The following is a 288358-nucleotide window of genomic DNA, read 5'->3' as shown; positions in this document are numbered from 1 at the left end:
GGACAGAGGATTCCTGATGGCTGCAGGAACACCTGTGAAAACTTGATTGATGCCTTGCTTCTCACAACCCAAGTGACTATTATGAGTAAAAGCACACGACAAACTGAACTCAAAGGAAGCTTAAGGCAATCATCTAGCCAATTCAGCTGCCAAACAGACAGCTGGTGGTCCACGGGAAGTGGACAGTAGGGTGGTAAAAGAAGACCACCCCGTGCTTACCTTACAGACTTTCCCAGTGGACAGAGTTTATCTAAAAGAACTACAGGAAACAACAAGTCCGGGTAAGAAGGAAAGCTGGAAACGGAGAGGAGCAACTCTCAGAAATGGACTATTCGAGTGCAACAAGAAGCCTTGTCTACCCAGGAGTATGTACCCAGCCGTGGTGCAATGGGCACATGGAGCTGCCCACTTGACAAAGACTTTTATGAACTCTCTTATCAACAAGTGTTGCACCAAGAGTTACTCCACTGACCGACAACTTCTGCAGATCATGCATTATCTGCACCAAATGTAACCCAGGACGCACAGAAAAAACACAGAAGAAGCACCTGGCAAAAGCCCTATACCCCATTCCAGAGGATGCAAATTGATCATTCTCAAGTGCCAAGAAGTGGCAGATTCGAATACGCTCTAGTGGAAGTGGTCACGACTGCCAGGACCACAGCTAAGAAACTACTAAGTGAGATAGTATGTAGATTTGGGGTCCCAGAGGTGATATTGAGAGATCAGGGACCAGCCTTAACAGCAACCCTTACTAAAGAGAGTTGGGCAGCACTGGGGGTTCAGTTGGCACTACACACCCCATACCACCCTCAAAGTAGCGGGAAGGTAGAAAGGATGAATGGGACACTAAAAACAGGATGTTAAAGATGGCCCAAGAGACTAACATGAGTTGGCCAGACAGTTAGCCCATTGCCCTGTTCAGTGTCAGACACACCCCCAGGGCAAACATGCCCTATCCCCTTATGAAATTTTGTTTGGTTCAGCTCCCAGACTTGGTTGTTACTTTCCACAACAGTTACAGTTACAGTCTGATGTGTTGACTAATTATGTAACCACATTATCACGAGAATTAACCTGAATGCATGTCCAGGTGTTTTCTTCCATTCCAGATCCTGAATTAGATACAGGAACACACCAACTACTGTCTGGAGATACTTGAGCCAAGTTATGATGGTCCATTCCAAGTTTTGCTGACCACAGCCACCTCAGTCAAGTTGGCCAGGAAGAACACCTGAATGCACGCTTATCACTGCAATAGAGCGTGTTTTCGGGCGCTGCAAATCCTTTTTCTGTTTGATCTAGGGGGGAGGGGCCCAGGAGGTGGCCATCACAAAAATGATAACATAATTACGTTTTGGTGTAACTCTTCAGGTACACATGTGACCACCTTTACCTTAGATTACTGTGACATAGTACCTTGTCCGTTTGACCCTTCATGGTGATGCCATTGGTACAGTGATATCCCTGACGGTAAGGACATATATGTATGCCACACAGACAGTTACTGGGGACAGAGTTGTGGTTTCTGTGGGGGCCAGTGGGTTGGAACACAGGGCCAGACTGGGCGACCACAGAGTGCATTAGAAAAAAAAAAGATGAAAATAGAAAGCCCCCATATCCTAGCCAAAGATACCCCTGATACATACACTGACCCAGCACACAGTCAGAGGAGGAAGCGAGCAGCTCTCTCCAGAAGCTTTGATCCTCATGTATACATACATGTCATAGGGGTTACAAGGGGGGTCCCTGATGAGTTTAAAGCCAGGGATCAGGTAAAAGCTGGTTTTGAGTCTTTGATCCCCATAACAACTGTCAGCAAGAATGTAGATTGGATTAACTACATGTCATGGTTATGCAATAGAGTTTGTCGATCAGCATACCTGTCTCCATGTGTTCATCTCTAGAGACCAGCTGACCCTCACCTGACTGCTTTTGTAACCTCTCCTCTAAGCATGGCCCCACCCCAGGCCCTATCAGGGAACCCTATATTAACCTGTGCACTGCAAGCCAGCAGTGCTGATCAACCATTGTGTGTTAGCCTCTATGTGTACTTGCTGTGTTTCCTACATCTGATTCCTGTTACCGACTTTGGCCTGTTCCCGACCATCCCTGTTTGCCTGTGACCCTGATGTTCCAGCCTGCTGCCTCCTTCCTCTTCTCCTGTAGTCTACGGTGAGCGTGAGCTGTGAGACCCTGGGGGCCGCGACCTGGAGCCAGACTGCAGCGCAGTCCATCCTTACCATTAAAGGCTCTGGTGAACACCTGCTGGCTCTTAGACTCCGCGCCCTGGGGAATCTATGCTCTAGCTCCCAGTGGGATCTGTGTCAGTGATCCAGTAGACCTGCTTCCCGAACCTCCCAGGGATCAATCCGCAGCAGTCACCCGTAGGGTCCACTACCTTGCGGTGCACTCCTGATCCCAACGGTGTGCATCTGTCACCCAGCCTCTAGGTGACCTGACACTACACATATTATAACCAACAGAGATTTGTAAATTACACTAAAGATGCCCTCCAGGGAATTGCTGACCAGTTAGCCCCCACTTCCTACATGACATTCCAGGACCTGATGGCCTTAGACATGGTGCTAGCTGGGAAAGGAGGTGTTTTGTAAAATCATAGGAAAAAACGGGAACCTGTTGTACATACATTCCTGATAATACTGGCCCAAATAGTAAGGTTACTCTAGCTATAAAGAAATTAGAAGATCTGTCACTGGAGTTGAAGAAGAACTCAGGTATCACAGACCCATGGGATCAATACTTTAGCTGGATGAGTGAATGGCAGAAGGTGCTCGCCCAGATACGGGTAACGGTATTAATAATCCTGGTTCTTTTAGCCCTGATTGTATGCTGTATTCTACCTTTCGTAAAAAGTTAATGAGCAAGGCTGTAGAGAATAGCACACCTACATTTCTCCAACAAGAAGAAGAGGACCTCCTTATGATGGAAGATGACAAACCCTTCACTCCTCTACAGTCACTCCCTGTCCATAATCTCACAATCCTATAGGGTTATAGGGATAGATAGCGCCTGACTGCACCTCTCCAGCTGTATCGAGGAGGGAAGTGAACAGTTGCTGCCCAATTCTATATGCAGCCTAAAAGAGTTGCTGAGGAGAAGGGCCAGGCCAAAGTGGGACCTTTAGTATTAGGGACAGAAAAGAGAAAATAGTCATTTTAGGGGGGATTGTGAAGGAATGTGATGTAAATAATAATAATAATAATCTGAAAATGTCTATTTTGTTATGTGCATACATATTTTTCTCCTTACTCATTATATAAGTATACAGGTTTGCTCTGTTCCTATATTTTTCTCAAAATGGCGGGTACCCCCTACATCCCACACATCAGAAGAACGCGGAACTGAAGATAAAACCAAGGACAGCCAAACCTCGTTATGAAGATTCTCCATCTTCTTTTTTTATCTTAACCAATGAGATGTACCTATTAGACTAACATAGCAATGACGTATTTTTGTGTATAAAACATTAGCACCGCCTTGAATAAATTAGAAGTGTAAGAAGTAACGGAGCTGAGCGTGTCTCAGAGTGTTTACTTTTATATGCATGCATATCCACACTTTTCAATTAGAGACAGCAGCAGATAACCTTGGGCTCGATTGGAGCTCTTAATCATTTCCATAACACCACAACTTGGGTACATAAACTTGGTCGGCTGCTGCACCGGATCTGAGCGACTCCTGGATTTTATTGTGTTCCCGCTTGTACATGTTTCGCAAGTAGGGTTGTCCCGATACCGATACTAGTATCGGTATCGGCACCGATACCGAGCATTTGCCCGAGTACTTGTACTCGGGCAAATGCTCCCGATGCTTCCCCCGATACCTAGAGGACAGCTGTGATCGGCGCGTGGGGGAGTTACAAGATTCTCCCCCAGCGGCTTTCAGCAGCTTTAGTGACATACAGCGGTGATCGCTCACCGCTGACTGTCACTGCATCCTCCTCCATGCCCCCTCCGTTCCTCTGTCCCCCTCCGCTGTCCCCCTCTGTTCCTCTCTCCTTCCCTATGTCTCTCCGCTGTCCCCCTCCGTTCCTCTCTCCTTCCCTGTGTCTCTCCACTGTCCCCCTCCGTTCCTCTCTCCTTCCCTGTGCCTCTCCGCTGTCCCCTCGGTTCCTCTCTCCTTCCCTGTGCCTCTCCACTGTCCCCTCCGTTCCCCTCTCCTTCTCTGTCCCCTCCGTTCTGCTGTCTCACTAAGCTGTGTGAATGGATAGAGTCAGCTGACTCTGTCCATTCACATAACTGAAACATTGTAATCTCTTGTGATTACGATGTGTCAGTTTATGAATGGAGAGGAGCCGCTATCTTCTCTCCATTCATTCTCAGTGCAGCTGAGGCTGCAGAGAAAGGGACTGGGGAATCTCTATCCTCTGTCTCTTTTTCTGGGGGAGATATCAGAGGTCTGTTAAGACCCCTAATATCTCACCAAAGCCCCCCAACAGGGCTGATTAAAAAAAAAAACAAACAAAAAAAACATATAAAGAATAAAAAAAAAATATTATTGTAAAAAATAAAAATTGTAAAAAAAAAAAAAAAAAAAAATATACACACACATACACCGTTCACCCCCCCCCCCCCCCCCAAAAAAAAAAAAGAAAGAAAGAAAACACTGTTTTAAAGAAACAAAAAAAAAAAAAAAAACACTGTCACATGACATTAAAAAAAGTATCGGTACTTGTACTCGGTCCTAAAAAAGTGGTATCAGGACAACCCTATTTAGGACTCCAGAGTAAGGGCTCCCTCTCCCCCAAACAAAAATGCTGTAAACTTTCTCATTGTCAGTGTATGCAGCCCTACCCAAACAAAGGCTTAAACTGTCCTAAAAGACCCAATGGGCAAAAGGGCACTCCTTCTCCCTAAAAAAAGGCCTACAGAACCCCAAAAGACCCATAAAGGGCACCTCCTGCTTTCAAAAAAGGCCTAAAGTATCCCAAAAGACCCAGTGGCCAAGAAGAGCACCTCCATCTTCCATCAGGTAAGTGCTATATTTATATTCTTTTCATCTTATGCTCTTGTGGGCAGACATTTTCTTTTTAGATTGTAAGCTCTTATGAGCAGGATTTTCTTTGTCATATCAGATGTTAAGCTCTTGTGGGCAGTGATTTTCTCCTTAGATTGTTAGCTCGGGCAGAAACCTACACCCACGTGGATGCATCAGGTGCAAAGAGTTTTCAAAATGTCTCTTCGCTGCTGTCCCGTCTGTGTGCGTAGTCTCAACTGTAAAGTGGGGAAGAAGGGTTACCCCTTTACGGAGGACAGACAAGCAGTACCTGGCCCCTGGTGCACGAAGGTGTGTGATTTAGGACTCCAGAGTAAGGGCTACCCCTCCCCCAAACAAAAATGCTGTAAACGTTCTCATTGTCAATGTATGCAACCCTGCCCAAACAAAGGCTTAAACTATCCTAAAAGACCCAAATGGGAAAAAGGGCACTTCTCCACCTGAAAAAAGGCCTATGGAACCCCAAAAGACCCATAAAGGGCACCTCCCGCTTTCAAAAAAGGCCTAAAGCATCCCAAAAGACCCAGTGGTCAAGAAGGGCACCTCCATCTTCCAAAAAAAAGACCTAACTAATCCCAAAAGACCCAATGGCAAAAAGGGGCACTACCCCTTCAAAAAAAGGCCCAAACTACCCCAAAATACCCGTTGACCAGAAAGGGCACCACCATCCTCCAAAAAAAGACCTATATTATTCCAAAAGACCCTTTAAAGGGCACCTCCCCTCCCTATATAAACAAAAGCCTACATTACTCAAAAGACCCATAACGGCCACCTTCCCTGCCTTTAAAAAAAATAGGGGGGCTAAAAAATCTCAAAAGACCCAATGGCTAAAAAGGGCACCTCTCCCCCTTTCATTTTTGTATGTTTACATGAATCATTTTTTATCCTCAAGTTTATAATGTTTGATGAATAAGGTAAGAGAAAGGTAAGTGGATATCTGCAAGGTAAGTGATATATTTATATACTTTTCACCTTAAGCTCTTGTGGGCAGACATTTTCTTTTTAGATTTTAAGCTCTTATGAGCAGGATTTTCTTTGTCATATCAGATGTTAAGCTCTTGTGGGCAGTGATTTTCTCCTTAGATTGTTAGCTCGGGCAGAAACCGACACCCACGTGGATGCATCAGGTGCAAAGAGTTTTCAAAATGTCTCTTCGCTGCTGTCCCGTCTGTGTGCGTAGTCTCAACTGTAAAGTGGGGAAGAAGGGTTACCCCTTTACGGAGGACAGACAAGCAGTACCTGGCCCCCTGGTGCACGAAGGTGTGTGATTTAGGACTCCAGAGTAAGGGCTCCCCCTCCCCCAAACAAAAATGCTGTAAACTTTCTCATTGTCAATGTATGCAACCCTGCCCAAACAAAGGCTTAAACTGTCCTAAAAGACCCAGTGGGCAAAAAGGCACTCCTTTACCAGAAAAAAGGCCTACAGAACCCCAAAAGACCCATAAAGGGCACCTCCTGTTTTCAAAAAAGGCCTAAAGCATCCCAAAAGACCCAGTGGCCAAGAAGGGCACCTCCATCTTCCAAAAAAAAGACCTAACTTATCCCAAAAGACCCAATGGCAAAAAGGGGCACTACCCCCTCAAAAAAAGGCCCAAACTACCCCAAAATACCCAGTGGCCAGAAAGGGCACCACCAGCCTCTAAAAAAGACCTATATTATTCCAAAAGACCCTTTAAGGGCACCTCCCCTCCCTACATAAACAAAAGCCTACATTACCCAAAAGACCCTTACAGGGCACCTTCCCTATCTTTAAAAAAAATAGGGGGCTAAAAAATCTCAAAAGACCCCATGGCTAAAAAGGGCACATCTCCCCCTTTCATTTTTGTATGTATACATGAATCATTTTTTGTCCTCAAGTTTAAAAAGTTTGATGAATAAAGTAAAGAGAAAGGTAAGTGGATATCTGCAAGGTAAGTGATATATTTATATATTTTTCACCTTAAGCTCTTGTGGGCAGACATTTTCTTTTTAGATTTTAAGCTCTTATGAGCAGGATTTTCTTTGTCATATCAGATGTTAAGCTCTTGTGGGCAGTGATTTTCTCCTTAGAATGTTAGCTCAATCAGAAACCGACACCCACGTGGATGCATCAGGTGCAAAGAGTTTTCAAAATGTCTCTTCGCTGCTGTCCTGTCTGTGTGCGTAGTCTCAACTGTAAAGTGGGGAAGGAGGGTTACCCCTTTACAGAGGACAGACAAGCAGTACCTGGCCCCCTGGTGCATGAAGGTGTGTGATTTAGGACTAGGGTTGTCCCGATACCGATACTAGTATCGGTATCGGCACCGATACCGAGCATTTGCCCAAGTACTTGTACTCGAGCAAATGCTCCCGATGCTTCCCCCGATACCTAGAGGACAGCTGTGATCGGCGCGTGGGGGAGTTACAAGATTCTCCCCCAGCGGCTTTCAGCAGCTTTAGTGACATACAGCGGTGATCGCTCACCGTTGACTGTCACTACATCCTCCTCCAAGCCCCCTCCGTTCCTCTGCCCCCTCCGCTGTCCCCCTCTGTTCCTCTCTCCTTCCCTGTGCCTCTCCGCTGTCCCCCTCCGTTCCTCTCTCCTTCCCTGTGTCTCTCCGCTGTCCCCTCCATTCCTCTCTCCTTCCCTGTGCCTCTCCGCTGTCCCCTCCGTTCCCCTCTCCTTCTCTGTGTTCCTGCTGTCTCTCTAAGCTGTGTGAATGGATAGAGTCAGCTGACTCTGTCCATTCACATAACTGAAACATTGTAATCTCTTTTGATTACGATGTGTCAGTTTATGAATGGAGAGGAGCTGCTGTCTTCTCTCCATCCATTCTCAGTGCAGCTGAGGCTGCAGAGAAAGGGACTGGGGAATCTCTATCCTCTGTCTCTTTCTCTGTCTCAAGGGGGAGATATCAGAGGTCTGTTAAGACCCCTGATATCTCACCAAAGCCCCCCAACAGGGCTGATTAAAAAAAAAAACAAAAAAAAAACATATAAAGAATAAAAAAATATTATTGTAAAAAATAAAAATTGTAAAAAAAAAACCACACACACATACACCGTTCCCCCCCCCCCCTCCCCCCCCAAAAGAAATAAATAAAGAAAACACTGTTTAAAAAAAACAAAAAAAAACGGGGGGCGTGGCTTGGATGGCTTCCCGGGCGGACGTGTTTCACTGAAGCTCCCGCTCCGGCCTGCCTGCACAGAGCTGGGACCTGCACCTTACCGCCACTAAACATGGGCAAACCGCGCAAAAACAAGGAAACGGACCCCAGAGGACACACCACCCGTTCTTCCTCGGTCCCCCCGCCACTCATTACTGAGTACTTCGGGCAAGGAGCTACGGCCGGACACCACGAGGCCAAGATGGCGCCGGCGCCACATACAGCAACCTCACCATCCTCCTCCCTCCGAGCTTCGGTGGACCGCACAAGCGACAGGTACGGATCCGAGGGTGACTTACCCTCTACCCACCCTCCGACCCCCCCTGCTGAACTTTCGATCGCCCCCTCCTCTGGAGGTCACATGCTGGACAGTCTATCGCAGACTTTTCCCCCATGCCTCATAGGGCCTGCGCCCTCTATGTCATCCGGCCAATCATCCCCCCCTTGGGACTCATATGCTCCAGAATGGGATCCCCGCTCCCTGCCACAACGCTCCCAGCCACACAAGGACAGAGCCCCTTCTCTCTCCCCTCTCCAGAGGGACACAGTCCAGGCTCCGGCACCATCCCAGGCCCTGAAGCCACCAGGATCACAGAGGGCTCATCCACACACGGGGACTTCACAAGGCCCATTGCTAGCCAAACACTCCAGCATTACTACCCCATCACCACCACCTCAGAGGAGACCCCCCACGCCAGCTTCCTACTCTGAGGTAGTGCAGGGCTCTCATGCCCACGCTGCACCAGACCTTGACCCTGACCCTGAAACATGTACATCTTGGCGAGACTACGTCCGCTGCATGCCCACAAAACAGGACTTCCGAATGCTAATTCAAGAAGTACGTGACACATGTAGAACAGAGATTAATATGCTTCGCACTGATCTTCATCAGCTGTCCACTAAAGTCGCATCCTTAGAAGAAGAAACAAATGACACGAAAATTGAACTCTCACAAATACACGACCGCTTAACTTCACAAGATGCCACCCTCAGGGACTTCCAACGCCACCTTGAGGACCTCGACAACAGAGGCAGACGTAACAATATTAGGGTCAGGGGTCTACCAGAGGCGACACATGAGGAAGACCTAAATGTGACTCTACAAGCCATTTTCAATAGCATTCTAGGTCGCCCAGAACACCAGCGGGTTAAACTGGACCGTGCACACCGAGCTCTGCGTCCCCGTGGGCCAGGATCTCGTCCACGAGACGTGATCTGCAGAGTCCACAACTATACCCTCAAGGAGGACATTATGAGAAAGGCGCGAAATATGCATGCTATTGATTTTGACGGGGCTTCCCTGCAACTTTTTCCAGACCTCTCATGGATCACCCTCCAACAGAGAAGATCTTTGCAACCACTCCTCACCCTGCTCAGAGAGCACGACTTCCGCTATCATTGGGGTTTCCCCTTCAGCCTCACAGCAAAAAAAGACGGAAAGTCCACAACCCTTCGTTACCCGGAGGATCTTCAATTTTTCTGCAGAGAACTGGACATACCGGTACCACCTACCCCTGGATGGGAACCGTTGCCATCTCCCCCACCTCGCCCAGACCCTTGGATCCAGGTTACAGGTCGGAAACGCACAAGACCACGTTCCGCGGGTCCGTCTCCTCCACCTCATCAGCGCTGAACTGTTGCTCATTTGAACTCTCATCTTGCCCAGATGTATCACTTCAGTTTCGTATGGTTTGTCCTTTTCTGTTTTTTTTTTTTTTTTTTTTTTTTTTCTTTACTTGAGAACCCGGAGACATATCCTGTTCACCCTACTCATATATAGTATGGACTTACTCAGCAAACGGATTCTCTCTTGTCTTAGCAACACATGTTTGAATGTGATTATTAAGTTTAGATAAGACTTACGTAACTAGTTGGGTTGTGCCTTCTCCCCCCCCCATGTTCCCCCTCTCTCTCCCACACCCTCTTCTTCTCTACCCTCTCCCCCTCCTCCCCCCTCTTTTTTCCTCCCCCCCCCCCCCTCTCTCTTTCTCCCTTCTCCTACATCCATCTGCACCTACTCCCCACTCTCATTCTCTCCTCTCTTTCTCACTGTTTGTCTGTTTCAGGGGAGGGACATGGCACCCCCTCTCCGTTTTGCCTCCCCCCTGTGGGAGTTTAGACTATAGGAGAATACTATTACATAGAGAAAATTTCATATACGTATACCTCTATACCATCATTTTTGAACCCATAGAAGTTATCTTACTTTTGCTTCAACTTCCACGAATCAAAAGCCTCATGGGTTTACTCTTTCATCCAGATCAGTGACATTAGTATAGACATGTCGGCTGCCATTTTTATGCATGCAGGTTCCCTGTTTTTTCTGTTACTTAAGTTTTCATAAAATTTTTCTTAGATGCGGGCAGGCCCGGAGGGGGGTTCTCCTCTCCCCTTTGGGTCCATCCTTTCCTCCCCCCTGGGACTCTCCGAATGGCTCCCTTTTTTATTTTCTCTGACGCTGGTATTTTTGGCCCCGACGTCGGAGGGGGCCCTTCGGAGTCTCCCATCCCATCACTCTGTGTAGGTGGGTTATATTGTGAATGGTTGAATAACCTTAATGTTGCACTAACCTTTGTGTTTTTTTTCTCTTTCTTGTACCTTTTCTTATGTTTTTCTCCCACTGCTATCCCTATTTCTCACTCCCTTCCCAACTCCCTGGCCGTCACCCGTCTCCGGGACCGGGTTCATGTTCAGGGGGCCATAGGCTTTCATACCGCAACCACCATGGAGACCCACTATAGGGACTTCCTACACTCCAAGGCTCTGCTGCACCTGCTAGGTAAGCTACTATACCTCTCCACTAAACACCCACCATGATTAATATATTTTCACTAAATGTAAAGGGCCTTAACTCAAACGTTAAGAGAAGCCTAGCGCTACGAGAGTTCAAACGGTCTAAAGCGGACATTATTTTCATTCAAGAGACCCACCTTGATAAAACAGGCACCATGACATTTGCACGACGGCAATACCCTCATATATATCAGGCTTCTGGCCCACATAAACGGGCAGGGGTGGCAATCCTTTTTAAGCAAGGCTCCCCCTTCCAGTTGCAAACCCAATACTCTGACCCTCGAGGACACTACCTCATCCTCCGAGGCCTTTGGAGAGGAGTGAGTATCACTCTATGCAATATCTATGCCCCAAACACGAATCAAATCCCTTTTTTGTCTAGGGTCTTTGACCGCCTGTTTAAGGCCCCCCATCAATACCTGGTGATCGGAGGAGACTTTAATCTTGTCCATTCTCCAGGTCTTGATAAACACTCAATGGGCCGGGGGAAATCTCAGGCAACCACCAATAGAACAGCCACCCAGTTTCGCCAACTTACTAGGAAATATGCCCTGTTCGACACCTGGCGCACCACATATCCATCAGCTAAACAATTCACTTTTTATTCCCATCCCCATATGTCCCACTCACGACTAGACTATTTCTTTGTTAATGCCCCGACGCTGCGAACATGCACGAAACCAGACATTCAGGCCATCTCCTGGTCGGACCATGCACCGATTACATTATCTCTGACACTCTCCCCGAGCTCCCTTCGCAAATGCCACTGGCGCCTAAATGACTTCCTACTTAAACATGACCCATCCAGACTGGAACTAGAACAAACTTTGAAGCAATACTTTGTGGAAAATTGCTCCTCCGAGATCTCCGCCCCATCTTTGTGGGAGGCCCATAAGGCGGTCTTACGAGGTCAATGTATCTCACTTTCCACAGCCTTAAAAAGAAACGCTAATGCTACACGCAGCGCTCTTCTGGACAAACTCAAGCATCTAGAAATGCGCTTGCTCCAGTCCCCATCACTGACAACCCTTAGAGAACTCACTAGTGTAAGGGCTGGACTGAGAGATATCGAAATAGGGAAGATAGAAAAGGCGCTAGTCAGGCTTAGACAGACTTACTACGACAAAGCCAACAAACCACACACACTCTTGGCGAAACAGCTTCGCGATCAGGCAGCAAATGCTTCCATTACACAACTTAGGGCAAATGGCGTCCTCCACTCCCACCCTGACAAAATAGCACAACTTTTTCACGATTTTTACTCCGCATTGTATAACGACCCGAATGTCCCGCACAACCCACCTCCTCCTGACATAACCCAGGCTATTTACACCTATTTAGCAGAAGCAGACACTCCCAAGCTCACTTCCTCTGCCCTGGAGACTCTTAACGCCTCCATCACAGAGGAGGAGATAACAGAAACAATTAAACTGCTACCAAATAATAAGGCCCCTGGGCCTGACGGACTACCGTACCTCTATTATAAGACGTTTCTAACACACTTACTCCCCCATATGACAAACCTCTTTAATTCATTTCTCTCTAACACACCCATCCCCAGAGATATGCAAAACTCTTACCTGACACTAATCCCAAAGCTGGGGAAAGACCACACCCTCCCATCCAATTACAGGCCGATAGCACTTCTAAATACTGACTTAAAAATCTTTACGAAAATATTGGCCAATAGATTAAACAACTTTATGCCGTCTCTGATCCATAGAGACCAGGTAGGCTTTATTCCTTGTCGACAGGCTGGGGATAACACCCGGAGGGTCATTGACCTGGTTGAGATCGCGAACAGGAACAACTTAGAGGCAATACTGCTCAGTTTGGACGCCGAAAAAGCCTTTGACAGGCTGGGCTGGCCCTTCCTGTTCGCGACTCTCAACCGGGCTGGTATTGAGGGCCCGTTCCTTCGAGCTATCACCCACCTATACTCGGCCCCAACAGCCCAGGTTCGCACTAACTTTGCAACTTCCCCTACTTTTTTAATTTCTAATGGGACCCGCCAAGGCTGCCCACTCTCCCCTCTTTTATATGCCCTATGCATTGAACCACTGGCAGCACATATCAGAAACAACCCAAATGTACACGGTATACCAGTCCGTACTAGAGATTTCAAAATCTCCTTATTTGCAGATGATGTCCTCCTCACTCTCACCCAACCCCGCATATCTCTTCCGAATTTACAAGCAGAGCTGGAGAGATATAGCACCCTCTCGGGTTACAAAATTAATAGCTCCAAGACAGAGGTTCTCCCTCTTAATTTAACACCCCAGACATTCTCAACGCTTTCACAAACTTTTCCATATTCTTGGCGGACCTCTTCCTTAAAATATCTAGGGGTGCATATCACTCCCACATACGACACTCTATACAAGGCCAACTTTCCCCAAATATTCGCTTCTATTAGAACATCCTTAAATAAATGGAGATCTCTGAAATTGTCCCTTTTTGGTAGACTTGCAACCTTGAAGATGACGATACTACCTAGACTTCTATATTTGTTCGAGACGCTCCCTATCCCCATCCCGAGTTCACACCTAAAAAAACTTCAGGGTGACCTAATAAACTTCTTTTGGAATTATAAAAGACACCGTGTTGCTAGATTAGTTCTATACGCCCCACGTACCCAAGGAGGACTGGCGTTCCCCAATATAGCTAAGTACTATCTAGCAGCCCAACTAAGACCTATAGCCTCCTGGTGTACCCTACACGCTTACAATAGGTGGACTCAGATAGAAAAGCTATGGCTAGCCCCTATACACCCAAATTCCATGCTTTGGAGCTCTGATATACCTCCAAACAGCGTACAATTGCTAGGACCAATGGCTCTTCTACGTACACTATGGCGACGGGCCAAACTGAAATATCCACTCACCACAATGACGTCCCCAGTCACCTCATTTCTATTCACACCCAATATCCCTGACAGCTTAACCTCACAGATGTCCCACTTCTGGATGGACAAGGCTATATTTCGGTATGGACAACTAATTGACCCTAAAACTAGAATGCTACGATCCTTCCAAGAACTACAAAAAATTTTTGATCTTCCCAAACAGGCTTTTTTCAGTTACCTACAAATACGCCATTATGCACAATCGCTGAGGTCGAATTTAAGATTCTCTCCCCTGACAGACTTCGAAAAACTATGTTTAGAGGGCTCGTCTCCTAAAGGCATGATTTCACGTTCCTACCAAATACTGGTCACTGATTTCTCACCAGATGGGCCACGACACCCATATATGGCTAAGTGGGAGCAGGCTTTGGGCTCAGATCTATCCCTTAAGACCTGGCAATCTATATGGAACCAGGCTACTAAAAGCTCCATATGTACGCTTTATAAAGAAAATCAATACAAAATACTATTCCATTGGTATCAGACCCCTGACCTGCTCCACTCTATATATCCCACAGCCGACTCTCGCTGTTGGAGATGCTATAAAGATAGGGGAACACTATTTCATGTCTATTGGACCTGCCCTCTAATCAGCCCTTACTGGAGTATGGTACAATCCCTACTCCAGTCTATCTTTGATACTGGAGTGCTTCTAGATCCGAAGATCTTTCTCTTAGGCCTTCTGCCTACCACCTTCTCAAAAACCTCCAAAAAACTTTTAGCCCATGTGCTTACTGCAGCACGCTGCCTGGTGGCTCTAAAATGGAAAAAAAGAGAGACTCCTTCACTGACTGAGCTGCACTCCAGGATTAGAGATGTTAAAAGAATGGAATATCTTACGGCCTCATTAAATGACACTCTTGAGAAACATAACCGTATTTGGGAACCCTGGGTTCTGTTTGAGACCCCTGTGACTTAATGATATAGGTCATTCATGTACCTATAACCCGTCCCCCACAGGCGTGTCCCGGGTTCGGTGATGGGTGGCGACCTTCCCCCCCCCCCCCCTCTTCTCTCCCCCTTCTACCTACTCTCTTTTTTCTCTCTTTTTTACTGTTTTAAATTTTTTTTTTTTTTTTTTTTTTTTTTTTTTTTTTTTCCTTTCCTTTTTTTTGAAACTATATACATATGTAAAGGGTACTAATGGATACAAAGTATGAAACGTTTAACTGTCTAGTTAATCTACTCCGTTTCATTACTAACTGTTTATACTACCAGGCTTAACCGTCCAATGTTTGGATGACTATGTGCCAAATTGAAATGTGACACTATGACTTCTTTTTAATCCTGTACCCAACACTATAGTGCTGTAATTGTTAATTTTTCTTCTGTTGAAAAATAATAAAAATTGTCAATTGTAAAAAAAAAACAAAAAAAAACAAAAAAAAAAAAAACTGTCACGTGACATTAAAAAAAGTATCGGTAATCGGTATCGGCGCGTACTTGAAAAAAAGTATCGGTACTTGTACTCGGTCCTAAAAAAGTGGTATCGGGACAACCCTATTCGCAAGATACCAATTTTCTTGTCCACAAACTTGAGGTCTGCCTGGGGGACTCGAGTCTTCACAAATTCTAAAAGTGTGCCCAGTGTTGCCTTCCTTACATCTCTATTGTAATATAGTGGGTGTTTGACCTCCCACAGGTTTTTCTTTTCCTGATATAGGTGAATAAATCGCAACAAAAAATCTGCCTCTTTAAAGGGATTCATTGTTGCTGAAAGACAAGACACAAGATCAAAACTGTAATGTCAGTCAGAACTCCCAGGATTATTTTGGGAAGAATCTAGGGGACACATATACACACACACACACCCACGTTTAATCTTACCTTCGTTTCTGACGCTCGCTACTTCCGCACAGACATACGTAGGCCATCGTAATAGCTTTATATACACTGCGCATGTGTCATGCTCCGATTTGTCCCCGCCCCTTCACTCTTCGTTGCGCAGTGGGAGTAGATAGAGAAAGATGGCGGAGAGAATCAGTGGAAGTAGCGCGGAGGAAAGCCCGAAGCCACAACCATCCACATCCAGGAGGAGATATAAGGCCACCAACATGGCTTTTGAAGAGATGGTGCAGATGGTGTCCATATTGAGAAGGGAGGACTACGATGGCAAAAAAGGACCGTACACATGACCGAATATGCATAAGGACAAAATAATGTCCTCAGTTGTCACCGCTCTAGAAGTTAAATTTGGCACAAAACGGTCTAAAGAACAATTGAGGAAGCGGTGGTCTGACATCAAAAGTCGGGAACCAGAACAATATTGGCAAATAAAGAAGCTGCTTAATAAAGTAAGTACTTGTTGTGTTTTCCTATTGAGATACTTAACTTGCATGCTCATCCATATTTTTTTTGTTTATACAGCATCGTTCGTAAAGACCGTTCTTTGTAAAAGACATATGATACTAAAGAAAATGACGGGGTTTTTTTCGCCAAATACGATGGTACAGGGTTGGACATATACATGTATGTCTTGATAATTTTTCGTATTCCAATAATTTGTGGATGTGGTGTAGATGTGTTGGAAAATATAATGCTTCTTCAAAAATGATTCAGTGTAATGTAAGGACAGGACACAGCAGCTGCTTCCACATCTGGACTCACGAGCACTAGTGTATTATGTGACCATAAAGAAATTTTAGAGGGGTAATACACATAGGAGATCATTGAGGTATCTGCATCTGTGAAACTTGCATGAAAATGTGTATTGTTTAGAATTGTTGTTCAGAGGGAATGTTCATCCTGTCTTCTAATTTTTTGAGGACAAAAAAAGGCAATTGTCCATAACTCCTAACCAACGTTTCAGAGTATTTTTAAAAATCTAAAATATCACTGTGTTTTAACTATACCTTTTGTTGACTTATCATAAGGGAGAAAAGACTCAGACAACAGTCCAAGGATCCCAGGACCCGCCCAAGTCACCAGCCTGAGGCTGAAGATAGCCCAAGCCCCAGCCCAAGACCATGCCCACCCGACGAGCTGGAGGAAGGAGAGGTGGAGGGAGTGTGCGACCTTTCAACCCCACCAAGTGAGTGACTGACACCCCAGCGTAAGGTAATGTATTTAGGCATGCATATTTTAACCCTCGTTTTTTTCACACATTTTAGGTGAGCTTTTGGTTGTGGAAGGCCAAGCGGCAGAGCCATTCACCACAGACAGTGCTCAAAGACTGATTGGCCAGATAATGCTGTGGAATGGCCAAATTGATAAAATTCGTGTCCAAATTCACAGCATGTAACTTCGCCTGGACTCCATGCAACAGGAAATGAAGAACATGATTGATGTTTTGGGCAGAATAGTATTATTATTATACAGGATTTATATAGCGCCGACAGTTTACACAGCGCTTTACAACATTAGGGCAGACAGTACAAGTATAATACAATTCAATACAGGAGGAATCAGAGGGCCCTGCTCGTTAGAGCTTACAATCTAGGAGGGAGGGTCAAGTTATACAAAAGGGTAATAGCTGTGACGGATTAGCTAATGGAGAAAATAGTGCAGTTGTTAGATGGAGGCAGGATAGGCTTCTCTGAAGAGGAAAGTTTTCAGGGATCGCCTAAAAGTGGATAAATTTGGAGACAGTCTGACAGATTGGAGTAGGGAATTCCAGAGGATGGACGAGGCTCGGGAGAAGTCCTGGAGGCGGGTATGGGAGGAGGTGATGAGGGAGCTAGAGAGCAGGAGATCTTGGGAGGAACGGAGATGGCGTTTAGGTTGGTATTTTGAGACTAGGTTAGTGATGTAGCTGGGGGCACAGTTGTGGATGGCTTTGTAACTTATTGTTAGTATTTTGAATTTAATTTGTTGGGCGAGTGGTAGCCAATGGAGGGATTGGCAGAGAGGGGTAGCAGACACTGAGCAGTTTGTAAGGTGGATGAGTCTGGCAGCCGCATTCATGATGGACTGAAGGGGGGATAGTCTATTTAAAGGTAAGCCAATGAGGAGTGAGTTGCAGTAGTCAAGGCGAGAGATAACCAGGGAGTGAATCAGGAGCTTTGTGGTTTCACTGGTTAGAAAGGGACGTAGTTTAGAGATTTAGAGAATATAATAACGTTTTGCCTAAAAACATCAATCATCTTCTTCATTTCCTTGTGAAGTTTCTTTCTTCTTGAAATTTTGGTTACAAGTTTTTTCGTTACCAAGAAATTTTTATGATGCACACGGTGTGTCATCATGTGCTATCTTCCATCATGGGATATCAATGTACTTGTTTTGTGTTTGCAACCCCTTCATCCTCAAAATTATTGAGTGGTGAGAGGAACAAAGGGATTGCACACACAAAACACGTACATTGCTCCCCCATGATGGGAGATAGCACATGTTGACTTGACCCTTTTGTAATGCTCAATTTTGAGCATATTATATATTTTCTATTTACAAGGGTGACATCACCAGCACCGTTCTTAAAATGTTGAACTTTGTAAGTTCTTTGATTTTTTGTATGTTTTTCAAAACACTGTTGTGAATTTTAAGATTTTAAACAAGGTGTATTTTTGTTTAAATATGCCTTTAATAACATTTTCTAAAAAATAAATTATTTAAAAAAAAAAATAAAAAAATAAAAAAAAATAACCAAAAAACAAAAAAAACAAAAAATGTTTAAAAAAATGCACCTTTCAATGTGCACACAGTAAAATGTTTTTACTACTACAATGTGTGTGGCTGATTATTTCTCAATAATATGTTTAGTAAATTTTTGTGTGGTTACAGTGACAACTAAAGGTAAATGCACTTGCCACTACTACAAGTGCACTAGGAGACAGACCAAACTAAATGCAAACAAGAATAAAAACAAGATATTTTTTCAAAAAAATTTTTTTTTATTCTGTAAAATTAAAGCTCTTCTTGAATAGCAATGGCCCCCCGACCATTAAAATAATTCACATATCGCTCACGCACTTGACGTGTGGTTCGGGGGGCCAAGCCAATACGGCCAATTTCCAGGCCTGTCATTGTTGGATCTTGTACAAGTCCGGCCTCAGGCCCAACAGAGGTTAGATATGTAGCAGAATGTCTACGTAAAAAGTTATGTAGTATGCAGCAAGCAAGTATGACGTGATTAATTTTATAGTCCGCCAGATTTATGGCTGAAAGGAACAAACGGAAGGGAGTAGGATAGGATATAAAGGGGTCACACGGGGGGGGGGGGGGGGGAGTGGCGATTCACGAGCATGAAACCAAGCTTCTGCCCGTCAAATGGTGCTCTCTAGTTGTATGTTATATACACTGACACAGGGTTCCTCCGAGGCTAAGTTACGGGTTGTCAATCTCCAATGGCTGGCGGGTGTGGGGATTTCCAATGGAGGGGAATGCAAGCCTTGGCTGCATCTAGTAAGTGGCGTATTACTGATTTTTTGTAAACACGTGCAGAGGTGTCATTGGCGTGTAGGAGGAAGTATGCCGGGTCATCCGGGACATTGCGGTCCGAGAATTTTTGGACTATCCGGCGGACCTCTCCCCAGAAGTTCTGGTTCCGGGGACAAGACCAGAATATGTGAAGAAGTGTGCCTTTTTCCTCTCGGCAGCGCCAGCAAAAGTCTGGGGTCGAAAGGAAAAATTTATTTAATAGAGCTGGGGTTCTGTACCAGCGTGTAAGGATCTTATAGTTTGTCTCTTGAATTTTGGTGCACAGGGAGGATTTGTGTGTGAATTTAAGAATGTGTTGTATTTTGCTGGTTGTAAAGTGGCAGTTTAGGTCTCTTTGAAGTTGACACTTTGAAGTTGATATTCCCCTGGTGGTGTGATTAACATATTATATGTCAGAGAAAATGAGTGCAATAGTACCCCTGTCCCTGTACAGAGCCATAGTTGTGAGGGGCTGGTTGGTATCCATGGGGGGTGGCAAACTTTGGAGAAAATGGCAGAGCTGCAGAGCTCTCATAAAGTCCAGATGGAACTGGCCCTCGGGGTCCGAAAGTTCTGCAATCATTTTCCAGCATCCCATAGCGCTAAAGTGAGAGGCTTAGTATGGGCCCGCCTCGCCTAGATCCCGGAATCTCTTGTCTCGTATGCCTGGCTCGAATTGGGGGTTACCCAATATGGGTCGTAGGGGTGAGTCACGGGTAATGAGGGAGGAAGTAGTAATCAGTTGTGCACATATTTTGATGGTGTTACCTATCAGTGGTTGGCGTTTGAGGTCTGATGGAAGGGCGGTGTAGCACCATGGGGCTCTATGTAGAGGAGTCTCACTCTGTGCTTGTTCCAGCTGTGTCCATAGTTTGGTGTCTTTATGTCGGCACCAGTCAATGAGCCTGCTTAGGTGGGTGGCATGGTAGTAGGTGTGGACTTCTGGCATTGCCAGACCTCCGTGGGGTTTGGGGAGTGAGAGTATCTTCTGGTGTAGGCGGGGTTTTTTCCCTGCCCAAAGAAACTTTATGAAAGCTGATCGTATTTGTTTAAAGTAATCCGCAGGAATATGAATTGGGAGGGTCTGTAAGAGGTAAAGGAATTTAGGAAGGATCATCATTTTTAGGATTTTACAGCGGCCAAACCAAGATTGTAGGCCACTGTTCCATTGATCAAGTCATTTTTGGACTGTTTTTAGGAGGGGAGGGAAATTAAGTTTGAATAGTTGGGAGAATGTCGGAGGGATGTGTGTACCTAAGTACTTCAGGGCCGTATCAGTCCATTGTAAGTGGAAGCTGGCTCGGAGATGCGTGAGTCGTGGTTGAGGGATTCCCATGCCCATCACTTCTGATTTGTTAAAGTTAATTTTCAAGTTGGAGAGTTGTCCATATGTGTCAAATTCCTGCATGAGGTTGGGGAGGGTGATGGCTGGGTTTGTGAGGGAGAACATGAGATCGTCGGTGTATGCGGACACTTTATATTGTGACTTGTTAACTTCTACCCCGGTTATATCTGGGTTCGACCTCACATGGCACAGTTAGGGCTCTGAGGACAGCGTGAAGAGCAATGGCAAGAGTGGGCAGCCTTGTCTAGTCCCGTTGGTGATCGGGAAGGTATCCGAGATTACACCGTTTGCTCTAATTCTAGCCGTCGGGTCTGAGTAAGCCGCAGATCTCCAATTCAACATTTTGTCGCCCAGTCCTATGTGTTTCAGCGTCGCGAACATGAACTTCCAGCTTACCCGGTTGAACGCTTTTTCAGCGTCCGTTCCAAGGAAAACGCATGGAGTTTTGGTGCTGTTGACTATGTGCAGTAAGTTTAGGACTTTGATTGTATTGCCCCTAGCTTCCCTGGTTGGCACAAAGCCAACTTGATCTATGTATTGATTTATTAGATAAGTAAGGTGTTGTTGTAGTCTGGAGGCTATGATCTTGGTGAAGAGTTTAAGGTCAGTGTTCAAAAGGGAGACTAGGCTGTAACTCCCACATTGGGCTAGGTCCTTGTCTTCTTTCGGTATAAATGAAATTTGCGCTTGTAATGTGGATCTGTGGAACTTTTTTCTTGAGGTGAGGTCATTGTACAGTTTTACTAGATGTTGGCCCAGGGAAGGGAGTAAGGTCTTGTAATATGGAATGGTGAAACCATCCGGACCTGGAGCTTTACCCGATTTGGCAGTACTTAATGCAAGTTGAAGTTCAGGTAGTGTGATGGGGTCTTCTAATAGGTCTTTAGCTTCAGCTGTTAGGGAGGGCATGTGGGATGTAGTTATATATTCTGAGGTCGCATATGGGGTGGGTGGTGTCGTGTTCAGGTTATATAGGGAGGTATGGAAGTATCTGAACTGCTGCACAATGTGCAGGGGCAGGGAAGCTTTCTGTCCTGTGGAGGATATGATGTGTGGTATGTAAGACGCTAGCCTTTGAGCTAGCAGCGATTGGGCTAAAAGTCTTCCGCATTTGTTGCTGGATTCATATATTTTCCTCCGACAGACTTGCAATGCCACGTTGGCTTTGAAGCGTAAGAGGTCAGTGACCTGTGTACGGACCGTGTCCAGTTTCCAGTTGCCTGGTCGGGGTCTGCTTGTGATTCATCTCTAGTTTTTGTAGTTTGTTTAGTAGTGAAGTCAGTTGTGCAGTCCTTTGTCGTTTGAATCGAGAGCCATGTTTGATGAGTACCCCTCTAATCACAGCTTTGTGTGCTTCCCACACTACCCCGGTATCACAGTCAGGGGTGCTGTTAGAGTCGAAGTAGTGTCCTACCTCTTTAACTACATCTACTGGGACCTCCAGGTCTTGCAGCAAGCTCTCGTTCAGTGTCCATGGTGGTCTCTGCGCTGTCGAGATGTCTGAAATAGCGTAACGCAAGGTTATCAGGGCGTGGTCTGACCATGTGATCAATCCTATTGTGGTGTCTTTGATCACTTGTAAGTGTCTGTGGGGGATCAGGAAATAGTCAATACGTGAGTACGTCTGGTATGGTCTCGAAAAGAATGTGTAGTCTCTTTCTCCCGGGTGGAAAAGACGCCAAACGTCTATCAGTTGCGCGGAATGCAATGTCAAGTAAATGCGTTCGCGCATGTCTCATAAGGTTGAGGATGTTCCAGTGGAAGTGTCCTCCGTTGGCATTGAGATGTTAAGGTCTCCGCCCAGGATCAGTTGCCCCTCTGAGTATTACGTCAGCCGTTCTAGGTGGTGTTTTAGAAATGTGTCCCGATGTACATTTGGGGCATAAAGGTTTGCTAAGGTTACCATCACGTCTCCAATCTGTCCCTTCAGGAATATGTATCTACCCTCCTTGTCAGACTTCGCGTCTATGAGCATCCAGGGTATCTTAGCTGAAATTAGGATGGAGACCCCTCTGGATTCCGTGTACATTGAGTGGTAGACCACCGGGTAGAATCTGTTCTTAAGTATTGGTAGGGCGTTTTCTCTAAAGTGTATTTCCTGCAAAAGGATGATGTAAGCTTTCATGCGTTGCATGTCATGAAGCAGCATTTGCCTCTTTTCAGGCATGTTTAGGCCTTTCACATTTAGTGAGACTATATTGAGTATATCCATGTTCGTGACTTGGGAGGGTGTTGTAAAGGAAGGGATAAGTGGGGGGGGAGGGAAGTATGAGGGAATGTAGTATTAGTAGGTAAGGGTGGTTAGACCCAAATGAGAGAAAGAAGATTAGGAGGCTGTCACTAGATTGTGCAGCTCTGGTAGAAGGGCTAAGGTAGCCAAACTGGCTAAGGCACTCCCAGAAAAATCCTGGGTATGGAGCGCAGTCCTATGTGGGTCAGTGGATAGACAGTGCCGGGAAGCGAGCCCCTGGACCGGAGGGGTCCACCCCCGGCAAATATGAACGTTGTGTCCTATAGCGGTATGCCATACAAAATTAAACAGATAACTTAACTGTTGAAGAACATATAAAAAGGAACAAGAAAAAGAACAAAGGCAGTAAGTGGTGCAAATGTTACTAGCAGCTAGACAATAAGAAAACACAGTCAATTGATGGTTTTGAGCAGCATTCCTATCCCTGTCCAGGAAACAGTAAGCATTTATGTCAGACCCCCCTCCAGATTACCTAGTAAGGTACAGAGTCGGTGATGTGATCTTTACTTACCAGGGAGCATATGAGTGTCCCCCAGTCCAAGGAGCATTCCCCCCTGCAATGGTACTGCCCCACAGCTATCTCCTTGTCAGAAACATAGCCAGTTCAGTAACCAGATCGGGTAGTCAGCCAATGCCAATGTCAGAGAGCCAGAGATCAACGTAGTAGGACAGAGATGTGACCAAAGGCGAAGGCAGAGATGAAGTGAGCTGGACGGCTTTAAGTAGCTAGAAAAGACGAGCAGATCATCAACAGCTGAGTCACTGTGGAGTGAAAAAAGCTGGCAATTAGCTGAAAGCTGAGCGGCCAGCTCAGAGAAGGAAGGGCTGAGCCCAGCCCTGACAGTACCCCCTCGTCAATGACCCCCTCCCCCTCGGAGGACCACCGGGCTTGAGGGGAAAACATCTATGGAAATCACGGAGGAGGACAGGGGCATGTACGTCCGAGGATGAGACCCAAGAGCGCTCCTTCAGACCGTACCCATTCCAATGCACCAGGTACTGTATGCGCCCACGGAACCTACAAGAGTCAACAATGGATTGTACTTCATACTCCTCATGGTTCTCAACCTGTATAGGGTGAGGACATGGCACCGAGGTGGTAAAGCGGTTGCAGACCAAAGGTTTCAATAAGGAGACATGAAATGCATTAGAGATGCGCATACTAGGAGGAAGGTCCAACGCGTAAGCCACTGGGTTAATCCTGCGAAGGATATGGAAAGGCCCAATAAACCAAGGTGCGAACTTTAAAGAAGGAACACGAAGATGGAGGTTGCGAGACGACAGCCAGACTCTGTCCCCAACCTGGTAGGAAGGCGTAGGCAGGCGTCTGCTGTCAGCATGGAGTCTGTACCTATCATAGCATGACGCAAAGCCTCCTGGACTTGTGCCCAAGTGGAACAAAGGCCACGGAGAGGTTCCTCTAACGCAGAAATACTCTGCGGAACAAACAAGGCAGGCAACACGGAAGGTTGGAAACCATAGTTCACCATAAACGCGGACAAACGGAAAGCTGAATTCAAGGCACTATTGTGAGCAAACTCCGCCCACGGTAAGAGGTCTGACCTGTGGTTATGATGGTCAGAAATATAGCAACGTAGGAATTGCTCCAATGACTGATTGGCTTGTTCTGTGGCCCCATTAGACTGCGGGTGATACACAGAGGAGAAAGCAAGCTGAATACCCAACTGTGCACAAAAGGCTCGCCAGAACCAGGGCACAGACTGACTTCCCCTGTCTGAGACAATCACCTTGGGTAGCCCATGTAAGCGGAAGATCTCCTGAGCAAAAATAGAAGCCAGTTCCTTAGAAGTAGGCAACTTCTTGAGTGAAATACAATGTGACATTTTCGAGAACTGATCAACCACCATAAGGATAACTGTGTTGCCCTGGGAGTTGGGTAACTCCACAATGAAATCCATAGACAGGTGGGTCCAGGGCCTCTCTCCATTGGATATGGGTTGTAGGAGGCCCACTGGAAGGTGTCGTGGAGTCTTACTCTGAACACACACGGAACAGGCAGCTACGAAGGCGGTTACATCAGCACGTAGACTAGGCCACCAGAATGGTTGGGAAATGGCCCAAAAAAGTTGATTCTTCCCAGGGTGGCCAGCAGCCTTGGGAGAATGGTAAGTCTGGAGCACAGCAGTACGACGACTCTCGGGAACAAAGCAGCGGTCACAAGGTTTCTCAGGAGGAGCATCAACCTGAGCAGCAAGAATTTTGTCACCCAAAGGAGAAGTAAGACTGGTGTGAACCGTAGCCAGAATGCGATCAGGAGGAATCACAGGAACCGGAACCGACTCCATCTTTGAAGTGGAGGAAAATTGTTGTGACAAGGTGTCAGCCCTTACATTCTTAGTACCAGGTAAGAAGGAGACAATGTAATTAAAACTCAACAAGAAAAAAGCACATTGCGTCCTTCTGGGAGAGAGGCGCTTAGCCTCAGACAAGAATGTGAGATTCTTATGGTCAGTAAGAATGAGAACCGGCACAGTGGTACCTTCAAGGAGATGTCTCCATTCTTTCAGGGCTAAAATGATCGCCAACAGCTCTCTGTCACCAATCTCGTAATTGCACTCTGCCAATGACAATTTCTTGGAAAAGTAGCCACTCAGAGTTAGGACGATAAGACAGAAGGGCGCCAACTCCAGTCTCAGAAGCATCAACTTCTACAATAAAAGGCAATGCAGGATCAGGGTGTGCCAACACAGGAGCAGAAACAAAGGCAGCCTTAAGACTCTCAAAGGCCTTAATGGACTCCGGAGACCAACTCTGTGGGTTGCCGTCTTTCCTGGTCATATCAGTCAGGGGCTTGACCAAAGACGAGAAATTACGAATAAACTTCCGATAATAGTTGGCAAAGCCAAGTAAATGCTGCAGGGGATGTAAACCCATGGGCCGAGGCCACTGTAGGACCGCTGAAAGTTTCTCTGGGTCCATCGAAAAATCGATCGGAAATGACATAGCCCAGGAATCTAACCTGTTCACAATAGAATTCGTACTTTTCCAATTTTCAATAGAGATTGTTCTCTCTTAGTCTCTGAAGCACACGACAGACATCTGTGTGGTGGCTCTCCAGGGACTTGGAAAATATGAGGATGTCGTCGAGATAAACCACCACACATAACTGCAACAAATCTCGGAGCACATCGTTAATGATTTCCTGGAAAACTGCCGGAGCGTTACAAAGGCCAAAAGGCATTACGAGATACTCATAATGAGCTGATCTGGTATTAAACGCAGTTTTCCACTGGTCACCCTCCTTAATCCTGACGAGATTGTATGCCCCTCTCAAATCAAGCTTCGTGAAAACCGTTGCTCCCTTGAGGCGATCAAAAAACTCCGTAATCAATGGAATGGGATAGGCATTCTTAATCGTGAAAAGATTGAGACCCCTATAATCGATACAAGGTCTCAGCTCACCACTCTTCTTCTTCACAAAAAAGAAACCAGCACCAGCAGGAGACGAGGATTTGTGGATGAAACCTCAAGAAAGTGCATCTGTAACATACTCCTCCATGGCCTTATCCTCCAAGACCGACAAAGGGTAAATGCAGCCACGAGGGGGTATGGCACCAGATTGAAGGTCAATTGCGCAATCATACGACCGGTGTGGAGGTAAAGTACCGGCTTGACCTTTGTCAAAGACATCGCTAAAATTGAGGTACTCCTCCGGCAGGGAGGAGAGTGAAGAGGTGCACAGGACCTTGGCTACCTTCTGGAAGCATCTCTCACTGCACTGTGGCGACCAGGACAGAACCTCAGCATGAAGCCAATCAAAAGAAGGGTTGTGCCTCTGAAACCAAGGATAACCAATAACCAGCGGAAACTTAGGTGAGGAAATAACTTGGAATTGGATTATCTCATGGTGAAGGGCCCCTACGGCCATGGACAATGGAACAGTCTCATGAGTCACATGGGCAGGCTGCAGAGGTCTCCCGTCAAGAGCCTCAATGGCAAGTGGAGTGTCACGCAGCTGCAGCGGAATCGAGTGCTTCGATACAAAGGCAGCATCAATAAACAGGTCTGCAGCCCCAGAGTCGATTAGAGCCTGTATCTCAACGGATGACTCAGCCCAAGACAGGGTAACCGCTTATCTTTCTGGGAAACTGGAGACCAAACAACACCACCTAAGGTCTGTCCATGACAGGACCTCAAGGTTCGGGCGTTCCCTGGACGGGTAGGATAAGACTTCAAAAAGTGACCAGCCTGGCCACAATATAGGCACAATTTCTCCCTCCTCCTAAGGGCTCTCTCATCCGCAGAGAGACGCGTGAAGCCCAAGTGCATGGGTTCATCTTCACAGATGGACTCGGTACCAGGAGGTATGGGAGGTGAGGGAGGCAAGGGGGGGACTGCAAAGCTCGGAGACAAAAGTACAGGAGGCTTGCGCCAGCGCTCCTTAGAAGAGAGTCTTTCTCTGAGTCTGGAGTCAATGAGGGTGGCAAATGTCATCAACCTCTCCAGCTCAGTGGGTATATCTCGGGCTGCTATCTCATCCTTGATGTTATCCGAGAGACCATGAGAGAAGGCAGCCACGAGGGCCTCATTGTTCCAAGCAACCTCTGCTGCCAGAGTACAATACAATGGCGTAATTGGCAACAGTTCTCGTACTCTGTTTGATGGACATGAGGCTCTTGGCAGCAGAAGTGGAGCATGCAGGAATGTCAAATACCCTTTTGAAAGAAGCCACAAATTCTGGGTAACTCAGGACCACGGGTTTTTGCGTCTCCCATAGAGGGTTTGCCCAGGCCAAGGCTCTCTCAGAAAGCAAAGATATCATGAAACCTACTTTGCTTCTGTCCATTGGGAAACGCCTGGGGCAGCATCTCAAAGTATATCTCAACCTGGTTGAGAAACCCTCTGCATTGAACTGGATTGCCCCCAAATCGCTGGGGAAGTGGAGCGGAACCAGACATGCCTCTTACAGAGGTAATACTCGAGGCGCATGCCTGCACAGAGACTGGAGCAGCAGGGACGGCCAGCAACACAGGTTGTACTGGAGCAGCCATAGTGGAAGATTCCAGGTGAGCCCTGCGACTCAGGAGTGTTTGTAACGCCAAGGCTAACTGTTCCATGCGGTGATCCTGGTCATCCAATCTGGAGAAAATATTACCAACAAGTGGACTGACTGCATCTTCTGAATTCATGGCCTTCGCCTACTGTCAGAAACCATGAATCAGACCAAGAGAGAAGTACAGTTAATCACACTTGGTTCATATAAAATATGTGGCGCTATTCTACCCTCCTGTACCACACTATGGAAAAATGTCTACTGAAATGACACTCGGTGTGTCTAAAATCCTTCTAATCCATATGGCAGATGTATAGCAAATGTATGCCTTAAGAAACAACTCCAGTTGCTAGATCACAATAATAAATGAATAAATGAGACGTGTAGGAATAACGATCCGTGCCCATACAGGACCTAACACACCTCCTGATAGAAATGAATAATAAAGTGGCTAGTGTAAAATAAATTCTCTAGTGCAAAAAAACAAAATCAAATGAATTAAATACGTGACACATGGTGTGATGCAACGCGTCAGGGTAGGAGGAGCCAGGTGCCGACGCTTCACGGGGACGGCCGAACCCGGAAGCTACTTGTTCTTACTGCTCGTTTTTATTTTCTCTGTAAGTTACTACGTTTTTTTCAATAAATGTAATTTATAACTACTACACTATGGGAGTTTTCCTTTCGTTTTAACTACCACTGTGGGAGTGCTGTGAGAGGCAAGAGGGGAGACGGATAGACTGCTCCACGGACATCCCCCAGGAAAAGGCTACCACTGCAGGAATCCTTCCACCAGAGTATTATCCATCTGCCTTACTCGGCCCATTTGGGGGTCGTTGCTGGAGGTGAGAGGCTGGGGGGAACTATTGGTGTGTGCACCAGAAGAAATTAAGAGGAACAGCACAAATCACTGCTATCTGCACTGTCACATTTTGCATGACAATAGCATCGGTGTGGACTGTATTGCACTATTGTCACTTTTATGGACTATTATTTATTTATTTATTAATTATTCATTAATGTTGCACTTTTTTATTATCAGTTACGTGCTGCTGGAAAAAACTTTTTTCCATATCTTTAGTTTGTCACTCATGACACTTTTGTGCATTATTTTTTGCTCATCGCTGGGTTTGAGGTGTTGAATTCACTTTGCTTATGATATCTACACGGTATATATTTTTTATTATCTATACACTCATCACTGATTTCAGTTAATTGTGTGGGCTATATTTACAGCCTTTTCGAGATGCTATTTATTTGTTAATTATTTTTGTGACACATGCTATTTATTAAATTCATCTGATTTTGTTTTTTTGCACTAGAGAATTTATTTTGCACTAGCCACTTTATTATTCATTTCTATCAGGAGGTGTGTTAGGTCCTGTATGGGCATGGACCATTATTCCTACACGTCTCATTTATTCATTTATTATTGTGATCTAGCAACTGGAGTTGTTTCTTAAGGCATACATTTGCTATACATCTGCCATATGGATTAGAAGGATTTTAGACACACCAAGTGTCATTTCAGTAGACATTTTTCCATAGTGTGGTACAGGAGGGTAGAATAGCGCCACATATTTTATATGAACCTATTGTTTCTCTTGGGGGGAGCTGAGTGGACCCATCTATGTTGGCAGCTCTTTACCTAGTACCTTACTGATAGTCTTAGATTGGTTATTTCCTGTTTAGATTGTGGTTTTTGCGCATTAGTCTCCATACATTTAGTTAATCACACTTGTTTAATAATAATAAAAAGGTAAACAGAGTAAGTGTAGTCAATACATAGCCAGAGTTCAGTAACCAGATCGGGTAGTCAGCCAATGCCAATGTCAGAGAGCCAGAGATCAATGTAGTAGTACAGCAAGCAGGTTTAGGAGCCAGAAGGGACGTCAGCCGAGCAAGTATTCAACAAGAACGCAGGAGAAAGTCTCTGAGATGTGACCAAAGGCGAAGGCAGAGATGAAGTGAGCTGGACAGCTTTAAGTAGCCAGAACTGACAAGCAGATCATCAACAGCTGAGTCACTGTGGAGAGAAAGGCAGATGGCAATTAGCCGACAGCTGAGCGGCCAGCTCAGAGAAGGAAGGGCTGAACTCAGCCCTGACACTCTTTAAACAGAACTGGAGCCGAACTGTGAGGGCGTCCCCCCCGCCCCCCCCCCCCCACAGAAGCATGCATCATCCCCTAGGTCCGGAGCAGCAATGTCTACCCCCCAGGACAAGGAGGGGTTACCTGAAGGGGGATCATGTCCTGTCACCCCTCTTTGCAGCCCCTCCATGAGGATGTTCAGCTGTGTCCTCATGGGCGGCCTTTCTCAGGTTGGTGTTAGGCTGGGAATGTCTCTCTGACTGTCCACTTCCCTGTTTTCTCGTCATAAAACACACAGTGTTCTCCATGGTTAGGGTGGGCTCTAGGGGTTGTAAAAGTGGTGGCGCAGAGTTCCTAAGGGTGTGCTGAGCCAGGGTTCTGAAGGTGCAGCCAGGGACAGAGCCCTATAGTGCTTTGCTACATTCTAGGGTTGAAACAGGCATATCAAACTGCAGTGCCAGGTTAATGAGAGAGGCTGTTCCCTGGCCGTGCAATGCAACAACATGAGGCAGTGTTTCCCATCCCAGGCATCAAGGCACTCCGGGGGTATGGGGGTCTCAGGCTGAATCGCCGCGCTGTGCCGTAGCTCCGGGCTGGCGACGGAAACAGCACCAGCCCCCACTAGTCCCGGGTGCGGGAGAGGGGGGGAGGGTGGCCGCCGGGGGCACTGCAGCTATTCTGGGCTGTCCCGCTCCCCGCCATAAAAAGAGTGGATGTCAGGAGAGCATTGTCTTGGGCATAGTGGCTGGGGGTCATTCACAATGGGTTTGGCAAATGGCGATAGACAGGGATGGTTGGCTGTGAGCCTACTCAGGTAGTTCTCCTGAGGCCGTCTCCATATGTTCCTCTGTTGGCGGGGTGGCACGGAACATGGAGGGACCCAATCTGCCGGTTGGACGAGGGAGAATTTGGAGCCAGTCCGGGACTGGTATCGGTTCCGTGTCCATGAACCTGAAGAGAGCCGGGAGCTCCGCGGTGTTCTGTAGTGTAAAGACGCTTGTGTCCTTGCGAAACGTCACTGACAGAGGATATCCCCAGTGGTATGTGAGTCCCTTCTGCTTCGCTAGGTCAAGGAGGGGACACAGGGGAACCCTGCCTCTCAGAGTCGCCCTGGACAGGTCCGGTAGAATTTTGGCCTGCGAACCCTCTACTTCCACGTCGCCATGTTCCCAGGCTCGTCGTAAGATGTTTTCCTTCTGGGTATAGCAGTAGAGTCTGCACACCACATCACGCGGCCTACTCGGGTCTGCTGACCTAGGGCCCAAAGCTTTGTGAACTCTGTCCAGTTGGATGTCAATCTTTGGGTCTTCTAGCACGGTGCGGAAGATCCCCCGCACCATGTCCCTGAGGTTTTCCGTATCTGTACCTTCAGGGATCCCGGAAGCCGCAGGTTGTTTTGTCGGCTCCAGTCCTCGATGTCCTCCAGGTGGAGCTGTGAGGCGATGGCAGTATCTCGGTGCTGATCAGTGCTCCAGTGCCGACACCCGTCCCTCTAAAGAAGAAACCGAGACTTCCCCATCGTTATCCGGTCTGTCAGGTTGGAGACCTCTCCCCTCACCTCCTGTATATCACTTCGGTGAGTTTCCTCCAGGCGGAGGATCAGAGCTTCAATGTCTGTTCTGGTGGGGAGGGCCTGCAGTAGAGCCCTAATGTCCTGATCTAGCATGTTGAGTTCGGTTGGTTGGAAGGATGCCATCATGTCCCGCTGCAGTCCCCTTGATGTATCCAGGGTGTGATCGGGTGTTGCGGAAGGGCTGGATGAGGCATGGCGGTCGCCCTGATTTCAGAGTCTAAGCACTAATACACTGCCCAACAAGAATTCTCTTGCCTATATATATATGTACATATATATATATATATATATATATATATATATATATATATATATATATATATATGTTAGAAGGCCAGTGTGCTGGCCTGAATTTATGGGAGGAGCCCGGAGGGTATTCAAGCTGACCACTTCCCCTTCCTCTTTGTCAGTTTCAGTGCACGATACTACATGTCACTGTGCTGACTCTTCCCAGCTTACCTTGTGTTCATAAGTCTGTGCGTTCGATTACAAGTGGGTTGCGGCGTCTTCGTCGGCGGTTCTCGCTTGCTGTTGCAGGTAGGGTTCAAACCTTTTTGTTCATATGCAATGTTACCATTGGATATGTTTCCTATACCTGCAAACTTGGATTTGCAGGCTCGCTCTGCCTTGCTTGTCATCCTATCCACAAACATACGATTCGTTCGTAGATCCAAGGCTCTGAGCCATTGTCGGTTGTTCTCTGATATCACTCGATACAGGCTTCATTTTCTCATAGGATTCACTGTCTATGGGGTTGCCATCTCATCCATTTGGAGATCAGCATGTATTATTTGCATGGGTTTTGTGTCTGATTGCGGTGGTAATTAGACCCACATGGGGCCTTGTCTGCACTTTGATTAGCCTGGGGGGCTGGGTGGTTGGAATGTGTTCGGTTTTAGAAGTAAGGTGTGGTATACACGCTGCAACCGATTTGTATTGGATTCACTTCATACATCTTACAACCAATTTGTATCAGTGCCATCTCTTTACAACCGATTCATATTGCATACCTGCTACAATCCGATTCGAATCTAGTCGCATCGGCAGCACAACGGTTCGCATCGGATGCATCCCGCTCACTGATTCTTATTAGTCCCTGTTGTACCCCACAAATGGTTCGTTGTTTATGTAATTTTCTACTGACTGTTTCGTATTGCTTTCATGTCATACGAATCAGTCGGATTCAAGCCTAGTCGCCTCGGCGGCACAGCGGTTTGCATCGGTCTTATCCTGCACACCAATTTGTAGTGGTTCTTACCATACCCTATGATTCATTATTTATTTTTTGTCCGATTCACATCACCTCAGCAGTTACATGCATCACAGTCCACTCCGAACCTAGTCGCACAAGCGGCACAACGGTTCGCGTCACGAGTATCCCACACACCAATACGTAACAGTCCCTATAACAAATCTACGATTCGTTACGTATGCCACTTCACAGTTCCTTCCTACATATACAATTTCTGCTATCCTTTTCTTTTTCGCCTACCAGTAGGTGACCTTTCTTGCAATCGCTGCAAGCTACGCATCTCATCATAACTCCTTGCAATCGCTGCAAGAACACGCATCTCAACATTTACCCATTTGCAATCGCTGCAACATGCATCTCAGTATAAACTCCTTGCAATCGCTGCAAGAACACGCATCTCAACATTTACCCATTTGCTATCGCTGCAAAAACATGCATCTCAGTATAATCTCCTTGCAATCATTGCAAGATCACGCATCTCAACATTTACCAATTTGCTATCGCTGCAAAAAACATGCATCTCAGTATAATCTCCTTGCAATCATTGCAAGATCACGCATCTCAACATTTACCCATTTTTGCAATTGCTGCAGCATGCATCTCAGTATAAACTCCTTGCAATCGCTGCAAGATACGCATCTCATGATAACTCCTTGCAATCGCTGCAAAAAACACGCATCTCAGCATATACCCATTTTGCAATCTCTGCAAAACATGCATCTCAGTACAAACTCCTTGCAGTTGCTGCAAATACACGCATCTCAGCATATACCCATTTTGCAATCACTGCAAGAACACGCATCTCATCATAGCTCCTTGCAATCGTTGCAAGATACGCATCCCATCATAGCTCCTTGCAATCGCTGCAAGATACGCATCTCATCATAGCTCCTTGCAATCGCTGCAAGATACGCATCTCATCATAACTCCTTGCAATCGCTGCAAGACACGCATCTCATCATAACTCCTTGCAATCGCTGCAAGACACGCATCTCATCATAACTCCTTGCAATCGCTGCAAGACACGCATCTCATCATAACTCCTTGCATTTGCTGCAAAAAACATGCATCTCGGCATATACCCATTTTGCAATCTCTGTAAAATTATGTATCTCAGTACAAACTCCTTGCAATTGCTACAAATACACGCATCTTACCATTTACCTGTATACAATCACTGCAAAACATGCATCTCAGTATAAACTCCTTGCAATTGCTGCAAATACACGCATCTTAGTGTTTACCCACTTGCAATCGCTGCAAAACATGCATCTCAGCATTTACCCATTTTTGCAATCACTGCAAAACACGCATCTAAGTATAAACTCCTTGCAATCGCTACAAAACACGCAGTTCAGCATTTACCCTTTTTTTTTGCAATCACTGCAAAACATGCATCTCAGCATATACCCATTTGCAATCGCTGCAATACTCCTTGCAATCCCTGCAAGCACACTCAGTGGTGCTCATACAGCCCACTTCATTTTTTAGTGGCACTTAATCGGTCACTCGTCTCCAGTGGCATTCATACGAGCCACTCATTGTTTTCGTCTATCTTTTCTCCCTCAGGTCAGTCGAGTTCAGGTTCCATCCTGTACCAGGTTGGACGTTATTTCCCAGGTAAAAAAAAAAAAAAAAAACGCTATGTTTGCATCTTCACCAGGGCCAGTCGCATACAAGGGGGACACATAAAAAAAAAGAAAAAAAAAAGTAAAGAAATCTTGTTGCACTCATGTCACCCCTACTGCAGGTGTTCCCGGTCGACCGAGTTTCGATCATAACCAGGACCTCGCTACTAGAGCGTCAGTCAGGGTCTAGTTCATGGGCTTTTCTATCACATCATTCTGCAGCACCCTTTCACTATACTGTTACTTCACATACACCATTGGACGTGATCTCCAGGCGTTAGTTCTGTCACATATGTCTACACATGACACTCTGTTTTCGAAGGGCGACCCTTCACCTCGCAGACAAGGTCGCTTAACAGTAGACTTGCTGGCAGGGCAAGTGTTAGCAGGCCGAGCACACGTCACCCCCTACAGACCGCAACATTCCTACGTAGGCCGTACCAGACTTCTACTTCTCGCCCCAGTACGCCCTGGGCTTCTGGTCTTCAGGTTTGTGCTTGCCACAGACAGGCACCCGAGCTATCGGTTATCTGGCCAGTCACCTCCTGGCCCACCTCGGTCGCCACGCACTCTTCTGAGTTTTCTAAATTTCCACTCAACATAAGTTCTGCACAACAGAACTCTGTCAGCTCCTGTCTATGCCTATCATTCCTTTTTCTGTACTTCTTCCTTTTTCCTCCTCTCTGAGTTTTCTCTTTACCACTCCGCTCTCTATCCTATGGCTATGACTCCTCTTAAATATGAGCACCCAGCCCCCTTTTTGTCTTCTGGCAGCGAGGACTTCACACCCGCCCCTCTGTTACCCCCCCAAATGGCTCAGAGCGCGGCTGCCTGCAGTCCCTCAGGGGACGGAACATCCCCAAACTCATAGCTGAGTCGCAGGGATATTCCCTTTCTTGCTAACGGCCAGGAAGGCAAAGCTTTTCAGGCTCCTCTTCCCGCCTCCAGCTGCAGCTGGGCCCAACAGGCATTCCTACAATCCATCCACGGGGCCCAGCTGCACTCTTTGGTCTCCCCCTTAGCCGCAACAGTTCGGACGTCCAGACCAGAGTCACACCTTTGAAAGTTCTGCCCATCCATGGCCCTCCCGGACCTGGTCATGGTCCCGATGACAGCTTCTCCTTCTGCAGGTACACCAGGCTCTGCACCTATCGTCCTCCCCGTTCATCTTGTCCCGACCAGCATCAGGGAGGATATATTGGAGGGAAAAGATGTCATTTGGCATCCCTGGTCATCTCAGTCCATGACTTGGCGGACAACAAATCATACGCCTGGGGGGATGTCTCAGTGGTTGTCAAGTCGAGAGACCCCAGCCTCAGTCGTAAGCTGTCAGCCACTGAGTTCTCCCTGGCCTTCGGGATGTTCAGAGATGTACTTTGTTCAGCCACCCTCAGCAGGGACTTATACCTTCATGCAGTGACAGATCTTGCTTACAAATATGGAGGTTTTGCCGTCTACGACCATCGGCCATTTTTCAGCCAAAGCAGCAGCGAGACTTGCCCAGTTCCAGATAAGCTCTGATTGGAGCCTCACAGACACGGAACTCTTTTGTCGCCACTTTGCTCACAAAGCTGACGGTTTCGCCCAATCCCTCACTTGAACCTGTCACACCAGGCCCAATGTCACAGGGTTATCCATAATCCGGACGATTTTCTGCTTATCGAACACCTAGACATACCCCCCCCCCCCCCGGTAGATCTAGACAAGCTAAGAGGTCTTCAACAATCTCAATGGACACATAGTGGAAGGCCCAACACATTTCATAAGTTTCTCAGGCATCGTCCTGGATACGCATGCCATGCAGCCTAGCCTGCCTTCTGACAAATTAGCTTGTGTTAGGTTGGTCATTCAAGAGTTTACCCGGTCACAGGAATGTACTAAAAGACAGCTGCAGTCCTTGATAGGGATGCTCAATTTCGCCATGAGAACAATTCCTCAGGGGCGGTCGTTCATCTCAAGGCTCTTAGTCTTTCTTGCCCGAGTGCAGGACCCGACCAAGTCCTCAGACTAGACCCAGCAGCAATAGCAGACTTGGCTTTGTGGGACGAGTTCCTCTTCAACTGGAATGACATATCAATGTTTTTCCCTCAGTATCAGCTCAGTCGCCCCAGGTAGTCACAGATGCTGCAGCCTCCACTGGCTTTGCTGCAATTTTTGGCCATCACTGGTTTTCCAGACCTTGGCCCCCGGAAATCTGCCTGATTCCTGGCTTCCCTCGATCTTTGTCATTGTTCGAGCTGTACCCCATCGCGGCAGCAGCCCAAGTCTGAGGCCACACGTGGACAGATCAGACAACCAGGTTACAGCTGACATCATTAATAAGGGTAGATCCAAGTCGCTCCCCGTCATGTCCTTCCTGCGCAGTCTGCTGCAATTGTCACTACATCACCAAATTTAACAGTTACTGTAAGCATATCCCTGGCAAGTGCAATACCGCAGCCGATGCGCTGTCCCGCTCCAATTTTGTCTCATTCTTCCAGCAGGAACCCGGAGCCGACCCATCATCCACTCCTATCCCACCTTGGTCTCAACTAACAATGGATTGAAGCCACACCTTGCCAATGCAACCCGGCTCATCAACCACTCACTGTCTAGCAACACACTAAAGGCTTATCCCACGGCCTAGTACACCTACCGTAGGTTCCTTGCCACTTGTCCCGGAACCACAGTAGATGACGTCACTCATGTCCTAGCCTTTATATCTTATTGCCACACACAGCTGGCTCTCCCTCATACCCCTATCAGGCTGTACCTGGCCGGTATCCAAGCCACTATGTCCTTTATCTTACGGAAAACGCAACAAACCGGACCCGGAGTGGATATAAACTTCTTTCGAACCAGCAACGCCTGGTGCCCAGCAACGATCTTTTGACCGTCTGCTCTTTCACCTACCCAGCCAGTCTCCAGCCCGTTACTGCCTTTTCAGGTCAACCCCCTGAGTGGAAATCAGTTTATTAAACATGTCAACTTAGGCCTAGACCCTAGGCGGTATTCTGGATATTCCTTTGGATCGGCGCAGCCTCAGCCACATCTCAGCAAGGAGTACCAGACCATGTGACCAAGAAGCTAGGCAGGTGAAAAGTCTGCCTGCTTTACCAGATATATATTCCCTCAAGATGGCCCTTTCTCCAAGCTCACTCAATGAGGTTAGAGGCAATAAAGATACTTCCCTACCTGGTTATTTTTGGCCCCTTTTCTTGCCATACCTACCAGACGACCAAAAGCCACACCTCAGGTCTATTTATGTTGTGAGTCTTGTCGCGTGTTTATGTGATCCACATTTGTCTCGGTCTTAGGGCCATGACCATAAGTTAGAAGGCCAGTGTGCTGGCCTGAATTTATGGGAGGAGCCCGGAGGGTATTTAAGCTGACCACTTCCCCTTCCTCTTTGTCAGTTTCAGTGCACGATACCCTCCCTCCCATTCCCCTTTTTACAGCACTTCTCAGCAAATTCTCCTCCACAATCATCCATTACTTATCTTGGGTATGGCCCCTTTTCTTGCCATACCTACCAGACGACCAAAAGCCACACCTCAGGTCTATTTATGTTGTGAGTCTTGTCGCGTGTTTATGTGATCCACATTTGTCTCGGTCTTAGGGCCACGACTATATATATATATATATATATATATATATATATATACAGTATATATATATCTTTTGTGGCCCCCCAACGAATCCCCGAGCACTGCTCAGACTAAGGATTAACGCGTGTTATTTGGTTATACAGTATTTATTGGCATGTAACACGACCAGGCATATAACATTCACCTTCACTTTAAGAGGGAAGTTTCAGGAAAAAACTTAAATTTTAAATAAAGAACTGTGAAGCAAAATAAGGGTCAGTGCCCATCAATGCAGCCTAATCTGCAGCCTCACCATTGCCATGAATGCAGCCTCACCATTGCCATGAATGCAGCCTCTTCATTACCATGAATGCAGCCTCACCATTGCCAAAAATGCAGCCTTACCTTTGCAATCAATACAGCCTCACCATTGCCATTAATGCAGCCTCACCATTGCCATGAATGCAGCCTCACAAGTGCCATGAATGCAGCCTCACAATTGCCATGAATGCAGCCTCACAAGTGCCATGAATGTAGCCTCACCATTGCCATAATGCAACCTCACCGCTGCCATGAATGCAACCTCACCATTGCCATGAATGCAGCCGTACCATTGCCATTAAAACAGCCTTACCATTGCCATGAATGCAACCTCACCATTGCCATGAATGCAACCTCATCATTGCCATGAATGCAGCCTTACCATTGCCATGAATGCAGCCTCACCATTGCCATGAATGCAGCCTTACCATTGCCATGAATGCAGCCTCACCATTGCCATGAATGCAGCCTTACCATTGCCATCAGTGCAGCCTAAACCATGCCAGACTGCAGCCTCAGAGGGGACAGGGAGTGGGGTGGAACGAGCGCCGACAGATTACATACAGGAGAATCTCCTGTTTACTCAGCTGCCTTTTTAATACAAAGTCCCGCCTCCTATGATAGACAGAACAGTTGTCCAATGCCAGCCCAGGAGACGGGACTTCCTATTACAGAGGTCGTTGAGTAAACAGGAGACTCTCCTGTATGTAATCTGATGGCACTCGTCCTGCCCCTCCCTGTCCCCTCTGAGACTTTGCCGATAAATACGGTATATATCTTTTGTGGCCCTGTCTTTTATTTATTTTTTTTCATTTTTATTTTTATTTCTATTTTTATTTTTCATAATTTTATCTTTATATTCAACATAATTTTTAATCACCTTAAAGTGAATTTTTATTGGTTGTCTTCGTACATTGTTATTCTCTGCTAGCTATTTGAACATGTCCATATGATTTTTTTTTCCTTCCTTCAGACTACTAATTAAGGGGAGCGGTTAATTGGTCACAGGTGCTTGAGGTCCTATATAACTTTCTGTAGAATTCATATCTGAGCCTGCTCATCCTTGAGCTTGCCACCTTTTTTACTTGCAGTGGTGAGTTAAAAACCAGAGTTGAAAACAGGAGGTTATAACAGGAGTCATCAAACCTGTAAGTAACATTTGAAATGTCATGTTTAATATTATTATTGTAACTGGGAAAATGTGTGCTAGCAAGATTGACGGTATTTTGTAGTGCACAGTGTGCCACATGTATACAACAATATATGCAACAGTGTATGCAACAGCTCCAGGATGGATACCGCTGCGACAGATGTGAGCAGGTTGCCCTTCCGGAAGCTCGCATTAGAGATCTGGAGGAGCAAATTGCAACACTGGGCAGAACTGACACCCTTAAAAGGGGTCCTCTGCTCACTGAGCAGGTGGCTAGTGGGGTTAATGGGGAAGGTGGAGGGGTAAGTCAGGATTATCAGGTAGGAAGATGGGTTAATATAGTTAGAGGGAATGGTAGGGGCTCACAGAAAAGGAAGACCTGCCCTGGGTTTGAGCACCCTAACAGATTTGCCAAGTTGGGAGAAGATGTAGGGGTATAAAGCTCAGAGGTGGCAGCCCTAGATGTCACTGCTCCCCCTAACAGCCGGGAGAGCATCCCATTTAGCAGGGGTGGTGAGGGGAGTGCAGGTAGGCCTAGAGAGTTGGTGGTAATAGGGGATTCTATAATCAGAAGGAATGATAGAATAATTTGTTGCCAGGATCGCCTCAACCAAATGTTTTGCTGTCTCCCTGGTGCCAGGAGGGGCTGGGCATGACCCACCTATCTTGGTCCACGTTGGGACCAATGACAGAATATATGGAAGGTGGAGGCTCCTTAAGAACCAAATTAAAGAACTAGGCTGCAAGTTGAAGGGAAGGCTCTCCAAGGTGATATTCTCTGAAATATCGCCTGTGCCATGTGCAACACAGGAAAGGCAGAGGGGGATTAGAGAGCTGAATGCATGGCTAAAGACTCAGTGTAAGGAGGAGGGATTTGGGTTTTTAGAGATCTGGGCTGACTTTTTATTGGGGTGCAACCTATATGCCAGGGATATGCAATTAGCGGATCTCCAGCTGCTGCAAAACTACAAGTCTCATCATGCCTCTGCCTCTGGGTGCCATGCTTGTGGCTGTCAGAGTCTTGCTATGCTTCATGGGACTTGTAGTTCTGCAACAGCTGGAGGTCCGCTAATTGCATATCCCTTCTATATGCTAAAGATGGTTTGCACCTAAATGGAAGGGGGTCTACTATGCTGGGGGAGAGGTTTATGGGAAGCCCGGAGGAGTATTTAAACTAGGATTGTGGGGGGAGGGTGAATTAGATTATAATGGGGCAGAAAGGTCAGACAGGGGTCAGCCCCTATTGGTGGGTAGAATGAGCAAAGATGGGTAGAGGGCTATGGCAAATGATATGAAGGTTCCTATGTTACAATCAAACAATGGAAATGGTACTATTTGTACTAAAATTAAAAATATGCAACATACGTTTGCAAGATGTGAAAATGAATTAAAGTGTTCACCAATGCCAGAAGTCTGCCAAGCAAAATAGGTGAATTGGAAGCTCTGGTGTATGAGGAGAACTATGATCTAATTGGTATTGCTGAATCTTGGCTTCATTCTTCTCATGACTGGGCTATTAATATACCAGGCTATGCTCTCTTTCGGAAAGACAGGGTAAAACAAGGGGGCGGTGGTGTCTGTCTCTATGGGAGAAGTGATCTCAAAGTGAGTGCGAAAGAGGACCTAGTTGATGAGTGTGATGAGTCTGAAGCATTATGGGTGGAACTGTACATGGGTGTGCCTACGACAAAGGTTGTCATTGGAGTTTGTTATAGACCTCCCAGTGTTAGTGAGGAGGTGGAGACTCAGCTCATTGCACAGATGGAAAGGGCTGCAAGGATTGGGACAGTGATAATAATGGGGGATTTAACTACCCGAAAATTGACTGGAGTAATAGCACTGCTGGGACAGTTAAAGGGCAAAAATGTATAAACCTATTTCAAGACAATTTTATGGTCCAGTTTATTGAGGCCCCGACTAGGAATGACGCTTTGCTGGACCTGGTAATCTCAAACCATGCAGAGCTTATTACCAGTATTCATATAAATGAACATCTGGGTAGCAGTGACCATAACATGATTTCATTTAATGTTATCATTAAATATGTTAACATATTGTCATTGAATGTTATTTAAAAAAATTACCTTTCCTTTTCAATCTGCAGCCATTGTAATTTTCTGAGATTGCATTGCAATATGGCTACAGGGAGTTGTTCTGTACACAGAGTGTGCACTGACCACTCCCCAGAAACATAATTTCCTGCTTGTGTGATTGGCTCACCAATTTTCCCAGAAGTCTGCCTAAGACACAAGTCAGATTTCAGGCATCCCCTGCAAAAAAAATTAATTTTTGCAGAGATAATTTCAATAAGAGCACGTCTAAAGGGATGCAGTCCCAGCAGCCTTCCACATTAGTGCCCTGCAGCTACCCCAGCTAATAGTTAATTATGAAATCACTTCCATTAGACCCACTCATTACAGAGGCACAGACAAACACACATGGATTACTTCAGAATAACAAAAGGTAGGAATCTGCAACAAAGGTTGTTATAATCCTTGCAATGTACATAGATCACCCACAGGGGAAAGTTTTTTTCTCAGCAAAAGTGGAGTTATGCTTTAATAGTAAAAAGGTCAGGTCTGAACATGTAGGCCCTTTACAAAATAATCTAGAGTAGGTGACTAGGGACAAAGAAAAGGCACATTTTTTAACCACTTCAGCCCCGGAAGGTTTTACCCCCTTCCTGACCAGAGCACTTTTTACAATTCGGCACTGAGTCGCTTTAACTGCTAATTGCGCGGTCATGCAATGCTGTACCCAAACGAAATTTGCGTACTTTTCTTCCCACAAATAGAGCTTTCTTTTGATGGTATTTGATCACCTCTGCCGTTTTTATTTTTTGCGCTATAAACGGAAAAAGACCGAAAACTTTGAAAAAAATGATATTTTCTATTTTTTGTTATAAAAAAAATCCAATAAACTCAATTTTAGTCATACATTTAGGCCAAAATGTATTCGGCCACATGTCTTTGGTAAAAAAAATGTCAATAAGCGTATATGTATTGGTTTGCGCAAAAGTTATAGCGTCTACAAACTAGGGTACATTTTCTGGAATTTACACAGCTTTTAGTTTATGACTGTCTATGTCATTTCTTGAGGTGCTAAAATGGCAGGGCAGTACAAAACCCCCACAAATGACCCCATTTTGGAAAGTTGACACCCCAAGGAAATTGCTGAGAGGCATGTTGAGCCCATTGAATATTTATTTTTTTTGTCCCAAGTGATTGAATAATGACAAAAAAAAAAAAAAAAATTTACAAAAAGTTGTCACTAAATGATATATTGCTCACACAGGCCATGGGCATATGTGGAATTACACCCCAAAATACATTCAGCTGCTTCTCCTGAGTATGGGGATACCACATGTGTGGGACTTTTTGGGAGCCTAGCCGCATACGGGGCCCCGAAAACCAAGCACCGCCTTCAGGATTTCTAAGGGCATAAATTTTTTATTTCACTCCTCACGACCTATCACAGTTTTGAAGGCCATAAAATGCCAAGATGGCACAAAACCCCCCAAATGACCCCATTTTGGAAAGTAGACACCCCAAGCTATTTGCTGAGAGGCATGGTGAGTATTTTGCAGCTCTCATTTGTTTTTGAAAATGAAGAAAGACCAGAAAAAACATTTTTTTTTTCTTTTTTCAATTTTCAAAACTTTGTGACAAAAAGTGAGGTCTGCAAAATACTCACTATACCTCTCAGCAAACAGCTTGGGGTGTCTACTTTCCAAAATGGGGTCATTTGGGGGGGTTTTGTGCCACCTGGGCATTCCATGGCCTCCGAAACTGTGATAGGCAGTGAAGTAGGGTGCCCACGTGTCCCGGATTGCCCGGGATTATCCCGTAATTCACTTCTTTGTCCCTGGTCCCGGGCACCTTCATTCCGGGACAATACAGTGTCCTGGAATGAAACTGACAATCTGGGAACAGGGGCGGACCGAGCCGCTATAGCGCTGGCTCTGGCTCCGCTTCCACCTACTCCTGATCACTGGTTGCTATAGCCGCCTGGCATCAGGCAACCAGTGACGTCACTGCCCAGCATTGAAAGCGGAGGAGGATTTCACTTCCTCCTCCGCGCTAGTGCTGCTGGGAGTCGCTGCTGGTTCTGTCCCCTCTGCACTTGGCTCCAGTGACTGGCTTGCAGCTTGTGTGGGGTGTTTCTGTTCCCACACGCTGCGATTAGTGTGTACGGCATCTCTCCCTCTCCCTTCCTCCCCCCTCCTGCCCACCTCACACTAACACACGGACTGAAGTCCCCTCCCCCTTTTCCTCGGCTCGGATGTCACAGACAGGAGAAGGAGGGGGAGGAGAATGGACACAGGACTCAACAGAACGGGACATGCTGATCTGAGGTTTGTACACAATATTAATGCTTGGCACTTGCAGGAGAAGGAGACACAGAGACAGGGGACAAGTTGTCAAAAAAGAATACTTGCAGTGATTTTGGGGGATAAGAGCATGCTGTATGTGCTAGGGGGCACTTTAGGAGGGGAGATATATTGTGCTGGGGGGGTCAGATTTTTTTATTTAACCCCCCTTCCAGCACAATTTCTCTCCCCTCCCAAAGTGTGCCCCCTAGCACATACAGCATGCTCTTATCCCCCAAAATCACTGCAAGTATTCTTCTTTGACAACTTGCCCCCTTCCCCATCTTCAAAGACAAACTGGCTGCTATTGAGGGGACAATTGTACTGTCTGGAATCCTGGAAACTTTGCTAGAGATTCAGGGCAATTCTGGAGGAGGTAAGGAGGCACTAAGGGGGCACCCCGGAGGACGTAAGGGGGCTCTGACTAAGTTAGTACCGCCAGAGTGCCCCATTACATCCCCCTTTACAAGCTCCAGGGTGCCCCCTTAGTGCCTCCAGAGTGCCCCCTTACATTCTTCAGAGTGCCCCACCACCAAAGTGGTATAGCAGTGGCTGACAGACTATCAGGAGGTGATATTGCACTCCTCTTCCTCCTCTCTCCACTAACTACCCCCCGCCATAGACTCCACACTCCTCACCTGTACATATTACCCACCATTATACACTCTGCACTCCTCTCCTGTGCATATTACCCACTGCCATACATTCCACACTCCTCTCCTGTACATATTACCCACCGCCATACATTCCACACTCCTCTCCTGTACATATCACCCACCGCCATATATTCCGCACCCCTCTCCTGTACATATTACCCACCGCCATACGTTCCGCACCCCTCTCCTGTACATATTACCCACCGCCATACGTTCCACACTCCTCTCCTGTACATATTACCCACCGCCATACATTCCGCACCCCTCTCCTGTACATATTACCCACCGCCATACGTTCCGCACCCCTCTCCTGTACATATTACCCACTGCCATACGTTCCGCACTCCTCTCCTGTACATATTACCCACCGCCATACGTTCCGCACCCCTCTCCTGTACATATTACCCACCGCCATACATTCCGCACTCCTCTCCTGTACATATTACCCACCGCCATACGTTCCGCACCCCTCTCCTGTACATATTATCCACCGCCATACATTCCGCACCCCTCTCCTGTACATATTACCCACCGCCATACATTCCGCACCCCTCTCCTGTACATATTACCCACCGCCATACATTCCGCACCCCTCTCCTGTACATATTACCCACTGCCATACGTTCCGCACCCCTCTCCTGTACATATTACCCACCGCCATACGTTCCGCACCCCTCTCCTGTACATTTTACCCACCGCCATACATTCCGCACTCCTCTCCTGTACATATTACCCACCGCCATACATTCCGCACTCCTCTCCTGTACATATTACCCCCCGCCATACACTCTGCATTCCCTATTTAACATTACCACATTCTGCACCATACAAATCATCTCAGACTCTCTTTAAGAACACCCCCTTTAAGCCAATATTTAGTGCAATTTAAGAAATGTCCACAGTTCATTACGACACGCTTTGCGCACCATATTGTTGTTGTTCTTGATGCCTAGGGCCCACTTTTGATCTTGCACACGGGCCTGCTGATTTCGTACGCCCTGCCCCAAAAATCGGCAAAAAATTGTCAAAAATCATCTTTTGGGGGGAGGGGGGGTGTCCCTGAATGGCAGTTTGGAAATGTGGTCACCCTACAGTGAAGAGTGAAATCAAAAATTTACGCCCTTAGAAAGCCTGAAGGCAGTGCTTGGTTTTCGGGGTCCGGTGCGCGGCTAGGCTCCGAAAAAGTCCCACACATGTGGTATCCCCATACTCAGGAGAAGCAACAGAATTTATTTTGGGGTGTAATTTCACATATCTCCATGGCATGTTTGAGCAATATATCATTTAGTGACAACTTTGTGCAAAAAAAAAAAAAAAAATTGTCTCTTTCCCGCAACTTGTGTCACAATATAAAATATTCCATGGACTCGACATGCCTCTCAGCAAATAGCTTGGGGTGTCTACTTTCCAAAATGGGGTCATTTGGGGGGGGTTGAACTGTCTTGGCATTTTATGCACATTTAGAAGCTTATGTCACACATTACCCACTCTTCTAACCACTTCAAGACAAAGCCCTTTCTGACACTTTTTGATTACATGAAAAAATTATTTTTTTTTGCAAGAAAATTACTTTGAACCCCCAAACATTATATATTGTTTTAAAGCAAATGCCCTACAGATTAAAATGGTGGGTGTTTCATTTTTTTTTTTCACACAGTATTTGTGCAGCGATTTTTCAAACGCATTTTTTGTGGAAAAAACACACCTTTTTAAATTTTAATGCACTAAAACACACTATATTGCCCAAATGTTTGATGAAATAAAAAAGATGATCTTAGGCCGAGTACAAGGATACCAAACATGACATGCTTTAAAATTGCGCACAAACGTGCAGTGGCAACAAAATTAATACATTTTTAAAAGCCTTTACAGGTTACCACTTTAGATTTACAGAGGAGGTCTACTGCTAAAATTACTGCCCTCGATCTGACCTTCACGGTGATACCTCACATGCATGGTGCAATTGCTGTTTACATTTGACGCCAGACCGACGCTTGCGTTCGCCTTAGCGCGAGAGCAGGGGGGACAGGGGTGCTTTTTTTTTTTTTTTTTGAAAAAATTGGGGTCTATTAGACCTTAGATCTCTCCTCTGCCCTCAAAGCATCTGACCACACCAAGATCGGTGTGATAAAATGCTTCCCCAATTTCCCAATGGCGCTGTTTACATCCGGCAAAATCTAAGTCATAAAATGCTCGTAGCTTCCGGTTTCTTACTCCATAGAGATGTTTGGAGCCACTCTGGTCTCTGATCAGCTCTATGGTCAGCTGGCTGAATCACCGGCTGCATTCTCAGGTTCCCTGTTGAGACAGGAGAGCCAGAGAAAAACACGGAAGACGGTGGAGGGGGGCATTCCCTCCCACTGCTTGTAAAAGCAGTCTAGAGGCTAATTAGCCACTAGGATTGCTTTTACATGAAAGCCGACCGCTGGCTGAAAAGAATGATACCAAGATGATACCTAAACCTGCAGGCATCATTCTGGTATAACCACTCAAAGTCGTGAATGGCATACCTGAAGACAAAAAAATGGTTAACAATAAAGCACAGTAAACAGTAAAGTATAAAAAATTGCATACCTGAAAAGTAAACATGATAAAACATAATAACAATAAAACATTGCAGAATAGAATACAGTAAAAAAGAGCAGAACAATAGAGAGAGAATAGAGAGAGAGAGAGAACAATAAAACGACAACTATTTTTTTTTATTTTTGTTTGTGTTTTTTTTTTTTTTTTACACTTTTTTTTGTAACTGTAACTTTTATAACTCCAGGTTCGGGTCTCTCAAAATGTGATGGCATCTCGGGAGACCCTGTGAAAGTGTGCCTAGTCTGTGCAATGCTGTACCCTACGCTAATACTCAACTAGTGAATGGTAGCGTTCAAAACATTCACCAATGCAAAGACCAGGATTGTCAGGACAGGAGGGACAATAATAGCGGGTGTCACGCCTATATCCACGCTTGCTGCAGACACGACATCTTTTTTGGGGGGGTTCGCTGGGTAGGGGTACTCGGGAGGACATAAAAATGCCTCTCATGCAGCCAACTGCATTTGGTTGGGGATGTGAATGGGGGAAGTACGGGCGCTGCAGAAGCGGTGGGTTCCCAATTAGGATTGGCGAATGCAGCAGGAAGGGCATTATGGGCACGACGGGCCTGTGTTTGTCTTCTTCCTGGTGGCAGCAGGACACTACTTGTGCTTGCCACCTCACCAGCTTGAACTGCACTTATGGGACTCGCCACGTCACCAAGTGATACTGCAGTGCTGGTTTGACTACGACCGGGGTGTACTAGGCCGCTGGTGCTTGCCAGTTCACCAAAACGCTACCAAAAAAAACTGTTAGCGATCGCAGGGATCAGGCCTGACTCTGCGAACGCTGCAGTTATGCGTTTAGTGTTTTGTAAGTGACAGTGATCGATCGATACTGCACTTGGGTGGGCTGGGCGGAGGGGCAAAACGCAGGTGCTAGCAGGTATCTGGGCTGATCCCACTAACACTGCGTTTTTGGGAACCCTAAACTGCTGGGGATGCCAGTATAGATCTGATCGGATCAGATATTGATCCGATCAGATACTATACCACTAAGGGAGGTGTACGGTGCGTGCGTGGGTGTTAGCGCTACTGGCACTAACCTGACACTGCCTGGGGCTGGTGCTTGCCAGTTCACCAAAACGCTACCAAAAAAACTGTTAGTGATCGCAGGGATCAGGCCTGACTCTGCGAACGCTGCAGTTATGCGTTTAGTGTTTTGTAGGTGACAGTGATCGATCGATACTGCTCTTGGGTGGGCTGGGCTGGGCCGGGCGGAGGGGCAAAACGCAGGTGCTAGCAGGTATCTGGGCTGATCCTGCTAACACTGTGTTTTTGGGAACCCTAAACTGCTGGGGACGCTAGTATAGATCTGATCGGATCAGATATTGATCCGATCAGATACTATACCACTAAGGGAGGTGTACGGTGCGTGCGTGGGTGTTAGCGCTACTGGCACTAACCTGACACTGCCTGGGGCTGGTGCCTTGCCAGTTCACCAAAACGCTACCAAAAAAACTGTTAGCGATCGCAGGGATCAGGCCTGACTCTGCGAACGCTGCAGTTATGCGTTTAGTGTTTTGTAAGTGACAGTGATCGATCGATACTGCACTTGGGTGGGCTGGGCTGGGCTGGGCTGGGCGGAGGGGCAAAACGCAGGTGCTAGCAGGTATCTGGGCTGATCCCACTAACACTGCGTTTTTGGGAACCCTAAACTGCTGGGGATGCCAGTATAGATCTGATCGGATCAGATATTGATCCGATCAGATACTATACCACTAAGGGAGGTGTACGGTGCGTGCGTGGGTGTTAGCGCTACTGGCACTAACCTGACACTGCCTGGGGCTGGTGCTTGCCAGTTCACCAAAACGCTACCAAAAAGTGTTTTGTAGGTGACAGTGATCGATACTGCTCTTGGGTGGGCTGGGCTGGGCCGGGCGGAGGGGCAAAACGCAGGTGCTAGCAGGTATCTGGGCTGATCCCGCTAACACTGTGTTTTTGGGAACCCTAAACTGCTGGGGACGCTAGTATAGATCTGATCGGATCAGATATTGATGCGTTCAGATACTATACCACTAAGGGAGGCGTATGCTGCGTGCGTGGGTGTTAGCTCTACTGGCGCTAATCTGACGCTGCCTGGGGCAACGCATATCACCGCCGGGCGATCAGGGGGCTAAACCTTTATTCGGTAATAAACGGCGGTTGCCGTGACACTATAAAAAATAAACGAACTAACCAGCGTCACCCGTAACGGTTATACGGTGATCAGTGGTGAAAGGGTTAGCTAGGGGGCAATCAAGGGGTTAAAACATTTATTAGATAGTATATGGGGGTCCCTGTCGCTATAAAACGCTGACGGCGAACCTAAATATTTACGTCCCTAACTAGCGTCACCAGCGACACTAATACAGCGATCAGAAAAATGATCGCTTAGCGACACTGGTGAAGGGGGTGATCAAGGGGTTAAAACTTTATTAGGGGGGGTTAGGGGGGTACCCTAGACCTACAGGGGGCTAACAGTAACTGTCCTACCACTTCTAACTGTCACAAACTGACACCATGCAGTAATCAGGAAAAAAAAAAAACCTGCTTGGTGTCAGTGTGACAGGCAGGGGGAGGGGTGGTTGGGGGGGGATCGGGGGGCGATCGGGGTGGGATCGGGGGTGTTTAGTGTGCCTGGCATGTTCTACTGTGTGTGTTTTACACTTACTCAGATGTCTTCTCTCCTCGGCGCCGGAACGGAAACTGCCGAGCCGAGGAGAGATGACATCACATCCTCTGCCTGTGTGTACTATACACAGGCAGGGGATGTTTCTCATTGGCTGGGAGCGATCGCGAGGGGGGGGCCACGATCGGATGGCCTCCCCCTCGTCTCTCAACGCTCCCAGACAAATGCCGACCGCCGCTGGCACCGGGGGGGGGGGGGGACCAGGTACGTGATTTTGCCTGCCCGTGCCATTCTGCTCACGTATATAGGCGTGAGGCGGTCGGCAAGTGGTTAAATTTTTTTCAGCTCTGTGTATACAAAGGAGCATGGGGGAGCTTATGTCCATAATAGGCGTGGTAGTGCCCCAAATGATCCACAATGGCTCAAAAGTGATATGGTCCAGAAATATTTAGACAGAATAAAGGGTGATAAAGCACCTGGACCAGATGGCATCCACCCACGGATCCTAAAAGAATTGAGCTCTGTCATTTCAAGGCCATTGTTTCTAATATTTAGGAACTTGTTAATGACTGGAATGGTACCACTGGATTAGCGCAGGGCCAATGTGGTGCCCTTATTTAAAAAGATCAAAGTCTTTATTAAGTAACTATAGACCTGTTAGTTTAACTTCTATAGTTGGGAAGATACTGGAGAGTCTAATAAAAGACCACACAGATGAGTTCTTGCTGGAAAAAAATATTTTAACCAACAGGCAGCATGGATTCATGAAAGACAGAAGTTGTCAAACAAACCTGATTTCTTTTTATGAGGAGGTAAGTAAAACCTGGGGCAGAGGGGTGGCTGTGGACGTGGTATACCTGGATTTTGAATCAAAATGTTTTTTATTTAGACAATGCATGAAGTGACTATACAGCCGTACAAAGTATACATCCATGATCAGCGAGTCACAATTCATGTAAGACAGTCAACATTATCCAAACAACTTGGGTTGTTGTTTTTTTGTTCATTAAAAGTCAGCAGCTACAAAAAGTATAGCTGCTGACTTTTAATAAACAGACACTTACCTGTTCCACGGTCCAGCGATGCGGCCACATGGAGCCCCGCTCTTCTCCCCCTCCTCGGCGCCTCCATTAAAACTGTGGGCACCAGGCCGTGACAGCTTGCAGCTTCACGGCCGGGCACGCACTGCGCGATTCACACTGTGCTCTCTCAGTGCACAGCCAATCTTCTGGGACCAGTCACGTGTTCCAGAAGATTGCAGAGAGGAAGGGGCCACCTAGGGGGAGAGGAGGAGTCGCCTAGGCAGCCCGGAAGCAGGAAGTAGGACAGGAAGTCCCACTCAAAACTAAGCATCCACTCCCCCCAAAAAAATTACATGCCAAATGTGGCATGTAAGGGGTGAGGAGTGCTTTTGGGTGGAACTCCGCTTTAACTAGCACTCGGTGCTATATCTGTTAAAGTAGAATACACTCTGTTTTAGCTTTCAGGTTTGATTAGACCGAGTACCTTTAACCGGTTCAATACAGGGCATTTTCACCCCCTTCCTTCCCTGGCCAATTTTTAGTTTTCAGCGCTGTCGCACTTTAAACGACAATTGCGCGGTCGCACAACGTTGTACCCAAAAAAAATTTACGTCCTTTTTTCCGCACAAATAGAGCTTTCTTTTGGTGGTATTTGATCGCCTGTGCGGTTTTTATTTTTTGCGCTATAAACAAAAGAAGAGCGACAATTTTGAAAAAAACACAATATTTTTTACTTTTTGCTATAATAAATATCCCAATTTTTAAAAAAAAAAAAAAAAAATTTTTTCCTCAGTTTCGGCCGATACGTATTCTTCTACATATTTTTGGTAAAAAAAAATTGCAATAAGCGTATATTGATTGGTTTGCGCAAAAGTTATAGCGTCTACAAAATACAGGATAGATTTATGGCATTTAAAAAAAAAAAATATTTATTTATTTTTTTAGCGGCGATCGCAATTTTTTTTCGTGACTGCGACATTATGGCGGACACATCGGACATTTTTGACACATTTTTGGGACCATTCACATTTATACAGCGATCAATGCTATAAAATTGCATTGATTACTGTGTAAATGTGACAGGCAGTGAAGGGGTTAACCACTAGGGGGCGGGGAGGGGTTAATATGTTTCCTAGAGAATGCTTCTAACTGTAGGGGGCGGGGACGTACAAGGGGAGGAGACCGATCAGTGTTCCTCCGTTCTGGGAACACAGATCGGTCTCCTCTCACCTGACAGGCTGTGGATCTGTGTGTTTACACACACAGATCCACGGTCCGGCCCGGTTAACGGGCAATCGCGTGTGCCCGACGGACATCGCGGCCGCCGGGCACACGCACCGGGTCCCGAGCAGCGCGACGGGCGCGCGCCCCCTAGACGGTCGGGAATCCCAGGACGTCATATGACGTCCACCCAGGATGGGAAATCCCATCCCAGGACGTCATATGACTATGGCTGGGTAGGGAAGTGGTTAAATACACACACAAAAAACAAGTAATAACATTCGTTCTCTTCCTTCTCTTCCCAACTCGGGACTCTTGGTGTTTCAAAATCTCAATAACCTATCCATCACCAACTGCGGTGGGGTAAGACTGGGATTATCTAGCCAGGGCTGCCAGATAAGATCAAACTTCAATGCCGCATTTCTGTGCCGGTAAGCCAATTGTTCCCTAAGGAGGAGAGAGTTAACACATGAAATCCATTGCTTCCCTGTAGGTACTGTAGAGACCATCCAGTATCGAGCACAGGGGCGGACTGACCATTCGGGCACTGACCGAGGGCTCGGCCACTAGGGGGCCCCATCAGGGTTGCCAGCCTCAGTAAAACCAGGGACAGATTGTAGAAATCTGTGTATTTTTACATCTGTCCCTGAAATGTCTGACACCGGCACGGCATCATTTTGATGTAAAATTTCGGAGGCTATAGCTGCTCCGCCCCTCCACTATTTCCTCAGCCAATGGGAACACAGTGTACACGCCCCCTTCCCCCGCGCGGCTTCTTTGAATACAGAGCAGGATATGCCTACAACTGGAGGAGAGGAGAGGGAGGCGGGGACACAGCTGCAGTGTGGGATAGACTTCAGGCTGATGCAAGGTAAGCTAACTGTCGTTTTATTAGTGCTTTCTCTGGTGAGCAGAAGGGGAGGCTGTGCTTCCTCTAGCAGAGCTCCTGTCTCTGAGGCTGTTAGATGTTCTGAACTTTTCCCCCAATCTCTGCTACATCTCCCTACTGATTAACTGCCCACCAATACACAGGCACATCATCCTCCTCTCCTGTATTACCACAGAATGTATCTGTGAGCTGCTGGGGCACTACAAGTCCCAGCATGTCAGGAGATGGGGGCAGCAGCAGTGTGTTAGACTGATTTCTAGATGAAAAGTGCTGGTGTGTGTATACTGTGTTTGTATGTATATGCTTAATGTCTGTGTGTGTGTGTGTATACTGTGTGTGCGTATACTGTGCATGTGTGTGTGTCTGTGTTTTATACTGTGTGTATACTGTGTCTGTATACTGTGCATGTGTCTGTGTGTATACTGTGTGTTAGGGATGAGCCGAACACCCCCTGTTCGGTTCGCACCAGAACATGCGAACAGGAAAAAAGTTCGTTCGAACACGCGAACACCGTTAAAGTCTATGGGACACGAACATGAATAATCAAAAGTGCTAATTTTAAAGGCTTATATGCAAGTTATTGTCATAAAAAGTGTTTGGGGACCTGGGTCCTGCCCCAGGGGACATGGATCAATGCAAACAAGTTTTAAAAATGGCCGTTTTTTCGGGAGCAGTGATTTTAATAATGCTTAAAGTGAAACAATAAAAGTGTAATATCCCTTTAAATTTCGTACCTGGGGGGTGTCTATAGTATGCCTGTAAAGGGGCGCATGTTTCCCATGTTTAGAACAGTCTGACAGCAAAATGACATTTCAAAGGAAAAAAAGTCATTTAAAACTACTCACGGCTATTAATGCATTGCCGGTCCGACAATACACATAGAAGTTCATTGATAAAAACGGCATGGGAATTCCCCACAGGGGAACCCCGAAACAAAATTTTAAAAAAAAATTACGTGGGGGTCCCCCTAAATTCCATACCAGGCCCTTCAGGTCTGGTATGGATATTAAGGGAAACCCCGACCAAAATTTAAAAAAAAAATTACGTGGGGGTCCCCCTAAATTCCATCCCAGACCCTTCAGGTCTGGGATGGATTTTAAGGGGAACCCCGCGCCAAAATTAAAAAAAAAAAACGGTGTGGGGTCCCCCCAAAGATCCATACCAGACCCTTATCCAAGCATTTAACCTGGCAGACCGCAGGAAAAGAGGGGGGGCGAGAGAGCGTACCAGTACAGATAGCGTGAACCGAACCAGGCCACATGCCCTCAACATTGGGAGGGTGCTTTGGGGTAGCCCTCCAAAACACCTTGTCCCCATGTTGATGAGGACAAGGGCCTCATCCCCACAACCCTGGCCGGTGGTTGTGGGGGTCTGTGGGCGGGGGGCTTATCGGAATCTGGAAGTCCCCTTTAACAAGGGGACCCCCAGATCCCGCCCCCCCTCTGAGAAATGGTAAGGGTACCCCTACCATTTCACTAAAAAACTGTCAAAAATGACAAGAGACTCTTCTTCTCCTTCTCCTTCTCCTTCTTCTTCTTCTTCTTCCCTCTCCGCATCCATGGCATGGAGGGAGGCTCCCACTGTGTGACGCTTCTCCTCTTCTGACAGTCCTTAAACAACGGGGGGCGGGGCCACCCACAGGGAATGCCACAGGGAAGTCCCGTCATGTCCCGTGCGTCAGAGGGGGGCGGGGTCACCGGGTGGCCCCGCCCCCCGTTATTTAAGGACTGTCAGAAGAGGAGAAGCATCACACAGTGGGAGCCTCCCTCCATGCCATGGATGCGGAGAGGCCCGGAGAAGAAGATGAAGAACAGAAGAAGATGAAGAAGAGAAGAAGATGAAGAGAAGAGCGGGAGCCTCCCTCCATGCCATGGATGCGGAGTGGCCCGAGGAGAAGAAGGGAAGAAGACGCCGCAGAGGAGATGCTGGGCGAGAACACCGGAGGAAGAACCAGAAGAACCAGAAGAAGATTAAGGAAGATAGAAGAAAGAAGAAAGAAGAAGCATTTAAAGGAATTGTCAAAAACTGTCTCTTGTCATTTTTAACATTTTTGACAGTTTTTTTAGTGAAATGGTAGGGGTAAGTACCCCCTTACCATTTTACACAGGGGGGGGCGGGATCTGGGGGTCCCCTTGTTAAAGGGGGCTTCCAGATTCCGATAAGCCCCCCGCCCGCAGACCCCCATAACCACCGGCCAGGGTTGTGGGGATGAGGCCCTTGTCCTCATCAACATGGGGACAAGGTGTTTTGGGGGGCTACCCCAAAGCACCCTCCCAATGTTGAGGGCATGTGGCCTGGTACGGTTCAGGAGGGGGGGCGCTCTCTCATCCCCCTCTTTTCCTGCGGCCTGCCAGGTTGCGAGCTCGGATAAGGGTCTGGTATGGATTTTTGGGGGACCCCACGCCTTTTTTTTTTTTTTTTTTAATTTTGGCGTGGGGTTCCCTTTAATATCCAAACTAGACCTGAAGGGTCTGGTATGGAATTTAGGGGGACCCCCCACGTCATTTTAAAAAAAAATTTTGGCCTGGGTTCCCCTTAATATCCATACCAGACCTGAAGGGCCTGGTATGGAATTTAGGGGGACCCCCCACGTCATTTTTTTTTTAATTTTGGTTCGGGGTTCCCCTGTGAGGAATTCCCATGCCGTTTTTATCAATGAACTTCTATGTGTATTGTCGGACCGGCAATGCATTAATAGCCGCGAGTAGTTTTAAATGACTTTTTTTCCTTTGAAATGTCATTTTGCTGTCAGACTGTTCTAAACACGGGAAACATGCGCCCCTTTACAGGCATACTATAGACACCCCCCAGGTACGAAATTTAAAGGGATATTACACTTTTATTGTTTCACTTTAAGCATTATTAAAATCACTGCTCCCGAAAAAACGTCCATTTTTAAAACTTTTTCTTGCATTGATCCATGTCCCCTGGGGCAGGACCCAGGTCCCCAAACACTTTTTATGACAATACCATGCATATAAGCCTTTAAAATTAGCACTTTTGATTTCTCCCATAGACTTTTAAAGGGTGTTCCGCGGCATTCGAATTTGCCGCGAACACCCCAAATTGTTCGCTGTTCGGCGAACTTGCGAACAGCCAATGTTCGAGTCGAACATGAATTTGACTCGAACTCGAAGCTCATCTCTACTGTGTGTGTATGTGTGTATACTGTGTGTGTGTATACTGTGTCTGTATACTGTGTGTGTGTCTGTGTGTATATCGTGTCTGTATACTGTGTGTGTGTCTGTGTGTATATTGTGTCTGTATACTGTATGTGTGTCCGTGTCTGTATACTGTGTGTGTGTCTGTGTGTATATTGTGTCTGTGTGTCCATGTCTGTATACTGTGAGTGTGTCTGTGTGTATACTGTGTCTGTATACTGTGTGTGTGTCTGTGTGTATATTGTGTCTGTATACTGTGTCTGTATACTCTGTATACTGTGTGTGTCTGTGTGTATACTGTGTGTGTGTCCGTGTCTGTATACTGTGTGTGTGTCTGTGTTTGTATATTGTCTGTATACTGTGTGTGTGTGTCCGTGTCTGTATACTGTGTCTGCGTGTATACTGTGTGTGTGTCTGTATACTGTGTCTGTATACTGTGTGTGTGTCTGTGTGTATACTGTGTGCGTGTCTGTGTGTATACTGTGTCTGTATACTGTGTGTGTGTCTGTGTGTATACTGTATAATCCATGTGTGCCCACTGCCGCTCAACAGAAATCGATCTAACAATCCTGTTCCCATGAAAAATGCACTTGTTGCCATTTGGAGCCATCTGATTGGTGGACTGCTGAGCTCGGATCCGGCAGCAGGTCTGGGTACACACCTGTGCAGTGACATCATGGCACACATCAAGCATGGCTTTTATTCATATGCCTCGATGTCCAATCTGTGGCCAACCACAGCAGTTCACTATTCAGCTGGCTCCATGACTCAGTGGCGTAGTTCAGAGGCTGCAACAAGTGGATTTTTTTAAAGCCTTTTCCCACCAGCTGCCTATCACACCAAGCACTAAGGTGCATAGGTGTGTGTAAAGGGACACCAATAAAAGGTAACACTCTGGGGGCTCTGCCGTAAGGTACTACTCTGAGGGCTCTGCCGTAAGGTACTACTCTGGAGGCTCTGCCCTAAGGTACTACTCTGGGGGCTCTGCCCTAAGGTACTACTCTGGGGGCTCTGCCATAGGGTGGCACTGTGGGGGCTTTGTCGTAAGGGGAGATTCTGATGTAAGTGGGGACTGACTTTGCGGACTGTGATGTATAGGGAGAATGTTGGGACTTTGGTGTAAGGGAGGACTCTGATGTGAGCGTGGCACTCATCCCGACTGCTGTACTCTATATGTTGTTTTGTTTGTTACTTACTCCTGACCCACGTACTCTGTACATTATACTGTACATAGACCTGACCAAGGTGTTGTCTCCACCTCTATGTTGAGGACACCCAAATCTATTTCTCTACCCCTCAGTTCACTCCCTCTCTCTCCTCCCGTATATCTTACTATCAGATATATCAGTCTGGATGTCACCCCACTTCCTCAAACTCAATCTATCCAAAACCAAACTTATAATTTTTCCTGATCTCTCTGTCTGTCTATTAGCTTATCCCTGAAAACTCTTCTCTTCAGAGAAGCCTATCCTACCCCACCTAACAACTGTATTTTCATTTTCTCTATCAGCTCATTCCCCACAGTTATTACCTTTAGTTCCACTTGACCCTCCCTTCTAGATTGTAAGTGCTAACGAGCAGGACCCTCTGATCCCTCCTGTATTGATTTGTTTTGTAAGTGTACTGTCTGCCCCTATGTAGTAAAGTGCTGTGCAAACTGTTGGTGCTATATAAATTCTGTATAATAATAATATAATTTTGTGCAGTAACTATTATGCAACAAAGCACCACATGTTCACTACCTTATTAACATAAATAAAACCTAGGCATTCCATTCACCTCCAAAAAAGTACTAGCAATGACAGGCAAACCAAAAATGAAGGAGCAGTTTCATTTAACCGTTTGTGGGCATATACACAACCTGCAAACTGCTGTGCCACTGGCCTGTTATATCTGCTTTGGCTCTAATTTTATTAACAAGACATCAGCCTATGGCTTTTATTTCTGTTGCAGCTGCAACTTTCACCAGTCAAAGCATCATTAGTATCGACTAAAGAAAAAGCCTGTGTCACTGAACCATCATCCACACTGGTCTGAATACACTGATTAGCAGCTGCAGCTGATTTTCTGCAGCCACCAATCAATGGAAAATTTTCCAACATGTCCCTTTAACAGACATCGAGCCCACACACTGTTCGAAATTTGGCTGGTCCAGCAATGACTGATCAGTATATGGCCAGCTTAAAGTGGTATTAAACCCAAAAGAAAACTTTTATTATATTGCATCTTAGCCAGAGGCATAGCTAGAACCTTCAGGGCCCGGGTGCAAGAAACCATGAAGGGCCCCCCTGCCCCTTGCCTGGGGCCCTTCCTGTTGATCCTGGGGCTCATTACTCCCATCAAGGGGGCCCTTTATTTCGGAGGACAAGTCCTTCTACACTTTCCTCAAATCCCCCTTCCTCCCTATCCCAGCACTTATCTCCACCACCCCCCTACCCCCTTCCAGCACAAATCATCCTTCCCCCAAATCCCCCTCCCAGCACAACTTCTCTCCCACTTCTAGCACAAATCCTCTCCCCCAAATCCCCCCTTCCAGCACAAACTCCCCTCCACCCTCAAACAAATCCTCTCCAGCACAAATTCTTTTAACACCTCAAATCCCCCTTCCCAGCACAACACCCCTCCATCCCAAGATCTATCACAATACCCTCCCATCCAAAACCCCCTCCTAGTACAAACTATTTCTCCCCAAACACAAATCCTCTCCCCCCTTCTAGTACAAATCTCCTAACAGTATATCGCCTAAATGTAACGGTTTTAGCGGGACCTTCCCAAGAGTTTAACAAAATCCAGGTGTCCCAAAAATTCAGGCTGAATTCTGGAGGCCAGTGCCAGAGCAAGTTCCGGCAATTGGCTTCAGTAACTTGCCTGACAGGGTCACACCAGAGTGGGCACCCAGGGCACTTGCCCCGCAGCTCTTATAGGGTGCCATGGGTCCCAGATGCTGCAATTGCCTCCTCTGTGGCCATAGTTGCCAACATTGTAAAAAAAAAGTGGGACACTTTTGTGGCTGTAGGCGGAGCTGTCCAATAATTAGGGGGCGGGGCATTCGTCAGCAGGCGTGGCCTAGCAAAAATAGACAAGTGCGGCGCGCGAAGTGCGCCACGGCGAAAATGGGCGTGGTTTACGCAGAATTGTGGGCGCGGCTTAAATGGGCGTGGCTCTAGAGGGTGTGGTTAGAGTCTGAAATGAATGAGGGATGGAGAGGGGGAGAGAGGGGGAGAGAGAGGGAAATGACGGGACAGCAGCCCCAGATCCTACACAATAGAAATATGTGTATTCTAGAAATCAGCAGATAAAGATACTCCAAACACCTGGTGTTAGCACTTCAATCATCCCGGCACCATGGTTGTTATGGTGTCAGGATGATTGAAGCGCATTATTTCTATTATTATATTGTAATATAAAATGAAATCATTCAACTCACCATAATGCAGAATCAGTGGGATCCCTGAGCGTGTCACCAGCCACGTCGCCTGCCACCAGCCGTCCGTCCTTGCTTCAGATGTCCGAGCAGAGTCCGTCCTTGCATCAGATGTCCCCGGCGGAGCCCCCCCTCACACCAGGAGTCCCCGGCGGAGCCCCCCCTCACACCAGGAGTCCCCGGCGGAGCCCCCCCTCACACCAGGAGTCCCTGGCGGAGCCCCCCCTCACACCAGGAGTCCCCGGCGGAGCCCCCCCTCACACCAGGAGTCCCCAGGGGAGCTCCCCCTCACATCAGGTGTCCCCGGCGGAGCTCCCCCTCACATTAGGAGTCCCCAGTGCCCCCCCTCACATCAGGTGTCCCCAGTGCCCCCCCTCACATCAGGTGTCCCCAGAGCCCCCCCCTCACAGGTGTCCCCAGTGCCCCCCCCACTCACATCAGGTGTCCCCAGTGCCCCCCCACTCACATCAGGAGTCCCCAGTGCCCCCCCCACTCACATCAGATGTCCCCAGTGCCCCCCCTCACATCAGGTGTCCCCAGTGCCCCCCCCACTCACATCAGGAGTCCCCAGTGCCCCCCCACTCACATCAGGTGTCCCCAGTGCCCCCCCCACTCACATCAGGTGCCCCCCCACTCACATCAGGTGTCCCCAGTGCCCCCACACTCACATCAGGTGTCCCCAGTGCCCCCCCCACTCACATCAGGTGTCCCCAGTGCCCCCCCCCACTCACATCAGGTGTCCCCAGTGCCCCCCCCACTCACATCAGGTGTCCCACAGCGGTGCGCGCGCTCCCCCCCACCTAGAACCCCCGCCCCTTTCCATATCAGACTGGCAGCGGGGCGGGGGGTAGGCGGGCCGAGGCGGAGCGGGGCGAGGTGGAGCGGGGCGGGCCGAGGCGGAGCGGGGCAGGGGGTGGGCGGCGATGCAGAAGCTTCGTCTAGCCCCCCCCAGCCGTCTTCCTGAACTTCCACAAAATGGCGGCCGGCGGAGACAATGTCTCCGCCGGCCGCCGACCTCTAGCGGCGGTTTCAAAAACGGGAACCGGATTTTTCGGGACATTTCCCGGGACACCACAAATCTGGGATTGAAGTCCAAGTCCCGGGAATGTCCCGGGAAATCCGGGACAGTTGGCACCTATGTGTGGCAGGCAACATCTCTTTGATTTGGGGGGAGGGGGGGTTAAGAGGATATGTGCTGGGGAGTGCTTTGGGAGGGAAGAGGACTTGTGCTAGAAGATGATTGGGGGGGGGGTTCGAAAATCCCCCAGCACAAGTCCTTTCCCAACCCCAAGCACCCCCCCAGCAGATATCCTCTTACTACCCCTCTACCACTCCTCCGGGTGTATATCCTTATTACCTGTCCCCCCACCCTGTCCTCCTGCTTTGGTTACTGTGTCCCCTGCTTTGGTTACTATGTCCCCCTCCTCGGTTACTGTGTCCCCCTCTTTGGTTACTGTGTCCCCCTCTTTGGTTACTGTGTCCCCCTCTTTGGTTAATGTCTCCACAAGTTAGATTAAGTCTACGAAAACATGTATTACTATCACAAAGTACCAAGCAGTACAATACGAGTTAAAATTCTTTCGCTTGAGAGGGGGGGTGTGTAGGGAAAAAGGGGCGTGGAGAAAAGAATTGCCAACACACGTCCACGTGGCGTACTGCACATCTGGCTACATTTGCTGCTGCCTTATGAATGTGAGTGGGACACTGAGGAAGATAAACTAAACGTCTTTGAAAAAGGACACAACATCTGCACTCATCAAGCTCATAAGCACTTACAGTAAGTGCAACATAATATATCATTTTGAAATTTTTGCATGTCCTCAAACAATATTATCATAAGTTGATAGATCTTCAACTTTCAGGGTGAAAAACCAGTATTGGCATTTCTACGTTGCAAAAATTTCTGTTCTGTTGAGCAGAAATCCATTTCATTTTCTTTGGGTTTCTGGGGCTTTGTGCTTAAAACGCTATATGACTCTCCAAGCAAAGATATCCTCAAAGTTGCTCAGCAACCTTTTAATATTTGATTATCCTTTAATGCTGATCTATGCACATAAAAAAAAATAAAAAAAAATGTCATTCAATCAATTACTTGATATAAAAAATACATATATACTGAGGCAAGGCAACTCTGCCAATAACTCTAAACTTTAACTTGCAGCATTTACATTATACTGCATAGCAATTAATAAATTGAGAGGAATCTTACCAGGAGGTATCTCCATCATCCTTATGGTGGCCATACACACTCCGATTGAGGTGCAATTTAATTAAAATATCTTTTTTATCATAATTGTATCAGCAAACACCTGAATGGACATAACTCCCCTTCTGATTGATTTAGATCAGATTTGATCAAACTAAATGGATTGGCTAGGACAGATGCTTTGGGCATGAATCTGATCGTATCGCAATTGATCAGATTATGAAATTGCACGGTGAAAACAGACCTACTATTGTATCTTGTAAATATCGGCTGAAATCCAATTTTCTGTGTGTGTGATATCAATCGAATGGGTTGTCAGCTATAGATGAATTATTCCTATTGGGAGAGATTAAACAGAAAATAAATAAAATATTTATTGACGTGTGAATGGCGACCATTGGGGGTAAAGCAACACCACAGAAGCTCAGACTTGCTTGAGGCAACTGAAGAGACCCCCAGTGGGAGTCTGTGCCAAATAAAAATAGAGCAACACACCGAAAAATACAAAATGAACCGTCACTCAGGCCCGCTAGTCAGCACAAAATACTTTTTTAAATTGTTCTGACATTAAGGATTTGGATGACTTCTCTGAAGTTTTTTTTTTCCTGTCTATGACCATTTTGGGAATATGTTGCTGTAACACTAGTATACTGTAAGAATGAGAATGGGGGGGGGGGGGGGGCTCAGACAGGAAGACACAGACAGATGTTAAAATACTGTCAGAAAATGTTCTTATTGTTGCCCCCCTTACTAGAGAAATTGCATACCATTTCTTGTATTTCTGATACCAAGACTGAAGGGGAGAGGGAAAGCTCTCTAATGGTGGCCCAGACAGCATTAACCCTTCCCAACTGTACATAAAACAGTAATCTGATTAGGGCTTTAATCTGGACTCAGACAGACTGTGAAAATTGCAATGTCAACTATTTAATGAATTTCTGTATTCCCAAAGGATGTATTTATAAAAATTTGAATAATTTGAATGTGTGAATGCAGAAATACTGCACTGTGGCCACTAGATGGAGCTGAGGAGCAAACTTATTTCCTTGATAGTGTCATCTTGTGGCTTTGATGTTGCATTTTCAGCATTCACATGTAGAGAACATTTAGTTTTGTCCCAATCAAATTTACATGCAGTTTTAATAGATGAACAACTAAGTAATTAAAAAAAATGATAGTGTTTATTTGCCAGTGAACCATTTTTAAACTTCACATGTTAAAATGTATGACATCGATTTTTGCTTTTCTTTTTTTATTTTATTAAACTTTTATTTTGTAAACACTTCTTTTTACTTAAAGTGGTATCAAACCCAAAAGCAAACGTTTATTATATTGCAGCTTGCCAATTCTTAGATGTGACAGCTGCATTTTGTTATTTTAGGCTTTCTTTCTTTTATTTTCAACTGGTAATCCAGCCAGCAAGTCTGTTTTTCACGGCACAAACTCTCCAGTAAAATGTATCAGTTTACATGGATGAGACAAACCATCAACACAATCACAGCACATTAGCACTATCATCCTGTGTGCAGGTGGGGAGATGGAAAAGATCTCACTTTTACCAGCTCTGCCATAAGAGAAGTGCTTATGCACTATTCTTTCACTGTGCCTGCAGGGAGAACAATGTGATGGGGCCATATATATGTAGACAAACGCACATGCATTGCTTTTTTTTCTGCATCCAAAATGCATAGAAAGTAGGTTACATGGTTTTCAGTAGCAAAGTTCACACCAGTGCTTGTAGTTCCAGTGCCTTCCGTTTCAAGAAGAAAAAAAATTGAACGTGCTGCATTTTTTCTGCACAGAACTGTACTGGAACACATTAAAAAAGCATGAAAAATGCACCGAGGACACACCTACACGCATCAAAAATGCACCGGACCCCCAAAAGGAAAGAAAAGAAGAAAAAAAGCATCCGGAACATATCGGCAACGGTTTAAAACTCATCAAAAATGCACCAGAATGCATTAAATATATGTCAAAAATATGCATGCAGAAACGCCTCTGGAACGGATCTGGAGGACATTTTTGTGGTGTGAACTAGCCCTAAATCTGCTAATACATTTTTTAATAGAATTTCTCTTTATTATTAAACAAAGAATTATAAAGCACATTACATGATCATAAAAGGGATCCTGTATTACAAAAAATATCTCAGACACAAAAAACATGAATACAATACCTACATATAAATAAAAGGTGTCTCCCTGAACTTTATCATAATTACCAAATATAATGAGAGGCAAGAGGAGGCAAAAGATTGATGAGAGGAGGAAACACCCTGCATTTATACATTTAACACTCCCCTCCCCCAGACTGATAATGCTGCTGTCTGCTGTGCCTCCTTTGTTCATTCATCCAGAGTTGTATCTCAATAATACAGGAGGTGTGTTGCTGCCCAGATCACCAAGTGAAAAGTTAAAGCGGAGGTCCACCCTAAAAATACATTTCACATTAGTAGGTTCCTTTTAATGTAAGATAAATCATTTTGTTAAAAAAACAAATTTTACTTGCCTGAAAGTGCCTGTTACTAGGCAGACTTCTTAATCTGAAACTGATACACAACTTCCCCGCTCCTGAACTCGATGTGACACCACTGCGCTCATGCATAAAATGTTGATATCCACTAAAAGCTGCCAACTTAAATAAAAATAAATGGATAAAGTGTTTTACAGAAAAAACAGTGGCGCTGCAAACAAAAAATCGTGATATAAATTCAGAAGTGCTAAATAAAGCAATAAATAAACAATATCTAACCCTGGTGGTTTTTAACAGCTTGTTGGCCGAGCATGAGAATGCAAGGCATATCTTTCTGGTGAGTGCGATTTCAACAGGGAGTGGAACACAAATCACATTTGGTGTGATGGAAGACATACACATTTTTTTATTGTTCGGATTTAAGAAGATTTTTTTACTTTCCCCTTAGACTTCCTAATCTGCCTACTTCTATTCTGCGGTGGACCTACTTTTCTTCCTGACTCGCCGGGCCTCCTGGGAAATGATGACACTCATTTCCCAGGAGTCTGTGGGCATTACTGTGTATCAGCGCTATGAGCGCCGTTTAAGAGCGCATGCGCGAGATTGAGAGGTGCATGGTGGTCACCCACCATGCACCTCTCTCAGGAAAAGAAATCAACTGGGCTTCACATGCCCATAACTAAAATGGAAACGGCCACAAGATCGGTGACAACATACACTGTAAGTTTTTTAATTGATAACTAAAGAGATCGGGAACGATTGATATCTGTTGCTTATATGTTCTAATAATGTTGAGATTGAAAAAAAAAAATTATGGCCGGAACACCGCTTTAAAGAAAAGAGAACTGATGCAGACACCACACCTAACAAATGGTAAACTGCAATATGGTACATTTTTAGCTTTGGGTTTACTACCCCTTTATAATTACATGGTGGGTCCTCTGCCACATTCGATGGGCAATATCGCCTTAGGATGTCACCTATTCAGGTAAATGGGACCATGCTGCAACTGCGAGTCAAGCTTTAGGTTCGCGATTGTTATGTGGTATTCCCAGGGCCGGCCCTATGATGCAACCTGTTGGGACCATCGGTACCGAGCGGCACTTTCAGGGGGGGGGGGCGGCAAACTGACGCTCGCCAGCCAACCCATTCCACCCGCTCGCTGCCTGTGAGGGAGCCTGGTGCCGCTGCTGTTAGTGGTGACAGGAGTGGGTTGGCAGAACACTCGCTGCCCGGGGGGGAGCAGTCAGCGGGTGAGTGAGCGGCCAGGCCATTCCACAGGTGAGCGGGCTTGCTGGCCAGTCAATGAGCCGGCGGGTGGAAGAGCAAAGAGATGACATCATCTCTCACCACCCGCCCTGCATCACTGCAGTTCCACCCTCACTGTGCAGCTGCGGACAACAGAAAGATTACATCATCTCTCTGCTGCCTGCCCTCACTCTGGGACACAGCAAGTGACCATCCGCAAGGTGTGGCAGGTGACGTTGTGGCAAGTGACAATCCACAACATGTGGTAGGTGATGTGGCAAGGGACAATCCGCAACATGTGGCAGGTGACATGTCAAGTGACAATCCGCAACGTGTGGCAGGTGACATGTCAAGTGACAATCCGCAACGTGTGGCAGGTGACGTGGCAAGGGACAATCCGCAACCTGTGGCAGGTGACATTTCAAGTGACAATCCGCAACGTGTGGCAGGTGACGTGGCAAGGGACAATCCGCAACCTGTGGCAGGTGACATGTCAAGTGACAATCCGCAATGTGTGGCAGGTGATGTGGCATATAACAATCCGCAGCATGTGGCAGGTGACATGGCAAGTGACAATCCGCAATGTGTGGCAGGTGACGTGGCAAGTGACAATCCGTAACATGTGGCAGGTGACAATCCGTATCTGTTGGTGGAGTCCAAATCAAAATTGCAAGTACAAACACACATCACAAGTTGTATAAGACATGTGAGCCTGAGAGGGACTTGCCTTGCCAAGCCCTGATTAACCACTTACAGACCGGAAGGATTTGCCCCTTAATGACCAGGCCATTTTTTGCAATACAGCACTGCGTCGATTTAACTGACAATTGCACGGTCATGCAACGCTGTACAAAAATAAAATTGATGTCCTTTTTTCCCCACATATAGGGCTTTCTTCTGGTGGTATTTGATCACCTCTGTGGTTATTATTTTTTGTGCTATAAACAAAAGAAGAGCGACAATTTTGAAAAAAAAAAACAATATTTTTAACTTTTTTGCTATAATAAATATCTAAAAAAAAAAAATTCTTCATCAGGTTAGGCCAATATGTATTCTCCTACATATTTTTGGTAAAAAAAAACGCAATTAGTGTACATTGATTAGTTTGCGCAAAAGTCATAGGGTCTACAAAATAGGAGATAGATTTATGGCATTTTTATTATTTTATTTTTTGTACTAGTAATGGAGGTGATCTGCGTTTTTTAGCGGGACTGCCACATTGCGGTGGACAGATCGGACACTTTTGACACATTTTTGGGACCGTTGACATTTATACATTTATACAGTGATCTGTGCTTTAAAAATGCACTGATTACTGTATAAATGTCACTGGCAGGGAAGGGGTTAAGACTAGGGGGCAATCAAGGGGTTAAATGTGTTACCTGGGAGGTGTTTCTAACTTTGGGGGGATGGGACTGACTGGAAGAGGAGAGAGATCGCTGTTCCTAATCACTAGGAACAGCAGATCTGCCTCTCTTCCCCAGTCAGAATGGGTATCTGTCTGTTTACATGGACAGATCCCCGTTCTGGCTCTCTGTGGAGTGATCGCGGGTGGCTGGCGGACATACTGGCCACGCACAGGTCCCTTTATACTTCTATATACATGTATAGAGCCCTGACAGGTCCTTTTATACTCCTATATACATGTATAGAGCCATGACAGGTCCTCTTTATATTCCTTTTCTTGTATAGAGCCATGACAGATTCTCTTTCTAGCACTATATACATGTTTAGAGCCATGACAGGTTCTCTTGCTATCCTTATATACATGTATAGAGCCATGACAGGTCCTCTTTATACTCATTTATACATGTATAGAGCCATGACAGGTTCTCTATATACTCCTATATACATGTAGAGAGCCATGACAGGTCCTCTTTACACTCCTACATACATGTATAGAGCCATGACAGGTCCTCTATATACTCCTATATACATGTATAGAGCCATGACAGGTTCTCTTTACACTCCTACATACGTGTATAGAGCCATGACAGGTCCTCTTTATACTCCTATACATGTAGACTGCCATGACCGGTCCCCTTTAGTTATCATGATATAAAATAATGAATGTGGAGGCCATTTGGTGGGTGTGATTTTTTTTTGGGGGGGGGGCAGCATTTCATTCTTGGTCCCAGGCAGCACAATGGGGGTTATTTACGAAAAGCAAATCCACTTTGCACTGCAAGTGCACTTGGAAGTGCAGTCGCTGTAAATCTGAGGGGGGCATGCAAGGGAAATTAAAAAACAGCATTTTTGCTTGTAAATGATTGGATGATAAAATCAGCAGATCTTCCCCTAAGATGTACAGCGACTGCACTTCCAAGTGCACTAGCAGTGCACTTGTAGTGCAAAGTGGATTTGCCTTTAGTAAATCAACTCCAATGTCTTGGGCCGGCCCTGGGTATCAGAGATCCCAAGTCTCCCGCAACTTGCAGGAGTCTCCTGCATTTGATGGCAGGCTCACGGAAACCTGCGAGTGCGGGACGATCTCCCGGCTGTCAGCCGCAGCAGCCCGAGTTGTCCGAACACCAGTGTGAGCATAGGGCAGCCTGGCAGTGCTGGGGGGGGGGGGGGCGCTCCTCTTCCTGACGAGGGTTCTAGTTAGTGGCTGCTAAGTGCTGATGTTCAGGAATGAATTCTTCACACTGGGACCCCACACTGTCTCCACTAACTTCAATGGCTCCCCCTCCCATCTCTATCTCGGGCTGTAGGGAGAGAGAACCAAGGTGAGTCACACTCACAGTGTTCAGTGTGCTGGAGGATGGCAGCCCCAGCATCCCTTTACATGTGCTCTGGGCTGTCCCTGCTCTCGATGTTTTATGGCATGATAGATTACATAGGATACACGGGTCCTGTCCCTTCCTGTGTCTCAGTAGTCTGTCTACAGATCTAATGTATAATGAGATGTACAAAGAGCCCTTTCACACTGACAGCGGTGTTGGCGGTAAAGTAGCGCCACTTTACCATCATTTTAGAGGTACTTTTAACCCCTGCTAGTGGCCGAAAAAAGCGTTCAAAGCACCACTGCCAAGGCGCTTTGCAGGCACTGCCCATTGATTTCAATGGGCAGGGGCGCTTTAGGAGCGGTGTATACACCGCTCCTAAAGCGCCTCAAAGAAGCTACTTGCAGGAATTTTTTTGACGTCCTGCCAGCGCACCGCTCCAGTGTGAAAGCATTCGGGCTCTCATACTGGGATTGCAGATGAGGCTTTTTTCAGGCGCTATTTTTAACATGCCTGAAAAAAGCCTCCAGTGTGAAACGGGTCTAATCTCCTGTACTATGTCTGCAGTCTCTGATCATCTTCTGTACTATGTCTGCAGTTTCTGATCATCTCCTGTACTATGTCTGCAGTCTCTGATCATCTCCTGATCATCCACTGATGGTGGGGGGGGGGGGGGGGGGGTGCGCGAAACGCCGCGCAGTGCCACCTCCCTGAATTGAGTTTGCCAGCTCCCTGATATGAGTTTTGGCAGATTGGGATGTCTGGGGTATTCTCATTCAAAAACCCTGTTCGGGTGTAAAAAAAAAAAAGGCATTCAGGGGGTTATACTGACACCTTCTGGATGCCTTTTTTTTTTTTTTACAGCCGAACAGGGTCATCCACTCCTGTACAGTCTATACAGAGCTAGGATTTCATATCAAGGAACTATCAATTATAGGCAAACAAAATCACTTAATCATCTGTGATGGTTTCTGTTATATAAACAAAAACTAAGCTAAAACCTGGCAGTTGCTGTCTATATTTAGTGAATTGCTACATGTACAAGCCTTAATTTATAGGATGGCAAATTTCTCTCAACAAAGGGTATAGTATGCTTGAGTGGATTCTGTAAACATCAAAAAAAAAAACTACGATAAATACAGGGCACTAAAAATGTGGTGGTTACTATGTTTGTGTAGACGCACGACACAGTGGTTCCATGCTCTCTGCTATACAGAATTTTTGTTGTATCATAAAATAAATGACACAAAATAAAAAATAAATTCTCTTGAAGAATTCACTAAATATAAGCCTCGAAATTGTAGTTTTCTGTGGTGCCTGCAAATGGAAAATAGCAAATACAGTTTTACCCTAAGGCCTCATGCACACAGACATACAAAAAAAAAGACACAGGGCTGTCATGTGTCTTCCTCAGGGGGATATGTTTTACTTTTGTGTTTACTCTTTTTAAATCATAATGACAACAGAAACTACCCTAATCAAAAGTTTACATACCCCAGTTCTTAATATGGTGTATTGCCCCCTTTAACATCAATGACAGCTTGAAGTCTTTTGTGGTATTTGTGGATGAGGCTCTTTATCTTCTCAGATGGTAAAGCTGCCCATTCCTTTGTTACATAGTTACATAGTAGGTGAGGTTGAAAAAAGACACAAGTCCATCAAGTCCAATTGATTATATATCAGTATTACATTGTATATCCCTGTTTGTTGTGGTCATTCAGGCGCTTATCTAATAGTTTTTTGAAACCATTGATGCCCCCCGCTGAGACCACTGCCTGTGGAAGGGAATTCCACATCCTTGCCGCTCTTACAGTAAATAGCCCTCTACGTAGTTTAAGGTTAAACCTCTTTTCTTCTAATTTTAATGAGTGGCCACGTGTCTTGTTATACTCCCTTCTGCGAAAAAGTTTTATCCCTATTGTGGGGTCACCAGTATGGTATTTGTAAATTGAAATCATGTCCCCTCTCAAGCGTCTCTTCTCCAGAGAGAATAAGTTCAGTGCTCACAACCTTTCCTCATAACTAACATCCTCCAGACCCTTTATTAGCTTTGTTGCTCTTCTTTGTACTCCATTTCAAGTACATCCTTCCTGAGGACTGGTGCCCAGAGCTGGACAGCATACTCTAGGTGCGGCCGGACCAGAGTCTTGTACAGTGGGAGAATTATCCTTTTATCTTTGGAGTTGATCCCCTTTTTAATGCATGCCAATATTTTGTTTGCTTTGTTAGCAGAAGCTTGGCATTGCATGCCATTGCTGAGTCTATCATCTACTAGGACCCTCAGGTCCTTTTCCATCCTAGATTCCCCAGAGGTTCTCCCCCCAGTATAAAGGTTGCATTCATATTTTTGCCACCCAAATGCATTATTTTACATTTTTCTACATTAAACCTCATTTGCCTTGTAGTTGCCCACCCCATTAATTTGTTCTTTTTAATCTTTGATCGTTTTGCAAGGTTTCCACATCCTGCGGAGAAGTTATTGCCCTGCTTAGGTGAGTATCGTTCACAAATACAGAGATTGAACTGTTTACCCCATCCTCCAGGTCGTTTATGAACGAATTAAATAGGATTGGTCCTAGCACAGAACCCTGGGGAACCCCACTACCCACCCCTGACCATTCCGAGTTCTTCCCATTTATCACCACCCTCTGAATTTGCTCTTGTAGCCAGTTTTCAATCCATGTACTTACCCTATGGTCCATGCCAATGGACCTTATTTTGTACAGTAAAAGTTTGTGGGGAACTGTGTCAAATGCTTTTGCAAAATCCAGATACACCACATCTATGGGCCTTCCTATATCTAGATGGCAGCTCGCCTCCTCATAGAAGGTTAATAGATTGGTTTGGCAAGAACGATTCTTCATGAATCCATGCTAATTACTGCTAATGATACCGTTCTCATTACTCATCACACAAATCATGTATATAGTGCCTTATCATTCCCCCCCCAAGAGCTTGCATACTATTGATGTTAGGCTAACTGGTCTGTAATTCCCAGGGATGTATTTTGGGCCCTTTTTCAATATTGGTGCTACATTGGCTTTTCTCCAATGAGCTGGTACCATTCTAGTCAGTAGACTGCAGTAAATGTAGGAACAATGGTCTGGCAATTACTTGTCTGAGTTCCCTAAGTACTCTCGGGTGCAAGCCATCTGGTCCCGGTGATTTAATAATTTTAAGTTTCCCAAGTCTAATTTTAATTCTGTCCTCTGTTAACCATGGAAGTGCTTCCTGTGATGTGTCATGAGGATAAACACTGCAGTTTTGGTTGCTAAAGCCACCCCCGATTCCCATATGAAGACTGAGGAGAAGAATAAATTCAATACCTTCGCCATCTCCCCATATCCTCTTGGCAAAAAGCCTTCAGTTCCTGTAAATTCTCTGGCTGTCTTGCATGAAATGCAGGTTTGAGATCTTCCCAGAGTGGCTCAATGATACTGAGGTCAGGAGACTGAGATGGCCACTCCAGAACCTTCACTTTATTCTGCTGTAGCCAATGAAACATCGACTTGGCCTTGTGTTTTGGATCATAGTCATGTTGGAATGTCCAAGTACATCCCATGCGCAGCTTCCTGGCTGATGAATGTAAATGTTTCTCCAGTATTTTTTGATAACATTCTGCATTCATCTTACCATTAATTTTGCCTGTGCCTTTGTAGCTCACACATCCACAAAACAACAGCGATCCACCTCCTTGTTTCACAGTAGGAATGGTGTACCTTTCATCATAGGGCTTGTTGACGCCTCTCCAAATGTAGCGTTTATGGTTGTGGCCAAAAAGCTCAATTTTGGTCTTATCCCTCCAAATGACTTTGTGCCAGAAGGTTTAAGGCTTGTCTCCATGCTGTCTGGCGTATTGTAAGTGGGATATTTTGTGGCATTTGCGTAGTAATGGCTTTCTTCTAGTGACTCGACCATGCAGCCCATCTTTCTTCTAGTGCCCCCTTATTGCGCATCTTGAAACAGCCACACCACATGTTTTCAGAGAGTCCTGTATTTCATCTGAAGTTATTTGTGGGTTTTTCTTTGCATCCCGAACAATTTTCCTGGCAGTTGTGGCTAAAATCTTAGTTGGTCTACCTGACCATGGTTTGGTTTCAACAGAACCCCTCATTTTCCACTTCTTGATTAGAATTTGAACACAGCTGATTGGCATTCTCAATTCATTGGATATCTTTTTATATCCCTTATCCTGTTTTATACAGTTCAACTACCTTTTCCCGCAGATCCTTTGACAAATCTTTTGCTTTCCCCATGACTCAGAATCCAGAAACGTCAGTGCAGCACTGGATGAAAGATGCAAGGGTCTGTCAGGAGTCCAGAAAATCATTCACAGGTGAGGATGGTTACCTTTAATAGCCATCCAAACCCCTTTGTGTCAACTTGTATGCATGTTATCAGGCCAAAATCACCAGGGTATGTAAACTTTTGATCAGGGTCACTTGGGTAGTTTCTGTTGTGATTATGATTTAAAAAGAGTAAACACAGTTGATTGATAATAAATGGCTTCAGCCAAACTCTAACCATGAGTGAAAGAAAAGTTTTTGTGTTATCATTCATATTCTCTGAAAAATGGCCAAGAAATCATAAATTCTTCCAGGGTATGTAAACTTATGAGCACAACTGTTAATGCAAGCGTATGCACATAAACTTGTTCTAGTGGCCAAAAAAAAAATATTCTGGCTAGTAGAAGTAGTGTTTTTAAGCTCAACGCAATATGCCTGTAAATTTGCATAAATATGACTAATTATGTACCAAAACAAGCATTTTTTACACTTGATTTTTCTGCCATCTCTTGGCAGAACGACCCAACTTATATACTGTAAGAGTATTTAGTTTATACTTACCTGCTCTGTGGAATGGAATACCTCCTCTTCTCGGTTCGTCGTCGGCGCTCCTGGCACTTCTTATGGTGGCACACCTGTGGACTTAATCCCAAGCTGCACCGCCTGTGTCTATAGACACGGACAGCATGGCTTGGCCCCATCCCCCACTCCCTTGTCAGAAGATTTGACTGACAGCAGCAGGAGCCAGTGGCTTCCTCTGCCTCACCAAAATTTGTAAGACTAGGAAGCTGCAGACAAGCACAGTGCTGAAATGAGTGAGGTAATTATAAGGAGGGGTGAGGGGGTGATACTTTTACCTAAACATTTTTTACCTTAATGCAAGGAATGCATTACAGTAAAAAATCTTTAGGTTTTAGAAACAATTTAAGCTGGCCCTAAACACTTCTGACAGACCAGCCATAGGGACAAGAACCTCCTAGCGGTACAGGAGCAAGCAACATTTTTTGAAACCCTGCACATGCGCAGTGCGCTGCCACTCCTGTCACAGCTGCTGAACTCATCCTCAGCAACAGGAGAGTATACTGTGCATGTGAAGGGCTTGGGGGAAGGATGGCGCTCATCCTAACGGCTGTTCCATCCCAGAAAGAGGACAAGATGGAGAAGTGTTTGGGACCGGCTTCACTCCGTGCACAAGTAGCCTACAAGTACTGAAAGAGCATAAATGCATATTTTTCAAGTCTGATTTTTCTTTGGGTTACGGGATGGTGTTTATGGGCTGCAGTGCACTGGTATTTTTTTTTATAAATACGAATTAATCCTTTAAAATGTAAAACATTGCTTGATGACAGCAAACTCTTATGAGCAACCAAAAACTGTCAATGTCCGCAAGGGTTATTTATTACAAATCTTGGGTAAATACACCAAATATTTAATACTGGGCAAACAAGGTGAATGTGAAACTGTGAATGCCAGTATAATTGCCAAGACTGTCATTATAAATTTAGCTCACAGTCCAAGAAACTCTTAATCCGACACTGATGAAAATGCCAGGACTGCTGGATTTTGGCTGGCTCTATCCACATCTGTCATTTTGCCGACAAATCAATAATGCTTAATGGAATAATGTGATGCAGTAAGTACACAGCTATCGCGGAATGTGTACCACTTCAAAGAAAGTGGAAAGGTTAGGGAGGCATCAAGGTCAATTTCAGTTTAAAGAGTACACACAGTAAACACTATTTGCATGTAACCCTGCTTCATAACCCCATTGCAGTTTCTGAAAAATAACTGTTCTTACATGGTTGTAAACCTCTGAAATGAAGTGAACAAAGCATATCCTGCTGTAGTGTGTACTTGCCTCAGTCCAAAGCACCTAGTGTGGTTTCTATCTGCTCTCTCCTCCCTCTGCTATCTGCATTAGTCACTTCTAACAGGTTCCCTCTATAGAGGTCTCAGACTACACTCAGCTTCCTGCTCTATTCTGTGCAATGTGTGTCAGATCCCAGCCTCCTGCCTTCTGGTGCTCAGAAATAGCCTTTGATCTGTGAACTTTGAATAGCTCTGGAGAGGAGAGGGCTGCAGATAAACAGATACAACTTATAAAGGAGGGTTTGTTTCATCCATATATATCACCTAGGGGTTATCACTTCAGTAAGTACTGTATGTATAAGAAGGGGACTATCAGGTATGATTGGGGATCATGGACCCTCCAAGCAAACTGCCATCAAGCGTGCAGGCTGCACGGAGGGTCCAAGATCCCCAACCATACATGGCAGTCCATTCATGGCCGGTTGATTGCCTACAGAGCTTGCAATTAGAATTAAAGTAAAGTTTTCTAACTGACCCGAATATCTCAATATGCAACTTGTCAGCTTTCCCTATAGCAGCTTCCAATACACTGATAGTAAGACTGCTCTGTGTCCCAATTCTAAGCCTGTTGGCCATTGTTCAAATTTCATGCCGTGCATTATGGGTTAAAAGATTTTCCTGGACATAAATTTGCCAGGACTGCAAATCTCAAACCCACAGGATTCCAGTCAAACTCATGGTAGCGGCAAACAGAACCTAATCCCTACTGCTGTGGAGATTATATATGAAATAACGGATGCTGAGAAAATATACACTATAATACCAAAAGTATTGTGATGCCTATCTTTACATGCACATAACATTTAATGGCCTCCCAGTCTTAGTCTGTAGTGTTCACTATTGAGTTGGCCCACCCTTTGCAGCTATAACAGCTTCACCTCTTCTGGGAAGGCTGTCCAAAAGGTTTAGGAGTGATTCATTGGGAATGTTTGACCATTCTTCCAGAAGCGCATTGGTGAGGTCAGGCACTGATGTGGACAAGAAGGCCTGGCTCACAGTCTCTGCTCTAACTAATTCCAAAGGTGTTCTATCGGGTGGAGGTCAACTCAACTCTATTGGGTGGCCCAACTCAATATTGAACCCTACGGACTGAGACTGGGATGCCATTAAAGTTCATATACGTGTAAAGGTAGGTGTCCTAATACTTTTGGTAATATAGTGTATATGAGTATATACAGCTTTTGCTGTGGAGAGAAACTGGACATGAGGTATACAGGTGCATTTCATAAAATTAGAATATCATTGAAAAGTTAATTTATTTTTAGTATATCTATTCAAAAGGTGAAACTCATATATTACATAGATGCGTTACAAACACAGTGATATATTTCAATCATTTCTTTCTTTTAATTTTAATGATTATGGCTTACAGCTAGTGAATACCCAAAATTCAGTATCTCAGAAAATTTAAATATTACATAAGACCAATAAAGAAAAGAATTTTTAATACAGAAATGTTGGCTTACTGAAAGGTATGTCCATGTACAGCAGTGGTTCTCAACTTCTCTAGTGTAGTGACCCCTTGATAAAATTTCCCAAGTTGTGGGGACCCCCTAACAGTAAAATTATTTTTGTAGTGTGGGTTGTCAGCACCCAAGGCAAGACAAATAATTTGCGCCCCTATCCCACAGACATTTTTCCACTTGTACAGTGTTAAAACCCCATATGGTACATTTTAGGATGTACCACTCTCTCTCTTTGTTCTCCTTTCTTTCCCTTTTATCTCTCTCTATCCCAATTTCTTGTTTTTTTCCCCATCCCTCTCTAGCTATCTTTCTTGTACTTTCTCTTATTCTTTCTCTCCCTTTTTCTTTGTTCCTCCCCCTTCCATGTATTCTCTATTTTTATTCCTTCTCTCACTCCTTGGGGGGGGGGGGAGGGTGGAATGAGTGGCAGTGCTGGCGGGGAGTTGGCATAAGTGGCAGTGCGGGGGGAGTTCTGATCAGCCAACTTAGGTGCCCCTGATCAAGGTCACCTGCTGATCTGAGAACTGTAGTGGGGACTTTTAATTGCAACTACAATCACAGGTAGTGTTACTCACTGTGTCTCCGACTTTGTGGTGTCTCATAGCAGTGACACCTATGCTGAAATCAGGAGACAGGGTCTCCTCCAGCCCCTCCCACTTCACATTCCTCGCCAGTCAGCTGACCTCTAGTCTCTGCTCCCCAGACATGCCGCGAACTGAATGGGTGGCTGCGAAGAAGCTGAGTGGGCGGCCGCGGGCTCCAGGAACAGCCCAGCTGGGTGGCCACAGGCTCCAGGCACAGCCCTGCTGGCGGCCACAAAAAGGCTGGGAGAGAGCGGTGCGGACTTCAGGAACAGCCCAGGATTTGGTGACCCCTGGCACCACTGATGTACAGTATAGTATGCACTCAGTACTTGGTCAGGGCTCCTTTTGCATGAATTACTGCATCAATGCGGCGTCGCATGGAGGCGATCAGCCTGTGGCACTGCTGAGGTGTTATGGAAGCCCAAGTTGCTTTGATAGAGGCGTTCAGCTCATATGCAATGTTGGGTCTGGAGTCTCTCATCTTCCTCTTGACAATACCCCACATAGTCTCTATGGGGTTTAGGTCAGGCGAGTTTACTGGCAAATCAAGCACAGTGATACCATGATCATTAAACCAGATATTGGTATTTTTGACAGTGTGGGCAGGTGCTAAGTCCTGCTGGAAAATAAAATCAGCATCTCCATAAAGCTGGTCAGCAGAGGGAAGCATGAAGTGCTCTAGAATTGATTGCTATAGAGGGCTGCGCTGACTATGGTCCTAATAAAACACAGTGGACCAACACCAGCAGGTGACATGTCTCTCTAAACCAGTGGTTCTCAACCTGGGGGTCGGGACCCCCTCGGGGGTCAAATGATGATTTGCCAGGGGTCACCAAATCCTTGGCTGTTCCTGAAGCTCGCACCGCTCTCCCAGCCTTTTTGCGGCCACCCAGCAGGGCTATCCCTGGAGCCTGTGGTCGCCCACTCAGCCTCTTCGCAGCCGTCCATTAAGTTCACTGCATGGCTGGGGGGCAGAGACTAGAGGTCAGCTGACTGGTAAGGAATGTAAGGTGGGAGGGGCTGAAAGAGACCCTATCTCCTGATTTCGGCATAGGTGTCACTGCTACGAGACAAAGTCGAAGACACAGTGAAGCTGGATTATAATTAAATACTACCTGTGATTATAATTATAGCTATTAAAAGTACCCACTACAGTTCTCAGATCAGCAGATGACCTTGATCAAGAGCACCTAAGCTGGCTGCTCATCCCATTCCCCCCCCCACCAAGGAGTAAGAGAAGAAATAAAAATAGAGAATACATGGAAGGGAGAGGAAAATAGGGGGCAGGACAAAGAAAAAGGGAGAGAAAGAATAAGAGAAAGAACAAGAAAGATGGCTAGAGGGAGGAATGGGGAAAAAAAACAAGAAATTAGGATAGAAAGAGATAAAAGGGAAAGAAAGGAGAACAAAGAGAAAGAGTGGTGCATCCTAAAATGTACCATAAGGGGTTTTAATACTGTACAAGTGGAAGAGACTCAGGGAGCGCTAAACGTCCATGGGTTAGGGGCGCAAATTACTTGTCTTGCCTTGGGTGCTGATAACCCACGCTATGAAAATAATTTTACGATTAGGGGTCTCCACAACTTGGGAAATTTTATCAAGGGGTCACGGCACTAGAGAGGTTGAGAACCACTGCTCTAAACCATTGTACCAATAATCAATCTGCGCAATCCAATAATATATAAACTAACTTTAATTATAAAAGTTGCTGGCCAACACCCATAAGTGATTCCAACCTAATTATACTCATATATGACAAAAAAATTATGTAGCGCAACTTACAAAAAACAAATAAACACAGTATTATCAAATGTAGCACCCTCTAGTGTGCTAGAAGAGGAGTGTAGTTTTTTTCTTTGAGAACAGGTACATTTCCAGGCTTGGCTGGCAGCCAAGCCTGGGTGTGTTCTTGTGATCTGGGTTGGGAGTGACCTAGAGTAGTGCTGAGTGACTCACAGGTGGTGTCACTAAGTCCTTCCACTTCTTTCCAGAATCTTCTGGTGCTTTCTGGAAAGAGAAGTGGAGAGGGGAGGTGGAGCTATCTGTTGTATTCTGAGGAGCCCTGACCAATCCCCAATCTGGATTGGAAGGGGGCAGGCCTCCTTAAATACCCAGGGTCAGCCCAGCTGGGGAGGAGTTGTTTAGGTGGTAGATGGAGATGGATTGTTAGGCTCTCAGGGCCTTTGAGGGAGCTCCCCAGTCTGGGGGGAGTGACCTTGGGCCTGGGCTTGGGTGCAGACGGGACCCTCTTACAACCCACAGAGGTGTCCTGGCCAGGAGGCACAGGAGGAGCAAGAGAGGACAGCGGGAGAACACTGCTGGGCAAGTCTCCAGGAGTTACACAGAGGCAGCCAGGAGGGCTGGTGAGTGTTCACACTGTCGGGAGGACTGGGAGGCATGCCTGAGTGGACTAAGATGCAGAAGTCTTGGATGGGCGCAGAGCCAGTCTGGAGGATGGTGGTGGCACGGCAGTGGAAAGGGGCAGCTGCAGCCAGGGGGGTTGGCAGTGCCTGAAGAGGTGGTACTGGGAGCAGTAGCCACAGGGACAGCTAGCACTGGAACTTTCTATTTGATACACCATCTGCAGCCCCTACGGGGGTACCGCTACACAAACAATAGTGCAAACAATATGTGCAAAAAAATGTATATGTGCAAAAAATAAGTCCAATAAATATCCAAAAATATCAAAAAGAAAACAGTATCCAACTTGAATCCACTTCAATCGCCACTATTAAATGTAATACGAAATGCGTATCCTCCACCCTTGTAGATAAGCCTCTCACCTCACTGCTATGCCACTGCATTACCAGTAGGTCTCACCACATATTTTTCCCTCTCTGGGGATGAAGACAAACAGCTACAGCTTCAAATGCCTCTTACTAGGATGGATGGATGGGTTGATAGATTTCCAGTCCCCTAAAGCACATAAACCTAGTGCTCTCCATTTAAAACTACACATTTATTTAAAAAAGGATAAACTATTGCACTTACAAGAATGGCACTATAGGCAGTGCTAATCATAGATCGCGTGTCTGTCATATACAATCACCGGATCATCAGATGCAGAGATGGTCGCGGGATGATATCATATAGGTGAAACCACGTCCTAGATGAGGACAAGGTTTCTCGTATATGACGTCATCCCGCCACCATCTCTGCATCTGATGATCCTGTGATTGCATATGACAGACATGCGATCTGTGGTTACCACTGCCTATAGTGCCATCATTGTAAGTGCAATACTTTATCCTTTTTTAAATACTTTTTTTTGCACATGTTGTTTGCACTATTGTTTGATTATACTGTGTTTATTTTTTGTAAGTTGTGCTACATCATTTTTTGTCATATCTCTCTAAACCATCACTGACTATGGAAACTTTGCACTGGACCTTATGCTACATGGATTTTGTGCCTCTCCACTCTTCCTCCAGAGTCTGTTGTTGGAAGTACAACAACATAGTCACTAATAAACTGACAATACTGTATGCATCATACCTATCTATCCAGCAGGTGGCACTGTAGTGTTATAGTGTGTTTTTCTATGGTAATATGAGCACAGGATGTTCTGTCTATGTTCAGTGTATGTACTTGTATGCTCTTTGCTCTTTCCTGTTTCATGTTTCTAATGCTGTAAGACATAATCCTAACATCCTCCATAAAAGTAAAGCTGTATACTGTATACAAGAAGCTTCCAGCACATAATTATTCATTCACCTGCTAATAGGTCAATACTCTGACAACAGGTTATGGGTCCAGGCACAGCCAGCAAACCCAGCAGCACCCAGGCACTGGAAAAATAATTCTGCAAGTCAGTGAGTACTGTATGCAAACTGCTAACAGATGGCACCCAGTTCAGATGTGAATTTTACAAATGCAAAGCTGAATAATGAAAATTACCAGCTGTGAAAGTTTAAACTAGAAATGCTTTTGAACAAGGATGACTTGTGGCAAGTGCTAAATACAGACAGACCCACAGACAGAGAGACGGAGGACTGGGATAGGAAGGATAGACAAGCAAAAGCGACTATAAGCTTACTAGTGGAAGATGACCAGCTTATCCACATAAGAACAGAGAAAACTGCCAAAGGTATATGGACTTCATCACAAAAACTGCATGAGCATTCAAGTCTAAACAGCAAGCTGTTTTTGCTAAGACAGCTGAATAAGATAAGACTAGATGAAGGCCAGCATATGTGTGACCACGTGAAAGCTATGCTAGAGATCATAGAGCAGCTACGCGCCATTGGAGAGGACGTCAAAGATAATTATACTGTTGCCCTGCTCCTCTGCAGCCTTCCCAGAGACATATACTGATCTTATTAACGCTTTAGAAACCAGACCCAAGCAGGAGCTGACACTGGAATATGTCAAAGGCAAATTAATCGATGAGTATGACAGAAGGAAAGAAAATGTGCACCATAATGACAAAGCTCTTAAGATGTACAAAGGAACAAAGCACACCAAAGAAAGCAGAGCCTGTTTTCACTGTAAAAGGGCTGGTCACTTAAAAAAAGAACTGTTCTATCTGCAAAGCCGAGCAGCGAAAGCTAGAGCTATCCACAAAGGAACGAATCAAAGTAATCACAAAGGAAACTGCAGACACATCATGGATTGGCATCTTTAATGTGACACAGAGCGGCAAGCCATGTGGCTGGTGCATAGACTCAGGTGCGACAAGCCATATGGCTAGCGATGAAACCTTCTTCACAAACATTGATTACAGTGCAAAAGACAAAGTTTTCCTAGCAAACGGGAAAAGCATAACTTCAGAAGGTAAAGGCCAGGGCTTCCTGAACTGCATTACACCACAAGGAGGCAAGCAGAGTATCCTTGTAAAGAAAGTGCTGTATGTTGCAGAACTAGAAGGAAGCCTTCTATCAGTGAAAAGTCTTGCAAAAAACGGTCTCACAGTTAAAGCGGGGGTTCACCCACACCGCCAAAAAAAAAAAATATTAAAAGCCAGCAGCTACAAATACTGCAGCTGCTGACTTTTAATACATGGCCACTTACCTGTCCCAGGGTCCAGCGATGTCGGCAGGGGACGCAGAGAACCCGCCGCCGCCATCCTAGGTGAGGGAATCAGGAAGTGAAGCGCTGCGGCTTCACTTCCCGGTTCCCTACTGCGCATGCGCGAGTCACGCTGCGTGTCCCTAGTGGTCTCTGCTCTCTCCTGGGAGCTGTGTGTTCCCAGCAGACAGCGCGGTGGGGACGGGAAGAGGCGTAGACTCCCATGGGAGTCTATGCCGGAAGTGGGTGCAAATACCTGTCTTAGACAGGTATCTGCACCCCCCTCCCCCCTGAAAGGTGCCAAATGTGACACCGGAGGGGGGGAGGGTTCCGAAAAGCGGAAGTTCCATTTTTGTGTGGAACTCCGCTTTAAGTTCCAGGGTGATGAATGCACAGTTCACAATATTAAGCAATTCCTCGCAAAAGGAAAACTGCATGATCACCTATACAGGCTCATCACCACAGACCAGCAAGTCAATATAGTTTCTAATAAACTACACAGCAAATGTATTCCCTTATGGCACCGGTGGCTGGGGCACAGAGGTCCAGAAGCTATACAGGACATTATAAAGAGAGGCTTATCAGAAGATTTGACAATAGCGCCTTGCAAAGTGCTCATGAAATGCAAGTGCTGTATTGAAGCAAAAGCCACACATGCTCCCCTTCCACAGGCATCTCAAAGAAAAACTAACCACCCCCTGCAGCTCATACACAGTGACGTATGCGGTCCAATGAAAACTCCCACGTCAGGTGGGAACAGATATCTACTGACTTTTATTAATGATTATTCCAGGTACACAACTACAAGAATGAAACATCAGAAAAACTTCAAGAGTTAGTACACCAGACAACCACACCATACACTCCTGAACAAAACGGTGTAGCAGAAAGGAAAAATCGCACTCTTATAGAAATGGCCAGGTGTATGTTGTCAGATGCCAACCTACCTCACAAGTACTGGGGAGAATCAGTCATGACAGCAACCTACATACAGGACAGACTACCCTCAAGAGCCAATAAAAGAGCATCTACGGTCTTAAGCAATCTGCAAGGATGTTACATAGTCACATAGTAGGTGAGGTTGAAAAAAGACACAAGTCCATCAAGTCCAACCTATGTGTGTGATTATATGTCAGTATTACAGTGTATATCCCTGTATGTTGTGGTCGTTCAGGTGCTCATCTAATAGTTTTTTGAAACTATCAATGCTCCCCGCTAAAACCACCACCTGTGGAAGTGAATTCCACATCCTTGCCACTCTTACAGTAAAGGTGGCAAACACAAGGCCCACGGGCCGATTCCGGCCCGCCAGGCCTTGTCATGTGGCCCTCTGCCAGGTATCCCAAGCAACAAGAAAACATCCCTCCCTCGCGAGCGGCGTGGCCGGTCAGTCTCCATGAGAACAACTAAACATCTCCCCCTCCGTGCTGTAGTGTCTCCGCCTCCTCCCCCGCCTCCCTCAGCTCTGCCTCAGCCAACGATGCCACTCTGTCTCCGCCTCCGCCCTGTCTCCGCCTCCACCCCCCGCCTCCCTCAGCTTTTCCTCAGCCAACGATGCCGCCCTGTCCCCGCCTCCCCCCTGCCTCTGCTCTCTCGCCTCCCCATTCCCTCCAGCGACGCCGGTGTTGTGCCGAGAATGGTTTCCCATCTAAATCTGTTCCCCCTGTCTCTCGGCTGAGATCAGAACTCCGCCTCTTCAGCCCTCTGCACTGCCGCTCCTCCTACTCTACCCCGCATTCTAATCTACCTTCTACTGCCCCGCCCCCATGTGCATCCCCTTCCCCTGTCCATATGGTACAATATTATTACCCCTTCCATATATATATATATATATATATATATAATATATATATATATATATATATATATATATATATATATATATATATATATATATATATATATATATAAAATACATCTATATACATACATATATATGTATATATCTATATATATATATCTATATATATATATATATATATATAGATATATATATATATATATATATATATATATATATATATATATATATATATATGTGTTATATATATATATATATATACACATATAGATATAGAGATGTGCATCTCTATATATCTATATCTATATCTATATATATATATATAAAATATCATCTATATGTAGATGAGATATATATATATATATATATATATATATATATATATATATATATTTATGGTTGGAGCCCTATGTCCGATATGGACATAGATAACACTTATAGTTAACATAAGACTTACCATTGGAAATGGACCTGGAAGTGTGGACTTACCATACGAAATGGACCTGAAAGTGTGCCTTGGTCTAATGGCCGGTATGCCAAAATAAGGGGGCAAAAACATTCAGGTAGGGGTATAATATTTTATTGGTTTTCAGTTTATTCATTGAACCAATTTGGAAAATGCCTGTGCCATCTCTACTTGAGGATTGGGGATATACCGGGCGAAGCAGGCTGATTTCCACCTGCCTAGTCTTTTGATGACGTGGTCTGGGACCCCGTGGCGGGATGCTGCGGAGGCTGCTCCGATACGAAAGGAGTGTCCAGAGTACTGACTCGGGTTAAGGTGAAGATTGCGGAGAAGTATCTTTATGTGTTTCACAAACTGACAGGCGCTTAAGGGTTTAACTGGGAATGGTAGAAGAGGACTGGTGTCCGGTTGTTCAGGCAGGAGTGACAGGAGACGGTTGAGTACGGTGACTGGACACCAGCTGTTATTGGTTTTGTAGAGGTGAATGTCCACTCCAGAGCCTGTTTGCTGGGTTTTAGAAACCTCGAGGTGAAGGACGAAATGGTCTTGGTAGCGAACCAAGTGCCGTCTGCATAGTTCTTGGTCTGCGGGGTTGTTACAGGTGAACTCGCCAGGTCGCAAGAACCCGTAGTAAGCCAAATATATGGCTGCTTGTAGGACCGTGCTGGGAAGAAGACCGAATAGAGAAGTAGCCAGGATGGTCGACATATCCCTGAAGATGGGCCCCGTAATGGGTAAGCGCTTGGTGCTAATCACTGGTTGTTGTTTCTGAATGCCCCTTAGGATGGCTCGCATAGCGTGTGATGAGAAAGTGAAGAGTCAAGAAATGTTGTATGCCGGCTAGGTATAGCCGAATGGTATTGTAAGATAAGGCCAGCTGAGTGTGGCAGTATGAAATGAAGGCCAGTATCTGTTTGACATCTGTTGGTCCTTTGCAGCAGGGTGTCAGGAATTTATTGAACGCCTTCCAAGCTGTCTGGTAGGCTTTGAGTGTGTTATGGGAGAGTGAGTGATTGATGAGCTGCGTTGCTCCTTGTAAATGTTGAACTAGTCCAGGGTCAGTTGTGACCAGACGGGGATAGGGGCTGACACTGGATCGGTTCCAGGAACCTGTTTGAAAAAGGAGGTGTAATTAAAACGTGACAGTGCGTCAGCAGCTAAATTGTATCTGCCTGGAATAAATGAACAGTGGATGTTAAACTGATGCTGTAAAGACAGTTGTACCAATCTGCGCAGGAAGGACATGACTGCTAGGGACTTGGACCTGCCTTTATTGATAATGTCTGCCGTGGCCTGATTGTCGGTGGTGAAGACCACAGTTTGTCCTGTCCACTGATGACCCCAGAGATGTGCAGCTACCACTATGGGATAGAGTTCGAAGAGGGAAGATGTTCGGGTAAACAGTATCTGTTGAGGCCAGGGTCCTGAAAACCATTGGTGGCCAAAAATTGCCGCGAAACCTGTGGAAGCGGCAGCGTCTGTCACCACCTGGGGTGAAAGGGCCGAAACCATGGGTATAAATAGGGATATGCCATTCCAGAATTCTTTGGAGGGATCAGAGAATTGAGACTGGGAATGTGGGAAGAATGAGGCGCAGACAGGTCGTACACCAAACGTAATTTATTTGTGAACTTGCCCTTGACAAGTCCAATAGGGCTGACTCTCCAGGTGCTGAAAGGGGGCTGAGTGAAGGGGCCTATAACGAACTCTCGGTCTACTTCTGCCTGTAAGAGGCGATCTATGGCTTGTTCGTCAATGGCCGCTGAACGAAGATTCCCACATTCGTAGGTACTGTGGGGTAAAGAAATGAGGCCGGTGTGAAACCCCACTGTGAACCCCTGGATAAGGTAGGTGGCCAGGGAGGGGGTGGGGTGTGAGGTGAGGTAGAGTCCTAGCCACCAGATGTTGATCCGGCTTAGTCATGCCCTCTTTTGTTGTTTAACCTCGCACAAGTTTCTTGGGTGCGCTCTTTGGCATAAGGTGCAGATGTGGAGTAGGCGGCACTGACTGAAATTGCAGGACCCATAGTTGTAATTATTGCAGATGGCTGCCCCTCCCACGGTTCGGACTGGGCGTCCGAATTTGTCCACCTGAGGCGTTTGTTCAGGGGCCGACTGACCCTGAAGTGCACCGAAGGTGGAGGGAGATTGTCGCATTGGCGCACCAGGTGGCAGTGTGAGTGGAGGACTGGCAAATCGCACACAGGGGTGAGCGTAAGCCAGCAAAATGGCTGCAGAACAGCTCTGTGTCCATGAGACTCCAGTTTGTTGTCTGAAACTGTGTGAGCCTGGCTGCCGCTTTTGCGGAAAAGGAACGGTGGTAGTCATAAAAAGAAAATCCTCCATACTTGTAGCCCAAGTCTACTACCGTATGAAGGTATAAGTCCAGCTCTTCCCTTCTGCTGGGAGCGGCTGAACACAGGACATCTCTCAGCATGCCAAAGGCCAGGGTGAACTCTGGGACAGATAATTTCCGGTTCAGTCTGGGGTCTTTGGCTTTAAGGACCACTGATGTCACCCCAGGAATAGGCCTTATTTTCTGCCAGAGCGTGGACAGAAATCAGGAGAGAGGCCAGGTTGACGTCCCTGCTGTCCAAGATGTCCTTCCTGATGCTGGTTGGCACCAAATGGGAAGGGTAGACAATGGGGCTCCAGCCTGTGGTACCTGCAGGAAGGGGTGTTAAAGGTTGGGTTACGGTTGGGTCGGGAATAGCCGCGGCTGGCCGAGCCTCCAGGAGTGCCACTCTGGTTTGTACGTCCGTGACCGAGGTAGAGAGGGACGACACCATAGTGTGAAGTTGTGAGATGGCCGAGGATATCGACTGGAGAGATGCCTGCTGGGTACTGGGTCCTGCTGCAGCTGGAGGGGGGAAGAGGACCTTGAACAGCTCGTCTTTCCTGGCTGTAGCGGGGAAGGGCACGCCTCTCCGTCTTAGCTCTGCCGTCAATTTGGGGATAGTCCATCCTCTGAGGGACTGCACGCTGCCGCTCTCTGAGACCGGAGAAGGTGACAGGGGGGCCGTGAGGTCTTCGCTGCTGGCCTGGGACATGGTTGATCTGGTAAGGATATCCTGTCCTTCAGATCGTGTTTTTGGTTGACTGTAACCTATTGGGGGTGACATGAATTTCAAGTTTGCTTTGTTTCCCTGAGCCGTACTTACCCAACTTGTTTTCTCCCTTTTTTTTTTTTTTTTTTTTTTTTTTACCTGGGGGGATATCGTCCAACCTGGTGCAGGGTGGACCTACTGGGCTTTGACTGACCTGGAGGAAAATGAAAGGTGATAATTTGTGAAGGGTATGCTGGCTAACTTGAAGCAGTGACTTGTATGGTGATTTGCAATCTTAGTGACAACAAAATGATTTGAAATGTTGGCCTTGATTATGAAATGAGTGAAATCTCTTGCCATGACAGAGATCCGGCTCGGTCGTGCCGTGACTGCGACCGACCGCAAACCGGGCTCTGGAGCATGTACTGAAACGAGGCAATCGAAAAAACCATTGGTGCACACCAGGACGAATCGGTGCATGTTTGATGCACCTGGATTCGAATCGGAGCGCAGTATGAAACAACGAAATGACAGAAATGTTTTCACCTTGACCGAGGCTCGAATTGGTTGTGCCGCATTTGCGACTGGCAACAAACCGAGCTCTGGTATAGGTATGGATCCGGATGAAATAACTGGGGCATTCCGTAAGGAATCGGTGCATCTCGGATGCGACCGGTTTCAAAAACGGTGATGCCGTGTGGAAGTGAAATGAATGGTGATAGTTGCCATGACAGAGATGCGGATCGGTTGCCCGATATCTGCGACTAGCTACGATCCGGACTCATCCGGAGCATGTTTCAGAAATGAGGCCGAGCCCTGGGGCACGCCGTAACGAATCGATGCATCGGGGATGCGACTGGATTCGAACCGGAGCGCGGTAAGTGCAGGTGTAACAGATTGTTGCCGTGACAGAGGCGCGAATCGATCAAGCCGCTGTTGCGACTGACTGCGAATCGGACTCTGGAGCATGTACTGAAATGTGGCAAATACCTGGGGCACGCCGAGACGAATCGGTGCATTTCCATGCGACTGAAATTCGTATCGGAGCGTGATACGTGGCAGTGAAATGATACCATGACAGAGGTACGAATCGGTGAGTCGTAACGAGCGACTGATAATGAACGTGACTCTGGAGCATGTACTGAAATGAGGCCGTAACTACTGGGGCACACCGGAATGAATTGGTGCATCTTTTATGCCGCGTACACACGGTCGGACTTTTCGTCTACAAAAGTCCGACAGCCTGTCCGACATACTTCCGACGTACCTTCGGCGGACTTGCGGCAGACTTTCTTACGAACGGACTTGCCTACACACGACCACACAAAAGTCCGACGGATTCGTACGTGATGACGTACACCGGACTAAAATAAGGAAGTTCATAGCCAGTAGCCAATAGCTGCCCTAGCATGGGTTTTTGTCCGTCGGACTAGCACACAGACGAGCGGATTTCGGGGTCCGTCGTACTTACGACGTAAAGATTTGAAGCATGTTTCAAATCTAAAGTCCGTCGGATTTGAGGCTAAAAAAGTCAGTTGAAAGTCCGGAGAAGCCCACACACGATCGGATTACCAGCCAGCTTTAGTCCGTCAGCGTCCGTTGGACTTTTGTAGACGAAAAGTCCGACCGTGTGTACGCGGCATTAGATGCGACTGGATTCGAATCGGAGCGCGGTAAGTGACTGAAATGAATGAAATGATTTGAAATGGTTGAAATGTTAGAAATGCTTAGAAATGTTCAGAAATAAGAAGTGATTTGATATCGAACTGACGTCGACAAGAAATTGCGAAATTACGAATTGCAACAGTTGTGTACTTGCGTGGTAACAATTTAGCCATGCCTGAAATGAAGCGACCTCTATGTCGCTGTGGTTTTTTCAAATAACGAGAAATGGTAACATGACGATAGTGCGAGTGGTATGCATTGCGGTTACGTTTGTGAAATTTGCGAGTGATTCATAAGTTTGATATCACGGTTTAGTGACATGATATCTAACAATGCGTGAAAACAAAAGTCCGACGGGACCCTACCTGCGACAGCCGAGCCAGACGCGTGGTACGAACTACGAATCGGTAACACGTATATCGCGCACAGGAAACCGGCAAGCACCACAGGTGAGCAGGCTGCTTAAATACCCCCCGGGCTCCTCCCATAAATTCAGGCCACCATACTGGCCATCATATATATATATATATATATATATATATATATATTATATATATATATATATATATATATATATATATATATATATATATGGAAGGAGTAATAATATTGTACCATATATATATTTTATAAGGAGTAGTAATATATATATAGTAATAGTATATATAGTAATATATATATATATATATATATATATATATATATATATATATATATATATATATATATATTAGTGTGGTTGGACTAATAATATTGTACAGGGGACGCGCACGGGGGCGGGCCGGTAGAAGGATGATTAGCTTTCTTCGGTAGAGTAGGAGGAGCGGCAGTGCAGAGGGCTGGAGAGGCGGAGTTCCGATCGAGAGACAGGGGGAACAGATTTCGAAGGGGAAACCATTCTCGGCAGAACACTGGCTTTTTGCATAGTGGCATTTTTCGTGCATAGTGGCATTCTTTGCTTAGTGGCATTTTTCGTGCATAGTGACATTTTTCTTGCATAGTGACATTTTTCGTGCATAGTGACATTCTTTGCTTAGTGGCATTTTTCCTGCATAGTGACATTTTTTGTGCATAATGACATTCTTTGCTTAGTGGCATTTTTCGTGCATAGTGACATTCTTTGCTTAGTGGCATTTTTCGTGCATAGTGACATTTTTCGTGCATAGTGACACCCCTCCACTCTTTACGTAGCACACTCCTGACCCCTGCACTATGTACGTAGCACACTCCTGACCCCTGCACTCTGTACGTAGCGCATTCCTGAACCCTGCACTCTGAGTATATACATAGTCCTACAGATACTGCTGATGCACTCACTAAGCCTTTGTTGAAGGAAAGTCATTGTTATATCCAGATGAAGCTGAATATAATTTGACAAAGCAAATGCTGTTGAGAAGGGGTGTTGGAAGTACAACAGCATAGTTGCTAATAAACTGACAATACTGTATGCATTATACCTATCTATCCAGCAGGTGGCACTGCAGTGTTATAGTGTGTTATTCTATAGTAATGTGATCACAGGATGTTCTGTCTATGTTCAATGTATGTACTTTTATGCTCTTTGTTCCTGTTTCATGTTTCTAATGCTGTAAGACATAATCTAACATCCTCCATAAAAGTAAAGCTGTATCCTGTACACAAGAAGCTTCCAGCACATAATTATTCATTAACCTGCTAATAGGTCAATACTCTTCACAATATCTGGAACCTTGATTTCCAAATGAAATGCTAAATTTCCCACAGTTCATGATGATTTGTGGAGCCATATCATCTGCTGGTGTTGTATCAAGTCAAAAGTCAGTGCAACCCTCTACCAGGAAATTCTAGAGCACTTCATGCTTTCCTCTGCTAACCAGCTTTATGGAGATGTTGATTTAATTTTCAAGCAGGACTTGGCACCTGCCAACACTGCCAAGAGTACCAATACCTGTATTAATGATGATGATATCACTGTGCTTGATTGGCCAGCAAACTCGCCTGACCTAAACCCACATCAAAATTAAAAGAAAGAAATGCCTGAAATATATCACTATGTGTGTAGTGAATCTATATAAAATATACGAGTTTCACTTTTTGAATTGAATTACAGAAATAAATTAATTTTTTGATGATATTATAATTTTATGAGATGCACCTTTATATGGCTGCTGTTGGATTTAAATGTGAATGGCAATTAGTGGTGAAATACAGTATATAGTATGTAGCACCCTCCTAGAGTAGCGTAAACCCAGAGCAAGGGTTGATTGTTTAGGCCTGCTCAGTGCCTCACATGCTCTGATTACTCCCCCCTGTATTATAGAGAATTCTAGAATTATGGTGGGAGGAAGAACAGAGTAAGCAGCTTGAATATTTATGGGACTCCAGGTGATCCCTGGGGAGGTATTGCCAAGATGGTGGTGGAAGAGCGCATATATAGTATAGGTCCTGAGACAGGAGAGGAGTGTTCCTGGGTCCAGTCCTGCTGGAAGAGACAACTGTGCAGGGGCTCTGCCCCTGGGGCAGGATTTCTGAAGTTGCCATCTAGAAGACATCCTACTCACAAAAGCTTAGTCCTGGAGTTTGTGCCTGTAGAAGCTCACTGGAGAGTACCAGGAGGAAGTTGGGGGAAAGTTGTCCTAATGTGGTGTTATTCATATCTCCCTCACTGAAGAGTGCCCAGTGGATATCAGAAGGAGGAAACCAATGATCCTGTACCTGTGTAAGTAAATGACCCGGAACTGGAAATTAGTGACTGTGTGCAGTTTCTGGTCCTTTGGAAAAAGTCCTAGTCGACAGTCAGCAAAAATGTCTGATTCTTTGGGACATTTTTGCGTAGCTCAGCAAGCTAGAGAAGAGTTCTTCAGTTCTGAGGTATCCTATGCTTCCCGTCCAAGTTCTATGCTCCAATAAAACCCTTAAAGAAAAGACACCCCCTAGACCAGGGATATGCAATTAGCGGACCTCCAGCTGTTGCAAAACTACAAGTCCCATCATGCCTCTGCCTCTGTGTGTCATGCTTGTGGCTGTCAGAGTCTTGCAATGCCTCATGGGACTTGTAGTTCTGCAACAGCTGGAGGTCCGCTAATTGCATAACCCTGCCCTAGACTGTTCCTTTGAGCCAGTGAAAGAGTGAATAAAATGCTATGTGCTTGGCTGTGTGTGTCCTAACTGGGGGAATAATGCCAAGTTCACCAAGGGCTCTTTTGGGGGTGTGCTACATTTAGATTAAAAATACATGGCTGCTGTTCAGGGGGTTGGTGGTAAGTTTATGCTGCATGGGGCAGTGATAGGTTATTATGGTACTGATAGGGCACTGTGTGGATAAAAGAGCTGTTAGTACAAATGCCGTTTATGATGGAAAAGAAATGTTCTCCTGATGTCCACAGCTGTGAGTTTAATATTTTAGTTCTTTAACTGTCATTTTCCAGTTCAGATTTGAATCTAATTACTAGCTATGAAGTCAGCCTATGAATAATTTATGCCTGTGTATGCAATACTAATCCCTTTTTATACCTCTCTTGCTTACATGGACATGGCTGGACAATACGCAAATACTTAATGTCATGGAACTTCCATGTTGTAGTAATTTAGTACAGTACCTAAGGCATGAAGGATCTTTTGCAACCTAAATGAGATCTAAACCCTAACAGGATGTTTTTTCACTTTCTAATGCAGTGTGTATTATAAACTATTGCCATGGTTTTTGTCAATAAAATACTTTTTTCACCTTTTTTGCCAGTGTTGCTGATCTCATTTAGTCCATTTTCCAGCCCCTCCCTGTCTGCATGAACTGGCTCCAGCATAAGCTTCACATCATTGCTCAGGACTGGCTTTCATTTCTGTACAATGTGTGTTGGCACAGCAGAACTTTGCCCAAAGCATCACACTGCCTCTGCCGTCCTGTCTTCTTCCCATACTGCATCCTGGTGCCATCTCTTGCCCTGGTATAAGTGGCGCATCCACACCTGGCTATCCACATGATGTAAACGAAAATGTAATTCATCAGACCAGGCCACCTTCTTCCATTGCTCCTGGTCCAGTTCTGATGCTCACATGCCCAATGTAAGCGTTTTTGACATGGGTCGGCATGGCCACTCTGACTGGTCTGCAGCTACGCAGCCCCATACACAACAAGCTGCGATGCACATTTTTTCTGCTTTCAACATATCAACTTCATGGACAACATGTCTACTTTACTTGCTGCCTTATATATCCCACTGACTTTCAGATGCCATTGTAACTAAATCGTTAATGTTTTTAACTTACCGTAACCTGTCAGTGGTCATAAATTTATGGCTGATTGGTGTATGTTTTACCAATTTGCATTCTCATTAAAACTCATCCACCTCTCTTTTGTCTGTGCTTGTCTGCATTTAACCTGTACAAATTCCCGTTCAGTAGGCAAAAGGCAGTCAAATATTTTATTGCCTTAGGTAGCCTGTTAGTAGTTAACACATCTATCTTAAAGTGATTGTAAACCTTCGTTTTTTTTTTTTTAATAACAAACATATCATACTTACCACTACTGTGCAGTTAGTTTTGCACAGTGTGGCCCCGAACCTCATCTTCTGGGGTCCCCCAGCGGCGCTCGCGGCTCCTCCTCGCATCGGTAAACCCCCTGGGAGAAGCGCTCTCCCTGGGGGTTACCTTGCAGGCGAGTCCAGCATTTGCGTGCATAGACACAGAATGCCGGACTCGACCCCGCCCCCCTGGCGCCCGCGTCATTGGATTTGATTGACAGCAGCAGGAGTCAATGGCTGCGCTGCTATCAATCTATCCAATCAAGAGCCAAGAACCCCAGGCAGAGAAGGTGTGTGCGTCTCTGCAGATCGAACGAACGGGCTCAGGTGAGTAAAACGGGGTAGCTGACGGGCCGGTCAGTGTCAGAAGTTTTTTCACCTTAATGCATATGCATTAAGGTGAAAAAACACAAAGGTTTACAACCCCTTTAAATGCTTGCAGACCGCTGCACGTCGATGTACGTCGGCAAAATGGCGCGGCTGCGCAAATGGGCGTACCCGTTCCCAGATCATCGCCATTACTAATAAAAAAAATAATAATAATGCCATAAATCTATCCCCTATTTTGTAGATGCTATAACTTTTGCGCAAACCAATCAATATACGCTTATTGCAATTTTTTTTTACCAAAAATATGTAGAAGAATATATATTGGCCTAAACTGAGGAAGAAATTTGTTTTTTTATATATTTTTTTAGGATATTAATTATAGCAAAAAGTAAAAAATATTGTTTTTTTTTTTTCCAAATTGTCGGTCTTTTTTGTTTATAGCACAAAAAAAAAAAAAAAAAAAACGCAGAGGTGATCAAATACCACCAAAAGAAAGCTCTATTTGTGGAAAAAAAAGGATGTCAATTTCGTTTGGGTACAGCATCGCACGACCGCGCAATTGTCAGTTAAAGCGACACAGTGCCGTAAAATGCTTTGGTCATTAAGGGGGTACATTCTTCTGGGGCTGAAGTGGTTTAGCACTCCAGACTGTTTCCTGATCTACATATTGCAAAATGCCCACACATCTTCAACCTGCAGTCTGAAAAAGCTGTCATATTCCGAGGCACACACAAACATATCACGCATTTACTTACACATCGATCTCTATTTTTGCAGGGTGTACTGGTTGTTCATCATTACCCACATCCCATAAGTTAACCACTTAAGGACCGAGTCTATTTTTCATACTTGTTGTTTACAAGTTTAAATCAGTTATTAATGTTTGCTTAGTTACTTGCTAAATTACTTTTAACCTTACTTTTAACCTCCAAACATTATATTTTTTTTTTCAGACACCCTAGAGATAAAAATGGAGATTGTTGCAATACTTTATGTCACACCGTATTTGCGCAGTGGTCTTACAAACGCAATTTTTTTGAGGAAAAAATACACTGTTTTTAGTTAAAAAATAAGAAAACAGTAAAGTCAGCCCAATTTTTTTCTTAATTGTGAAAGATAATGTTACGCCGAGTAAATTGATACCCAACATGTCATTCTTCAAAATTGCATCTGCTCGTGGAATGGAGACCAACTTTGGCACCTAAAAATCTCCATAGGCGACGTTTAAACATTTCTACAGGTTACCAGTTTCGAGTTATAAAGGAGGTCTTGGGCTAGAATTAATGCTCTCGCTCTAATGATCGTGGCAATACCTCACATGTGTGGTTTGAACACTGTTTACATATGTGGGCGCTAATTACGTATGCATTCGCTTCTTTGCGTGAGCACGGAGGGACGGAGCACTTTTTTTTTCTTATTTCTTTTACTTTTTAATTTCTATTTTTACACTGTCCCTTTAAAAAAAATTGGATCACTTTTATTCCTATTACAAGGGATATAAACATCCCTTGTAATAAAAAAAAGAAAACTTGACAGGGCCTCTTTAATGTGAGATCTAGGGTCAAAAAGACCTTAGAGCTCACATTTACACTTAAAAGCAAAAGGAAAAAATAATAATTCTTTTTTTTTTCTTTTAAAAGAAAAATATCCCTTAAAAGCCGTTTGGGCGGAAGTCTCGTTTGACGTCACTCCGGTCCTCCAAGGGCAGAGAGTTGAGTGGGGGCCATCCTGCCCTCACTCAACTTCCTGCCCATCAGGCCACAGGACTGGATCGTCTCCGCTGCTTCCAACTGCTCTGGTAAGTGGCAGAGACCACCGGGACGCAGCAGGAGGAGGGTGAGCTCCGGTAAGCCACAGAGACCACTTTTATTTTAAAGCTGACTGTCCGCCGTGAATAAAAATGCCAGGGTTATGGCAGCCATTTGCTGCCATAACCCCGGTATTTAACGTCAATATAGCGACGTATATCCACGGTGGGCAGTCCAAAAGTGGTTAAAGAGTAACTCCACTTTAGTTGAAAAAAAAACACCCCCCTCTAGGTGATTTATGTACATTGCAGATTTCTACCTTGTGTTATTTTGAAGAAATAGCTGTTTTTTTTATCTGTGTTCATGTGCAAAGTAAATCTAATGGGAGTGATTTTGATGAGGACTAGGGCCTCTTCCCGACAACCCTTGCCCGGTGGTTGTCGGGGTTTGCGGGCGGGGGGCTTATCTGAATCTGGAAGCCCCCTTTAACAAGGGGGCCCCCAGATCCCCCCCTCTATGTGAATGAGTAGGGGGTACCCCTACCCATTCACTAAAAAAAAAAGTAGTGTAGTGTTAAAATATACAATAGACAGTTCTCCACTTCTTCCTCCGGTCTTCCTCCATCTTCTCCCGCATCTTCATCCTCCGGTCTTCTCCTTCTTCTACTTCTCCCCCTGCTTCTTCTTCCGCTCTTCTTGTGTCTTCTTTGTTCGGTGTTCTTCTTTCTCTGAATAATGAAGCTGCTTTTTCTGGTGATACTGATGTAGTTATGCCAAACATATTTTAAAAGGCAATTGTTTTGTACGATCTGAAAATCGCAAATCAAGGCACACCAAAGGGTGGTGCTTGAGAAATGAACTTCCTCTTTATACTCTCATAATATGTCACTACGTTTGTGTTTGTCAAATGACAATTTGCGGATAGTTAGTATGCTAGACAAAATCCTGCACACACGCTTTTGACAAAAATCAGATGCTCGGTCATCCAACAATCAGACCGTGTGTACGAGGCCTTAGGGTGTGCACTCCCTTCTGAAAAAACAAGGTGCAATAACCCACAGCAACATATTGTATAGCTAAACAGAACATTAAAGATAGTTGCTGACTGGTTGGTGGAAGACACCCGCTTTCTAGTGACCCCACGCACAAAATATACAAATTTAACATTTCTACATATTTATTGTTTTACAATATTCATGGCCCTTAGTTCATATTATATTTTTTCTACTAATGAACAATTTATTATTTTTTCAACTACCTATAGAGACCCATGTGATCTCTTAAGGACACCCCCCCTTCGCCATCTTTCAGCCAGCCCAGACCACAGACAGCAGGGCTGGACACTTGGTCATCTCATTTCCGGGGTTGCAATGCGCTCAGTTCTCTCCCCTCCGTTCATCCTAGCTGCCTGATGGAGACAGGGTCTGACCTAAGTTCATTGGAGTTATGTTCAAGCAAGCCCCACGGGCGGCGCAAATTGACGCCGCTGGGTGATGGCATGTTTGTTTCTCTACCTCGCGCCACAGCGGAGGTGGGCGGGCACCTACTGGGATGATATATACCCCGGGTGGTGGGCTCCCTTACCTCCTTTATGCTGTTCAGATGGCGTCACATGACATTGGCGGGGAACTGCCCAGGACCGGGGGTATATCAGCTGGGGCCAGCCGACAGTTCACTCCTCCAAAACTTATCTCAAGGAAGGGATCACTCTGAGCCACACTCATTTTACATAGAAGACGGTAGGTTTATTCACGTTCTCATACATATACATCTTTTAAATCCACTTGTTGCTCACTCGCACACCATCATGGGTGTGTCAATTCCTTATTTATCCCTATACACATTTTCTGTAGTTGCATTTTTCTGCCTACCTGCACAATCTTTTTAGGTGCGCTATTTATTTTCATAATCTCCATACACATTTTATCACACATACACTGTGGTCTCACATATATGGATCACTCGGTACACACCTCTTTCACACACATACAATCCCTCATTTAAACATCTACATGTTTGACCTGTGTTACACATTTTCAGTTCATTTTGTTTTTGTTTTCATTCACGTTTTTTACAGATTTGGGTCAAATATGCACACACGAAAACAAATAAAATTTATCTAAAACAATTCTCAGATCTTCATACATAATTTTACTAACTACAATGTCATGCCTCATTTAAAGTCCCATTTTCCTTTCCTATACCTTGTTACACTATATTTAGGGATAGAGGCATTTCATTGTTTAAATTAAGGTTGCAATGGTTCACTTGTGCTTCCAATTTTACTAAAGTCTGACAATCATCCTGTTTCTTCCATTCCTTTTGATGTTTTGCCCAAACTTTGATCTTTAGGCTCTGACTGCTTTAGCACAATAGGTTTGCATTCCACCTGACCTGCTATATTTGTTTCATTCCGGTCACCAACTGCGTTTCCAACTCCTTCCTTGCATTTGTGAGGTTCATTGGTCCTTGTGTCTTGCTGTCAATTACCTCTGATGATAGGTGCTGAATACATTTTGACAAAATGTTGGTCTAAAATGTATTTTTCAAACTATTTTTTTATATCTCAGCTGTGTCTTTTGAGGTTAGTTTGCCCGTTTGCCAAAACTTTCAGCATATTTTTTTTTAATTGGGCCAATCTCAACCACACCAAAAATGCAACAAACTATATTGCTATACAACTGTAATGGTAATCTGTAAAATACTTGTTTTTGCCATCTGCTTGCTTCCCCCCATGGGATGCATGTAGCTGGACCATGAGTCCCCTTGGGCACTGATTATTTCAGACAGTTTTTAGAGAGGTACCCCCTTATCTGGTAAACCTCTCTTGAATCCCCCTCCAATGCTGGAGGAAATGCAGGCTGGTATCAACATGGCAAGGGGGTGCTTGCTTACTGACAATCATTGGAATGCCAGCTTATACATTTGCTATGCAGTGCTGGTACTGTTCAGGGGGCATGCAAATAAAATGTTTTTCTTTTTACTAAAAAAAAAAAAGTAAAATAGTTTTTTACAAAATAAAACTATAACTGCAAACTCATTGTATGTTAAAAACATACCTAGTGTTCTACGAAACTGACCATTGCATTAGTCCTGGGCATTCTAACAATAAAGCCCAGGCTTTTAGTGGTACATATAAAATATTAATATGCAATCTTTCATATGTAAGGTAAAGTCTACAGGCTTGGAAAGATCAGTTTGTAAATGGATAGAAAACTGGCAAAAAAAAATGTGAAATTCAGAGAGTAGTGGTTAATGATTCTTACTCTGAATGGTCAAACGTTATCAGTGGTGTACCCCAAGGTTCATTGTTGGGACCCTTACTTTTTAATATATTTATAAATGATATAGGGTCTGGGATTAAAAGTACCATTTCAGTGTTTGCAGGCGACACCAAGCTATGGAGTGGATTAACGTCCTTACAGGATGTCTCCAACTTACAAGCCAACCTTGATGCACTGTTTAATTGGGCAACTGTGTAGCAAATGAGGTTTAATGTTGATAAATTTTAAGTTATGCACTTGGGGGCTAAGAATATGCATGCATCATACATACTAGGGGGAGTACAGCTTGGGGGATCCATAGTGGAGAAGGATCTGGGGGTTTCGTGGATCATAAGCTTAATAGCAGTTTCCAGAGCGAGCAAAGTACTTTCTTGTATTAAGAGAGGTATGGACTCCAGAGAGAGATATATAATTTTGCCCCTGTACATATCATTAGTAAGACCTCATTTGGAATATGCAGTTCAGTTTTGGGCACCAGTTCTCAAAAAAGGATATCAGGGGAACTGGAGAAAATGCAGAGAAGGGAAACCAAACTGATAAGAGGCATGGAGGAGCTCAGCTGTGAGGAAAGATCAGTGGAACTGAATTTATTCTCTCTTGAGAAGAGGAGATTAAGGGGGGATATGATCAACATGTACAAATACATAAGTGATCCATATAGTGAACTTGGTGTTGAGTTATTCACTTTAAGGTCATCACTGAGGACAAGGGGGCACACTTTACGTCTAGAGGAAAAAAGATTTAATCTCTAAATACAGAAAGGATTCTTCATAGTAATGCCCTGTACACACGGTCGGATTTTCAGACGGAAAATGTTCGATGGGAGCTTGTTGTTGGAAATTCCGACCGTGTGTAGGCTCCATCAGACATTTTCCGTCACACAAAATTTGAGATCTGGATCTCAAATTTTCCGACAACAAAATCCGTTGTTGTAAACTCCAATTGTCACAATTCCGACGCACAAAGTTCCACACATGCTCGGAATCAAGCAGAAGAGCCACACTGGCTATTGAACTTCATTTTTCTCGGCTCGTCATATGTGTTGCACGTCACCGCGTTCTTGACGTTCGGAATTTCTGACAAGATTTGTGTGACCGTGTGTATGCAAGACAAGTTTGAGCCAACATCCGTTGGAAAAAATCCATGGATTTTGTTGTCGGAATGTGTGTGCAGGGCATAAGACTCCCTCCAGAGGTGGTTCTGGCCAGATCAGTAGAATGCTTTAAAAAAAGGCCTGGATTATTTCCTAAATGTACATAATATAACTGGGTACAGACATTTATAGGTAAAGTTGATCCAGGGAAAATCCGATTGCCTTTCGGGGGATCAGGAAGGAATTTTTTCCCTTGCTGTAGCAAATTGGATCATGCTTTTCTGGGGTTTTTTGCCTTCCTCTGGATCAACTGTGGGTGAAGGATTGTGTATATGGGATTGTATGATTTTTTTTTTTTTGTTGGTTGAACTAGATGGACTTGTGTCTTTTTTCAACCTGACTAACTATGTAACTATGTAAATATACCCCAACTAAAAAGAATAAAAAAACATTTTAGTCCTGAACATAATAACAAATATAGAATATATGTAAAAAGTTATGCTACACACAAAATGCTAGGAGTGTTTTTTAATCTGTACACAAATTCTCCTACCTAGCTCTGCCCCCAAAACCCCACCTTGTTGTCATGATCGAATACGAAAAGATAATAGTAAACCTCCTAAGCTACATCTTTTGAATACGTGAGAGGAAATACTAGTCATGTAACCATAAAATGCAGTATATTTTTTAGTTTTATATTATATTTTTCAAGTAAACTGCTGGTATTCTTAGGTTGACCTAGTGTTTTGTTTCACACAATTTGAGCAGAATAATCAGTATGTATATAATATACATATACATGCTGGTACATTGACATCTAAACTCCAGCACACCTACTTTCTAAGTAAAATAAAAACAGGCTCCACAATACCTGGAAGTAATTTGTGTACTTTGGTACCATGCCAGATCATAATACACATTATATAACATAGTTAAATAGTAGCAAGAATAGGATAACAGCAAGGGTTGCGGATGTGAATTGTTCCATATGAATTGTAAAATGACAACATTTTAATTCATGCTGTGGATAAAAGACCAGTTAAGAACAAAGGTCCTTCAACAACAAAAAAACAAAACAAATACAATCTGCCTCAGAGAAACATTTGAGGTCTAAAATGTGGTTCCTAAGGGAATAAAAAAAAAAAAGTTGAATCCAAGTGTGTTGTACTATTTTCCATGCCTGAATATGACAACACCATTCTTATTACTGGCCTATTATTTTCATGGGTTACCTCTCTGGCCATTGCTGGAGTGGGAGTGGTAGGGCTAGGTCTTTAACCCTGGACATTCAGACAGTAGTCATATATCAGCTTGTCCTATAATTTGAAGCACTGGTGGTGTTGGTTGGTGGTGTGCTGTGTTGAAAAAAATACATTATTTGTAGGCACCTGGAGGCCCCTGCCATATTCAGCCATCATTGGCTTAGAACTTCTTTCCCTACTAATGCTGTTAGATGACGCGTACACATTTTGATGAAATAAGCATGTCTTGGGTGCCCTGGTTGTTTTTAGATGCCAAGCAAAGACTGCATTACAATAAAAAAAATTACAGGCCTCCTCATACTAATAGGGTAAACATACTAGTAAGGTAATTAGCCTCTATATTGATTGGCCCTAAAGCGTAGGTATAACTTTAGATTGGAAAGCAGTCGGGACAGTAGATTGTAAGTTACTTTGGAGGCAGCAGATGATGAGATGCTCATGAGAATTATTTTCTGTAAAGCACTGTGGAATATGTCAATAGTATAAAAAAGGAATAATATAAGCTTCAGGTACAAAAGTACCTTTTCTACAAGGTGTAGAGTCAGTAACTCCTTGTTTTTGCCATATGTGATGATTTTAGACTGAGAAGATGACAGCCTAACAATGTTGAATATACCAGAACGACTGGTATGTGGTTGTTTCTGGTTGCTCTTGTGGATTGTTGTAGCTTATGTGGCAGTGTTATAAATGTTATGTGGTCTTAGCTGAAGAAAGATGGAAGAGTGCCTGGGACCCTGGTTCTGACAAGACTACCACAAGGGCTTAAAATGATTCCATGAACCAACTACAGAAGACATTTAAAAGTGCAAAATAGAGTTCTTTTATCACTCAGAAAGGAATGGCTTGATTCACATTTGGGGGAGTGGGCACAAACTCACACTCGCTGTGTTTCATACACCAAGAACCTTTAATGTTCACATGAGCTAGAAATATTTTCCTAACAGGCTGTAGTCCCCTATTTCCTCCACAGTAGCACCTTTTGCACATTTAAAAAACTCAGACTTCAGGAATGTTGCTTCTTTCATCTGTAATACCGTGATAGGGCAGGCTAATCATATTGGTGAACACACGTCAAAAAGGTGCACTTTTCCAGTGCTGTTATCTGCACCTTGAAAATGTGGTTCCTGCCTATACAGAACCAATTGAAAAATCAGGGGGTGAGTTTTTGAAAAAAAAATCTACAGTCTCTATATCATATTGTAATTAGTGGTGCCAGTAATAAGTTATAAATCCTTTCCATTGTTCATGTGCTTAGTTTGGTCATGTGGGCTAGATTATTCTTTGTGCTATAAATTCAGTCTATTACTAGGCTATTAATGACAACTAGTCTGACCAGAGACCAAAATTGGCATTGACCAAGACATATGGACACTATATATATTCTCCACTTCCTGGCTGCCCACCGTGTATTTACATTGCTACTTTAACATTGTTTACTGTTGTTATGGCAACAGATAGCTGCCATAACCCCAGTATATTTTCAAACGGCTAGTGGTCCGCTTTGACATAAAAGGGGTCCCAGTGGCGGCTACTTCCCAGTTGTTTCCTTCCCGCTGCTTCCCAGTCGTTTCCGCCGCTTACCAGAGAGATCAGCAGCGGAAATGATCCAATACCGTGTACAGATGGGTAGGAAGTCAGGAGAGGGCAAGATGGCCCCCACTCCACACTGTGCCCTTGGAGGACTGGAGCGATGTCAAACGTCACTTCCGCCCACTGGCCTTAAAGGGCCCATTTTTTTTATTGCTTTTAATTGTAAATATAAGATCTGAGGTCTTTTTGACCCCAGATCTCACATTAAAGAGGCCCTGTCATGCTTTTTTTCTATTACAAGGGATGCTTACAATAAAAGTGATCAAAAAAAAAAAAAAAAAAAAAGAATTTTAAAGGGACAGTGTAAAAATAAAAAAATTAAATGTAAAATAAATCTGAATTTCTTTTTTTAAAGCGCCCGTTCCTCCGAGCTTACGCGCAGAAGTGAACGCATACGCAAGTCGCGCCCACATATGTAAACAGTGTTCAAACCACACATGTGAGGTATCACCGCAATCGTTAGAGCAAGATCAACAATTCTAGGACTAGATCTCCTCTGTATCTCTAAACAGGTAACCTGTAAAAAAATTGAAAGCGTCGCCTATGGAGTGTCTGCATTTTTAAAGCATGACCTGTTACTCAGCGTAACATTTTTCACATTATAGAAAAAAATTGGGCTAATTTTTCTTATTAATTCAAAAAATGTATTTTTTCCAAAATAATTGTGTTTGTAAGACCACTGCGCAAATACGGTGTAACATAAAGTATTGCAACAATCTCCATTTTATTCTCTAAAGAAAAAAGTTAGTTTATTCCTACCATTGAGTCATATTTCAAATGATCCAGGTGTAGGTATGACCTGCCCTGCAGTATAAAAGAACAACTTTGGTTAGCTGCTCTTCAAAACAGAATTCTATATGCCCCTCCATTAAATGGATATGGACATCCCAAAGATTGGAAAAAGTTAAAGATTTCTAAAGACACAGGCTTATACCAGTCCACGACCAACTTGTTAAGGAATAAAAAATATAGTACCATGGGCTTTTCAATGAATAGGTATCCTACAGAGGTCAGTGCAAGGACATACCATATAATCCACAAAGATGACAAAGAACCTAAAGTATCAGCAGGCTTTCTGTGCTTATGGCTCTTCCAGAAGAAAAAACAATAAAGGTTACTATGGAGTAAACCATTGCCCTTTAAAAAAAAAACATATGTCTCAAGATTTCTGAAGACCATATATAAGTTCTACTGCTGATACAACTATACAGTATCTCACAAAAGTGAGTACACCCCTCACATTTTTGTAAATATTTTCTTCTATCTTTTCATGTGACAACACTGAAGAAATGACACTTTGCTACAATGTAAAGTAGTGAATGTACAGCTTGTATAACTGTAAATTTGCTGTCCCCTCAAAATAACTCAACACACAGCCATTATTGTCTAAACCGCTGGCAACAAAAGTGAGTACACCCCTAAGTGAAAATGTCCAAATTGGGCCCAATTAGCCATCCCCCCCCCCCCCCCCGGTGTCATGTGACTTATTATGCCCCGTACACACGGTCGGATTTTCCGATGGAAAATGTCCGATCGGAGCGTGTTGTCGGAAATTCCGACCGTGTGTGGGCTCCATCTGACATTTTCCATCGGATTTTCCGACACACAAAGTTGGAGAGCAGGAGATAAAATTTTCCGACAACAAAATCTGTTGTCGGAAATTCCTATCGTGTGTACACAAATCCGACGGACAAAGTGCCACGCATGCTCAGAATAAATAAAGAGATGAAAGCTATTGGCCACTGCCCCGTTTATAGTCCCGACGTACGTGTTTTACGTCACCGCGTATAGAACGATCGGATTTTCCGACAACTTTGTGTGACCATGTGTATGCAAGACAAGTTTGAGCCAACATCCGTCGGAAAAAATCCTAGGATTTTGTTGTCGGAATGTCCGAACAAAGTCCGACCGTGTGTACGTTACAAGGTCGCAGGTGTGAATGGGGAGCAGGTGTGTTAAATTTGGTGTTATCGCTCTCACTCTCTCATACTGGTCACTGGAAGTTCAACATGGCACCTCATGGCAAAGAACTCTCTGAGGATCTGAAAAAAAGAATTGTTGCTCTACATAAAGATGGCCTAGGCCAGTGATGGCGAACCTTGGCACCCCAGATATTTTGGAACTACACTTCCCATGATGCTTAACTATAATGCAGAGTGCATGAGCATCATGGGAAATGTAATTCCAAAACATCTGGAGTGCCAAGGTTCGTCATCACTGGCCTAGGCTATAAGAAAATTGCCAAGACCCTGAAACTGAGCTGCAGCACAGTGGCCAAGACCATACAGCAGTTTAACAAGACAGGTTCCACTCAGAACAGGCCTCGTCATGGTCGACCAAAGCAGTTGAGTGCACCTGCTCAGTGTCATATCCAGAGGTTGTCTTTGGGAAATAAACCTATGAGTGCTGCCAGCGTTGCTGCAGAGGTTGAAGGGGTCAGCCTGTCAGTGCTCAGACCATACGCCGCACACTGCATCAAATTGATCTGCATGACTGTCATCCCAGAAGGAAGCCTCTTCTAAAGATGATGCACATGAAAGCCCACAAACAGTTTGCTGAAGACAAGCAGACTAAGGACATGGATTACTGGAACCGTGTCCTGTGGCCTGATGAGACCAAGATAAACTTATTTGGTTCAGATGGTGTCAAGCGTGTGTGGTGGCAACCAGGTGAGGACTACAAAGACAAGTGTATCTTGCCTGCAGTCAAGCTTGGTGGTGGGAGTGTCATGGTTTGGGGCTGCATGAGTGCTGCCAGCACTGGGGAGCTACAGTTCATTGAGGGAACCATGAATGCCAACATGTACTGTGACATACTGAAGCAGAGCATGATCCCCTCCCTTTGGAGACTGGGACGGAGGGCAGTATTCCAACATAACGACCCCAAACACACCTCCAAGATGCCTTGCTAAAGAAGCTGAGGGTAAAGGTGATGGACTGGCCAAGCATGTCTCCAGACCTAAACCCTATTGAGCATCTGTGGGGCATCCTCAAATGGAGGGTGGAGGAGCGCAAGGTCTCTAACATCCTCCAGCTCCGTGGTGTCATCATGGAGGAGTGGAAGAGGACTCCAGTGGAAACCTGTGGAGCTCTGGTGAACTCCATGCCCAAGAGGGTTAAGGCAGTGCTGGAAAATAATGGTGGCCACACAAAATATTGACACAATTTTGATATTTTCACTTAGGGGTGTACTTTTGTTGCCAGCGGTTTAGACATTATTGGCTGTGTGTTGAGTTATTTTGAGGGGACAGCAAAGTGTCATTTCTTCAGTGTTGTCACATGAAAAGATAGAATAAAATATTTACAAAAAAGTGAGGGGTGTACTCACTCTTGTGAGATACTGTACATAAAAATATTGTTAACCTAAATTGCTAGTTTGTTGTAGGCTTTTAACTTTTAGCGTTTTACAATTTGCTCTTTTCCTCACATTTTTAGTAAGTATGCAAGTTGCTGATATGGTTAATAGGAAACAAGCCGCTCCAGGTGGTATGTTGAGACTCCAAAATGTGGGTGCCCACCCCGGCTTGCCTCTGTGAAAAATGCAATGAATAAAAAAATGGCTGCACACCACAGCTGGTCCCAAATCCATTTATTTGAACATGACACACACAGGACACTAATCAATTAAGCACATTATTCCTGTGTAAAAAGGTGCCAACCATTTGCAGCCTGTCAGTGTCCTGTGTGTGTCACTTTGGGAATTCAAATAAAAGGATTTGGGACCAGCTGTGGTGTGCAGCCGCTTCTTCATTCAAAGCATGCAAGTTCCTTGGCCTTCCCTAAGTATCAAGCATTTGCTGTGTAGTGCCAATCTCATGTCTGCCCTAAGGGGTCTTAATTTGCTTGAATTTAAAATCTCCTGGACTGCTTAACCACAAAACAGTTCATTAAATTAAATTATTTTCAGGAAACTAAAATGAGTTATGACCTGAGAAAGATTACCAGGGAAACATTTTTCTAAGTGCTAGATTAAAAGACAATGCTTTCAGAGAAAAAAATAATGAAGAAATTCTAATGGTTTGTGTTTTTCTTTATGTTTTTTTACTATCTATATAGTTATATATTTTGTGTTTTACAAATAAATATACTATATATACACATGACAAAAGTTTACTAGAGCACTGTGCTACCCTTAAGCTGGTCCTGTCTGATTGAAACTTTAGACCAAAGCATCTAATATGTCACTCCTAGGACTCATTACTTTGCGTTTGTACTTTAACAGACTTTTTACAACACTGTGATTGGGAGAAACTAGAAAACATGTAAAAAAGCCTAAAGCACACTTGCTTGCTGAATAAAAAAACTGGATACTATTCGTATGCAGTTCTTAATACTTAAATTGTATTTCTTCTTGTTGGAGGCTGCCATTTTGTTGAAGCCCAGAGCCCCTGAGCAGCAGTAAATCTTTAGGCTATCAGCAGCTCAACCTCTAGTGCAGTGGTTCTCACCTCCTGTCCTCTAGACCCACTACCAGGCCAGGTTTGCAAGATAACTAAAATACATCACAGGTGATATCATTTGCTGCTCAGTGATTGCAGTATTCTAGTCTGCATCTCCCCAAGGTAATACTTCAAACCTGGCCTATTAATGGGTCCTGAGGACAGGAGTTGAGAACCACTGCTTTAGTGATTGGCACAATTCCAAAAATATAGAGAAATTGAGCATGTGCAAAGCAGGGTGAGACTGTGTATTACTGGATTTTAACCCCTTCAGGCTGACATAACACATATATGTGGCCTCACGGAAGTGTTTTTTTCTGGGGGGGGGGCGTATATATGGGTATCTCTCTTCATGCTGGGAGCTTTCCACACGGCACACTCCCAGCACAGAAACCGGGGTCTCACCAAGAACTCTGGGCCCCATACCAACGATCAGTACCCGTAACTCCCGATTCCAGGTCACCTGATCGCTGTGAGAGCCTCTGATTGGCTATCACAGTGATCAGTCACTGTGAAACCCGCTCTGTGTTTCTCTCTCTTTGAATGTAGGAGAGAGATACAGCGGGGTTGATTTACTAAAGGCAAGTAGACTGTACACTTTGCAAAGTGCAGTTGTACTTGGCAAGAGCAGTTGCTCCAGAGCTTAGTAAAAGAGCTTAAGCTCTGCTCGCTTTGATCATCCAATCATATGCAAGCAAAAGTGTGTGTAAAAAACAAAATAAAGAAAAATTACCTAGATCAAGGTTTGATCTAGGTCAGTGTCAGGGTTAGTAGTTGGGTCAAATAAGGGTCAAAGATCAGGGTCAGCATATTTTGGACATGTTTTTTTTTACTAGTATCAGTGTCAGTGGGTTTTAGATAGGACAATAAAAAAAAAGCAAAATGCGCACTATTGTTTTTAGGCTGTACTACGGGTACACGTGGTATCGTTGCAATCGTCAGCAACAGGAAATTTTACTTTGGGTTGTTCTTTGGTGGTAGGTTATGGTAATAACAAGAAATATACAGCTACATTAACCACTTGCCGACCAGCCGCCGTCATTATACTGCGGCAGGTTGGCACAATCCTGCGAACCGTCGTAGCTATACGTCGGCTCACAGGATCGGGATAGCAGACGCGTGCGCCCACTGCGCACCACGAGCGATCGCACGCATGAGAGACAGAACAGGGACGAGTGTGTGTAAACACACACTTTCCTGTTCTGTTCTGAGAGGAGTGACAGATCGTGTGTTCCTGTTAGCTAGGAACCACGATCTGCCACTTCCTCTAGTCAGTCCCCTCTCCCTTCAGTTAGAATCACCCCCCCAGGGAACACAGTTAACCCCTTGATCGCCCCCTAATGTTAACCCCTTCCCTGTCGGTGACATTTTTTCAGTAATGAATGCATTTTTATAGCACTAATCACTGAATAAATGCCAATGGTCCCAAAAATGTGTCAAAATTTTCCGATGTGTCCGCCATAATGTCGCAGTCCCGATAAAAATCTATGATCGCCGCCATTACTAGTTAAAAAAAAAAATAATAATAATAAAAATGCTATAAATCTATCCCCTATTTTGTAGACGCTATAACTTTTGCGCAAACCAATCAATATACGCTTATTGCGATTTTTTTTTTTTTTTTTACCAAAAATATGTAGAAGAATACATATCGGCCTAAACTGACAAAAAAAATTTGATTTTTTTTTTTTTTTTAAATGGGGATACCGGTATTTATTATAGTAAAAAGTAGAAAATATTGTGTTTTTTTTCAAAATTGTCACTCTTTTTTTGTTTATAGCGCAAAAAATAAAAACCGCAGACGCGATCAAATACCACCAAAAGAAAGCTCTATTTGTGGGAAAAAAAGGACGTCAATTTTGTTTGGGTGCAGCGTTGCACGACCGCGCAATTGTCAGTTAAAGCGATGCAGTGCCTAATCGCAAAAAATGGCCCAGTCATTCAGCAGCCAAATCTTCTGGGGCTGAAGTGGTTAATAAAAAGTTGGGTTTTTTTTGTTTTTTTTTTTACTATTTTGGGCCTGTTTGCATCAGGAGATGTTCATAACAATTTAGCACCAAATGAAAGCCCAATTTGTCCTGAAAACAATTCTAGAAGGTATAATCCACCTGGATGCACAAAGTAGTTGTGATGATGTGTACGGTTTTACTAACACATGTCAAAGTTGCAAAATTGTACTTAGAATGCCTAAGCACAATTTTGCAACTTTGACATGTGTTAGTAAAACCTATAGGCAAAACTTTTTTTGCCATTTCGATCATGATGGTTATAATCCCTGTCAGATTTTTTTCACCATCTTTGTTCAATTGCGGAGATTTCCCTTCACTTCCTGTCCCATAGTTAAATAGGAAGTGAGAGGAAATCCCTACAAATTAAGGGAATTCCTTGGGGCTCCCCCAGGTCACCAGAGCTAGTGTCCCCATTGGAAGATTTCCCCTCTATTACTTTTCTGGGCACAACCCAAAATTTAAGATTTTATTTTACTTTCACCTTCAATGATAATGGTGAACAGGACAATTAGAGAGGGTGAATCTCCTTAACGGGGGCACAGACAGCAATAAAAACTGACAGGTGTTCTAATCCCTCTCCACTCTATCCAAAACTAAAAAAAAAAGTTTTGTCTTTAGTGGATGTACACCCTCTCCTATACCCAGTGAAGTGAACAGCCTCAGTTGACACAGTGTTAGGTACCTGGTAGTAGAGCCTGACTTGTAGGAGGAGACCTCTCATACAACGCTGGCAGGAGCCACTGGAGTGGGAACAGTGGTCTCGTGAGCACAGTGGGGTAGGAGTGCCTGGTGAGGTAGAAGTCTCTGATGCTGGTGCAAAGTAGAGATCCTTCCAGGGATGGCTGGGCTGCAGGAGAAGGCGATCAGTAGAGGACAGCAGGCCGAAGCGCAGGAAGATACAGGTGCAGTGGTCACTGGAGCTGGAGCTGAAGGTGCAGCAGCACACGGAGCTAACGGCAGGCACAGGCAGGGTCAGACAGTCCAGGTCGGCAGGTAATCAAGGCAGGTGGTAACGGCAGGCAAAAGGCAGAGTCGGTAAGCAGGCAGAGGTCGGCAACGGGTACTGGCAGAGATAGCAGCAGGGTCAGGCAAGCCGGGTCGGATTGGAGAAAGAGGGATGGTCAGACAAGCCGGGTCAGTATAGCAGACAGATCAATCAGATGCAGGTAACAATTCACAGGAGCTGAAGACGAAACAGCAGTGCGCCAGTGCAGCTGGAAGACCTTTATGCGTTCAGTGGCGCCAGACAACCTTAACGTGCACGCGCACGCACCTGCCGCACACCCGTCGCGCTCCTGCGCGTGCCCAAGGGACGTGCTGATGTGCAGCGATAGCTGGGCATTGCTGCATAGTTTGGACAGGGGCGCGCAGGCGCATATGTCCCGGTCTGGTGCTGACAGATCCCTGACATTGCCCCCCCCAAAGGGCAGCCTCCGGATGCCCAAACACCTTCTTTTCCCAGGATGGGCAGAGAAATAAGTGCAAACTAATCGCCTGGCATGAATGTTGCTGTCAGGCTCCCAGGAATTATTCTCTGGACCGTAACCCTTCCACTTGATCAGAAACTGATTTTGTCCTTGTCTTCTTCTGCAGTCAAGGATAGCCTCAACCTCAAACTCCTCACTTCCATCCACTAGGATGGGTTCAGGAGGTCTGGTTCCTCTATCAGGGAAAGGGTCAGGTATGGCAGGCTTCAGTAGTGACACATGGAATACCGGGTGAATCCTGAGAGAATCAGGCAGAGTTAGTTCGTATGACACTTCATTAATTTTTCTCTTTACCAGAAAAGGTCCCATAAATTTAGGTGCCAGCTTCTTAGAAGGACAAGCTAATTTAATATTACTGGTGGAAAGTCATACCTGATCGCCAAGCTGCAAATTCAGTTCCCCTCTTCTTCTCTGATCGAAGGCTCTTTTGCTGTCCGCCTGGGCCTTAGACACCGCCTCCTGCAACATCCGATTGTTGTGGCTGAGGAATTCCACTGTATTCTGCACTGCCGGAACTGGAGACTCTGGAAGAAAGTCAGGTAGAAAGGTTAAATGAAAGCTGTAATTGGCGAAAAAGGGGGATTGTCCAGTAGCTGAATGGCTGGCATTATTGTATGCGAATTCTGCTAAGGGCAGCAGGGACACCCAATCATCCTGTGTGAAGGATGTAAAACATCTGATATATTGTTCAAGAGTCTGATTGGTCCTTTCTGTCTGTCCATTGGTTTGAGGGTGATAGGCCGAGGACAAGGCCAACTCAGTCTTTAGGATCTCACACAGGGCTCTCCAAAAACGTGAGGTGAACTGTACCCCTCTATCTAATACTATATTTGCAGGGACTCCATGTAGTCTGCTAATTTCCTTGATAAATATGCTGGCGGTTTCAACGGCAGATGGAGTTCCCCTTAAAGGTAGGAAATGGGCCATTTTAGATTTTAGGTCTACAACCACAAAAATGGCTGAACACCCCTCAGAACATGGAAGCTCTACTATAAAATCCATGGAAATTATTTTTCAGGGTCTATCAGGTACAGGCAGAGGTTTTAACAGTCCCCAAGCTCGATTTCTTGACGTCTTGTTCTGGATACAAACAGGGCAGGAACTGACGTATTTTTTACAAAAGTCTTTCAAGTGGGGCCACCAGAATGTGCGTTGCACAAGTTCCAGGGTCTTGCGGACCCCAAAGTGACCTGCCAGCGGATGATCATGAAGTAATGTCAAAACTTTAACTCGAACATCCTCAGGAATGAAAATTTGGCTCCCCTTCCAAAACAAGCCATCCCTGATCGTCACAGTGATCTCTGGAGGTTTTGATGAATCTGAGGATGCTTCCTTAATCTGAGAGAGAAGATCTGTCTGCAGGAGTAGGAAGTTGTTTGCGGGCTGGATGGTATCAGGAATGGATAAGTCCTTCGGGTTGTCGTGCATATGTGACAATGCATCTGGTTTAATATTCTTTGACCCTGGCCGGTAGGTTATATGAAAACAAAAACGTGAGAAGAACAAGGCCCAGCGGGCTTGCCAAGGCTTCAAACGTCTAGCAGATCTTAAATACTCTAAGTTCTTGTGGTCAGTGTATATTAATACCGGATGAATAGCGCCCTCTAACAGATACCTCCATTCCTCCAAAGCAGCTTTGATAGCGAGTAGCTCCCGGTCACCAACGTCATAATTCTTCTCCGCGGGAGAAAGTTTGCGGGAGAAGAACTACACAGGATGCATTAGACCTTTACTGCCTTGACGTTGTGAGAGGATTGCTCCCACAGCTATTTCAGAAGCGTCAACCTCCAAAATAAATGGTAACGATGGTTCAGGATGGCTGAGGATCGGAGTAGAGGCAAACAGTCTCTTGAGATTCTCAAAAGCATCTTGGGCCGACTGATTCCAGGAGAAACGGGCATTCTGCTTAGTCAATTGCGTGATAGGTGCAATTATGGCCGAGAATCCCTTGATGAACTTCCTATAAAAGTTTACAAAGCCGATAAAACGCTGAATAGTTACATAGTTACATAGTTACATAGTAGGTGAGGTTGAAAAAAGACACAAGTCCATCAAGTCCAACCTATGTGTGTGATTATGTGTCAGTATTACATTACATATCCCTGTATGTTGCGGTCATTCAGGTGATTATCTAATAGTTTCTTGAAGCTATCAATGCTCCCCGCTGAGTCCACCGCCTGTGGAAGGGAATTCCACATCCTTGCCGCTCTTACAGTAAAGAACCCTCTACGTAGTTTAAGGTTAAACCTCTTTTCTTCTAATTGTAATGAGTGGCCACGAGTCTTATTAAACTCTCTTCTGCGAAAAAGTTTTATCCCTATTGTGGGGTCATCAGTACAGTATTTGTATATTGAAATCATATCCCCTCTCAAGCGTCTCTTCTTCAGAGAGAAGAAGTTCAGTGCTCGCAACCTTTCCTCATAACTAAGATCCTCCAGACCCTTTATTAGCTTTGTTGCCCTTCTTTGTACTCGCTCCATTTCCAGTACGTCCCTCCTGAGGACTGGTGCCCAGAACTGGACAGCATACTCCAAGTGCGGCCGGACCAGAGTCTTGTAGAGCGGGAGAATTATCGGAATTCGAATACCCTTCTTGTCTAAGGGTACTGGCCAGTCCAGAACAGCAGACACCTTTTGGGGATCCATTTTGATGCCAGTTGGAGAGATTATTAACCCCAGAAATTGGATGCTCTGTTGCTCGAACTCGCATTTCTCTGCCTTTGCATATAGTATATGCAAGCGAAGACGACCCAAGACCCTGCGGACGTGTTCTTGATGCCGTTTAAGTGATCTAGAGAAAATGAAGATGTCGTCCAGGTAGGCAATCACAAAAACATCTAAAAAGTCTCTAAATACATCGTTAAATAGATGTTGGAAGGTCGCAGGGGCGTTGCAGAGCCCGAAAGGCATGACCAGGTATTCATAATGCCCGAATCGGGTCCGAAAAGCTGTCTTCCATTCGTGCCCGGCTCGAATGCGGATCAGGTTGTAAGCCCCTCTTAAATCAAGTTTGGTGAATATGACAGCAGATCTTAACTTTTGGAATAGTTCGGGTATCAAGGGTAAGGGATACCGATTCTTCACCGTAATTTTATTCAGTTCCCGGTAATCTATACACAGGCAGAGAGTCTTGTGTTTTTTAGTGACAAAAAATATTCCGCCACCTGCTGGGGAGGTTGAGGGGCGGATGAACCCCTTGGCCAAGTTTTCATCAACATATGTTTTTAGTGCCTCTTGCTCTTTCTCTGATAAGGGGAAGATACGCCCAAATGGAATTTCGGACCCAGGAAGCAATTCAATCGGGCAGTCGTAGGGACGATGAGGCGGAAGGGAGTCTGCCCCCTTCTTGCTGAAGACATCGATGAACTCATGGTACTGTTTGAGTATGGACTGGAGTAAATTCTGATTGGTGTTGAGACATAGCAGGGTAGCTGAGGAATTGGGGTTTTCCATCAAACAGTGTTCTTGGCAGTAAGAAGATGAAAACTTTACTTCTCCAGTGACCCAGTTGATGTGCGGGTTGTGGGCTTGGAGCCAGGGAATACCCAGGATAATTGGAAACAATGGGGAGGAGATGGCATCAAGGGTCAGCAGCTCCTTATGCTGGGAGGACACAGTAGCAAGCTAAGGAAGAGTCTCTTGAATTACTTGTCCGGATCTAATGCGGGAGCCATCGGCCAAGAAAACAGAGAGTCCATGAGTCTGTCTGTAAGGGAATATCATGTTGGCTGGCAAAGGTCGAGTCGACAAAACAGCTGCATGCTCCGGAGTCAATGATAGCGTTGACTGGAATTATCTTTCCCCGGAGCTGTAATGAGAGAGGAAGGGCAAGGTGGGTAGAGTTGGCAGATAAAGCAGAGAGACTGGTAGACACAGAAGATGAGCACTTACTTATCTTGATCGGACAGTTATGGACATAGTGTCCTGTTCCACCACAATAGAGGCACAGGTTCAGTTGACGACGACGTGCTCGTTCTTCAGGAGATAAGGCAGGACGCATCAGTCCTAGCTGCATAGGTTTGTAAGCATCAGGCATCGAGTTGACTGGGTTCACATTGGGTGGAGGTAGGTAGCGAGCTGCAGGAACCGGAGCCCTTGCAGTCATCCATACCGGGCGGGTTTGCTGAGCAGAACGTTCAGATTGCCGTTCCCGGAGGCGACGGTCGATCAGGATTGCCAAGGAGATTAAGGTTTCGAGAGAATCTGGTATGCTAACTCGAGCAAGTTCATCTTTCAGCCCTTCAGAAAGGCCCATGCGGAACTGGTGATGTAGGGCCGCATCGTTCCATTGAGTGTCAGCACTCCAGTGCCTAAAGTCAGTGACATAGTCCTCGGCCGGTCTGCAGCCTTGCTGGAGCACGAACAGAGCTGACTCAATTGTGGCAGTCCGCTGAGGGTCCTCATAAAGCTGAGCCATGGCTTCAAAAAAGGACTGTAGGGAGTGGGTTAGGACCGAGTCCCCCTCAAGTAGTTGATGGGCCCAGGTCTGAGGTTCTCCTTGTAGAAGGGAGATCACAAATCTCACCTTGGTAACCTCCAGGGAGAAGGTTTGGGGCTGCAAGGCAAAATAAAGCTGGCAGGCATTACGAAAGGCCCGAAACTTGGTTTGGTCTCTGGAGAATCTTTCTGGGATGGGGACCCTTGGCTCAGGTGGGAGCATCACAACCGAAGGCGAGGAAACAGGCTGTACTGGAGCTGTGGCTGAAGAGGAGGCCATGGAACTGGGGCCAGCAAGATTCTGAACTTGTCCTTCTAGTCTGGTATAATTATCCTGTAGGGATTGCACAGCTTGGGTAAGGGCTGCAAGATGCGTGCAGATCTACTTCATCGGGGAGGTCTCTCCTGCAGGCTCAGTCATGGCTGTTTCGTACTGTTAGGTGCCTGGTAGTAGAGCCTGATTTGTAGGAGGAGACCTCTCATACAACGCTAGTTCAGGAGCCACTGGAGTGGGAACAGTGGTCTCGTGAGCACAGTGGGGTAGGAGTGCCTGGTGAGGTAGAAATCTCTGATGCTGGTGCAGAGTAGAGATCCTTCCAGGGATGGCTGGGTTGCAGGTGAAGGCGATCAGCGGAGGACAGCAGGCTGAAGCGCTGGAAGATACAGGTGCAGTGGTCACTGGAGCTGGAGCTGAAGGTGCAGCAGCACACGGAGCTAACGGCAAGCACAGGCAGGGTCAGACAGTCCGGGTCGGCAGGTAGTCAAGGCAGGTGGTAACAGCAGACAAAAGGCAGAGTCAGTAAACAGGCAGAGGTCGGCAACGGGTACTGGCAGAGATAGCAGCAGGGTCAGGCAAGCCGGGTCGGATTGGAGAAAGAGGGATGGTCAGACAAGCCGGGTCAGTATAGCAGACAGATCAATCAGATGCAGGTAACAATTCACAGGAGCTGAAGACGAAACAGCAGCACGCCAGTGCAGCTGGAAGACCTTTATGTGTTCAGTGGCGCCAAACAACGTTAACGCGCACGCGCGCACACCCGTCGCGCACCCGCGCATGCCTGAGGGACGCGCTGACGCACAGTGATAGCTGGGCATTGCTGCATAGTTTGGACAGGGGCACGCAGGCACATGCGCGCACGCATATGTCCCGGTCTGGTACTGACAGATCCCTAACACACAGAGATGAAACAAAGCTCCCTACATAAGTTTTACATGTACAGTATCTCATTGGCAGCACTCATACGTCTATTTCCCAAAGACAACCTCTGGATATGACGTTGAGCACGTGCACTCAACTTCTTTGGTCGACCATGGTGAGGCCCGTTCTGAGTGGAACCTGTCCTGTTAAACCGATGTATGGACTTGGCCACCATGCTGCAGCTCAGTTTCAGGGTCTTGGCAATCTTCTTATAGCCTAGGCCATCTTTACGTAGAGCAACAATTCTTTTTTTTTCAGATCCTCAGAGTTTTTTTGCCATGAGGTGCCATGTTGAACTTCCAGTGACCAGTATGAGAGAGTGAGAGCAATAACACCAAATTTAACACACCTGCTCCCCATTCACACCTGAAACCTTGTAACACTAACAAGTCACATGACACCGGGGCTAATTTGGCCCAATTTGGGGTGTACTCACTTTTGTTGCCAGCGGTTTAGACATTAATGGCTGTGTTGAGTTATTTTGAGGGGACAGCAAATTTACACTTGTTATTTACACTGTTATACAAGCTGTACACTCACTACTTTACATTGTAGCAAAGTGTAATTTCCTTAGTGTTGCACGTGAAAATATTTACAAAAATGTGAGGGGTGTACTCACTTTTGTGAGATACTGTATATCTGTTGTCTTCAGCTTGCTATATTCTTTAGGAAGTGCACATGGTGTTAGAAATGTTCTCTTTCTGTTCAGCAGTGGGAGTGAAGTCTTGGCATACACTGCGGGACAGCTGATTGGAGGAAAGGCACACGCCCTTCCTCCATAATGGCAGAGGAAGGAAGGAATGTGCTGTGAATAGACCGGCTCTCTGCTAATCTATTTATAGCACCCGCCCCGACACAAATTTCAGGCTGCTTTTATCTCCTGTGTCGGAGAACTTGTAAGAAGTTATCATGCTGATAACAGAAGAACTGAGCAGCAGAAAGACACGGGACTTAGAACTTTGGGAGAAATAAGAAAACACTACAGATATATGTGCCCAGGTCAAATTTCATGGATTGGGTTTACATTAGGACTGAAACAATCGATTAATCGGCCAGTAACATAATGGGGTTAAAAAAACAAAAATGAGCCCTTTATAGTACAAAAAGAGCAAATAATCGCTACTGTAAATATTACTTTCACAGTTCTACAGTAAAAAAATGAACCCCTTACAGTAGTGATTATTTGCTTTTTTTTGTACTATAAAGAGCTAATTTTTTTTTTCAACCCCATTATGTCACTAAACGTCTTAGACCTTTTTCACTCCTATGTGTTTTTTGGTGCTTTTTGAAGAAACGCACTACAGTTCATTCACATGGTTTCCTATGGGACGCGTTCACATCTATGCTTTTTTCAGCCGCTGCGTATTTGGAAAGGGTCAGGGACTTTCTCTTTAACGCAAAATGGTGCTTTTTTGGTTCAATATACTTCAAAGGAGAAGCTGCATAAAAGCATGTAATGCGTTTTTGCAGCAATTTGTGTTTTTTAATCTGCCCAAAAACAAACTGGCCAAAAAAAAATGCAAAACGCAGTAAAATCACGTGCGCAAAAATCAAAACGCACAGCAAAAAACACTGCAGAAACAGACCAAAAGCAAACTGCATAGGTGTGTACTGAGCCTTATGCTGGCCACACGGATCAATATTCAGACGAAAAATCTTTGTGCATTCACTAAATGAAAGAATGTTGTTTGAAGTTTTCACTTGTTTTTAATATTCTGTTTTTAAAATGAATGTAATTTCTGAACGAAAACCACATACACTGTCTGAAAATTCCTTTGACCAAGAAGTTTTCTATTATTTCCAAATTTTCCCATCACTGTGGTTGAAAATGAACGTCGATTTGACCCCACTAACGATTAGAAAATCGATCAAACGTTCTTAAAATTACATTTGTTTTGAAGGAAGTCATTGTTTGTCTTTTAAATTAAAAACAAATTGATTTCTGAGTCTGATGATATTTACCAGATTCATCCTCTAATAGTATATACAGTATATCTCTCATCTAATAGTATATACAATATATCTCTCCTCTAATAGTGTATACAGTATATCTCTTCTAATAGTATATACAGTATGTCTCCTCTAATAGTATATACAGTATCTCCTCTAATAGTATATACAGTATATCTCACCTCTAACAGTATATACAGTATGTCTCTTCTAATAGTATATACGATATATCTCTCCTCTAATAGTATATACAGAATGTCTCCTCTAATAGTATATACAGTATATCTCCTCTAATAGTATATACAGTATATCTCTTCTAATAGTATATACAGTATATCTATTCTAATAGTATATACAGTATGTCTCCTCTAATAGTATATACAGTATGTCTCCTCTAATAGTATATACAGTATATCTCTCCTCTAATAGTATATACAGTATATCTCTTCTAATAGTATATACAGTATATCTATTCTAATAGTATATACAGTATATCTCTTCTAATAGTATATACAGTATATCTATTCTAATAGTATATACAGTATGTCTCCTCTAATAGTATATACAGTATATCTCTCCTCTAATAGTATATACAGTATATCTCTTCTAATAGTATATACAGTATATCTATTCTAATAGTATATACAGTATATCTATTCTAATAGTATATACAGTATGTCTCCTCTAATAGTATATACAGTATGTCTCCTCTAATAGTATATACAGCATGTCTCCTCTAATAGTATATACAGTATCTCCTCTAATAGTATATACAGTATGTCTCCTCTAATAGTATATACAGTATATCTCCTCTAATAGTATATACAGTACATCTCTCCTCTAATAGTATATACAGTATATCTCTCCTCTAATAGTATATACAGTATATCTCTCCTCTAATAGTATATACAGTATATCTCTCCTCTAATAGTATATACAGTATATCTCTCCTCTAATAGTATATACAGTATATCTCTCCTCTAATAGTATATACAGTATGTCTCCTCTAATAGTATATACAGTATATGTCTCCTCTAATAGTATATACAGTATATCTCTTCTGTCTGTTATTCTCAGAGTGGATTAGAGATTTTACTCCCGAACCATATAGTTGGTTATTTATATTTACCACTGCATAGAGATATTTAAGAATAAATTGCCGTTTTTTAAACTTTACATATTAACCAAATTATACACCACACTTTTTTTTAAGGTTATTAACTGATTAATTGAAACAATAATCGGCCAACGAATCGATTATGAAAATAATCGTTAGTTGCAGCCCTAGTGTACATTCACTTTAAGATTTGTTTTACCCTTAGGCATGAAGGTGGTTAAACAGAATAAGCACTTATTTTTAATGTTTTCCATAGCTTTACCTGCAAAAGGGTGTAGCCTGAAGTGATCTAGCAGGACTTCATTTTCTGACTAAAGTTCCACTTTAACAAATTGAAGCCAAACTCCAGCTCACATTTTATAAGCAGTTACAGCAGTTTTTTCTTTTGAGATAAAGTTTTTATATAAATAAATAAAAGCTGAACATTTTAGGCACTCGTGTCAGTTTTAAATTGTTTGCCTCAGCCCTCTAACTGCTACAACAGCAGGACAGCTTGTTCTATTAAAAAAACAGCTTACTGGCTAGCTAGATCATCAAGTGAAAATAAAGGGAAAAAAAAACAATGCAGCCCCCCACATCTAAAACCGCGTACACACGAGCGGAATGTCCGACAGAAAAAATCCAACGGAAGCTTTTCATCGTCTATCGCGATCGTGTGTATGCCTCATCGGACTTTTTTTTTTTTCGAAAATTCTGACGGACCTAGAAATAGAACATGTTCTAAAAATTTCCGACAGAACCAATTCCTATCGGGAAAACTGCTCGTCTGTATGCTGTTCCGACGGATCAAAAACGACGCATGCTCTGAAGCAAGTACGAGACGGAAGCTATTGGCTACTGGCTATTGCACTTCCTTTTTCTAGTCCCGTCGTACGTGTTGTACGTCACCGCGTTCTGGAGTGACCGTGACCGTGTGTATGCAAGACCACTTGAGCAGGATTCCGTCAGAGATCCGTTAGAGAAACCTTCGGAGTTTATTCCGTCGGGAAAACCAGTCGTGTGTACGCGGCATAGGATTTGGTAAGCTATAGTAAATGCTTGCTTTTGAGATGAAGGTCTATACCTCGGTACGGACCTGAGCTGGAGGAAGAATCTGCAGGAGCCAAACACTTGTTGCAATGCTTTGCAGGCTCAAATGCATAATAATAATAATAACAATAAAAATTAAAAATAATAATAACTGCACATTTTTGTTTTTTTATTTTTTGCAATCTGGGTATTCTTATTATATTTTTGCAAAAGATGGAATTCTCCTATAAATCTCACATTTATTTATTTTTTAATGGTAGGCACAATCCGTTAGTAGTGATTGGAGCCGATTTAAAGAATTGATTTACTATGAAGTTATGAGTATAGAATTGATTGGGCAGATCTCTTCGTGTAGTAATGCTGGGTGTAGTAATGTGTCCTGCCTCCATGTGTGGGTGGATCACATACTCCTCATGTATTCTCTGCCACTCCTCAGCCTCATGCCATTGCTGACAGCAGGGAGGATTGTAGCAGATCGTACAAGGAGACACTCTCAGGTGCAACTTACTAACTTTCTCTTCTCTTCCCAAAACTTGGTGGAACAAATCGCACAATTATTTTTTTCTATTTAATTTCTGGTACTGCGCTCAGATCTGTTCATTAGAACAAAAATAGAAAGTTCTGTTAATAGATTAAAACGAGCTGCAAGGTGCCAACACAACTTCAAGTTCACCGGCAGTGACAGCGTGGGAGAGGGAGGTGAGTGCACACATTATTCGGCTGATGCAATCTCATGTGTCTCTTAACTAAGGTGGCAGCCATGATACCGGAGACCAGATCGGGGGGGGGGGGCAAGGCTCCCTGGCTGGGGTGCAACTACAAGTCTCAGCACGCCTAGATATAAAACCTCACCTAGGCTACATAGCTGGGACTCCTACGTCTTCTGTGGCCACTGATTAGAGAACAATGTGTGTTGTGGGCTACGCAAAAATGGCTCCTGTGCTGGGGACAGAAATTCATTCATTTTTTTTCTGTGCTGAATGCAGGCTGCACATGTGTTCTGATCGCCTGTGAGCATCGATCTGGCGGGACGGTCATTGATAAATCCTGTTCTGTGTGTATCGGGTATGTAATGTGATGATAGATGATGATGGGTGGGGGTCAGGGTGCTCTATGGGACCATGTTGGGGTTTGATTGACAGATGGGCGCCTGTCTCTGTATGGGGGATGTGTAGAATGGACCATGTGTTGTCACCTCACTGCTTGCTGACATTTGGAGGGTTCTGTGTATATTTAAGACAATGATTGTTGCTGTGGAGACCTGTGTAGCTTGGATCATGTGGCACTGACGTGGCAGGGAAGGGAGCAGATCTGACAGCACATGGATCGGATGACAGGAGGGAGGGAGGGGGGTACAGATCAATAACTGCACTGTCCTCTTATACAAGAATGGTGGGATGCATCCTAAAAAAAAAAAAAAAAAAAAAAAATCATTGTGGGAGGAATGTATTAAAACTGGAGCAGTTGTGCATGACATCCAATCAGCTTCTAGCTTCAGCTTCTTTAGTGAAGCTTTAAAAATGAAAGCTAGAAGCTGATTGGTTGCCATACTCAGCTGCTCCAGTCTGCAGAAATTCTTTTCAATACATTTTAGACTTCATTCACACAGCGGAAAAAAAAAAAAAGACGCACATACAGGTGTTTTTGAATTCTGGATCTGACCACAGATGTATTCAGTGGAGCCATTCACACGTGTGTGTAAAGATGCTCGGCGTTTAGATCCGTAACACAGAATCCAAAAATCTACGTCTAAACATGCCCTTTGTGAGCTTATGCGTATAAATGTATGTAAGCACGTAAATTAAAGCGGTTGTATAGTAAAAATTTTAACTGTAGGTTAAAAAAAATATCTCCTAAACGTACTCTCCTGTACGGTTTAGGAGATATTCCCCTTGCAATGAGCCGCTGACTGCAGCGGCGCATGCGTACAGGGGATTCTTGGCTGAAAGCCCGGCAGATGCCGGACCTTGCCGGAAAGAAGTCTCCAGCGCGCATGTGCGGGACTGACGACATTGCGGCTCCAGCCACTCACAGCGCTGGAGCCGCGATACCCGGAAGACACGCCGAGGCAACATGTCAGCTACCTCGGCGTGGACCAGGTAAGATACCGATGCCTCGTTCTAAGGTAAGTATACTAGCATACTAGCTCGTTATGCCTTTTACCTTACAGGTGTATATAAAAAAAAAAAAAAAAGTGTCAGCGGGTTTACTATCGCTTTAAGTTTAAACAATCATTGTGTTCACATACATGTTTTTATGCATTTAAAAAAAATCTATACGCAGGTATTATACTGATCATTGCGCAGGAACTTTTCTCCTAGAAAACGCATACATAATAACATCAGTAATATTTTTATGGTCGTGTAAATGAAGCCTTATATTGCATTCTGACGTGTTTCACTTTTCTTCCTGATGAACACAATCTCATTTTAGGCTAGGTTCAAAGTTCTGCGTGTGGCTGCGGGAATCGCAGCTATACCCGCAGTGAAAATGCACGGCTCTGCAAAGAACACGCAGGGCTGCCATTTATTCTAAACTGTGTGTGCAGGAAACACAGGTAAATTGCATGGTCTTTTTTTGAAAAGGTGCATGCACCCTCTTTTTTTTTTTTTTTTCTGCACAAATGCAGGCTCGCCAGCCCATTCATTTGAATGGGCTGGCGTGCCTGCAAAAATGCCCTTACTCGTTTAATTAAAAAACAAAAGGGCTTGTTTAATAAAAAAAAAATAAAAATTAAATTTAGCATTTGGATGCATATAGTTTTGTACCCTTCTAAACGCAGTATTAAAGTAATCGATGAACCCATATTCTCAGCTATATGCAAAAAAGGCACGCTGCGCACAAAAAAAGGAGGACGCTGCATCAGGGGGCTGCACAGGTCTGCAGATTTTATATGCGTATAGACATGTTTAAGGCCTCATTCACACGGGCATGTGTATATTTTCTAAGTGCAGCTTGTTACTGGCAGAGCTAGCAGAAGATCCTGCATAAAATACACGTCTGTAAGCGTGTCGGGACCCCATGGGGCAAAGGACCACGCTATACCGTAGATGGACACCGGCGGCAAAAGCGCCCTGAGGTTGATTTAGTTTGCATAGGTAGCGCTATACAAGTCACTCATTCATTCATTCGTGTTTAGACGCTTACAATACTTCTTCCATTCAAATTATTGGCTACTCATTTACGCATGTAAATTCTGCAGATCTGTGTGGTCCTGGACACAGAAGTGTCCTACTTTATGTCTGCGCAGCTTAACGCAGCGCACATTTTTGCATGTACACACAGCTGTGTGTATGGGCTCATCCATTACTAGAGTGCTGTGTTTAGCTACATACAAAACCTGTATGCTTCTAAACACAGTGTTGTTTTTTTTTTTTTTTTTTTCTGCTCATGTGAATGCGCTCTAAAGGCTCATTATTTAGGCAGAAAAAATGCTGCGTTTAGAGCGGCGTGGCCGGATGGAGATCTGAGCGGACGTGCCTGTGGAGAGCTCCTGGCATCCTGGAGGACATCTTTAGCTTTTCTTTCCCAACAGACCTGCCCTGCTTTCTCCACAGACCCCGGGGTCCCCCAGACTTTCAGGGCGGCCGTCCCGTGTTCCGGCCACCTCAGCGACAGACCGCGGCTCCGGCCTTAGCACGGGGAGCAGCGGCCATCTTGCTTCACTACCGCTGCCTCCGGTCCTTCCTGCCTATCCTGCGCCCGGCTCTCTCCCAGCATGGACACCAGAGCTATCCAGCTTGCCAACCACGGCCTGCAGTCTTCCCTGTGCTGCTCCTGCATGCCAGCCTGAGGGACATCACAGACCTGGACAGTAAGTGGCGACCATCTTGCTACACCCCAGCAGCCTTCCCATCTCCTCTGTGCGCGATCTAGGTCCCATCTAACCACCGGTGCATCCTGGCCTGGTGGATTGTGGCCCCCAGTGGGGATAGAAGCAGGTATTCACCCCCATCTGTGGTGTGGATTGCGGCCCTGGCCCCCAGGGCCATGTGTGGCGGCCATCTTGCTCCACCCTGCTGCAGTATCTACATATGCTCCTGGTCTCCTTAACCCCTCTGCACCTGAGTCACTCCCTGCACTGCCATCAGAGCTGCCCAGCAGGTTCGGTGCCACCTGTAGTCCTCCTCAAAAGAACTCAGCTGACAGCTTGCTGCCTCACCATAGTTTTGCAGCACGTCTCCATCTCATTCTATAGTGAAGGAGACTAGTAGGGAATGCGGTCCTAGCTCCAGAGTCGCATGTAGCGACCATCATGTCCCCTTATCAATCACTGTACAACATACCTGCGGCCCAGTCATCAGGTTCCCCCTCTACTTCAGAGGAGGACAAGTTCTCTTATTTCATGGAAACTATGCTCCTCACTTTGGATGAGGAAACCGTTACCGAACTTGAAACACCTATTACAGCAGATGAAGTTGCGAGATACCTTGTGGGTACACCAACTGGCAAGAGCCCAGGGCCGGACGGCTTTCCTCCTAAGTTTTATAAACTATTTGCTCCCCTTATTCCCTTACTCACTAAAGTGTTCAACTCTGTATCAGAGGGCTCAGTGTTCCCTCCACAAACAGTTGATGCTCATATATTCCTTATCCCAAAACCGGAGAAGGACCCGACTTTATGCGCAAACTATAGGCCAATAATCCTGATCAGGGGTTGATTTGAAGATCTTCGCTAAAGTGTTGGCCAACAGAATATAACCGTAGTTACCCAGTTTGATCCACTTAGATTAAGTGAGATTTGTAAGTGGTCATGAAGCAAGGCATAACACCCTGAAAACCCTTCTTTTATCCGACTATGCCCGAACCCACGATTTTCCTTTTATGCCTCTTAATGGTCGATGCAGAGAAAGCATTCGACCGAGTGGATTGGCAATTCCTTCAGCTTTCTTTACAACAAATGGGATTGGAAGCCCAAATGACCTCAAGGGTAATGTCTCACTACTACTCTCCATCTGCTAGGATTAGACTGAACGGCTCTCTGTCGCTGGCATTCTCTATCTATAATGGGACATGACAAGGGTGCCCTCTGTCCCCCCCCCCCCTATATGTTCTCACCTTGGAACATTTAGCTATTGCTCTGCGAAAGAATCCCTCTGTGCATGAAATAATGGTCAGGCCTACTCATATTAAACTTGCTCTATTCGCAGATGACCTGCTCCTATTTGACACACTAACACCCGTCCCTGCCCTCAGTGTTGCAGGAGTTCCAGAGATTTGGGGAAGTTAGTCATTTTAAGGTGTACTACAGTAAGTCCGAAATTCTCAATATCTCTCTGCCAAAGTCGGACCTACACAGACTCTCGACTCCCTTTTCCTTTAAAACGGGGTCCACCTCCATCCGATACCTTGGTATTCAAATACCGGAGGATGCATCCCAGCTCTTTTCCAAGAATTTTACCCCCTTACTCCTTGTAGCTATGTCTACGTACGCGTCCAAACGGCTCTCCTGGCTTGGTAGGGTGAACACCTTGAAAATGGATGTTCCTCCCCTGGTTTTTGTACTTATTCCAGACAGTTCCTGTATACATACCTAACTCCTATTTCCGGAAATTGTGTCAGCTATTTTGTAAATTCATTTGGATTACGGCCCTTCCTAGAATTCGATACGGAACGTTATCTCTTCCGAAAGCTAGTGGAGGAGCTGGAGCCCCAGATGCTTCGTTGTACCATAAGGCAGCGATACTTACTCGCATACTTGAGTGGTTTCATAACTATACAACTAAGCTCTGGGTTCACTTGGAAAGCCATATGAACCCCATTGAACTCCTCAGCTTTTCCATGGACCATACCCGCAAACCGTAGGGTTTTGTGCCCCCTCTGTGACCTTACTCGTCAGTCGATCCAAATCTGAGATTGCTTGATCTCTAGCGGGAACATATAAAATTCTTCGGGCCTATGACTCCCCTGTTTGGGACTCCCGCCTTCCCACTGGCTATGCATGTGACTAGCTTTGGACCTTGGCGAAAAGCAGACCATAGGAGGCTTTCCCAGGTTCTCCGAGCAGACCCCACTCTAAAGCCAGATACTGAATCTCTTTCTCGATACCCTATGCAGTGGCTCCAGAAACAACAATTAACTTCCTATATCTGAACCTTCCCACCCGTATCAGATATTCCTGAGCCAACAGGATTCTAGGATATGCTCCTCCAAGCCAATCCTCCAACACACGTGGTATTTCAGCTTTATTCCCTCTTGCTGAATGCTTCTTACCTGGATCTCCCACCCTACACGAGGGCTTGGGAGAAAGATTTACGACACTCCATCTCCCCCATTGACTGTCAAAAAATGCTTTATTCTGACACACAAATTCTCTCTGGCCAGTAAAACTCAAGAAAAGGGGTTCAAACTGGCAACGAGATGGTATAGATGCCCTTCGACTATACGTCATTTCAACTCGACAACACTGGATACCTGTTGTCAGTGTCTTAAGCTCCAGGGGTACCATGCTCCACGTTTGGTGGGACTGCCCTTCCATACAGAAATTCTGGCAACAGATCTTCCTATTATACTGCAAACTGATGGCGACCTCTCTTTCTCCTACACCTGAGCTCTCTTATCCATGCTCCCGAGCACATTCAAGTCCAATAAAAAAGATGTATTGCGTCACTTTTTGGCCACGGACAGAATAGTGATTCCACGTTATTGTAAATCGAAGACTGTACCTTCCCTGGGGGAGTGGGTTACTGAAGTGGACCGCATCAGAGACCTTGAACGTTTGTTGGCCGAGGAATCTAATAAAGAAGACCAGTTCTCTCTCACTTGGACTTCATGGTCCATGTCCTGCTACTCATCGGACTTAATCTCCTGGGCAGAAGGCCATGTAGGCAGCATCACCTCATTACCATGTTGGAGTGATTCCTGTTCCTAATATTTCTGCTTCCCCTACTTTCTCTTAACTCTTTCTCCTCTTTGTATAATGTACTCCTCAGAATTCATTAAACACTTACTCCTGATGCAAAATATGATCCTCACAGATAAGGCCTCATGCACACGAGACGCTGTTAACCACTTCCTGCCCGGCCCATAGCAGATGACGGCTGGGCGGTGGTTCAGTTATCCTGACTGGGCGTCATATGACGTCCAGCAGGATAACATGCCGCCGTGGGGGCGTGCATCGCGGCGATCGTTGGATCGGTGTGTCAGTCTGACACACCGCTACACCGATCTTGGTAAAGAGCCTCCGGCGGAGGCTCTTTACCACGTGATCCGCCGTGTCCAATCACGGCTGATCACGATGTCAATAGGACAGACGCGAGTAGAGGAGAGCCGATTGGTGGCTCTCCTGGCAGGGGGGGTCTGCGCTGATTGTTTATCAGCACAGCCCCCCCTCAGAACACCACACTGGACCACCAGGGATCGCCACTAGGACCACCAGGGAAGGGGCAACATGTGGATGGCCAGGTATGTACCCCATGGCCATCCACATGTGCCCAGTGTGCCCAGTCAGTGCCCAATCTGTGCCAATCAGTGCCCACAAATGGGCACTGATTGGCACCATTATGTTGCAGTGATGCCCAGCAATGCCACCCTTAGGGGGATCAGTGCAAACAATCAGTGCCACCCATCAGTGTCCATCGGTGCCACCTGTCAGTGCCCATCTGTGCCAACTATCAGTACCACCCATAACTACCCATCAATGCCGCCTATGAGTGCCCATCAGTGCCACCTTATCAGTGCCACCTCATCGGTGCCCATCAGTGATGCCGTATCAGTGCCCGTCATTGAAGAACAAAACGTACTTAGTTACAAAAATTTTTAACAGAAAGAATAACTTGTTTTTTTTCAAAATTTTCGGTCTTTTTTTATTTGTTGCGCAAAAAATTAAAACTGCAGAGGTGATCAAATACCACCAAAAGAAAGCTCTATTTGTGGGAACAAAATGATAAAAAATTGGTTAGGGTACAGTGTTGCATGACCACGAAATTGTCATTCAAATTGCGACAGCGCTGAAAGCTGAAAATTGGCCTGGGCGGGAAGGTGTCTAAGTGCCCTGTATTGAAGTGGTTAAACTCGCGTTCAGAGGCAGTTGGACACTTTTTTCAACTGCCCCTGAACCCATTCAATGTTATCCTATGTGTCCATGTACACAGTCTCGTTTTTAGGCAGTTGCATTTAACCTCGTTTTTCCAGAAGCAAAAAAATGGGTTCAGACACAAAAGTTTTCCACGTTTCAGACACCAAACGCGGCTAAACGCCGGTACCGGCGTTTAGCTGCGTTTGCATTTATAAGTGTTTTTAAAGAAACATTTTACAACCCGATTTTGAACCCTCTATATATCGGGGCCACTTGGTGCTAGGAACCCCAAATTTGGTGTGCTAACACAGTTGGGCTAAAACTATAACATATCCATTGGGGTTCCTAGCACTAAGTGGCCCCGAGATATGGGGCCCCAAAGTCAGGTCGCAAAATGTCATTCTTTGTTCTGCAGACGCTTCTAGACGCAAACGCGGTAAATCGCGGCTAAACGCGGCATGCAAACGCGGCAAAACGGGCTTTTCTAAACGCCGGTTTCAGCTTTTAAAAACATGTGTTCAGCAGAGTTTGCACCGGCGTCTCGTGTGCATAAGGCCTTAATCCTCTACAGCATAACAAGTTTTTAGAGTAAGTTTGATTGTAGTAATGCATGATGTTTACGCAAAATCTTCTCCTTTGAATTGGGAGGGCCCTTGAGTTCTCATGTTCTGCCTCAACATGTTTTAATTAATGTTTTTTGACACACATAACGAACCTGATACAATGCTACAGTTTTGTAACTTCCCTATACATATGTTTTATTGTCATTACTTGCTACTGTTAATGATGATATCTATGCAGAATGCCTTTCCCATTTTGTTCCCTTCAATAAAATAAGATTGAACTAAAAATGCTGCGTTTAGATGCGCACGATTTATAATTTCTTATACATCTTAACGGTGCACTATAGTAATCAATTAGCCTTTTTTACACATTTGCGTGTGCATGCATAAATGTACACATTCATTGAAATGAAGAAAGAACTGTACATGTCTAAACAAGAGTACCTGAGTCACGTAAATTACGAAGATCTTCTGCTAGCTCTGCCAGCAAGAACCTGCGTTCTGTGTAGAAAATATGCCTATGCCTGTGTGAATGAGCCCTAAGATCAGCCGTCAACTATATAAAGCAAGAGCTTGACTGATTTAATACCGATCCAATCGGTTGTGTAGGTTTCTCCTCGTTTTATGTAGTTTTGGTGGCGTTTGTACAATCAGATTGTATAGTGTATGACTGGATTTAGCTAGGCTGATGTCAGACGGGCGACACTGCCACGAGCAATCTTGCTTTTGACAATTTGTTAAAACTGAACAGGGTGAATAATGCAACGGTCGGCCAAAAATCATAGCAGCTCGATGGAACATTTTTAACCGAATAGTGACAGCATCCAATCAGATGTGGCCACTGTTCAGGTATTCTGACAGCCACATTAGTCTAAATACAATGGGCAGAGTGGGAAATTCATCCTTTCACGCTATGATTTGTGGAATGTGTTTGATTTTTGTGTTCAGATCACAGGCTGAATGAAAACAAAGTAACAGTGTATGAACAGCTTTAACCACTTCAGCCCCGGACCATTTGGCTGCCGTATGACCAGGCCACTTTTTGCGATTCGGCACTGCGTCGTTTTAACTGACAATTGCGCAGTCATGCGACGTGGCTCCCAAACAAAATTGACATCCTTTTTTTTTCCCCACAAATAGAGCTTTCTTTTGGTGGTATTTGATCACCTCTGTGGTTTTTATTTTTTGCGTTATAAACAAAAATAGAGCAAAAATTTTGAGAAAAAAAAAACAATATTTTTTTACTTTTTGCTGTAATAAATATCCCCAAAAAATATATAAAAAGAACAGTTTTTTCCCCAAGGGTAAGGCCGATATGTATTCTTCTACATATTTTTGGTAAAAAAAATAGCAATAAGCGTTTATTGATTGATTTGCGCAAAAGTTATAGCGTCTACAAAATAGGGGATAGTTTTATGCCATTTTTATTAATAATCTTTTTTTTCTTTACTAGTAACGGCGGCGATCAGCGATTTTTTTACTGCGACATTATGGCAGACACATCGGACAATTTTCACACATTTTTGGGACCATTGGCATTAATACAGTGATCAATGCTATAAAATTACATTGATTACTGTAAAAATATCACTGGCAGTTAAAGGGTTAACCACTAGGGGGCGGGGAAGGGGTTAAGTGTGTCCTAGGGAGTGATTCTAACTGTCTGGGGGATGGGCTAGCAGTGACACGACACTGATCGCTGCTCCCGATGAGTGTGTAAACACAGCATCTCCCCCGTTCTTCAGCTCCGTGACACGATCGCGGGCACCCAGCGGACATCGAGTCTGCGGGCACGGAGCTCGCGGCAGGCGCGCGCACGGCGGGAAATTCAAAGTGACATACAGGTACGTTACTTTGCCCAGCTGTGCCATTCTGCCACAGGAGGCGGTCGGCAAGCGGTTAATGAAGACAGGTTTTCAAATAGAACTAAGCCCTGGATCACACTGCGGCGACTTGAGAGTTCATGACAAGTCGTGGCCCATTAATGGCAATAGAACCGTTCTAATCGGTGCGACTCAAGTCGTTCCAACTTAGAAAAAGGTTCCTGCAATACTTTCTGGTGACTTCAACATAACTTGCATTGATTTCTGGTTAAAGAAGTCGTATGCAAGCTGCGATAAAGTCGCACAGGGATGTCTTATTCAAAGTGGCGGCAGTGTGAACAAGGGCTAAAGGCAAACTTTTTTTTTTTCCGTATTGGATAGCGTAAAGCTGGCCATACATGTCAACCCATCGTTCAACTTTCTTATGGGTAGTGTGCTTAGTGTGACAGTCGATTTTTATTTTATCCTCAGTTTACACTTGTGCGGTGTGAATTTGCAGCAAGTTCTGTACGGATTCCACACCGCATGCAAACCGCACCCGGTTTGTGCGAATCGATGCAGGTGTGTATGTTAAGTTAACAACCCCCCCGAAATCAGTTTGCAAAACACAGTGCAATTTGCAGAATCGGATCACATGAGTGTGAACACTCATGCTATCCAATTCTGGTGTGGCCAAAAAAAGGGTCCTGCATGTTTTTGATGCGATTTAAGCCATGAAGAATAATGACTCAAATTGCACTGCTGAAGATTCGCATGTAATTTTTTTCCTGTTCAAAATCACATGCGGTTTCCTGTACCGCATAGTGTGATGAAATGATTATCTAATTGTTTATAGGTCAACTATTAAAAATTAAGTGAAATGCCCATGAGTAGGAGTAGTAGTCAATGGAAGGAGGAGGAGGAGTAGTAGTAGTAGTCACCAATCATAAAAAAATGATGTTTAATGTTGAAAATCATCTAGAAAAATGTAGAAATTCGCAGCAAAATTTCCAATACAATGATTTGGCCATCGAATGTTAGATTGGAAGAACGAATTTGAATTTTGTACTAAATTTCGCTTGTTTTTCTCTCCATGTATGGCCAGCTTAAGGGAAAGTTATAACCCCCGTCAGGTTTAAAAAAAAAAAAAAAAAAAAAAATTTGCCATCTGTGTCCCGTTTGGTGAGATGTACCTTCACTTCCTGTCCCATAGATAAAACAGGAAGTGAGAGGAAATCTCTCCAAAGTAAGAATTCCTGGTTGTCACCAGAATTGGTGTCCCCATTGGAAGATTTCCCTTTCATTCCTATTTTGGTGACTGTTCAAAATTTAGGATTATTTTTAACCTTTGCTTTTGGTGATCACAGTAAACGGGACAAATAGGGTGAATCTCCCTAACGGGGGCACAAAGTAATAAAAACATGGCAGGTGTTCTAATCCCTTTCCACTCTGTCCTAAACTAAACAAAAGAAGTTTAGCCTTTTGGTTATACTTTAAATGTTTTGTATTGGAGCAGTGCTTTTGTGCAGTTGGCAGTTACACGTTGCTGACAAGGTACACATAATATACACGGGTCACTGGGGAAACAGTCACGGTAATGCAGAAATATAAAAGGCAGCTTCTATGGAACAGCGTCTTCAGCAGAAGGGGAATCCCAAGCTTTATACATAAAAATCACCTAAATAAAGGTGTCAGGGATGCCGATGCTAAACTGCTAGAGTCTCTACTGCTGGCACCAGACATGGCTGTTGCCTTATTAAACGTTAAAGTCTAACTTTTGTCCATATTCCACTGAGGCCGGCATTTTAGTACTGGGCTTATATTTCAGAAAATGCATCAGTCAATTGAAAATTCTTACTGTCAGATGGGTATTATTTTAAAGGGTTAGTTCACCTTTACCAAAAAAAACTGCCTATTCAGGTAAGGGATGCCGCTAGATAAAAACTAACTGCAGCTTTGACCAAAGCTAAATAATGCCCTTGCATGTAGGCTAGAGCTGCACGATTCTGGCTAAAATGAGAATCACAATTTTTTTGATTAGAAGATATATCACAATTCTCTCACGATTCTCGCGACGTAACCTCTTTCACATTAAAACAAAAAAAATTGGGCTAACTTTACTGTTTTGTTTTGTTTTTTTTTTTTTTTTTTTTTTTTTTTTTATTCATTGAAGTGTATTTTTTTCCCCAAAAAATTGCATTTGAAAGACTGCTGGACAAATACAGTGTGACATAAAATATTGCAGCAATTGCCATTTTATTCCCTAGGGTCTCTGCTAAAATATATATAATGTTTGAGGGTTCCAAGTAATTTTCTAGCAAAAAAATATTGATTTTAACTTGAGAAAGAAGTGTCAGAAAAAGATTTTAAGTGGTTAAACTTCCTGCATTTACATGTTGAAAACTTGGCAGACTGCCATTTATTTACACAGAAGTTCTATCCCTTTGATCTACGAAGGAAACTTAGTTACAATGTTTCAAGTTAAAGACTTGGTGGCAGGCTGCCCAGATGCTTTCTTTTGACAGCTGAGTGAGCAGATAAAGTCTCTCCAATTGTTATATGAAAGAATCGGCAAAATCTGCAGGAGAGATCGTTAGAGGAGGTGAATTGAGATCACAATTTTTTTAACGAATAATTGTGCAGCTCTAACATAGGCTACTTATGTACCTCTTGAAGCCTGGCCACAAAACTCCCAGAGGTGGCATCATCCCAACCTACCTGCTAGAATGTTGCTATGACACTCCCAGCCATTACTGCTCATCATCACAGGAGGGAGCTCTCAAACCCCCGCAAATGTGGGATCCACTATTTTGGCTCAGAGTGTCTTAACAACATCCTAGCAACAAGGCAGGATGGTATGATTCTATCTCTGGGAGTTTTTTGGGCAAAGCTGCACAGTGTATTATTACCTGCAGTCGCCCCTTACCTGCATAGACAGCATTTTGGTAAAGGTGAATGAAGTCTTTAAAATTAGAAATTGTTTAGATCACTAAATACAGTATAAATAGACTGGGCGCTGTGCCATTTACTTTGTATACTTTGTGAACGCTAAATATCATTATCTGCACCAATAGGATGTCCCTATCTACAACCTTGTCTGGCTTGAGTCAGTGATTCAAAATAGTAAAGCTGGGCAGCTTTAGAAGGAGAGGTTAGCGGTGGCAGTTTAAATGTTGCTCTACTACAACTTTACTTAAAGCATATTCTACCTTTTGCAAAAATGAAAAAAATGCACCCACATTGATTTAACCCCTTCCCGCCGAGCGTACGCAGATGTGTGTACTTGGCTTTCGGGGGTTATACCGGGATGATGCCCACAGCTGCAGGTATCATCCAGGTACAGTTTTGTAGAGCGGGTGATCGGCTTTCCAAGTATAACAACCGATGCGGCTAAAAGCCGCTCGGCTGTTATACCGGAGGAGCGGGAGAGGACACACACACCCCCCTCCCGCCGCTCTTACCGGGCCTCCCGATCCACCACAGAGGTGATCAAGTACCACCAAAAAAAAGCTCTATTTGTGGGAACAAAATAATAAAAAATTTGTTTGGGTACAGTGTAGCATGACTGCGCAATTGTCATTCAAATTGCGACAGCGCTGAAAGCTGAAAATTGGCCTGGGCGGGAAGGTGTTTAAGTACCTGGTATTGAAGTGGTTAACCACTTCAGCCCTGGAAGAATTTACCCCCTTCCTGACCAGTGCGTTTTTTGCGATTTGGCACTGCGTCGCTTTACCTGACAATTGCACGGTCGTTCGACGTGGCTCGCAAACAAAATTGACGTTCTTTTTTTTTTCCCACAAATAGAGCTTTCTTTTGGTGGTATTTGATCACCTCTGCTGTTTTATTTTTTGCGCTATAAACAAAAAAATAGCGACAATCATGAAAAAAACGCATTATTATTTTACTTTTTGCTATAATAAATATCCCCAAAAAATATAAAAAAAATGTTTTTTTTTCAGTTTAGGCCGATACGTATTCTTCTACATATTTTTGTTACAAAAAAAATCGCAATAAGCATTTATTGATTGGTTTGTGCAAAAGTTATAGCTTCTACAAAATAGGGGATAGTTTTTTGGCATTTTTATTGATATTTTTTTTTTTTTTTACTAGTAATGGCGGCGCTCAGCGATTTTTATCATGACTGTGACATTATGGCGGACACATCGGCCATTTTTGACACATTTTTGGGACCATTGTCATGTAAACAGTAATCAGTGCTATACAAATGCACTGATTCCTGTGTAAATGACACTGGCAGTGAAGGGGTTAACCACTAGGGGTCGGTGTAAGTGTTAAGTATGTCCTGGGGAGTGTTTCTAACTGTGGGGGGGGCGTGGCTACGTGTGACACATCACTGATCTCTGCTCCCGATCACAGGGAGCTATGATCAGTGACTGTGTCACTAGGCAGAATGGGGCGATGCTTGTTTACATTAGCATCTCCCCGCTCTTCCTCTCCGTGAGGCGATCGCGGGTATCCCCACGGCGATCGAGTCCGCGGGACCCGCTACCCGACTCACGGAGCTCCCGGCCAGCGCGCATGCAATGGCACGGCAGCAAATTTAAAGGGACGTACGGGTACGCCCATTTGCCCAGCCGTGCCACTCTGCCGACGTACATCGGCGTGCGCCGGTCGAGAACCGGTTAAACCCCGGTAATGCACTATAGTGTGCTTTATTTTCTGCTATATTTGGTGGCTCACAATTGTTGCGGTATATATCCACCACAAGAAGGGGATGAAACCTTTTGATACTCTTTTGGATTTGAGTGGTATTTATTACCTGCCTGGTATTAAGCGCATATGACCTCCGTTCTATAGAGGTCTACTGATCGGTAAGCAGATGCTGTGTGAGTTTCCTTGGTAAAAGTGCACTGAAGTTGGTGAAAACGGTTTGCAGTGAATCTGCACTCTTCTGTTATGACACAGTTTCTGATGGACTTTTATTATAAAATTGGTGTCTTTGCACTAGCACTTTGTTCATAAGTATTTGTTTTATTGTATTAAAGCGGACCTTCAGTCATTTTTTCAACTTTCCATCTATTAAATCTTCTGCCCTTGTTATTTTTTCTGCCAGTAAATACCTTATACAGCCCACTTTCTCTTTCTTGTCATTAGCCCAGGCTTATGACATCATGCAAAACTCTCTCTTGTGAGAGTTTGCCAGGAAGGGAGGGCAGATGAGTCATAAGAGGGCCAGCGAGAGCTGCAGGGCTCTTTAAAGAGAAACTGCAGTCTGTTCACATAATTTGTAATAAAAACATCTTTGCCATTCTGAAGCTTTCCTCCGAACACTTTGCATATTATTTTATATATACTGCGATTCTGTACTTGCCAAATATGCTGCAGAAATCTCCCTCCACCAAGTCTGGCTGCATCCATTTTAACTGTGGGCAGCTGAAGCTGCTGCCTGTTCACTTCCTGGATTTACACAGAGGCACACCTCCAGCTCTGCAGCTCTCATTGGCCCTCTTATGACTCACCCCCTCCCTTCCTGGCAAACTCTCACAAGAGTTAGGGAGAGCTGTGCATGATGTCATAAACCTAGGCTTTTTACCAGACAAGAAACAGGAAGTGGGCTGTATAAGGTATTTTTGGAAAGTTGAAAAAATGACTGAAGTTCCGCTTTAAACACATTATTATTTTTGCATTATATCTTGATTTGTATGCATTTATAAATTTGGAATGTTTTTGGACTTTTTGCACATATTTGAATGCACTTTATGAAAATATGACATTTTTGTACTTTTTGCACATAATGTTATATTTCAGTTAAAATATTTGTTGTTTAAAGGGATAGCGCAACTAATTTTGGTATAAGTTTTAAGACCAGTACCCCTTTCCAAAAATGAGAGAATACAGCAACCATTAACAGATTCGGCAGCAAACGCAACACCTGAGGTATGTATGATGACTTTCCATGAAGTGAGGGGATGTTGCTTCTTTGGTTTTCTTGAGGTTACTTCACTTGGCCTTTGGTGTATGATATCAGATTTTAGGAGACCAAATTTTTCAGGAAAAGGCTTTTCACCATTTTGAAATATGGGGGGAGAGGGTTTATCTTCTGTGAGGGCATCTATACTTTCCAGGACGTAGGTGAGGAATTCTCTATCCACTTCCAACAGTAGAATCTATTGGTGGACACCTACTAGGACATATCGGCGTGGACAGAAGACTCCCCTGTCCTGTACAGTGGAGTGGAGCCCTAGTAGAGTTTGAAGGCATTCCCAGCGCTAGTGATCACATACATTGTTTATCTGTTGGTGACATTGGCTATCCAAACCAAATGTACTACAAAGCCCACTTTGTAGTTCTACTGCTAAAAAATTTTGTATCAGGAAGCATATTACTGGCAGTGTGGAAATACTATTTATCAATCAGTAATTGTACTTAAGGAACGAGGAAGCGGGTGAATTGCTTAAAGACAAGGCTTGCTTGGTGCAATAGCTTCCTGGCAGTTTGTGGTTTTAGATGTAGAGTTAAATGCAGAATAATGGAATACTGGTAAGAAAATGGTCTGATATGCAGTGCGATGAGTGTGCTAGAATGTGTAATGTGTTTTTAAAGTATCGTAAAAAAAAAAAAAGAAAATGGTGAATAAATATAAATAATAAAATAATACTGATAATACATTTAAATATATTCTATAATATTAAATCGTAATGTAATTATTTTTTTTATAAATTCTTTATTTTTTTTCTCAAAAATAGTAATACAATGTTAAGTGTGACTACGCCAATACAACAACACATCCTCTATTTTACAACTATCATCCTCTTGACAGACGTTAATTACTATTACTCGTACAGAGAGGTTATATTATCTTTAAGCTAGCTCATCGTTTATTCACATTTCCATCATAATCTAATATAAGACCGCATAGTTTCTACCTTTGTTACATTTTCCTTAACCAGGAGAAATGAAGAAAAAAAACAAAACAAAAAAAACCCAAGAAATATACTATGACCCTCCATAACCCCCACCCCCTTCCGTCGTTCCCCAAGACCAGCATCCAGAAATTATTTATTACTACAAAATTTAGGAATTTTGTTTAGGGATTATGTTCCCTATATGTAATATAGGGAGTCCAGACTTTCTGATACTTATCCTCTTGCTCTCTCATTATCATAGTAAGATCTTCCATTTGTTGGATTTCTGTTATTCTACCAAACCATTGTGATTTAAGTGGAGATGCAGTGCTTTTTCAGAGGACCGAAATACAAGCTTTTGCTGCCATAAGCTGATGCCTTAAGAGGGATTTTTTGTATTTTTCAATAGATAACAGGATGTCATGCAGCAAAAAAGCTGCTGGGTTTTCCCCCAGAGACACATCCGTAATTTCTTAAACTGTTTCAGAGACCATCTTCCAAAATTCTTTCAGTCCCAGACATTCTCAGAATATGTGTACCATAGTGCCCTCTGCACCCTGGCATCGCCAACAAAGGTTAGATACTTGTGGAAATATCCGATTCAGTACTGCCGGTGTTCTGTGCCACCTAGTCAGAATTTTATACCCATCTTCTTGGTATCTAGTTGCCATTGACACCTTGTGTGTAAACCATAAAGATCTTATTTTTCTTTGCCTTTAGAAAATGTAACCCCCAGATCCCTTTCCCATGCTTGTAAAAAGGCCAGTTCTTGTGGGGCTTCCAACTCAATCAACAGGGCATACGTAAATGAGTGAAGGTTCCCCCTTTAAGCATATCTGCTCAAACTTGGATGGTGTACGTACCGCTGACATTCGCAGTGTTATTGATTGAAGGAAAGCATTAATCTGTGATCGCCTAAATAGGTCTAGATCCCCTGAGAACACCCGTTCAATCTCCCCACTAGTCATTACATGATTGTCTGTCGAGAAATGTATGAGCCTGCTAGTTCCCCGTCGCCTTAGATCCTTAAAACCCTGGTCTGTTAGGCCTGGCTCAAAACTCGGGGTGCCCAGGATTGGAATCATGGGACTTGGATATGTCGATATCTCAGTTTTCTTGAATATCTTTTTGATGGATCGGAGAGTGGCACCCACAGTAGGGTGTCTCCTCACAGCCTGTGGTATCTCTACATCCGAGAGCCATACTATTCCCTCCAAGGGTATAGTAATCGTTGCTTGTTCCATGTGTATCCATGGCTTATCCTTTTGGAGTACACACCAATCCACTACCCGTGCTAAGTGTGATGCTTCATAGTAGCCAACCGGATCAGGAAATCCAACCCCTCCTCTTTCTTTTCGTAAAGTTAAAATATCTCTACGCACTCTCGTTGGTTTTCCTGCCCAAATAAACCTTGCAAGCCTTGATCTCAAATCCCTCAGAAATCCTGGGGAGATTTTACTTGGTAGGGTCTGGAACAGGTATATCAATCTCGGCATTACGTTAATTTTTATGATGTTAATTCTACCAAACCACGTAAAAACGTACTTATCCCACCGCTGAAAATCTAGTTTAATCTGTCGTACCAGTGGGGCAAAATTGAGTTTGAACACTCTATTTCTATCGGTTTCACTCTATTTCACTCTATCGGTATTTTAGTCCCTAAGTAGCATATATGGGAGTCTGTCCATCTAAAAGCAAAGGGGTATTCACTTCTACTCCCATCGCTTCTGATTTACTGTAGTTTACCTTGAAATTGGACATCCCACCATATAAACGTAATTCCGATAGTAGGGATGGGAGAGATATAACTGGAGATGGGTTATAAAATATAACAAATCATCTGCATAAATGGCAAGTTTGTGTTCTTCTCCCTTTATTGAAATGCCTCTAATATCTGGATTGGCCCGTATAGTTCTTTAAAAAGGGTTCTAGTGTGAGAATAAAAAATAGTTGAAAGTGGGCAACCCTGCCGTGTTCCATTACATAGAGAGAAGGGCTCAGACATTGTAAATTATTAACAGTACTAAAATATAAAAAGTAATATTAAAGGATCACTAAAAATAATTTGTTATTTAAACATTGCATTAGCATGTTAACACTTATAATGCGCCCCCCCCCCCCCCCCCCCCCCTTACTGTAAAGTGTGACTCTTATTCATCACAGCTCTATTTGCCATTTAGGAAACAACTCCACATTAACCTCATGTGCACATCAAGGACATGAAGCTGAGTGCAATCATACAGGCTTGCTAAGAGGAATACTTAGAAGAAGGTAGAGAAGGAAGCAGTCACGCTTACAGGAATAAAAAATGGGGAATAGAGAAAAGGACACAAGGCAAGTTCGGTATTAATTATTGGTCACTGCAATGACTGATCTTTATCTGACCAAACACCCAGTGTGGTGTTATTGCTGTAACCAAAAAAACAGTACTAAAGCCCAAGGAACAAGGGGAAAGGGGAGAGGAAAAGGGATACTCGGTATAAAGAATATCGAGAGGGAAAGCAGTTACTGCAGCAATTATTGGTCAGAGGATAGTTATATCAAAAATGACAGTTTATTCAGTATATGTTAAAATCAAAAAAGCATATTGAGGCATTCAATTAGGGACATACACAATATGAAAAATACAAAAACCATAATTATCAAAAGGTGATGCTAAAGACAGGACAACATGTAAGACAAAAGACACACATAAGAGTACTGACACGGTCTAATATGATGATATTAACTGACTTAATATGATGGTCAGCAGCAATTAAATCCAATTAAAGCAAAGCAATCACACAGTGGTGTTGCAAACGGGTATATATTGATAAATTATGAAATGGTTCAATTTGATGTGCTGCTGGGCATCATATAGCTAGGGGAACAGGGAGGGGGAGAGAGGCTGTTGGGGGGGTGGGGTGGCCAGGGATGGATGCCTGGCAAGACCGGCTTATGGGGGTTGACAGCTGGCATAGAATGTGAACCTGCAAATGTCTGCAGCGATGAAAATTATGAATGCATTCTCAAGTTCATGAGTGGGTCATAAAGTGCAAGTGTCACTGGTTGGTCAAGTTCACATCATTATGATTCGCGGAAAGTGGTTGAAGTCACAGTCCCCAGTATACAGTGACAGCCTCCTTTTAGAATTCACTAAGTGCAGTGATGTACAACGTACAGTGAATCGATGTGCTTCAGTATACAGGTATTACTCGCATCAAATAAAGCCAGCTAGGGGTGTTCATACATTACCACCCGTAGATATTGGGAAGCGCTGGTCCGAAATCGATGTCCATGGAGTATTGGCGAGATCCAGGTGACTTGAAGATCAGCAGGATTCCTGCAGCTGACGATAACGGTCACAGTGGGTTGGCAGTCCTCGTGTAATGTGGGGATACCTTCCGTGTATCAAGTCTCCTGGATGGCTTACATCAATGTTGGTATGTGTTGTAGTGTTCGATCGTGCCTCACAGCCATTCAGCTCTCCCTGCTCAGCCTGCTCTGTAGATCGTGACGGCGCTGTTGATGACGTCAACGCGTTTCGCTGGAGCTTAGTAGCGTAGCTTCATCTTGGATGTATGATTGGTGGAGCTGACACACACCTTTTTATATTGTGGTGTGTTGGCGTAGACCTATCCAATCAGGAGTGTGATTTGACGGGGGGCGGTATCTTGTCTGTGAAGCGATTTAGAACGTAAAATTCGTTCATTATTGACAGTACACCTCGGATATGGTCAAAACAATAACAGCATGTTTGCGGCTAAGTCCTTCACTTTGTGGAAACTTTTGCAAATCGTTTTGCAAAAGGGGGGGGAGTGAAGGAGGAAACGGAGAAAGGAGAAGAGACAGAGTTACCAGAAAGAGACCAGATTACGAGACGGTGAGGACATTAAAACATGATGTCATTTTTCAAAAGTCGTGCTTATTTATACACTTCTAACTTTGACATTCACCAGAGTATTTACATGAATTAAGCTAATGGGTGTTCTTAGTAAATGTTATCGTATTTTGGGTGTAAAGTGACTTTATCTAAGTCCCTAAGAAGGCCTGTAAGTTCATTTCAGTGTTTAGGCCTAGCGGAACAAGGGACTTTAGACGGTACACCCACCACTTCTCCTTTTGCAGGAGTACTCGGTCAAAGTCTCCTTGTCTGCTGGATAGCTTTAGCGCATATATACCCTTTACCTGCATTCCCTTGGTATTTCTGTCATGTTGTAATGCGAAGTGTTTGGGTAGTGGTTTCTCAGGAATTTTTTCTTTATCTTTAATTTCCCTTAGGTGCTCCCCTATGCGTACTTTAAGAGGTCTCTTTGTTTTCCCCACATAGATCTTGGGGCAAGGGCAAGTTATCATGTACATAACTCTGGACGTAGAACAGTTAATTAGATCTCGTATTTCAAAGTGTTCTTTTCCTAAGGCATCGGAGAAGGTAGCTGTTCTATGTACGAATGGACAGATCTTGACATTTGTTGCAGGGGAACATTCCTATACTTCGTGGATAGTCGGCTAACCAAGTAGGGTCAGGGTTCTTAGTGTATTCAGATTTGACAAGCATGTCACCCAAATTTCTGGCCCATCGTGCCACCAACTTAGGTGAAGTACCGACTATATTCAATAACCCTGGAGAGTTGGTGAGAACCCCCCAGTGTTTCTCCAGAATTTAGCGAACCTCCTTCCACTGGGGACCAAAAGTAGTGATTATCCTGGTTTGGTCACATATCTCCTGGTTAGGCACTGAGTGTAGCACGAGTAGACTGTCATGGTCCCTCATTGCGGCTTTTTGTCTTGCTTTCCTAATTTGTCTATGCGAGTAACCGCGTTCGCGGAACCTCGCAAAGAGTTCTAGGGATTCTCGTCTGTAGTCACTGGTCTTAGTGCAGTTTCTTTTAATTCGTAGGAATTGCCCCACCGGTATACCATTCTTTAACTAGTGGGGGTAATGGCTACTAGCACTTAAAAGAGTGTTTGCGGACGTTTCTTTACGGAATGTACAGGTAGACAGTCGACCATTTTGGAGGGTGACCAATAGATCAAGGGGAGGCTGTTTCGATCGAAGTTATATGTCAGTCTTATGTTGCGTTGGTTGGTATTCAGTTGGGTCATAAAGTCATGTAGATCTTCTATGGTGCCCGTCCAGATCACTAGGGTCATTATATCAAAAATGACAGTTTATTCGGTATATGTTAATATCAACAAAGCATATTGAGGCATTCAATTAGGGACATACACAATATGAAAAATTCAAAAACCATAATTATCAAAAGGTGATGCTAAAGGCAGGACAACATGTAAGACAAAAGACACACAAATTGAAACAAACAACAAACTGGTAAGGGCCAAAGACGAGGGTCTGTTGACCCAACGTGAATTTGAACATCTCTTTGTCCGGGAGTTCAATGTACCTACCTTCTATATTCCCAAAATTCATAAGAACTTACAGAATCCGCCAGGAAGGCCGATTGTTTTGGCCTGCTAAGGCCCATTAGAGAAAGTTGGTAGGTACTTGGACTCCCTGTTGAAGGACATGGTCACTAACTTAAAATCCTATGTACAGGATACCCGACACATCATGGCCATGGAAATTACCGGTGTTCTTTAAATGTAAGGACTCATTATTGCTGGTAGTTAGAATCTTTGATATTTGCAAACACAATGAAGGTTTCCTATTTAGAATAATAAGCGGTCAGGTTAGTAAAACAGTAATATCAGAACTGAGTCAATCATACAGCTTGTAGTGTACATAGATTTGCAAAACAATGGGATAAAAGAATATTCCTGAACTTTGGTTTATCTCATGGTTACTGTGACATTGTGTGAATGCATCAATGCAGTGCATGTTATCTCAAACAAACTCATTCAATGAATCCAAACTCTGCAAACTGAGATAACATGTAAATATTGCAGAATATACAGCTTCATGCTACATAACGAAGCTCCATTTCATGCTGAATAAACTAAATTATTAATGCATCTTAACTAGGAAACCATTTTTACTCCAAAAGCATTTTATTAAAATAAATTTGATCAAAAAAATCAATCTTAAAAAAAGAAAAAAAAAAAAAAAAATTGATTTATATCCACCGTGGACGAGGGGGCATCAGTTATGACCTTCAACATCACCAGAGGGCCACACACAAAATTCAGTGAATATTCATTGTCAGACACACAGCAGGATATAGTAAAATACTATGGGCATAATGCAAGAGATGGTCAGAGACTCTGGACTACAGGAGATGCTTAGAGACTTGTGTGTATGTATAGTGTTTGTGTGTGTATGTATGTATGTATATATGTGTATATTATATTATATATATATATATATATGTATAAATATGTGTATTTATATATATATTTATATTAGGGCTGGGGAAAAAATCGATTTAAATCGATTTAAATCTTGAACCAAGTTGAGAGGTCAAATCGATTCAAAATTTAAGCAAAAACTATTTTTTTATTTTTTTTTTTTTTTAGATTTTTTTTTTTTTTGCACCGGTCCTGATGAGCTGCGGGCAGGAGTTTTTAGGCGAGGCTGCGACTTCGGCCTAGTCCGCGAGGCCGGAAGCCATGGCCTCGCCTAAAAACTCCTGCCCGCAGCTCCTCAGGACCGGCGCAGTGTCCAAAAAAAAAAAAAACTCAATTTGAATCATGAATCGAGTGTTTTTTTTTTTTTTTTTTTTTTAAGAAAATCATATATATATAATATTGCTGAAGCCTTGTTCAATTAAAACATTATACAGTAGGTGGTGGGGTAGAGTAAAACCCTATTTTTAAATGCCAGTTTAGTTCACAGATGACTGTATTGGCAGGTATGTGCAAAATAGATCCACTGTGTATGTACCGCTTCATAGTTGCCAGAGTAGCCACATTTTCCCATCCATTTTATTAGGGCTGCTATAGAGGTTGGAATCTTTTCAACTTTTTAAGTTAATTACAGTATACTGTTATGGTTTTCTGAACCACTTATGCTCTGGAGCAATTTGTTCATTTTGTGCACACATGAAAAATCTGCATTTTTGGTTATAAAATTACTTAAAGGGGTTGTTAACCCACAGTTCGCAATTCACACTATCCTCTCTGTTAATGTAATCAGCCTCTGTGTCTGTACCTTATTAAAAAAAAAAAAGCAGCTATATAGCTGATTTCAGACCACTGATCAGCGCTCACATGACCGGCCGTCTCTCCTCTCTCAGCTTGACAGCTGCAGCGGGCGGGGGCGAGATTCCCCTGCTCACATCAGTCAGGAGGGGAGGAGGAGAAAGCAAGGCCGGTCACGTGAGCACCGATCGGCGCTCTGAAATCAGGTATATAGCTGCATTTTTTTTTTTTTATAAGGCACAGACAAGGGGCAGATTACATTAATAGAGAGGATAGTGTGAATTGCAAACTGTAATTTTAGCAGAAGGAAGGGGCGGGCATGGAGACTGAGCTGACAGGCAGGGAAGGGAGCGGGGAAGAGGAGAGGGGGACAGAGGAGAGAGCGGATGACGGAGGCACCTAAACTGACCACGGTGTCAGGGATCAGCAGCCATGATAAACCGTGATAAACAGTTTACAAAGAGGAGAGCAGAACCAGGCAGGATCGGCCAGGTATTTCAGGTGTTACAGGGGGCCAAATTTCACAGCACAAGTACTGTGCTGTTATTCATGCTAAGTGGACAGGATCCATTTTTTAAATTTTTTTTTTTTTAGGGTAACAAACGCTTTAAAACCACCAAAATTGCATATGTTTTCAGAAAGCAGAGATCTTGTGGAATAAAAACATAGTAGTTACAATTTTTTATGTTGAACAATGTTTGTGCAACTGTTTACCAAACGCATATTTTCAGGAGAAAATATAAAAAAAATGCATTTTAGTGCACTTAAAAAAAAAAAATTAATGCCCAATTTTTTTGTTAAAATACAAAAGATGGGGTTGTGTTAAGTAAATACTGTAGATACCAAACATGCCAAGTTTTAATTGTGTGGAAAGGGAAAAAACTGCACTAAGAATAAAAAACAAAAAAAACCCACAATATAATTGGATGGACCAGTCCCAAAAGCAGCAATTAAATGTGAGATATAGCACAAACGTAATAGAGAGGAGAATAATTGCGCTAATTACAGTCCATGTATCCAATTGCAGGGCATGACAGTTCCAATACTTGTGTGTGGCTGAAAAACTTTAAAGAAAGACACCACACTGGTGTAATCACAGATAAGTGTCCCCACCACCTCATAGAAGATACGCTTACCAGATAGCAAGCAAATTTGGGCAGATGGCTTTAACCCAGCCCAGGCCTTTGCTTTCCACGATCAGGATTCTGCATACAGGTTGATATGACCCTCAATTGGATACCATGAGATCCGTGGCTCCTTGGGAGATAATTTGGCAATCAACCCATAAAGGAAGAAATAATATAAACCATAGCATGATGCTATATTGTGTGCGGAACACCCCAGTGATATTTAACACAGACAAGTGAACCGCGACCTTACAGAGAACACGCTTACCAGATAACCTGCAGGAATAAGCATATGGCTTTAGCCCAGCCCAGGCCTTTTGCTCAGCAGGAGATCCCGGGATAATATGAGATAATAGGTTCTCGGGCAAATTACCATATGATCCGTAGCTCCGTAGATAGTACATCAATAATCAGCCCAAAAAAAAGATAGACCATAGCTTGATACTGTCTACAACCCGATTTCATAAATCAATTAAAAAGTTTACACTTACATTTAAGGGTCTCAACGAGATGGCATTACTCTAATCCGTGTTCTCAATACAGACTGTCGAGGTCCAAGGGCCGCACATCATATACCAAAGGCCCGCATGAGGCCCTCAGGCCACAGGTTGTTGGGCACCAGTGAACTATGTAGTATGTTGCATAATAGGCGAGGTTGAAAAAAGACACAAGTCCATCAAGTCCAACCTGTGTGGCTGTATACAATCAGTGCTTGGTGAAGCTGTATTCAAAATGGACACGCAGAAAAATTTTGAAAATCAATTATCATTTTCCTTCCACTTCACAATAATGTGCCACTTTGTGTTCGTCTATCACATAAAATCCCAATAAAATACGTTTATGTTTTTAGTTGTAACATGACAAAATGTGGAAATTTTCAAGGGGTATGAATACTTTTTCAAGGCACTGTGTGTATATGTACGTGTGTATGTGATTATTTATATATACCGTATATATATATTACACATGCATAAAGGGTTGGTCCAACTTCATGTACAGTATGTGTTATATATTTATATATACTGGGGGGGGGGGGGTAAAGCAATGTAGGTTTTTCAGGTTCTGCGATGACAGCTTGAAAGGAGAGGTAATTTCATCTGTAATTCAGAAGATGAACATAAAACAGGTAGTTTTGCATTCTTCTCTGACGATTGTGTTGTGACGTTTGTGAGGATTTTTTTTATTCATTATTTATATATAAAGTGACCCTTTTCTGTGCTCTCCAAATTCCTTTTATTTTTTATTTTGTTGCTGTTTTCCTGCTGCTGTTTGAGGGTGGATACATTTGTTCTCCTTGGTCCCACTGTTTGTAGGAATGTAGCCACCCTCTTTTGCTCACTCTCAAGTTAGACTGTGGACTACGGGATTCGTAGTGTGCATAGAGCAGTGCACATGACCACAACTGATGTACACTGCTCAGGGAAATGAGGGGGGGAATTGTGGAACGTGAGCACAACTAATGTGCACTGCTCGTTCCAAGCAAATGAAAGTGAGGGGAAAATTAGACGTTCAGGAGCTAATAAAGAATGTTACAAGGAGGCAGAAAAACACAATTTCATGAAAAATAGGCTACAGTGCCATTAAGTAGTGGATGTGTATGGATTATTTTAGAGAATAAGGATATTGTTTAGTGTCACTTTAATGATAAATGAAAAAAATCCACAAAAATCAGGTTGGTGTGGAAAATGGCCACCTCTTTGCTCTGGTTTTTACAACTTACCATCCAGGGCTCTGTAATTAATAATGCAGCAGTGGAAGAATATTGTTTCCATTAGGGATTTAATACATACTTGATTTGACTTGGTCATTTTTGAAAGTAGCAAAATGACAGCTAGATCCTGGTTTCTGTGGACAACATCTTCCCATATAGACCACCAGAGCCTCCTCTGCTTGGATCCATGGGCCTGCAAAGAAAGTCCTTTGCTAGATATGAAATTTACAATATGTACCGTAATTATCTTTTACAGCACATAAAGATAGGAGGTTTAACAAAGGAAGTAAGCGTGTTTGAACATGTTAATAACTTTGAGGCAGGTATGGTTGACTTCCTGCTTAACCACTTGACCACTGGGCACTTAAACCCCCTTAATAACCAGACCAGTTTTCAGCTTTTGGTGCTCTCACATTTTGAATGACAATTACTCAGTCATGCAACACTGTATCTATATGAATTTTTTGTCCTTTTTTTCACACAAATAGAGCTTTATTTTGGTGGTATTTAATCACCGCTGGGTTCTTTATTTTTTGCGCTATAAAAGAAAAAAGACCGAAAAATCTGTAAAAAAATTAATTTTTCTTCGTTTCTGTTATAAAATTTTGAAAATTAGTAATTTTTCTTCATATATTTTGGCCAAAATTTATACCGCTACATATCTTTGGTAAAAATAACCCAAATTAGTGTATATTATTTGGTCTTTGTGAAAGTTATAGCGTCCACAAGCTATGGTGCCAATATCTGAAAATTGATCACACCTGAAGTACTGACGGCCTATCTCATTTCTTGAGACCCTAACATGCCAGAAAAGTACAAATACCTCCCAAATGACCCCTTTTTGGAAAGAAGACATTCCAATGTATTTAGAAAGATGCATGGTGAGTTTTTTGAAGTTGTCATTTTTTCCCACAATTTTTTTTCAAAATTGTCATATTAGCAGGTTATTTCTCACACACAGCATATGCATACCACAAATTACACCCCAAAACACATTCTGCTATTACTCCCGAGTATGGCGATACCACATGTGTGAGACTTTTACACAGCGTGGCCACATACAGAGGCCCAACATGCAGGGGAGCACCTTCAGGCATTCTGGAGCACCCATGCCAATTCTGACATTTCTCTCCTACATGTAAAAATCATCATTTATTTGCTAGAAAATTACATAGAACCCCAAAACATTATATATGTTTTTTTAGCAAAGACCCTAGAGAATACAATAGCGGTCATTGCAACTTTTTATCTCGCACGATATTTGCGCAGCAATTTTTCGAACGCCTTTTTTTTGGAAAAAAAAATGTTTTTTGCTTTAAAAAAAAAAAAACAAAACAGTAAGGTTAGCCCAATGTTTTTGCATAATATGAAAGATGAAGTTACGCCGAGTAAATAGATACCTAACATATCACCTTTCAAAATTGCACACGCTTGTGGAATGGCGCCAAACTTCGCCACTTAAAAATCCCCATAGGCGACGCTTTAAAATTTTTTACTGGTTACAAATTTTGAGTTACAGAGGAGGTCTAGGGCCAAAATTATTGCTCTCGCTCTACCGATCGCAGCGATACCTCACATGTGTGGTTTGAACACCGTTTTCATATGTGGGCGGGACTTACGTATGCGTTCGCTTCTGCATGCGAGCACACGGACAGGGGCGCTTTTAAAAAATTTTAATTTTTTTTTATTGTTCATTTTACTTTATTTATTTTAGTTTGACACTTTTTTCCCCCAAAAAATTTTTTTGATCACTTTTATTCCTATTACAAGGAAAGTAAACATCCCTTGTAATAGGAATATGGCATGACAGGTCCTCTTTACAGTGAGATATGGGGTCAATAAGACCCCAAATCTCACCTCTAGGCTGTGCCTGAAATTAAAAAAAAAAAAAAAAAAAAAAAAAAAAGATCCTGGCTTCGATCGTAGCGGTGAGTCGGTAGAAGCACCGGAGGGCGGCGGGAGGGGGGTCGTCCCCTCTCGCCTCCCGTAAGAACGATCAAGCAGTGGAACAGCCACTATGATCGTTCTTATGGTGTAGGGAATCGCCGGCTGAAAAAGATGATATCTGAATGATGCCTGTAGCTGCACCCATCATTCAGATATCCCCGCACAAAGTCAAGGACGTCGTATGATGGAAGGCCGGAAGTGGTTAAAACGCTTTTTTTTTTTTTAACACAAAGTTGTCCATTTATACAATATTTCTAACACATAGCATGTACATATCAAAAATGACACCCCAAAATAGATTCTCCTACTCCTCCTGAGTACGGCGATACCACATGTGTGAGACTTCCACAGCCTGGCCACATACAGTGGCTGGGTATGTCTGAGCATGGCTGGGTATTGCAGAGTATCGCCGAGTATGACTGGGTATCGCCGAGTATGACTGGGTATCGCTGAGTATGGCTGGGTATCGCCGAGTATGGCTGGGTATCGCCGAGTATGGCTGGGTATCGCCGAGTATGGCTGGGTATCGCCGAGTATGGCTGGGTATCGCGGGGTATGGCAGAGTATTGCGGGGTATTGCGGGGTATTGCAGGGTATGGCAGAGTATTGCGGGGTATGGCAGAGTATTGCAGGGTATTCCAGGGTATGGCAGAGTATTGCGGGGTATTCCAGGGTATGGCAGAGTATTGCGGAGTATGGCGGGGTATTGCGGAGTATGGCGGGGTATTGCGGAGTATGGCGGGGTATTGCAGGGTATGGCAGAGTATTGCAGGGGTATTGCAGGGTATGGCAGAGTATTGCAGGGGTATTGTGGGGCATACCAGAGTACTGTGGGGCATTGCAGAGGGCATTGCAGAGCATTGCAGGGCATGCAGAGTAGTGGGGATGGCTGAGCATGGATGGATGGATGGCTGGATGTCTCTGTGCAGCGCTGTGGGCACTACACATGCAGCCCACAACGCTGCAGCCATCCATCCAGCCCCCTCTCCGCTCACAGTGTACCGATCGGTACACAGAGGGGAGGAGAGGAACCGGCGTCATCAGATGACGCCGGTTTGTTTACATGTGATCGCTCCACATGGTAAACGGCCGCGATCAGCGGCCATTTACCGGGATCTGTGATGCTCCGGGTCCTCTGGACCCGGCGGTCACGGATGCTCTAGGGGGCGCGCGAGAGCAGAATTCTGGGTGGACGTCCTCCCAGAGTTAAACAACCGCCCTGTAGCCGTCATTTGGCTATGGGCCGGTTGTTAAGTGGTTTTAAAGAACACAAACACTGTCACTTTAACACGACTTTTTGAAGTAATAGCCATACATGAAATTATCAAAGTTAGAGATCACGACCTTTTTTTTTTTTTTTTTCCCAGTTAGGAAATTTCACACCTCATATCTTGCACCTAAGTAAATCAGTATTGCAGGTTCATGTGAATTATTTATTTTTATAATTTTAAAGCGGAAGCCGGGAGATTTGAAGGCACACATGAATTCAGCACTGTATTCATTAATACATTCTAAAGCCCAACTCTAGAAATTCCAAAACATCTAACCTTGCAGTGGGCAGCCAGTAATGCAAGGATTAAATGCTCGTTGACTATAGGGGTAGAGCATTTGGATGTAATACCTTACTCCTCGCTCTTGCAGACTCCTTTCACCTGTGTGAACTGTCACCCTGATGTCTCTTCTGTAAGACTGTGTGGCTTGTGGTCATACACTAGCGTCATTTAGTACAATGCAGGACCAATGATCTTACATTGCACACGAGAACCGCAAGGTCCATAACCAAGAGTGGAGAAGAGCATGGAACCTGCTTGAGGAAGGAATATGGTAGGTATTACATCTTATTCCTCTTCCTCTAAAGTTATCAAGCATTTTACTATTGCTGTGCTGGAGGGGTGCTTACTACAAGGGCATTTTTTTCCCGATTCCTAGAGTTGGGCTTTAAATGTATTTTCCAAACATAAGCAATGTAGGTTCCTGAATTTCACCTTGTATTGGCAGTTTCTGTACAGCAGAGCTTATACTGGGGGAGAAGCCATTCAATAATGCAAGGTGCATGCTAATGTAAGTGATAGAGGGATCAGCTCATCAGTCTGCTGCTTCTCTTTTTACTGCCCATTTATAATATGGGGAGGAGACCAGCAAATATTGCATTGCATCACATAAATATTAGATTCCCTCCTTACCAGACAGGGCTGTGTGTTGTGGTAGAGCTGTGTAAAATTCAGGACTAGAGAGATAAAACGGCTCCCCAATACATGCCTTCTATGTATTTAGCGGTTTGCCCGGAAGTTCAGCTGTAAGGTGCCCAATGACTGAAACATCTAAAGAATAGTCTTTTCGTGAATATTAATGGTTGAAACTTCTGGTACTGGCTTATTTTGGGATAAAAAAAAGAAAAAAAAAATTTGACCAGATAAAATGTAAAGGATAAGCTTTCCTTTGGAACATGCTCCATGTTCCACCCATATTTAAAATGGAACATGTAATCCAGCTGATTTTTTTTCCAAGGAAGGCCAGTCACATCTAGAGATTACATGCAAATGTATGACCATTTTTCCAATCAATTGTAACAGCTAAATCAGCTTTTCTCAAACAGGTTCCTCCAGAGGTTGACAAGGGTTCCTTGTGCAGTGAGCAACTTCTGTTTCTCAGATGAGTAGCCAGTGACACCAGTAGTCCTTTTTCCATCTGCAAGCTGGGATTCTTCCCATTGACCACAAATGTAAGGAGCATTCTCTCCAGTGACCATCACCCTGTGAGCTGTAGATATAATTTTTTGGAGGGGTTCCCTTAGTCTGGAAACCTTTGGGCGAGCACCTACACAATGAGCTTGTTCCAGTAGACAGGCTAAAAGGTTGTCCTAGATACATCTGGACTTTAAAGTCAGCCCACAGGTTTATGTTGGTCAACAAACGACAATGGAAATGGTTTTCTGGTTCATCTTGCATCTTACAGCTTCAAACGGTGTAACAAGGCATGAATTATAAAGCTTTAATTTTGGAAAATATTTTCATTGTGTACTAATTTTCTACATATTGTATGTAGCTAGGGATTATATTAAGGCCTCGTGCACACAGGACATAGTTTTATTGCCCTGGACATGTTTGCTCCCGGCAGGAAAAGAGCAGCTAAAAAATGTGCCTAAGCCTTTACACATGCGTTTAGGCAAGTCAACTATTCGGGGGCTCATTGATGCCATTGGCCAGAATATTAATATTTTCTGGCCTTTGAAATGAATAAACTCTCAAGTGCTCAATGTGCCTAGTGTTTATGCGCTTTTCACGTGTTAGGTGAATTCAGTGTTTTTTCTACTCAAAAGCTCCTCTCCTGTACTCGCTGATGGTGCGTTTTAATTTTCAGGCTGTAAACGCTCCTATTCTAATACGCCTGTAAACGCCTATGTGTACATGGCCTGGTAGGCTAACATAGGGGTGCATTTACAGACTGGAAAAAAAGGCAAACACCTATAAAGTGGTGTTTTTTATGCCCTGTGTATGCGGCTTAAAGCCTGGTACACAACACAAGTTTTTTTTTTATTGTTTTTCAACCCAGCGGGATGAAAAAAATCTGACAGCTTCAGTTGGAGCCACTGTACTAATCTCACCTTCTGTGCTTCTGTTTTCTGACAGGGGGACGCCCCCCCCCCCAGAACACTCCGGTCAGCGCTCTCAATTAAACGCGAGCTTGTCGGCTGCTGGTTTTCCAGCATGCTCGGCAGCGGGTCCGACAGAAGTTTGTCCGGCTTCTGTCGGACCGGCTGCCATACACACGGGCTGAATGTCGGACAGTTTTTATTGAACGGGCCGATGTCTCTTGACATTTGGCCCATGTGTACTAGGTTTTAGGGCTTGGTCACATCTTAGCACTATGTATTGTTCAACACATTGACTGGATGTAGTACTACAGATTAAGATTTTGTGAATCAGTTGATTTAATCTGATGGCTGTATAAAACTGAGGACAGTCTCTATTGAAGTGGTGCAAGGCTGCTGGATAAACATGCCTTTTTCAATTAGTATCTACTGTGTTCATCCTTCTCAACATGTCTGTTCCTAATGTATACTGATTTGTACCATTCTGGGATACCTTCCAGCTGGAAACTTTCTTGTACTGCTATAGCGCTGTACTGTAGTACTCTTATCTATTAAAGAAGAACTCTGGTCTTAGCAGAAACTTGGTTTCTAATGTCAGGGCTCTTAAGATAGTTAAATTTAAGCTACTGACTATTTTTGTTTCTGCAGCTTAGAGTGCTGCCAAAATGGAGATAATCAGTTCTCTTAAAGTGTGTGTTCACCTTTACAGAAAAAAATATAAAGGTGGAGTAACATCATATGCTCTCTGCCCCCCCGTCCCCAATGTACTTCCAAGGATGCTGTACTGCCAGTGTCCCCAGAGCCAGTGCAGCGGTCTGGGTATTTGAAACCTCCACTTTGAAAGCAGTGTGGTCAGTTTTTAATAGGAAAGCAGAGTGACTGACAGGATCACCAGGTTTTTCACACCAAGGAAGCACATGGTAATGCAGGCACATATCAGCAATATGAAATTTTGGGTTGACATATTCTTTAGTTGAATATTAAAGGGCCTGAAACTGCAACATCACTTGTTAAAAATGCTGCCAACGTGCACCTCCCATGAGGCTGTTAACTTCACCATGGTAAGAGGGGTCCCTAAAAGAAAAAGAGTAGGTACATGATTTGGGGTCTTTAGGTGCAAAACACTTCCCTTCATGGGGTCAGAGGTAGGTTGTAACTCCCTTCCTGGTGATTTGGTAGTGAGGTCTTCAGATCTCATACACCTTCGATGGCGCAAAAAATAAATAAAAACATTTTGTGACAAATCTTAATCAAAAGTAGTTCTAAAAGCTGAACGTTTTTTACTTTTACCTTTTTTTTTTTTTGCATTCTATGCATGAAGATAAAAAAACATTCTGTATGCAGCAGGCACCCTAATACTTACATGAGCCCCATCCCGATCCAGCAATGTGCACAAGAGCATCTGGCTCAGCCTTTCAGTGGCTCGCTGAGACGGGTACGGTCCAGGCATGTGGGCAAATCCCGACCATATGGTCACGATCCTTCCGGAGCCTAGACCGGCTCTGTGACGTCGGCCCACAGCAGGCTTCAGCCTGAAGGGTCTGGTAAGGTCCTGGGGAGGACCCCATGCCATTTTTTTTTTCTTTTAAATTTTGGCATGGGGTCCCCCTTCATGATCCATACCAGACTCAAAGGGCCTGGTATGGTCTTGGATCGGTTAAGACGGCTCTCATAGGGAACCATTGATTTTGACATGTCATGCAACTCAAAGTTCTCGAGTAGAGGTCGACCGATATATCGGCCGGCCGATATATCGGCCGATATTTGGCTTTTTTTACTTAATCGGCATCGGCCGATTGTGCTGATAAAAAAAGCCGATTATAACTTCAGCGGGACTTGCAAATGACTTCTGTAATAGAAGTCAATTGCAAGCTGTTTGAAGTTTGTTTTCTCTCCTCCTCTGGGCAGCCTGCCAAGTCTGATAAGAAGATACATTTGTATCTCTTCGGGTTCTTTTTATCAATAGACTGAACTCCGTGGAGAAGTTTTCAGTTTAACCATTTAAAGACTAAATCTTTTTTGACATTTGTTGCTTACAAGTAAAAATCCTGTATTTTCTGCTAGAAAATCACTTAGAACCCCCAAACATTATATATATTTTTTTTAGCAGAGACCCTAGGGAATAAAATAGCGGTTGTTGCAATATTTTATGTCACACGGTATTTGCGCAGCGGTCTTTCAAACGCAATTTTTTTTTTAAAAATACACTAATTAAAAAAAAAAAAATAAAACAGTAAAGTTAGCCCATTTTTTCTTTTTTCGTCCAAAAGTTTTGATTACCTGTTTTTGTGTATTTAATATTTAAGATATAGTTTTTTTTTAATCTAAATTCTACATACAAGTGAACTGATTGGAGGTTTGTTTTGTTCAATAAATGTTTAAATGTAAAAAATTTTCTGTATCACTTATTACTTAAGGCTGCTTTCACACTGGAGCGGGCATGCGTTGACGGTAAAACGCTGTTAGTTTTAGTGGCGCTTTACCGTCATTTTAGCGGCGCTATTCGGCTGCTAGCGGGGCGCTTATAACCCAGCTAGCGGCCGAGGAAGGGGTTAAATGCGCCCCTGAAGTGCTACTGCCAAAACGTTATGCAGGTGCTTCGGCAGCGGTGCGCATTCATTTTAATGGGCAGGAGTGGTGGAGCAGCGGTATACACCGCTCCAAAGATGCCGCTTGCAGGACTTTTTTTTACATCCTGCCAGCGCATCGCCTCAGTGTGAAAGCACTCGGGATATCACACTGAGACTGGAGGGGAGCCGTTTTACTGGCACTTTACAGGCGCTATTTTTAGCCTAAAAAAATGCCCCAGTGTGAAAGGGGTCTAACTGTTAGATTTTATGAGATGAAGGGGGAAAAAAAAAAAAAAAAAAAAAAAATCGGCCTAATATATTGGCCCAAAAAAATCGGCATCATATATCGTCCATCGGCCACCGCGATTTCTAAATATCGGCATCGGCATCGGCCAGAGAAAAACCCATATCGGTCGACCTCTATTCTCGAGTGCATGTCAGACCATTGTGAACCCTCCCTAATGTGCATGTCCATCTTAAAATCCTAGGGAAAGTTCAAAACTTTGGCATGGCAATCGCAAAAGGTTTTTAGTTCTATCGAATGCTTTGGCAAATTACTTTTCTGATTCTCTATGCAAACTTCCTAACAACATTTTGCTAGTGTATGGCTAGCATTAATAAAATGCCAGTGGCGAGTCTGCCTCTGCCTTATGGAAATGTGAGTTGACAGACAGCAAGTCAAAGGATATACTTTATACAAGGTGAGCCTAATTTTTAGTGTGTCCAGGTGCTGCACGGCACAATTTTGCTGTGGATAACATTAAGAGGAATGTTGCTAGCAATCGGAAAAATAATCTACGTACTATAAAACACCAGTGGTATTCCAGAAGAAGTGAGATTGTGGAGAGTGACCCAGAAGGAGGGCAGGGTGTCAATGGAGAAGGCTGGAATTCAGATGGGACATGACAAAATGTATAACGTCTCTCAGATATCCTGATACCTTTTAACTGCAAAAATGTAAAGAGCAGGGATGATGTGTACAGTGCTGTTGTCTGTAGCAACCAGAAATCACTCTTTATCTTGATGTAAGATGATAATAAAAAGTAATTTCTGATTGATAGATAGGTGTAGCTGCGCTTGGCACCCTGACCTTCACTTTATTTAATATGTAGTTTTATTTCCCTACATCCAAGTTTGGGAAATGGTCTGGTTGCATATTTGATCAAGACATGTGTGTGTATGTATGTATGTGTGTGTATATATGTGTAATATATATATATATATATATATATATATATATATAATATAATATAAACTGGCTGTTGACGGACAGAGCACAGCAGTCCAATAGAGGCTTTCCATTCTGCCCATTTGCTGTGGACCAGACTGGGAACTAGTCTCTCAGTTCTCCATCAGACTCTGCCGATCCAGTGACAAGTCATTTCCCAAAGATAGCCTGTGCCTATATTCTGGGCAGTGACATCACCCCTATCCCTGTTTAGATTTCGGTTTTGGCTGGGGAATCGCCTATCCGACAGTTAAATGGGACTGGAGGTATAGCACTGTGTGGGGAAGCTGTCATACGTACATTACAGCTTCCCAGTACAGGCATGGCCCACTCTGAGTACTGGTGTACCCTGTACGCCAATTCAGAGTTGGTCCTAATTGCTGCCAGTTTCCTAATCTGAGAACTGGCAGTAATTCTTTAAGAATGTGTTTACTGTCGTAGTGACCGCTTCTTAAAGTGGCAGTAGTAAGAGCTACCTGGAGCGTATACACCACTCAGCGATACCATTATGACCACTAATGGGTAAAGTCAATATATTGATTATATTGTTACAGTGGCACCTGAAAGTGGGTGAGATAATTTAAGGATAAGGCATAAGGATTTGAGCGACTCTCACAAGGGCCAAATTATGATGACCAGATGACTGGGTCAGAGCAACTTCAAAGCTGCAGCTCTTATGGAATATTCCCAGTCTGCAGTGGTCAGGACCTACCAGTAGTGGTCCAAGCAAAGAAAACTGGTGAGCAGGTGAAAGGGTCATTGGCGGTCAGGGCTCACTGATGCACCACTCCAGGCTCTGCTGCACATAGTGGGTGTGACTCCACTGTAGCGGTCCATGCGCCTCAAAACGCAACCCTGGAGTATCCCTCAAAATTCTTGCAATAGCAGCTAATGAATGAGAAGTGCATATGCAGCATCCTCTTCTGGTAAGGTGTCCCAGAAGAGAAAAACGCTTCTCCTTGGCCAGAGTGGTCACATGTTTGCACTGATGGCTACTCCGGGGCTCTTATTTGTGGTGTACGGCCTGCTAAATTGGCACCACGAGCCATCACTGCCACCCTGACTCTTAATTGTGCCCTTTCATATGTTTGTACAACACACTTTTCTGAAAAGCAACATACTGTATGTAGCATCATGTAGACCAAAAGTTTTTAAGTTCTGTCCTACAAGATGATAAAATCGAAAAAAATGAAATTGTCATTGCCTACAAAAATCAAATGGTTGACAGTTATTTCATTCCATTCAGAATGATTTCAGATGGAAGACACACTTTTAAGATATGCCCTGCGTCCTAAGAATTGCTGTCGTGAGACTTCTTGAAGTGCTTTGCAAGTCTTGACATTTCAGTATTATCTGGGAGGTTAGGGGGTTAAATAAATGGAAATTTTCCTACATGCTGTTCATACAGGGGTGTGGAGTCACACACCTCCCGAGATGGAAAGCTGAATGGCTGAGAGGTGGGAAGAGGAGAGGTGAGAACGCCATGAGGAGGAGTAAGAAGCAGGATTCAGACTATGTGGTTGGGACTTGCAAGGAGCTCCAGCACAGATGAATAATATTCTGTATGAAGACTTTATGTAATCAAGGTAGGAACACACAGCTCTCGCGTCACTGGTTTATACTGGCATCAGCCCAGAACTAGAAGCTGAACACAGATGTGGTCATGTCTGAAATATGCAATTTATTCATTTAGATTTGTTAAGCTGATTCTGAGGTTTAATCAACCTTTCTTATCATAGTTTTGGATGGTGGGGAAGGGCTACAACCCTGTCTGGTTTTTATTGCTTAGTCTCAGTTGGGGAGATTTAAGTTGACTCTCTAAACCTAGACGGTTACCAGTAAATGTTTCTCTTGATTTGTCAATCTAGAGGTGGGCAGAACATGTTACCAAGCAACCAGTTGCCGAAAACCTGCACACATAAGAGTGGCTCCAGGGAGACCCCCCTTAGAAGAATGCCATAGACAGAAGTATACTTTGCCAGATTTTGAAGTTCATCTCCTTCTGAAGAAATGGTCCTAAGTAGGAAATCATGTAGCGGCAGGCACAACATATAAGTGTAGCTAACTCTTTATAATTAAAGTGATTGTAAACCCTCACCGTGTAAAGCAACACAGTCAGTTTAAAATGGCTATGAAAGGCAACACATTTGAGTCTATATACAGTTAGGTCTATATATATTTGGACACAGGCACAATTTTCATACTATTGGCTCTGTATGCCACCAAAATAAAGTTAAAACCAAACAATTCAAATGAATTTGAAGTGCAGACTTTCAGCTTTAATTCAAGGGGTTGAACATAAATATTAAGTGCAAATTTTAGAAACTGCAACCAGTTTTATACACACTCCCCCCATTTTCAGGTGCTCAAATTTAATTGGACAAATTGCAAATAATCATTAATTAAATGTTAATTTTTGATATTTTGTTGAGAATCCTTTACTGGCAATGACTGCCTAACGTCTGGAACCCATGGACATTACCAAAGACTGGCTTTCCTCCTTTCTGATGCTTTGCCAGGCTCTAACTTCAGCTGTCTTCAGTTGTCCTTAGTGGTCTTTCTGCCTTTTTTAGTTTTTCCTTCAGCAAGTGAAATGCATGCTTAATTGGGTTGAGATCAGGTGATTGACTTAGCCATTGCAGAATATTCTACTTCTTGGGCTCCTGGGTTGCTTTTGCAGTGTGTTTTGGATCATTGTCTGTCTGTACTGTGAAGCGCCGTCCAATCAACTTTACTTCATTTGGCTGAATCTGGGCTGACAGTATGTCTCTAAACACAGCAGAATTCATCCGGCTGCTTCTGTCACATCATCATTAAACACCAATGACCCAATGCCACTGGAAGCCATGCAAGCCCATGCCATCACACTGCTTCCACCATGTTATACAGATGACGTTGTGTGCTTTGGATCATGGGCCGTTCCAAGCCTTCTCCACACTTTTTTTTCTTTCTGTCATTCTGGTACAGATTAATCCTAGTTTCATCTGTCCAAAGAATGCTTTTCCAGAAATGATCTGGCTTTTTTAGTTTCTTTTTGGGAAAGTCTAATCTGGCTTTTCTATTCTTCAGGCTTATGAATAGTTTGCACCTTGTGGTGAACCCTCTTTATTTGCTCTCGTGAAGTCTTCTCTTGATTGTAGACTTTGACAATGATTTGCCCACCTCCTGGAGAGTGTCCTTCACTTGTCTGAATGTTGTGAATGGGTTTTTCTTTACCGTAGAGAGGATTCTGCGGCCATCCACCACTAGCTCATTATGAAATACTTACCTGAGATCCACGCTGTTGCAGCGGTCCCCGTACACTTCCGTGAGCGGCGAAATGTCTCCCGGAGTTATTTCCAGGTTCGCAGGCTCCGGCCAATCACAGCTTGCATGCGGGAGCCGCCAGTCACGGCACGGGCCCTTTAGAAACGCCACGATCGTGCCCTTTCCTCAGAGTGCATGTGTTGACGTCGGCGCAAGCGTATATGGTAAATATCTCCTAAACCGTGCAGGTTTAGGAGATATTTCCAGTATCTACAGGTAAGCCTTATTATAGGCTTATCTGTAGATACAAGTGGTGTAACAGGGTTTACAACCACTTTGAGAGCTGTAATTTCTAAACCCTTCCTCCGATTTGGATGTACATACCCTCAAATTAAACCTGAGTCTTCACTTTCAGCCCATATCCATTATATAACTAATAGCTTGAATATGTTTTGGTAAATACCTGGAAAAAAACTAAAATTGTGCAATGGCAAGGGGTATGAATACTTTTTCAAGGCACCGTAGGAATTTTCAAATCTGCTTTTTCTTATTCCATCTTAAAGCCAGCTCCATTCTTGACAAGTGTATACATATTTTGTTGTTTTCTGAAGGTTCACTTTTTGCCTTTGTAGACATTGTCAATTACTTAAAGTGGAGGTAAACCCAAAATTTTTTTTTTTTTTATGTCATAATGTAGAGTGTAAGATTTCCTATCATTTGAGCCCAGTCTTGCCACAAAGAGTTAATCCAGCTCTGAGCAATCCTCTTTTATTGTTCAGTGAGATAAATCTTAACAAACAGAGGAAAACTTTGTCAAATCCTCCCACTTGCTGTGAGTGACAGGTGATTTACATATCTGGTGCACTAGCCTAAGACACATGCATTATTTTTTAATTCCCACCCCCACTCCTTTCTTCAGCAGCTCTGCAAGGATTGGCTGTTCCACGCCTCAGCATGATTTGGCATGCTGAAGTCATGTGGTTACTTTCCTGTCTTTTCACTGGATGTTAGAGATCATAGCAGAAGTTAAGTTAGAGCCCTTTCACACTGGGGCGGGGCGCGGCGTCGGCGGTAAAACGCCGCTATTATTAGCGGCGTTTTACCGTCTGTATGCGGCCGCTAGCGGGGCGGTTTTACCCCCCGCTAGCGGCCGAGAAAGGGTTAAATACCACCGCAAAGCGCCTCTGCAGAGGCGCTTTGCCGGCGGTATAGCCGTGCTGTCCCATTGATTTCAATGGGCAGGAGCGGTAAAGGAGCGGTATACACACCGCTCCTTCACCGCTCCGAAGATGCTGCTGGCAGGACTTTTTTTACCGTCCTGGCAGCGCATCGCTCCAGTGTGAAAGCCCTCGGGGCTTTCACACAGGAATACATGCAGCGGCACTTTCGGGTCGGTTTGCAGGCGCTATTATTAGCGCAATAGCGCCTGCAAACCGCCCCAGTGTGAAAGGGCTCTTAGAAATACACAGGAGAAAATGCATATTGACAAGGGGAGTGTAGAGGTGGGCGGGGAGTCTACTGACATCACGACTCCACCCACCGAGCTCCAGACAACAGACACACCCACAGAATCTGCAGTTTTTCGGGTCTCATAACAGACAGAGGGGAGACATTTGACAGGTAAAGATACATGCAGGAGGCATGTATATCCTTATAGATAACCCCTATGGCAGTAGTTTAGAAAGGATGACATTGGGTTTACATCCACTTTAAGATAAAAAGCAATTTGGATACATTTTCTTTCAATGACTTTATACTGCTCTAAGACCGTATCTAGTCATTCAGATTGTTTGGTCGCAAGCATTGACCCAGTTGCTAATTTTAGTCACTTATTTCATGGATCAGCTTTCAAGAATGTCCTAGTCTTGTCCATTTTTGGATGCTGGTCAGCTGTAACTAAGTTACCATGAAATCCAGCTGGAGTTCCGGCTTATAGCCTGTTGTTTCCAAACAATACAGATGTATTAGTTCTGCCATTTTAGGATCCATTTACACTTTCGTCTTCTGGCGTTATACCTTTAAACATGCAGGTTATCTTAAAATGGAATTCCAGTCAAATTCTGACTAAGCCTAAATATAATCCCATCCTCATTCTAAGACTGTTCTATCTACCCTGTAAAACACGGATCTCCAAACTACGGCCCTCCAGCTGCTGCCGAACTACACGTTCCATGAGGCATTGTAAAACTCTGTCATTCCCAGGAATGATGGGAATTGTAATTGTAGTTCCTGAACAACTGGAGGGCCATCATTTGGAGACCCCTGCTGTAAAAGAAAAGATTAATAACCCCTTCCCGCTGAGTGTACGCAGATGTGCGTACTCGGCTTTCGGGGGTTATACCGGGATGATGCCCGCAGCTGCAGGTATCATCCCGGTACTGTTTTTTAGCCGCTTTCCAAGTATAACAACCGATGCGGCTAAAAGCCGCTCGGCTGTTATACCAGAGGAGCGGGAGGGGACCGCCCCTCCCGCCGCCTACCGCCATTCTTACCGGGCCTCCCGATCCACCGGGGGGCCCGATCACCAATCCGCCCCCTCCAGCGGCTACTGGCAGTCTGGAACGAAGCCGTAAGCTATATATACAGTATTCAGAATTTAGACCCCCGATCCCTCCATAAAGAGTACCTGTCACCACCTATTACTGTCACAAGGGATGTTTACATTCCTTGTGACAGCAATAAAAGTGATCAATTTTTTTTTTTTAAACACAATTTATAAATATAAAAATAGATAAGTTTTTTTTTTTTTTTTTTTTTTAAAGCGACCCAGCGAGCTCACGCAGCAAAGAAAACACATACGGAATTCGCACCCGCATATGTGAACGGTGTTCAAATCACACATGTGAGGTATCGCCGCGATCGTCAGAGTGAGAGCAATAATTCTAGCTCTAGACCTCCTCTGTAACTCTAACCTGGTAACCGTAAATGCAATTATAAAGCGTGTCAGGTTTCGTATCTATTTACTCTTCGTAACATCATCTTTCACATTATACCAAAAAATTGGGCTAACTTTGCTGTTTTTTTTTTTTAATTTATTAAAGTGTCCCTTTTCCCAAAAAGTTGCATTTTAAAACACTGCTGCACAAATACCATGTGATAAAATATATTGCAACAATCACAATTTTATTCTCTAGATTCTCTGCTAAAAATATAGATAGATAGATATAGATAGATAATAAATGAGAGAATGTTTGGGGGCTCTAAGTAATTTTCTAGCGAAAAATACGGATTTTAACTTGTAAACACCAAATGCCAAAAATAGGCTTAGTCATGAAAGGGATAAACGTACCTATTCTGAGGCCGTTCAGGTCCAGTCGCATGATCGGGTCCCTGTGCCAGCTTCAGTGTAGAGGAGGGACAGCTGACAATGACTACAGAGCCTTTGCAAAGAGGTCACCCATAGGCTTACTATGGGGCAGCCATTGTCAGCGACAAAGCCAGCATTTGAATCTGATCATGTGACCGGGGCAGCTTCCAAATAGGTACAGTACAGTGCCTTGAAAAATATCCATACCCCTTGAAGTTTTCCACATTTTGTCATGTTACAACTAAAAACTTTAAATATATTTATTGAGATTTTATGTAATAGAACAACACAAAGTGGCACATAATTGTGAAGTAAAAGGAAAATGATAAATGGTTTTAAAATTTTTTTTTTTTACAAATAAATATGTGAAAAGTATGGCGTGCATTTGTATTCAACCCTCTTTACTCTGATATCCCTAACTAAAATCTAGTGGAACCAATTGCCTTCAGAAGTCACCTAATTAGTAATAAGAGTCCACCTGTGTGTAATTTAATCTCAGTATTAATACATTTGTTCTGTGAAGCCCTCAGAGGTTTGTCAGAGAACCTTAGTGAACAAACAGCATCATGAAGGCCAAGGAACACACCACACCAGTCAGGAATAAAGTTGTGGAGAAGTTTAAAGCAGGTTTAGGTTATACAAAAATATCCCAAGCTTTGAACAACATCCCAAGGAGAACTGTTCAATCCATCGTCCGAAAATGGAAAGAGTATGGCACAACTGCAAACCTACCAAGGCATGGTCGTCCACCTAAACTGACAGGCTGGGCGAGGAGAGCATTAATCAGAGAAGCAGCCAAGAGGACCATGGTAACTCTGGAGGAACTTCAGAGATGTCCAGCTCAGGTGGGAGAATCAATATAAAATATGTTGGTGCGCTTATCAAACTCTCCCCATCTGTTGGAGTGGTGCTTGTATATAAATTCCTAAACCATAAAAAATACCCTAATATAACAATCAGTAAAGTGAATAAGTGCAAATAAATGCATCAAAGACCTATAAGGGAACACATATCCCTGGATATATGTTGATGAAAGAAATACAAATAAAAAAACATTTAATAGTGTCTGTTTGTGTTAATCCAGCTGAGGTTAAATGTCTAGTCAGATGCCTTTGATGAACTTGCTTGTATTTCAATTATCACAGATCACAGTTGCATGATGAATTACATTTGTAAGGTGATGATTCACATAAAGATAAAAGAAAAACCATCATTGCGCAGTGTTTTTAAATGCTACAAAAACTGGGCAATCAATGTAATCCACTCACACATTTGCAGTAGCTGAATCGCTTTTGTTACAATGGTCAGACAGCTTCACCGCTCATACAGCTACTGTATCACTGTGTTTGCCAAACACTATGCAATGACTTTACTGACTCCTCATCCCCACGCGTATCATCACATGTCACGTGACTTTCTCAAGGGTAGTAACAAAAGCAATTCAACTACTAAGACCCCCAGGTCCTTTTCCATCCTAGATTCCCCCAGAGGTTCTATATGTGTATAGATGTGTATAGATTGCATTCATATTTTTGCCACCCAAATGCATTATTTTACAATTTTCTACATTGAACCTCATTTGCCAGGTAGTTGCCCACCCCATTAATTTGTTCAGATCTAGGTATAACTAAAATGTATACATGTACAAACAGTGATTAAATAGTCTTTAATTTGTCCTTTGGTTTATATGTAATTATATACATCAATTCCAGCAGTATCGTAAGAGTTGTTAATATTTCCAAAGGTGCATCAACATAAAAAGTGTCCACCTCTGTGATCCAACAGTCAGCATGCAAAAGGTGACTATCCCCTCATCCGATATCCCCTCACCTGGGGGATAATACCAAACAATGGCCTATATGCACTATTTTCCATTCTTGGGCTCTGTTGTGATGTTCCTCTCCTCATGGGTACCTCTCGATCTTGGTTCTCATCTCCACATCACCAAAAGAAAAGGATAAACATAGTGCATATTCTTTTAAAGACAACGTTTTTTATTTCAAATGCATCTATAAAAAAAAAAAAACCCTCACATTTACCTGGTATGTATGTGCACCAGATTGTAAAACACACAAAATCAATATGCTAAATCTAAATAAGAAAAAACAAAAACAAATTTTAAACGCGCCCCGTCTCGCCGAGCTTGCGCGCACAAGCAAACGCATACGTGAGTAGCGCCCGCATATGAAAACGGTGTTCAAACCACACATGTGAGGTATCGCCGCAATCGGTAGAGCAAGAGCAATAATTCTAGCCATAGACCTCCTCTGTAACTCAAAACGTGCACCTTGTAGAATTTTGTAAACGTCACCTATGGAGATTTTTACCTTCACGATTATACTTTCCTGAATAAATGTGGATGGGTCAGATGGTAGACGCACCAACTAGAAGTAAAACATTACTAGATCTACTGATTACCAACAATACAGACCTGATAACAGATGTGGAAATACGGGGCAATTTAGGTAACAGCGATCCCAGGTCAATTAGTTTCAGTATAAATCACACAAATAGGAGACATGAAGGGAACACAAAGACACTGAATTTCAAAAGAGCCAACTTCCCTAAACTACAAACCTTGCTAAAAGGCATAAATTGGGATAAAATATTAGGAACAAAGAATATGGAGGAGAGATGGGTTTGCTTTAAGAGCATATTAAATAAGGGCATTAGCCAATGTATCCCATTGGGTAATAAATTTAAAAGAGCGAACAAACATCCTGGATGGCTTAACTCCAATGTAAAAATGCATATAAAAGCAAAGGAGAAGGCCTTCAAAAAATACAAGGTTGAGGGATCATCCACAGCATTCAGAATTTATAAAGAATGCAATAAGAAATGTAAGGGTGCAATTAGGTTGGCTAAGATAGAACATGAAAGACACATAGCGGAGGAGAGCAAAAAAAATCCCAAGAAATTCTTTAAGTATGTAAACAGTAAAAAAGGGAGGACAGACCATATTGGCCCCATAAAGAATGAGGAAGGACATCTGGTTACAAAGGATGGGGAGATGGCAAAGGTATTGAATTTATTCTTCTCCTCAGTCTTCACGAGTGAATCGGGGGGCTTCAGTAACCAAAACTGCAGTGTTTATCCTCATGACACAACACAGGAAGCACCTACATGGTTAACAGAGGACGGAATTAAAATTAGACTTGAGAAACTTAACATTAAAAAATCACCGGGACCAGATGGCTTGCATCCGAGGGTACTTAGGGAACTCAGTCAGGTGATTGCCAGACCGTTGTTCCTAATTTTTACAGACAGTCTATTGACTGGAATGGTTCCAGCTGATTGGAGAAAAGCCAATGTAGCACCAATATTTAAAAAGGGCCCAAAAAACATCCCTGGGAATTACAGACCAGTTAGCCTAACATCAATAGTATGTAAACTCTTGGAGGGGATGATAAGGGACTAGATACAAGATTTTAGTAATAAGAATGATATCATTAGCAGTAATCAGCATGGATTCATGAAGAATCGTTCTTGCCAAACCAATCTATTAACCTTCTATGAGGAGGTGAGTTGCCATCTAGATAAAGGAAGGCCTGTAGACGTGGTGTATCTGGATTTTGCAAAAGCATTTGACACAGTTCCCCATAAACGTTTACTGTACAAAATAAGGTGCGTTGGCATGGACCATAGGGTGAGTACATGGATTGAAAACTGGCTACAAGGGCGTGTTCAGAGGGTGGTGATAAATGGGGAGTACTCAGAATGGTCAGGGGTGGGTAGTGCGGTTCCCCAGGGTTCTGTGCTGGGACCAATCCTATTTAATTTGTTCATAAACGACCTGGAGGATGGGATAAACAGTTCAATCTCTGTATTTGCAGACGATACTAAGCTAAGCAGGGCAATAACTTCTCCGCAGGATGTGGAAATCTTGCAAAAAGACCTGAACAAATTAATGGGGTGGGCGACTACATGGCAAATGAGGTTCAATGTAGAAAAATGTAAAATAATGCATTTGGGTGGCAAAAATATGAATGCAATCTATACACTGGGGGGAGAACCTCTGGGGGAATCTAGGATGGAAAAGGACCTGGGGGTCCTAGTGGATGATAGGCTCAGCAATGGCATGCAATGCCAAGCTGCTGCTAATAAAGCAAACAGAATATTGGCATGCATTAAAAGGAGGATCAACTGCAGAGATAAAACGATAATTCTCCCGCTCTACAAGACTCTGGTCCGCCCGCACCTGGAGTATGCTGTCCAGTTCTGGGCACCAGTCCTCAGGAGGGACGTACTGGAAATGGAGCGAGTACAAAGAAGGGCAACAAAGCTAATAAAGGGTCTGGAGGATCTTAGTTATGAGGAAAGGTTGCGAGCACTGAACTTATTCTCTCTGGAGAAGAGACGCTTGAGAGGGGATATGATTTCAATTTACAAATACTGTACTGGTGACCCCACAATAGGGATAAAACTTTTTCGCAGAAGAGATTTTAATAAGACTCGTGGCCACTCATTACAATTAGAAGAAAAGAGGTTTAACCTTAAACTACGTAGAGGGTTCTTTACTGTAAGAGCGGCAAGGATGTGGAATTCCCTTCCACAGGCGGTGGTCTCAGCGGGGAGCATTGATAGCTTCAAGAAACTATTAGATAATCACCTGAATGACCGCAATATACAGGGATATGTAATGTAATACTGACACATAATCACACACATAGGTTGGACTTGATGGACTTGTGTCTTTTTTCAACCTCACCTACTATGTAACTATGACAAAATATGAGAAAATTTTAAATAATTAACCCCCCCCATTATATTTCTATCAATGCTGCCAATCACAGTACTGATTGCTGTGTGCTGATAACAGCAGCCACTGAGCCTGTAAAGTGCAATGACAGGCTGACGGCAGCTACAGCTATTCATGACTGTTCACAGTGATCATGGCTGGGAATACTTTGTGAATACACCCTTGGTCCACTTTACTTAATGTCAGGTTTCGTATTCATCTTTGTTGCACCTGGGGAAGAAGCTAGAGGAAGCTTATAGGAAAACTTAGCCAATTTCCTTCAGGTTTTTTTTTTGCTACACAACATTATTAACTATAATGCCGCGTACACACGGTTGGAATTTCAGACAACAAATGTTCAATGTGAGCTTGTTGTCGGAAAATCCGACTGTGTGTATGCTCCATCGGACATTTGCTGTCGGAATTTCTGACAACAAAGGTTTGAGAGCTGGTTCTCAAATTTTCCGACAACAAAACTTGATGTCGGAAATTTCGTGGTGAATTGATTGACGTGAGGTCAGGTACTGTCAGAATCCAGAGGAATAATCTGTGAGCAGGGAGACGCTGGCTGGCAGCGATGATGGCTGGAACTGACCTCTGTAATCCAACAGCATTGTGCCAAGCTGTTTAGGATGTAGTGTGTCTGCCACCGCTGGAGGATGGAGCCTGGGAACCGAGCGAACCCCTTCTAATCCAGACATCATGGTGGTACCATTTCTAATTTTAATATAATACTACAGTTACATACTGTCGCTATATGCTTTTTATTATCTGCTGCAGTTTTGTACCAGTAATGTATAATTTTGGCTCCTACCCATAGAGTGCTGCTTTTTTGTCTTTTGATTGCAGTTGTGCCATACTCTTTCCATTTTCTCTACAACTGTATCCCTGACCTGTCTGGTGTGTTCCTTAACCTTCATGATGCTGTTTGTTCACTGAGGTTCTCTAACAAACCTTTGAGGGCCACACAGAACAGCTGTATTTATACTGAGATTAAATTACATGCAGGTGGACTCTATTTACTAATAGGTGAATTCTGAAGGCAGTTGGTTCCACTAGATTTTAGTTAGGGGTATCCGATTAAAGGGGGGCTAAATACAAATGCATGCCACACTTTTCAGATATTTATTTGTAAAAAATGTTCAAATCATTTATCGTTTTCATATAGTTACATAGTAGGTGAGGTTGAAAAAAGACACAAGTCTATCAAGTCCAACCTATGTGTGTGATTATATGTCAGTATTACATTGTATATCCCTGTATGTTGTGGTCGTTCAGGGTGCTTATCTAATAGTTTTTTGAAACTATTGATGCTCCCCGCTGAGACCACCGCCTGTGAAAGGGAATTCCACATCCTTGCCGCTCTTATGCCCCGTACACGGTCGGATTTTCCGATGGGAAGATGTTCGATGGGGGCATGTGTAGGCTCCATCGGACATTTTCCATCGGAATTCTCATCACACAAAATTTGAGATCTGGATCTCAAATTTTCCGGCAACAAAATCCGTTGTCGTAAATTCCGATCGTGTGTACACAATTCTGACGCACAAAATTCCACGCATGCTAGGAATCGAGCAGAAGAGCCGCACTGGCTATTAAACTTAATTTTTCTCGGCTCATCGTACGTATTGTACGTCACGGCGTTCTTGGCGTTTGGAATTTCCGACAACATTTGTGTGACCGTGTGTATGCAAGACAAGTTTAAGCCAACATCCTTTGGAAAAAAAGCCAGCAGACTCCAACTTTTACAAGTTTAAAGTGGTCAGACCAGTGAAAGATTAATTCAGATAGCTACATGTTCATAAGGCTACATTCACCTGCAAATAGCAGCTGCCAGGGGTGGCCACCGGCAAAAAATTCTAGATTCTTGCCAGGGGCTGTAAATGCTGCCTGCACATACTGTGTGCAGCCAGCAGCAGCTGCCATCAGTGGCTGTCAGATATGTACTTTGTACAAATCAATGGCTGCTCATCCGATCGGTTACATGCGAATAGAACCTTCGACTGACCCTAGACGCAGACAGTGTGTGTCCAGCGTTGGCGTTTCTACAGAGTTCTGCCGCAGCTAATTGGCCAGTTTATATGTGGTCATAGCAGAGAGTGTTGCTGCGTCCAGAGAGGGCATTTAGCTGCCTCTGAATGCAGCAAACCATCTACAGATATGTGCCCGGGTGAATGTAGCCTATCCAGACTTGCACTGCATAACTAAATCTAATGTACAAATTTAATTGGTCTGATTTATGTATAGTCGTTTAGGCCTAATATACACTGGGAGTTTTAAACTAAATGCTTCTTCTAGAGGCTCCTCGCGTTTTTTTTTTTTTTTTTTTAACACCCCTCATTATTAGCCTATGTGCACATGTAGGCATTTAGAAGCAGAAAAGAAACACTGCCAGCGCATTCAGGAGCAGCAGCGATTCGACTGCTTGGGCATTCATACATTTTAACCGCTTGCTGACCGTCTCATGTAGGAGTACGGTGGCAGAGCGTCTCTCCTGTGCTGGATCACATATCTAATACGTGATTCAGCTCTTCCGGTTAGGGGGAAGTCGCAGCACATGCCAGATCAGCAGGTCCCATTCAATGATTGACCGCCAGCACCCGCTGATCGGCAAGGAGGGTGACAGGACAGAGCTCTGTGCATGTAAATACCACAAAGCTCTCTCCTCTCATCGGGGATGTGACATTTTTAGTTTCCCTGCAAAGCAGGGAATAAAAAAACAGCACATCCCTTCATAAAAACATCACACAGTGAATGCACCAAGCACTGTTAGGCCTACAGTTATCCCCTAGTTCGCCCTAGAACCCCCTCCCAGCCAGTGTCATTAGTACAGTGACTGTATATTTTTGTTTATTTTATTGGTGTCACAAAGTGTCAGTGTCACGCAAACCAACTTTCACGCAAACCAATACATATATATGCTTTATTGGGATTTTTTTTACCATAAATATGTAGCAGAAAACATATTGGTCTAAATTTTCTAAAGCAATTTTGATTTTTTTTTTTTTTTTATTGGATATGTTTCATAGCAGAAAGTAAAAAAATATTATCTTTTCAAAATGTTTGGTCTTTTTTCATTTATAGCTCAAAAAATAAAAAAACTCAGTGATGATCAAATACCACCAAAAGTAAGCTTTATTTGTGTGAAAAAAAAATTATATAAATCTCATTTGGGTGCAGTGATGCATGACCACGCAATTGTCAGTTAAAGCTGTGGCAAAAAAGCAAAAAATGGCCTGGTTATGAAGAGGGGTAAATCTTCCAGAGGGCAAGTGGTTAATGGCCAGAATAAATTAATATTCTGGCCAATAAATAAACGCCCAAATGCTTGACCCAGTGCGTGCCTAAATTTACCAAAACGCATTTGCACAAACGCGGCTTTAGGCACATTTTTATTCCTGCTTTTCTGCCAGGAGAAAGGCATTTGGAAGTACTGGGCAAATGCCCAATGTGCACGAGACCTAATGCCGCATACACACAGTCGGACTTTCCGACGGAAATGTTCGATGTGAGCCTGTTGTCAGAAAGTCCAACCGTGTGTATGCTCCTTCGAACATTTGCTGTTGGAATTTCCGGCCACAAATGTTTGAGAGCAGGTTCTCAAATTTTCCGCTAACTTCACTTGTTGTCGTAAAGTCCGATTGTGTGTACACAAGCCCGTCGCACAAAAGCTCACACATGCTCGGAATCAAGCAGAAGGAGCCGCATTGGCTATTGAAACTTCCTTTTTCTCGGCTCGTCGCACGTTCGGGATTTCCGACAACATTTGTGTGACCGTGTGTATGCAAGACAGGTTTGAGCCAACATCCTTGTCAGAATGTCCGATCGTGTGTACACGGCATTATTATTATTATTATTCAGGATTTATATAGCGCCAACAGTTTACGCAGCGCTTTACAATATAAAAGGGAGACAATACAGTTATAATACAATAAAATACAAGAGGATTAAGAGGGCCCTGCTCAGAAGAGCTTACAATCTAATAATTAGACTTACTATTAAAATTATTCTCCATAGAATTTGGTCTTGGATGGTATTTTAGGAATTTTTTACTCCTGACCAGTATATGAGAATTAAATGTTGCTTAGTTTCTGACTTCATAGTCAGATTTGTTCCATTGACTTTAGTACTGTGGTTTGATGAGGTCACATCCCTAGTTCCCCATACAATACATTCAAACACACAATTCTTTCTTGGTTTTGGGTCTGCTGAAAATTCAAAACGACGACTACAAATCTAGGGCTATTTCAGATTTATTTGACAATATGAAAGAGCACATTTTAGCTTGCTTACTGCATTGTTTTCTCAACTTCAGTCTTTGGAATGTTTGGGGATTTCCAAGCCTTGGCGATTGATTGTTTATCTGCCATGAGAACATGAACCAGTTTGAATGGAACTGTAAAGAGACCTGGAGGATTAAAGTGCTCCCTCCAGCAGGCGCGCTCCCGACCCGTGGCTCTGTGTGTCCATTCACACACTGAGCCGCGGCATGACCTCGCCCCCTCCATCTTGTGATTGGCTCACTGGCTGTGTTTATCAAAAGCCAATCAGGAGTATGAGTCCCTGAAGAGCCAAGGCACTCATGGACATTGCTGGATCGAGAGGGGGCTCAGGTAGAGTTGCACGATTCTGGCTAAAATGAGAATCACAATTTTTTTGCTTAGAAGATAGATCACGATTCTCTCACGATTCTCGCAGCGTAACATCATCTTTCACATTAAAACCAAAAAATTGGGCTAACTTTACTGTTTCGTTTTTTTTATTCATTGAGGTGTATTTTTTCCCAAAATTTCATTTGAAAGACCGCTGGGCAAATACAGTGTGACATAAAATATTGCAGCAATTGCCATTTTATTCCCTAGGGTCTCTGCTAAAATATATATAACGTTTGGGGGTTCCAAGTAATTTTCTAGCAAAAAATATTGATTTTAACTCAAGATTTAAACTTCCTGCATTTACACGTTGTTGAAAACTTGGCAGACTGCCCGGATTAGTTATTTACACAGAAGTTCTATCCCTTTGGATCTAAGAAGGAAGCTTAGTTACAATGTTTCAAGTTAAAAGACTTGGCAGAATGCCAGGATGCTTTCTTTTGACAGCTGAGTGAGCAGATAGTCTCTCCACTTGTTTATATGAAAGAATTGGCAATCTCTGCAGGAGAGATCGTCAGGGGAGGTGAATCGAGGTCACGATTTTTTAACGATTAATTGTGCAGCTCTAGGCTCAGGTAAGTATTAGGAGGAATACTGCACACAGAAGGTTTTTTTACCTGCATGCATTGCATGCATGCAGGTAAAAAAAAACTGTGCCTTTACAACCACTTTAACACAGACGAGTGCTACTTTTGGTGTCAGTGGAATCGGTTGTCCCATTAGTTTAGTAAGAAATGAAAAAACGTTAGTCCAGGGTTCGTGGACCCCCAGACATGACCACCAAGTGTGATAAAAGGTTCCTAATTGTCCACATGTGTGAAAACATTGAGGGGAATAACAAGGTACATACATAACTCAAACCAGGACCATATACCATCATGCCATAGTTTCCCATATATGGTTCTATTCATCTTCATCCACAACTGACCCTACCTTGTGGTGCCTTTGTTTCTTTGTTTGAAAGAAGCTGCATGACTGTATTGAAGCATTGTTTCAAAAAATATGATGTTGGGAAGGAACAAAAAGTACACAGTGTAGGGTAGCATTCAGAAATGTTTTTTTCTTTTAACTAAAAGGCATATGTTTTGAACTTTCACTTCCGTGTAATTTTCTGTATACCTTTTATCTTTCCCCTCCTTGGTTCCCTATATCTTTCCATTGCACTAAGGGACAGCACTGACCACATTGGGGAACCTCAGCTGTAATGAACAAAAATATTGTACCTTTATATCAAACTGTAGCTACCAGTCTAGCATCCTCCTATGTATTGAAAGCATTTCAGAAATGAAATGAGTCTAGGCAGCCTATTCCTTTGTTAAAGTGATACTAAGAGCCCTTTCACACTGGGGCGGGGGCGTTGTCGGCGGTATGCGGCCGATAGCGGGGCGGTTTTACCCCCCTGCTAGCGGCCGAGAAAGGGTTAAAACCACCGCAAAGCGCCTCTGCAGAGGCACTTTGCCGGCGGTATAGCCGCGCCGTCCCATTGATTTCAATGGGCAGGAGCGGTATACACTCTGCTCCTTCACCGCTCCAAAGATGCTGCTGGCAGGACTTTTTTTTACCGTCCTGCCAGCGCATCGCTCCAGTGTGAAAGCCCTCGGGGCTTTCACACTGGAATTAAAGCAGCGGCTGTTTCGGGTCGGTTTGCAGGCGCTATTATTAGCGCAATAGCGCCTGCAAACCGCCCCAGTGTGAAAGGACTTCCTTTTTTTTTTTTTTCCTCAAAATAACAAACATGTTATACTTACCTGCTCTGTTCAGTGGTTTTGCACAGAGCAGCCCCAATCGTCCTGTTCTCGTGCCCCCCCACCAACGCTTCTGGCTCCTCCCTCCTGGCAAGCAACTTACTATGGGGGCACCCGAGTAGGGTCTCTTCTGAGCCGCTGCTCTGTGTGTCCATTCACACACGGAGCTCGGCTTGGCTCTGCCCTGCTCTCTCCTGTTGGCTCACTGTCTGTGATTGGCTGTGACCAATGGCTCCTGCTGCTGTCTCAGCCAATGAGGAGGAAGGGCCTCTGCTACTGTGCACATCGCTGGTTCAGAATTAGGCTCAGGTAAGTATTAGGGGGGTTGAGGGGAGGCTGCTGCAAACAGAAGGTTTTTTACCTTCATGCACAGAACTCATGAAGGTAAAAAACCTTAAGCCGCCTTCTTTGAGATATTGACATGGCTTGCTTGACATGTATACATTTTAAGATGTTTGAAGCATCCTAATATTGCCGGTTTAATTTTGCAGGTTTGAAACAACTTGGATTAAAAGACTCCTAGATTATTGCATTCCACCCTGGATCGGAAATTCTGATTTGTACTGTGACTTCAATGGAAAAATCTCTCGGCGATCTAGAGGGCAGCACGACAGCGGAGTCTAGCCGTGACTTGCTACCCGAACCCATACACCGCCCCACGTGGGGCAGTAAAGTTCAGTACATCCTTGCTCAAGTTGGCTTTTCGGTTGGTCTTGGGAATGTTTGGAGATTTCCTTACTTGTGCCATCAAAATGGGGGAGGTGAGTGTTTTTAGCTTTCAAGACTGGGAACGTTGGTCAGTAAGGAGATTTGCAGGTAAAGGGGAGAATATAGTGCCTTTATTATATTTTATGTTTAATAATGAAAAACAAAAGTATTTATTTTATTTTTAGGTAACTATGATATATTTGTAATTGGCTGTTAGCCACTACAAAACACAACAAAATAGGAGGAGCTCTATGCAGGATTCTTTTTGCAACTGCGGTGAAAAAATAGCCGAATAAGTCAGTCAGTAAGCCTAGTCAGTTTACATAGGTTACACAAACTGCAATCATGTACATTTAAAAGGCTACCCATGGCCTGCCTGCAGGATAACCTCCTAAGCGCAACCCAACACGGGCAGGACCAAGACATCCCATATGTGCATTTATGAAGCCCTGCATGCTTTGCAAATGGAGTCTTTGATGCACCCAGCACTAAATGCTTCTATGTTAAACATATATGTACACAGGTAAAGGAGGGGTGTATTGACCACGACAGTATTGTTAGTAACACATCACATGATTCACCCTCGTGGCTAACAGAGGCCGGATCAAGGAAAGACTACATAAGCTTAACACAAATAAATCACCAGAACCTGAGAGTCCTCAAAGAACTTAGTTGGATTATAGCTAGACGATTGTTCCAAATCTTTACAGACAACATACTGACAGGAAATACCAGCGGATTGGAGAAAAGCCAATGTGGTACCAGTATCCAAAAAAGGGCAGCGATATATTCCTGGGAACTACAGGCCGGTCAGCCCTAACATCAATAGTTGGTAAATTATTGAAGGTGATGATAAGAGACTATATCCAAAAATATGCTGATGAAAACAGTATCAGTAGTAGTAATCAGCATGGGTTTATGACAGGGTCGTTCTTGCCAGACCAATCTGTTAATATTCTAGGTGGAAGTGAGCTGCCAGCTAGATAGGGGAAGGCCTGTGGATGTGGTGTATCTGGATTTTGCAAAAGCATTCCATACAGTTCCCCATAAAAGCTTAATCTACAAACTAATGTTTATGGGCATGGACCATAAGGTTTGTTCTTGGATAGAAAACTGGTTAAAGGGGCGTGTCCAAAGGGTAGTAATAAATAACGTGTACTCAGACTGGTCTGGAGTGGTGAGTGGGGTAACTCAAGGTTCTGTCTTGGGATCAATTTTGTTTAATTTATTCATAAATGACATAGAGGAAGGGATACGTAGCTCAATCTCAGTTTTTGCGGACGATACAAAAAATAAGCAGGGCAACAACTTCACAGCAGGATATAGAAATTTTACAGAAAGACCTGAACAACAATAATGGAGTGGGCAACTACATGGCAAATGAGGTTTAATGTGGAGAAATGTAAAATAATGCATTTGGGGGGCTAAGAACATAAACACAAAACGAACCGCTGGGGAAGTCAAGGATGGAGAAAGATCTGGGGGTCCTAGTGGAAGATAGACTGCGCAATAGAATGCAATGTCAAGCTGCAGCTACCAAAGCCGTCAGATTATTAGTATGGATGAAAAGGGAATATACTCCAGAGAAAAAACTATAATTCTGCCATTTTATAAAACTCTGGTTTAGCCACATCTGGAGTATTCCATCCAGTTCTGGTCACCAGTCCACAGAAGGGATGTGCTGGAGCTGGAGAGAGTCCAACGAGGGGCAACTAAATTAATAAGGGGACTGGAGGACCTCAAATACGAGGAGCGACTACAAGCACTAAATTTATTCTCACTGGAGAAAAGACCACTTGAGAGGGGACATGATAGCGATTTACAAATACCTCAATGGTGATTCCAGCATAGGAAAAGAGATATTCAGTCTCAGGGAGTGTAAGAGGACACGGGGCCACACAATGAGGTTGGAGGAGAAACAGTTTGACCTTAAGCAGCGCAGGGGGTTTTTCACTGTCAGGGCGGTAAGAATGTGGAACTCTCTTCCACAAGTGGTGGTGTCAGTGGGGAGTATTGATATTGGATGTGCATCTTAAAGAACACAATATACAGGGATATGGGAAATAATTATTAACACTGACTCGCGTACACCTACACAGGTTGAACTGGATGGACTATTGTCTTTATTCAACCTTACCTACTATGTAACTATATGTACAAAAAAAAAATTAAAACAAGATTGTCCAAAATGCATGATATTCTCTGACCCATCTTGTAGAAATTTAAAAAATTGGACAAACAAAAGTCATCCTCTAGAAAGCTCTGCCTGGGTGTCAAAGTGATTAGAAACCATTACTGATTGGATTATAGAATAGAAATAGAGGAACTATGTGGTTTCTGGACACTTGGTTCTGTGTCCGAAGCTGGGCTTTCTGGAAGGTGTTCTAAGCCTCTCTTCTAGTATCTTAGATGGATTTGCTCTAATTTTATCAGCTATAGAAGCCAGGATTTGACATTTCACCTACAGAGCCAGCTTCAAGCAAAGCTTATTCTACAGTTTTTCCAGTGAGATATAACCTTATTCATTGTATTACAAGGAAAATACTTTTGCTCTCTAATAGTGTTGCGAATTGGCAAACAGTTAGTGAAAACGTCCCTTTGTTTGATTTAGACTAGATTTAGATTGGAGTCAATCAGCCAGGGTGGAAAATTGTTAATCAATTTGCATCGATTAGCAGCACTGAGATGCTTTTGTCATGAATCCATATTTCGATCAATCAGAATTGATTGCATGGTGGAAACAGAGATGCAATTGAAAAGTTATATCTTCCAGCTATGTGTGTGATATATTGATCTGTTGGGTTGTCAACTATAGATTGATTATTTCTATCGGGATAAATCAGGAAAGAAATTAATCATTTATCGAAGCATGTATGTCTACCATTTAGCAATGGATGATTTGTCCACTGGTAATGGGGTTTGTAGGAAGAAAAGACCTTGGGAAATGATAAACAGACAGGGCAGAAGGATATAGGGTATGGGTATTTTTCTTTTTGACTGGTCGTCACTATAAAGAAGAATGCTTGCATCATGTGTAACCTGAGAAATGCGATATCCTGTAGCACATTTTCTGACTTCCTTTAGATAGCCAAGTATGGGAAAATCATTTTAACATTTTATCAATATGATAACACAAAGGTGCAGGAACAGAATGTTCTTGAACATGTTACATGCCTGTGGATAGTCACCTCCCAGCAACACTACCTTCAACCAATCATAGCAGACCTACCGAGACACACCCTATTTCACCATCTGCTGGAGAAAAAAAACATACTCAACCTTGCTGTCAATTATTGTCCCACTTGTTGAGCACAGTACATTATTCTCTACCATGTTCTAGGTTTTCTACCTATCTGTATTTTAAAATAAAGCAGACTAACCATAAGGATCTTCCTTGGGGTAACTAAAATCTAAGGATGAAAACTGTGGCAGTATGTTGCAATGATGATGGGGTGTTTAAGGAGGTGGTCAGGCACAGTACATTGGGTCTATGCTGTGGGAGTCAGCACAGTAAAACAAAGTGAGACGCTCTCTCGTCACAGAGTTTGTTTAACAGTGGATCTGCCCTGTGAGGAGGGACAGAGCAGAGAGAGCCGCTGCTTGTGTGCACATCGCTGGATCGAGATACGGCTCATGTAAGTATAATGGGGACTTTGGTGGGTGGGGGGGAGCTGGATGTGGAAGTTTTTTTTTTTACCTACATGCGTGGAATGCTGAAGGTAAAGAAAACTTCAGCCTTTAGAACCACTTTCAATCATCGTCCACAGCTGAGCATAGGAGAAAGAATGACATAAGGATGGTGATCATCCTTCTCCTGGGGTTGGTTCTCCCTCGCAAAGAGATGAACCACCCTCGGTAAAATATTAACGTCACTGATTCGTCTTTTTATGGGAAGAGTAAGGAAAAAAAGACCAGGAGAGGGAAATTAAGGGAAGGGGGGACAACCCAGCATACCATTTTCTGCATGCCAGTAAGCGTCAGGCATCCAGGGGATTAATTCCAGAGATAAAATGATCATTCTCCCGCTCTACAAGACTCTGGTTTGGCCGCACCTAGAGTATGCTGTCCAGTTCTGGGCACCAGTCCTCAGGAAGGATGTAATGGAAATGGAGCGAGTACAAAGAAGGGCAACAAAGCTAATAAAGGGTCTGGAGGATATTAGTTATGAGGAAAGGTTGTGAGCACTGAACTTATTCTCTCTTGAGAAGAGACACTTGAGAGGGGATATGATTTCAATATACAAATACCATACTGGTGACCCCACAATAGGAATAAAACTTTTTTGTGGAAGGGAGTTTAACACGACTTGTGGCCACTCATTAAAATTTAGAAGAAAAGAGGTTTAACCTTAAACTACGTGAGGGTTCTTTACTGTAAGAGCGGCAAGGATGTGGAATTCCCTTCCACAGGCGGTGGTGTCAGTGGGGACCATCGATAGTTTCAAGAAACTATTAGATAAGCACCTGAACGACCACAACATACAGGGATATACAAGGTAATACTGACACATAATCACACACATAGGTTGGACTTGTGTCTTTTTTCGATCTCACCTACTATGTAACTATCAAGATTGGTTTTAACTGTCTACGAGATCCTGGGCTTTTATTTATTTACTACAGGTACTTGTTTAGCACCATCAATTTATAATATCCTTATACTCATTAGTTGACTGATATTCAAGCCAACAGGCCCAAATTTTTGTAAATGGGACAAATGTTCTTGAGACGTGATCTAGCTCCTCCATTTCTGCAACCCTATTCAGCTGCCTGAACCAGTCTTTTGGGAAGGGAATACGGGGTTCTTTCCAAAACACCGGTTTACAAGTGCTTGCAAAATGCTGGTGTATGTACCTGAACATTTCCTCATATTTGCTTCCTGCAGTCCCATGTACAGCAGGACAGAGGAAGGATCTTCCTTTTTTTTTTTTTTTTTTTTTTTACAAATTGGTGAGCCAGTGACCTTGAACAAGTATGCAGGTCAGGTGTCCTAACACGTCACTAGATCTATGCTGGGTTTGGGTGGGTGACTTACTGAGAGAAGGAAGGATAAGGATCATCGCAGTGGTGGTTCCCATATTTCTATGCCAGAAGAGTTCTTTAAAGCTTTGTGGTAATGCTTCATACAATTTACTTGACTTATTGTGCTCAGTCTAATATTGGATGATTCATTTTGTATTAAGTAAACTTACAACTACGCACTCCCTTATTGATTTAGCCTATCTATACCTCTCTGTAGAGCTTTCACATTTACAACAGGCAGTTCTGTGTGCTCTCTCTCTACGTCAGTACGGGGAAATACGATGGTGTGTTTGTACACTCAACCTGACTTTGAGTTTAAAGAATTTAAACTCACATGACCAATAAAACATGGCAATCTTTATAAAGTGGGTATAAATCACATGATGTCCACGTGCTTTTGTTTAATTTTAAACTCCTTTCTGATAACAAATTGTATTTTTCAATATTGGAACCAAAGACTTTTAAGGAGACCTCCACCAGAAACTTTGAAAGGGTGGATTCCATCAAAAATGATATTCCAGATGGACACCATTGGATGGACAATAGATCAGATGGACACCATTCAGATTGATAAATCTTTGTTTCTTCTATTGCTTTGGGATTCTGTTGGGAAAGTTGACCTCCAGCCCACTGCTAAACCCATTTCCAGAGATTCACACACCTATGGCTGGACTGTAGGGATATTCATTTCTTTATCATTCTGGAATATCCATCAGAGGGAATTCAATGCCCTCGTATGAAAAATATATATATTCCAACATAAATACTTTAAAATGAAAAAGCAGCTGTTAATTCATTCCACCCAGTCCGAATAAATCAATTCGAAGGAATGTAAAAATATGATTTAGTAAACGAAATACCTTCTAATTATTAAAACATTGTACCTGAGCTCCGGCCATGTGACTTTGGCTAGTCTGAGATGGTGTCATCAGTCTGCTGCAGGCAGAAGGAAACATTTACTAAGTCTCTCTTCCACCATTGTTTAAAGTGGTATTAAACCTAAAACCACAAATGTAATATATGGATACTTGCCAACCATTAGATGTGGTGGTTGCATTTGTTTTCTTTTTTAGGCTTTTTTTTCCCTCTGTTATCACCTGGTGATCTGGCCAGTAACACACCGTATGTATTAGACTGCCCTCATTCTGGATGAAGGAACACAGAGGGCACATTTGGATAGCAGCATTGTCAGTTTGACATGAGGGGAGTGTTTGATGTACTAGCAGATTTAGATACACTAACAAACTAAAGCCAAAATACAGCTCATGCTTTACAAGCAGTTACAGCAAACAGTTTTGCTCCTTTTGGGATAAAGGTTTTACATAAAAGATGACCATTGTGAGCGCCCCTGCTAGTGTTAAATGGTTTGTCTCTTCAGTGTAACTCATACATTTGTCGTGAGAGCTTGTTCTGTTGGAAAACAAAAGACTTACTGGCTTCATCACCAAGTGAAAATAGAAGAAAGAAAACATAAAACCAAAACGAATCCAGCTATCACATCTAAGAATTAGTAAATTGAGATTTTATTAAATGTTTGCTTTTGATTTTTTTTTATACCCATTTTAAACTGCAATATTGTAATATTCTAAAAGGCACAAGAAGCTGATGTGTCTCAGACATTTGTAAACAGAAGCTACACCAGCCAGCATCCCAGTCCGCGAAGTAGATGCTGACCCTGGAGCAAAGACTTTTTCCTTCTGGAGAGATAAGCAGATGAAGGCATTGTCAGGGGCATTAAAGTGTTACTAAACCCACAACAGTAAAATCAGTGTTTATATGCAGTAAAGCATGCTTGTTATACTCACTGTGGAACCTAAGGGGTTAATCCTCTGCATTGTGCAAAAAGGCTGTTTTAATCCTGTATGCACAGATCCTCCCTTCCTTCCTCTGACTCCAATCATTTCCTGATAACACAGAGTCTGTGGAGTCAGGCTGCACATGCTCAGTGCTTGGCTGGACACTGATAGAAGTCACAAGACTGCTATATACTGCTACTGAGAAAAGGTATTTAGCAGTTTATATTTACTAAAATTGCATTTCCATGTTCTGTGTACTGTGGGAAACTAACAAAAGAATACAATGCATTACATCATCGCGCCAAGTTCTATTCTATCTTAGGAGAATTTCTTTTAGCTCTAGTAAAGGGGAAACAAGAGGGGGTGCCAGACTAAGTGCAGCGGTTGAAAATATCTGGATTTATTAAAAACATGTTGGCAAATCGCATTTAGTGAAAAAGCAACAAGCATGTAGGTAAACTCTGCAGCTTGACTCATCAGTTCCTCGTGGTGGACATACCAGTGTCCATTTGCAGAATGGTGTAATAGCCTGGGCCAGGACTGTAGGAAGCAGCTGACCATGATGGAAATCAGCGTGGCACGCAAATGGCATTGAGACGGAACTGACACCATACCGCCCACCATCCACCGCGTCGCATTCCTCCGCTGATGTTCGTTCCAGCTCAACACAATTTGCATTCTACGCTGGTTTCCATCACGGTCGGCCGCTTCCTACAATCCCGGCCCAGGCTATTATACCATTCTGTGATGGGATACTGATATGTCCACCACAGGGAACCTCTGAGTCAAGCTGTGGAGTTTACCTACATTCTTGTTACCTTTCCACCAAATGTAAGTCGCCAACTTGTTGTTTTTAATTAATCCAGATACAGTATTTTCAACCGCTGCACTTAGTCTGGTGCCCTCTTGTTTCTCCTTGGCTTTTGCAGAGTTAGCTTCACTTCAAAGGGTGCTGCTGCAGGTGCTGTGTTTTATCATCCACTCACCGTCTACTTGTTGTGTCCCACACATGGACTTTTGTGAACTTTTTAACAGTGACTTTCAGTTTTAAATAGTTCTTCAGCGCCATTTTTTATTATGCTATTCATAACTACTAGTAACCTATTCATTTTCAATATGAGACTAGCAACAAAAATGGACGATCATTCGTCCGATGGTCTCATCGTATGTACAAGGTTTTACACTTGCATATTACAGTTTAATTGTACAACCTCCTATAAATATACCAACAACTATATAACACAATGGCCTGTCTGGATACAAATTGATTGGATAGTTTCAGTCGGTCATTTGGTACATTTAAGGTAAATATAAAAGAGATTTACAAAGATTGTAACATAAGATAGTAAGATAGTGAACACATTAACTAACATGAATGTATATATAGCATAAGACCTATATCTATATATCTAATCCCAAGAACAAAGTAATACATTGCAGCCTACCAGTCTTTAAATGTGGATGCATTAGTTTTCTATTTATAGGCTTCATTTACTTTATGGTCACCTGTTGATCCTCAATATCAGTTCTATCAGTAACACACTTCCTGTCCTAGGGTGACAATGTTCACCTACTAGAAAAATAAAAGTATAATGATGATTTCATCTGGGAAAATCTGTGACTCCATAATAATTTTAAAGCGTACCCCCCAAATGCATGATCCTTCCTCTCCACCCCTCCTTTGGTCCTCTGCACAAATAGCGCTTCTATTTATTTATTTTTTTTTTTTTTTAGTAAATTGTCTGGCCCCACCCCTTCTTGCTTGCATGTCTTTTGCCTAGTTGAATAACATGCACTGTCCTGGCTTTGCCTCCTGGGATATGCACGTCACATATCCTAGAAAAGCAAAGCCTTTCATTCAGTAAAAGAGGATGGGGCGGGCATAGCGGCATTTCATTAGGAGGTGCTCTGGCTGAACCCAGAACTGCCGGCAGCCTCTTGATGACATCACACCAAAACATGGCAGTATGGGACCAAGCGCTGCCAGTAGAGAAGAGGGTCTCAGCTGGACACCGCTGAATCCGCTTGGTGGGGGAGTATCTGAAATGTGCAGAACTCACCACTAGGTAAGTAGCGTTTAAAAAAAAAAAAAAAAATGAGGTGGAGTGAAAATCCGCTTTCATTTGTTTAAATATTTTAATGTGGATCTGTTTGACCAGCTCATCACTACTAGACAACCTTCTTCAAACCTTTCTGTGTGTCTATGGCCCTCTAGTGGCTAACAGGTTACATGCGTATGTATCACTGTCACTGCTCTTCTTTTCAGAAAAAAATTTTCAGTATGTTGTTAAATTCTTTAGCTTCTGTTTTGCTATTTTTCTAAGTGGTAGAAATATGATTAAGATGATATCTGTATTGTTTGGCAGGTGCCTTCCTGTTACTGTACTTTCTGCTGCTACTTGTCATCGGCATTCCGCTTTTCTTCTTGGAGCTAGCAGCTGGGCAAAGCATACGCCAGGGGAGCATCGGTGTTTGGAAGCATATCAGCCCTCGGCTAGCTGGAATTGGGTTTGCCAGCTGTATAGTAAGTACATGCCAAGTTTATTGTTATGGTAAATATTACATTATGATATAATCTCTTGTGGTGATGTACAAACTAAGGGCAATTTCACACAGGTGGCAAAGAGGAGGTGAAAAAAGGCAGTTCTTATTTTTACCGCCCCCACCTGCCCACCTAAAACGGAAAAAAGACAGGGTGGGAAACATGGCACTTTGCAGCCATAAAAAATTTAACTTGGCTTGCAAAGTTTGACAGGTTGTGCCACCCGTCAAACTGGCCCATTGAGGTCAACAGGAACGAGACGTGACCACTAGCTAAATGCTTGTCTCATGGTTGTGGTGCGGTATTTCAATACAAAATAACACAGCGCAAAAAAATATATATTTTTTTTTTCTTGGTGCCTTGCTATTTAGACCTGTTCTTGGGGTTATTTAGGGAGCTGATTCAGAAAATTGCATTGGTTAGAGTGCATCAGCTCTAGTTTCTTAGATATGGTTGAATGTATATAATTTTTTAGTACATTTTTGAAAAGATCTTGCTGATCAGCCGGTTCTTCTGTTACCTAGTTTGTATTTTTGAGTACAGGTTAGCAGATATAGTAAGAGTGTTTACGTATTTCCAACTGTAATCCTACATTGGAAACATTGGATTCTAAATAGTACGTTATTGACTGTATTATAGTTATGATTTTATAGGAGGTGTGTGAATCTTGCCACACATATTATAAAATTTTTGCAGATCAAGCGTTTTTTATGCGTTTCTTTCATGTTACAAGGAGATTAAAGCGTTTGTATACCTTTTTTTTTTTTTTTAAACTTTTACCTACAGGTAAGCCTATAATAAGGCTTACCTGTAGGTAAAAAAAATATCTCCTAAACCTGTATGGTTTAGGAGATATTCCCCTCGCAATGAGCTGCTGAGTGCAGTGGCGCATGCGCACAGGGGATTCCCGGCTGAAAGCCCGGCAGCCGCCAGACTTTGCTGGAAAAAAAGTCTCCTGCGCGCATGCGCGGGAGTGACGACATCACGGCTCCGGCCACTCTCAGTGCCGGAGCCGCGATACCCGGAAGGCACGCCGAGGAGAAATGTCGGCTCCCTTGGCGTGGACTGGGTGAGATGCCGATGCCTCGTTCTAAGGTAAGTATCTCATAATGAGCTAGTATGTGGTGCATACTAGCTCATTATGCCTTTTCCCTTACAGGTGTAGGGAAAAAAAAAAAGGTCAGCGAGTTTAATACCGCTTTAAATAAAACACTACATTAAAATATCCTGATTTTTAACAGGGCAACCAGAGTGAAGAGTGACGGGGAAGAATTGGTGCCAACTTCGGAATAAGTGGGTCAGATATGCCCAGGAACAGCTCTAACATTTGAGGCACCAAAATGTGTGTTGGCCTGTGTAACCATTAGGATTTAAAAAAAAAAAGCCACACAAACCCATCTTCAGGAAATGACAGTATCAGCTCCTGAATACCTGGCAGCTACTGCTTTGCTGCCTTCTGAAAAGTGATCCACGGTGGATTGCTTTCGATATGGTGGTGGAGCAGCAGCTGCCAGGCATTCAGGAGGCAGTATTGCACCTTTGAAGCTTGGACGTGTGACTCAAAAAATGCACTACAAATGCACTGTATGTATAATGTGAGTTAGGGACCTTAGACTGCATGTAAAATATACAGTGCACCCAGAAAGTATTTACAGCGCTTCACTTTTTCCACATTTTGTTACAGCCTTATTCCAAAATGGATTAAATAATTTTCTTGGAAATTCTACAAACAGTACCCCATAATGACAACATGAAAGAAGTTTGTTTGAAATCTTTGCAAATTTATTAAAAATAAAAAATTAAAAAATCACGTACCGTACATAACTTACATAGTAGGTAAGGCTGAATAAAGACAATAGTCCATCCAGTTCAGCCTGTGTAGGTGGACATGTATCATAATCATTTCCCATATCCCTGTATGTTTTGTTCTTTAACCACTTACGGACCACCCGCCTGCTGTCTCTAAATGTGTAACCTGTAGAAATTTTTAAACGTCGTCTATGGAGATTTTTAAAGTGGATGTAAACCCGAAATTTTTTTTTTTTATCATACTGTAGAGAATAAGATTTCCTATCATTTGAGCCCAGTCTTGCCACACAGAGTTAATCCATCTCTGAGCAATCCTCTTTTATTGTTCAGTGAGATAAATCTTGACAAACTGAGAAAAACTTTGTCAAATCCTTCCCCTTGCTGTGAGTGACAGGTGATTTACATATCTCGTGCACTAGCCTAAGACACATGCATTATTTTTTAATTCCCTCCCCCACTCCTTTCTTCAGCAGCTCTGCAAGGATTGGCTGTTCCACACCTCAGCATGATTTGGCATGCTGAAGTCATGTGGTTACTTTCCTGTCTTTTCACAGGATGTTAGAGATCATAGCAGAAGTTCAGTGTTAGAAATACCCAGGAGAAATGCATATTGACAAGGGGAGTGTAGAGGTGGGCGGGGAGTCTACTGACATCACGACTCCACCCATCGAGCTCCAGACAACAGACCCACCCACAGAATCTGCAGTTTTTAGGATCTAATAACAGACAGGGGGGAGACATTTGACAGGTAAAGATACATGCAGGAGGCATGTATATCCTTATAGATAACCCCTATGGCAGTAGTTTAGAAAGGATGACATTGGGTTTACATCCACTTTAAGGGTAAAATTTTGTCGCCATTCCACGCGCGGGCGCAATTTTGAAGCGTGACATGTTTGTTATCAATTTACTCGGCATAACTTTACTGTTGTCTTTTAAGTAAAAAAAAAGTGCGCTTGTAAGACCGCTGCGCAAATACGGTGTGACATAAAGTATTGCAACAACCACCATTTTATTCTCTAGGATGTTAGAAAAAAATATATATATATAATGCTTGGGGGTTCTAAGTAATTTTCTAGCAAAAGAAAAATTATTTTAACTTGTAAACAACAAATCTCAAAAAGAGACTCGGTCCTTAAAGGGGTTGTAAACCCTTGTGTGAAAAACCCCCTGCGCAGTTTAAGGTTAAACCGCTTCTCCTCCAATCTTATAGTGTGTCCTCTTACACTCCTTAAGACTGAATAGTTTTTTTTTCCTATGCTGGGATCGCCACTGAGGTATTTGTAAATCGCTATCATATCTCCTCTCAAGCGTCGTTTCTCCAGCGAGAATAGATTCAGTCAGTGCTGGGACAAGGTCCTCTAGCGCCCAGGGCGAACATACCAGATCGCGCCCGCCCCCCCCCCACCCCCGAGTTGAGCATGACCGATTGTCTTCTGTCTGGTCTGATAACCACACGTGATCATTATACCTACCTATAGAGAGAGTGCCATTCAGTTCAATCTTTGTTTCATCAGACCAGAGAATTTTGTTTCTCATGGTCTGAGAGTCCTTCAGGTGCCTTTTTGCAAACTCCAGGCTGGCTGTAATGGGCCTTTTACTGAGGAGTGGCTTCCGATGACCACTCTACCGTACAGGCCTGATTTGGTGGAGTGCTGGAGGGATGGTTGTTTTTCTGGAAGGTTCTCCTCTCTCCATGGAGAAATGCTGGAGCTCTGTCAGAGAGACCATTAGGTTCTTGGTCACCTCCGTGACTAAGGCCCTTCTCCCCGATTGCTCAGTGTGGCCGGGCGGCCCATACTAGAAACAGTCCTGGTGGTTCCAAACTTCTTCCATTTACAGATGATGGAGGCCACTGTGCTCTTTGGGACCTTCAATGCTGCAGACATTTTTCTGTACCCTTCCCCAGATCTGTGCCTCGATACAATCCTGTCTCGGAGGTCTACAGACAATTCCTTGGACTTCAAATCTTGGCTTGTGCTTGACAGTTGGCTTGCAGGACATATTTTTTATATAGTGTATATGTAAATTTCATCCAGTTATGTCAGTTCTGTAGCCACTGTTATAATTATATAATGCAGAGTATTTATATTGAATAGATAACATATCCGTCTTCTGTTTGCAGGTCTGTACATTTGTGGCCCTGTATTACAATGTTATTATTGGATGGAGCCTTTTTTATATGTTTAATTCCTTCCAGTATCCTTTACCATGGCAGAACTGCCCAAACCTGGCCAATCAGACAGAAGAAGGTTAGTACTAATATAGACCAAGATGATTTTTATGGTAATATTTCTCTTTTGTAGGATTTTGCTTACTACCTGTTGCGTTCAGCTTCTTTCAAAGACAAAATGCTTGTTAATGGATGGAAATATGACCTCAATATTAAGTATTTGTTCTGTCAGTGGTTTTGGTTCATCCGAGACGGTTTCAGTTTTTATGCAATGTTTGTGTCCTAACTTTTGCAATAAGAACCAAAATAACAGATCTGTAGAATAATAATATGCTTTTACTAAGCATAAATGGTATGTACTTGCAAATTACAGTTACAGGAAAAAGCTCTACGATACATATAGAGAGATACAAATAGGCAGAGGGGTACAATCTGCAAACACACTGGGGTTGATTTACTAAAACTGGAGAGTACAAAATCTGATGCAGATGTACATTGTAGCCAATCGGCTTCTAAATTCAGCTTGTTCAAGTAAGCTTTGACAAAAAAAACTTGGAAGCTGATTGATTTCTATGCAGAGCTGCACAAGGTTTTGCACTCTCCAGTTTTAGAAAATCAGCCCCACTGTGTTTATCTATTCCTAGCAATTCTACATTGACAATATTGTGTAACAATAGGAATACATACTCTAAGGGCTCATTTACACTTGCTTTGACTTTAACACAAACTAAAGCGCCTACCTCTTCAACATGCTTTATTATTGAAGCTTGCCCTGTGTGCTGATATCTCATACCTGCAATACCTCCAAAACTAAGCTAAAGCTGAATTAAAGCCTCTCAAAAGCTACAGGTGCTTCAAGCGAGCTTTGTCATAGACTTCTATGGAGGCCTTAAAGATGCTTTGAAGCACCACTTAGGGCTTGTTTACACATGCTTCAAAGCAGGGCTTCAGACATACTTTTTTTTAACTGCTTCAGCCCCGGAAGATTTTACCCCCTTCCTGACCAGAGCACTTTTTGCGATTCGGCACTGCGCCGCTTTAACTGACAATTGCGCGGTCATGTGACGTTGCACCCAAACAAAATTGACTTCCTTTTTTCCCACAAATAGAGTTTTCTTTTGGTGGTATTTGATCACCTCTGCGATTTTTTTATTTTTTGCGCTATAAACACAAAAAGAGCGACAATTTTGAAAAAAAAAAAAATATTTTTTTTACTTTTTGCTATAATAAATATCCCCCAAAAATATCTAAAAAAAAAAAAAACCTCATTTTTTTCCTAAGTTTAGGCTGATATGTATTCTTCAACATATTTTTGGTAAAAAAAAATCGCAGTAAGCATATATTGATTGGTTTGCGCAAAAGTTATAGCGTCTACAAAATAGGGGATAGTTTTATGGCATTTTTATTATTCATTTTTTTTTTTTTATTAGTAATGGCGGCGATCTTTTTTTATCGTGACTGTGACATTATGGCGGACACATCGGACACTTTTGACACTATTTTGGGACCATTGTCATTTATACAGCGATCAGTGCTATAAAAATTACACTGGCAGGGAAGGGGTTAAACACTAGGGGGCGATGAAGGGGTTAAGTGTGTCCTAGGGAGTGATTCTAAATGTGGGGGGATGGGCTTCGACTTGCATGACAGCGATCACTGCTCCCGATGACAGGGAGCAGTGATCTCTGTCATGTCACAAGGCAGAACGGGGAAATGCCTTGTTTACATAGGCACTTCCCCGTTCTGCGGCTCCATGACACGATCGCTGGGAGACCGGTGGACATCAAGTCCACGGCTCCCGTGGGCACGGTCACGCTGTACGTGGCGGGCGCCTGCTAACCCCGCCTATTAAAGGGGACGTACAGGTATGCCCATTTGCCCACCGCTGCCATTGTGCGGACGTATATCGGCGAGCAGCGGTCTGCAGGTGGTTAAAGTGCTCTCTTAACGCCAGTCAAAGTTCCTGTCAATAAATAAAATGGTTAGCTTACACTCCTGTTTACACCTTGCATTTGCTTTGCTTTAAAAATGATACCCCATGTCGCTTTAGTGGTGCCTCAAAGCGTCTTCAAAGCTTCCATACGAGGTCTATGACAAAGCTCACTTGAAGCACCTGCAGCTTTTGGGAGGCATAAATTCAGCTTTAGCTATGCATTGTCTTGGAGAAATTGCAGGTATGAGATCTCCCCCCCCCACACCCCCCCCCCCCACACACACACACACACACACACACACACACACACACACACACACACACACACACACACACACACGGCATCTGCCAAGCTTCAACAAAGCTTCAAAAAAGCATCACTGAAGCTTTATCGAAGCACCACCAAAGCATCAAACACACATCATAAAAGCATTATGAAGCGGTAGGCGCTTTAATGTGTGTGGAAGCTGAATGCAAGTGTAAATGAGCTCTAAAGCGACATGGGGTATCATTTTTGAAGTGGAGACAAGGCAAAGCAAAAGCAAGGTATCCTAGCTAATAAAGGGTCTGGAGGATCTTAGTTATGAGGAAAGGTTGCGAGCACTGAACTTATTCTCTCTGGAGAAGAAACGCTTGAGAGGGGATATGATTTCAATTTACAAATACTGTACTGGTGACCCCACAATAGGGATAAAACTTTTTCGCAGAAGAGAGTTTAATAAGACTCGTGGCCACTCATTACAATTAGAAGAAAAGAGGTTTAACCTTAAACTACGTAGAGGGTTCTTTACTGTAAGAGCGGCAAGGATGTGGAATTCCCTTCCACAGGCGGTGGTCTCAGCGGGGAGCATTGATAGCTTCAAGAAACTATTAGATAATCACCTGAATGACCGCAACATACAGGGATATGTAAGGTAATACTGACACATAATCACACACATAGGTTGGACTTGATGGACTTGTGTCTTTTTTCAACCTCGCCTACTATGTAACTATGTAACTAAGGTGTAAATAGGTCTGTAAGCTAACCATTTTATTTAGTGACAGTGGATTTGACTGGCGTTCAGAGAGCTTTGAAAACACGCGTCTGAAGCAATGTTTTGAAGCAAGTGTAAATAAGCCCTAAAGGTACTTGGCTTCCTTTTAGATCTGGTCCATGATTCCCTTAGTGAACAGAACTCTGGAGATTAGGCGATCACAGGAATGGGATGTTGATCTTGGCTCAGGATGTTAGGATGGCGATAGAATATGCAACTTTGGTTGAAGGAAAGAAAATTTCCCTAATTAGGACAGTTAGTGTTGATGTGGGAATCAATCCCACTACGATATTGTTTTCTGACAGTGAGAGGTTCCCTGCCCTCAGAAAACAATGATCACTGCTGGCAGCTATAGCCACCAGCAGTATTCATATGAAAAAACCTGAACGGCTGATTAATTATTCGACTTCAGCACAACTGGCCTGCCCATAGATGGATCAAAATTCAGCCAGTTCTATGGCTGGCTTTAGTCTCATGTAGGCGTTTGTTGCTCCTCCTACTTGATGCTTAACAGCAATCTGTGTGAGATACATTTGTACCTGAAAACTCAAGATGGCAGCACAGTACTAGAGGTCGACCGATATATCGGCCGGCCGATATATCGCCGATATTTGGCTTTTTTTACTTAATCGGCATCTGCTGATTGTGCTGATAAAAAAAGCCAATTCAGCGGGACTTGCAAATGACTTCTGTAATAGAAGTCAATTGCAAGTTGTCTGAAGTTTTCTTCTCTCCTCCTCTGGGCAGCCTGCCAAGTCTGATAAGATACATTGTATCTCTTTCAGGTTCTTTTAGCAATAGACTGAACTCCGTGGAGAAGTTTTCAGTTTAACCATTTAAAGACTAAATCTTTTCTGACACTTGTTGCTTACAAGTAAAAATCCTGTATTTTCTGCTAGAAAATCACTTAGAACCCCCAAACATTATATATATTTTTTTTAGCAGAGACCCTAGGGAATAAAATAACGGTTGTTGCAATATTTTATGTCACACGGTATTTGCGCAGCGGTCTTTCAAACGCAATTTTTAAAAAAAAAAATACACTAATGTAATTAAAAAAAAAAAAGCAGTAAAGTTAGCCCATTTTTTTTCGTCCAAAAGTTTTGATTCCTGTTTTTGTGTATTTAGTATTTAAGATATAGTTATTTTTTTTTTAATCTAAATTCTACATACAAGTGAACTGATTGGAGGTTTGTTTTGTTTAATTAATGTTTAAATATAAAAAAATTTCTGTATCACTTATTACTTAAGGCTGCTTTCACACTGGAGCGGGCATGCGTTGACGGTAAAACGCTGTTAATTTTAGCGGCGCTTTACCGTCATTTTAGCGGCGCTATTCTGCTGCTAGCAGAGCACTTATAACCCAGCTAGCGGCCGAAGAAGGGGTTAAATGCGCCCCTGAAGCGCTGCTGCCGAAACGCTTTGCAGGCGCTTCGGCAGCGGTGCGCATTCATTTCAATGGGCAGGAGTGGTGGAGGAGCGGTTATACACCGCTCCAAAGATGCTGCTTGCAGGACTTTTTTTTAACATCCTGCCAGCGCATCGCCTCAGTGTGAAAGCACTCGAGCTTTCACACAGACTGCAGGGGAGCCGTTTTACAGGCGCTATTTTTAGCCCAAAAGCGCCTGAAAAACACCCCAGTGTGAAAGGGGTCTAACTGTTAGATTTTATGAGATGAAGGGTAAAAAAAAAAAATCGGCCTAATATATCGGCCCAAAAAAATCGGCATCATATATCGGCCCAAAAAAATCGGCATCATATATCGGCCATCGGCCACCGCGATTTCTAAATATCGGCTTTGGCATCGGCCAGAGAAAAACCCATATCGGTCAACCTCTACACAGTACTATAAATGCCCTAAGCCATCTAGTTCTGTCTGGGTGAATCTGTTGTCATTTATTATAAGCATAGATATAGACCAGCCTTTCTCAACTTTTTTACCCTAGGGAAATAATTGTCAGGTCTTGGAAAACTCCTGCTTAAACCAATTTACCAGGGGCCAGTGTGGAAGATATCCTCTTTACGTTTTTACGTTGTAGCAATGCCACCCCTATTGATAAATAAAATGTCCATTGGTATCATGCCTTTGACGTTACCAAGTAGCGATGGCTCTTTTTTTTTTTTTTTTTTTTTAAATCAGATCTTTTTTTTATTTTTATATGCAAACAACGTTAAAACAATAAAAACAGGTTATTCAATCACATTAAAAAGAAACAAAAGTGTGGCGCTATATATCACATCCACAGCTGTGTGTATTACAATAAAGACATATAGAAATAGTGAATACTACCAAAAAATGTATGATCATAAAATGGATAGTGTCAAATACTTAATCAGTGTTGATCACATATAAAGTAAATACACAATAATGCTTATTCATCAGATGTGCCAGTGATTAGTAGAAACCCGTGCTGGTTCCATGAGCCAGACACCAAACAAAAAACATAAAACTTTAAAAGGCCATAAAAAATGTGTAGAAAAATAGTGAAGAAAACATCAACAGAGTTCAAATGGGGTGATGCGTGGCCAAATGGTATTCACAGAATTTTAGTTGCACCAAATCTGGCGAGTGGGCAGAAGGGAAACCACAAGTGTGCATAGATTGTACATCAGTGCCGGGCCAACACCAGGAGTAGAGGAGGCTTACCGGAAAAAATTGACCTGAAATGGCGTACGCCAGACAAGTCAAAAAAGCATAATAACCACTGGTTCTGGGAAATGCGTCTTGTCAGATGTCATCAACAGATGGTGGAAAGAAAAAGGGGGGGTCCGCACGGCTTCCTCTCCCATAGGTAATCCAACATAAGCCAAACGTGTAGTTTCATGTGCCATGCAAGGAGCAAACAAAACTCACATAGCGTAATAACGTTTTAAAACACTAGTTTATTAAAATAATAAAAAACAAACTCACATTTGGAAGAACGAAACAGAGCTCAAATATCAAATAGCGGCGATCGTGAGGGGTCCACCCGACATGTTTCAGCTAAGGAGCCGTCATCTGGGGTCACATTAAATCAAATGTAGCCCAAAAAAAACAAAAAACCCAAACCACCCCACCCTACTCTTGGAGTATATATAAAAAAAGTAAAAGAAGAAAAAGAAAAAAGAACAGTATCTAATATTGCAAAGTACATAGTACATATTGGTTTACAGTAATGCCTAGGTCATGGACTGGAGCCACCTTGACCAGGTAGCATCAAACTTACTCATGGAATTCCTTAGGGAATATGTATGTTTTTCAAAAAAGAATTATCCTATTGAGATCTACAATCCACTCAGATGCAGTCGGGGAAGTAAGGAAGAGGTCCACTTAAGAGCAATCTGTCTACGGGCAATAAAAAGTGCACGCCTTATAGTGTTACCCGTAGAAGAGGTATAAGTAGACGTGTCACAATAGCCCAGTAAACATATAAGTGGTTCAGTCGGGATGTTAATATCCAATAGCCCGTTTAGGTACCAATTGCCTCCGCCCAATATCTTTGGAGTTTCAGGCACTGCCACAGAAGATGTATTAGCTTACCTGTGTTATCTAGCACAGGCTGGCTCAGATCTTTCCAATTGCATACAGACATTGGGGAGTTCTATAGACTCTATGGAGGATAAAAATCTGTGTCAGTCTGTGTGATGGAGAGACAGACACCCGGGGCGAGGACCGGAGAATACCATCCCAGACCTCCTCTGGGATGGGACCGATATCTTTTTCCCAGCCAGCCCTGGAGCGGATGGGAAAGTTCAGTAAGAACCTGACAATACCCTATATGTAGCAGAGGTAAGACCCTTTGTTGACTTTGCTTGTACTACCTTGTCAAAAACAAAGATAGGGGGAAGAACATCCCAGCAAAAGAGAATTGGGCATGTAAAGCATGTCTTAGTTGAAGGAATTGATAGAACCAATTAGATTGTAGAGAAAACCCTCCTCTGAGCTCTTCAAAGGATTTAGGTATACCATTCTCTTATAGCTGAGCTAAGGTTGTTGTTCCTAATTTTCCCCATCTCTGAAAGCCTCTAAGAGCATTTTCCCATATGGGAGTGTATCTGGTAGGATAAGAGACACCCAGCATTTTTTTAACTGTACCCCATATTTTACACATTAACATACAAGTGGGTATATTGGCGAGCGAGACATCCCCTCTTGCGCCATCTAAAACATGAAGTGGTGGCCGACCCTTAAATGCATACGAAAATAATCGTTGAGCAGAAAGGGCTTAAGCTCCCATCCAGCAAAATTCTGTAGTTGGGATGCAAAAAAGTATAACCTTGGATTAGGAACTGCCAGTCCACCCGCATTTTTGGGGTGTTGTAAAGTCTCCAGTTTAATACGAGGGGTTTTGTTCCGCCATATTAATCGACTGAATATGGTGTTAATCTTGGTAAATATCCGTATGGGTATCCAAATCGGGGCATTATGTAAAAAATAAAGAAGCTGAGGCATCCATATCATCTTGATTAAGTTGATACGACCTATTAGCGATACGGGAAGCTTATTCCAGGTTTTGCTTTGGATTTGAAATCTAGAAAGTAATGGAAGTATATTATCCATGATATGACTGTGGGGAGTCAGAAATAATTATACCCAAATATTTTATGGAAGACACAACCCTAAGATGGGAAAGTGAAAATGATAATGAATCTGGAAGGGGATCCAGGGGCATCAGCATGGATTTCCCTCAGTTTATGCCTAACCCGGAGAACCTGCCAAACTCCTTAATATAATTCATTACTACTGGCAGGGATATTGGTAAAAAATAAAAAGAGATCATCTTCATATAATGATATCTTTTCCTCCATATCTCCCCTAGTCAGACCTGTAACATCAGAAAAGGCCCGCATAAGACAAGCCAAAGGCTCTATAGCAGAGGGGGCAGTGGACACCCCTGCCTAGTGCCCCGGGAAAGTCTAAAACTAGGAGATAGCGATGGCTCTTGAACTATCTAGGCACCATCACATGATCGGTCAATCAGCCAAAGCTCAAGGAACCCGAGTTGAGAATCGCTGCTTGAGCCCCTGGGTTCAGTGTTTGACCGGTGCTCAACTAAATTATAGAAATTGTTAGCGATCTTGAAGGCCCTACTGATTAACGGAAAACAGATAGTCTATTGCAAACAATTGTTTAATTTATATTAGTATGTAAAAGGTTGATTTTGTAAGGTGGTTGTAAGATGGTTATTGTATGTGCATTTACTGTATGTCACAAAAACAGGTTGTGTGGTGGAAGATGGGTGGAGAGGACCTCTCTAAGTTTAGGATCTTGCTACTAGAGACTCTGAAAAACATTACCTGTTTTATATTGTGATGTAAAAAGCTGGGTCAGTGATGACAGCTTTCCTGGTATACTGATTATCAGTATAAAATGTTGACAATCTCACCTCCTCTTATAGGTATCTGTTTTCTTTAAGAACAAAAAGACTTTAGAAGTCATTGAAGGTAATATAAAACCAGACAAGGAGATCATGCTTAGGATTTTGAAATGGCAGTTTCAGAATACATTTTAAACAGTGAAAGCATGAACAATTTATAATAAACCTTGAAAGAATGGGTTTAATCCTCATTATACATTGTTGGGTGGGCACATGCCAATCATTCCTTTCTACTCCACATGCCAACAGTGCATTCAATACAGCTTTAGTAAGTTTATGTAAACCCCAACAATTAACTTAAATTTACCATAGAGAGTGTTTAATTACATATATTTGATGAGTGCGAAAAATGACCTGTTGATTTTTTGTTTTTTAAATTTTGCCTAAACATACACTTTAATGTCCTTCTCTGGCCATGTGTGTTTTTTGGTATTTTACAGAGTTAGAGTGTGCCAAGAGTACAGCCACTACGTACTTCTGGTACAGAAAAGCCTTGGATGTTACAGAGTCTATTGGAACATCAGAGATGAACTGGCCAATGACAGGGTGTCTTGTTCTTGCCTGGATACTGGTTTGTGGTGGTATGATCAAAGGCATCAAGTCTTCTGGGAAAGTAAGTTGATGATATGTATCAGTAATTGTGTTGTAACCTGACCATCCATGTCTGAAGAGTAAAATGTTGCACAAGTTATGAAGTTAAAATGAGTTTGTAGCATTGGGATTATTATTTCTATTTTCTAGCTGAGTAGATTAACGGAAGCGCTTAGAGCAGACAACATTCTAAGGCCAATTTACACTTATCAATCAAGGTGTGTTGGGGTAACCAACGTTACGTGGGTCGACGCTTTGCAGTGTTTTCATTTTGAATGGCATGCCAACAGAGTAACCAAACCGATCTTTAATATTGATGTTTTGCATCATACTTCAATGCACAGTAATACACTGCTGTGCAGTTTGATCTGTTGCTTAGAAGAACTTGCTACATGCCTGTTCTAATGCGTTGCCATCCCGTTTTGAGAGTATAAATGATCCTTTACAGTAACCATTACTTATCAAACTGAAGCTGTTGAACTTTTGTCTGTCTGTAAGCAATCACTGCTCCAGGCTCCCTCTGACATTTGTCCTGTGGACTCTGCTGATTGGTGACAATTAGGCAGACCTGGACAGTATGTAGCTTCAGTTCCTTTTCAGAAGAGACTACTTCAGCAAGCTTTTACATGCACCATAGATTAATAAATGGTGGATATGCTTCACAAATAACCTGTCAACTCCAAAACATTGTCTATGCCAGGGGTATTGAATTAAAATTCATGGAAGTCCAGTCATTAAAATTTGTATCCAGCAGAGGTCCAAGTCTCATGTTTGTTCTTTGACTTGGATCCTTCATATCACAGCCCCACCCCCTTACATTACAGTTTTGTCTTTACATAAGTGTCATCAGTCCTCCCCTTTACATCACAGTCCTCTTCACATCACAGTCCCTCATTTACACAACAGTGCCTCCTCTTTACATCGCAGAACCCCCTTTAAACTACAGAACTCCTTCCTTGCACCCCAGTCTCCTTCACAGCCCCCCTTCCTTGCATCCCAGTCCCCTTCACAGCCCCCTTCCTTGCACCCCAGTCGCCTTTACAGCCCCTCTTACTTGCATCTCCGTCCCATTCACAGCCCCCCCCCTTACTTGCTCCCCAGTCCCCTTTAAAGCCCCCCTTACTTGCATCTCCGTCCCATTCACAGCCCCCCCCTTACTTGCTCCCCAGTCCCCTTTACAGCCCACCGTACTTGCATCCCAGTCCCTTTCACAGCCCCCCTTACTTGCACCCTAGTCCCCTTTATCTTACCTTGCACAGCACTCATCCTTTCCAGTAGATACAGTGCCTTGAAAAAGTATTCATACTCCTTGAAATTTTCCACATTTTGTCATGTTACAACCAAAAATGTAAATGTATCTAATTGGGAGTTTTTTTTACAAATAAATATTTAAAAAGTTTGGCGTGCACTTGTATTCAGCCCCATTTACTCTGATACCCCTAACTAAAATCTAGTGGAACCAATTGCCTTCAGAAGTCACCTAATTATTAAATAGAGTCCACCTATGTGTGTATAATATTATTATCAGTATAAATACAGCTGTTCTGTAAAGCCCTCAGAGGTTTGTTAGAGAACCTTAGTGAACAAACGGCATCATGAAGGCCAAGGAACACACCAGACAGGTCAGGGATAAAGTTGTGGAGAAGTTTAAAACAGGGTTATGTTATAAAAAAATATCCCAAGCTTTGAACATCTCACGGAGCACTGTTCAATCCATCATCCGAAAATGGAAAGAGTATAGCACAACTGAAAGCCTACCAAGACATGGCTGTCCACCTAAACTGACAAGCTGGGCATGGAGAGCATTAATCAGAGAAGCAGCCAAGAGGCCCATGGTAACTCTGGAGGAGCTGCAGAGATCCACAGCTCAGGTGGGAGAATCTGTCCACAGGACAACTATCAGTTGTGCACTCCACAAATCTGGCCTTTATGGAACAGTGGCAAGAAGAAAGACACTGTTGAAAGAAAGCCATAAGAAGTCCTGTTGGCAGGATCAGATGAGACCAAAATTGAACTTTGTGTGAACGGTGTGTTTAGGGCGATGTGCAGTGTTAGTTTTCCGCCACACGTAGCGTTTTGCTTTTAGGCCAAAAAGTTCCATTTTGTTCTCATCTGATCAGAGCACCTTCTTCCACATGTTTGCTGTGTCCCCCACATGACTTCCCACAAACTGCAAACGGGACTTATGGCTTTCTTTTAACAATGGCTTTCTTCTTGCCACTCTTCCATAAAGGCCAGATTTGTGGAGTGCACGACTTATAGTTGTCCCGTGGACAGATTCTCCCACCTGAGCTGTGGATCTCTGCAGCTTCTCCGGAGATACCATGGGCCTCTTGGCTTCTTCTCTGATTTAATGCTCTCCTTGCCTGGCCTGTCAGTTTAGATAGATGGCTATGTCTTGGTAGGTTTGCAGTTGTGCCATACAACAAGTTCCTGAAGCACTAGAAACTGCCAGTCATATGTGGATAAAACTAATACCCAGTGCAGCTGGCAACCACTGGAGAAATGGGAAGCAGGAATCAAGACAAAAGAGCAGCGCTCTATGGGTAGGAGCCAACATTTTATATATATAAATATATGAACCATGGACTGGATTCACGCTGGTCACACGTAGAGAGATCGTTACAAAATGTGTGGGGAACAGTATTGTCTTGATGAAAGAAAGTGGGGTGATGAACTTCCTCTTGCTTCTGACGTGAGGTCAGGTACTGTCAGAATCCAGAGGAATACTGTGTGAGCGGGGAGACGCTGTCTGGCAGCGATGATGGCTGGAACTGACCTCTGTAATCCAACAGCATTGTGCCAAGCTGTTTAGGATGTAGTGTGTCTGCCACCGCTGGAGGATGGAGCCGGGGAAACCGAGCGAACCCCTTCTAATCCAGACATCGTGGATAATACAGTTACTTACTGTAGCTATATGCTTTTTATTATCTGCTGCAGTTTTGTACCAGCACCAACAGGCTTTGTAATTTGCTGGGTAACTGTCTACAGCGCAATAAACGAAGTTTGAATCCAGTTCATATATATATATATATATATATATATATATATATATATAAAATTTTGGCTCCTACCCATAGAGCATTGCTTTTTTGTCTTTTGATTGCAGTTGTGCCATACTCTTTCCATTTTCTCTACAACTGTATCCCTGAACTGTCTTGTGTGTTCCTTAACCTTCATGATGCTGTTTGTTCACTGAGGTTCTCTAACAAACCTTTGAGGGCCTTGGAATTGAGCCTGACGTGCAGAGGGAGACCTCTCGTACGGCTCTGGTTCCGGGATCACTGGAGTGGGAACAGTGACCCTCGGAGCACAGTGGGGTATGAGAGCCTGCAGGGTTTGCTTGGCTGAAGATGATGTCCACTTGGCAGAGACAGAAACAGGCTTGATTGCTGTGGATGCAGGGACGCTGAGAAGCAGCAGGCAGGTGCACGCAGATGCAGGACTGTAGGCAGGTGCGCACAAGCGCAGGACAGCAGGCGGGAGCAGGGTCAGACAAGCCAGGTCACAACAGCGGATCAATCAGACAGAAGCAACAGGTACAGAATGGTCAAAGTTCAGGCAGGATCGGCAGCAGGAGATCTGACAAACAGCAACACAGAGCAGGTCAAAGGCAAGCCAAGGGGTCAGGACTGGAGACAGCAGCGAGGTCAGGAGAAGACGGGTAAACACTGGAGCAGATGCGGGTTCAGGATCGGGTTACAGGATGAGATGCAGATCAGACAGCAAGGATGCATTCTGAAGAGGCCCCTTTTAAAGATCACCGGGCGCCAAAGCTGCGTTACTGTGCACGATCTCCGCGATTTGTGCATGCGCATTGGCGCACGTCTATTCACCACTGAATGCCTGTGGACTGGAACACATCTCGATGGACCTGCGTGCCCGCGGCCAGTTGCAGCGCCATGCGCAGTACGTCCATGACACTGAGATTAAATTACATACAGGTGGACTCTATTTACTAATAGGTGAATTCGGAAGGCAATTGGTTCGACTAGATTTTAGGGGTATCCGATTAAAGGGGGCTAAATACAAATGCATGCCACCCTTTTCAGATATTTATTTGTAAAAAATTTTGAAATCATTTTTCATTTTCATATAGTTACATAGTAGGTGAGGTTGAAAAAAGACACAAGTCTATCAAGTCCAACCTATGTGTGTGATTATATGTCAGTTGTGACAGACCTAGCCGGGAGAGAGACTTTTGGAGGGGACTGAATGCTAGCCTCTTGCCGATCGATTGTGGGCCCTGGCATTTAATATGAGCCGGAGGTATGCACCTCCACTTTTAGTGTATAAAAGAGCCTTTATATTGCAATAAAAGAGATTCCTGTTTGAACTTACATACAGCCTGCCTGGTGTTTGTTCTGAGCTACACAACTGGGTTAGAATGGCACATAGCTGTAGTTCTAATCCTGGAGCATCGGATGACCGTACGATCAGATGTTGCGATCTGCAATCTGATTCTATAGCTGCAGAGGAGTGTCGGGAGAGTGGAACCGAGCGAGCAAGGGGCTTGTTACAGTATTTATATCTCTGTATGTTGCGGTCGTTCAGGTGCTTATCTAATAGTTTTTTGAAACTATCGATGCCCCCCGCTGAAACCACCGCCTGTTGAAGGGAATTCCACACCCTTGCTGCTCCTATGACCCGTACACACGGTTGGATTTTCTGACGGAAAATGTTCGATGGGAGATTGTGTAGGCCCCATCGGACATTTTCCATCGGAAATTCCATCACACAAAATTTGAGATCTGGATCTCAAATTTTCTGACAACAAAATCTGTTGTCATAAATTCCGATCGTGTGTACACAATTCCGACGCACAAAGTTCCACGCATGCTCGGAATCAAGCAGAAGAGCCACCCTGGCTATTGAACTTCATTTTTCTCGGCTTGTCATACGTGTTGTACGTCACCGCGTTCTTGACTTTCGGAATTTCCGACAGGATTTGTGTGACCGTGTTCATGCAAGACAAGTTTGAGCCAACATCCATCGGAAAAAATCCATGGATTTTATTGTCAGAATGTCCGATCGTGTGTACGGGGCATTACGGTAAAGAACCCTCTACGCAGTTTAAGGTTAAACCTCTTTTCTTCTAATTTTAATGAGTGGCCACAAATCTTGTTAAATTCCCTTCCGCGAAAAAGTTGTATCCCTATTGTGGGGTCACCAGTATGGTATTTTGTAAATTGAAATCATATCCCCTCTCAAGTGTCTCTTCTCCAGAGAGAATAAGTTCAGTGTTCACAACCTTTCCTCATAACTAAGATCCTCCAGACCCTTTATTAGCTTTGTTGCCCTTCTTTGTACTCGCTCCATTTCCAGTACATCCTTCCTGAGGACTGGTGCGCAGAACTGAACAGCATACTCTAGGTGCATCCGGACCAAAGTCTTGTAGAGTGGTAGAATTTATTGTTTTATCTCTGGAGTTAATCCCCTTTTTAATGCATACCAATATTCTGTTTGCTTTGTTAGCAGCAGCTTGGCATTGCATGCTATTTTCCTTCCACTTCACAATGATGTGGCACTTTGTGTTGGTCTATCACATAAAATCCCAATATAATACATTTACGTTTTTGTTTGTAACATGACAAAGTGTGGAAAATTTCAAGGGGTATGAATATTTTTCAAGGCACTAAAGTGTTAAAAACTAGTGAGGATGGCCTGACCTGCATACTGGCTCAGGTGACAGTAGGTAACTATTATTTGGTGTATTTTATTTTTCCGCTTCTTATGTTAAATAATACATTTTATTTTCAGAATTTTTAAGAAATCTGAAGTTACTTAGACTCTTGCAGTTTTTTCTACCTTCTTGTTTACCGTTCTCATTGAAAGTAAAAGAAGAAAACCCCAAATTTTTTGGTTGTCCCCAGAAAAGTAATAAGGGGGAATCTTCCAATGGGGACCCTAGCTGGTGACCTGGGGGTGGGGGGCAAGGGATGCTCCTAACTTGTAAGAATTTCCTCTCACTTCCTGTTTTGGCTATGGGACAGGAAGTGATGGTAGATTCCCCCAATGGGACACAAATGGCAAAAAAAACTGACGTGTTCAAATCCTCGTCTACTTTTATCTAAAGTGAAAAAAATTATGTCTGTAGTTCTACTTTAAATACTGAAACTTGGGTTCACTTTATGTGACTACATTAATTTTTTGGCTTTTCCAGGTGATGTATTTTAGCTCGGTTTTTCCTTACGTTGTGCTCTTCTGCTTCCTCGTCCGTGGATTGTTACTAGATGGTGCTATGGATGGGATTCGAATCATGTTTACACCAAGGGTATGGATCATAGCTTCTACAGACCACTAATCTTACCTTATGTTACCATAAACAATACTCCTTACGCAATCATAATTTTTTACTTTATTTTTTTACATAAAAAAAACTATTCGGTGTGTAGTATTACTGAACCAGTAGCAAAATGACTTGGTCCTCGATGAGGTGGATAAAGTCCAAAAAGAAAAATAACAAAAAATAGAAATCCTAGGAAAGAACCCTAGGTAAAAACCTAGCCCATTTCATGAACCACTGTAAGTATATCATGCAGTCATTTACATATGACACAGCTCAATGTGAATTCCATCCCACAGCTAGTCAGGAAGAGCTACCAGCAAGTAGCACATTGGCATACACAACTCTTAATCCGAGAGACAATATAAAGTGCAATTAGTAAGCTTAAAATTGGAAAGATGAGTATACTATAGAAGTCCTCAGCTGGTGGACCATTAATCCAAGATACTGTTGTGATAGCTCGACAAACTGTTAAACCCCAGACAGCATTAAGCTGGTAAGCAAGCAGGAAATGAGGGTGAGGCATAGGAAAGTCTATAAACATATGATGACACAATAGGGCAATGTTGCGTGAGCTCCTGATGAGCTGATCGTTGCATGGCGGAAGATTGTATTGTATATATTGTATTTTTAAATAATTTTTTATGTTTTAATTTAGTGTTTAATTATGTGTGTGACATTATTATTAATAAATATTAGATGGCGCTGTGATTGGTGGATCGATTTTATGTTACATTCTTTTGATTACCTATGGGCTTTAGCAGATAACTTCTAAGTATAGTGAGCCTCCATTCATGTTGAGGCACTGTGAATATTCCGGCAATAGGTCAATTTGCATTAAAGTCAAACGTCCAGGATTCAATATGGCAGCGGAGCCCTATCTGCACACTCAGTGCGTGATGGGCGCCTCTAGACCCGTCCCCCCAACGACGTTATCAGTGAGTGACGAAACACATACGGTGGGCCTATGAGGTGACATCATCGTGCACGTGGATTTATTTACGGTTGGGTTCTGATGTGTCTAGCTCATAGGAACACCATACTATGCTACATGTCTCTGAAGCCTGTCGGACACTTATTCTTTTACCTTTTTAATAAGATCTAACATGCAGTTTTACACTATGAGATTGCTTCTTAAGTCTTACTTTTGAGAAATTGTAACTGCATATCCCTTACTGGCTTGGAGGAGGCTACAAATTGGTTTATGAGAGACCTTAACCCTTTAAGTGCTGTTTGACCATCTCTTATACAGGGATTAGTTTGATCTGGTAAGGCGCTACAGTGTGTTTTTGCTTGGATGGGGTGCACCGCTGATGAGATGGAAGGCCATCACAGACTTTTTTTAATCACTTTGGTGTCTTCTACATCAGAGCGTGAAGAATTTTTTTTTGTTCTTTCACTTTTTTGTTTTTTTTACTTTGTGGACTTTAACACTGTTGAGCTTTTATTGGATGTAAATGTCCTTACTGAGATATACTATACTAAGGAATGTTATTTATTTGCACATGTTTGATGTATATTTTTCCAGTATGTACACTGAGCAAAATTATAAACGCAACACTTTTGTGTTTGCCCCTATTTATCATGAGCTGAACTCAAAGATCTACGACTTTTTCTATGTACACAAAAGGCCTATTTCTCTCGAATATTGTTCCCCACTCTGACTAAATCTGTGTTAGTGAGCACTGCTCCTTTGCCGAGATAATCCATCCACCTCACAGGTGTGGCATATCAAGATGCTGATTAGACAGCATGATTATTGCACAGGTGTGCCTTAGGCTGGCCACAATAATAGGCCACACCAAAGTGTGCAATTTTATCACGCAGCACAATGCCACAGATGTCGCAAGTTTTGAGGGAGCGTGCAATTTGCATGCTGACTGCAGGAATGTCCACCAGAGCTGTTGCCCTTGAATTGAATGTTCATTTATCTACCATAAGCCGTCTCCAAAGGCGTTTCAGAGAATTTGGCAGTACATCCAACCCAATTCTAATCTATTCCAATCCTACCCAACTCGTTTCAACATGCGTGGTCAAAGTCTTCCTCAGGGGATTAATTTGCTGTCAAAAGACATATATACAGTCATTATTCATAAATCAACAATGTAAACTTTAACCACTTGCCGACCGGCTCCTTTACATATACGTCGACACTTTAAAGATGGATATCTCTGTAACGGCAGCAGCTGCTGCCACAACCGAGGTAACCATCTTTTCAGCCGGCGGTCCTGTTTACGATAATGGTGGTCTCTGCGGCGGATTCGCCGTGAGATCACCGTTGGCGGCGGGAGAGGGGCCACTTGGCTGCTCTCCCACGACCTCCGCCGCTTACCGGAGCCGTCGGAAGCGGCGGAGGCGATCGGGACCTGTTCGTGGCTGGCTATGGAGACAAGTGAGGGGAAGATGGCCCCCACCCGTCTCCATACCGTAGCAGGACGGAAGCGACGTCAACTCCGCCCATACGTCTTAAAGGGCCATTTTTTTTTTTTGTTGTAATTTTTTCAAATGACAATTTTTTTTTTTTTTTTTTTTTCATTTTAGTCCAAATATGAGATCTGAGGACTTTTTGACCCCAGATCTCATATTTAAGAGGACCTGTCATGCTTTTTTCTATTACAAGGGATGTTTACATCCCTTGTAATAGGAATAAAAGTGACCCAATTTTTTTTTTCTTTAAAAACAGTGTAAAAATTAATAAAATCAAGTAAAATAAATAAGGAAAAAAAAAATTTTTTTAAAGCGCCCCACCCTGACGAGTTCGCACGCAGAAGCGAAAGCATACATGAGTAGCGCCCGCATATGAAAACAGTGGTCAAACCACACATGTGAGGTATTGCCGCAATCATTAGAGCGAGAGCAATAATTCTAGCCCTAGACATCCTCTGTAACTCAAAACATACAACCTGTAGAATTTTTTTAAACGTCGCCTATGGAGATTTTTAAGGGTAAAAGTTTAACGCCATTCCACGAGCGGGCGCAATTTTGAAGCGTGAAATGTTGGGTATCAATTTACTCGGCGTAACATTAACTTTCACAACATAAAAAAAAATTGGGCTAACTTTACTGTTGTCTTATTTTTTTATTCAAAAAAGTGAATTTTTTCCAAAAAAAGTGCGCTTGTAAGACCGCTGCGCAAATACGGTGTGACAAAAAGTATTGCACTGACCACCATTTTAGTCTTTAGGGTGTTAGCAAAAAAATGTATAATGTTTGGAGGTTCTAAGTAATTTTCTAGCAAAAAAAATTGTTTTTAACTTGTAAACACTGAGTCTGAAAAAGAGGCCTGGTCTTTAAGTGGTAATGCAAAGTCCCTCATACATATAGAGGCAAATTACAAAGACAACATATTTACCAATGGAGGATACACACGGAAAATTCTCCTGTCCGGAGTTCCCTTAAAAAAATCAGTCAGACGATCCCGTAGCCTCATGCGGTACACGCTCCAAAGGGGATAGATCCACTCACATGTGGCTAACAAGAAGCCACAAGGCAGCCAAAGGGCGAACAGAAAGGGGGATTCTAAGTACCTGCAGCAAAGGTCCCAATAATTATTATTTATAAAGAGATCAAAAACTGGTAAATGAGATATGGGGGAGTATGGGGACAATAATTATGTGGGAAATATGAGTGTAAAAAAATCTAATGTATTGATTAGTGACATGAAGTGCCAAACATGTGATGTGATGTGTTGTAAGAATAATTGTACTTGAATTGTCCAGGTGTGATTAAAAGTATTAATGAATAAAAGACTAAGTAAGTGTGAAAAAATATCTGGACAACAATGATGAAAAGGAAAAATTGATGTCCAAATTCAAGCGTGTACATGAAGGCATGCAAGAAAAATTCTAAATGAAGAAAAATGGTCCTGGTAGGAGTGTCAAACACGAAGAGCCAGGATCGGTTAAAGTAACATGAAAAAGTGCATATGAAAGAACCCAAATGATGGGTACGAATGAACGCAAAAAAAATGGGAAAGATTCTACCTAAGTGAATGGAAAAAGGAAGAAAAGACTGTGCAGTGAGGAAAAAGGTGGTATTAAAGTGTAAAGGTGGGGTGATATAACATCCCAGACCGATCCCCACTCCTCTATTCAATATATTCCAATCTTATTATATATTCTTAAATTAATACCTTCAATATAGAATCCCAGCCGTTAGTGTGTGCAGCATCTAAAATAAATGCCAAACTGGAGGGAGAGTTCAACATATGGCCATATTAGGCCTAATGGCTGCGGGGATTATCTAAAAAGAAGTTGGAACATATATGACAATCAATGAATCAAATAGTGCTCCAAGAGCTGCCAAAAAAGTCAGGCAAAAAAAAAAAGAGCAATATAGTAACGAGAGTATAAGGAACTGACCTGTATGGAATTTTAATGGTATATACGCCAACCTTCTCATCCGGGTGCTGGGAATCGACTGGAGACTCCCAGCAACGCCGGTGATTTATAGTCATGCCAATTAGGCATGGCTTGGCTTTGCATGGTACAGGTGGCCATGGGAGGTCCCTCCATCGCCGTCGCCTAATCAAAGGGAGCAATGCATTAGGTTAAGGCTGGCCAAAATATCATATTTGTAGATTCTAAAGACAACTACGGTCGTCATTTTTGTGTTGAAGTCGTAGTTAGAGGCAATTACTGTGTTTTGCCAGACGCAAAACCTTTGAAAAAGGGTGCACCCTTTCTCAAAGGTTTTGCGTTTGGCAAAACACAGTAAAAATGTTTGAGCACAGTAAATATTTTGAATAAATTGTTTTTTTTTTTTTTTCTTCTCTTTTTCCCTTTTTTTGTCCATTAGATTCCCGTGCCCTTTGTGTGTCCTGCTCCTGTCGGGATTTCGTGTCCATGTGCCTTCATGGCATGAAAAGAGGCTTTCCAACTGCCTCACATATGCTCCTTTGATGGGTGAAATAATTTTTTCACCCACAAGATGGAGCTTCTTTTCTGCCGGCGGCGTTCCAAATCACTTCCAGGTGTCTGCGCTCTCCCGCGCGCACCATCTGCGCATGACGTCATTCCGTCCCGCTACTGCGGCGGAAGTGACGTTGGGGCTTCCGGAACGTCGGAGTAGCCACACGCACTGCTATGCGGTGTGTGCGGACGGCGATAGAGGGACCTCCCATGGCCACCTGTACCGAGCCATGCCTGATTGGCATGGCTCGGTACAGGTGGCCATAAAACACCAGCGTTGCTGGGAGTCTCCAGTCAATTCCCAGCACCCGGATGAGAAGAAAAATGAGGGGAATAACTGCGCTACAGTGAAATACATAAACAGTAACAATTATAGCCGCGATTCATGTATGTAACACAAACATAGTGAAATTAAATAAGAAAAAAGGGGGGTTGAATCGCGCTAAAACAGATTGGTGATCATACACATCATCACCAAACCAAATATTTAGAACTAAGTGAATACATGTGTATACATAATGTACAAAACACATGTCATATGAATAATCAATCCAAAAATAAATATTCAAAGTGATAATAAAAAGTCCATGTATAAAAAATAAATCACCCAAGTGATATGAAAGTATCTTAAAAAGTTCCAAAAAACATAAATTCTTGCTGTGAGAAAAAAAAAAGCATGCTTGCTCCACCACCGTGAAATCAGACTGGCCGCTTACCACAAAACTCATGATCCCCCGTTACAGAGGATCAGAGAAAGCTGTTTGTTAATACTGCTTCGAACCACGACCAATGGATCAGAGACCTTATACCGAGACAAGACATCAAAGACTGCAGGGTCGGGCTAAAGATGTTCACACTGACAGGTACTCAGACATCAGCCCACAGCATTGCAGATACGGTCATAGAAGGAAAAAAAGGCTCCATATAGTGTAAAATTATTGACTTTATTGGATAAGTAAAAGGTTAAACTCACATGTTAGTAGACAATAGTAGGCATGTAGTGTAGTCTGGAGCGCCGGCCGGAAGCTCACAGACAGCCCAACCTACTGGAAACAACAGCAGCAATGGGAGGTGACGAGAACACGTCGCTCTGCCCTACGTGGCGTTTCGTGATAGTCACATCATTAAGGGGCCCGGATGAGAAGGTCGGTGTATACACCATTAAAATTCCATACAGGTCAGTTCTCACCGCACAATCTTTTCTTCCTTTTTCCATTCACCTATTCACTTAGGTAGAACCTTTCCCATTTTTATTGCGTTCATTCATACCCATCATTTGGGTTCTTTCATATGCACTTTTTCTTGTTACTTTAACTGATTCTGGCTCTTGGTGTTTGACACTCTTACCAGGACCACTTTTTCTTCATTTAGAATTTTTCTTGCACGCCTTCATGTACACGCTTTAATTTGGACTTCAATTTTTTCTTTTCATCGTTGTCCAGATATTATTTTTTCACACTTATTCATTAATACTTTTAATCACACCTGGACAATTTAGGTACAATTATTCTTGCATCACATCATGTTTTGCACTTCATATCACTAATCAATACATTAGATTTTTTACACTCATATTTTCCACATAATTATTATCCCCCACACTCCCTCATATCTCACTTAACAGTTTTTGATCTCTTTATAAATAATAATTATTGGGACCTTTGCTGCAGGTACTTGGAATCACCCCCTTTCTGTTCGCTCTTTGGCTGCCTTGATTGTGGCTTCTTGTTAGCCACATGTGAGTGGATCTCAATCCTTTGGAGCGTGTACCGCATGAGGGTACGGAATCGTCAGACTGATTTTTTAAGGGAGCTCCGGCCAGGAGAATTTTCCGTGTATATCCTCCATTGGTAAATATGTTGTCTTTGTAATTTGCCTCTATATGTATGAGGGACTTTGCATTATTAAAGTTTACATTGTTGACATATAAATAATGACTGTATATATGTCTTTTGACAGCAAATAAATCCCCTGAGGAAGACTTTGACCACACGTTGAAACGCGTTGGATTTGCATTTTTAATACTGATTAAATATTGTTGCATGATTGTAATACGGTAAAATTGAATATTAACGCATATCTCTGACTGGAGCTCAAGTGTTTAGTGTTAAGTGTTTATCTGTGTTCATGACTTGTTCACAATTTCTAATAAAATCCTTTTAAACTATCCAATTTTTTTACTTCTGCTGCGAAAAAACCCCGCTGGGGGAGACTTTTCCATATCATCACCTCATCTTGTGTTTTTTAACCTGAGCGTAGCGAGTTCTTTTCTTTTTATAGAGGTGCTGGATGGTCTGGAGTGGGTGTAAGCCACACAGGGGCAAAAACGGTGGGCCTAACCAGTGCTGGTTGAATCAGTTTATATGCTACATTGCCCTATTGTGTCATCATATGTTTATAGACTTTTCCTGTGCCTCCCCCTCGTTTCCTACTTGCTTACCAGCTTAATAGCAGCTGTCTGGGGTTTGACATTTCAACTATTCTGCTTTTATTCACTTGCTTTATATGCATATTGCCAGTGCCGTTTTTTTGTTCGTGCTTTACTAACCTGCTCATCTGCATAAACGCAATTAACCCTTCCTGGAACTGACTGCTCTATTACTACTTTAAGCAGGCCACGAGTCGAAAACTGAAAGTTCTGGTGATTGAAAAACGAAAATCACTCATAAGATTGTGCCATCAATTGTTTTGATTTTCATTAAAAAAAAAGCATGTTGGATCAGGCATTTGCAATTGTGGCACAAAAAGCACGTGTCCCAACTGGCACACAAATGATGTGAAAAATGAACGCTGCGACAGCTGATGCATGTTTTGTTTGTTTTTCTACTTGTCTTTTGCCTGCTTTATGAACAATTCATGAGACCTAATACTGCCCATGTGAAGAAATTATTCAAAAATTGAGTGTGAAACAAAAGCAGCACCACAAATGTGAGATATTTTCACAATTATAGCAAAGAACAAAAAAAGTGTTGCGCTAAAATAAGTGATAAAGCAAAAAATGATAAATGATATATATATAAAACAGTCTAAAAGTGTCAGTCTCTCCGTGATCAAACTCTGATTCAACTGTAGAAAAAAATGTATCCAAATCCCTCCACCAGGTAAATAAGCCACCACCACAGTAAGTTGTACTTTTACCAGAGTGCCTGGACCCTTTAATTATGAAGGGTCAAACAGGCTTGATGTAATAATCCCAGTAGAGATCACCGACAAGGGATGTATGAAGGAACCACGTCAGGCACAGTTCCAAAGTAGCTATAGACCTCACAGCGACCATATAGAAGGATCCAAACAAAAACATAAACGCTAGATAGTGTAAAACCTCTTGGGTATTGGGTTTTATTAAAAAGTATTGCATTTACAAGTATCCAAGTTAAAACCAGCATTGCATAGTGTAGGAAAGGTGGCAGCCACAGGCCATCCAGACATGTACAGGAATGCGCGATAGGAGGAACAAGCAGCTCAGCCCAACCGGTTTCGTCAGCAAAAGGACTTCTTCCTTTACGTAGCAAAAAACAGAGGTGGGGCTTGGACTTTTTAGGCACAGTCAACACAATAATTACAAAAATATAATTTTATTTAATATATAACATATAAAAAACATACATAATCTAAAACATCCACATTGACAGTACGGTATATATAATAATAAACAATACCGCTCCTGTAAGAACCAACAATAACTGCAAAAGGACAGAAGAATGAATACAATTCATTCCATATAATGTGTATGTCCAAGAGTATGGTTCAGAAGCAGATAAGCTGTGTGATGAAGGATAAGTAGCGCTGCACTTTGGCCACTTTATACTACGGTTACTCGCCATACGGAGGTTCAGTGCATTGTGGGGCCCTGTTTATTGGGTTTTTGCCAATGCGGGAACGATTCCTGCGGGGTCGTTATTACATGGCAGGGGCTCCCCAATCTTTGCACAGCTATCTTGAGTGATATCTAATTGTTGTCTCTATCAAATTACCGGGCATTTATTGCAATCACTATTGATATCCTTCATTACTAAAATTCCCCCGGGCTCTACTGGTTTAACTTCCTGTTTTTAATACATATATTCGCCACTTCGTACCAGCTTGGCTATTTTTATATATGTTGTTTTTACATCTGGTAGCCAGGACCATCTTACGTCGTTGCCAGTCCACCATAAGGCCTGCTGTACCTTCGTATTGGCTTTACCGTGTTGTTCTTTTAGACTTGCATTTATCCACTCCATAGAACGAATTTATGTTTATGCTCCTGAAGAAGCGTTTATAAACGCGCAACATGTAGAGCAGTGCTACTTATCCTTCATCACACCGCTTATCTGTTTCTGAACCATACTCTTGGACATACACATTATATGGAATGAATTGTATTCACTCTTCTGTCCTTTTGCAGTTATTGTTGGTTCTTACAGGAGCGGTATTGTTTATTATTATATATACTGTGCTATCAATGTGGATTTTTTAGATTATGTTTGTTTTTTTATGTTATAAAATAAAATTATATTTTTGTAATTATTATGTGTTGACTGTGTCTAAAAAGTCCAAGCCCAACCTCCTGTTTTTTGATATACAATTCTCTAGGACGTGGCACTTTGTACCGCTATTGTATCCACAGTACCACTCTGTGGCTTGATATAAATCATTTTTTCATTCTTCCTTTACATGTCCAGATGTCCTGTGGCGGTTGCCTTTCTTACACTATGCAATACTGGTTTTAACTTGGATACTTGTAAGTGCAATACTGTTTAATAAACCCAATACCTAAGAGGTTTTACACTATCTAGTGCAGTCAATAACAAAAAGTCGCTGAAGCACATAAATCCAGAGTGCTGTTCATAAAGCAAAGAACAAAAAAAGTGTTGCCCTAAAATAAGTGAGCAAAAAATAATAAATGTGATATACAGTGGGGACGGAAAGTATTCAGACACCCTTAAATTTTTCACTTTGTTATATTGCAGCCATTTGCTAAAATCATTTAAGTTAATTTTTTTTCCTCATTAATGTACACAGCACCCCATATTGACAGAAAAACACAGAATTGTTGACTTTTTTGCAGATTTCTTAAAAAAGAAAAACTGAAATATCACATGGTCCTAAGTATTCAGACCCTTTGCCGTGACACTCATATATTTAACTCAGGTGCTGTCCATTTCTTCTGATCATCCTTGAGATGGTTCTACGCCTTCATTTGAGTCCAGCTGTGTTTGATTATACTGATTGGACTTGATTAGGAAAGCCACACACCTGTCTATATAAGACCTTACAGCTCACAGTGCATGTCAGAGCAAATGAGAATCATGAGGTCAAAGGAACTGCCTGAAGAGCTCATTCTTAAGTTCATTTTTTTCCTCATTAATGTGCACACAGCACCCCATATTGGCAGAAAAACAGAATTGTTGACATTTTTGCAGATTTATTAAAAAAAATAAACTGAAATATCACATGGTCCTAAGTATTCAGACCCTTTGCTCAGTACTTGCTAGAAGCACCCTTTTGAGCTAATACAGACATGAGTCTTTTTGAAAAGATGCAACAAGTTTTTCACACCTGGATTTGGGGATCCTCTGCCATTCCTCCTTGCAGATCCTCTCCAATAAGGATGGGCTCGGGTGTGTTCGCACACCCCACGTGCAGAGCCCGCCAGGAAGTCGGCACGGCGCTGCGCTAAACACAGGCAGTGAGACATTTCCCCGATCTCTGCAGCCGCACATGGGGAAAATGTTCTCACTGCCTGTGATTAGCGCAGCGCCGTGCCGACTTCCTGGCGGTCTCTGCACATGGAGTCTGCGAACACGCCCGAGCCCATCCTTACTCTCCAGTTCTGTCAGGCTGGATGGTAAAAGTTGTTGGACAGCCATTTTTAGGTGTCTCCAGAGATGCTCAATTGGTTTTAAGTCAGGGCTCTGGCTGGGCCATTCAAGAACAGTCACGGAGTTGTTGTGAAGCCACTCCTTCGTTGTTTTAGCTGTGTGCTTAGGGTCATTTTCTTGTTGGAAGGTAAACCTTTGGCCCAGTCTAAGGTCCTGAGCACTCTGGAGAAGGTTTTTGTCCAGGATATCCCTGTACTTGGCTGCATTCATCTTTCCCTCGATTGCAACCAGTCGTCCTGTCCCTGCAGCTGAAAAACATCCCCACAGCATGATGCTGCCACCACCATGCTTCACTGTTGGGACTGTATTGGACAGGTGATAAGCAGTGCCTGGTTTTCTCCACACATACCGCTTAGAATTAAGGCCAAAAATTTCTATCTTGGTTTTATCAGACAAGAAAATCTTATTTCTCACCATCTTGGAGTTCTTCAGGTGTTTTTTAGCAAACTCCATGCGGGCTTTCATGTGTCTTGCACTGAGGAGAGGTTTCCGTCGGGCCACTCTGCCATAAAGCTCCGACTGGTGGAGGGCTGCAGTGATGGTTGACTTTCTACAACTTTCTCCCATCTCCCGACTGCATCTTTGGAGCTCAGCCACAGTGATCTTTGGGTTCTTCTTTACCTCTCTCACCAAGGCTCTTCTCCCCCGATAGCTCAGTTTGGCTGGACGGCCAGCTCTTGGAAGGGTTCTGGTCGTCCCAAATGTCTTCCATTTAAGGATTAACCTTGAGTGCAGCAGAAATTTTTTGTAACCTTGGCCAGATCTGTGCCTTGCCACAATTCTGTCTCTGAGCTCTTCAGACAGTTCCTTTGACCTCATGATTCTCATTTGCTCTGACATGCACTGTGAGCTGTAAGGTCTTATAAAGATAGGTGTGTGGCTTTCCTAATCAAGTCCAATCAGTATAATCAAACACAGCTGGACTCAAATGAAGGTGTAGAACCATCTCAAGGATGGTCAGAAGAAATGGACAGCACCTGAGTTAATGAGGAAAAAAAATGAATTTTTAGCAAATGGCTGCAATATAACGAAGAGTGAAAAATTTAAGGGGGTCTGAATACTTTCCGTCCCCACTGTGTGTGTGTGTGTGTATATGTATGTATGTGTATATATATATATATATATATATATATATATATATATATATATATATATATATATATATATATATATATATATATATATATATATATATATATATATATATATATATATATATATATATAATTTTTTTTTTTTTTTTTCTAACAGTCCAAAAATACCCTTTCCTAGGGGTTTTTTTTTTTGTTAAGACTTGAACCAGGCCTACACACACTATATTTTCCTTTATAGAAGTTGCTCCAACTTGAGGACTGTGCACCAATTGTGGTCAAAGACCTCCCTCATAGTAAACCTAGGACTAGTCGTGATTGAGGTTATGTAAGAGTCTACATATTTCAAATATTATAATTATGCTGGCCTACTGATTTATGTTTGCCCCCTTTTTTAACTTTTATTTACTTTGTCTAAGCCTGGTTGAGCCAGGGGTCGAAGTGTATGTAATCTATGCCCTGTACACACGGTCGGATTTTCCGATGGAAAAAGTGCGATTGGATTGTGTTGTCGGAAATTCCGATCGTGTGTGGGCTCCATCTGACTTTTTCCGTCAGAATTTCCGACACACAAAGTTTGAGAGCAGGCTATAAAATTTTCCGACAACAAAATCTGATCGGTTAAATTCCGATCGTGTGTACACAAATCCGACGCACAAAGTGCCACGCATGCTCAAAATAAATTCAGAGACGAAAGCTATTGGCTACTACCCCATTTATAGTCCCGACGTACGTGTTTTACGTCACCGCGTTCAGAACGATCAGATTTTCCGACAACTTTGTGTGACCGTGTGTATGCAAGACAAGTTTGAGCCAACATCCGTCAGAAAAAATCCATGGATTTTGTTGTCAGAATGTCCGATCGTGTGTACAGGGCATTAGAGTTGCTGCCCTGTTGAATTCCCAACTGAAATGTCCCAGAGCTCCTGAGAGTGCTATCAAAGAACATCAAATAGCAGAGACTTCTAGTTTATTGCATTTTAACTATGGGAAACTCTGATTTGATCCCGTTTTGCACTCTTGGCAGCTAGGAGGCAGCTTGGGCTCAAAGCCAGCAACCCTCAGTCTTCAGGTGATCTCCGACCCCTAAAACTCAAATTGAAATGTCATACTTGAACTAAAGCTGGCCACACACTGATCAAAATTCAGCTGGTTTTAGTAGGGGCCAGTCAAATTTTGATTAGTGTGTGGCTGTCCCCATGCAACAGAAGTCCATTCTTTGATCGACTTCTGTTGAATGGACACGCTGGAAAATTTGGGGCAATCTTCGGGTGGCGCTGTCAGAATACGACGGGGGGGTATTCCTTTATGAACTTTGTTTGCGTGGATGGAGGAATCAGCCATTTTTTCAATAAAAAGAAACAATGTATGGCCAGCTTTGGTAAGTGGATTTAAGTAAGTTGGCAAATATACATTTTTCAAAGATTAGCCAGCACTGTTATGATTGATTTAATGATGAAATGTCAGATTTGTCCTTTCTAATAGCAAGCATCTTCTTTTTCTCAGCTGGAAATTTGGGGCGACGTTCAAGTTTGGCGCCAGGCAGCTACGCAGGTCTTCTTTGCATTGGGCCTTGGATTTGGAAGTGTGATAGCATACTCGAGCTATAATGATCGAAATAATAACTGCCACTTTGATGCCATTCTGGTGTCATTTATTAACTTCATGACTTCCATCCTGGCAACACTCGTGGTGTTTGCTGTTTTGGGATTCCGAGCCAATGAGATTGCACAGAAATGTGTTAAAAAGTAAGTAAGCCTCTTATGGTCATTTCCATGCTTCATTTCCAAAGGGAAGCCTTCCAAATTAGGTTGTTCATAGATAGGAAAATTTCATTTGAAAACAAAAAAATGTGCTATTCTGATCATTCCAATCTCACACCTTCAGCACTGCTTTGGAAAGGTTTGACGGTGAGGCAAAGACAATTACAAATTTGTTTCCACTTCTGTGGTACAAGAGGAATTTTGGTTCATTGGTCACTGAGATTTCCAACATGTTGGAGAAGCTACTGTATGTGACCATGATATTTTCTTGCAATGCTCATATGTACTCACTATAGCTCAGTTAATAAACTGTATATTAAGTAATTGTCTTGGGTCAATAAATATTAATAATTTTTTAAAAAATCCTATTTTCATACCTTCATTTGAGGTGACCCTACATTAAAGTCCCGTTAGAGGAGTTGCACTCCTGTGGAGTGCGCTTTGGTTCTGTAGAATAATTGGGATGGGGGTTCATCTCTAAAATACTACAACGCCCATTCTGACGACACCTCCTTTGTTCTTGTCTTGGGTTATATGCTTTATGTACTGATTATATGCATGGGCATCTTACATGTATTAAAGCAAAATTCTGATGAGCACAGCTTGCCTCTAAATTGACTATCTTATGTGCCATTTTCTGTGAAAAACAAACAAGAGGGTTAAGCTGGCCATAGATGAATCGAATATATATATATATATATATATATTGTTATGCCCCGTACACACGATCGGAAATTCTGGCAGAAAAAGTCCGATGTGAGCTTTTGGTCAGAAATTCCGACCATGTGTATGCTCCATTGGACTTTTGCTGGCAGAATTTCCGCCAGCAAAAGATTGAGAGCAGGTTCTCTATTTTTCCGACGGAAAAAGTTCCTATCGGAAAGTCCGGTAATTTTTACGCATGCTCGGAAACAATTGGAGGCATGCTTGGAAGCGTTGAACTTCATTTTCTCGGCTCGTCGTAGTGTTGCACGTCACCGCGTTGTTGACAGTCGACAGTTCAGAGAACTTTTGTGTGACCGTGTGTATGCAAGGAAAGCTTGAGCGGAATTCCGTCGGAAAAACCATCCAAGTTTTTTCCGACGGAAATTCCGATCGTGTGTATGGGGCATAAGGTTGCATTTAAAAATATAAACTGTTTTTCCATTAGTAAATAAGATGTAGATCCAAGTTCCTATTTATACTATGTGATATGGGGGTTTGTTAACGCAAGGGTAGATGCATTTTAAAGTGGAGGGCCACCCTAAAAAAAAAAAATGCACCAAAAATCCTAAAAAAAAATTAAAAAAAAACATTTGAAAAAAAAAAAAAATGTAACCTTACCTAAACCCTTGTTGCTAGGCAGTCTTCCTAATCTGCCTCTTCCTATTCCGCAGCGTGTTCTTCTCCTCGGTGAGCGGCCCCGTTGTCTTCTGGGAACTGTGTGTGTTCCCAGAACACCACGGGGCCATTCACAGAGCGCTCGCGCGTGCGCAGTAGGAAACTGGCAGTGAAGCTGCAAGGCTCCACTGCCTGTTTCCCTTACCTAGGATGATGGCGCCGGGACCCAAGAGCTGAGGGACGGGTTGGCCTCGGGCGGCCGACATCGCGGGCACCCAGGACAGGGAAGTACTTATTTGTGTTTGTAGCTGCTGAATTTTAAATGTTTTTTTTTTTTACGGCCGGAATCCCGCTTTAAGTAAGTCCATGCCAGACAGGAACTATGTTTAAGGCCTTGTAGCCCACTGATTTTAAATTACCGTATTTATCGGCATATAACACGCACCTTCATTTTAGCAGGGAAGTTTCAGGAAAAAAAACTCAAATTTTAAATGAAGAACTTTAAAGCAAAATAAGGGTCAGTGCCCATCAATGCAGCCTGATCAATGTCATATGCGGCTTCACAATTGCCCTTTAATGCAGCTTGATCAGTGCCCATCTACAGCTTCACAATTGCCCATCAATGCAGCCTGATTAATGCCTATCTACAGCCTCACAATTGCCCATCAATGCAGCTTGATCAATGCCCATCTGCAGCCTGATCAATGCCCATATGCAGCCTCACCTCAGATTACTGCTGCCTCAGAGGGGATGGGGGGGGGGGCAGGATGAGCGACAATCAGATTACATACAGCGAGAATCTCCTGTTTACTCAGCGGCCTCTTTAATAGGAAGTCCCGTCTCCTGGGCCGGCTTCTATGATAGGCAGAACAGTGGTCCAATGCCGGCCCAGGAGACGGGACTTCCTATTAAAGAGGCCGCTGAGTAAACAGGAGATTCTCGCTGTATGTAATCTGATGGCTCTCGTCCCGCCCCCCCCCCCCACGCACACGCTATTTGCACCCGATTTTAAGGGTGAAAAAGTGCGTGTTATACGCCAATAAATACCTAACCTAAAATACCAAGCCACCTGGCTCTCTGGTCAGGATTACCTCTGCTCTGTTTGATCTCCCAGACCACTGGCTATTCAGGCTCTTCCAGCCTAGGTGGCAGTGAATAGAGTGGGTGAGAGCCTGTCATTTGCCCTCTCCTCTTTTCCCATTGGCCATCTACAGAACTCTTTACATTCTGTGAATGAATGCAAAGCTTTTTGTTAATGGACAAGCGAAGAGGAGGTGACAGCTACACAAAAAGATTCTGGGAGTGTATAAGACATTGAATACGGGGTTGCAGGTCTAGAAGAAGAGAGCTGTGCATCCAGTATCAATGAAGATTACATTTGTACAGTAAACAGGAGTCATCCAAGCATAGGATACTCAGCATTAATAGTAACTTATTTTGCTTGTGCTGTTAGCCCTGGATCACACCAGTGCGATTTGTCATGCGTTTTTGAACTGTCACACCCCATTTGCGGCAATGGAACCGTTCAAATCATTGCCACTCAAGTCGCAGCGACTTTGAAAAAGGTTCCTGCATTACTTTTCTGCGATTTCATTGCAACTTGCATTAACTTCTGTTAAATGAAGTGGCAAGCTGCAATGAAATCTCACATCAAAATAACACTGACAGCTTTGAAATCGCACTGAAGTAGCATGATTTTAAAGCCGCACTGGTGTGAACCAGGGCTTACTGTATAAAACTATTTTTTAGAGTCCTGTTTTAAGCGCATCCGGACCGCCCACCGTTCATATACTGTGGCAGGGTGGCCCGGCTGCGCGAAACATCGTACCTGTACATTGTTTCCTCTTCCTGGGCCTGGGGCACGCACCGCCGGAGACCCGATCCCGCTGTGATTGGACTCAGCGGGTCCACGGCCTCGATGGCCGCTGGCCACCCACGATCGTTTGCGTCAGACTGCGGTTCTGTCACAGAGGAAGAGAATGTGTGATTCCTGCTAATCGGGAACACAGATGTCTCTCTTCCTCCAGTTTGTTCACCCCCCCACAGTTAAAAAGCATTCCCTAGGAGCACACTTAACCCTTTGATTGCCCCCGATGTTAACTCCTTCCCTACCAGTGTCATTTATACAGTGACAGTGCATTTTTTTAGCACTGATCACTGTATTGGTGTCACTGGTCCCCAAAAAGTGTCACTTAGTGTCCGATTTGTCCACCGCAATGTTGCACCCCCGCTGAAAATCGCTGATTACTAGTAAAAATAAAAATGCCATAAAAATATCCCATAGTTGTAGATGCGATAACGTTTGCACAAACCAATCAATATACGCTAATTGAAATTTTTTTTACCAAAAATATGTAGCAGAATACATATTGTCCTAAATTGATGAAGAAATTTGATTTTTTTACATATTTTTACTGGACATGTTTTATAACAGAATAAAAAATATTGTTTTTTTTTTTTTTTTTTTCCCAAAATTGTCGCTCTTTTTTTGTTTATAGCCCAAAAAACAAAAACCACAGAGCTGATCAAATACCACCAAAAGAAAGCTCTATTTGTGGGAAAAAAGTACATCAATTTTGTTTGGGTACAGCTTCACACGATTGTGCAATTGTCAGTTAACTGCTTCAGCCCCGGAAGATTTTACCCCCTTCCTGACCAAAGCACTTTTTGCGATTCGGCACTGCGTCGCTTTAACTGACAATTGCGCGGTTATGCGAAGTTGCACCCAAACAAAATTGATGTCCTTTTTTTCCCATAAATAGAGCTTTCTTTTGGTGGTATTTGATCACCTCTTCGGTTTTTATTTTTTGCGCTATAAACAAAAAAATAGCGACAATTTTGAAAAAAACGCAATATTTTTTACTTTTTACTATAATAAATATCCCTAAAAAATATCTAAAAAAAACTATTTTTTTCCTCAGTTTAGGCCGATATGTATTCTTCTACATATTTTTGGTAAAAAAAAATCGCAGTAAGCATATATTGATAGGTTTGTGCAAAAGTTATAGATTCTACAAAATAGGGGATAGTTTTATGGGATTTTTATTATTATTTTTTTTTTTTTTACTAGTAATGGCAGCGATCTGCGATTTTTATCAGGACTGCAACATTATGGTGGACACGTCGGACAATTTTGACACATTTTTGGGACCATTGGCATTTATACAGCGATCAGTGCTATAAAAATGCACTGATTACTGTAAAAATGTCACTGGCAGGGAAGGAGTTAACACTAGGGGCTGATCAAAGGGTTTTATTGTGTTGTGTTATTGTGTGTTCTAACTGAAGGGGGGGTGGGACTGTGTAGGGGAGATGCCAGATCGCTGTTCATACTGTGTATGAACAAACTATCTGTCTGTTCTCCCCTCAGAGAACCGGAAACTGTGTGTTTACACACACACACATCCCGGTCCTCGGTGTGCCACGAGCGATCGCGGGAGCCCGACGGTGATCGCGACCGCTTCGGCTCTGTGGGCGAGCAGGGGGCACGCCCCTAGTGGCCAAATCAGGAAGTGACGTAACATGACGGTGATTTGCGCAGCCGAGCCATGTTGCCGCAGTACAACTGCGGCGGCTGGTCGGCAAGCAGCTAAAGTAACGCAGTGCCATATCGCAAAAAATGGTCTGCTCATCAAGGGGGTAAAACCTTCCAGGGCTGAAGTGGTTAAAGAGGTAGAGGACATGTTCCTCTATTTAGAGCAATAGAAAATCTAATTTTTGGATCATCTGCTACTTAACAATTCAGAAGACAATGAGCGCCTTGCCAGCTAAATCTCTGTAGTTGCCAGTAACTTCGCCTTCTGAAGGCCCTGAAACTGATCTTAGGAAAATATAAGCATGTGAATCGCTGGTTCAGGCACCCCCTCTCTGAGCCTACTGCACATACATTGGAGTGTGGGAGATAGAAAGCACAATATAGACTCTTATACCTCGTACACACGATCAGACTTTCCAACAACAAAACCGTGGAATTTTGTTGGAAGGATGTTGGTTCCAACTTGTCTTGCATACACACGGTCACACAAATGTTGGCCAACAATTACGAATGTAGTGACGTACGGCGAGCCGATTAAAAAGGAAGTTCAATAGTCATGTGATATCTCCATTACGAACGCTAGTTTTACAAGATCGAGCGCTTCCGGCTCGTCCTTGATTCTGAGCATGCGTGTTTGTACTTTGGACTTTTACAACATGGAAGCAAATACTCTTGCGCACAGGTGTGTTGTTTAGGTAATCCAACGGATCAGAATGGACAATAGCTTTCGGCCTTGCTGCCCTCCAGGATAGGGATATCCTAGTAGTAGACAGAAACAGAAAAAAGAGGGCGCACCAGCCTAGTGTATCATCCTTTAGTAAATTTATTCAAAAAGCATAAATAAAAACTACTCACAAAAAGTAGAAAGAAAATTGCGCTTATAACAGTCTTTGACATCAAGCAGTCTGTCCACTGATAGCAGTCTCCGAATCCTAGAGATGGGGGACATATGAACCGCTTCTGTCTAACGCGTTTTGAAGGTTAAACCTTCTTCATCAGAGCCTAGCAGTGTTACTCTCTTGCAGCTACCTGCAAGTAGCCGCAAGAGAGTAACACTGCTAGGCTCTGATGAAGAAGGTTTAACCTTCGAAACGCGTTAGCCAGAAGCAGTTCATATGTCCCCCCTCTCTAGGACTCAGAGACTGCTATCAGTGGACAGACTGCTTGATGTCAAAGACTGTTAGCGCGATTTTCTTTCTACTTTTGTGAGTAGTTTTTATTTATGCTTTTTGAATAAATGTACTAGGATAAGTAAGGATAAGGCTGGTGCGCTGTCTTTTTTCTGTTTCTGTCTACTTTGGACTTTTGTCTGATGGACTTGTGTACACACGATCGGAAAATCCAACAACATACATTAGTTGGCGGAAAATTTGAAGACATGTTAGCCAACATTTGTTGGAGGAAAGTCTGACAACAATTGTCCGATGGAGCATACACACGGTTGGATTTTCCACCAACAGCCTGTCATCACACATTCCCGTCAGAAAATCTAATCGTGTGTAGGGGCCTTTAGGGTACAAGACCGGTCACTGATTCCTGTTGCAAGCAGTTTCATAGTCAAATTAAAGATAAGCTAAGTGCACATTAAAATTTTGGACCAGATGCATAGATAACATTAGTGATTTGTTAATATATGGGATTTTTTTAACAGGAATTTGCCTGGCATCAATGTACTGTTTTTTAATGGTATTTTGACAAACAACTCAATACCGAGAGAAAACATGACCGTTGACCAGTACAGCCAGTGGTATATGAACACCAATGAAACCATCAATCTGACAGGTTACGGCATTCAGACTTGCCGGGTGGAGGACGAAATGAACAAGGTTTGGAAATTTCATCTAATAATAAGACACTGACTTGTCTGTACAATTACTAGAAAACCTCCCTGATCTCTTTTCTCTGTGTTGGCAGGGTGTGGAAGGCACAGGTTTGGCATTCATCGTGTTCACAGAAGCTATGACTCTTTTACCTGCCTCCCCATTTTGGTCCTTGTTATTTTTCCTGATGCTGCTAAATCTGGGGCTGAGTACTATGTTTGGGAACATGCAGGGAATTATCACCCCACTGCTGGACAATTTTTCATGGTTACGCAAGAAGAAAACATTATTCACAGGTAAGGACATCCAACCTACACTCTTCCAGAATTTTTAAAGAACCCATTTGTGCTTAAAGTGAATCTGTCGGCCATTCTTAACATTTACAAGTTATAGTCCTGCACCACAAAAAACTAGACAGACCTTTTTTATGTACTTCCCTTAGCTCCAGACCTGTTGTCCCCTTTCCAAGGAGATTGCCTTGGTGGTGGCCAATAAAAGTGAGCAGCCACGAGGTGTAAAAGATATCATTTCTGGTTTCAGAAGCAGAAATATCATGTCTCAGCATCTGCTAACCATGAAAGATGATAATATGGTAGCAGGTAAGGTGAAGCTGCCTAGAAGGATCCGCTGGGTACCAGCTGCCAGTTTTATTCAAGGAGGTAGCAACCTGTTTCATAAACAAAACATATTTACTTTAAAGTGGTTGTAACCTCTTCCATATACCCAATGAATTAACTGGCTTCAGATGATACACAGAGATTAAAACAAATCCTCCTACATAAGTTGTACCTGTTTATCTGCAGTATTCTCTTTCCTACATAAGTTCAAAGTCCAGACTGTATAAAGCATGCCTGAGCTGAACTGAAGTTACACTCTGCAGATCTCAGTGAGGAGAGCTCTGAGAGCTGATTGGAGGAAAGGGACACACCCTTCTCCACACCCAAATAAAACCGTTAATCAGCTGGAGTTCCCTCCCGTCACCTTTTTTATTTTGGTGTCAGGAAAATTTGTCAAAAATGATTCATGCTGATAGCAGAGGAATGAAGCAGAAATTACACTTATTGCTCTTAATTTAAGTACACACTATAGTGGGATATGCTTTGTTCATATTTCATGTCTGAGGTTTCCAGCTACTTTAAAGTGAACTTGTTTCCAAACTACGAATAATAAACTGTTTACGTATTCTTAAAATAGTGAAAGAGCATTTTCTAGCTGCTCGTTCTGTCAAGGAATTTATTTTCAAACATCACGCATAGCAAAGACTATAGAGTCAGTTTCAGTCTGTTTCTAACAGCTTAGAAAAATCTGCTGTTGGCGGGCTGCTGAAGTCTGCTTTCATAGAAAACAGCTTAAAGCGGACTTCCACCCAAAAGTGGGACCCCCCCCCCATTTGTCTCCTCCCCCCTCCAGTGCCACATTTTGGCATCTTTCGGGGGGGGGGGAGCAGCTACCTTCTTTTGACAGGTACCCTGTCGCCACTTCTGGGACACCGGGCTGCGGCAAATTACGTCAGCAGCTAGTCTCCCTCCTCCTTCCCCCACCGCCGGGCCAGTAGGAGAGCGCAGCTGTGCCTCGTGCATGCACAGTAGGGACCCGGCGTGAAGCCGTAATGCTTCACTACTGGGTTCCCTTACTGGCAATGGCAGCGGCAGCACCCGACAGCTGATGGAAACATCAGCTACGGTGCCGACATAGTTGGACTCCAGGACAGGTAAGTGTCTTATTAAAAGTCAGCAGCTGCAGCATGGGTAGCTGCTGGCTTTTAATTTTTGCAGGGGTGGGCGGACCTTCGCTTTAAAACTTCGGTGCCTGTGTTGTGAACATTTTTTTTCTCCAAAATTCTTTTAGATGCAGAGGTAAATGATGGCTTGCCCAACGCTATTTTGTTCCGGGTGTGACAAGAAGGTCTCGTCTCACACCCAGAACACGGTGCTGTTTACTCTATCTAGCTGAGGCTACATACACTTTATACGGTGGATGCACATGTTAACCACTTGCCGACCAGCTCACGCAGATATACTGCGGCGGGTTGGCAGCCCTGCCCGAATCGCCATACCGGTACGGTGGCTCACGCAGTTGTGGGCACTGTTCTTCCACCACGAGTGCTCCATGGGAAGTTAGACATCAAATACATTCTGGACAGCCGCACTCCAAAGATAGCTAACTGTTAGCTATGACTAAGCACTCCTTGTGCGAAACGCGTAAGCTTTGTTCCACTTTGCTGTGACCTGTATTTTGGATAACACCTTATTAAATAAAGGCAAATACCTTTGGAGTGCAGCTGTCCAGAATTTCTTTGTCTAACTGCCATAGCATTGCCAGCACCTGGACTTCTAGACTGAAGGAGATGCCCTTTACCTTGAGCTGACCCACCTGGAGCAGTGATACTCGCTCTCTACTTGGATTCCTTGACTTTGCTCCATGGGAAGGTGGCAGCTTACCAGAGGTGTTTGACCCCTTTTTGCAGGATGGTCAAAATGCGCATTTGGAGTACCAATTGATTCCACTGTCAGCACCACTCCACTCCACTCCAGTGGCCCCTCGATATACGGCTATACGATATATGGCTATGGTAGGAAAAATGACTCCACAAGAGACATGGATAAAAAGTCTCATAGTGTAGTATATTTATTTGAATGTTTTGAAAGCAGTAACAAAATAGATTGTACTCCCATATTAAAGTGCCTGGCCTGGCAGTAGGTAAAATAGCGTGTGTGGATAGGGCTTGGTCTCGCTCTAGATACTGAAGCTTGTGTGGGGTATCAAATGGGACCCGGAAGTGACGGATCCTCCGCACTGATGTACGTTTCGCCGTGCTTGGCGTCTTCAGGAATTTATTATTTATTATCACACACGGACTTTAAGAATGCTTTTTTCAACCATATATAGATCCATGTATTTTTTTATGTTTTTTTATGTCATCCATGTGATTCACTTTGTAATGTTTAATTGATCATTCATTTGTTATCACATACATGAACACAAATAAGCGCCTATTCTTTTATTTTATTCACTTATATCATTTTTTACATAACATTTTATTATGGAGTACATGGCTATTTCTCTCTAAAACTATGGAATATGTCAGTTTCTTAAATAATAATACGGAATTAAATAATGTAACCTTTTGTTGGCCTTTTTATTTCTATATCATTTCAGTTGTATGCTGTATAGTCGGCCTGTTATTTGGCTTATTGTTTGTTCAGCGATCGGGATCCTACTTTGTCTCCATGTTTGATGATTATTCAGCCACTTTACCCCTCATCATCGTGGTTATATTTGAAAATGTGGCTGTAGCCTGGGTGTACGGAGCAGACAGGTACAATAAAGGTTTCATTTAAAAAAAAAAAATGTATTGTGCATTTGTGTCAGTGTGTATGCACGCTATATTACTAAAAGTATTGGCCTGCACAGAGTCCTGACCTCAACCCCATAGAACACCTTTGGGATGAATTAGAGCGAAGACTGCGAGCCAGGCCTTCTCATCCACATCGGTGCCTGACCTCACAAATGCGCTTCTGGAAGAATAGTCAGCCATTCCAATAGACACACTCCTAAACCTTGTGGACAGCCTTCCCAGAAGAGTTGAAGCTGTTATAGCTGCAAAGGGTGGTCCAACTCAATATTGAACCCTACGGACTAAGACTGGGATGCCATTGATTCATGTGCGTGTAGAGGCAGGTGTCCCAATACTTTGGTAATATAATGTATGTGTGTGTTTATGTGTATTGTAATATTTGGGGAGTCTGGATCTCTATCCAGCCAAGTTTGTAAAAGCTAAAAGTCTATTTTCCAAAGGGGCGAACAAAATCAGCTTTTTTATCAGCATTAAACAAACAACCGTTTATAAACCTTAGGTACACAATCAAAGATTTGGTTCACTGCTTGCATAAAGTTGTCCCACAACAGGGTTTATTGTTCCCACCTGCATCACAGGTCCAGAAAATAGGACAACCTTAAGGCTTAATGTACATGGGACGTTTTTCCAACCTCTCCTGAATGATTCAACTTGACAGATAGTAAGCCACGTGTAAAACGTCCGTTTTGCTGCGTTTACATGCCACGTTTAGCCGCGTTTGCGTTTAGAAGCGTTTGAAAAAAAAAAAAACATTTATTTTTTTTTTAATAGCCAAAAATGAAAAACGCCTATAGACGGAACGCGACTAAACACGAGTTACCGCGTTTAGACGCATTTAGAATTTTTTTGCTTTCCAAAAAAGGCCTCTAAACTCAACTGCCTAAAAACGACATTAAATGAACCTGTGTACATGTACTGATAAGATAACATTGGATGAGTTCAGGGGCAGCTGAAAAAAGTAGCCAACTGCCTCTGAATGTCCGTTTACCAGCAGCAGTGTACATGAGGCCTTAGACTGTAGTAGCGTGCAGTTGAGGCAGGAGTGAGTTCATGTAGACAGGAAATAGCTGAGAGAGGCTGGAGATTAAAAAAAAAAGTGAATACACATTTTTTATTGAAATAATTTTGGAAGTTTATGATAAAGGTGTTTTAGCAAACTAATGCTGGATACACACAGTAAGTTTTTTTTTTTTTCATTTAACCACTTCAGCCCCGGAAGGATTTACCCCCTTAATGACCAGGCCATTTTTGGCGATACGGCACTGCGTCGCTTTATCTGACAATTGCGCAGTCGTGCTACGTTGTACCCAAACAAAATTGATGTCCTTTTTTTCCCACAAATAGAGCTTTCTTTTGGTGGTATTTAATCACCTCCTGCGGTTTTTATTTTTTGTGCTGTAAACAAAAAAGACTGATAATTAAAAAAAAACAATATTATTTACTTTCTGCTATAATACATATCCCAAAGAAATATATAAAAAAACGAATTTATTCCTCAGTTTAGGCCAGTATGTATTCTGCTACATATTTTTGGTAAAAAAAAAAAATCGCAATAAGCGTATATTGATTGGTTTGCGCAAACGTTAGTGTCTTCAAAATAGGGGAAAGATTTAGGGACTTTTATTTTTTTATGTTTTTGTTTTTACTAGTAATGACGGGATCAGTGATTTTTTTTTTTTAGCGACACCGCGACATTGCAGCGGACAAATCTGACACTTTTTGGTGACCAGTGACACCAGTACAGAGATCGGTGCTATAAAAATGCACTGACCACTTAATGCACAGATGTCTATGCAATTTGCACCTGAAATCACCAGAGTCGCACCACTTTGAATTTGGACCTGTCAAATCACATGACAAGTTGCACCGTTGTGAACGGGGGCTAAACAACATTCAGAAAGTCATCAAATATACTAAGAATTTTTGTATTAATATCTACTGATTTATGGCTTAGCGTTTACAGGTATTAAAGCAGAGTTCCGGACAAATGTTGTTATTATTTTTTTCTGTATCCGAGCATAATACATTATTATCATAAATAACGATTGTATATGTTTGCTATTGGATGTTGCTAATATAGTTATTTTATACTCACAACTTATTAAATCCTCTTCTGGCCGTTGCCATGAACATTGTAGGCATGTGAAGCCCAATCGATACCTTTTCCGGGATTAGCGATGGTGAGGGGCATGCTGGGTAACCAGCATGCACCTCTCGATAATGCGCATGTGCGATTCTCTGGCGGCCGTCGCGCCGCTTGTTTCAAAAGTTGCCATAACAACGGGCGGCGACGGAGGAATGTCCCGCCCCATTGTTATGGCAACCGCCTTAAATCGCGTCATTTTCTGTTGGGAAATAACGTGATTTTTGATCACAGTACTGCCCACAGATTCCTGGGAAATGATGGCTCACATTTCCCAGGAGCATAGGTGAGGGAGGAAGTGATGAGAAGCGCCACGGACCCGGAAGTGCCAGATTAGGAGCCACTACATAGCAACAGGACATTTCTGGTAAGTATGAAAAAAAAAAAATTCCCCCAAATGTTTATTTATAGGATTAAAGGTCTGTGATTATGTAAAAAAATAAAAAAAAAATTCAGAGTGGAACTCCACTTAAAATACTTCTTACAGTGGTAACAGTACATTCCCAAACAATACTTTCATCTGCTGACACGTCCATCATTGTTTAAAGTGGTTGTAAACCCTTACCGACCACTTTGACCTACAGGTAAGCCTAGATTAAGGCTTACCTGTAGGTCCAAGAAATATCTCCTAAACCTACATGGTTTAGGAGATATTTGCAAAAAGGCATGCGCACTGAGCATGCTGCTGCTAGCGGCGGTATGCCGTTAGTGGCGGCTCCCGTGCGCATGCGCCGGAGCCACGATACCTGGAAAGAAGATGGATGCTCCGTAGGGGACAGTGGTGACATCGCAGGCTCCTGTGTCAGGTAAGTGACACATAATGGGCTACTATGCGACACATAGTAGCCCATTATGCTTTACCTTTGCAGGGAAACAAAGAGGAAGTAAACTCATCAGGGTTTACTTCCTCTTTAAGCATCATTCAGGGTCATACATACTGTATATATTTGACCTAAATATAAAATTTGTCCTCTAGATAATTTTATACATGGTTTTTGTCCAGGTTTATGAATGATATTCAAGACATGTTGGGTTTTCGTCCATGGATCGTGTACAAATACATGTGGCAATATATCAGCATCTTGGCTATGATTGGACTCCTGCTTGCAAGTTTAATTAGAATGTGCATCACCCACCCAGTGTACCAGTCATGGAGTATGGAACAGGTATGGTTGTGAGACAATTTAGGTGTCTGTTGATCAATGTTATCACCCTAGATTAAAAATACACAAGATTCACACATTTGTGAAAGAACTTTATTTGAAAAATGTGTGACTCTTGGGTAACAACATTTATAAATTGACCCCCTGGTTTTTAAATCTGTGCAATACATTAATGGTCAGAGCTAAAACAAATATTAATTTTATATAATATATATTTTTTAGGCAGAAAGCTGAATTATTGCATATAAATAATATGTAGATCTGTCCATTATGCAGGTGGATGGGTTAGAGCAGGTATTATTCCTTTATTGGATATTTTCATCCAAGGTTTCAATCAGACACAGCAATCCTGCAGGCAGCCTACTACTGTTCTGCTGTCTCTTTAGCAAACTCTTTCTGTGAATGCTCTGTATTAACATAGTTGTAAACCCTCACATATACCCAGTGAAGTGACTGGTGATACACCGAGACAAAACAAAATCTCCTACATAGGTTGCACCTGTTTATCTGCAGTCTTCTCTTCTCTACATACATTCAAAGTCCAAAATTTATAAAGCTTGTCTTAGCTGTCAGAAAAAGGGGGTGGATAGCTGACATTACACTCTGCCGTGCTCAATGAAGAGAGCTCTGACCGCTGATTGGGGGGAAGAGACACCCCCCCTGCACACAGGAAAGTAGCTGAGACTGTCAATCAGCTGGAGCTCCCTTCCCTGTCACCTTTTTATCTCTTGGTGTCAGGAAAATTTGTCAGAAGTGACTCATGCAGATAGAGGAATGGGACAGCAGACAGAAACAACACTTAGTGCTCATAGTAAACACTATAGAGGGATATGCCTTGTTCATATTTCATGTCTGAGGTTTACAACCTCATTATTAAAATAAATATTGCACACATAGTACATGAAGCATTTTAAAATAAACTAAAAAAAAAAAATTGACCCAAACCATTATAGTTTTCCTTTTATTTCTGAAATGCAATATATTAAAACAGCATTAGCAAACACACTTACAATATAAAATGTTATAAAACAAAACACCAAAAAACCTTTAACTGTGTGTGTATGCCATGTTATTATTGCTGATTGCTTATATTTGGTTCCCGGTTAAAGGCACAAAACACAATGAAGGCACCTGAATACTTAAATGGTATCTGAATACAAGGTATTTAGATACCTTAACAAAGTATGCATTCAAAGATGTTGGACTATCACTGTACATGTGCAGCAGCTTTCTAGCATTAGTTAAATTTGTAGGTACTGTATACGATTCTTGTAGTTCAGCAAGGATACTGACCATATTGTGTTCTGTATAGTTCAGTGCCTACTAGCTTGTGATGCAAAAGGCTTAATTAACATAGCTAGCACACCAGGATACAGATCTTTATTTTTTGACAGCAACTTTGAGCTGAAACCACTAATATTTAATACCGTATTTATCGGCGTATAACACGCACCCCAATTTAGGAGGGAATTTTAAGGAAAAAAACTTTTAGGAGGGAAGTTGAAGGGAAAAAAACTTACATTTAAATGCCCTTCATTGCAGCCTTGTCAGTGCAGCCATGTCAGTGCAGCCTTGTCAGTGCAGCCTTCCCCAGTGCAGCCTTCCCCAGTGCAGCCTTCCCCAGTGCAGCCTTGTCAGTGCAGCCTTCCCCAGTGCAGCCTTCCCCAGTGCAGTGCAGCCTTCCCCAGTGCAGCCTTCCCCAGTGCAGCCTGGGATCCCCTGTCCCTGCTTCCAGGGCTTCAAAATCGCGGTCCGCGGTTTGAAAATGGCGCCGCCGGTGCCGAAGTACACAGAGCCGGTCCTCGGCTCTTTCCGGCGGCTCTCGTTTACTTTCAGCTCCACTCGTAGTCCCGAGCGGAGCTATCCGAGTAGGTTCGAATAGCTCCGCTCGGGACTACGAGTGGAGCCGAAAGTAAACGAGAGCCGCCGGAAAGGGCTGAGGACCGGCTCTGTGTACTTCGGCTCCGGCGGCGCCATTTTCAAATCGCGGTCCGCGATTTTGAAAATGTGACAGCTCGGGATCGGCGGGGATCGGCGTATAACACGCACCTGCGACTTTCCCCTGATTTTAAGGGGAAAAAAGTGCGTGTTATACGCCGATAAATACGGTAATTCTAGTCAAAACTGCTTAAATAAAGTTCCTTATCTTGTGTATCTTATTTTATCTTAGCTTTGTGAATTAAGTTTAATGTGTTTTGGGAAACATTACACAATCTCTATTTTAAGTTAGGAAGATATTTTTAAATAGTTTCTCTTTAAGTGTGTTTATATTATATTGAAGGTTCCTTTTTTTTTATTCCTTCCTTGGTTTATGAATTAGGCTAAAGAGGTCAAGTTGGAATACCCACCCTGGGCCTTTGCACTTCTGCTCAGCCTGATCATCTTTGCTTCTTTGCCCATCCCGCTGATCTTCCTGAAGGAAATGATACAAAACTGGTTACAAAAACGAAGAACGGACAAATATGGTCAGTGTGAATACAGTCAAGGTTGTACGGTGGATGAAGTGACAGAACCAATGGAAGGAAATATAACACGGTGTGGAAATGGTTACCTACATGTAGAGATGGTAGACCTTGCAGAAAGCGGTCAACTTCTTTCCCCTGAAGAAGATGCCGAAGATGACAGAGATGATGCAACAACCTAAATACAGTCTCAATTACGCGAACATTATTGAAATGGGTTAAGAGGTTAAAAAAGGAACGGTCTCCAAACATTCAAGTGTTGCTGAGCAGGCGAAGCGGGCTTAGCCTGCCCGTGTCCTTTCATCAAATAGTTCTTCACTTGGTTAGTTCCAGATTACTGTGCCAAAATAATATCAAATTCAGGGTCCTTCTCTGTCTCAGTTGCTTCCACCAGTATTTTCAGCCCCTACCTCTAAATGACTTTAAAGTAGAATCATATGTATCCTTGAAAGAATGGTACATATTTCCAGCCATGTTCGCTTCATAATTTTTCCTAAAGCTTACAAAGGAAACATCGGGTTGGTTATGGAAAAAAATAGTACTTTGACGTGTGGCTGCACCAAGCGAAGCACTTTTATGAGCCAATCACAGATCAGGTCACTTACTGTTTTATCCACACAATGATCAACTGTGGAATTTAGGGTGTTACTACCATGTTTGGTGATTGGACTTCATTCTATACTGCTAGTTTCTAGTTACTGATCATATATGGAAGGGACCTTCTGTTACAACATCTTTCTATTGCACCGTGTGTAATATTTATTTGTATATATATTTTTTTAATTGGAGTAATCTCCGTGGACCTTTTCACAATGCTTGAAAGACAATATAACTGAACAACATGGTGACAGATCAAAAACCTCTTTCAGAACAGGAGAGTGATTCATCGCTTCTATTTAGATGGACTTGTAAATATAATTATTTATGGCTGCGCTAGGTTTTCTGGGCTAGATATGTATATTTTACAGAAGTAACAAAAATGTGTTTTTTGTTTTTATTTTTTGCTTGCTTAACTTGGGTAGATTTAATTGTTTAATGCTTTCAAGTGTTGTTTTATCATTAATATTATTTAACTGGTGGCTTCAATGAGTGCGAGACCCCTGGTTCTGACAGCTGCTAACATATTTAAAGGAATTGGCCACAATCAACAATAATTTAATTTTCCAACTTTCAGTTCTTTGGCAACAGTTTGTATGCGTGTGTGTGTGTGTGTGTGTGTGTGTGTGTGTGTGTGTGTGTGTGTGTGTGTGTGTAAATGCGAACACACATGCATGCACATATTTTTCTAAATATATGTATGTAGAAGAAGTCCAAGGTTGCGCATGTAGTAGACTTATCATGAATCAGCAATGTTCCATCAACAGTTGGGCAAAATCTACCCTTCTTCAATGAACCATATGAAATAAAACCAGTAACAAAAGTATCAATACCATTTACATAGTAATAAGTTACAATTGTGTTATAGACTCAGTCATTGACCTGCGTTCACACCCCAGAGGAGAACACACGTGTTTGAACATAATCAAATAATGAAGAGCCACTATTGATTTCACAGTGACCTATAGTAAAATAAAAATGCATATTAAACCTACAGTGAGGGGAAAAAAGTATTTGATCCCCTGCTGATTTTGTAAGCTTGCCCACTGACAAAGAAATGATCAGTCTATAATTTTAATGGTAGGTTTATTTTAACAGTGAGAGACAGAATAACAACAAAAATTTAAAGAAAAACACATGTCAATCCCTGACATCCTTGGACATCTCTTTGGTCTTGACCATGGTGGAGAGATTGATGTCTGATTGACTGATTGCTTCTGTGGACAGGTGTTTTTTATACAGGTAATAAGCTGAGATTAGGAGCACTCCCTTTAAGAGAGTGCTCCTAATCTCAGCTCGTTACCTGTATAGAAGACACCTGGGAGCCAGAAATCTTGCTAATTGATTAAATACTTATTTCACTCATTAAAATGCAAATCAATTTATAACTTTTTTGAAATGTGTTTTTTTCTTGTTGTTATTCTGTCTCTCACTGTTAAATGTAACCTACCATTAAAATTATAGACTGGTCATTTCTTTGTCAGTGGACAAATGTACAAAATCAGCCAAAATCACCGTTGCACCAAAAATTAAAGATGAATTTCCAACACCCTCCACGCTTTTCCAGTCCTCGATGCTGTTATCTGCTGTTTGCCAAAAATCATCCATTGACCACATCTGCTGGTATGCTGATACGTACCCTTTTAAACTCCATGCAAAGCCCCGGAGGCTATGTTGCTGCCTAACGCTGACAATGGCTCAGGTGACAGTGTTGACCAGTGAGAGTCTCGTCATCTATCCTAACTGTAATAAGAGACCCTAAACCTACTAAAAAGCCCTGAAAAGGGTGAAATGCATCTGAGGACTTCACTGCCAGTGGAGAACAGAAGCTGAAGCCATCTTTTACTCACCTCATTTAGGCCACAGGGAGTTGGTATCTGTTTGCAGACGGCCACCATTTTGTTGAAGAGACTCTCATTGTTCATACGGTCGTGTGACCACACTGACCAGTGACTGCTAGCCCTTGTGAGTATTATGCTGCCACACAGCCTCCAGGACTGTGAGCGGAGTGTTGGGAAAATTATCACCTGGGTAGGGTGTTGGGAATATATCTTTATTAATGAAAAGGTGGGATTACCCTTTAAGCTAAGAAAATTGTTTCTTCATACAAAGGCTCATACAAAAAAATGCATGGAAGGAACAGATGCAAATCAAAATCCGAAGAGTGCAAGGTTGGAGTTTGCCACCACAGTAGTTCTCAATGGCATGCAAGGGCACTTAGAGCACCTTCGAAGTCCATTGACACTTCCTCCAGATTTTAAACCGCAAGCCTGTACAGAGGTATGGGCAAGAAAGCTGGAGGAAGTGCCTGCAGGAGCCTGACACTGTACTTACGATCCATTGATAATGGGTGCTATGCTTTGCATGCTCCTGGGGGGAATAAATACACTTTTTTTCTGCCAAAATATGTGCACATTATTTTTACCCTAAAGGTGAATTTAGAGTTTAAGACGTTCAATCCAATAAACTTCAGAGTCCGCTCCTGTTTACCACCCCTTTTTTTTTGGTACATGGTCTGTTACAATGAATTTTAGTCGTGACACCGAATGGACACTTTATTTATTGCATAGCTGGCTTGTCAGGTATAGTACCCATTAATCATGATTTGGTAATCCTGGTGTGGGTGAGAAAAGGAACTTCCTTTAATTGTCTCTGTGCATTAAATGCAGTTAAAAAAAGGATAGGAATAACTGTTATGTGGTCCTAAACAAATGTACCCACAGACTTTGCCATTGGGAGATAATTTCACCACATAATTAGATATAGTGTGCCCATCCTAAAAGGGGTAAGTGGTGGGCACACAAACTCTGACATATCCAGATAACTATTATCTAACGCTCAAAGGGGGTGATATTGTAGAATACATTATGTATCCTCGCGTTTGACAGAGTTAAGTGTGCCCACTCTTTTAAGCATGGTACATGGAAAACCCTTTACCGGACGTTTGTTTTCCATCTCATTCAATCCCTTTTTTTTTTATCATGGCTTAGTATAATCCAAAGGAAAAGCTGCACACTGATGATGTTGTCACAGGCAAAACATTAATCAGCCGACAACCTTCAGCACATGATCCCACCCCCAGGACCACTCCTCTGACATGTTTCAACCAGTGGGCTTAATCATTATGCATTAGGATTTCGTAGTGTAGATTTTGTAGAATGGTTTAGTTTCCTTTCCCTTACACAGGTAAACTGACTATGGGGAATATATTTTAAAAAAGCCCTGATGGATGGAAACTTTAAAGTGTGGTAACTGATTGCAGTCTGGGTTTAACATACAGGTCACTCCCATCCTTCATGAAAACCTGTGTATCCAAAAAGTGTTTAACATGAATATAACTAAATTCCATCCTCAGCAACAGATACGGGGACTCGTGTTACACATATGTACAGCGATCAGCCATAACATTATGACCACCCACCACAACCTGTTGAGGCATGGGTTCCACTAGACCTCTGTAGATATGCTGTTGTATCTGGCACCAAGCTGTCATTAGCAGATCCTATTGGTTACATAGTTACATAGTAGGTGAGGTTGAAAAAAAGACACAAGTCCAACCTATGTGTGTGAATATATGTCAGTATTACCTTGTATATCCCTGTATGTTGAGGTCGTTCAGGTGCTTATCTAATAGTTTTTTGAAACTATCGATGCTCCCTGCTGAGACCACCTCCTGTGGAAGGGAATTCCACATCCTTGCCGCTCTTACAGTAAAGAGCCCTCCTACGTAGTTTAAGGTTAAACCTCTTTTCTTCTAATTTTAATGAGTGGCCACGTGTCTTATTAAACTCCCTAAAAAGTTTTCTCCCAATTGTGGGGTCACCAGTACGGTATTTATAAATTGAAATTATATCCCCTCTCAAGCATCTCTTCTCCAGAGAGAATAAGTTCAGTGCTTGCAACCTTTCCTCATGACTAATATCCTCCAGACCCTTTATTAGCTTTGTTGCCCTTCTTTGTACTCGCTCCATTTCCAGTACATCCTTCCTGAGGACTGGTGCCCAGAACTGGACAGCATACTCTAGGTGCGGCCGGACCAGAGTCTTGTAGAGTGGGAGAATTATCTTTTCATCTCTGGAGTTGATCCCCTTTTTAATGCATGCCAATATTCTGTTTGCTTTGTTGCAGCAGCTTGGCATTGCATGCCATTGCTGAGCCTATCATCTACTAGGACCCCCAGTTCCTTTTCCATCCTAGATTCTCCCAGAGGTTCTCCCCCAGTGTATAGATGGCATTCATATTTTTCCACCCAAATGCATTATTTTACATTAAACCTCATTTGCCATGTAGTTGCCCACCCCATTAATTTGTTCAGATCTTTTTGCAAGTATCGTCCGCAAATACAGAGATTGAACTGTTTACCCCATCCGCCAGGTCATTTATGAACAAAATAAATAAATAAATATGTGAGGTGGGGCCTCCATGGATCAGACTTGTTTTTCCAGCACACTCCACAGATGCTCGATTGGATTGAGATCTGGAGAATCTGGAGGCCAAGTCAACACCTCAAACTCGTGTTCTTCAAACAATTCTTGAATTCATCAGACCAGGCCATCTTATTCCATGGCTCCTGTGATCCAGTTCCAATGCTTACTTGCCCATTGTAGGTGCATTTGGCTGTGGATACATGTCAGTATGGGCACTCTGAATGATCTGCGGCTACACAGCCCCATACTCAAACTGCGATGCACTGTGTGTTCTGACATATTTCTATTGGAACCAGCATGAACTTTTTAATCAGTTTGAGCTACAGTAACTTTTCTATTGCATCAGACTACAGGGGCCAGCCTTTGCTCCCCATGTGCATCAATGAGCCTTGGTCACCAATGGCCCTGTCGCTGATTTGCCAGATTTCCTTCCTTGGACCACTTTTGGTAGGTCCTGACCACTGCAGACCAGGAACATCCCACAACAACTGAAGTTTTGGAGATGCTCTGACCTAGTCTTCTAGCCATTACAATTTGATCCTTGTCAAAGTTGCTCAAATCCTTATGCTTGCCCATTTTTGCTGCTTTGAACACATTAGCTTCAGGGACAACATGTTCACTTTCTGCCTAACATATCCCACCCACTTTCAGATGCCATTTTAAAAAAGTAATCAATATTAATTACTTTACCTGTCAGTTGTCATAATGGTATGGCTGATTGGTGTATATGTTGCACGCATATATATTTCCTTCAGAGAGTTTCCTTCTCTGCCTCTAAACCTAAGATTTTTATAGTCTAAACAAAAAAAAATAATGTATAAGTGTATGGCCAGCTGATGGAAAATTCACTCTCTCTGTTGACCATCCACACCAGGACAGGAAAAAAATGTAGACCTAAAATTTGAGGAGCAGTGCTAGAGGGAAAAATCTTCCAATGGGGACACATTCCTGTTGCGCCTACAGGACCGGAAGTAAATGGAAATATTCCCAAAAGGGATTCCAGAGAAAAAACTGACGTACCATAGTTTAAAAAAATGGTTTTAGCATTATATATATTTTAATGTACTAATTTATTATTGTCTAAATTAAAAAACAGATACCCTAGATTTTACCCAGAATTGTAGTTTTCTTTTTTTGGTGTGTATGTAAATATTGCTACAGCATTTTTGTTAATGTGAAGCAGGTAGAATGCCTATAGACTTGACAGCCATATTTGAGGGAATCAAGCTAGAGATTATGTACAGAGGATCCACAGGTGCAACAGTTACCAATCTACTGAAGTGTACAAGCACCAAGTAAGCATCATTGAATGGTTTTATATTTATATTCAACATTCCTGTTCACTCTTCATCCTGCTATGTCCGCAAATGTATAGAGAAAATTGGAATGACTGAAAGAAAACACGATTAAATTGTGCAAAAGCTTATATTCATAAAATGGTTTCTAATCTTTTTTTTTTTCTCCCCTAAACTAATGGGTAATTTAAATAAAGGAAAAATATGTAGGCGGCCATCACTGAAGTCGTGTACGAAATGCTAGTTGCTTGTTTGTCTGTTTCTTCAATCTGTTGAGCAGCTGACCTGAAAAGGGGATGCAAGCCAATGAGGTCTAAACTCCTGATTTGCATGCTTGTTCAGAGATTTAACACTTGATTCCCCAGTCAACAGTAATGGGGCGTACACAAGGTCGGACTTTTCGGCTACAAAAGTCCGAAGGACGCCAACGGACCAAGTCCGGCGGACAATCCGATCATGTGTGGGCTTCCCCTACTTTCAGCGGACTTTTCCAGCCGCAAATCTGATGGACTTTAGATTTGGAACATGCTTCAAATCTTTACGTCGTAACTCCGCCGGACCCAGAAATCCAGTCGTCTGTATGCTAGTCCGACGGACAAAAACCCACGCTAGGACAGCTATTGGCTACTGGCTATCAACGTCCTTATTTTAGTCCGGTGTGCGTCATCACGTACGAATCCGTCTGACTTTTGTGTGATCGTGTGTAGGCAAGTCCGGTCGTTAGAAAGTCTGTTGAAAGTCCACCAAAAGTCCGTCGAAGTCTGTCGGACGGGCTGTCGGACTTTTGTAGCTGAAAAGTCCAACCGTGTGTACGCGGTATAAGGGTGGAAGCTCCCCTACCAGTTATTGTATTCGGACAACTGCAGCACCCACAGCTTTGTGAATACCCAAACAGTGACTGCATCTAATAGCATACAGTCACTGTTCGGGCGAGAATTTTTGACCCAGCTTCTTTTTTTCTTTTCTTTTTTTTTTTTTTACTTTTGTGGAGCTGAATGGTGCAGACAGCTTATGTCACAGTCAGGGCTCTGGCTGGGAGGCCAGTAGGTATAGCAGTAGAGAGGTACTCGCCAAACAACTGGATAAATACAGAAGCAGTCATTTTAAAATTTTGTCACTCTCAAGCCACATCCGTATAGATCATTTGAACACAAAAGGAAAAACCCCACTAGGTCAGACTTTGAGGGCAGTTTGGACCAATGGCATTGGTTTAAAAAAATTGTCATATTTTATATATACATAAGGATAGAAAGGGACAGCTCCCTGGGACAATATATGGGTGTGTGAGCAGGCTCTGGCTTTGCCTCCCCCTGGGGATAGATGCGGTTGGAGCTGCTGAGAATGTAATTTCTACTTAATTCCAGTGTTAAAATCAAGGAACAATGATCTTATTAATATGATCTGGCTGCTGATATATATGCAGCTATCGTGTTACTATTATCTCTTATGAAGTTTGCCACATCGGATTTTTCTTTCTCCTAGAGGAACAATTGTCTGATTATCTGTGCCAATTTGGGATTAGTGTCTGCTTGGCTATCCTTATTGCTCCGGTGACCGCACAGGGAGACTTTTGTTAGACATTTTCACACATCCAGACCAGTAAGACCTGTTTCTATACCCCCCCCCCCCCCCATGTTTGTCCTGAAAAAGTGAAACGCGTAGATGCACAGGGGCTAATGCATTTTGTTGATGTCATATTTTTGAACATCATTTGGGTATATGTGACTCCCTTTTTGGCTGACTGTGGATAGATGCCTTTTTAATATGAGTACTATGTATGTTTATGTATGTATGTATGTTCATATGTCCTTTTTCTATTTTTATGTATAAATAAAATATGAAACATTTTTAAACCAATATCGCTGGTCCAATCTGCCTTCAAAGTCCAACCTAGTGAGTTATTTTTTTTTGTGTTCAAATACAGAAGCAGGTCACCCTGGCAGATGATGCAGGCTCACGTAATTTAAGTACTAACCTCAGATCTGCTGATGGTGGAGATGGGTTTTGCTGCGTGTTAGTACCAAATTGTGGTCCTCAGGATTGCCCCACCAGGAGGTGAGCAAGCCAGGGTGTAGTAGCAGATATAGAAGGCAGGGATAAGCAGAAGCGTAGTCAGTAAGCAGGCCAAAAGGTTGGTAACGAGTGGTTTCAGGTTGGGATCAAGCAGAAGCGTAGTTGAGGAAAAAGCCAAAAGTCAGCAATGAGTTGTGGCGAGGATACGGATGGCAGCAGGATTGACAAGAGCAAGATATTGGCCAGAGAGAGCACATTCTTGCAAACAGGAAGTGACATGGCTTAAAGGGGTTGTAAAGATATACATTTTTTCACCTGAATGCATTTTATGCATTCAGGTGAAAAAACTTTTGAAAATACCGCCGCCCCCAGCCCCCCCGTTTTACTTACCTGACACCTTGAAACTCGGCCGCTCGCTCCCGACCTCCATTCAGCCGATCAGCCTGGTCGCTGATTGGCTATAGTGGATGGATTGAAAGCAGCGCAGCCATTGGCTCGCGCTGCTGTTAATCACAGCCAATGACGCGGCGTGCCGGGGGCGGGGCCGAGTGATACAGCGAGCGGCTATAGCCGCCGGCTGTATCACGGGAGTGCGCCCGCAATAACTAACCACCATGCGAGAGAGCTCGCATTAAGGTGGTTAGTTATTGCGGGGAGGAGCTGAGACAGCCTCCGAGGGACCCCAGAAGAGCAGGTTCGGGGCCACTTTGTGCAGAACGAGCTGCACAGTGAAGGTAAGTATAACATGTTTGTTATTTTTTTTTAAAAAAACAATTTACCTTTACAACCCCTTTAAAGAGTTCAGGTTCAGGAAAAACAGGATGCAAGGCAAGATCATTCAATGAATTGTCCAGGGAGCTATCCAGCATCCCACATGGCTCAGAAAAAAGTGACATTGCCAGACACAGCAGAGTTTGAAGGTTCAGACTCAGGTCTTGACCGGAGGAATCGGACAAAATTTGAGCCGTGCTTTGCTAGCTTTGGAAAGTATGACAGCCAAGCAATCAGCTTTTTCAGAAAGGCACCTTAGCAATTGCAACCTACATATGTTACTAAGTACAAGTTTCCTATAACAACATAAAGCAAAGAAGAATGTGGCTAATTTTTTTTTTCCGCCTTCTCGATTTGTCCTAGTGACCATTGTCACAAGAACAGAAAGTGAAAGGGAATCCAAAGTTTTTCAGTTATTGGTACAGAAATAGGAAATCCTCCAGTGAGTATACCTGTGTCTGGGGGGGATTTCCTCTTTTCCTAATCAGACAGACTGAGAAGGGAAATATGACACACAACAGCACTAAAAAAAGAAAAAAAAAAAATATAGTGTTGACTTTGACTTTAGATACATTGTATAGCGCCTAGCTTATTCAATATAAAAAAAGTAAAACCTTTCCAGAGTGAGTTTAGAAGACCACAATTGCTGATCCCATTCTAAAAATTCTAGTTCCCTGGTTGTTATACTAACCCTCTAGTTTCAATATGTTTTGAGTTATCAGGCATACAAGTATACAGATCAGAAAAGTTGTACAGCATGAGGATTAAAAATAATCATTATTGGAAGAGTGAAGTTGCACTTTAAGCATGGATGATGGCCCTAGAATTGTGGGTCTCACTCTGACATTTACAGCTGTGCAGTCGTGGTCTACATGTGGGTACCTTGTGCATTTGCGGGTCTGTGCAGGGCAATGGGGTTATATGTAATTTTTTTATTTTTGTAACTTTTTTCCATTAATGTTTATTACTTTTTACATGGGGCCAACAAGTCCACTATGCATATGATAGCATCAACAAGGTGACAGGTGTCCTTATTGCTCTGCACTGCAGCTAATGAAGCACAGATTGTGCTTCATTAGCTGCTTCCCTGTCTACAGCAGCTGGGGAATGACACATTTGAAACAGGATACGCTTAGAGCTGATCGCCTCTGCCTTCATAAACAGCAAAGGAGATCAGGGAATAAATGTTCCTCATTGTCCTTGTCATCCTAAGACTGGTTATTGTGGTCCTAGGCTTCTGAGAAGAAGGTAAGAGCCAGAAAACTGGGAATGGGGGGCACTGCCTGCACTGTAAAAGTATAGCTGGGAACGCCTGCACCACACAAAACGAAAATGGTATCTACTGTACACAGATCTTTTACCAGCTGTATACAGCATAGGTGGCTTTACTTCCACTTTAATATTGCTCAGTAAAACATTCACAGTTCAGATTCTCACCTCCTCTTAGGTTTTATTGCTAATTCACATCTTTCCTGCAGAGTTTTTTACATTTTTTTGCCAATCAAGACTTACCTTTCATTCAAGATTTTTTTTATTTATTTTTTTCTCAAAACTGTTGACTCAATTTAGCTTGAAAACAAAGTGCTGATAGTTATATGATCATTTTCTTCTTCTTTTTTTTTTACATGGTTAAGTGACTATATTACTAAACAAATTAGTTCTGTATTAAAATTAATAATGGAAGAACTGAAATACTTTGGGATTATTTTCAATAGTTAGATCTGTAATCCACTGCTTCTACTCTCCTCCTTTTTTCAACATTGGCCACTAATGCCGCGTACACACGATTGTAATTTTCGTCGGAAAAACCTTGGATGGTTTTTCCGATGGAATTCCGCTCAAGCCTGTCTTGTATACACACGGTCACACAAAAGTTCTCTGAACTTTCGACCGTCAAGAACGCGGTGACATACAACACGTACGACGGCACTAGAAAAGGGTAAGTTCCATACGAAGCGCGCCACCCTTTGGGCTCCTTCTGCTAATCTCGTGTTTATCTCGTGTTAGTAGAAGTTTGGTGAGAGATAATTCGCGCTTTTCAGCCTCGTGCTTTTCAGATCGTTAACTGCTTTTCAGTTTGTGCTTGTATCCGTTCTTCAGTGCGTCTAGTCAGTTTGCATCTGAGTTTCAGTGCGTATTATTATTATTATAGTACGTATTTGTTTCTCAGTGCGTTCTTGTCCGCTCGTTTCTGATTTTCAGCTCGCTCTTCTCAGGCCTTTCTGTTTTTCAGTGCTTTCTGTTAGTTCGGTCTGACCAGCCGACCGTTTTGAAGCTATGTTGCAGTTACGTACTCGTCGTAGAGTTTGTGCTATGCGGGGGCTTGGTGTTGGGGTTCTTGCTTTGACCCAAGCCCAATCAATGAACAGGGTGGGGAGGAAGAATGAAGATGAAGAATTGGTTGCTCCAGCGTGACCAATTCTGTCATATGCCTTTGTTGCGGGAGATCCAGGAGAAGAATCCTGATGATTTCAGGAATTTTCTCCGGATGACGGACCCCGTTTTTTACCGTCTGTTGGCAGGATGCATGCGGCAAACCATCACTCCCAAGCAGAGGCTAGTCGCCACATTATACATCTCCTCCGGATCAGAATGTTTCTGGCTCCGGGCTTTGTTCGTCGTTACTGGAATTACGCACCTGCTGTGTTTCCGCCATGTCCTCTCCCACTGCACCGAAAGAGAAGGGGCAGGGAATATTCTAGAAAGAACGTCAGGGGCGGGCGACGCGTGCGGAGTTTCACACATGCGCAGTGTTTATAAAGCATAATACGCATGCGTCGGACGTACAATCTGTGAGTGGAGGAAGTGCCGATCGTGAGAACGAAGGTAACATTTTAACTTGGGGCATCAGTGGCCTATACTGCTTCTAGATTGAGGGCCTATATTGTGATAAGATTATGAGGGTTTAGCCTGACATTAGGGTTTTTCTCTTGTTTTTTGTCTTGCAGAAATAATGAATCCGTTCAAAAAGCCAGAGTTTGTGAGCCAGTTTATAGATAGGTACAGGGAGCTGCCCAGTTTGTGGCAAGTCAAACATAATTTATACCATAACAGACCAGCTAGGAAGGCAACGCTGGAGAAACTGCTGGGTTTTGTGAAGACGGAGGTCCCCAACGCAGACAGCGATTTTTTTTTTTTTTTTTTTTTTTGGACAGGAAAATTGGTAGCTTAAGGAGCACATACAAGAAGGAGCCTAATGAGGTCCTGGCATCCCAGAGGTCAGGAGCAGCAGCAGAAGACGTGTATGTACCCAGTCTGTGGTTCTACAACAAAATGCGTTTTCTGGAAGACCAGACTGAAGTGAGATTATCATTTTCAACACTTCCTTCCACCCCAGCTGAGGCTTCCGAGGACCAACCTGGGCCTTCCATCCAGGAAGAAGTGGAGGAGCCCAGCTTGAGACAGGTATAGTATTTTTCTACGTATTTCTTGTCCTAAAATTAATGATGTTAACTAGATGTTATTATTGATAATAAATTAATGATTGAACAAAAAGTGTTTTACATATCAATAGACAGTAGTGGCCAGAAATAATTGGGACAAGAATGAAAAACGCTGGGGTCAGAATGATAGTCTTTTCTATTTATTAACATTCAATTTGCAACAGTCATGAGCTGAAAATTGTGTGTGATTGATGAAGCAAAACGAAAACTATGTCCCTTTTTTATACACAGGAAAGCCTCAGTCAGGATGAGGGTCTGGAATGTGGCAGCCAGGAGGTGGCAGGGGGAAGTGGCAGCCAGGAGGTGGCCAGGCCCAGTGGACTGACCCAATCCCAGGTCCCTCTCCGCTCCGCCCAAAAGGCCCAGGAAGGGGAGGAACGTGGAGAAGGCAGCACTTGCCCTCATTCGGGATGCTCATGTGACCCTAAGAGACCCCCTCAGCGTTCAAGAGGGCTATGGCTGCATAGTAGCAGCGAAAATGCAGGAAATTAAGAAGGGACAACGCCTCTTATGTGAGAACATAATTTTACAGACCCTAAATAAGGGGTTGAGTGGCCAAATGACCAAAAATGCACACCTTTCAAAGTTCGTCCATCCTCCTCCTCCTCCCTCCTTCCCCCCCTCCTCCCTCCTCCCTCCACCTCCTGCATAAAACTCCACGAACAAAGCCACAGCGTGCAGGGAAGCGTGGAAGGAAGACAAGAGAGTGATGGCCTGGGTTCAGTCTGGTCTGACAGAAGACGCAGGCTGTTGTAGTACCACAGCCTAGGGACATATATGTCATCTGCTGCTGTTCCTGATCTCTCGGAGTCCAGGACCAGATTGTGTTACCTATTGTATGGACTCCTCAGGCTACCAATTTTCTTTTTCAAATAGTTGATGTCTGTCCTGGGGTACAAAGGCTTCGCAAATTTCTGCAGTTTCTCCAGCGTTGCCTTCCCTCTTTCTTTTGTTATGACCCAGAATAAATGGTAATTTTGTTTTCAGCAAATACTTGCCTATGTGTTTTTATTAAAAAAGAGGACAGTTTGTTTGTGAGTAGGCAGGTACATTTCCAAAATACAATGTCAATTTAACAAGGGACACCAACACCAAGCTCCTTGAGGTTAAAAAATACAAGATAATAATGTTGTGGTAACTTGACACACAAATCACTAGAAAATAATTTTAAAATAATCAAAAGGAGATCTTGATTTAAATAAAAAAAGGAAAAAAAATCACTATAAAAAATAATTCTAAACATTATTATGGAGATCTGGCTTTAAAAACTAAAAATATTAAGGAGATTACAAGAAATAAGTTTGTCAGAACTCTGTGTGAATAGCAGCAGCAAAACAACTTAATTCTTCTAGCATTATAAAGAACAAAAGAATGCGCTGCATTAAAACATCAAAAAATTTACAGTGTGACGAATGTGCTATCTCCATTATGAACGCTAGTTTTACCAGACCGAGCGCTTCCGTCTCGTACTTGATTCTGAGCATGCGTTGTTTTTTGCGTTTCGAAATTGCATACAGATGAACGGAATTTCCGATGGGAATTATTTCCGACGGGAAAATAGAGAACCTGCTCTCAATCTTTTGCTGGCAGGAATTCCGCCAGCAAAAGTCCGATGGAGCATACACACTGTCGGAATTTCAGACCAAAAGCTCACATCGAACTTTTGCTGGCGGAATTTCCGATCGTGTGTACGCGGCATAAGCCTCCCATCACACTTCATGGCCATTAAAACGGAACTAAACCTTCCTATCTACTGAAGATGGTGCCAACCTAGCCTTTGATTAGATCTATATTTGCCATGGTCCTGCATCCTTACCCAGCTATGACACCAGCCATGCGAGAGCTTAAAAGAAGGGTTGAAAGTTGACACAAGCACACATTGAATATAGAATGCCTTGTCAAATACACCCCTGATGTCTCTTTAAAAAGCACCTGAATTTTTTAGAGACACAAATGTATACACACACCCCAATCAGCTGTAACTTTATAACCACCCACCTAATATTGTGTAGGACCCCCTTTTGCTGCCAAAACAGCCCTGACCCACATGGACACCACTAGACCTCTGAAGGTATGCTGTGGTACCTGGCATCAAGCGCTCAGTAGCAAATACTTTAGGTCCTGCAAGTGCAAGGTTGGTCATCCATGGATTGAACTGGTTTTCCAGCACATCCCACAGATGCTTTATTAGATTGTGTTCCCCAAACCATTCTTGAATCATTTTTGTAGTGTAGCAGGGTACGTTATCCTGCTGAAAGAGGCCACTGCCGTCAGGGAATACCGTATCCATGAAGGGGTGTGCTTGGTCAGAAACATTGTTTACGTAGGTGGTACGTATCAAAGTAACATTCACATGAATGGTAGGACCCAAGGTTTCCCAGCATAACAAGACAGAACGAAAAGCGCCTCTAAGTGTAGCATTTATTACACATCGCAATGATAACAATATAAACTCACAGGAAGAAGATATAGTATTGGCTCATCTATTTGTGGAAGTGTCCCGATGGTAGAAATATAGCGGGCTGCTCCAGAAACACCAACACCATGGTGCCACAAGGAGAGAAGCTGGCAAGGTCTGTGTGGTTCTGGGTAGAATAATTGCGCAGAATAATTTAAGAGACGAAAGCTATTGGCTACTGCCCCCTTTATAGTCCCGATGTACGTGTTTTACGTCACCGCGTTCAGAGCGATCGGATTTTCCGACAACTTTGTGTGACCGTGTGTATGTAAGACAAGTTTGAGCCAACATCCGTCGGAAAAAAATCAATGGATTTTGTTGTTGGAATGTCCGATCAATGTCCGACCGTGTGTACAGGGAATTTGCCTCCCTCATTTGGTCCAGCATTATCCTTAATTTAAACCTCATATGGACCCTGTTGGATATTGTTGGATATTACATCATGTTTCGCAGAACTTTATGATAAGTACTCTGACTTGCTTTTATACAACCCTTTTTAGGGGTGCATGTCATATATGTTCAAAGCTTCCCAGCAGAACATTGCCCAAAGCATCACACTGGCCACTCTGACTTGTCTTCCTCCCATACTGCATCCTGGTGCCATTGCTTCCCCAGGTAAGCAATGCACACGCACCTGACCATACACATGATGTAAAGGAAAATGTAATTCATCAGACCAGGCGACCTTCTTCCATAGCTCCCTGATCCACTTCTGATGCTCACATGCCCATTGTAGGGCGTTAGGCTGTGGACATGGTTCAGCAGGAGCATCCTGTCTGGTCTGTCTCTACACAGCCCCATACACAACAAAATGCCAAATTTCAGCACTCACAAGTGGCCACTTCCCTCAAATCAACTACAAATTGACAATAAAGCACCCAACAATAAGAACAAATAAAGGCAGCAAAGTGGTTGATTGCCGAAAGACCGAGCAGTCGGAATTAAAGCACGGTTTCTTGACTGACCCTAATCTCTCCCTATGCTGTTTGTCAGCTTCCCCTATACTTTCCCTACAGCAGCTTCTATAAACTGTCACTATGGGGGTATTTACTAAAACTGAAGAGTGCAAAATCTGGTGCAGCTCTGCATAGAAACCAATCAGCATCCTGGTTTTATTTCCAAAGCTTAAAGCGGAGCTCCACCCAAAAGGGGGAAGTTCTCCTTTAAGGACTTGTCCCCCACTCCTCTTGCACTTTTGAGGAGTGCGGGGGGGGGGGGGAGCAGGTACCCAATTTTGACAGGTGCCTGCTTCCCACTTCCGTTCCGAGTGCCGTGGCTCTCGGAGTGGAAGTTCTCCTCCCTCCCCCTGCAATCACTGACAGGTCCCAGAAGACTGCATCCACCAAATACGATGGCAGTGCGACTCACGCATTCACAATGCGACTCATGCATGCGCAATAGGCACCCGGCTGTGAAGCAGCAAGCTGTTACAGCCGGCTGCCCATAGAGAAGATGCTGGGGACCGAAGACAGCGGGTGAGACCGACTTTAACCACCTCAATACAGGGCACGTACACCCCCTTCCTGCCCAAGCCATTTTTCAGTTTTCAGCGCTGTCGCACTTTGAATGACAATTGCGCGGTCGTGTTACACTGCACCTTAATTAAATTTTTATCATTTTTTTCCCACAAATAGAGCTTTCTTTTGGTGGTATTTGATCACCTCTGTGGTTTTTATTTCTTGCGCTATAAACAAAAGAAGAGGGACAATTTTGAAAAAACACGATATTTTTTACTTTTTGCTATAATAAATATCCAATTTTTTTTTTTTTTTTAACAAATTTTTTCCTCAGTTTAGGCCGATACGTATTCTTCTACATATTTTTGGTAAAAAAAAATTGCGATAAGCGTATATTGATTGGTTTGCGCAAAAGTTATAGCGTCTACAAAATACGGGATAGATTTATAGCATTTTTATTATTTATTTATTTTTTACTAGTAATGGCGGTGATCTGCAATTTTTATTGTGACTGCGATATTGCGGCGGACACATCGGACACTTTTGACACATTTTTGGGACCATTCACATTTATACAGCGATCAATGCTATAAAATTGCATTGATTACTGTGTAAATGTGACTGGCAGGGAAGGGGTTAACACTAGGGGGCGCTCGAGGGGTTAATGTATTACCTAAGGAGGTGATTCTAACTGTGGGGGGAGGGGACTGACTGGGGGAGGTGACCGATCGCTGTCCCTATGTACAAGGGACACGCCATCGGTCTCCTCTCCTCTCTGACAGGACGTGGATCTGTGTTTACATGCACAGATCCACGCTCCTGCTGTGTTACCCGGCAATCGCGGGTGCCCGGCGGACATCGCGGCCGCCGTGCACGCGCACCGGGTCCCGAGTGACACGGCGGGCGCGCGCGCGCGCCCCCTAGTGGCTCGGGAAGGCGAGGACGTCATATGACGTCCTCCCAGAATAACAGAAGCCTCGTCCAGCCGTCATATGACGGTGGGCGGTGGCTTAGCGGTTAATTGAACAAGCTGAAGTTAGAAGCTGATTGGCTACCATGCACAGCTGTACCAGATTCTGAGTGCTACGGTTTTAGTAAATCAACCCATATGACTGTCCTGTGCCCCTCCACTTCTATAGTTTGGGGGTCTAGACTATCCAGCAGCCCTTCATTGTCTCTAAGCCTGCTGCATAACATCCTGTTTTGTCAGAAAACACAGGAACAGGACATAAGTGCCCTACAGAAGTTCTAACCCCTTAGCCACTAGTTGGGCTTTACATCCTAATTTTAGTTTACAGGCTGGTAATAAAACTGGTTTTCATCTGTAATAAATTTATTTTATTGCATTGATTCTAACAAAGTGAGTTTTTATTAAAATATTTTTCATTTTTTTCTCATTTGCAAATCAGGGTGGTGCACACAGGACTCCATCCATTCAGCACATTAATTGTTATGAATTAGTGAACGTGAATAATGAAACATTATTTGCATCTTGTGTCCCCCATTAGAGACTTCAACCTTGAATATCCACTTCAATTTGCATGTTTTCCCACTGTGTGCATTTCTAAAGTTCTATATTTTTATTTTCAACGTTTTTCTTTTATCATTCAAATTATAAATGTTTTTGTTTTTAGAATTTTACTCGCTACACCAAAAAAATTATCTAAAATTGCCTTTTATATTTCAAAAACCAAGAGTTGCATTTTTCTAAAATTTCAATCTTCAATCTGCAATTCACTTTCAGAGCAGGACTACAGAGCAACCTCTGTGCATGTACAGTAGTGTTTATAGACCACTATACCAGGCCAAATAATTTTTTTTTTATTTGGACAAAAACTTACACACTATTATGCCCCGTACACACAGTCGGACTTTGTTCGGACATTCCGACAACAAAATCCTAGGATTTTTTCTGACGGATGTTGGCTCAAACTTGTTTTGCATACACGCGGTCACACAAAGTTGTCGGAAAATCCGATCGTTCTAAACGTGGTGACGTAAAACACGTACGTCGGGACTATAAACGGGGCAGTGGCCAATAGCTTTCATCTCTTTATTTATTCTGGCAATGCGTGGCACTTTGTCCATCGGATTTGTGTACACACGATCGGAATTTTATATCCTGCTCTCAAACTTTGTGTGTCGGAAAATCCGATGGAAAATGTGTGATGGAGCCTACACACGGTTGGAATTTCCAACAACAAGGTCCTATCACATATTTTCCGTCGGAAAATCCGACCGTGTGTACGGGGCATTAGTCTGTTGAAGAACATAAAACTAAGTTAGAAATGCTGAAGAACGGGCCTTCCTTCCCTCTTTCATTGAAAAAAAAAATAGGGCCCTACGACAATACTCCTGCATATCTGGCTGCAGCTCTTCTTTCAGATTGAATGATATACAGTGGGGTTGATTTACTAAAGGCAAATCCACTCTGCACTAGAAGTGCACTTGGAAGTGCAGTCGCTGTAGATCTAAAGGGAAGATCTCAAATGAGTGGAAGCTCTGCTGATTTTATCATCCAATCATGCGCAAGCTAAAATGCTGTTTTTTATTTTCCTTGCATGTCCCCCCTCAGATCTACAGCAACTGCACTTCCAAGTGCACTTTCAGTACACTTTCAAGTGCACTTGTAGTGCAAAGTGGATTTGCCTTTAGAAAATAACCCCCAGTGTTCTGTTTCAAATGCTGCTTTATGCATTGACATACCACCTTAGACCCATTCTATCCAGACAGTATAGTCACCTGCTAACTTGGCACTATCCACAGACAGCATAACTCTTCAATAAAACACAGAAGTTGAATCCAACATAATTTTACTGCAGCCAATTGCAGTACAGAGTGTTTTTTTTAAAGGCTAAGTTCACCTTTTGTAAATAAATACATACGTAAATGCACATCTTTTTACAGGTAAAAGAAATGTGCATTCACTATTTTGTTATATTTCATTCTGTAAAGCATTGCCCCAGCGATCAGCAGGTTGTGGGTGAAATGCATGGATCCTGCAGACTCACAGTCCACTCTGTCCGCACCTCTGATACTGACAGGCAGTTACTGAATAGCAGGAAGAATCAATGGACTATGAGAGTACTCACCAGCACCCTCGTAGTTCAATGAGAACTACAAGCCATCAACCGCAATGGATGATAGTTTTTGTAGTCTATTCATTCACAGGAAATTGTGAAAGAAGGACGCGGATGTGTGGGAGAAGCCCCGTGTGGCCGCACTGTTTTCAAATTTTGACAGCGTGTGCGGGGAGAAGATCCCTCGCCCAATGTTACAGTGTAAGAAGACAATGACTTTCCTAAGCCCTGTATGTGTGAATGTCTATCACTGACTGAGGGAACATGGAAGAAGTGGGGAGGGTCTAGCTTAGACTAAACTAACTCGCACTAACCTGGGGTGGAGAATACGACAATCACATTAGTAAACAATTTGTAGCAGCCCAAAATCGCCACTAGATGTCATACTATAGAATAATAGCAACCTAATGCAGTTCAATACAACACAGTGAAAATACTAAAAGGATACACATCACTACCACTACACATAGAAGATATGGACATTATGGTACTGATCCAAAGAAAATGCAGGTATATGAATAAAAATGCAAAATTGTAAAGGGGGGCTGCCCAACACAAAGTTGGATTGAAATACTGCATTACTGCCTCACTGTTTTTGCTGTACTGATTACTAGGCTGAAAAAGTACCCAAAATTGCATATTGTCTTTTCACCATAAATCCTAAAGAAAATCAGATTTTGTGCATTTGGCATGGCTTTTAAACTGCAGCAGGACCTGCAAGAAAATAAGGTACTTTGTAAATAATGAGGGGGGCTATTGATAGATCAGAGTAGAAAGGAAGGGTAACCCCTGGAAGTTGCACATCTATGGTGTCTTACTGCAATGAATGGAGTGGCAACATCAGCCTGGACTCCGACCAGGCCACGCCTCCAACACGTTTCACTCCGTCCCCGGAGCTTAGTCATGGGGATAGGGAACTCATGCATATGGGGAGTATATAAGCATCATCGGTAGTCGCTCGGGTGCACAAAGGTAGCAGGTGTGTGTAATTGTGATTGGTGTTAGTATGGAGGAAAGGATCTATCAGTGCAATTTAGCCTAGAGTGCTACCCTCTGTGCAATGTAAACTATTGTGAGTGCAAGAAAAAAAAATATATAAGCATTTATACGCCCAATTGGGCCACTAAGCAAAAAGCTAACATATTTTATTAAAATATATGCCTTAAAAATAATAAATTGTTTTTGATTCATGTTCATATTAGATCAGACTACATGGTCCATGCTAGCTTGTTTGTGTCTGAGACATTTTTTCATTAAATGAGATATTTCCCCCATTATTAGACCTGTGTAATTAGTTTTGTTACGATCCGAACAACATTTTTGTGATCAAATCCAAAATAAATTATAATGAAACAGCAAATTAATTGATCGTTTCATTCGGATGACATGATGTGATAGTTTGGGCCTTTTGTTAATGTTTGAAGCATCCAAAATAACATAATGAATGATCCCAATTGATTCTGAACTATTTAGTTTATTTTGCATTAGCAATTTTCATTATTATAAAAAATGCACTACTTATGAAATGGAAACATATTGCGATAAATACAGTAAGGTATAAAAGTGAAAGAAGATGGTTCCTACTTTTTTTGTTTGGGTTGGATGGAGGTGGATCCATCAGAATCTCAGAATCATAGCATAACGAATGAATCCAAAATGTATTTTGTTCCATTCGTTACTTTCGGATGCATGTGACTCAAGTTGATATCATTCAATCAGTACATTCCATTTCTCTTTGTGGGTTCGAATAGCAGGGATGACTCAGAGTGCATAAGTATCACCAATCTTCCGAAATAACTTAAGGAAAATATGAATTGGTTCAGAACAACGAATATATGAACAAATTCAGAAGAGCAATCAGTCTAACATAACGAATATGACTAAACAAAACGATTCACTTAAAGAGGAACTTGAGTCTGCTCACATAATTTGTAATAAAAACATGTTTGCCATTCTGAAGCTTCCCTCCAACCACTTTGCATATTATTTTATATATACTGTGATTCTGTACTTGCCAAATATGCTGCAGAAATCTCCCTCCACTAAGTCTGGCTGCAGCCATTTTAACTGTGGGCAGCTGAAGCTGCTGCCTGTTCACTTCCTGGATTTACACAGACACACAGAGCCACACCTCCAGCTCTGTAGCCCTCATTGGCCCTCTTATGACTCATCCCCCCCCCTCTTCCTGGCAAACTCTCATACGAGTGAGAGAGAGAGAACTGTTCATGATGTCATAAGCCTAGGCTAATGACCAGACAAGAAACAGGAAGTGGGCCGTATAAAGTATTTACTGGCAGAAAAAACATGTTTTATTATCCAAAGTTAAAACAACAAGTTCAGGAGATTTAACAGATGGAAAGTTGAAAAAATGACTGAAGGTCCGCTTTAACGAATAAATCCAAAACAAATTTCTCCGTCATGCATATCTCTGCCCAATATAGAGCTAATGATAACATAATTATTACTAAATTTGAATTTAACTTGGAGTTTTCCTTTAGACAAATCCCTACCGCATGCCTAGCATACCATTGCATAACAAGTGCATAAAGCAGAAATAACATACAATTAAAATTGTAGTCTCTGGAGTTAGAGGAACAATTATAGAAGCTCTCAAAACAGATCCAATTCTTGAGCTTTCCATCAATGTCACAAGAAACTGCATACCGACAGCTGCATGTTCATGCAGACATAGCCAACTCTGAATTAGATCCATATGAATCTTTATATATAGCTTATATGCAGTCTAGGCATGCCCGCCTGATTGACAGTTATACAAGAGAACGTAAAATATGTCCAAGAAATATATTAAACTTCCCCACCCTGCATATATTTAGCAAATCAGCTGTTTGCACTGAGTTTTTATTTATTACAATTTTGAAAGAGGTAATCGAAGACAAAGTGCTTATCGTGTCTGAGTTGCTTAATTACTGGTAGCACAGTGGATTTTATCAACCCCCACGGGACATTTTTGGTATATCAGGGCAGCTAAGGCTGGAAAGGTAAGTATGAACACACACAGGTTTCATGGAGACTTTTACTGTAGTAAATAGGAAGACTTCCTGAAAATGGCTTTAATTGCTGAACTTAAACAAGTATAAAGATCTCTTCTGACCGCACTCGTACTTTCCTATAGTCCTACTCCACATAAAAAATTCATGTCCCAGTCTCTCCCATCTCTATAAGCTAAATGTTTATAGGCAGGCAGATGAAATTGGACTTACATTTGTTTACATCTGGCTAGGTTCAGAAAAAAAAAGGAAAATGTTTGAGGCTCTGTTTTTTAAAGCTTTTGTTAACTCCAAAAAAATAATTAAAGATCCTGTACCCTTAAAGCATGTTATATAGCATAGTGCTTGTGCTGTGTCATTTGGACCCCTATATCACATGAAATACCTGGCTGATCCTGCCTAGCTATGCCCACCCTCTGCAAACAGACCCCGATAATCATGGCTGCTGAGCCCCTGACATTGTGGTCTGTTTGAGTGATTCCGTAAGCCGTAGCCTGCTATCGGTCTCCTGTGTCCTCCCCCCCCCCCCCCCCCCGTCTGTCTCTGCTCTACCCAGTGCCCTTCCCCCCTGCTCCTGCTACTCTAATTTCACATATTTCATGCTGCCATCCTCTGCAGCATTATACTAATTGTCCCTGTGCAATGTAGGAAAAAAACGTAACGATTGTACCTGTATGAGCGCCGCTCAGCTTATTGTCGGCGGCTTGGAGCTTTGTATCACCGCTCTCCTCCTCTCTCCCCCTCCTCCCCAGCTGACGTCAGCAGGAGGGCTCGGCCCCGCCCACTGCAGCTGTGAGTCGGAGAAACAAGGCAGGAGAGAAATCAGCTGAGCGCTGAAACGGGGCTCATACAGGTACAATCCTGCAGTTTTTTTTACAGAACACAGGCACAGGGAAAATTAGTATAATGCTGCAGAGAGGATGGCAGCATGTAACAAAAGTGGGTTAACAACCACTATAACCATTTGAAAATTTTACCCCCTTCATGACCAGGCCATTTTTTGCTATTCAGCACTGCGCTAGTTTAACTGGTAATTGTGTGGTCATGCAATGCTGTACCCAAACAAAATTTATATAATTTTTGTCACACAAATACTGCTTTCTTTTGGTGGTATTTTATCATCACTGGGTTTGTTTATTTACTTATATGAACAAAAAAAAGATTGAAGATTTTGAAAAAATATATATATATTTTTTACTTTTTGTAATAACACACATACACAAAAAAAATATTGAATTTCTTCATACATTTTGCCAAAATGTATTCTGCTACATGTTTCTGATAAAAAAATCCCAATAACTGGATATTGATTGGTTTGTGCCAAAGTTATAGCGCCTACAAACTATGGTATATATACGGAATTTATTTTTTATATTATTAATGGCAGTGATCAGTGACTTATAATGGGACCGTAATAGCGCACGGACAATCTGACACAAACTGAGAAACTGACTAACTGCCACCTAACATTACCAGTGACACTAATACAGTGATCAGTGCTAAATATACACTGTCACTGTAATAATGATACCGGATGGGAAGGGGTTAAGATCTAGGGCAATCAACACGTTAAATGTGTGCCTAACTATCTGTAATGTGTGCTTTTTACTTGCTTAGCAGGGATGAGAAACTGACAGCTTGTGCCTTCTGTACAGAGCTCTGTGTTGTTTACCAACATAGAGCTCTGGGCTTGTTATTGCACACAGCTGATAAGCAGGTTCTGGTCATAAATCTTTAGCCAGGACTTGCTGACAGGCTCTCTGTGTACAATATAGTGGGAGCCCGGTCTATCTTCTAGACCCGTGTTTCCATAATAATTCTCTCTACTTAGCAGCTAAAACTTCCTTCATATAAAGATTACTGCTACTAAGTAAAACTGGAGTGGTTTCTGTTTGGCTGACCAAACACTTTTGATCTTAACATGAAAAGGTTCTACTTGCACTTTACTGGAAATACCAATTAAGGTCACAATAGTTTTTACAACCCTTGTTGTTTATGGAAAATGTGTGATAGGACCTTGTTGTCGGAAATTCCGACCGTGTGTGGGCTCCATCACACATTTTCCATCGGATTTTCCGGCACACAAAGTTTGAGAGCAGGCTATAAAATTTTCCGACAACAAAATCCGTTGTCGGAATTTCCGATCGTGTGTACACAAATCCGACGCACAAAGTGCCACGCATGCTCAGAATAAATAAAGAGATGAAAGCTATTGGCTACTGCCCAGTTTATAGTCCTGACGTATGTGTTTTACGTCACTGCGTTCAGAACGATCGGATTTTCCGACAACTTTGTGTGACCGTGTGTATGCAAGACAAGTTTGAGCCAACATCCGTCGGAAAAAATCCTAGGATTTTGTTGTCGGAATGTCCGATCAATGTCCGACCGTGTGTACGGGGCATTAGAATACTACATCAAAAGTATTACATAATAAAATACATATTATTAATGAATTAACCACTTGACGACCGCCTCACGCCGATTTACGTCGGCAAGGTGGCACGGACAGGCAAAACCACGTACATATACGTGATTTGCCTTCCGCGGGTGGGGGGTCCGATCGGACCCCCCCCCCCGGTGCCCGAGGCGGTCGTCTTTTGTCCAGCAGAGATCAGAGGTGAGGGGGAGGCCATCCGTTCGTGGCCCCCCCCTCGCGATCGCCGCCGGCCAATCACATCATTCCTTTGCTGCTGTATGCTAAACAGCAGCAAAGGAAATGATGTCATCTCTCCTCGGCTCGGTAATTTCCGTTCCGGCCCGAGGAGAGAAGACTGTAATGTGAGTGCACAACACACACACACACAGTAGAACATGCCAGGCACACTAAACACCCCGATCCCCCCCCCGATCACCCCCCCCCCCCCCCCGTCACAAACTGACACCAGCAGTTTTTTTTTTTTTTTTTTCTGATTACTGCATTGGTGTCAGTTTGTGACAGTTACAGTGTTGGGACAGTTAGTATTACCCCCCTGTAGGTCTAGGATACCCCCCTAACCCCCCCTAATAAAGTTTTAACCCCTTGATCACCCCCTGTCACCAGTGTCGCTAAGCGATCATTTTTCTGATCGCTGTATTAGTGTCGCTAGTGACGCTAGTTAGGGACCTAAATATTTAGGTTCGCCGTCAGCGTTTTATAGCGACAGGGACCCCCATATACTACCGAATAAATGTTTTAACCCCTTGATTGCCCCCCAGTTAACCCTTTCACCACTGATCACCGTATAACTGTTACGGGTGACGCTGGTTAGTTTGTTTATTTTTTATAGTGTCAGGGCACCCGCTGTTTATTACCGAATAAAGGTTTAGCCCCCTGATCGCCCGGCGGTGATATGCGTCGCCCCAGGCAGAGTCAGATTAGCGCCAGTACCGCTAACACCCTCGCACGCAGCATACGCCTCCCTTAGTGGTATAGTATCTGTACGGATCAATATCTGATCCGATCAGATCTATACTAGCGTCCCCAGCAGTTTAGGGTTCCCAAAAACGCAGTGTTAGCGGGATCAGCCCAGATACCTGCTAGCACCTGCGTTTTGCCCCTCCGCCCAGCCCACCCAAGTGCAGTATCGATCGATTACTGTCACTTACAAAACACTAAACGCATAACTGCAGCGTTCGCAGAGTCAGGCCTGATCCCTGCGATCGCTAACAGTTTTTTTGGTAGCATTTTGGTGAACTGGCAAGCACCAGCCCCAGGCAGCGTCAGGTTAGCGCCAGTAGCGCTAACACACACGCACGCACCGTACAGCTCCCTTAGTGGTATAGTATCTGATCGGATCAATATCTGATCCGATCAGATCTATACTGGCGTCCCCAGCAGTTTAGGGTTCCCAAAAACGCAGTGTTAGCGGGATCAGCCCAGATACCTGCTAGCACCTGCGTTTTGCCCCTCCGCCCGGCCCAGCCCAGCCCAGCCCACCCAAGTGCAGTATCGATCGATCACTGACACTTACAAAACACTAAATGCATAACTGCAGCGTTCGCAGAGTCAGGCCTGATCCCTGCGATCGCTAACAGTTTTTTTGGTAGTATTTTGGTGAACTGGCAAGCACCAGCCCCAAGCAGCGTCAGATTAGCGCCAGTACCGCTAACACCCACGCACGCACCGTACACCTCCCTTAGTGGTATAGTATCTGAACGGATCAATATCTGATCCAATCAGATCTATACTGGCGTCCCCAGCAGTTTAGGGTTCCCAAAAACGCAGTGTTAGCGGGATCAGCCCAGATACCTGCTAACACCTGCATTTTGCCCCTCCGCCCGGCCCAGCCCACCCAAGTGCAGTATCGATCGATCACTGTCACTTACAAAACACTTAACGCATAACTGCAGCATTCGCAGAGTCAGGCCTGATCCCTGCGATCGCTAACAGTTTTTTTGGAAGCTTTTTATTGAACTGGCAAGCGCCAGCGGCCTAGTACACCCCGGTCGTAGTCAAACCAGCACTGCAGTAACACTTGGTGACGTGGCGAGTCCCATAAGTGCAGTTCAAGCTGGTGAGGTGGCAAGCACAAGTAGTGTCCCGCTGCCACCAAGAAGAAGACAAACACAGGCCCGTCATGCCCATAATGCCCTTCCTGCTGCATTCGCCAATCCTAATTGGGAACCCACCGCTTCTGCAGCGCCCGTACTTCCCCCATTCACATCCCCAACCAAATGCAGTCGGCTGCATGAGAGGCATTTTCTTTATGTCCTCCCGAGTACCCCTACCCAACGAACCCCCAAAAAAGATGTTGTGTCTGCAGCAAGCGCGGATATAGGCGTGACACTCGCTATTATTGTCCCTCCTGTCCTGACAATCCTGGTCTTTGCATTGGTGAATGTTTTGAACGCTACCATTCACTAGTTGAGTATTAGCGTAGGGTACAGCATTGCACAGACTAGGCACACTTTCACAGGGTCTCCCAAGATGCCATCGCATTTTGAGAGACCCGAACCTGGAACCGTTTACAGTTATAAAAGTTAGTTACAAAAAAAGTGTAAAAAAAAAAAAAATATATATATAAAATAAAAAAAAATAGTTGTCGTTTTATTGTTCTCTCTCTCTCTATTCTCTCTCTCTTGTTCTGCTCTTTTTTACTGTATTCTATTCTGCAATGTTTTATTGTTATTATGTTTTATCATGTTTGCTTTTCAGGTATGCAATTTTTTATACTTTACCGTTTACTGTGCTTTATTGTTAACCATTTTTTTGTCTTCAGGTACGCCATTCACGACTTTGAATGGTTATACCAGAATGATGCCTGCAGGTTTAGGTATCATCTTGGTATCATTCTTTTCAGCCAGCGGTCGGCTTTCATGTAAAAGCAATCCTAGTGGCTAATTAGCCTCTAGACTGTTTTACAAGCCGTGGGAGGGAAAGCCCCCCCCCCCCCACCGTCTTCCGTGTTTTTCTCTGGCTCTCCTGTCTCAACAGGGAACCTGAGAATGCAGCCGGTGATTCAGCCAGCTGACCATAGAGCTGATCAGAGACCAGAGTGGCTCCAAACATCTCTATGGCCTAAGAAACCGGAAGCTACGAGCATTTTATGACTTAGATTTCGCCGGATGTAAATAGCACCATTGGGAAATTGGGGAAGCATTTTATCACACCGATCTTGGTGTCATCAGATGCTTTGAGGGCAGAGGAGAGATCTAGGGTCTAATAGACCCCAATTTTTTCAAAAAAGAGTACCTGTCACTACCTATTGCTATCATAGGGGATATTTACATTCCCCGAGATAACAATAAAAATGATTTAAAAAAAAAATGAAAGGAACAGTTTAAAAATAAGATAAAAAAGCAAAAAAAATAATAAAAAAAAAAAAAAAAAAAAAGCACCCCTGTCGCCCCCTGCTCTCGCGCTAAGGCGAACGCAAGCGGCGGTCTGTCGTCAAACGTAAACAGCAATTGCACCACGCATGTGAGGTATCGCCGCGAAGGTCAGATCGAGGGCGGTAATTTTTGCAGTAGACCTCCTCTGTAAATCTAAAGTGGTAACCTGTAAAGGCTTTTAAAGGCTTTTAAAAATTTATTTATTTTGTTGCCACTGCACGTTTGTGCGCAATTTTAAAGCATGTCATGTTTGGTATCCATGTACTCGGCCTAAGATCATCTTTTTTATTTCATCAAACATTTGGACAATATAGTGTGTTTTAGTGCATTCAAATTTAAAAAAGTGTGTTTTTTCCCCAAAAAATGCGTTTGAAAAATCGCTGCGCAAATACTGTGTGAAAAAAAAAAATGAAACACCCACCATTTTAATCTGTAGGGCATTTGCTTTAAAAAAATATATAATGTTTGGGGGTTCAAAGTAATTTTTTTGCAAAAAAAAATAACTTTTTCATGTAAACAATGAGTGTCAGAAAGGGCTTTGTCTTCAAGTGGTTAGAAGAGTTGGTGATGTGTGACATAAGCTTCTAAATGTTGTGCATAAAATGCCAGGACAGTTCAAAACCCCCCCAAATGACCCCATTTTGGAAAGTAGACACCCCAAGCTATTTGCTGAGAGGCATGTCGAGTCCATGGAATATTTTATATTGCGACACAAGTTGCGGGAAAGAGACAAATTTTTTTTTTTTTTTTTTTGCACAAAGTTGTCACTAAATGATATATTGCTCAAACATGCCATGGGAATATGTGAAATTACACCCCAAAATACATTCTGCTGCTTCTTCTGAGTACGGGGATACCACATGTGTGAGACTTTTTGGGAGCCTAGCCGCGTACGGGACCCCGAAAACCAAGCACCGCCTTCAGGCTTTCTAAGGGCGTGAATTTTTGATTTCCCTCTTCACTGCCTATCACAGTTTCAGAGGCCATGGAAAGCCCAGGTGGCATAAAACCCCCCCAAATGACCCCATTTTGGAAAGTAGACACCCAAAGCTATTTGCTGAGAGGTATAGTGAGTATTTTGCAGACCTCACTTTTTGTCACAAAGTTTTGAAAATTGAAAAAATAAAAAAAAAAAAGTTTTTTCTTGTCTTTCTTCATTTTCAAAAACAAATGAGAGCTGCAAAATACTCACCATGCCTCTCAGCAAATAGCTTGGGGTGTCTACTTTCCAAAATGGGGTCATTTGGGGGGGTTTTGTGCCACCTGGGCATTCCATGGCCTCCGAAACTGTGATAGGCAGTGAAGAGTGAAATCAAAAATTTACACCCTTAGAAATCCTGAAGGCGGTGCTTGGTTTTCGGGGCCCCGTACGCGGCTAGGCTCCCAAAAAGTCCCACACATGTGGTATCCCCATACTCAGGAGAAGCAGCTAAATGTATTTTGGGGTGCAATTCCACATATGCCCATGGCCTGTGTGAGCAATATATCATTTAGTGACAACTTTGTGCAAAAAAAAAAAAAGTGTCACTTTCCCGCAACTTGTGTCAAAATATAAAATATTCCATGGACTCAATATGCCTCTCAGCAAATAGCTTGGGGTGTCTACTTTCCAAAATGGGGTCATTTGGGGGGGTTTTGTGCCACCTGGGCATTCCATGGCCTCCGAAACTGTGATAGGCAGTGAAGAGTGAAATCAAAAATTTACACCCTTAGAAATCCTGAAGGCGGTGATTGGTTTTCGGGGCCCCGTACGCAGCTAAGCTCCCAAAAAGTCCCACACATGTGGTATCCCCATACTCAGGAGAAGCAGCTGAATGTATTTTGGGGTGCAATTCCACATAGGCCCATGGCCTGTGTGAGCAATATATCATTTAGTAAAAACTTTTTGTAAATATTTTTTTTTTTTTTGTCATTATTCAATCACTTGGGACAAAAAAAAATAAATATTCAATGGGTTCAACATGCCTCTCAGCAATTTCCTTGGGGTGTCTACTTTCCAAAATGGGGTCATTTGGGGGGGTTTTGTACTGCCCTGCCATTTTAGCACCTCAAGAAATGACATAGGCAGTCATAAACTAAAAGCTGTGTAAATTACAGAAAATGTACCCTAGTTTGTAGACGCTATAACTTTTGCGCAAACCAATAAATATATGCTTATTGACATTTTTTTTACCAAAGACATGTGGCCGAATACATTTTGGCCTAAATGTATGACTAAAATTTAGTTTATTGGATTTTTTTTATAACAAAAAGTAGAAAATATCATTTTTTTTCAAAATTTTCGGTCTTTTTCCGTTTATAGCGCAAAAAATAAAAACTGCAGAGGTGATCAAATACCATCAAAAGAAAGCTCTATTTGTGGGAAGAAAAGGACGCAAATTTCGTTTGGGTACAGCATTGCATGACCGCTCAATTAGCAGTTAAAGCGACGCAGTGCCAAATTGGAAAAAGACCTCTGGTCCTTAGGCAGCATAATGGTCCGGGGCTCAAGTGGTTAAAATACAAATATGAGTAGTTGGAAAAATGTCACATATATAAAAAATATTAGTATCCATCCAGATACTACTGTTGTAAGGAAAATTACACACATCGGCCCAATCTTATTATAAGATCTATCAAAAGGCATCAGACTCATGAATATTAACTACAACACAAAGGATCTCTCCCCTACCGTTTAGAGCCAATTAGGTCACTATATTAATATACAGGTCACCCAGATCTCAGATCACAGGGAACATCAGAAACAGAGCATGTCGGATATAATCAATCCCCACATGCCCAGATATCATAATCCCAATGTCTGCAATCCAATCACATCATACATTTCCAATTATATAATCTGTCTTAAGTATGAGTGCTAAACCATTAAAAGCCCCCGAAATCATTAATGTTGTTAATATTGTTTGGGCGCTGCTACAGCCACAGTTTAAAGTGGCCCCAGGCCGGGCAGCCTACCTGTCCTGCTCCTCTGACTTTCTCCCCACGACCCAACGCGGAACGGGCAGCCGCGGACCCTGCAAGGACCACTCATGGACACCAATGTCCGTGTACAGACACCTCGCCGATCCCTGGCTTGAAGGCCAACTTGATGGGGTATGGAAGTATATAGCGAACATACATCCAGGGATACCCACAGATATGTGTGCTCTCAGGTGTATGGACGCAATCATTCCAGCAGCTGGGTGCCATCCTGGATGTAAGAGGGGAGGGCTTGAGCAAATAATTTATGTACTGTATAAGGAGTAGCTTGTAGTAATACTTTCCATTGAAGCCGCAATAGGACGTCCTGGGGATGGGTTGTTAAGGGTTGTCTCTTGTTTACCTTTGGGAGCTGGTAAAAATAGGGTACATTAAAAAAATCTCTATGAGAAAAGGATGCTTCAGATTTAGAGAGTACTTCTGGTAATGCTGCAGTAATCAAGGTTTTGAACACCTCAATAAACCCAGAAAGGGGATCTGCTTTTGCACATCTTAAATGTAAATTTTATATATTTATTCTCTGCTCTTAAAATGTTATATTGGGGACACTTTCCCCTCTTAATACTAATACCTTTCAAACCTCAATAAATATCTATGGAACAGAAAACATTCACAATGCCTCTCCATATGAGATACCAAAGGATCCAAGCAGCCTTGGCTTTAGATCACAGGACGGATCACTTTTTCATTCATGGAAGTGATTCGTGTTTTGCTGTTTGACTAATTGATAATGCCTGCACGTGCCCCTTTCATTCAGATAAAATGTAAACGAATAGATTCCATTTAAGCATAAATACTTATTTTATTCTGTCCTTCCTGTTTTAACTAAAATATAATATGCATATCGAAAATTGTTGATGGACTTGTGTCTTTTTTCAACCTCACCTACTATTTAACACTGACCCCTATTGCCTAAGGCCCCTTTCACACAGGCGTATAGAATTCAGCTTTTAGCTGCGAATAGATGAAGTTATCTACCGCACCTAAACTCACATGATGCTTTCCTATGGCCCCATTCACACACTGTATTTAGCAAAGGTTTTGTTACATGGGGTTTTGTGCGGTTAGAAAAAATAAATTTGACTGCGTCCAGGATCAATTTAGCGCAGCTATCTACACATAACCGCAGTGTACTATTTCACCTGCGGATAGCAGCAGCAACGAGGAAAGAAAAACAGGAAGCACATCAGAAAGGGCAAGAATGTTCCACCGCAGCTAAACACAGCCGCATGTAAACGCTGCTAATCGCAATGTACAACTGCAAGTGATCACTGTGCCTGGGGTCTTGGAATTTCAAAATAACAAAACATGCTTTTAACAGCGGCAGAACAGCTGCCCCTGTGTAAAAGAGGCCTAAGATTGAGTGAGCACATAGTAAATTTCATATGTGCTTACTAAAATTAACTTATCTATCCCCACCTTTTTACAAATAAGGAAGTTGTGGCTAATTCATAGCAATCAAATGTCACTGTGGTCAGTTCCGTGTGGGTAGTTTCGATAATATTCTGACGTCAGAGAAAGACAAAAGCCACAAAACTGAGTCATTCCAAAGGAAATTTAACAAAATTCATAACAGCGCATTCAATAATGGTTTTCAAAAGGCAGTGTCTAATTTCAAAGTGCAGTAAACCATGGCAACTAATGTTTATTTAAAAAAAAAATGCAAAGTGTTTCTGTAAATTAGGTTTTGTTTATTAGCTTCAGGACTAAAAAGGTAAAACTATTTTTCATTTGTTTACTACTCCAGGAAGGATGTGCTGGAACTGGAGAGAGTCCAGAGAAGGGCAACAAAGCTAATAAAAGGGACTGGAGGACCTTAGCTATGGGGAAAGGTTACGAACACTGAACTTATTCCCTACTGCGCATGCGCAAAGCGTGGCTGTGCTCTCCTACTGGCCCGGCAGCGGGGGAAGGAGGAGGGAGCCAAGCTGTGGCGTAATTCGCCACGGCCTGGACTCCCGGAAGTGGGGACAGGATACCTGTCAAGGGGGGAGACAAAATCAGCGGAAGTTCCACTTTTGGGTGGAACTCCGCTTTAAGTATGATTTCTCTCTTGGCATAATATAACAAATAAGAGATTAAGAGTTTTGTACATCCAGGTCTTTGTTCATCATCTGAAATACCCAACAATGCCAAAGTGGGGGAAATCAGGAGGATCAGCTGCAGACAGAAGTTAATTAACTCAAACACCTCCATCCAAAACTGACCACCCCTGGACCGCTCCAAAACATGTGGAAGTACATGCCAGTATCCCTCAAACAATGGGGGCAGTCCAGAGATCTCCAAGGGTAAATTCTATGTAACCTCTGGGGGGTACAGTACACTCTGTAAGAATTTGGTCTGAATTAATCTGTCTCTGTGGAAGAAATCATCAATCTCATGCTGTCTTCAAAACAGTCCTCCCAGTCCCCTGTCAAGGTCAGGCAGATCCACTCTCCATGCCTCCCATAGTCTATCCATCCTAGGGGAGTCTACACTCAATAGGGACAGGTAGAGAAGATAAAAGCTTGGACAAGGACTTCTGGGTGAGAAGTTCCTCAATAGGGTCCATGGCTAATGTCTAAAGGTCAGAAAGTTGGCCTGAGCCACGTGGCACAGTTGAAGGTAGCAAAAGTACATCCAATGAGGTAGTCTGTATTTTTGTCGAACGTCAGGAAAGGAAAGCAGGGAACCTGAGGAAAGTGCGTCTTGCAGGGTTTTCACGCCACAATGGGCCCAAAGTTGGGGTTGGTTAAGAGATGGAAACGGGAAAGATTGGGATTACCCCAAAGGGGGCAATATGGAGACCAGCAACCTGGTCGCATAAATCTCCTCTGTGCCACTGCCCAATGTCGTTCTAGTGGGGTGCGGAAGGCTGGCATATGCCCAAACTCCTCTATACACCAGATTGCCAATCTCTTGAAGAGATCCCAGCAGAGTAGCTTCCAGGGAAACCACTGCATGTAAAAACCACCAGTGGGGGTGTGAGACTCAGATCTAGCCTCAGAAAGTGGCTTATAAGGATATCTTAGATGATGTTTCCCTAGTTGAGGCCAATGTCAAAGTACTGACGAGGCACCATGTACTAACATGGTGCCTTTCTGGTTGTCAAGGTTGTATCCGTCTTCCTCAACCCTATGTTTTTGAGGATGCCACACGCTTGGCCCTATGTATCATATATGGTGGGAGTGTCTGAGGATATGGGGTTTCTGGCGTAAGGCATTTGCTTTGATACGGAATGTTTAAGAGATCCCGGTCCCCCAACAACCCCGTATCGTGCTGTTAAATGAACCAGTTGAACCATATCATATATGGTGGGAGTGTCTGAGGTTATGGGGTTTCTGGAGTAAGGCATTTGCTTTGATACGGAATGTTTAAGAGATCCCGGTCCCCCAACAACCCCGTACCGCACTGTTAAATGAACCAGTTGAACATCCTCCCTGCTCCAAGCAGCGTTTGATCTTCTTTATGCTTCTGGCTGCAAAACTTTCAATAGCCCGGTCATGGAAAAAGACTTCAGTGTGTATCTCACTATATAGACAAAAGGTGTCTTGGATAATGCTCAATCAACAAATTGTCAGTGTGGTCAATGATACTACTAAGCGATTTGGAGCCCCTGGGCTGATTATGTCCATGTAAAGCTGTAAGGGCTCCTAACAAGATTTGTTCTCCCCCTGGGAGCTTTGCTTCATTTTCCCCTCCCTACTTTTCATTTCCCCTTCTTTTTCTTTTTACTTCATTCTTTTCTGTCAAGTCTGAGATTTCTCCTGCTGAGGAATTCTCATTTATAATGGTTACAGTTGATACTCATGGCTCCTTGTTTTTTTGTTTGTTTTTTTTTTGTGCATTTTTCTCAGAAACTATGAATCAGACCGGAGCAGAAGTACAGTTAAATAACACTTGTTTAATTATAAAAGTAAATAGAACAAGCGTAGTCAAAACGTAGTCAAAACATAGCCAAAGTTCAGTAACCGTAACGGATAGTCAGACAAGCCAGAAAGTCAGGGATCAGCATAGTGGAACAGCAAGCAGGATCTGCCAGAAAGAATGTCAGCCAAGCAAGTCTTTAACAGGAATGTAGGAGTCTCTGATGTTGACCAAGGTGAAGTCACAGTGGAGAGATAGGAGCTGGCAATTAGCCCACAGCTGAGCGGCCAGCTCAGAGAAGGAAGGGCTGAGCCCAGCCCTGACAATTTTGCATAGTAAAATGAGAAGTTTCTCTCTGTAGCCCTTGATGTAAGTTTGTAACGATTTTTTCTAGAAGCTCTGTCATGCCTACCATCCTGACAGACATGACGCAAGGCTACTTAGCTTCATAATGTTAATTTTACTTTTGATTTTCCCCATCTTTAATAACTGTTCTAGTTTTGAAGAGATGTTTGTCATTCACTGTATTTGTAAAGCTGGTGCCAGAATTCTGGCTCTTGGAACGCTAACAAAATTCTCTTTGACTTCAAATTGGCATGGAGGAGATCAGCTATGAGGAAAGATTAGAGGAACTGATTTTTTTCACTCTTGCGAAGAGGAGAATAAGGGGGGATATGATCAACATGTTCAAATATATAAGGGGTCCATATAGCGAACTTGGTGTTGAGTTATTCTCTTTACGGTCAACAGAGGACACGGGGGCACTCTTTAGGTCTAGAGGAAAAGAGATTTCATCTCCAAATATAGAAAGGTTTCTTCACAGTAAGAGCTGTGAAAATGTGGAATAGACTCCCGCCAGAGGTGGTTCTGGCCACCTCAGTAGATTGCTTTAAGAAAGGCCTGGATACTTTCCATAATGTACATAATATAACTGGGTACTAACATTTATAGGTAAAGTTGATCCAAGGAAAAATTGCCTCTCGGGGGATCAGGAAGGAATTTTTTCCCCTGCTGTAGCAAATTGGAGCATGCTCTGCTGGGGTTTTTTGCCTTCCTCTGGATCAACTGTGGGTAAAGAATTGGGTATATTGGATTGTACGATATTTTTTATTTTATTTATTTATTTATTTATTTTTATGGTTGAAATGGATGGACTCGTGTCTTTTTTCAACCTGACTAACTATGTAACTATGTAACATTTCAATAACAATTACTGAAAGAAAAACCACCAGTGGACAGTAACTAGTATAGCTGCCCAGTAATAGATTCTATAGTCAGGCAATGCCAGCTCCCCAAATTGCACCAGAAGATGTAACTTAGCCCTAGCCAACTGGGGATTATATATAACCTCATATAAATGACCCAACACAGCAATCAATCTCCCTAAAGAAGGAAATAGGTATCCAGGTGGGGCAGTTGCGAAAAATATAATTAAATTGGGGTAGAAAAATCATTTTAAATACTGTGGGCGATTAGCTTCAAGTAGAGAGTTCTCAGGGAGGTAATCCAGCCATGTGCAAGGTTAAGGGCTTCCTGCCCATGTTTATTTGGTCAGCAAAACAGTAACAGACAAGGGTTCCCATGCAGGGGTAGAAAACATAGTCTCAAAGCAAAAGTCCATCAAACAAAATGTAAGCCAGCCGAATGTGAAGCGGAGAAGACGTGCTGTGGCTGAGCTCCGCTCCTTCTCTTATCCTGACACTATATCCTGAGCTAAATTCTACATCTTTGTACCACAATCCGACACCCTGGGGTCTAGGAGGACTTACAACACCAAGCGGGGTTCTCCGCCGTCTCCGGGTAAGCCTAAATCCTCTTTCGTAGCCTCATTCGTAGAGACATGGACTGTTTCCGCTCCAGGCTCACTGAAGCTGAAAGAAGAGTGGGGGAGGCAGAAGATATACTACAAGACCAGGGAGTCTCACTCCGCACGCTGCAGACCAAAATAAAAGTCCTAGAGGCTCGTGCGGAGGACGCAGAGAACAGAAATCGAAGGAACAACCTCCGGATAGTGGGACTGCCAGAGGGCGCGGAAGGTAAAGATCCTACGACGTTTACTGAACGCTTGCTGTGCACCCTTCTTCCAGATGCCAAGTTCTCTGATGTCTTTGTGGTGGAGAGGGCACATAGAATGCCTGCTACCCGGGGGCCCCCGGGAGCTCCTCCACGCACATTTATTCTGAAACTCCTCAATTTTCGGGATCGAGATCTGGTTTTGCGGGAGGCGAGAAAGATCGAGGTGCTTCGCCATGAGGGAGCGAGACTCATGATCTTCCCAGATTTCTCCATCGATACACAAAAGGCAAGAAGATCGTTTGATCAGATCAAATTGGATCTCCGCAATCGCAAGATCAAATACAGTATGCTATTTCCCGCCCGTCTGAGAGTGCAGGATGGAGAGTCAGTGCGGTTTTTTACAGCTCCAGAAGAAGCATCCAGGTGGCTTGAAACAGTACCACGAGGCTGATCCGATCGCTCTTACTAAATCCCCTTATAACATATGTTTTACTGCAACAAAGATCACCTTCATCTGCTGACTTCACTACAAGCCCGAACCCTTTACCTCGACTTGTCCAACTAGATCAGAATAAGTCACTTCTATATTCTCCCTAAGATCCGGTTCTGTGAGTATATATGCCTACTAGTTACAGAACATTTACGCAAAAAGAGATGAAGAATTGTTTGTGATCGTGCTTAAATATATGGTGAGGGGACCGGAATCTTCAGTTTGCAACGTGTTTCAATTTAAGAATAGTACCCCCAGACTTTTGGGAGACAGTTTAATATGCTGGGATCGTTTATTCGCGTATTTTGGGTCTTGTTGGCTGCTCTTTATGAACACAGACTAAGTCGCTCCGATGGCTCACTGTTCACGAGCCCCATGGGTAGTTGCCACAATTAGTTTTGGGGAACGAGCATCCCGAAGTTTGGGGGGTGGTGCGGGGAGGGGGGAGGGGGGGAAAGGTTGGTGCTGGGGTTCTCACCCCAGATCAGTTTTATGTTATGTTATTTTACTTTTACTTGTTATACATTTGGCACTTATCTGCTCCAGATTGTACAATCAGTGCTCTACTCAAGGCAAGACATGCAGTATTAATCTGCTAATACTAGAGAGGGAGGGTTATTCGGTTCACTGTATTATCACAAATGTGTATCTCACTAAGAGTATTATGTTATCATGTGAGCTCTGTATGGAGCGTATGCTGTACCAATCCTGTGGCACATGTATCAGGGCACCAGAATGAATCTCCTTAATGTTATGTCCTGGAATGTACGGGGCCTAAATTCTAAGATAAAACGCTCCTTGGTTTTTACTTACGTAAAAAAATACAACCCCCATATCTGCATTTTGCAGTAGACTCACTTAACGGGGAGCAGGACGCTGGCTCTAAAAAAGCCCTGGGTGGGTTCATATTATCATTCTACATACTCTACCTATTCTAGAGGAGTCAGCGTCCTGGTCCATAAATCACTGCCCTTTACACTGCTTGATCTCCACCTAGATCCCGAGGGGAGGTATGTGGTCGTGCATGCCATGTGCGACAGGATTGAGATGGTAATAGTGGGTTTATATATTCCACCCCCAGCCTCAATGGCGATTTTACATAAACTGACCCCTATATTGGCTCAATACCCGGCTGCAGCCATTCTTCTGGCTGGAGACTTTAATATGCCACCGGACCCCAGTATGGATAGGCTGGGTGACGATGGAGCTTCTGACTCTCCACTGAAGAGATGGGCGGAGGGATATGGCCTTAGTGATGTGTGGAGATGGCGTCACCCCAGGGATAGGCAATATACTTGTCACTCTGCCACGTATGCCTCCTTCTCAAGAATCGATCTGTTCTATGCTGGGGGACCCATTCTCTCCCGTGTCCAGGAGGTTAAGATTCTGCCGCGTGGCATTTCTGACCACGCTCCCCTCCTTTTGCAACTAAACACGGACTCGCCAACGGGCTCCGGCCTGTGGCGGGTCTCGGGTTTTTGGATAACGGATGAAGGTGTTGCCCCTGAGATAGAGGGAGAGATGAATACATTTTGGTTACAAAATAAAGCAACGGCCTTCCCTGCAATGGTGTGGGATGCCTTTAAGGCATATACACGAGGTCAGTACCGCATGGTTATAAATAAAGTTAGGAAACTCAATAGGCTCGCACTGGAGGAGGCTGAGGGACGGGCTCAGAGTTTGGAATCCAGCTATGTGACCACCAAAGACACGGGAACTTATACCACGCTTCAGGCTCTCCACCGTGAGATTGCGTTGTTGCGAGCAACTGCGACCCGCAAGCTACTGCTCTCACAGTCCCAGAGAATATTTGAACAGGGTGAGAGATCGGGGAGGCTGCTGGCGTGGCTGGCCAAGGAGCGCTCCACCATAGCACACATTGCCAACATTAAAGATGACATGGGGAACCTTTTGGCGGATCCCGCTAAGATCAATGCCAGATTCGCACAATTTTATGAACACTTATATACATCCAAAGCTGACTACACCCTAGATACCCTGCAACACTTCCTAGGTCAAATAGAGTTCCCAGTCCTCTCGGAGGAAAATAAAACTAAATTAGATGCACCCATTACCCTCAAAGAAGTGCAGACGGCAATCTCTTCACTGCAATCTGCAAAGTCCCCAGGCCCAGACGGTTTACCGGCCGAGTTTTATAAAACTAATAGTGAGTCATTGGCCCCTCAGTTTCATGAACTTCTTCTGTCTATGCTGGAGGGTCAAAACCTTCCTCCATCAATGTCAGAGGCGGTGATTGTTGTAATACCTAAGCCCCGCAAGGACCCCGAGCTATGCGAGTCATACCGGCCCATTTCGCTATTAAACGTCGACGCTAAGATCATCACAAAAATTCTAGCGAATCGGCTTAATACTGTTATCCTTACTCTGGTTCATGGAGACCAGACGGGTTTCATGCCAGGTAAGGGAACAGACATCAATTTGCGACGATTGTATACAAATATATCCCACGCCCTTGCCAGAGGTACCCCCGGAGTAGTGGCCTCCCTAGACGCCGAAAAGGCGTTCGACTCGGTCGAATGGGAATATCTTTGGCATGTCTTGGAAAAATTTAATATTGGGCCTAGGTTTATCTCTTGGATAAAACGGATGTATGCTAACCCCACTGCCAGAGTCAGAACCAATGGGTCCCTCTCACCCCCCTTCAAATTACAAAGGGGTACTAGACAGGGATGTCCGTTATCCCCGGGTTTGTTTGCCCTAGCTGTTGAACCTCTTGCTATCCTTATTAGGTCCTCCGTAGCTGCAGGGGGGATGGAGGTGGGCCCTCTACGGGAACAGATCTCCCTCTACGCGGATGACGCTCTTCTTTATCTCCCAGATGCTTCCCACTCCCTCGAGGAGACCCTAAGGATCATAGACTTATTTGGCTCCTTCTCAGGTATACGCATAAACTGGAATAAATCCATGCTTTTCCCGATCTCCCAGCCGCCCCTACTCCCCCTCCACCATATACCCCTGCAAACGGTCACTAAGTTTCGGTATCTAGGCATTGAAATACAAAGGGATCTCTCTTGTTATCTGACAGATAATGTATACCCCATTCTACAGCAACTAATAAGACGCTGCTTAACATGGAAGTCCCTTCCCCTGACACCGATGGGTAGGATAAACCTTCTCAAAATGATATTCCTCCCCAAATTCCTGTATGTATTTAGAAACACTCCAGTACCTATCCCTGAATCATTTTTTAAGCAACTAGATCGGGTGATTACTAATTTCATTTGGGTGGGACAGACCCCCAGGGTTGCCAAAACGGGCCTGCAGCTTCCCCTATCTGCAGGTGGGCTGGCATTGCCGTGCTTCAGGAAATATTATTGGGCAGCGGTGCTGGTGACGGTGCGCTGGTGGTTTGTTCAGTCACGACATAACCCAGCGGTCAATTTAGAAGCAGCCATATTGGGGTCATATTCAGCATTGAGCAACCTGGTATTCAGGGGTCCAAAAGCACAAGGCAATATGACCATCCCCATGCGCACGACCGCCAAAATTTGGGAACAGCTGACAGCTAAGCTCAACCCACCACAAACTTATTCACCCTATACACCACTCTGGGGTAACCCTAAACTACCACATCTCTTAATGATCCCAGACCCAGCAGTCTGGGCTAAATATGAAATTAAAATCTTACAGCATATTATGCCAGAGGGTAAACTCCTTACATTTGACGAACTGCGTAATACCTTCCAACTCCCTACTAAAATGTTTTTCCGCTATTTGCAACTGAGACACGCAACTCAGGCTCAATTCCCTTCAGAAATTCAACTACAATCACATATGGTGGAGCGCTTCCTTATTTCCAAGCATGTGGACCGTGTCCTTTCCTCTTTGTATCTCCGGGTGACCCTGGGAACTGATAACCAGGGGACTAGGCTATTTAACAAATGGAAGCTGGCTGTGCCCTCCCTGACGGATGACGATTGGGAAGAGGGAGTCCAACAATATATTCCTTTGATGATATCCGCCAGGGACAGGTACATCCAGTTAAAATTCCTTCACCAGGCATACTACACACCCCAACGGCTTGCTAAAATATATCCCTCTCACTCTGATAGGTGCCCAAAATGCAATACGGATATAGGTACTTTCTTACATGTGGTGTGGTCATGCCCCCTTCTTCAACAGTTCTGGAGGGAGGTGGTGCAATACATCAACTTAATTGGGAACCTAACACTTACACTGGATCCCCGGGTCCTTCTCCTGGGGATCTGTGATACCCTCATCGCGAACACCCATAAGAGGCTATTCGTTTTCTATGCTCTATTCTATGCAAGGAAAACCATCTTATTTAAATGGAAACAGACAGACCCCCCAACAGTGGGACAATGGAAAACACTCATTGATAAGACCCTCCCTCTATATAAGCTCACATTTATGAGCCGGAAGTGTCCCAAAAAGTTTGAAAAAATTTGGGGTCCATGGGTGTCTAGGTGATGGCCTCTGATGCGGATCCCCCCCAGGAGAAATCGCTGAACTTATACACCACTAGATCGATTAAGAAATATTTAGAATACACTTAAAATTACCACTAAAATATACCTCTCCCCCCCCCCCCCCCCTTTTTTTTTTTTTTTTTTTTTTTTTTTTTTTGCTTTGAGGAGGAGGTATTGCTCCTAAAATACAACTTTGTAGTGATATGAATACATGCAACTAAGATCTGAACTGATGTGCCTTGCTTTTTGATGTAATACTTGAGACTATTTAACTTAGATTGTCACTTTCCTTCTGGAAATGGTTCTTCTTTGCCTCTTTTATGTAATCCTCTCTTATTGTGCCCCTTTTATATTTCTATGTATAGGTATATGTACATTTATATATACATTTGTGAATGTACGTCTTTTTTATCTTTGTACTGAAACATTTCTCCTTTGGAGATGAATAAAAACGTAACTGTTAAAAAAAAAAATTACTGATAATGGGGGATTTCAATGCCACCCTGTCCCAGGACTTGGATAGGCCTACTTCCTCTAAACACCATAATAGAGACTTATTTACATGGGCTCAGGCAATGGAATTAGATGAGATCTGGCGGTGGAAACACCCCACTGACAGAGTTTATTCATGCTTTTCTACATCCTATAAAACGGCACCACACATAGATTTGGCATTTTCCAACCCCACGTTAATGGCAGATGTACTGGAGGCTTCCTATCTGCCAAGTGGACTTTCAGACCATAGTCCATTGACGGTGGTTCTGCGCTCTCCTGCATCTAGGAGTGCTGCACTCTGGAGACTGGGGGCACATTGGGTCTCATACCTGGAGTTGGCTGACTCAATTCCCCCCTTCTTACTGAGTTCTGGGAGCATAATACTGAGACCTCCTCTACGGGTACTGTTTGGGACGCCTTCAAGGCATACACTAGGGGGCAATACATCTCATCTATTGCACACATTAAGAAACAGCAATCACTTAAAACACGCTCTTTGCAACAGTCAGTAACGACTCAAACATCTATATACAGCTCAGATCCCACCCCTGCTCATTTTGATCTGTTGATGGCAGCTCAAAGGGAACTCCACCTGCACTTAACAGAAGTCACCCGTCTTGAGGTCCTCAAAGGTAAACAGAAGGCTTTCGAACAGGGCGATAAAAATGGTCGCCTATTGGCCATGTTGGCACAAAACGACCAACCACTCACACGAGTCTCTGCGCTACAAACTGCTGAAGGTGAGAGAGTAACCGCTCCCTCAGATATTTTGCAAACTTTCAGTTCCTTCTATAAAACCCTATATACGTCCACGCTAACCTCTGACTTCCAGCCGGAACAACTGCAGGATTTGTTGGATCCACTGGCACTCGGCTGGCTCTCAGACAACGAGCGAGAGATATTAGTCCAACCATTTACTGCCGTAGAGGTTATGAACGCCATCCACTCCTTTCCGCCTGGGAAGGCTCCTGGGCCTGATGGCCTCCCAATCGACTTTTATAAGACGCATGGTGAACTATTAGCACTTTTGTTGGCCCAACTCTATACGACCTGCTTGACAGAAGACAAACTACCGGATTCTATGTACCATGCCTACTTGACTTTAATTTACAAATCCCCCAAAGACCCTATGTCATGTGCCTCGTACCGACCAATAGCATTACTAAATAATGATTTCAAAATTTTGACTAAATTGCTGGCCCTTCGACTGTATCCCCTCCTACCCTCCTTAATTGACCCCGATCAGACTGGTTTTATGCCCCGTAGATCCACCGATGTAAATCTAAGAAGGTTATTCACCAACATACATGTCCAACATCACAATGTAGGGTCGAGAGCTATAGCCTCACTTGACATAGAAAAGGCTTTCGACACAGTAGAATGGCCCTTCTTATGGGAAACATTGCGTAGGATGGGATTCCCATTAGTATTTATCCACTGGCTTCAAGTAATATATAGGTGTCCTACCTCATCGGTGAGACTGGGAGGGGGTTTGTCCAACCCCTTTACACTACATAGGGGAACTCGGCAGGGCTGCCCTCTCTCTCCGGCCTTGTTTGCGTTGGCTATTGAGCCGGTGGCGGAGGCTTTGCGTACCTCCCCTCGGATCAAGGGTCTCCGTGTTGGTTTGCTGGAGGAGAGGGTAGCCCTGTACGCAGATGACATGCTGCTGTTCCTAAATGACGCTGGCCCGTCCCTACAGGGTGCATTAACAGTATTAGACACCTTTACAGAGGTCACTGGACTTAAGGTAAACTGGTCCAAATCCTTGCTTTTCCCAATAGACCAAGCGGCTAAAACTACATCCCCTCAAGATTGCCCTTGTCAGAAGAAGCCTCTCTTTCCGGTCCGGTCGTTTTGCACGCATTCCCGGCGGAACGGCAGCCCCCTGCAATGGGGTTGATACCTTTAAATACTTGGGGGTACAGATATCCACCCAAGCTTCAAATTTCATTTCGTTAAATTTAGACCCAATATTGATAGACACCAAAGCAAAGCTTAACTCATGGAGTTAAAAACCTACTTCACAGCTATATGTGCACTTGGTCTTGGTGTCCTTGCCTCTAGACGGTCTCTGGGCTCGCTGGCAGCGGGACATACCCACACTAGACAATGATGATTGGGATGATGTTTGGGATTTCCCTTTCCGATCTCTAGTATCCATGCGTGATAGATTAGTACAATTTAAGATTGTGCATAGAGCATACTTCACTCCACATAGACTTCACAAGATGAACCCTGACTGCCCTGCCGAATGCTGGCGATGTCGAATCTCCCCGGGTGATTTCGCACATATTTTTTGGAACTGCCCAGGATTCAGCAGTATTGGAGTGAGGTAATAGACATGATCAATAAGGTTGCCCCAGCCACGTTGCCACGAGTCATGGAGGTGTGTCTCTTGGGTCTAATTGAATCTCTTATTCCAACCATAGCGAAACGCACACTAGCGGGAATACTGCTCTTTTATGCCCGGAAAAATATTGCCATGCAATGGAAGAAACCTAACCCCCCTTCTATGATGCAATGGAAACGTATGGTCAATGATAGTCTCCCATTATATAAGGAAACATACGCAAATAGGGGTTGTGAGTCGAAATATGATAAAGTATGGCGTAGATGGCTAGCTGAACCAGAAACGGCTTAACCGAAACTTTATAATGACTTGAACAGTTAAGAGGGGCGATATATGTTGTTTAAATAAGGGGAAAGATAACATTCTTTTTGTTTTTTTTTTCTTTTCTTGATTTATTTCAAGAAATGGATAGAGAATGGGGGAACGCACCACCTAGATGTCTAACTGGTATGCCATATAACATACTTTGATGTGATATGCAATATTGAATGGATATGATATGTCAATGTGTCTTAGCACTTGAGTTGTATGTATTTTTATTTCTTTTTTGTTTGTTTTCAAAACAATAAAAATAATTTAAAAAAAACAAAAAACACAATGTAAGCCTCCTGGCTAATAAATATACCTCACTGAGTCTGATTCAATCTTGCAGGCATGTTCCCTCACAGCCTGCTTCCTTCTCTGTCAGCACCACTGTCAGATCTGCCAGGAGATTCCAACCATAACTCCGGTTTCCTGACCGATAGTCTTGTTATCCCAGTATCAGGTGGAGGGGCGGTTGAGATCCTGCAGCCAGTATCAAAGGAACACAATAGAAGGTGCAAACAAGCTATATCAAGGAACAGCAAACAAGCAACTCACAGTTAGTAGAGGGTGAAGTCAGAAAACCAAGGCAGCAATCCACAGGGTATACCAGGAAGAGGTGTCGGGAACAGGCAGAGTCAGCAACCACGATCAGAGTAGATCCAAAGGAGTAGTCCAAGAAGCAAGGTCGGGAACAGGCAGAATCGGCAACAACGATCAGCAAAATTCAAATAGAGTAGTCCAAGAAGCGTAGTCAAACAGGCAGAAGTCAGCAACCAGAAATACAAACTGTTAAACACCATGAAATAGGACCTATACTAGGGCAAAGACAGGAAGGGGAAGTGATGTTTTATAGGACAGTAGATCAGGTGACTGCCTACAGCTGGTCACTGGGTGGAGCCAGGGTCCACAATCAAGGAGCAGGGAATAACAAGGGCTCTACACAGATGGAAGTTCCCTAGTGGCTCAGGCAGTAGGAAACCAACCCAAGAACACCAGGTCCCAGGATCGATTCCTGATCAAGGCATGACAGTATCCCTGACACAAAGATGCTCCTGGGCTATTTAGGCTTGGATAGATGCCTAATGTGCAACAAGCTGACCAGCTGGGGAGCATGAACATCACAAGCCGGTACCCAAGTCCTTTCAGCAATAGAGTAGCCTTTCCAGTCCACCAGATACTGTAATTGTCTACCCTTACGTCGAGAATCCAGAAGGTGTGGGGGCAAATGAAGTTTATGGGCCACAGGGTTAACTTGACAAAGAATACAAAAGAGTCCTATATATCTAGGACCTAATTTGGGAGAGGGTTGTCGCAGTTTGATGTTTAGTGGATAACCAAACAAGTTGATTGAGACGATAACGGGGTGCAGGTCTTCTACGACGTTCCGCATACCCTTTGTATCTGTGAACAGACTGAAGCAGAACTTTTCTTATGTCTCTCCAGTGGTTGGTTAACCTGGTCACCATGTTGGCTGACACAGGTACCTCTACCAGAGAAGATTGGAAGGGGAAAACTCTGGGTTGATACCCAGAATTAGCGCACAATTCACAATGGCACTCCTCTTTTAAAATGTTCTCCTTTTCAAGCTGCCTTTGGGTATCAACCCAGAGTTTTCCCCTTCCAATCTTCTCTGGTAGCATCTCACTCCAGTTGTCATGTTCAGGATTAACATAAGCCCTTAGATAGGTCTCTAAATCTTGATTCACCCTTTCTGTTTGGCCATTAGATTGGGGGTGATATCCAGGAGACAGGGAATTCTTGATACCCAGATGTTTGCAAACAGCCTTCCAGAATGAAGATATGAATTGAGGGCCTCTGTCGCTAACAATATCATCAGGAATACCGTGTAAACGGATGATATGTTCAATAAAGGATAGAGCCAAGCTTGGGGCAGAAGGTAGGGCAGGCATAGGAGTGAAGTGTGCTAACTTCAAAAATCTGTCCACTACAACCCAAATGACAGTATTCCCTCGGGAGGCAGGCAAGTCCACAATAAAAATCCATACTAATATGGGTCCAGGGAGCACGAGGAACAGGCAATGGTTGCAGAAGACCTTGAGGAACAGATAGAGGCATTTTGATGGCCTCACATTTAACAAAGGCTATTACATCGCTCTTTAGGGTAGGCAACCAAACCAGGGATTTTAGGCATAAGAAGGTCTGTTTGGTACCAAAGTTTTACGGATATACTCTGTCCATGGGCCCATTGCAAAACTTATTTACGTAATTCTTGAGGAGCATACAACGTATTAGATGGAACTTAAAGTTCCTTTGTAAGATAGTATCCAGTTGAGCAATAATTTGTTGCGGAGGAACAAAATGATCCGGAGGAGCTTGAAGATTCTCGCAAGGGAATTGCTTAGACAGGGCATTGGCCTTGGTCTTCTTAGTACCCGGAATGTATGTTACAACAAAGTTAAACAAAGTTTAACCGAGTGAAGAATAATGCCCAGCGGGCTTGTCTGGAATTCAGTCTTTTGGCTTTCTCCAAGTAGACCAGATTCTTATGATCACTTTGAACCACAACAGGAAGTTCCATACCTTCCAATAGATGTCTCCATTCAGAGAATGCTTTATAGCTAAAAGTTCTCTATTCCCTATGTCATAGTTTTGTTCTGCGACAGAGAACTTCTTGGAGAAAAAGGCGACCGGATGTGGTTTGTTGGAAGTAGGTTCTCGCTGGGATAACACTACTCCGGCACCTACTTTGGAGGCATCAACCTCCAAGAAATATTGAGCTGAAGGCTGAGGGTGTCGGAGAATAGGAGCGGAGCAAAAGGCAGACTTTAGGTGATCAAAGTCTTCCAAAGCTTCAGGAGACCACAGAGAGCATTTGGTCCCTTTTTTAGTGAGGGCAGTGATGGGAGCCAGAATCTTGGAAAAATTCTTGATAAATTTTCGATAGTAGTTACAAAATCCAATGAAACGCTGTATTAGCTTTAAAGTGGAAGGTCTAGGCCATTGAATCCATCTGGAATCCTTCTGACGAAATTATATAATCTAAGAAACATATTTCCGATTGTTCAAAGGAGCACTTGGAAAGTTTGGCGTACAACCTTTGATCTCTTAAATGTTGGAGAACAATGCGAACATGGCAATGATGATGTTTTAACCACTTCAACCCCGGAACGTTTTACCCCCTTCCTGACCAGAGCACTTTTTACAATTTGGCACTGCGTCGCTTTAACTGGTAATTGCGCGGTTATGCAATGCTGTACCCAAACGAAATTTGCGTCCTTTTTTCCCACAAATAGAGCTTTTGATTGGTGCTATTTGATCACCTCTGTGGTTTTTATTTTTTGTGCTATGAACAAAAAAATAATGACAATTTTGAAAAAAAAAAACAATATTTTTTACTTTTTGCTATAATAAATATCCCCAAAAATGTTTTTAAAAAACAAATTTCTTCATCAGTTTAGAACAATATATATTCTTCTACATATATTTGTTAAAAAAAAAAAAAATTTTGCAATAAGCATATATTGATTGGTTTGCGCAAAAGTTATAGCATCTACAAACTATGGGAAAGATTTATGGCATTTTTATTGTGTGTTCCCTCAGTGGTTTCTAACTGAATCAGGATAGGACTGAGTAGGAGAGGAGACATATTGCTGTTCCTACTTACTAGGAACAAACGACATGTCTCCTCTCCTCTGACAGCACAGGGATTTGTGTGTTTACACACACAAATCCCCGTGCTGGCACTCGTGCACGCGTTCACTCGTTGCCAGCGGCGAACGCACCTGCCGGGCACGCACATTGGGTCTCCTGCCGTGCGCCCTCTGGTGGCTCTTAAAGGAAACCCCGACATGGTTAAGACCCCGCTGTCATGGATCTGCAGTAATGTTCATGTCTGTCTGCTTACTTCTGTGTTCAGCTTAAGAGACCGACCACCTGTTCACCAGTCTGCTTAAGTAATCATACCTCAAGCATGGCTCCACCCCAGCCCAGACTATCCCTTGTTGTCCCGGTCTGCTGCTTCCTCTCTATCCTCCAGTAGCCTACTGTGAGCATGAGCTGGGAGACCCTGGGGGATGTGACCTGGAGCCAGTTGCAGAAAAGTCCATCCCCACCATCAGGGGCCCTGGTGAGACTCCACGCCTTGGGGAATCTCATGCTCTACCTCCCAGAGGACCTGCTTTCCTGAACCACCCAGAGCCCCATCCGCAGCAGTCAGCCATAGGGTCCACTACCTTAGCGGTGCACTCCTGACCCCAACGGGGTGCATCTGTCACCTAGCTTCAGGTGACCTGACACCCGCACGTTCCATGATATTATGGAGAGTTTAGCCATAGGAACTACAAATAATAAGTGGGGGTAGGGGAAGGCATAGGGTACATACTCCAACACCCCCCAGAACTAACCATAGGAGCAAGCTCTCTATAACAGGATTAACTGTCCCACCCATACCAATCAGAAAAATTAGACATTAGCAGCCAGAGAAAAGAGCTCTAGTCCATGCCATGGGAATCTGAAATAAAACAGTTTAACCACTTGCCGACCGCTGCACACCGATGTACGTCCCTAATTTGGGGACGGATATCGTTGTTATGGCAGCAGCTAGCTGCCATAACCCCGATATCCCCGTGTTCGGCCGGGGTCGGCTACAAGACAAAAGTGGTCTCTGTGGCAGATTCGCCGTGAGATCACGTTTATCGGTGGCAGAAGAGGGATCCTCCCCTCTGGCCGAGATCCGGTGCCCTCCGCCATCGCCAGTGGCGGAGGCGATCGCGTCCTTCTCAGGGCTGTGCATGGAGACGAGTGAGGGGAAGATGGCCCCCACCCGTCTCCATGACACTGCAGGGCGGAAGCAACATCAAAACGTCACTTCCGCCCATAGCTCTTAAAGGGACAATTATTTTTTTTTAATTTTTTAAAATGACATTGTTTAATTTTTTTTATTGCATTTTAGTGTAAATATGAAATCTGCTTTTTTTTTGACCCAAGATCTCATATTTAAGAGGTCCTGTCATGTTTTTTTTTTCTAGTAAAGGGATGTTTACATTCCTTGTAATAGGAATAAAAGTGACACATTTTTTTTTTAACAGTGTAAAAATAAATAAAATCAAGTAAAATAAATACGAATTTTTTTTTTTTAAACGCCCCGTCCTGACGAGCTTGCGCGCAGAAGCGAACGCATACGTGAGTAGCGCCCGCATAGGAAAACGGTGGTGAAACCACACATGTGAGGTAGCGTTGCAATCGTTAGAGCGAAAGCAATATTTCTAGCCCTAGACCTCCTCTGCAACTCAAAACATGCAACCTGTAGAATTTTTTAAATGTCGCCTATGGAGATTTTTGAGGGTAAAAGTTTGATGCCATTCCACGAGCGGGTGCAATTTTGAAGCATGACATGGCATGTTTTGTATCAATTTACTCGGCAATAATTCTAGCCCTAGACCTCCTCTGCACCTCAAAACATGCAACCCGTAGAATTTTTTAACCGTCGCCAATGGAGATTTTTGAGGGTAAAAGTTTGACACCATTCCACGAGCGGGCGCAATTTTGAAGCATGACATGTTGGGTATCAATTTACTCGGCGTAACATTATTTTTCATACTATAAAAAAATTGGGCTAACTTTACTGTTGTCTTATTTTTTTATTCAAAAAAGTGATTTTTTTTCCAAAAAAAGTGCGCTTGTAAGATCGCTGCGCAAATACGGTGTGAAAAAAAGTATTGCAATGACCGTCATTTTATTCTGTAGGGTGTTAGAAAAAAAAAACAATATATAATATTTGGGGGGTTCTACGTAATTTTCTAGCAAAAAAAACAATTTTAAACTTGTAAACACCAAAATCTCAAAACGAGGCTGGTCCTTATGTGGTTAATAAAGTAAAAAAAAACAACAAAACAACCTAGACCAGTCAGCTGACTCCCCATCCCCCCCCCCCCCCCGCATTGCAGAGCCCACATAAAGTAGGAAAGCTTAGATCCCCAAACAACCACCAACAAGGCAATAAATAACTTGGAGGCGTGTAGTCAGTTGAGAAGTGTCATAGATCACACCTTACAGGGGGTGCAGAAGGTGCAGCAATAATAATAATAGTTGAGCAATCTTAGCTGGAGATGCCAGAGTGGCAAAACTAACAGGATTTCCTTAAGACACCTGGACTAAGTCAGGGGCACAAACTTATGCCCCGTACACACGGTCGGATTTTCCGATGGACAATGTCCGATCGGAGCGTGTTGTCGGAAATTCCGACCGTGTGTGGGCGCCATCGGACATTTTCCATCGGATTTTCCGACACACAAAGTTGGACAGCAGGAGATAAAATTTTCCGACAACGAAATCCGATCGCGTCAATTCCGACCGTGTGTGGCCTGTTCCGACGCACAAAGTGCCACGCATGCTCAGAAGAAATTCCGACACAGGACAGCTCGTTCTGGTAAACTTAGCGTTCGCAATGGATACAGCACTTTCGTCACGCTGCAATGTAAAAAATGGTTTAATACAGCGCACTCTCTTCTTCTTTATAATGTGACAAGAATTAAGTAGTTTTGCTGCTCATATTCACACACACTTCTCACAAAGTTTTATTTGTGTTTTTTTAGTGGGATTCCCTCAATATATTGTTATTAGTTGTCACATCTGACAGTTTTATATTTTTTATGTTTTTTTTTTTTTGTTTTTAAGCCTTTTTTTTTCTTTAATGTTTGGATTTTTTCCAAGGCTGATCTTTGTTCAATGTTATTTTTATTTTTACTCCAGAATATTTTTGTGTGTGTTTTGTGTGTCAAGTTACCCCAACACCATTGATATCTTGTATTATTTAATCTCCAGGAGATTGTTTGGTGTTGGTGACCCTTGTTCATTTCACATTGTATATTAGAAATGTACCTGAATCCTCACAAACAAACTGTCCTTTTTGAAGTAAAACACATAGGAGAGTATAATTCCAAACAAAAATCCTTTATTAAGGGATCAGAACCAAACAAAGAGGAAGGCAACACTGGATCAACAGGAGAAATTAGCAAAGCCTGGGACCCCCACGGCAGACATCAATTCTTCAACATCAAAATTGGTGGCCTGAGGAGTCCATATGTAAGGGAGGGCAGTCTGGTCCGGGATTCACAGAGATCTGGATAGCAGCAGATGACATCAGTGTCCCCAGGCTGTGGTACCACAAGAGGCTGCATTTTTTGCCGACCAGACTGGACCCAGGGCAATCACTGTCTGGTCTTCCTTTCACGCTTCCTTCCGGGCTGTGGCTGTGCAGTTGGAGATGTGGCAGGAGGAGGAGTAGGACCTGGAGGAGGAGGAGGACTGGGGGGACCTGGAGGAGGACTGGGAGGACCTGGAGGAGGACTGGGAGGACCTGGAGGAGAGGGAGGAGGAGGAGGAGGACCATCCCAAAGCTGTGTGTGAGGTGTAATTTGGCCCCTCATACCTTTCTCCAGAGCCTCTGATATGAGGGCCTCACACATGGCTTTTTGGCCCTCCTCCATCCTCTGCATTTTATAGGCTATGAATGCAGCAATGTTCTCCTGCATGGTGTGTGGTGCTCCCAGGACCTCTGTAGCCCTCCAAAAGAATCTGATAGCCGCCTCCTCTAGGGCACTCGTCCTACTGCCACTTTCTCTTTTCAGGGGGGGTGGAGGGACCTGCAGATCAGCCAGCCGGCTCGGCCCGGCCACCTCCTGGCTGAGACTTCCCTGTGTATGAAAAAGGGACATAGTTGTAATGTTTTGCATCATCAATCACAATCCTAAATTAGTACTCCAAACTAACATCTAGTTAACATCATTGATTGGACAAGCAGAAATATTTAGAGGAATGCTATACCTGGCTCAATCTGGGCTCCTCTACATGTGGCCTGGAAGGCCCAGGTTGGGCGTCAGAAGCCTCAGCCAGGGGAGAAGGAAGCGTGGAAGGAAGACTGGAGAGGGATGGCCTGGGTTCAGTCTGGCCTGCCAGAAAGTGCAGCCTGTCGTAGTACAACATCCTGGGGACATAGATGTCATCTGCTGCTCCGGATCTCTGTGAATCCAGGACTTTCTTGCGCTCCCTCAGATATGTGCTCCTCAGGCCACCAATGAAAATCTTTAAATAAGTGATGTCTGCCGTGGGGATCACCTGCTTCACAATTTCACACAATTGCTCCAGTGCTGCCTTCCTCTTTGCTTGGTTCTTGAAATGGGGGTGGGTAATCTCCCACAGACAGGGCAGCTCACTTAGCATATCAATGAATAGTGACATGAAGTCAGTATCTCTCATTAAGATATCCATGTTCACTGCAAGACACAACACAAGACAAAGCCTAATGTCAGACAAAACTCTCCTAATCTTGTTACAATATAGGCCTCAATCTAGAAGCAGTATAGGCACAAGTTTGTCTCTTACCTTCGTTCTTACGATCGGCACGTCCAATGCTCCTTCCTCCGCTCACAGATCGTACGTAATACGCACGCGTGTTACGCTTTATACACACTGCGCATGCGTGTAACTCCGCCCGCCCCTGACGTTCTTTCTAGTGTATTCCCTGCCCCTTTTCATTTGGCGCAGTGGGTGAAGAGCATGATGGCAGAGTTACAGCAGGTGCATGCTAATTATAGCAACAAGGAGGAGGAGGAGGAAAGGCTGGATCCAGGCACGTCCCGATCCAGAAGGAGACGTTTTAAGGCCACAAATATGTCGTTTGGGGAGATGTTGGAGATGGTACACATCATGAGGAAGTTCGACTATGACGGAAAATATGGGCCTTACCCCAACCCCAACATCCGAAAGGCCAAAATCATTGGTAAAGTGGTCAGGAGTCTGGAGAGGAATTTCGGGGTACGAAGATCTAAAGATCAGCTCAGGAAGCGGTGGTCGGACCTGAAGTTGAGAGAGCCAGAGCAGTACCGAAAGATCCGGAGAGTGCTGCAAAAAAGTAAGTAGTTGTGCTGTGTTCCTATTCTTTCTGTCTTTATTACGTTCGTTCTGCTCCATATGCTTTTATTAATTGTAACGTTTAAAAGGGCAACTTTAATGTTCATGGGCCCATTATTCGTTCGTATCAAACATTTTTATTTCGGCCTCTAGAACACCATTGTTTAGGCCATATGCATTTTCACACATTTTTTGGGGCCTACTTGGATGCCAAATATTTGTTTGTGTAGATGGGTTTGTTACTAGAATGAAATGACAACTAGATTGTGTGTAAAGAGAGGACACTGAGCAGCTGTTTTCACATCTGGACACTGGAGCACTAGTGTGGGACCCCAGAACACCATTTTTATTAGGGGGGCACACAGGTGCTCCAGTGTATACTATGGGGGGGCTACATCTGTGAAGCTTGTACCAAACATGTAAAGTATTGCAGCTTGACAAAGGGCAATAAAAAAAATATACATCTTGGAACTCGGCTAAAATAGACAATTGTACCCCACTTCCAAGCAATGTTTCCTATTTCTAGTTCTGCCATCAAATATCTGTGTGCTAATTATACCATTTTTGTTTTACATAGGGGAGAAAAGACTCGGAGGACAGCCCTCATCCGAGGAGACCACAGACCCCCCACCTATGGAAGAAGGTGAAATACCCCCAAACGAAGAAGAAGAGCAGGAGGAAGAAGAAGACGTGGTGGAGATTGGCACCACAACAGGTGAGTGTCTGTGACCACAGACTCAGGTAAACGAGATGGATGGTGGCAGATTTTTGAGACCTTTTTTTTGTTCTTTATCTCTTTTTAGGTGATCGTGATGTGAGGGATCCTGAACGCTTTACTTCAGAAAGTGCCCAGATACTTATCGGGGAGATCATGGGGTGTAATCTCCAATTGCAAAACATCCAGAAACAAATCAGTGATGTTATTAAAAAAAAATAATAACATCATTGATGTTTTGGGGTGAATTTAAACCCCACAAAATCACCTGTTTTATTATGGTCCAATCTTCCAAAAATTTTTAAAATGTTTAGAAAAGCCAAATTTGGAGGATGCACACAGTGTGCCAACATGTGCTATCTGCCATCACGGGAGATCAATGGACGCGTTTTGGGGGTGCAACACCTTCCTCAATTATAAAGTCGCATTGAGGAAAGGCTTTCTCCCCCAAAACACGTCCCTTGATCCCCCCTGATGGCAGATAGCACATGTTGCCATTCGTAAATTGGTGTGCATCTTCCAAATTTGGCTTTTCCAGGGGTGATTTCCCCCCATCTGAACGCTAGATCAAACCCAGTTCCTAAATACTGATGTCTGATATAGCCTTCAGGTTTTACCTAATGTGAACTTTGTAAGTTCAAGTTTTTTGGCTTTCTTGTTGGTTTTACACAGGCCTGTTTTATCTGAAATGGATATTTTGATTTTTCATAATGCTACTGCAAACATTGTTATACAACAAACATGTTGGTTTGTTTTAAAAACCTTTGGTAAATGCGCATGTGATTGTGCAGGTATAAAAAAGTGCCTTACTCAAGAATGTGTGGATTATTGTCTCAACACTACAACACTTTTGGGGTGATGTAATTGTTGTTTTATGCACAAATGGGGGTTATTTCCTAAGGGCTAATCCTCTTTGCACTACAAGTGCAGGTTCAGTGCAGTTGCAAGTGCACTTGTAGTGAAATGTGTTT

General features: G+C 43.3%; 1 protein-coding gene across 5 annotated transcripts; it reads left to right on the top strand.

The window, feature by feature from the left end:
- Positions 1-60966: 60966 nt before the first annotated feature.
- LOC141110709 (sodium-dependent neutral amino acid transporter B(0)AT2-like) lies at positions 60967-240681 on the top strand. Of its 5 annotated transcripts, none has more exons than XM_073602238.1 (12): positions 60967-61099; positions 174315-174584; positions 183715-183872; positions 187825-187951; positions 196640-196812; positions 202954-203064; positions 216448-216689; positions 223211-223385; positions 223474-223675; positions 226539-226698; positions 229884-230046; positions 232364-240681. In XM_073602238.1, the coding sequence occupies exons 2-12, from the start codon at positions 174398-174400 to the stop codon at positions 232685-232687; spliced, it is 2022 nt and encodes a 673-aa protein (XP_073458339.1). In that variant the 5' UTR covers positions 60967-61099; positions 174315-174397; the 3' UTR covers positions 232688-240681. The 5 variants fall into 5 exon arrangements, with proteins under 5 accessions (XP_073458339.1, XP_073458335.1, XP_073458337.1 ...); XM_073602234.1 differs by lacking the exon at positions 60967-61099 and adding an exon at positions 120050-120133; XM_073602236.1 differs by lacking the exon at positions 60967-61099 and adding an exon at positions 120143-120335.
- Positions 240682-288358: the final 47677 nt, after the last annotated feature.

This window comes from Aquarana catesbeiana, linkage group LG10, assembly GCF_042186555.1.
Source record: "Aquarana catesbeiana isolate 2022-GZ linkage group LG10, ASM4218655v1, whole genome shotgun sequence".
NCBI lineage: Eukaryota > Metazoa > Chordata > Amphibia > Anura > Ranidae > Aquarana > Aquarana catesbeiana.
The sequence above is the reverse complement of the archived record's forward strand: the minus strand, read 5'-3'. Positions and strand labels throughout refer to the sequence as shown.

Excerpts from the sequence above, each read along its gene's own strand:
- LOC141110709 (XM_073602238.1), top strand. The coding sequence starts at position 174,398 with ATGGAAAAATCTCTCGGCGATCTAGAGGGCAGCACGACAGCGGAGTCT. Across the intron at positions 196,813-202,953 it reads GCATCAAGTCTTCTGGGAAA|GTGATGTATTTTAGCTCGGT; the intron begins GTAAGTTGATGA and ends TGGCTTTTCCAG. Across the intron at positions 223,386-223,473 it reads TGGAGGACGAAATGAACAAG|GGTGTGGAAGGCACAGGTTT; the intron begins GTTTGGAAATTT and ends CTGTGTTGGCAG.